The 265709-nt window shown below is 59.2% G+C and overlaps 22 protein-coding genes and 1 non-coding gene across 61 annotated transcripts in view; 14 read left to right on the forward strand and 9 right to left on the reverse strand.

Annotated features, from left to right (window-relative positions):
• The window catches only part of MEX3A (mex-3 RNA binding family member A), a 12903-nt gene extending 7678 nt beyond the window's left edge, over positions 1 to 5225 (reverse strand). The window contains exon 1 of the mRNA XM_086628426.1: positions 4757 to 5225. Within this exon, the coding sequence (XP_086484552.1) occupies positions 4757 to 5225 (469 nt within the window). The remainder of the gene's footprint in view (positions 1 to 4756) is intronic.
• Positions 5226 to 31146: 25921 nt separating this feature from the next.
• Positions 31147 to 52422, forward strand: LMNA (lamin A/C). 4 transcript variants are annotated; one of them, XM_086628452.1, is made up of 12 exons: positions 31147 to 31532; positions 46951 to 47107; positions 47253 to 47378; positions 47479 to 47649; positions 47754 to 47879; positions 48136 to 48356; positions 48445 to 48649; positions 48781 to 48888; positions 49060 to 49179; positions 49272 to 49370; positions 51211 to 51468; positions 52245 to 52422. In XM_086628452.1, exons 1-12 carry the CDS (start codon positions 31183 to 31185, stop codon positions 52275 to 52277), a joined length of 1974 nt encoding a protein of 657 aa, XP_086484578.1. In that variant the 5' UTR covers positions 31147 to 31182; the 3' UTR covers positions 52278 to 52422. The 4 variants fall into 4 exon arrangements, with proteins under 4 accessions (XP_086484578.1, XP_086484580.1, XP_086484582.1 ...); XM_086628454.1 differs by having other exon boundaries at positions 52251 to 52422; XM_086628456.1 differs by having other exon boundaries at positions 51211 to 51321.
• A 9370-nt stretch (positions 52423 to 61792) lies between these two features.
• On the forward strand, positions 61793 to 66804 carry SEMA4A (semaphorin 4A). The gene is made up of 14 exons (XM_086628274.1): positions 61793 to 61886; positions 62956 to 63116; positions 63236 to 63298; positions 63388 to 63486; positions 63962 to 64070; positions 64162 to 64278; positions 64368 to 64498; positions 64572 to 64732; positions 64809 to 64959; positions 65167 to 65356; positions 65443 to 65558; positions 65648 to 65814; positions 65923 to 66035; positions 66155 to 66804. The coding sequence occupies exons 1-14, from the start codon at positions 61793 to 61795 to the stop codon at positions 66802 to 66804; spliced, it is 2322 nt and encodes a 773-aa protein (XP_086484400.1).
• Positions 66805 to 71136: 4332 nt separating this feature from the next.
• SLC25A44 (solute carrier family 25 member 44) lies at positions 71137 to 76099 on the forward strand. 2 transcript variants are annotated; one of them, XM_009980534.2, is made up of 3 exons: positions 71137 to 71897; positions 73761 to 73924; positions 74471 to 76099. In XM_009980534.2, exons 1-3 carry the CDS (start codon positions 71276 to 71278, stop codon positions 74660 to 74662), a joined length of 978 nt encoding a protein of 325 aa, XP_009978836.2. In that variant the 5' UTR covers positions 71137 to 71275; the 3' UTR covers positions 74663 to 76099. The 2 variants fall into 2 exon arrangements, with proteins under 2 accessions (XP_009978836.2, XP_009978837.2); XM_009980535.2 differs by having other exon boundaries at positions 73797 to 73924.
• A 1160-nt stretch (positions 76100 to 77259) lies between these two features.
• PMF1 (polyamine modulated factor 1) lies at positions 77260 to 79737 on the forward strand. Its single transcript, XM_086628275.1, has 5 exons — positions 77260 to 77396; positions 77499 to 77604; positions 78048 to 78148; positions 79137 to 79332; positions 79662 to 79737. Exons 1-5 carry the CDS (start codon positions 77260 to 77262, stop codon positions 79713 to 79715), a joined length of 594 nt encoding a protein of 197 aa, XP_086484401.1. The 3' UTR covers positions 79716 to 79737.
• Positions 79738 to 81961: 2224 nt separating this feature from the next.
• On the forward strand, positions 81962 to 83024 carry BGLAP (bone gamma-carboxyglutamate protein). Its single transcript, XM_086628439.1, has 4 exons — positions 81962 to 82022; positions 82295 to 82339; positions 82626 to 82692; positions 82892 to 83024. Exons 1-4 carry the CDS (start codon positions 81962 to 81964, stop codon positions 83022 to 83024), a joined length of 306 nt encoding a protein of 101 aa, XP_086484565.1.
• Positions 83025 to 90384: 7360 nt separating this feature from the next.
• On the reverse strand, positions 90385 to 122903 carry SMG5 (SMG5 nonsense mediated mRNA decay factor). Of its 4 annotated transcripts, XM_086628315.1 has the most exons (23): positions 122827 to 122903; positions 115050 to 115148; positions 114262 to 114385; positions 113497 to 113653; positions 108539 to 108628; positions 107256 to 107345; positions 106266 to 106344; positions 105550 to 105675; positions 105040 to 105108; positions 102999 to 103207; positions 102735 to 102872; positions 100388 to 100782; positions 100081 to 100342; positions 97610 to 97779; positions 97254 to 97329; positions 96396 to 96571; positions 95173 to 95331; positions 94924 to 94983; positions 93961 to 94120; positions 93499 to 93589; positions 91943 to 92017; positions 91485 to 91623; positions 90385 to 91123 (listed from the first exon to the last, which is right to left on the reverse strand). In XM_086628315.1, the coding sequence occupies exons 1-23, from the start codon at positions 122901 to 122903 to the stop codon at positions 91040 to 91042; spliced, it is 3105 nt and encodes a 1034-aa protein (XP_086484441.1). In that variant the 3' UTR covers positions 90385 to 91039. The 4 variants fall into 4 exon arrangements, with proteins under 4 accessions (XP_086484441.1, XP_086484442.1, XP_086484443.1 ...); XM_086628316.1 differs by lacking the exon at positions 102735 to 102872; XM_086628317.1 differs by lacking the exon at positions 95173 to 95331.
• A 2673-nt stretch (positions 122904 to 125576) lies between these two features.
• Positions 125577 to 127168, forward strand: TMEM79 (transmembrane protein 79). The gene is made up of 3 exons (XM_086628446.1): positions 125577 to 126309; positions 126484 to 126697; positions 126964 to 127168. The coding sequence occupies exons 1-3, from the start codon at positions 125577 to 125579 to the stop codon at positions 127166 to 127168; spliced, it is 1152 nt and encodes a 383-aa protein (XP_086484572.1).
• Positions 127169 to 128506: 1338 nt separating this feature from the next.
• Positions 128507 to 131841, reverse strand: GLMP (glycosylated lysosomal membrane protein). The gene is made up of 6 exons (XM_086628399.1): positions 131764 to 131841; positions 130848 to 131105; positions 130380 to 130562; positions 130009 to 130227; positions 129580 to 129857; positions 128507 to 129288 (listed from the first exon to the last, which is right to left on the reverse strand). The coding sequence occupies exons 1-6, from the start codon at positions 131839 to 131841 to the stop codon at positions 129120 to 129122; spliced, it is 1185 nt and encodes a 394-aa protein (XP_086484525.1). The 3' UTR covers positions 128507 to 129119.
• A 370-nt stretch (positions 131842 to 132211) lies between these two features.
• On the reverse strand, positions 132212 to 142479 carry CCT3 (chaperonin containing TCP1 subunit 3). 2 transcript variants are annotated; one of them, XM_086628243.1, is made up of 14 exons: positions 142411 to 142479; positions 140931 to 140992; positions 139638 to 139688; positions 139490 to 139552; positions 138778 to 138874; positions 138288 to 138405; positions 137928 to 138114; positions 136777 to 136926; positions 136197 to 136329; positions 135635 to 135716; positions 135333 to 135513; positions 133876 to 134121; positions 133410 to 133541; positions 132212 to 132387 (listed from the first exon to the last, which is right to left on the reverse strand). In XM_086628243.1, the coding sequence occupies exons 1-14, from the start codon at positions 142439 to 142441 to the stop codon at positions 132283 to 132285; spliced, it is 1638 nt and encodes a 545-aa protein (XP_086484369.1). In that variant the 5' UTR covers positions 142442 to 142479; the 3' UTR covers positions 132212 to 132282. The 2 variants fall into 2 exon arrangements, with proteins under 2 accessions (XP_086484369.1, XP_086484367.1); XM_086628241.1 differs by lacking the exons at positions 139490 to 139552; positions 139638 to 139688 and having other exon boundaries at positions 142411 to 142455.
• A 2200-nt stretch (positions 142480 to 144679) lies between these two features.
• SSR2 (signal sequence receptor subunit 2) lies at positions 144680 to 149486 on the forward strand. 3 transcript variants are annotated; one of them, XR_015222920.1, is made up of 7 exons: positions 144680 to 145000; positions 146610 to 146764; positions 147604 to 147702; positions 148072 to 148180; positions 148363 to 148440; positions 148758 to 148934; positions 149068 to 149486. XR_015222920.1 is itself a non-coding variant. In XM_086628373.1 (6 exons), exons 2-6 carry the CDS (start codon positions 146610 to 146612, stop codon positions 148866 to 148868), a joined length of 552 nt encoding a protein of 183 aa, XP_086484499.1. In that variant the 5' UTR covers positions 144680 to 145000; the 3' UTR covers positions 148869 to 149486. The 3 variants fall into 3 exon arrangements, 2 of the variants coding, with proteins under 2 accessions (XP_086484499.1, XP_086484500.1); XM_086628373.1 differs by having other exon boundaries at positions 148758 to 149486; XM_086628374.1 differs by lacking the exon at positions 144680 to 145000 and adding an exon at positions 145493 to 145527 and having other exon boundaries at positions 148758 to 149486.
• Positions 149487 to 159166: 9680 nt separating this feature from the next.
• Positions 159167 to 178804, reverse strand: TPM3 (tropomyosin 3). 19 transcript variants are annotated; one of them, XM_086628346.1, is made up of 11 exons: positions 178691 to 178804; positions 178191 to 178316; positions 171792 to 171925; positions 170837 to 170954; positions 170513 to 170583; positions 169117 to 169192; positions 168611 to 168673; positions 168382 to 168451; positions 166538 to 166616; positions 164595 to 164658; positions 160757 to 161051 (listed from the first exon to the last, which is right to left on the reverse strand). In XM_086628346.1, exons 1-11 carry the CDS (start codon positions 178802 to 178804, stop codon positions 160974 to 160976), a joined length of 993 nt encoding a protein of 330 aa, XP_086484472.1. In that variant the 3' UTR covers positions 160757 to 160973. The 19 variants fall into 19 exon arrangements, with proteins under 19 accessions (XP_086484474.1, XP_086484475.1, XP_086484469.1 ...); XM_086628347.1 differs by lacking the exon at positions 169117 to 169192 and adding an exon at positions 169685 to 169760 and having other exon boundaries at positions 160757 to 161038; positions 164591 to 164658; XM_086628348.1 differs by lacking the exons at positions 160757 to 161051; positions 164595 to 164658; positions 166538 to 166616 and adding an exon at positions 159167 to 160328.
• A 5138-nt stretch (positions 178805 to 183942) lies between these two features.
• Positions 183943 to 187240, reverse strand: LTAP1 (lipid transport auxiliary protein 1). Of its 4 annotated transcripts, none has more exons than XM_086628326.1 (7): positions 187147 to 187240; positions 186017 to 186118; positions 185661 to 185769; positions 185324 to 185332; positions 184744 to 184910; positions 184574 to 184632; positions 183943 to 184179 (listed from the first exon to the last, which is right to left on the reverse strand). In XM_086628326.1, the coding sequence occupies exons 1-7, from the start codon at positions 187213 to 187215 to the stop codon at positions 183981 to 183983; spliced, it is 714 nt and encodes a 237-aa protein (XP_086484452.1). In that variant the 5' UTR covers positions 187216 to 187240; the 3' UTR covers positions 183943 to 183980. The 4 variants fall into 4 exon arrangements, with proteins under 4 accessions (XP_086484452.1, XP_086484451.1, XP_086484454.1 ...); XM_086628325.1 differs by lacking the exon at positions 185324 to 185332 and adding an exon at positions 185390 to 185443; XM_086628328.1 differs by lacking the exon at positions 186017 to 186118.
• Positions 187241 to 187434: 194 nt separating this feature from the next.
• On the forward strand, positions 187435 to 217063 carry UBAP2L (ubiquitin associated protein 2 like). Of its 4 annotated transcripts, XM_086628427.1 has the most exons (29): positions 187435 to 187471; positions 191055 to 191184; positions 192120 to 192197; positions 192586 to 192696; positions 195084 to 195252; positions 195557 to 195652; positions 196389 to 196434; positions 196718 to 196830; positions 198433 to 198507; positions 201918 to 201970; positions 203389 to 203474; positions 203927 to 204098; positions 204890 to 205091; positions 206319 to 206596; positions 206851 to 207023; positions 207745 to 207934; positions 208544 to 208598; positions 209055 to 209229; positions 209433 to 209505; positions 210162 to 210357; positions 210446 to 210534; positions 211230 to 211283; positions 211974 to 212055; positions 213507 to 213724; positions 213814 to 213919; positions 215144 to 215211; positions 215536 to 215733; positions 216175 to 216225; positions 216798 to 217063. In XM_086628427.1, the coding sequence occupies exons 2-29, from the start codon at positions 191095 to 191097 to the stop codon at positions 216891 to 216893; spliced, it is 3393 nt and encodes a 1130-aa protein (XP_086484553.1). In that variant the 5' UTR covers positions 187435 to 187471; positions 191055 to 191094; the 3' UTR covers positions 216894 to 217063. The 4 variants fall into 4 exon arrangements, with proteins under 4 accessions (XP_086484553.1, XP_086484554.1, XP_086484555.1 ...); XM_086628428.1 differs by lacking the exon at positions 216175 to 216225; XM_086628429.1 differs by lacking the exon at positions 216175 to 216225 and having other exon boundaries at positions 198433 to 198492.
• LOC147526622 (small nucleolar RNA SNORA58) lies at positions 211740 to 211874 on the forward strand. The gene has a single exon (XR_015222921.1). It is a non-coding gene; the product is annotated as a small nucleolar RNA SNORA58 (small nucleolar RNA).
• Positions 217064 to 218724: 1661 nt separating the features above from the next.
• On the forward strand, positions 218725 to 220413 carry HAX1 (HCLS1 associated protein X-1). Its single transcript, XM_086628421.1, has 8 exons — positions 218725 to 218777; positions 218961 to 219163; positions 219249 to 219382; positions 219469 to 219511; positions 219613 to 219728; positions 219815 to 219965; positions 220037 to 220182; positions 220308 to 220413. The coding sequence occupies exons 1-7, from the start codon at positions 218725 to 218727 to the stop codon at positions 220153 to 220155; spliced, it is 819 nt and encodes a 272-aa protein (XP_086484547.1). The 3' UTR covers positions 220156 to 220182; positions 220308 to 220413.
• Positions 220265 to 222961, forward strand: AQP10 (aquaporin 10). The gene is given in 10 exon segments (XM_086628276.1): positions 220265 to 220404; positions 220929 to 221106; positions 221825 to 221858; positions 221861 to 221928; positions 221930 to 221951; positions 222047 to 222184; positions 222276 to 222394; positions 222477 to 222668; positions 222670 to 222695; positions 222766 to 222961. Coding segments are annotated over 10 exon segments (1113 nt in total).
• Positions 222962 to 223799: 838 nt separating this feature from the next.
• Positions 223800 to 234412, forward strand: ATP8B2 (ATPase phospholipid transporting 8B2). Of its 4 annotated transcripts, XM_086628449.1 has the most exons (28): positions 223822 to 223852; positions 225988 to 226046; positions 226747 to 226860; positions 226997 to 227095; positions 227280 to 227341; positions 227449 to 227521; positions 227873 to 227943; positions 228137 to 228216; positions 228397 to 228555; positions 228664 to 228752; positions 228833 to 229029; positions 229371 to 229406; positions 229741 to 229949; positions 230175 to 230218; positions 230294 to 230459; positions 230540 to 230728; positions 230889 to 231004; positions 231149 to 231313; positions 231397 to 231508; positions 231654 to 231759; positions 231871 to 232015; positions 232099 to 232282; positions 232424 to 232647; positions 233000 to 233083; positions 233287 to 233547; positions 233665 to 233803; positions 233894 to 234024; positions 234125 to 234412. In XM_086628449.1, exons 1-28 carry the CDS (start codon positions 223822 to 223824, stop codon positions 234410 to 234412), a joined length of 3633 nt encoding a protein of 1210 aa, XP_086484575.1. The 4 variants fall into 4 exon arrangements, with proteins under 4 accessions (XP_086484576.1, XP_086484575.1, XP_086484577.1 ...); XM_086628450.1 differs by lacking the exon at positions 229371 to 229406 and having other exon boundaries at positions 223800 to 223852; positions 225988 to 226039; XM_086628451.1 differs by lacking the exon at positions 229371 to 229406.
• A 1338-nt stretch (positions 234413 to 235750) lies between these two features.
• IL6R (interleukin 6 receptor) lies at positions 235751 to 238953 on the forward strand. Its single transcript, XM_086628409.1, has 10 exons — positions 235751 to 235856; positions 236881 to 237135; positions 237222 to 237345; positions 237493 to 237677; positions 237762 to 237922; positions 238010 to 238154; positions 238233 to 238276; positions 238401 to 238479; positions 238570 to 238678; positions 238764 to 238953. Exons 1-10 carry the CDS (start codon positions 235751 to 235753, stop codon positions 238951 to 238953), a joined length of 1398 nt encoding a protein of 465 aa, XP_086484535.1.
• Positions 238954 to 240922: 1969 nt separating this feature from the next.
• Positions 240923 to 244365, reverse strand: SHE (Src homology 2 domain containing E). Its single transcript, XM_086628420.1, has 6 exons — positions 243970 to 244365; positions 243207 to 243333; positions 242084 to 242392; positions 241825 to 241975; positions 241602 to 241721; positions 240923 to 241187 (listed from the first exon to the last, which is right to left on the reverse strand). The coding sequence occupies exons 1-6, from the start codon at positions 244363 to 244365 to the stop codon at positions 241001 to 241003; spliced, it is 1290 nt and encodes a 429-aa protein (XP_086484546.1). The 3' UTR covers positions 240923 to 241000.
• A 4125-nt stretch (positions 244366 to 248490) lies between these two features.
• Positions 248491 to 256659, reverse strand: UBE2Q1 (ubiquitin conjugating enzyme E2 Q1). The gene is made up of 13 exons (XM_086628331.1): positions 256583 to 256659; positions 255569 to 255673; positions 255165 to 255269; positions 254761 to 254811; positions 252913 to 253053; positions 252127 to 252211; positions 251617 to 251677; positions 250984 to 251074; positions 250373 to 250431; positions 250061 to 250109; positions 249706 to 249801; positions 249311 to 249377; positions 248491 to 248916 (listed from the first exon to the last, which is right to left on the reverse strand). Exons 3-13 carry the CDS (start codon positions 255192 to 255194, stop codon positions 248885 to 248887), a joined length of 762 nt encoding a protein of 253 aa, XP_086484457.1. The 5' UTR covers positions 255195 to 255269; positions 255569 to 255673; positions 256583 to 256659; the 3' UTR covers positions 248491 to 248884.
• A 1025-nt stretch (positions 256660 to 257684) lies between these two features.
• CHRNB2 (cholinergic receptor nicotinic beta 2 subunit) lies at positions 257685 to 261326 on the forward strand. Its single transcript, XM_086628457.1, has 6 exons — positions 257685 to 257727; positions 258276 to 258421; positions 258522 to 258566; positions 259035 to 259144; positions 259265 to 260225; positions 261156 to 261326. Exons 1-6 carry the CDS (start codon positions 257685 to 257687, stop codon positions 261324 to 261326), a joined length of 1476 nt encoding a protein of 491 aa, XP_086484583.1.
• Positions 261327 to 263705: 2379 nt separating this feature from the next.
• Positions 263706 to 265709, reverse strand: part of ADAR (adenosine deaminase RNA specific) — an 11036-nt gene continuing 9032 nt past the window's right edge. For both annotated transcript variants that reach the window (XM_086628340.1, XM_086628339.1), the window contains exons 12-14: positions 265287 to 265399; positions 264785 to 264912; positions 263706 to 264485 (exon numbers count right to left, since the gene is read on the reverse strand). In XM_086628340.1, coding sequence (XP_086484466.1) covers positions 264245 to 264485; positions 264785 to 264912; positions 265287 to 265399 — 482 coding nt within the window. In that variant the 3' untranslated portion in view covers positions 263706 to 264244. The remainder of the gene's footprint in view (positions 264486 to 264784; positions 264913 to 265286; positions 265400 to 265709) is intronic.

Here is a 265709-nt window from a genome sequence, read left to right on the forward strand (position 1 = left end):
TCAATCCCGTTCCGCACTTTTCCCTGGTGTAAATTCAGACGGATTCTCATTAACACTTTCCAACAATCCGACACCGGCTGCAATTCCTCTCTCCCTCTAAGGCCCATCCCAAGCTGCGAGAGCGGCTTAAGGAGGTTGGTTCTCAGGCCCCACCGGAGCGGGTGGCTTTAGCTCCCAAGATTTACGCGGAGCGAGCAGACAACAGGATCTGACCCCCCCCCCTCGCTGCTTCTCGGATGCTGCACACCCACCTCCACATGGTGGGTGGGGGAGCTGCAATCAGACTTCCTCAATGGAAAAGGCTTCCTTGGACTATTTTTAAATGCTGGAAGCGTTAGAGCATGTTTGGAGCTACACAAAGAGCCCAATCACCTGGGGTTAGCGGGGGCCTCTTGCTATTTGACTTCACCTTGCCAAGAAAGAGCAATTTCTGTTAAGCTCCTCTCTCCCATAATCTCATTCCTGTCGACAACAGGCTGGTTAGAGCAGGCTGGGAGATGCTCCATCAAAGGGTGTCTCCGGGTGCAGGTGACAATGGATGCTACTATCGATGACAGGAGCACAAGGCTCTTGCAGGGAAGGTACCTGCTGGAAGTGGGTGGCTCGCACGGTTGTGCTCCGCGCGGCAGGACACCAAACCGACCCGCTGCCTTCTCCCCGTGCCCGCGCACACCAGGCACACAAAGAACCGGGACCGTGTGGCCCCAGCTAAAAGATGTAAGCATCAAACGTGCCCTGCTTAGAGTCCAGCAGCCTCTTCCCCGGCTCCACTGACAGCAGCCCAGTTTGTCAGCGGAAGCAGATTTAACACCAGCAGAAAAGTCGGACGTGCATCTTCATCAGTCTGATCTACACCTGCCTCAGGTGACTTCTAGGGAAGAACCTGGACATCTCGGTGGCCAAGGATTTCTGCCCATTTCTGAGTTTGCAGCCTGCAAGTCCAAAGCATGACACCTTTAGATGCTCTTCCCAGCATCTCTCCCATCTCAACCCATGCCTTTGGGTTGCAGGAACCTTCTCCTTTGCAACTCCCTTGGTGCCCCACCATCTCCTCAAAACCTGCAAACCACTTCAGCGCTTTGTCTTTACACCCCAAACATACCGGCGTAGCTCTGAGAACACGCATGGTCCCGGAAAGGGTGTTGCAGGGAAGATGCCCACAACAAGAGCTGGCAGGTGAAATACAAGAGCCACCAAGCACCCAATGCACCACGCAGGCCCAGACCAGCCTCAGGATCAGGGAGCACCATGCAGGCCATGGCACATGCCAGGAGGTCCAGCCACCCAAGCGCAGCACAGCTGGAGTTCACGCTCTTGCCACGCGCCAAGGGAAGGGGTGGATGATCTGCTGGAGCCACGACAGAGGCAGAGACATCCCTGCTCCTCACCCCAGCAACAACAGGAGGGCATGATGGAGGTCATGGCTCCACGTCCAGCCAGGGAAGGGAAGTCATTGCCAACCACGGCCAGGGGCAGAGTGGAAGAGGTCATAAACGTCAGTCAAAGCGATTGTTATGACTTTATCCCCTCATCCTTCCTTTTCCGGTTCCCTCTCCTTCAATTTGCAAAGCAGTCCCTGGCACATCCCACCAGCCGACCAGCTCTCCACCATGGTCCCTGGGGCATCACAGTGCAGAAGCAGCTCTCAGCACCCGTCCGGCCAATTCCCACGAACCCCCCCTTTTTCAGCCCTCCACGATCCCGTCCCACCGAGTCCCCCATTCCGCCCAGCCGGCAGTCGCTCCGCTGAAGAAGCGCCGCTCGAATTCAGTGCACAAACCAGCACCACCGCAAACTCGAGCGCGGTTTCCAGCACGCGATTGGCTCCGCGAGGGCACGTTAACAGTTCCCGGGCAAAGCAGGGAGCTGCCAAGCACAGGTTTAGCTCCTGCAGCATCTCTCGTTTGAAGCGGAGCCACCCCCTCCGCCACAATTAAACCTCTTTGCAAACCACACTTACAAACATTCCAATAGGAACATGCAGGGCTTGAGCCTTATTTATACTCAAGCGCCTTTACGGTCTTCCAGCAAAGTGAAGGACAATCCTACAGCAGGTGGAAATCCCATTGCCAGATGTCAAAGGGCCCCCGTGCCCCCATCCAGGCCTCTTACATGCATGACACACACGTCAGGAAGATGTGCTTGCAAAGACCATCAATATTATTTTAAAATAAGGTGAAGAAACAGTGTGGTTTATCGTATCCGAAAGCATTAAGTGAAAGAAAAAGCTCAATCCTGTTGCCAACTAAAGTCCTGAAATGATTTTTATTTCACTGTTACCTTTTCTCCCCTCTCTTTTCCAAGCTGTTCAGCACCCTATTCACAAGTATCCATAAAACACTCATTTCCTTAGAAAACCATCAGCCTCACGAGCAGTATTACTACGGGGGTGACAACCTGCAGGTTCTGGCTTCCCCCTGGGATTCCTGGTCCGGCACCCATGAGAGCGCAGGATTCGGCCCCCCGGGATGCCCGGCACCCAGCTCCATCTGAGAGCAGCCCTTGTCATCCGGCCTTCTGCACAACAACAAGCCCCAGGAGACATTCCTATGGGCCTTTAAAAAACAAGTGTGAGCCAGAGTCTCTGCTGGAGTAAAGAGCTGTGGCACGAGGACTCTGCTGAACCAACCTCAGCTCCTACCAGCTCAGGATCCGGCCCACCCGCCTTTACAAAGGGGCACATCTTACACCATCTGACCCACCGACTGATGGAGCAGTGCCCAGTCCACCTCGCCGGGGCTCTGGCCCACCAACGTTTCCCAGTTTCCCAGATGTGGGAAAGCCCCTCACGCACACTAAAAATGGTGGAAAAAATCCAGGTCTCCACGTTTCTCGCCATCGCTCCGGCCACCACGGGCACGCTGCTGTGCACCGAACGCATCGCAACACACCCCCTTCTCGGGAGGTCGGGGCAGCGGCGAGATGCAGGAAGAAAATGGCCCAGGCACCTTCCGCATCGTCTAACGTTTCCCCCCGATTCCGCCTGCCGAATCCTCTCTCTTTTCTAACTTTATTAAACAAAGGGGGCCTGATTCTCCACGGCCTCGCACCCGCCAGCGCAGAGTTGGTGCAAAGCCGCCGTTTCTGGCTGTGCTCAGCTCGCGGTGGTGTAAAAGCGTCGCGGGGAGGATCAGGCCCAGGCGGGATCTTCTCGGCCATACCTTCACCCCCTTCCCCAGCCCCAGTTCTCCCAATGGCACGGGGGCCACGATCCCGGCGTGGCGGAGGGGGGGGGAAACCAGAGCTAGAGCTGTTTCCTCCGCTGCAAACGCCCTGAGTTTTGGGGGAGACCAGCACACCCCCATGCTCCGGCCCGCTCTCCATCCCGGTGTGGGGACCAGCCTCGAGAAGAGCTGAGCCACCAGAAGCCCCATTGTTCCCATAACACGCTCCAGCGTAACCGCGCACAGCCATGAGCCGTTTGTATCCCTCTCCCCGTGCTTTGCCCTTGCCCACCCCAACCTCTGCACATCCCCTTCTGGGAACACTGGCCCCCTCCCCACGTCAAACTGCAACCCCCCCGCTTGCTCGGGGGATTTCAGTTCCCAACCCAAGAGGAAGCATCTGGATTTGGAGCCGCAGTCTCTGCCCGTCACACTTCCAGAGCGTCAGAGCGTCAAGTTACTCGCTTAGAGAAAAGAAAGCAGGAAAAAAAAAAAAAAAAATCCCACTTAGCCACACTATTATTATTTTTTTTTCCTCTCTAAGAGACACAAAAACTTCTCTCGCCAGCCTCATGCTTCAACCCTGCGACGCTTCCCGCAATGCCAAGGGGCACACACACCCGGGAGCCCGGAGCGGTGGGGGTGGGCGAGGGGTGACTTAAGAGTGGGTGTGGTGTGTGTATATATATATATATATATATATAATTTATTTTTTTTTTAAGCCCTCCTCCATTCCACCTCGCTCCGAACAGAGCCGTACGGAGAACAAAAGCATCACTGTGGCGGAGCGCGGTCAGCGGCGGGGCCGGGCGGCGGGGCCCAGGCGGGACGGGCGGGTGCCCGCTCCGGGGTCCCCGCCAGTCACATGGCTGCAGAAGGAGTTCAAACTTCCATCAATCGGTTGTTCGGCCCCGCGCTAGGCCCGGCACCGAGCCCGCCCGGCCCCGCCGAGCCCCGGCACAACCACACCCCCTCGCTCCGCCGAACCCAACAAAGAGGATTTTTCTCCCCACCGCGCCGAGCGCGGGGCCGGGCTCAGCCCGCAGCCAGCCCCGCTCTCTTCTTTCCTCCCTTTGCTTGATTTTCTTTTATTATTTTTATTTTTTTTTTTTTTTTTAAAAGAGGAGGGCGGAGAGCGCCCGTTCAGGAACAGCTCTTTCGCAGAACCGGAGGAGCGACGGGCGCGGGGCTCCGGTGCAGACAACCGGACGAGCCCTCGCAGACATTCCTATAGATTCCCCCCCCCCCACCACACGCCCTCCCACCGTCCCAAAAAAAAGCCCCCCCTGACAGAAGCGCAACGACCCGTCCGCCGCCCCGGCAGTCCCGCTCCGCACGGAGGGAGAAGCGCGCTGCCCCCCTCCGCTTTGTCCCCCGCGGGGCTGAACCGGCCCGGGGGGCGCGGGTGCCCGCCCGGCCCCGAACAATGGGATGGAGGGAGCGGCGAGGGGCGAAGTTGGCGGGGCGGTCCCCGGCCCTCCCGGCCGCGGGGATGCCGCAGGCGGCGGGGCGGAGGGGGAAGTTTCCCGAGGAAGGGAGCGGGGGAGGACGGGGACCGACGGCCGGGCGGGGACCGGCGGCCCGGCGCTCACCTTGCCGGCCCACGATCTCGGCCACGTGCTCGGAGCTGGGCACCGGGACGCACTCGGTGGTGTTGGAGCTGCTCTTGAGCCGCAGCTCGGCCTCCTTGTACAGCGCGCACAACTTGGGCTCCGCCGCCCCGGCGCTGGGCGCCGACGAACCCTTCGGGGCCGGCGGCGGAGGTGGCGGCGGCGGCGGCGGCTGCTGCTGCGGCGGCGGCGGCGGCGGCGGGGGCTGCTGCGGCGGCGGCGGCGGCGGGTTATTGTTGTTGTTGTTGCTGTCCTCCACCAGCACCACGGCGGAGGAGGAGGAGGAGGAGGAAGGCTCGCCTAGCCCCAGCAGGCAGAGCTGGTCCAGGGCGAGCTGCAGCGCCCGGTCATCCTCCAGCAGCGCTCTGTCTTTGCCGCTCCCACCGAAACAGCCTAAATCGCCGAAACCCCCGTTCCTTTCCATTATCCCTGGTACTACCAGGCTAGGCATGGCTAACAAAGACTTGAGAGGGGGTTGGGTGGTGGTGGTTGGTTGGGGAGGGGGGGGGGGTGTGAGAGCGAGAGGAGGGGAGTGGGGGGGGGGGGGGGACACAAAGAGCTCGGGAGGGAGAAGGGAAAAAAAAAAAAAAAAAGGCAGAGGGAGAGAAACAGAGAGAGAAAAGGACCCTCCGCCCACCTCCCCTCTGCCTGGCCAAGCCCCTTTCTCTCTGTAACCCGAGCTCCCTCGCCCAGGCACTTCCAGCCCGCCGGGGTCCCCCCGCCGCCGCCTCCGCCCCCGGCTCGCAGCCGCCGGCGGGGTGTGCGGAGGGCCGGCGGGGCGCGGGGCGGCGCGGAGCCCCGCGGGGGGAAAACTCTTTTGTTTGAAGGCGGCTGGGCGCAGCGGGAGGCTGCCCCGGCCCGCGGCCTGCTGGGGGATGTAGTCCCCGGCCGCCGCGCACACCCCCTCCGGCGCGCCGGCAGCGGCCCGCGGGCGGCGGGGCCGGGGGGGACCGCGGGCGGAGGGGGGGGGCGGAGGGGACACGCCGTGGCGGGGCTGGAGGGGCTGTGGGGGAGCTGCTGTGCACGGGTGGAGGGGGCTGCAGGGGGACCCGGTGTGACATGGGTGGAGGGGGCTGCGGGGGCACCCAGTGTGACATGGGTGGAGGGGCTGCGGGGGACCCGGTGTGACATGGGTGGGGGGACTGCGGGGGGGACCCAGTGTGACATGGGTGGAGGGGCTGCGGGGGGACCCGATGTGACATGGGTGGAGGGGGCTACATGAGGATCCACCATGCAATGGGTGGAGGGGGCTGCGGGGGCACCCAGTTGACATAGGTGGAGGGGGCTGCACGGGGACACAGTGTGCAATGGGTGGAGGGGGCTACAATGAGGACCCACCATACAGTGGGTGGAGGGGGCTGCAGGGGGGACTCGCTGGCCAAGGGTGGAGGGGGCTGTGGAGGGGACCCACCGTGTCATGGCCAGAGGGGGCTGTGGGGGAACTCGCCATGCCATGGGTGGAGGGGGCTGCAGGGGGAGCCAAGTGAGACATAGGTGGAGGGGGCTGTGGGGGGACACAGTGTGCAATGGGTGGAGGGGGCTACATGAAGACCCACCATGCAACGGGCAAAGGGTGCTGTGGGGGGCACCCACTCGCCAAGGGTGGCGGGGGCTGCGGAGGGGACTCACTGTGTCATGGCTCAAGGGGGCTGTGGGGGACCTGCTGTGCCACGGGTGGAGGGGGCTGCGGGGTGACCCAATGTGACATGGGTGGAGGGGGCTACGGGGAACCCAGTGTGACACAGGTGGAGGGGGCTGCGTGGAGACCCACCATGCAATGGGTGGAGGGGGCTGCATGGGCGTCCAGCTGACATGACTGGAGGGGGCTATGGGGGACCTAGTGTGACATGGGTGGAGGGGGCTACATGAGGACCCACCACGCAATGGGTTGAGGGGGCTGCTGAGGGGACCTACCGTGTCGTGGCTGGAGGGGACTGTGGGGGACCTGCTGTGCCACAGGTGGAGGGGGCTGCAGAGGGACCCGATGTGACATGGGTGGAGGGGCCTACATGAAGACCCACCATGCCACCGGTGGAAGGGGCTGCGGGGGGACCTGCCGTGCAACAAACGGATGGAGGGGGCAGCGTGGGGACCCGCTGTGACATGGGTGGAGGAGGCTGTGTGGTGACCTGCCATGCCATGGGTGGAGGGGGCTCCATGGGGACCCACCATACACACCCTGGGCATGGAGGGGCCACAAGTGGAGGAGGTGTGTGTGGGCACCCAGCGACATCCACCCTGGCACAGAGGACCCGCAGGTGGAAGAGGTCTCCATGGGGACCTCTTAATGCACGCCCCATTGAGGAGGGTCTGTGTGGAGACCACTGCCCGCCTCTGAAGGTTACTGTGGAAAGGTCAAGGGTTGGGAGCCTAGAGATCCACTGGGATGGCAGGGACCTTTGGGAGAAGCAGTGGCCAGGCAGGGACACCCCAAGGTGGAACGGCTCGGGCTGTAGGCTGGTGGTGGCACCAGAGTCGGTGTGATGAACGGTGGGGAGAAGGGGGCTGGGTGTGGTAGAGCAGGTCCTGAGGGATGAGCCCACCTCCCATGGACAAGTAGCTCACTGGCTTCGTGTTTGTGCAAAGGGAGACACAGCCTTCAAAGAGGTCCTTGGTCCCCCCCAAACATGGGGGCTTCAGTCTTGTGATGGGAAGACCCCTCAACCGAAATAATAAAGATCTGAGGACCAAAACCACGTGTCCAGCAGCACTGGGAACCATGGAAAGAGAGAAGACGGGGGAACCCCCCAGCACCCCGAGGCCTTCAGCGGCTCCAGACGCAGGAGCAGCGAGGCTCAGTGGTGCTGCGGGGCTCAGCCCTCCCCCGCCCTGGGCCTTCTGCCCCCCCAAACCTCCCCCAGCAAACTGGAGATGCTGGGGCAGAGCCACGGGACAAGCCCTGCTCCCTCGGCTCGCTTTTCTCATTGAAATGAGACGCGCTTTAACGCAGAGGGAAGCATGGAAAACAGCTTCCCCGCTCCCCGCCAGCAAGGCTGGGCTCTGCGCGCGTGTGCGCGCGCGGTTCTCCCCTCTTCCCCTTTCTTCCCTTTGAATCAAACCAGATGTCTCTCCCATGAAATGAGATTGCATGAGCTTACACTGGAGAGAGACAATGCGGGAAGATGCGAAGGCTCCCAGCGAGCCCCATCGCGCTGCGGCTCTGGCGGAGGCGACGGCTGCGGCGACGGCTGGGGACGGAGCCGGGGGGGCTGGTGGCACTGGTGCCGTGTCACCGAGGCAGGAATATTCGTACCCCCCACTGTATTTTATATCATTTCTTCTCTCTGCCTCTCAAATCCTTGCAGCAAGGTCTCCCTCTCTCTTCCCCCCGCCACCACCTCCGCCCCTTTCTGGGTCTACGAGCAGAAGATCTCAGCTTGCAGATGAACTAAGCAGATGGGGCACCCAGCACAAGGAAATGTCTCATCCACTGACTCAGACGGTAAGGTGTTGCTATCAGCTTTCCCTGCAAGTTTGCCCCGGCACTTTGGGAATGGGAATTTTGCTTTCTTGTCATGGTGGCATCCAAGTTTCTTGATCCGTTAGGGTAAAGTCAGGGAGATGCTTTGGCACTGGCCGCAGGTTCCCTCGGCTGCAGGACCCGGAGCAGATGTGCTGGGGGGTGGGAGGTTTTGGTGTTTGTGTCGTGAGTGTTCGGAAAAAAAAGAAGAAGAAAAAAAAAAAAAAGAAGAAAAAAAAGAAAAAAGTATAGCTGAGAAGAGAAATGCACCTCACGCCGGTGCATTTGGTCATGGCTGTGGAAGAGCATCGCGAATTCCTCGTGTTTCTTTTTCAGTCTTTACATGGTGGTGGGACATGGGGTTTGGGATGTTTCCCTTTGTCTAAGAGGCGGCATCTGTTTGTAGTGTGATGCGATGGATCGTGGCTCCACACGCACACGCGTCACGCGGGGTGTGCGTTTCACACGGACACGCGTGGCCCCGTGTGCCGCACGGAGGCCGTACGGACAAAAACGTGCGTGTTTAATGCATGTGGATGTTCCCGCACACGCTGCCTGTTCCTCTTGCACACACCTGCTGCCTCACACGCTTCAAACCATGCAAAATGATTGTGGGTGTCCGTGTGAGCGTGCGTGTTACAGGCGTGTGTGTGCCACGTGCAAACACGTAAAGTGAGCGTGCGAGTGGCGAGCGTTTCCTTGGAATACGTGCAGAAACTGCAAAGGTGCTTTGATACGAAGCGGTTTGTGCGCACGTACGTCTAAACACAGGCGTGTTCGTGACGTGGGTGTGTACTCGTGTGTGCATCCGTGCACATAAACACGCGTGTGGACGTGTTACGGTGTTGCTGAGAACCGTTGTGTCTGGTCCGGTAAATTGTAGAGCCACGTTTTCATCTGCCAAAGGTTGATCTCGTTCGCGAAGCCGATACAGGTGCCTGGGCAGTCGGGATCGTGTCATTTTAGGAACGCAGTTTTGCTTCCAACTTCCATTTTAAGTTCTATCCCGGAGCTTTCAGGAGAAGAAGGTGCCCCTCAAAAATCATAAAGTGAACGGAAAAAAAAAAAAGAAAAACAAAAAAGAACTGCAAAGCGCCAGCTCCAAGCTTTCAAACAGCACAAGTCAGGCCCAAAAATCGTAAAACTACTTAAAAAGTTTGCATGACTCCACAAAAATCACGAACACGGCGTTTCTTTTCCTTCGCCTCCTCCCAGGGCTTTCAGATTTCACTCCAGTGACATCACCTCGCTTTTCTGCACAGCCACCAGGTCTAGAAACTTACTTTGGAGAAGGAAAATCCTTCCTCGCACGCGTTCACATGACTCACGGAGCTGGGAATTTCGGGCAAACGTGAATGCTGGTAGAAAAATCGCAACAACTGGCAACACGGGCAATGACTAATCCTGATGGGTCCCTGATAGCGCCGTTCCGCAGTTCATGCAGTATTTTGGGGGCGTAGCTGGGCTCCAACCAAGGCTTTGATCCTCCTCCTGGTGACAGCAACTGCTTAGGAATGATCTTACCTACCGTCTGGCATCGTTGCCCTCTGGGGAAGCTGCATTTCAATCGTAATTCAGGTTAAAGTTGGCACTGCCCAGTGGCTTGGGTTGACTGGAGCTGGGATAGATCACTGAGGCTCATATCGCGGGGCCGTCGGAGGCTGCAATGTTTGCAGCTCCCTGGATGTGGGAGTAAAAAGGTGATTTTTTTGGCTCCAGGTAGTGGTGTTGGACTGGGAGCTGAGTAGTTTGTGCTGCTGGTGTAGACTATGAACAGCTACATCTGCTCTGCAAACGTTCCTACCACGGTTTTGGCATCTGGTTAAAAAAGTTGACATTGCCAAATGGTTTAAAATCCACCATCCCTGAATTACTGTCGGGGGGGTGGGGGGGGGAAAGAAGTATTAATTAAAACCAGAGGCGACAGAAGACTCTGCCAAGCAGAGAGGCTGGGATCGTATAGCACCGTCACGTGCTCCTCACCCCTTTCCTAGGCAATAGGCTGCAGAATGATCAAAGAAAAGGGAGAAACTGCAAACTGCAAGTGCTGCCGATGCCAGAGCCGTCGGGGAGGGGAGTCCAGGCACCACGGCTTGTAACAGAAAGCCCTGTGGAAGGCAAGAATAAAGCTGGCATCGACTGAGGTGGTGCCAGCAGACTGTCCTTAGGCGAGACAGCGACTTAGAGTCATCATCAAGAGCGATGGCAGGCAAGAAACTTTCTGGGTTAATTTGTGTCATCGATGCAAAGCAAAGTTTGGCGCTTCCCGGTGCTGCATCCCTCTTCTCCCTGAAAATACCCGAGTCCAGGGGAAAGAGGTGTTTTGGAAGATGGCAGCTGCTGGAAGAGCTTTGATGCCGGGTGAGCATCCCTGTTCCTGCAGGCTGCTGTGGAAAGCCGAGGGGGTACGGGCAGCAGGGCGGCCAAACCACGCTCGTGTCCAGGGCACCTTTTTTAGCCTTTTCTTCACGTTCATCTCATGTGAGATTGGAGCTGGGATAACATCACCGCGAGAGCTCCGAGGCCTCAGCTCCCCATCCCTGGGTGGCTAATTTCAATAACTGCGAAACAGGAGCATCCCAAACGCTCCGAAAGCTGGAAGGGCTCCCTCACCCCTTCCTTGGAGCCCCCAGTCTCATCCGGGAGCAAAACCATTTCCTGCAGCACAAGGTTCCAAAACAAACGTGCCCTCCACCGCGGAGGACGTGGACACGTGGAGCCCCATCCGTGGCCACGACTGTCATAGAATCATAGAATCATAGAATGGTCAGGGCTGGAAGGGACCTTCAAAGGTCATCTAGTCCAACCCCCCTGCAAGGAACAGGGACATCTCCAACTAGATCAGGTTGCTCAGGGCCTCGTCCAACCTGGCCTTGAACGTCTCCAGGGATGGAGCATCCACCACCTCTCTGGGCAACCTGTTCCAGTGTTCTACAACTCTCATGGTAAAAATTTTTTTCCTAATATTATTATTATTAATTTTCCTAATATTTCCTAATATTTTTCCTGTCCTTACCATTCGTTTGCGGCGCCTTGCAGACTGGACCGATAGCAAGAGGCATCCTGCTTTCCATGCAGGGATCCTAAAGTGCTTTGCAAACATTTGTTAATTAAGCTCTTCTATGAGATAAGTACATTACTGCAAAGCTTTGATCCAAAGCTCCTTGAAGTCCGTTGGTTTTGGTGAGTCCAGGTCCATGGGATGAGGCCCAGGAGACCAGATTTAAAACCCCCTCAATTTTGTTAAGAGCTCAGCGTGTTGGCTGCAGATGGAGCACTAAGCTACAGGGACAATCTGGCGGTGGGACTGCTGGTGCTGAGCCGTTCGTAGATTCCATCGTGGTTGCAAGTGTGGAGGTTTTGGACTTCTGGTCGTGAGGGTTTTTTTGGAAAAACTGCCCTAAGGTTGTGGAAGAAATTCCTTCAACTTGAAATTTGGATGATTTTAGGTCTGGGATCGAAAGGTGGTTTCAGTTTCAGGGTCACACTCTCCCCTTGTTCCTGCTGCTTATACATGTATTTCATTTTCCAAGGAATTTTTTACACTGAGGGTGCTGAGGCACTGGCACAGGGTGCCCAGAGAAGCTGTGGCTGCCCCATCCCTGGCAGTGTTCAAGGCCAGGTTGGATGAGGCGGATCAGCTCTTTGGGCATCACAGCAGCGGACGGCGCGATGGCAGTGGGGCAGATTTCCCACTGGCACTCTGGTGCCCGCTGCATCCGCAGTCAGTCAGGTGCTTCCCAGACGTGCCAAACCCGAGGCCCATGTGCTGGCCAGATGGTCCGCGCGCGCCCAGCGAACCCAACGCGTCCAGGATTCGCTGCACGTTCGTTGTCAAGCTGTGCAGCGCGCGTGCACGTATTTCTGTCCAGGAAATCTTGTTTGGAAATGTGGCAGCCCCATCCCAGGGACTTCCCTGTCTCCCATTACCATAAAAAACGAGCATTGTCTTTGCAGGTCTGCCTGGGAGAGGGGGACGTGCCATATTTCCAGTTTCCAGACGAGGATCTGAGTCCAACCAGCTTGCCTTAGGGTGCAACTGGAGGGACAGATCTATTTTCCTGAGCTATCAGCAAACTCTCTCGGCGCACGAACATCTTCCTGCTCGGAGGCTCGGTGTACCCACAGGTTTAATGCTCTTTCCAATTCCGGGTGATTTTAAATGAAAACAGGGAAGGTTTATAGCTAAGGGTGAGGTCCAGTGAAATCCCATTGCCTTCCAGGAACATGGCTGTGGGTGATGGGGCTGGCTGCAGCATTTTTTTGGCTAAATGAGGCCAACAAAGGGCTCAACAGTGTGGGTTTGGATATCCTTGCATGGAGGGAAAGATCAGGGCCTCATCCCCTCTGACTGCGCTGGAAAACGGTGGCACTAATTATGCACAAAGTGCTCTCGACACACAAAGTTAGAGGTAAAAAATGATTTTTCTTCTCTTTAATCTAGGTATTTACTCGTAAGCAAAGCAGTTCCTCAATCTCAGGCGGTGGCAGCGTGCATGATGCTTAAGTCTTTTGTGTCTCGTGTCATGCAGTGTGTCCGTGGCACAGTCCAGCAGAGCCAAAGTCCTGTTTTTTTCTCCTCTAGACAAGCACGATCACTCCGGCTTTGTGTAGAAGCACCTTTCTCTTTCTCCCTTCCTTACCTTTCCCCATCGCATTCCCCAACGGTTGTTGCACGTTGTGCCAGAGATGAGGAAGGCCATTACGTTGCACGTGATGCCTCCTTTCCAGGGATGCTCTAATCATCCCGTCGTACTCCGGAGCTCTTCCTGTCGCGACTAATTTTAGTCTCGTGGTGGAAGCTGCAGCGCGGTGGGTCGGGGTGGGATGGAGGCGAAGCCACGCAGGTGTGTTGCGATCACTGCGGCGCTGCTCCGGCATCCTGGATAACGCCTTTTTGGGGAAGAGCCCAAAGAACACATCTTGCAGCTTTTTTTAGATGATTTGGAGTTGCTTGTGCAAGCCCAGGGCTGGACGATGCCTCTCCAGAGGCTCAGCGCCGACAGCAGGGACCAACTTTTCCAAACAGCTCAGCTCTCACGCAGGCACCTACATCAGGGCCAGGTTTCCCCAGAGCGTTCACCTCCTGGATCTGCCCGTCCACGCAGGCTCCTGCGGGAGCACTGAGCAATTTTGAGCGAGCTGGTCATAGAATCACAGAATCATGGAACGGTTTGGGTTGGAAGGGGCCTTCAAGACTATCCAGTTCCAACCCCTTGCCATGGGCAGGGACACCCTCCACTACACCAGGTTGCTCCAAGCCCCATCCAACCTGGCCTGGAACACTTCCAGGGATGGGGCAGCCACAACTTGGCTGGGCAACCTGTGCCAGTGCCTCAGCACCCTCAGAGGGAAAAATTTCTTCCTTAGATCCCATCGAAATCTCCCCTCTTTCAGTTTAAAGCCATTGCCCCATGTCCCATCACTACACACCCTTGTCCAAAGCCCCTCTCCAGCTTTCCTGGAGCCCCTTTAGGCACTGGGAGGTGCTGGAAGGTCTCCCCGGAGCCTTCTCTTCTCCAGGCTGAACAGCCCCAGCTCTCCCAGCCTGTCTCCAGAGCAGAGGTGCTCCAGCCCTTGGATCATCTCCGTGGCCTCCTCTGGCCCCGCTCCAACAGCTCCATGTCCTTCTGCTGTTGGGGCCCCCAGAGCTGAAGGCAGCACTGCAGGGGGGTCTCAGGAGAGCAGAGCAGAGGGGCAGAATCCCCTCCCTCGCCCTGCTGCCCACGCTGCTCTGGGTGCAGCCCAGGGCACGGTTGGCTTTCTGGGCTGCCAGCGCATGGTGCCAGCTCATGTTGAGCTTCTCATCACCCAGCACCCCCAAGTCCTTCTCTTCTGTGCTGCTCTTGATCCATTCTCTGCCCAGCTTGCACTTGTGGTTGCCCCGACCCACGTGCAGGACCTTGCACTTGGCCCTCGCTACTGCTGTGCAACGAAAACCTTGTCAGCCGGCCGCGGGCAGCAAAGGGACTCTTGGCACAAACGAGCAGGCGACACCGTCAAGTCTTTGCATTTATTTGCTCTCTGCTACTCCAGATCCTTTTGGAAGCATCTCACAGCTTGAAGAGGGGGTGTTTTAGCGTGGCTTCATCAGGGAGGCAAAGTCACACTGGTCCCAGGGCTCGCGCGTTGGTCTGAACCCATTGACCAGCCTCACCCAACTTTGGCAGAGGGATGGAGGCCCCAAGAGATGTTCAGTTCCTTGGGTTTTGGGGAGACTGAGGGAGAATATGCTCTATTTCATCTATTCCTTCTCCTCCCTGGGCACTATTTAAGGGTCACTTGAGTTACCAAGAGCCGTCTTTCTGCCCGGTCGCTGTGAATCTCGGGGTGCTTTGTCCCGCTCAGTCCTGCACGACTCCAGTCCAGCAACTCGATATAAAATCATCTCCCCTGCCCCAGGCTGTGCCCTCCGTGCAGGGGCAGGTTGTAGGACGGTGTCACAGGTGGCCGTGCCCCAGCCCATGGGGTTTGCTCCATGGAGAGCGGGGAGACGGCGAGGGCATAGCTGAGACAGAAAAATGAGAGCTCAGAAAAGTGAATTTGAACACGTTGAAGGTTTCTTAGAGCTCTCCTCGCCTCCACCTTCCAGGGATTGAGGATCCTGGCAATCCTTCTGATTGCTGGTTTCAGAGAACACGGGCTGCGTCCAGCCCAGCTGCGGACACACAGCCTCAACCCACCTTGGTTTTGCCCACAAAGTTGTTCCTGGGGGCACTGGGACGTGCCAAGCGGCGCGAACCGCCCCGTGACGCAGAATCAAGCCCTGAGCCAATTTAACCCTTCTTCTTATCAGTCTAGACATCCTCATTATCCAGATAAATGTCTGATCCCTCCCCGAGTCCTGCTAAGCTCCTGCCTTTACGGGCTGACCGCAGAGGGCACTCGCCCCAACCCGGGACCCCTCTTTGGGTGGGAGATTCTGCCCCCTACCCGGGCCCTGCGCTGGGGGCAGGCCCTGGAGCGAGCGTTACGAACACTTTCCCAATTACAAGTCATTACTAATGCCTTTATTACCGTTATTTAATAGATCGTGTTAATTATTATTGTTCATTTGCTTTAAAAGAAGTGTTGCCATAGCAACGGGGAGATGTGCGCTGCTTTTCGGGCGCGTCGAGTGGACACGTTCCTGGTCTCCTCTGAAAATGGGCTGACAGCCCGTGGCAGGGAGCCGGGGCTCCGTCGGAGCTGTGCGCGGATCCCAATTTCGGCAGAGCATCCGGAGAAAGTGCCGGCACCGTCTCTGCCGCTGAAAGGTCCCTCGTGCCGTTAAAAAGTTCCTGCTGGCTCCTGGCTAAACGTCGAGGATGCTCTAGGAGAGCAGAGTTGGTGTGAGAACGTCCGTCCACGTGTGGGTGACCCAGGAACGAAGGCACTCGGTTAACTATTGCGTCGCTGAGCGCCCCGGACTCCAGGGTTTCTTTTCCATTTTCCAGCCAGCTGCAGAAGGTCCAGGACTTTTAAGTCAGGCAGAAACCCAGCAGATGTGGCGTTACCCGGCTGCGGGATGCTGGATGCCCAAGCTGGTCCCGAAACGCTCCGCGGTGAGACGGGGAGCTGCTGCTGGCATGCGGAGGGGGCTCGGAGCCTCGGCGTGCGCGGTGATGGGTCCTGGGGGCCGAGGGCCGTTCACGCAGCAGCTGCCCTGATGCCACCTCCGTGGTCCCGGGTGGTGGCCGGGCTCTGGGTCAGATAAGGCTGTGGTCAAAGGGGAGCATGGGGGATGGCACAGGCTCTTCGAGGGGCTGGAGGTGTGTGCAGGTGGGGAGTTGGGTCAACTTCTAATCTGCTGGGGACCACTTACACCAGTGGTGGTGGAGATACTGCGCGTCAGGGCTGTAAGCTGTGTCCTCCGGAGAGGAGTTGGCAGTGGAGGAGATCACAGAACCACAGAATCATTAAAGGTTGGAAAGGACCTCTAAGATCGTCAAGGCCAACCATCAACTCAACAATGCAAGTGGCCAAGGTGAGGCTCAGCTGGGGGCTGGGGCATGCCCTGAGCCCCCAGCATTGTTCAGCCAGAGCCTGTGCCCAGCGATAACTCCGCAATGAGCTGGTGCACTAATTGGCACCTGTGTTGGCAGGTGAACACAGGGCCCGGTGCTGGGGAACCTGTGGGACCGCGGCTCCCGTCTGCCCAACGTCAAGGAGTCCCAGCGGGGCTGGAGCGAGACACGCTGTCGCCTCGTCTCTGCTGAGCAGAGGTGGCTGCGGCGGACGGGCGTCTGCCGGCCCCGAGGGTGGCACTGGGAGCACGTGTGCCTGCCCACACCGCCTGCATCCTGCTGGCAGCTCGGCAGCTCCGTGCAGGGGTTTCAGCAAGGCCAAGCGCGAGGTCCTGCACGTGGGTCGGGGCAATGCCAAGCACAAGGACAGGCTGGGTGGGGGATGGATGGAGAGCAGCCCTGAGGAGAAGGACTTGGGGGTGTTGGGTGAGGAGAAGTTCAACACGAGCTGGCACCGTGCGCTGGCAGCCCAGAGAGCCAACCGTGCCCTGGGCTGCACCCGGAGCAGCGTGGGCAGCAGGGCGAGGGGGGGGATTCTGCCCCTCTGCTCTGCTCTCCTGAGACCCCCCTGCAGTGCTGCCTTCAGCTCTGGGGGCCCCAACAGCAGAAGGACACGGAGCTGCTGGAGCCGGGCCAGAGGAGGCCACGGAGATGATCCAAGGGCTGGAGCACCTCTGCTCTGGAGACAGGCTGGGAGAGTTGGGGCTGTTCAGCCTGGAGAAGAGAAGGCTCCGGGGAGACCTTCCAGCACCTCCCAGTGCCTAAAGGGGCTACAGAAAAGCTGGAGAGGGGCTTTGGACATGGGTGTGTAGTGATGGGACACGGGGCAATGGCTTTGAACTGAAAGAGGGGAGATTTTGATGGGATCTAAAGAAGAAATTTTTCCCTCTGAGGGTGGTGAGGCACTGGCACAGGTTGCCCCGAGAAGCTGTGGCTGCCCCATCCCTGGCAGTGTTCCAGGCCAGGTTGGATGAGGCTTGGAGCAACCTGGTGTAGTGGAGGGTGTCCCTGCCCATGGCAGGGGGTTTGGAACTGGATGGTCTTTGAAGGTCCCTTCCAACCCAAACCATTCCAGGATTCTATGATCAGCACTCGCGTTCCCCCAGCACTTTCTGTCTTGTCACAGCAGTGGATATCGGTCGTCTTCACGGAGGTTGCAGCCAGAGGGGATTGCTCAATCCAGTGCCACCTCAGCAGCGATCCGAAAGCCGCAGCCTTGAGGGAAACCAGCAGCGACGGCCCAGAGAAGCAGCAACGCTCCGAAGCACCTGCTGTCACGCTCAGAAGCTCTCGCTCGGCGGCAGGTCTCCTGCGTCGCTCTCGTTTACCCCGGCGTCTGCCTCCGCTCCCCCAGCACGGTGGGCTCCCCGGGGCTGGGGTGGACAATCCTGCTCAGCCCAACACGTGTCCTGGGGAAAGCAGCTCCGGTTCCGCCTGCTCAGGGTCAGAACTGGGAAAGGCAGACGGCTGGGACCGAGCACCGTGTCACTCCCCTCGCCAGCCCACGGCATCCCCGGGGTTTGGGGGGTTCCGGCTGCCCCGTGCCCGCGTAGGTCGGGTGCAGGCAGTTATGGACCCGCTGGGAGCGCGGTGGCATCGTGGTCCCAAGGGGACCCCCGTGCAGCTCCGTGCGACACAAAAGCTGCCTTAGGAGCCCGCGCCTCCCCCCGCTCCTCCGAGAAGTGGAGAAACACAAAAGAGAGAAGCGGGAGCGGGTGGGAGCGGGTGGGAGAGAGGGAGGGAGAATCCCCCCGTGCCCGGCAGCTAATCCCAGCTCCGCTCCGAGAGGGATCTCGAATAACAACCGTCCGTGGTGGAGGCCAGATGGATTTGATTTAATAACAAAGCGGGGGGGCTCGGGGTCGTTTCGGAGCCTGCCAAGGGGCTGGATCCCCTGCGAGCAGCAAAGGGCCACCTGGTGTAAAGCCAAGCTTGAGCCGCGGGCAGCTGGGATGCTCCCCGAAACGCCGGGATTGCCTCGGCAGTGGGAACATCCTCCTGCCCAGTGGGAGCTCCTGGGGGTCCCGGGCACCCACGGGGCACAGGGCTGCCCCGAACGCACGGGGCTGCGGGTTTCTCGCTTGCACGTGGCCAGCAGGGAGGAGGTGGAGGGGAGCGGGAGGCAGCGCCTGAGGTTCCCCCAGCCCCCGGGTAGGGCTCGGTGCTCCGGGGTGGGCAGCGAAAGGAGCAGGGATGGCCCTTGGCTCTGGTTTTGTGAAGTCCAAGAGACCCCATCGCATCCCACGGTGGCCAAAGCCTCCACTCCTGGGTTTCAGCATCTCCGAGGCAAGGAGGTGGCTCAGGGCAGCGTCATCCCGGCCCTCCGACGTGCCGAAGGAGCAGGCAGTGGGTCGGGTGAGAGAGCAGCACCCGGAGCAGCGATGCTGACGCTGGGTTTTACCCTAAATCCCACCCCGGCTTTGCCTCGGGGAGGGTGGGTGGACGGGCTCGGGTGACCGCAGGGAGTGGTTCCTTGGATATGGCACGATTCGGCGCTTTGGCAAAGAGCCGCTCAGCTGGCTGAGCCCCCCTCCTACCCTCGCAGGACACACTGGGGGGGTCCCATCCTAGAGCTTGGTGTCAGGAGATGCAGTGGGCTCCTGACCCATCGCTTTGCTTAGAGGAGCTGCAAGGTTGGCATCCCCACTGCTGCGTTTGCCGTTGTCTGCCTGGGCCGGGCAGCCTCCCGGGAGATCTTGTTTTCTGGAAACTGGAGAAGTCTTGGCGCTGCCCCTGCCACCTCCCTGAGCGGCGCGGAGGTGCCGCCGTCAGCCCAACACCTGCAGCTCAGCCCGGCTGTCAGCCCGCTCGCTGTTCCCGTCCGGATCGCTTGGCGCTCTGCCTCGGGAGCAACGAGATCCCGGCGCCAAGCGATGTGCCAGCGAGAGCAGAGGAGTGTTTCGTGCTCGGAGGGGGATGCTGGCGCTGTGCAGCCGGGCTGGAAGGCAGCGGGAGGCAGGAAGGACCGTGGGTCCATCCCAGTAGCAGGGAGTTGGGGAGCCCAGCTCCATGTCCAGCATGCAAAGGTATGTAGTGATGGGATACGGGCGATGGATTTAAACTGGGAGAGGGGAGATTTCGATGAGATTGAAGGAAGAAAGTTTTTACACTGAGGGTGCTGAGGCACTGGCACAGGTTGCCCAGAGAAGCTGTGGCTGCCCCATCCCTGGAAGTGTTCCAGGCCAGGTTGGATGGGGCTTTGGGCAACCTGGTGTAGTGGAGGGTGTCCCTGCCCATGGCAGGGGGTGGGACTGGATGATCCTGAAGGTCCCTTCCAACCCAAACCATTCTGAGGTTCTGAGATCCTGTTACCAGGAGAGTTGGAATTTTCACCCGCATAGGGCACTGGGTCCATCTCCGTCACCGTCCCACCTGCTCCTCGGTGGCACCACATTACGTTGCCCTGTGCAGGGGCTGCAGCTGGTTTCCAACCTCAGCTTTCCCTCAGTGGTGGTGTGTCCCGTCTCCTGCCTGGCCCACCAGGACTATCTGCTGTCCCAGAGCCTTTTTCCCTCTCTCTCCTCCTTCTGTAGTGTGTGGCTGGAAGGAAAAAAAAGCTGGTGTGGGGTGGTTGGAGCTCAGGAGAGGGCGGCAAGCACTGTGCTGCCATTCTGCCGTGCCACCGCCCGGGTCAGGACGTGGCACTCCTCCCTGCACCAGCGCCGAGTGGAAACTCAGCACCGTTTGTTGCCAGGCTCTGCCGTTGTAATGAGAAGCAGTTCCCCAGCCCGGGCACCGTGCCTGTGAAAATGAAGCTGTGCCTGTGCCGTCGGTGCCATGTGCTGTCGGTGCCATGTGCTTCGCAGCCAGAGCGGGGATCTGTGGAGCAGGGTGGCACAGGGCAGCAAGGGGGTGGCATCCCCGTGGGTGATCACCCTGCAGACTCCTGGGAGCCTGAAAGCTCTGGAGGAGCTCTTGGCAGCCGGACGGTCTCCACACCCCACCAGGTCTCCAGGCTGGAGACTTCTCAGAGACGAGTGACGTCTCTATCACTAAGTCCAGGCCACCTCCAGAAGCCACTGGGTGAGGACGGCGGTGACACTGGGAGCCCCCAGACCCCCCCACCGCGGGGTCCCTGGCTGATGGGGACAGGAGTTGCCGTGGACAATGTTGTCCCAGGACTGGACTCGCCTCTTCTGTACTGCACACGCCAGACACGAGATGGTGCTGCCGTTCGCTCCCGATCCCTGCGTGGGAAACCAGGATGTGCTGAGCCGAGCCCTGGACCCCGTCCAACTGGGAGAGCATCCCGCTGCCAGACATAGCCCCTCTGGGGGGACCGATCCGGCGCTGCCCGTGGTGCATGTGACCCTGCCGTCACTTCCCGGATGCGGGATGCAGTCAGAGACAGTTTTCTGCGGTGTCGTTGCCCCACGGGGATGGCGGCTGCGAGGGGACGGGAACCGGCATGGACCCGGCCACGTGGCTGCGAAATCCTGTGACTGGTCAGCCCCCGAGTGTTGGCACTTGCTTGGCAGAGCCCAGGACAGTGCAGAGCCTGTGGTGTGGGTGATGCTGTATCATCACTAATAATACAGGGATTTATTTGTATTAGAGCAGCTTCCAGCATCCTCGGATGAGAGCGGGGTCAGCCTTGCAGAGGGCCATGTATGTCCCACCAGAGGGGATGCGTTACTGGACGTGTTGGTCACCAACGCAAGTGAGCTAATTGGCAACGTGAGGTTGGAGGCAGCCTGGGCTGCACTAGAGTCAGGACCCTAAATTTTAGGTAAGTAAAATGCTGGCTATTCAAGGTGTTAGTCATTGGGACCCCCTGGAAAACTGCCCTCAGGGAAGAGGGAGCAGAACAGAGCTGGCAGATCTTGCAATATGTTTTCCATAGAATCATGGAACAGTTTGGGTTGGAAGGGACCTTCAGGATCATCCAGTTCCAAGTCCCCTGGGCAGGGACACCCTCCCCTACACCAGGTTGCCCAAAGCCCCATCCAACCTGGCCTAGAACACTTCCAGGGATGGGGCAGCCACAGCTTCTCTGGGCAACCTGTGCCAGTGCCTCACCACCCTCTGAGTGAAGAATTTCTTCCTTAGATCCAATCTAAATCTCCCCTCTTTCAGTTCAAAGCCATTGTCCTGTGTCCTGACACTACATGCCCTTGTCCAAAGCCCCTCTCCAGCTTTCCTGTAGCCCCTTTAGGCACTGGGAGGTGCTGGAAGGTCTCCCCAGAGCCTTCTCTTCCCCAGGCTGAACAGCCCCAACTCTCTCAGCCTGTCTCCAGAGCAGAGGTGCTCCAGCCCTCCCATCATCTCCGTGGCCTCCTCTGGCCCCGCTCCAGCAGCTCCATGTCCTTCTGCTGTTGGGGCCCCCAGAGCTGAAGGCAGCACTGCAGGGGGGTCTCAGGAGAGCAGAGCAGAGGGGCAGAATCCCCTCCCTCGCCCTGCTGCCCACGCTGCTCTGGGTGCAGCCCAGGGCACGGTTGGCTCTCTGGGCTGCCAGCGCGCGGTGCCAGCTCCTGTGGCAGACCAAGGTCCAGGCTTTGCACAGAGAAGCACGCAGGAAGAAGCAGAGGCAACCGGAAGCAGAAACTCACCTCCAGCACAGGAACGGGAGGACGATTTGGTTCTCTCTCTGTCGCCGGAGCCCAGGGCATTCCCTGACTGTCTGTCAGTCATTCCTGGGGGGGTCTGTTCTCCAGCCCCTATTGTGTGGTGGCTCTTGGGGGGGGGGGGGTGTAACCAGCACCCTGTGTTCCTCCTGGGCGAGCCGGGGTGGCTGACACTTGGTGCATCCACAGTTGCCGTCGGACCCCACCACCCTCATCCTCACAGCTCTCTGCAGTGATCGGCATCTCCAGCAGTGCCAGCACGGCTGGCACAGACCCCTCTCCCAGTACCACAGGCTCCATCCTGCCCGTTTCAGCCCAACCCTCTGGTTTCAGCTCTGCCATTGGATCAAAGCAGGGATCTCCCCGGCTTCCTGCGGCTCCAACCCGCTCTGCGAGTTGGGAGCAGCGGCCGAACCGCGGGGCTGCAAACCCCGACCCGCAGCCACGGGGCACCTGGCAACCGGCAAACAAACAGCGCGGCGCTGAGCTCGGCGCCGCGCTCCGTCACCCCGCAGCCCGCAATGAATGGCGCGGACGGAAAGGCCCCTGTGCCTGCTTGGCCTCTCCTGCCTGGGACACAACCCAGACGAGGCGCTTTGACGTCCCATTTTCCCTTTGATCTTCATCTATTCCTTTCCACTGCCTTTTATATCCAAACCCTGGCAAGAAAATTCCCATCGCTCCTCCGCCCACGGGCCCGGAGGGGCTGCAGGAGCAGCCCGGATTAGCCTTTCCAGGGAACCTCTGCCCTATGGGTGCTCCGGCTTCACCCCACGGTGCCAAACTGGAGCTCCCCGTGCAAACCATCGCCCAGCTCCAGTCCCTTCCCTGGAGCCAAAACGCAGAACATCCCCCCACGGGCAGATTTTGGCCCCGCTGCTTTGGGGAAAGACTTTTTTCCACCCGTAGCGGGAGCAGCCTTGGGGTTGCTCTAACTCCACAGGGTCTGGGCTGGAGTAGGCAGGTAGTAAGTCCTGAGTAGTCCTGGCTTGGGCTCTGCACCATCCTCTGACCACGGCTTCGTGCAACGTCCTGCTCTCGTGCCTGCAGCTGAGCTGTTTCTTTTTCTCCTTTAATCTGCGGGACTCCCCCGGCACTTCCATTTTGTACTATTTTGAGTGCTTTTTTTTTTTTTTTTTGCAGTTTATTTCGCTTTTTTGCAGCACGAAAGTGTTGCCAAGCCAGCCAGCCCACATCCTGCTCCTCTCCCACCCCAGCAGAAACGCTGAGCGGGGCTGGGGGGACGGGGGGGTTAGTAAATAGCAGGAAAACACCCCCCTTGCAGAAAACTCTGTAAATGAATGAAAAGGCGGCTGCTGACGCACCCGTCTGGGCTCACGCCGTTTGGCTGCCACGGCTTCCCCCGTTCCCGGGTTACGGGGAGTGATGGTTCATCTCCAGGAAATACAAAGGGGTGCAGAGGAGGGAAGTCCCACCACCCAGACCCCGGGCACGGCGTGTGTCCCCTCCCGGTGCCCAGCAGTGCTACAGGAAGGGGGGGGGGTCACCCCCAGCAGGGTCCAGCCCCAGCACGGAGCATCGTGCAGCTCCGAGCAGCTCTCAGCGACGGGAGGGACCCGGGGGATGCTCAATGTGCCGGGTGCTCGGGGAGTGTGAGTCAGACCTCGGGACTGGGAGATAAATCGCCCCGAACGCTGCGGTTTTCCCTTCAGATTCTGCTCTCTGAGCTTTTCAGTGGGGCTCTCTCACACTTTAAGCTGCCTCCGCAGCAGTCGGGGTGGTGATGTGGGGAAAAGAAGGGAAGAATTGAGCTCTCCGTGTCCCTGTGATTCAGAGCTGAAAGAAGCAAACACGGTGTTTTCTAGGAGAAAATGTCCGGGATGTGTCTCGCAGTGATGAAACCGAGGAGTTCTTTGCTGGGCAGGAGGACAAACCGGCTCAAGAAAGGGATGAGATGGTGATTTTGGAGGAGGACTTGTGAGTTTGTGAGACATCTCTGGCATAAGAAGACCCCGAGCTGCTGGTAGCTGGGTGTGCCGGGGGCAGATTCCCTTCTGCCAGTGTGTGAGATGGGTGATCCGCCCCGCTCCCAGCTCGGCACGAATGCCGACACCTGGGGACAGGACCCCTTCTCCAGGAAGGTGCCGAGGAGTCATCCCTGGCTGCGACATGGTGGCACCTGCCCGAGGGAACGGAGCTGCACGGGGGCAGCTGGGGAGGGGCGATGCCGTTCAGAAACACAGGCTGCATCCGCTCTGTCCCGTGTGTGCTGAGGATGGCAGGAGGGACGTGCCGACGCCGGTGTGCACTGATGCTCCGGGCCATAGAATCACAGAATCATGGAATGGTTTGGGTTGGAAGGGACCTTCAGGATCATCCAGTTCCAGCCCCCCGCCATCAGCAGGGACACCCTCCGCTACACCAGGTTGCTCCAAGCTCCATCCAACCTGGCCTGGAACACTGCCAGGGATGGGGCAGCCACAGCTTCTCTGGGCAACCTGTGCCAGTGCCTCACCACCCTCAGAGGGAAGAATTTCTTCCTCAGATCCCATCGAAATCTCCCCTCTTTCAGTTTAAAGCCATTGCCCCGTGTCCCATCACTCCACGCCCGTGTCCAAAGCCCCTCTCCAGCTTTCCTGTAGCCCCTTTAGGCACTGGGAGGTGCTGGAAGGTCTCCCCGGAGCCTTCTCTTCTCCAGGCTGAACAGCCCCAACTCTCCCAGCCTGTCTCCAGAGCAGAGGTGCTCCAGCCCTCGGATCATCTCCGTGGCCTCCTCTGGCCCCGCTCCAACAGCCCCATGTCCTTCTGCTGTTGGGGACCCCAGAGATCTCCCCAGAGCCTTCTCTTTGAGGGTGGGGGCTCCCTCCTGAGCCTCCCCCGGCCACGACTCGAGCTGGGCTGAGGACAGTCCCACGGTGCCGCCTCTCGCCCACCCGCGGGCAGCCTGCGGCACGGCTGGGGCCGCGTGGGCACAGATGTGGTTTGCAGGGCTGCGGAGGTTTTCCTCCTGCGCAGTCTGCGCCAGCGAGCCCTGGCACGCAACATGCCAGAGCCTCTGAGCCCTGGCAGGTCCAGCAGCAGCACCACGGGCAGGATGTGGATCTGTCCGCCCTCATCCCCGGGCCAGAGAAATCCCTGGTTGTGTCAAAGGGGCGGCAGCTCACCAGCTTCCTAGCAGGGCAGCAGAGGTGCCAGAGGGGATGTTTGTGCAGGATGGAGCTGGAGAAGATCCAGGACGTTCACGGTGCTCAGCCAAAGGCCCGCAGGAAAGGTGGATAAAAGCCGTCCTGCCTCCAGGGCTCACCACATCCCTGCTGAGCTTCCCCAGCATCCTCCAGGACTCCAGCCCAGTGCCCACACCTCACCCAAGGCATATGTCCCCAGGCTGGCGGTGCCCCCAGCACTCCTTCATCCCCAGGGAAGCCCCGGGGCAGATGGCTTCGGGAGTGAGACATCGCAGCCCAGGGCTGTTGCTCCGGCAGTAAAACACCACTCGAAGGTCTCCATTGCTCGGGGCTTTTAGGATCCCATGAGACAAATATCTTTAGGGACAGTTTCAGGATGAATTCTACTTTTAGAATTTTGGGGACTTTTTACAAGGGTACATAGTGACAGGACAAGGGGCAATGGTTTTGAACTGGAAGAGGGGAGATTTCGATGGGATCTAAGGAAGAAATTCTTCCCTCTGAGGGTGCTGAGGCACTGGAGCAGGTTTCCCAGAGAAGCTGTGGCTGCCCCATCCCTGGCAGTGTTCCAGGCCAGGTTGGATGGGGCTTGGAGCAACCTGGTGTAGGGGAGGGTGTCCCTGCCCATGGCAGGGGGGTTGGAACTGGATGATTTTGAAGGTCCCTTCCAACCCAAACCATTCCATGATTCTCTGATTGACACAGTCTGGTTACAACCCGCCCACCCCTGCCCAGGAGCATCATAAGGGACATCGGTGCAGGACCTCGCACCAACAGCTCTGCTCCAAAGAGCAGCCTCTGGTCCCCCTGCCCTGCCCTGCCCTGCCCAGAGGCACCACGTGCCCGCGGGGAGCACCCACTGCAGGACATCCCCCAGCTCCCACCACGGCAGAGATGACTCCGCTGCCGCCTGTGTGGGAAGCAGAGATTAATTTCCAGCATCGTTAAGATTCCCCTTGTTTGCCCCAAGTGTCTGGGCAAAGCGCAAAGGGATTTTTAACTCCTTCAAGCCCCTGCTCCAGCTCCACGGGGGTGAGCCAGCCTCCTGCTGCAGCTATAGGTGCCATTCCTGAGTTGGCATGTAACGGGGCACATCCAGGCTGGTCCATGTGTTCGTGCCTCCGTCCTCTGCCCCACAGCAGCCTGGGCTGGTGCCAGCCCATTGTGTTCCCTTTTCCTGTGCGTGCCAAGCTCGCTGCTATGGGGAAAAACTGGTTATTAAAATGGGAGCGTGACCCATTGCGTGCCGCAAGCCCCCGGGCACGCTCCCCCCCTCTGCCCCAGCACTTCGGGTGTGCTCCTGTCTCTGCTGCTGCACCCATGGGGTCCTGCACCCTTTGCTCCTTGTTGTCTTGCTAAAGGGAGATTCCGAGGCTGGATTTTAGGGATGGTTTTGCTGCCGAGAGTGAAGTGCGGGACTTTTGAGGGGGGTCAGGGATCCCCTTGGTCGTTGCGGCGCGACAGACACCTGCCCCATTAGAGGTGAAAAAAGCTGCTCCCGTCTCAGGAGCTCAAGAAGAGCAGAGGTGACGTGTCCCAGCGTCCCAGAGGGACACGGCAGGGACCCCGTGAGCCTGAGCCTGCGCCCGCGGAGCCCCATCCTCATTCTTGGCACGTCTGTCTGTCCATCCGCTCCGCTTTAACGCCTCGGCCGCCGATCCCGGGGCGCTTCGCAGGTGCTCCTGGTTCCCGGGCTGTCTTGGGCAGAGGGGCTCGGGCAGGATCCGTGCCGGAGAGGCTGTGCAGCTGCTTCATTTCTGCCGTTGGCATATCGGAGCACACCCGTCAGCGCTGCCCTGGCTGCCGCTCGCTGCAAGTTTCAGCTCTCTCAATAAATACAACTGGTAAATCTATTAATTTTACAGCTCTAATTGATGTATTGCTGTAATTACCTTTTATAACAAGGCAATTAAACCCTATTAAAGATTATTAGCTAATTAAAACTCCTCTATACGCACACCCCAACCCCCTTATGCGCACAGATTGTCGGTGGGGGGAACTGGGAGCCCGTCGCAGTCAGGGCCTGGTGGGTCAGCACGATGCGTGGTGTGATGCAATGGGTTGGGATGCTGGATGGGGAGATCCGTGTTCCCATTCCTGCTTCTACCACCGCATCTCTCTTCATCCTTGGGCATGTCACTTAATGTCAGAGCAATAACGGAGGGGACTGCTGAGCATGCCCAACCCAGTGATTTTCGACTGTCTGGGATCAGATGGGGAAAAACTTGGAGGTTGGGATCTTCTCCTCCTGGTAATAGGATGGGTTGGGATGTAGGGTTAACGGTGCTACGTCTCGTTGGCCAGAAGAGAGGGTTGGAAAGGGAAAATCCCCACTTGGAGATGGGGTGTGTCGGCTTTGGAAAGGAAATAGCTGGAGAAACGGTCCTGCACTGGAGCCAGGAGGAAGAGGAGCCTTTGGGATCGGGGTGGCTCCATCCTGGGTTGCTCTGTGCCTGCAAAAGCAGGTGAGAAAAGCTGTGCCCAGCCTGGGGAGTGAACCCCGAGGTCCTTGGAAAGAGCCAAAAAGAGCTGAAAAACCCTGAAAAGCCGCCCACAGGGCTCCCACCCGAGGCATGCCCAACCTGACGGCACGTCCCATCCCATGTCCCTCCGTGCTGGAGGTGCACACTCCAGGGGGTCTTGCTGCCCTCGACCCCCGGAGCCGCTGCGCTTCATCGCTGCCCACCCGTGCACATGTCAAGTTTGCATCACGGCGTTTACAGGCGCTCAATATTTCCGGACCTTTTTGCAGGCCAAAGAGCTTCGGAGCCTGAAAAGGCTTCGAAATTCCAGGGACGTGGCTGCTTTCTGCCTTCTGAGTCACGCCGAGGACGATGCGGCGGGTGCCGGAGCCTCTCCGTGAGCCACGCAGCCCCCCCGGCCATCCCTCGCCCCCCAGCCGTCCCCCTCGCTCTGCTCCAGCATCACACATGCTGCTCCAGCTCCCGGAGTGCTCTTGGAAACCGCAGGAATTCACGTCTGTGGGCTGAAGCTTCGCGTGTGCCGTACCCCAGCCTGTGCCGTGCCGCGGCGGGGCCGGCCGCGGCGCAGAAGGGAGATGTGGAGCAGAGCCCGTCCTCCTGGCTCGCCTCCCGCGCTGCCCGGCTCGTCTGGATTAAATCAACCCCTCCTGCCTCGCACGAGGGGCAAGCGCCGCGTCGCCGGGCTTGAGCCAGCCAGAGCCGGCGGCCGGCTCGCGGCTGAGCCGGTGATGGGCTCCTCTGGGTCCCCACCTGCATGTTGGGTTGGGATCCTCCTGCCTTGGTCTGCGGCACGGCTGAGGGTGTCACCCCAACCTGACGTGGGGCTGGTGGGGCGGACAGAGCAGCGCGGGGTGCCCGCACCAGGAGAAAGGGAGTTGGCACGATTGGGGGGGCAGCGGGGGCATCACCATCCCGGATGGGCTCTGCGCGGAGCAACTAGTGTGAAGGAGCCGGAGTCGGACCCTCCCTGCGGCATCTTTACTCCGCTGTGCCGCCGAGGAGAATTGCAAGAGCCCGGTGGGGTCCCCGGCCAGCAGATCCCCCCCAGGCCCCCCGAGTCGTCCCGCTGCCCCCAGCCCAGGGGGAGCCCTAAAACTCAAGTCTCGCATGGCGGCGAAGCGTGGGACTGAGCGCCCGGGTCCCGCGCGTGGCAGGAGCTCTGCGGGGAAGCACGAGGAGCCGGGACGTGCCGGGGGCTGCCAGAGCAGGGACAGGCTGTGCCAATGACCCTTCACTGCCATTTTTAGCTCTTGCCCAAGCTGGTCCCTCGGTGCCTTTGCCCTGGCCGTGGTTTCCCGCGTTAAGGCGATGAAGCTTTAACCCGCCGTCCCGGGCCCGGGGGATGCTCCGGACGGCGGTACCAGCGCCTGCTCGGGGAGGACGGAGGCGAAGGGCACAGTTTCCCTTCCCGCCCTGGAGTTAATTTTTTTTTTAAACCAAAACAAAACTGCTGGTGTCCCAGACTGCCCCGCGCCTTGGCAGCCGCTGCTGGAGCCTCCGCCAGACCCCGCCTTCGGGGGGGCCCGGGGGGGCCGCGGGGCACCGGGGCCACTGGCACCATCCATGGACCCTGCCTGGCATTGCCAGGGCCCGGGGTCCTGCGTGCTCCTGCGTGCCCTTCCCTTGGGCACACAACATGCATGGGGGTCCCCAGGGCTGCGGTGTCCCCTCCCGGGGGGGGGATAAGTGCATGGGGGAGCATGGGGAAGGAAGAGCAGCCTGGAGCAGGCAAGGAGGGACAAAAAGGGAGGAAAAGGGGGATTCAGCTGCAAACGCGAAGGAGTTGGGGAAAAGGGAGCAGACACCGCCGGGGCCGACGGGGAGACCAGCGCTGGGTGGGTGGCAGCACAGTCACCCCCTGCATGGGTGCCTCTGTCTGCAGAGAGGGACCCCCAGCCAGCAGGGATGGGGAAGGGTGTGCAACCAGCCTGGAGGAGCTGAGCACCCCAAATACCCCCCGAACCTCTCCCCATTGCAGTGCCAGGAGGGCTGTGCCCAGCTTGCCCGAGCTGCGCCCCCCCCCGCCCCAGCTCTGCCGAGGTGTGGGGGCGACTTCTTGGCATCGGGCCGTTGCTTTTCAGCAGCTGGACCTTGGATCTTTCGCTGCCGTCCCTCTCCCCACCCCGCTACCGTTGGCCGCCGGCGGTGACTCATGGTGCTGGGAGAGGAGCGGGGGATTAATCATTCATAAACCGCGCACGCACACGCGTGTGGGGGGGGTGTGTTTGCGTGTGTTGCTCCGGTTGCTGCGTGAGTCATTCCCAGCCTGCCCGGGGCTTCGCTGAGCTGCAATTAGTCGGGAAGCGAACGGAGCCGGATCGCGGCGCGGGCACGACCAGCTGGGCCGGCCACGGCTCAGGAAGCAGCAGTTTTGCTGCACCTTTGGCTTCGCATCTCAGCAGCCCCGGACCCCCGGACAGGGGGGTCGTGCTTTGGGGTGGGCATCGCTGCCCAGGCTCTTGCCAGCGGCTCCGGCTGCGGAGTGCAGCTCTTTTTCCAGGTTTCCTCGCTGCAGAGCCCAATTTTGTGAGCTGGAGCCCCCTGGGACCACCAGCCTCTTGGCTCAACTTCTCCTTTCTGGGGTGCAAAGGGGTCACTCCTCCATTCCCAGTTCTCCCATGCAGGAGGGATTGGCTCCATAGTGCAAAGTGCAGGGACATGAAGCCCGAGGAGGGGACCCTCCCACTGCGGTAGCACTGGGTGGGGGGCAGGAAGCACGTGGTAGATTTGGAAGTCACGAGCTGCTGGGTCTCAACAGAGCTTCGAGGGAGGCAAGGGCACCCTGCTACGAGCTGGTGAGCAGCTGGGAGGACTGGGAATCGCCCGTGCCAGGAACTGGGGATACTGGGAGAACAGCAGAGCACTGGTGGGACTGGGAATTGAGCACTGGTGGGACTGGGAACAGCTGGCACTGGGAGGCGGGAGAATGGGAAGCAGCTAGGGAAGGGGAAACTGGCCTCCACTGGTGCTCAGAATTGGGAGAGTTACAAACCGAGTGGAGCTGGCATGGGGTATGGGGAGAAGGGATAAAACTGGGCACAGCTGGTGCTGAGGCAACTGGGGGGTGGCCTGTGGTGCCCCAGGGCTCTATGTCTGCGATGCCCTGGGGTTTGGGAGTGCCCCAGGATTTCAGGGATACCCCAGGTGATGGTGTTCGGGGTGATCTGGGAGCTGAGTATTGGGGTCCCCAGAAAGTTTGGGGCGCTCCAGGGTCCTGTGCAGCTTCAGCCACCTGTATTTGGGGTACGGGGACTGCCCAGCACCCTGGGGTCAGCTGCTGAGATGCCACCTGCCCTGTCCGTGGGGCAGCGATGTCCTGGGGGTGCCCAGGATGTCCTGGGTGTGCCCAGCCCGGGGGTCCCGGCTGCACCCCATGGCCACGGTGCCTCTCGGGGTGCGTTTTGCCCATGCCAACCCCAGCTGGGGGACAGAAAAAAGGGGGGGCACGGGGGTGTTTGCAGAGGGGTCACCCCGCGCTGCGCACCCCACAGCCGCCCTCCCAAGGCCCCGTGTTCCCAGGGATGCTTTTCCAGCCTTTCCCAAGGAAGGGCTCGGACTGATGTAAGCGCGTTGTCTCCACCCCGGTTTGGGGTAACTCCACCCTCCTCCTCCTCGCAGCTCCTCCTCCCGCGGCACAGTCCCGCCGCGATATAAGCGACAGAGACGAGCGGCAGCAGCCGAGCCAGCCGGGTGGGTGGTGTGGCACCCCGAACCCTGCGCCCCGTCCTTCGCCTCGACGCCGGACCTCCATGGCGACGCCTTCGCAGAAGCGGAGCACCCGCAGCGGGGCTCTGGGGACCCCCTTGTCCCCCACCCGCATCACGCGCCTGCAGGAGAAGGAGGACCTGCAGGAGCTCAACGACCGCTTGGCCGTCTACATCGACAAGGTGCGCTCGCTGGAGCTGGAGAACGCCGGCTTGCGGCTCCGCATCACCGAGTCGGAGGAGGTGGTGAGCCGGGAGGTCTCGGGCATCAAGGCTGCCTATGAGTCGGAGTTGGCCGATGCCCGCAAGACCTTGGATTCGGTGGCCAAGGAGAGAGCTCGGCTGCAGCTGGAGCTCAGCAAAGTCCGGGAGGAGCACAAGGAGCTGAAAGCGCGGTGAGTGCCCCGGGTACGGCCCGGGGGGGGACTATCGTGGGACTGTCGCTGTCGTCATGCTTGGCAGGGAGCCGGGAGGGAGGAAGGAGAGACCTGGAGGAGGCAGGGAGAGGGGAAACCCGTGACCTGGCTGGGACAGGAGTGTCCGTGGTGGGGACCGAGAGAGGAGGGAATGTTCTCCCGGCATTCCTGCGCTCCCTTCAAGCGCCATCTTTGGCCGGGATGCCCTTGGAGGGGGGGATCTGGGAGCGGCGAACGCTCGTGGCCGGGGTCGAGTGGACGGACCCCGGGCTCTTGGGCAGGGTCTGCGGGGTGCGAGCGCTGGGCTGGCGGCCTCTCCACCTTCGTCATCCTGGAGCTATTCCTAACCGCGCTCCGGCGCGCAGCTCGGGAAGCGGTGCCAGCCAGCTGGCTCCGTCCTGCCCACGGATCTCGCCTGCTCGTCCTATTTTCCTCTGCTGTATTTGGCACCGGTTAAAGAACCGGCTCTGGTGTTGTGTGCCTTAACCCTCCCTGTGCCGAGCTGGCCAGAGCTTCAGGGCAAGCACCGCTCGGGCAACGCCTGCATCCCTTTCCCATCAGCTGGCTCTGGGTGACGTGCTCCAGGTCTGCTTTGAGGCTGAAATCCCCCCCAGCCCCTTCCCATCGGGTTTAGATCTTTCCCTTCCCAACATCAGGGATGCCCACCTCATCGCCACCTCCCTGCTGCTCTTGGCTGCCTCTGCCCCCCCACCTCGGGACGGTGTCGGATGCCCAGCACAGGTCCCCTGAGGACGTGGGTCCCTGCGTGGGGCTGGTGTCACCGCAGGGACTGGGCGGGGGGCTTCCCTGGGGCTCTGCCGGCCCGTGTGGCTTTGGGGCCACAGCCGTGAAGTGCTCAGCTCCATGGGTCCCTCCCCACGGAGCGAGCGAGCGGGTCCCCTTCTGTCATCAGCTTTGGCTGGGGGCACGATTTGGGCTGGGCAGTGACGAGACAACCCCCTCTTCCTCCATTTGCTCTTTCGCCTCTTCCTCCGGACGCCTCATTTTGAGTCTGTCCCAAATGAGGCTAAAATTAACTCCCGCAGAAAATGCCATAAATATTCTACCTACTGGGAAGGGAGCGAACGTGCAGCCTTTTACAGCTGTCGTTGGGAGCCGCGCGGGGTTTTATATTTAGCTTTCTATTTCCCGTGCGCCGCCGCCGCGCTGCCCGGAGATACGGCGGCTTCGCTCGTCCCGCTCGCTGCCCAGCACATCCCGGCTCGCCAGATCCCAGGGATCTGTCTAAAGGCTTTTGCTGCCCTATGGAAACCCAGAGGTATCTTGGCCGGGATCCTTCGAGGGTCGGAAAAAATGCCCAGCCTGCCGCCGCCGCCGGCTGGGAGCGGTCCCTGCAAAAAAAACCAAAAAAAACCAAAAAAAAACGTGTTAAGCTTTTTTCCTGCAAACGAACTGTCGTGCTCGTTCCCTGGCGCCTGAAAAAGTGTGGTGACTCGAGGGGATTCCCGAAGAGCAGCGCTTGGCTCGGAGGCGGGTTTCGGTGGGGTTTCGGAAGCAGAGAGGTTTTTCGGTGCGTTGTCTCTGAGTCACGGCGCGTGAGATGGACGAGCGGCTCAGCCCGGGGACGCCGGTGCTGCTCGTTCCCGCCGCTCGTGTGACCCCACTTCCTCGGGGCACGGGATCGGGGCTGCTCTCCAACCCCCAAAATGCTCATAAAGGGGCTGCAGCTCATCTGGTGTCACTGGGGACCTTCTCGCTGTGGCGGAGCTGCTCAGAGGAGTCCTACTGGAGAGGGACTTTGGACAAGGGTATATCGTGATGGGACACGGGGTGATGGTTTTAAACTGGAAGAGGGGAGATTTCAATGAGATAGAAGGAAGAAATTTGTTTACACTGAGGATGGTGAGGCACTGGCACAGGTTGCCCAGAGAAGCTGTGGCTGCCCCATCCCTGGCAGTGTTCCAGGCCAGGTTGGATGGGGCTTGGAGCAACCTGGTATAGTGGAGGGTGTCCCTGCCCATGGCAGGGGGGTTGGAACTGGCTGATCTTTGAGGTCCCTTCCAACCCAAACCATTCCAGGATTCTAGAGAGGAGCATGGAGCAGCTGCCGAGCCACCACCGTGCTCCTGGGGCTCCGTTTGTTCGGGGTGTCATGAATCTCTCAGGAATGGGGCAGCTGCGAGCCCAACCCTGCGGCTGGATCGGGGCCGTTGCTCCACTCTCCGCCACCCAGCTGGGCGAGGAAGAACCGGCGCTGCCAGCTCTGCCCACCCCTCGCCCTCTGCTCAGCGCTGTCCCGGGTGGTTCCGTTGACCCCCGTGCGGCGACGCTTTGCTCGGCTATAAATAACCGGGCGCCCCGTGCCGGCCCCGCCGGCCCCGGCGGAGCGCTGGGTATCTCCGGTGGCACAGGCGGCGCGGGGGCCGCGTTATCAGCGCCCGCAGCGTTGCCGCAGCCCGCGGCCGGGGTTGTCTCGCCCGCGCAGGAGGGAGGGCGGGGGGCTGTGGGGCCGGGCTGCGGCACGTCTGGTCGCGGGCACGGTGCTGGTGGAGTCAGGAGCTTCATCCAGGGTGGGGGAAGAGGTGTTGGCCGGACGGGTGTGCAGACAGGAGACCAGTCTCACCAGCTGCTGACGCGCTGGTGCAACAGCTGCGTGGGTGGGGAAGGGTCTGGGCAGAGCCGGGTCGGGTGGTGCAGGCAGCTGCCCGCCCTGTGCCTCCCAACACCCCGCTTTTCCCAACCAGCTGCTCTTCCCTTCAACCCAGACCCTTCCTGCTGCCAGTTCGGCTGCTCTGGGTGCTGGTCCAGGAGGGGTTTCCTCAAAGCACCCACCCTGCTCCTTGCACCAGGGGACCCTCATCCCTGTGCGGGCGGCTGTGCCCCCAGACGAGGGACCCGCTCCGGGCACCACTGGCCCAATGCCACACACATCTCCAGCCCCCGGCATCGCCATCGGCTCCGGCTGTGCCCGAGCCACGTTTGGGGCGAAGCAGAGGGTGTGGTGGAGGGTGGCTGGTGACTCAGGGGTGTTGGCATCGTCCCCTCCCAGAGCGTGGGGACAGCCGGGACCCGCCTGGGATGCCCCATCCCGGGCATCCCTGAGCCGCAGTCCCAAGGGAGGGGCAGGCAGGTGGTTTGGAGGGCACGGGCGGTTTGGAGGGCACGGGCGGTTTGGAGGGCATGGGCAGTTTGGAGGGCATGGGCTCCAGCACAGCACCCAGCTGCTGCACAGAAGTGTACGGATGCAGCCCTTGGGCACCTCCATCCCCAAGAAAGGAGCTCCAGGGGGTTCCTGGTGCCCCGTTCCGGAGGGCGGCTGTGCTGCGGCCGGCTCCCTCCTCCGAAACAGGAACCAGGCCCTCGTTAGCAGCGCGGCTGATGAGCGATGGTTTCCTGAATTGCAGCCCCTAACCTGATTAAGCTGGTGCCTCGGCAGTGCCTCATCCCTGGCCCTAATGAGGAAAAATCTCCTGGTTTCCAAAGGTGGCTGCGGGGTTTGGGGGGGGGGGGGCAGCTTGTCCAAGGGCAGCGCAGCAGGAGGGTGCCAGGACGGCCGGGGTGAACCCACCTCCCTTGCCCATCCCAGGTGGATTTTGCCCCGTACTGGGTTCAGCGATGACTTTCCAGGTAAATGGGACCTGTTTACTAGGGAAAGGAAGGAAAAAAAAAAAAAAAAAAGGCAAAAAAAATACCAAAAAGCTTCTGTGCTGCAGGGCTGGGCGCTGCCGCTGCGCCGCCTTCCGCAGCAATGTGCTTGTGCTGGAACGTTTTGCGTGGGGGAGAAACCTCAGGCTCTTGGGCTGGTTCCCCCCCTCTGTCTCCTGGAAACTCTGCCAGGGGAAGGAACGGTTTGGCTCGGAGGAGGCTTTGCCCTTTCGGAGCGAACAAAGAGCAGCTTGTGGAGTGGGGCGATGCTTTGGGGGAGCTGGCGACGCAGAGCGGGGGCTGGTCTGGGACCCCCCCCGTGCCCCTCCGGACCCTCTGAGACGCGCTGCCCCCGAGTCTCCAGCCTCCTGCATGGATTATTTTTCCCCCGACACCCAGACCCGGCAGCTCGGGGTGGCTGGGCACGCCTGCCCTCCCCGAGGCTGAACGACTCTGGCAAAAGCCCCATTGCTTCGAGGCTGCGGCTTTCGTTAGCCCCTGGCTACTTCTAGGGGGGCATATTTCTTGTCTGTGCAAACATCCAGCCTTTTTCCTGGTGGGACAGTCTCGGGTGGAGGAAAAGGCTCCTGCACTTTCGGTTTGTGGAGCTCTCCTCCCCGCCGGCCGTCGCCGCGCTGCGCGGTGTGTTCCTGGGCACGAGGGCAGCGAGAGCAAATCCCATTGCCCTCAACCTTTTTATTTCCGTAGGATCCACCCTGGCAAATTAAGGACTTTAACCTCGAAGCTGGAGGATTAAAGAGAAGCAATTGCGGAGGGGAGCGGGGCAGGTTTAGGTGTGGGACACACCCGTGGCCCGTACAGCGCCCGGCGCGGCGTGTCCCAGCCTGCCCTGGCCCCATCTGGTGCCACGAGTGTTTTTCAGCCTCATTTTGCTAAATCCGTGCCCTTTGGGAGCAGCAGTTTCCTTCCCCGCTGCTGGCAGCTGGAATGGGAGGAAGCAACTCGAGTTCTCCCCTGGTCGTGGCCAAAGCCAGGGTTGGCACGGAAGGGTCCCCGGGGGCATTGCCCGCTGGGTTGGGGGACGGCTGCCTTGGAGTGGCGCTGGGAATCGCCTCCCACCCTCCTACCACCAGCCACGTTCCCCGTTTTCCCCATCCCACTCTCTCAGCGGGGCCATTTGGCGACCGGCTGGGCACGTTCCCAAACGGCTGAGCCCGGTGCCACGTGAAACCCGTATCTGTCCAGAGCTGCTGTCCATCACCCGCAGCCCCTCGCCAGGGCGTTGGGTGCCCACCTGCCTCCGCTCCCTTCCTCTCCCCACTGAGGGCTGAATAGCCCCAGTGTGGAGCCGAACAACTGCCAGGGCCGGGGGCTGGCACCGTCTCCGGTCCCGCTCGGCGCGGTGGCAGCTGCAGAGACGGCCGGGCCGTCCCGGAGACGCCCCGTTTCGGTATGCGATGGGCACCGCAGCGCGTGCGTGAGCCCCGCGGTGTGAACCGGGGCTGCGGGTACTCAGCAGAGCCGAAGAGGGTGAAAATTGGTTAACGAGATGCATCAACCTGAGCCCGCGGAGATGCCGCAAACCCCAAGCGGGGTCAGGACACCTGAGCGATGCTGCGCCAGCATCGCCTGTGGTTGATCGTAAACCAATTTCCTCTCCACGGAGAAGGCGAAGGTGCCTGTGGCCAGGGTTACCCTGCCAGCCACGGTGCTCCACTGCCGCCTCCCCACGTGCAGAGCCAGGAAACGCGAGAGCCATCGAGACAAAGTTCCCCGAGAGCGCGGGGAGCGTGTCCTGCCAGCGCCCCACCGCCGGCGCTTCACCCACCGCAGCTGGTGGCGCCGGCGAAGCGGCGCCGGAGTCAGGGTGAGGAGGGGACAATGGCTCTTCTGAAGCTTTTGGATTTTTGCATCGGGGCTGCGAGTGGCTCAGAAGCACCTCTGTAGGGGAGGGTTTCTGAGAGCGGAGGTCTCTCGACTCTCTTGGACAAAAGCCACCTCCAGCCACTCGCTCGGGCTCCTGCTTTCAACATTTGTGTCCTCCCGCCATCCAGCTCGGTGCCCGCGAGCCCTGGGCTGAGCAAAGCTTGGCATCGCCCCGCCGCAGCGCTCAGCTGGAGGCTGAGCTCGGTCGTGCCCGTTTGTTGGGGATTTACTTAGAATCCTAAACTGGTTTGGGTTGGGAGACCTTCAAGATCATAGAATCATAGAATCATAGAATGGTTAGGGCTGGAAGGGACCTTCAAAGGTCATCTAGTCCAACCCCCCTGCAAGGAACAGGGATATCTCCAACTAGATCAGGTTGCTCAGGGCCTTGTCCAACCGGGCCTTGAACGTCTCCAGGGATGGAGCATCCACCACCTCTCTGGGCAACCTGTTCCAGTGTTCTACAACTCTCATGGTAAAAAATTTTTTCCTAATATCCAACCTGAATCTACCTCCCTCTATTTTAAAACCATTACCCCTTGTCCTATCACAACAGGCCCTCCTGAACAGCCTCTCCCCATCTTTCCTGTAGGCCCCCTTGAGGTACTGGAAGACCGCTATAAGGTCACCCCGGAGCCTCCTCTTCTCCAGGCTGAACAGCCCCAACTCTTTCAGCCTGTCCTCATAGGAAAGGTGCTCCAGCCCTCTTATCATCTTCGTGGCCCTCCTCTGGACCCTCTCCAACTGGTCCACCTTCAAGATCATCCAGTTCCAACCCCCCGCCACGGCCAGGGACACCCTCCACTACACCAGGTTGCTCCAAGCCTCATCCAACCTGGCCTTGAACACTGCCAGGGATGGGGCAGCCACAGCTTCTCTGGGCAACCCCCATGGCAGGGGGGTTGGAACTGGATGGTCTTGAAGGTCCCTTCCAACCCAAACCATTCTGGGATTCTATGACATGAATGGTGGTGATGGAACCTCCGTGCCACTCCCCGTGTGTTTTTAACGCCTGTCCCCCTCCGTGGGGACAGGGAAGGAGGCTGAGGTTGCAGTGGGGCAGGAGAAGGCGGATGGAGACCGGCAGCGGGGCACGGGCACGGAGATGAGTCACGCTCAGCTGCAAGGCTTCGGGCTGGAGCAGGGTGCGGCCGTGGTTCCGTCGTTCCGTCGTTCCGTCGTTCCATGGCTCACGGCGTCTTCGGGAGGCCCCCGCCGCGCTGGCAGCCGCACTCGCCTGCCCCTTCCTTCCTGGCATGACGGGTGCTCATGGATAACCCTTTCCCCGGAAGCATCTGTGGGGTGCGGGGATGCCCCCCGCCGGGCACCGTCCTCCCCCACTCATCTCCCCACAGCCCTGCGGGCACCAGGAAAAATTTTTGGGAATTTTTCAAAGCTGAGCCCTTCCACCACAGCCTTTAGGAGCGGAGCAGAGTTGGGAGAGCAGATTTTTTTTTTTCCTTGGCATCGTGCTGTCGGGGGCTGGGTTGGACCCGGACCCCCTGTTCACAGGGCAGAGATGCGAACCCGCAGCGTGCGTGTCCCGGCTGCCGTGGCAGGAAAAAAAGCTGCTGGACTGGGGGTTGCCCTGTGGCCGGGGTGCTGGGAGCATCTACGCGCTGGCTGCGCGTGGCAGAGCGTGGCGAGACCCTGGCACAGCGAGACCCTGGCACACCAAAACCCCGACGCTCGTCTTCGCTGCCGCTTTTCCCTGCACCAAGTTGCCTTTTCCCAGCAGATCAGGCCATTCCTGGCAGACACCTTGGTGCAGCCGGGAGCTCGCAGCACTGGCGGTGGCAGTGACTCATGCCAACGGCTGGAGCGGGCAAACAAGGCGGCTCCGGTGCCACCGGCGCTGGCCTTGCCGCCGCCGCGTGCAAACAAACCTTGTAGCAGTGTAAACACCTCGCCCGCCTTTATCGGAGCTGAGATAGCAGAAAGCAAAGCCTTTTGTTCCCAGGAACACGGGTGGCAGCTGGATCCCACAATCCCCGGCTTTGTTTTTTAAGAAATTTTGCTGGCCGGAAGCTTTGCGTACCCAGATTGATGGAAAACGGGATGAGCCGCCGCTGTTGCTGGAGAGGAAAGAGGAGACCTGTTTTGCTCCCTATTTTCCCTCTCCTGGGTCCTCTCCATGTCCCACCTGGCCCAGGGACCCTGTTCCCAGCTGCGCATCGGTGCGATGCTCCACGCACTGGCTGGGGTGCCGCTTTTTCCCCGCTCCGTAGCCGGGACAGTGGTTCCCCCGTGAGCAAAGTAGCCTCCTCCTCCCTTTCCATCGCCCCGCTAAGGGGCTGCGGAGCTTCGTGTTGGCATCTGGTGTCGGATCGCACGTGTGTGCGGAGGGAAATGAGGCGACCGCCCGGTTTGCACGGTGCCGGCGCGTTTCCGTGCTCCCGGGCTGGGATTTGCATCCCTGGACCTTCTCTGCTGCCCCAAGTCAGCTGCTGGGTCCCAGTGAAACACGAGCTCGCGCCTGTTTTCCTCCCCTGCTCCGACGCTCCCAGTCCCGACGACGTGATTGATAGGAGTGACTCAGCTCCCTGTTTTTAACTGGATTTGCCACATCAAATCCCCTGGGGAGACACTGGGAGCTGTGCTTTGTCTCCATCTTTTAAGGCAGTGGGTTATGGGCTTTGCATTTCTCGTTCATCAAGAGAAGAACGCATTATAAAGTAAACCCAATGTTCTGGGATTTTTACGGAGGTGCAGCACTAGGAGTCATTTTAGGTGCAAAAAAATAAAAAATCACATACAAACTTTCCCATGAAGTTTGAACCCGGTTATTGCAAAAATTGGAATTTGCTGTGTTGGAGTAAGACAGTCAAAGCTGAGCAAAATCCCTTCGATTTCATCCAGCCCAAGGTGTGGTTGTTGCGTGAATATTTGTCCGTTATATTCAAGACGTGGAAGTGCCTTTGGTGCCATTGGGAATGTTCACAGCGTTGCAACGAACACTTGGGATTTCCTTGTTCCCTGCTCTTCCCGTTGCACGCGCAATGCTTGACCTTCAAACAGGCTTTTATATGATGCACAGCACCCCAAATCGTCAGGGAACACCAAACTTTCTTCCCACCCCTTTTCTCCTGCAGCCTCGTCCTCAGAAGGTGGACAGGGAGCAGCGTGGAAGGTGCTGTATTCACATATCAGCTCGGTCGAAAAATATTCTTTCCAGCACAATTCCAGGGTTTTTTTAGGGAGTTCCTTTTTCCTGATGAAGGACATTACTGCTTTAGTGTGTGTTTAAGACAATATAAGTCCAGGCCATTGAGTGTCTTTGAGATAACCTGGTGCAAAATTCTGTAGGAAGGCAGTAAAAGGCAAGTTGGCATGTTTGCAGCCCAGAGAGCCAACCGTGCCCTGGGCTGCACCCAGAGCAGCGTGGGCAGCAGGGCGAGGGAGGGGATTCTGCCCCTCTGCTCTGCTCTCCTGAGACCCCCCTGCAGTGCTGCCTTCAGCTCTGGGGGCCCCAACACAAGAAGGACACGGAGCTGCTGGAGCGGGGCCAGAGGAGGCCACAAAGATGATGCGAGGGCTGGAGCACCTCTGCTCTGGAGACAGGCTGGGAGAGTTGGGGCTGTTCAGCCTGGAGAAGAGAAGGCTCCGGGGAGACCTTCCAGCACCTCCCAGTGCCTAAAGGGGCTCCAGGAAAGCTGGAGAGGGGCTTTGGACATGGGGGTGGAGTGATGGGACAAGGGGCAATGGCTTTAGACTGAAAGAGGGGAGATTTCGATTAGATCTAAGGAAATTTTTTACACTGAGGGTGGTGAGGCACTGGCACAGGTTGCCCAGAGAAGTTGTGGCTGCCCCATCCCTGGAGGTGTTCCAGGCCAGGTTGGATGAGCAACCCTTTGAGCAACCTGGTGTAGTGGCGGGTGTCCCTGCCCATGGCAGGGGGGTGGAACTGGATGATCTTTGAGGTCCCTTCCAACCCAAACCATTCCATGATTCTACGTTCATAATAGATGGTTTCGGGTCATGCTGAGCTTGGGCTGGTGAGTGGGGATTGATCACTGCTTGCTCATGGTTTTCCAAGCAGTTGAGATGTTCAGGTTTTTTTAAGTCTTTTGTGATTTTATTATTTTTTTTCAATGCCAAATGCAGTTTTTGCAGGTGAGGAACCAGCCCTCCCTCTGGAAATCCTGGCATCAGCCGATCTCCCTTGGGACCTGCATAGGCAAAAAACATCGGCCAGGTTCTTTCCCGCAGACAAACTGCCGAGCTCGGCAAAGAGCAGCTCTGGGGACAAACCTGGGGCTGGACCGGTTTTCCTAAATCAAGTTTCAACCGGTGGCACTTGGCACGTGATCCCAGCCTGGAGGCTGGGGTTGTTCTGAGGAACCCAGGGGTTTGGTGGTGAAGGGAATCCATAGGGAATTCTGCCCTCGTTTTGCTCGTGTGCCCCCAGGCTCAGGCAGGAGCGGTGCTGGGGTCCACACGCTCCTGGCACTGGTGGCTTCCAGCTGCTCCCTTGCTCTTTCCCAGCTCTTTGCATCTGTCTCCTGTGCCTTGCTGCGCCCCGGAAAAGTGGAAAGCGGCTGCGAAAGGGGGTTCCAGAGGCAGCAAAGCACCGTCAGACCGGTGGGAAGTCGTCACACCCACTCCACGCGTCTGCGGAGGAGAAATCCTGAATCCTGCCCCGTGTCCCCGTGCGGACACGCAGATTTGTGCCTGATGCAAATCCCACCTCAAAAGACCAGCGCAGGCGCTGGAAAGCCGAGTCCCGTCCGTTCCCCATCGGCTCCTACATGGGAGTCAGCAAAACCCCCTTTTCCAGCTAAAAACCCTCCTCTGCTAAAACCAGCTGCCCTTCCAACCCGCAGAGCCCTCCCGTTACCAGGGGGGACTCAGCCCAAACAGCAACGTCACTGGGTGAGTTGGGATTTCCATTCCGAGCCGCTGGCGAAGGCGGGGATGAGTCACCAGCGCCGGCGTGACAGCCCGGCACGGGGAGCGAGGGGCACGGGGCTCCCTGGCCAGCACGGGGCTGCGGGAGGCTGTGGGATAGACTGTTTTCTGAACTGGTGTTTTGGGCTCTCAGGGGGCGAGAGGGGCCGTCGGTCCACGCCGCGGTGCCGCGCGTTGGTTTGTTGCGGAGCTGGTGGAGCCTGATGGCTTTTTCCCGTGGCGAGAGGCGATGCCGCGGGGAGAGGGCGCGTGGGCACAGGGTGTTTGCTCTGGCACAGCCAGCGAAAGGAGAAAAGCTCCTTTAAAGTTTTCCTGGGGAGTATTTGTAGCTGATTCCTGGAGGAGTGAGCTGCCGGCGAGCCCAGTCGCGCTGGATGTTGTGTGTGCCCGGAACTCCCAGCGAGGCTCCTGGCGCTGGGGTTTGTGGAGGGACAGGAATGACCAAGATTTGGGGAACCCCAGACTGGAGGGTCCGTTTGGGTCCCTGTGAAATGCCCTTCCCGGGTTCCCAAAGAAGCAGCGGGTTTGGTTGGTTTTTAGGATGGGAAGAAAGGCCCCATCCCGATCCCGGGAGGGGAAAGTGCAGCCCGTGGGAGATGCCAACAAGCTGTTCTTGCCCCGCTGGGACCACGTGGAGCTGAGCGAACCCCTCGGCCCCAGGGACGAGCGTGCCAGGAGTGTGCCGGGAGCACGCAGGGTGGCTGGCACCAACCCTGGCACCGGGAAGGGGCTTTGGCACAGCTGGCACCGGAGGGTGGGGGCTGTTTCCAGGCATCCGTGAGCACAGCCAGCACCAGCATCCCGGGGCTGCCCTTTGCCAGGGGCGTTTGGTGCCTGACAGGATGCCAGCTCCGTGCAGATGTTGTCCTGGCTATACATCGCGCTGGCTATTTATGGCTGCTCTGCTAAGAGACCGCCTCGTGTTTATCCTGGTGATTTGGCAAAGGCGCAGCGGCACGGATGAGTCAGGAGCTGGGAGAAGCTGCTTTGCCACATTCCCATTGCCCCACCGCAGAGGTTTTCCCAAAACCGCCTTTCCTGCTGCTTTCCCTGCGGAGCCCTGCTCCTGGGATGGGGAACGATCCCTGGGACAGGAGGAGAACAATCCCTGGGACCAGCCCCCGGTGCCGGAGGGCAAAGCGCTGAGCCTGAGATAGGGCAGAGTGGGTTTTCTGGATCCTCCCAGAAATCAGGTCCATCACAAACCTCCTTGGGCACATGATGTCTCTCTTGCCTCAGTTTCCCAACTCATAAAGATTTTTCCGGGGTAGTGTTTCCCCACTCTCGTGGATAAGGTTGCCGGGGAGCGGGCTGCTGTGCTGCCAGGCTCGCTGGCAGCGAGGCGGGCAGGAAACCCACAATCCTGGGATTTTTGCAGATGTGCAAAAAGATTTATAGGTGGGGCACGATCCTGCGAGCTGCCCTGACTCAGCACCTTGTCCGGAGCAGGGTGGCTGCAATTTGGAGGTGTAGGGAAGGAGGGGAACGCCCGTTTCTCCCACCGGCTCCATCCCGCCCCGCTGGTCCCTGTCCAGCGTGCGAAGCCCGAGCGGGAGCAGCCGCGTGCTCCAGAAGTGGCTCGTGGTGATTAATGGGTGAAACCAAAGGGTGTTTCCTAAAAGGCGTCCAGTGGGCTTTGGCTTTTGGGAGAGGGTTGGCACCTTTCCACCAGCCTGGCGGGGCACGTGCCCGAAGCTGCTGGCCTCCCGCGAGCTCCGGCGGCTCCGGCTCGGCTCAGCTTTTCCGGAGGGGAAGCCCAGCTGTGGGCAGGGAGGTTTCTGGGCCGGGGTTTTGGGGCAGTCGAAGGGGAGCGATGGTGGGGGCTGTCCCTGGATGTTCCGCGCGGACCGTCCGCCCGGCGCGGCGTCAGCCCTGCCCGGTTTGAAGTCGTGGCATCAGCTTTCCAGGCTCGTTCCTGTGTCTGTGCTGAGCGCAGTCAGAGCGGGTCCAACTTTCCATTAACATTTGGATTTTCTGGCAGCTCAGCTGCAATTTTCTTTTTCTTTTTTTTTTTTTTTTTTCTCCTCCTCCTTCCTGCTTTTAAAAGCTAAAAATAAAATGTCTTGAGGCCCCTTTTCCCTCCATCTTTCCTCTCGAGACGTTTGTTTCTTGAGGATTTGCTGCCTCTGCCGTGCCCTCTCCTCTTGGCTCCAATAAATGCTGGTTTTTACACCCGACTCTCCAGGCATAGGGGATCAAATCCTGCGGGATGCTGAGCCCGTGCCCCCTGGCTGCAGGCACACAGCCCTTCGGGGTGGATCTCTGCTTCCCTTTTGGGTGGCAGAGGATTTGGGATCTTTTAGGCTCTAGCAGGCAGGAAGGGACGACCAGTGAAACCCTTGGAAGAGGAGGAGGAGGAGGGTCCCTGTTCATCCCTTCGCCGAGAGAACTGGGAGTGACGCAGCTGCCATGGAAGTTTTTATTTTTAGCCCAGTGCCAGCTGGAGCCCGGGAGGCTGCAGGGGGAATAAGAGCAGGGAGACGCATGGAAAACCCAAACCCTGGCTTGGCTGGCACGGGAATCACAAGGGTTTGTGTGGACACCGGGGTCCCTGGTGCAGGAGAGGACTTGCGGGTGCCGGAATCTCATCCGAGGCTGGTGCTGAGCTCCGAGCTCCCGTCTCTGCTCCTCCCTGGCATAACCCAGAGCTGAGCACAGGCGGCTTTTAAGGAAAATGGATTTGTCCTCCACTCTCCTAGGATTCACCGTGGGGCTTTCCTGGCATCGGTGTGTTGTGCCCTGAGCCCTGGGTCCCTCTGGTCCCTGGAGAGAGCAAATCTGCAGAGACACAAGCGTAACCAGCTCATCTCAACACTTTCCCCTCCGTTTTTCACCCACAAACGGGACTGGTGTCCCCTTAAGGGTTGGAGGCTTTGGGATGTGCCTGGCGCTGCACGTGCAGGAGCCACGTGCCCGCGTCTCTGCGGCCCACGCAGCCGGCAAAGAGCTCCAGGAGCAAAACGCCAGGGACAGGGCGAGCTCTTCCCAGAGTCACGCCGTGGTTAACCCCATCAAGGACGGCGGGATTCAACCCTGCCGGCAGTGCCGGGGTGGCCACGCTGGCTGAGCCACTGCCAGATGGGAAAACTCAGCCTCAGATGTTGCTTGAGGAGGCTGCGGATCCAGACCCGCTCCCAGATGGCATTTTTATCCTATGAGTCATTGGCATGAGAGTTGTGGGTTGCAGGGGAAGGACCTGCCGCCGCCGTGGTGCTCCAGCAGCCAGCTCCGGCAAGCGGGACCGCGACTCGGCATGAAACGGGGGTTAAATCGAGCCTGGCACAACGTGGAGATCTCAGAATAACGTCTCCGTGCCAGCTCAGGTCAGACAGCAGAAAGAAATTGAGGAAAATCTGCCGTTGGCCAAGCGAGGAGCTTCCCACGTATGTGCAAGTCCGGGAACGCCGCTCCCTGCTCGTCCCGGCATCCCGTTCCGATTCAAACCAGCTCCTCAACGTCTCGCTGCGGACGTTCCCCATCCTGCCCTGGCGCTGGGCCCGGCTGGGCACCGGCGGTGCCACGAGCCCCTCCCCGGGATGGTTTTTTCCCCATGATGTAATGACGCGGGCACGTGCTCGCCCCGCCGGGGATGCGCCCCGCGCTCGCCCGCTCCCCGCGCTCATCCTGCCTCCGCGGGTGCCGGAGCTGGTTTTGAGGGAGGTGGGGTGGCAACCTCTGTCACGAGCTGCCCCCGGTGCTGATGGGCCACCGGGTGCCGCGGAACGAGCAGCGGCTCTTTTCTTTTTATAGGACCTACCGAAATAGCGGCGGGTTCCGTTTTCGGGGGTTTAGTCGGATCAAATTCCCCCGGCGCACAGCGACGCATCCCGCAGCTCCGCGGCTAAGGAACGGCCTCGACCCGCTGTCGGAGGAATTAAAAAGTGAAAGGGGGGTCAGGAGGCTCCGAGCGAGGGGGCTCCAAGGTGGCACAGCGATGCTGGAGGCTGGAAGACCCCCGCCCGCGGGCCTGTGCTGGAGGCTGAGCCTGGGGGCACGGGGGTTGGCATGGCCGCTCGGTGCCCACCGAGTGACCGCAGCGGACTGAGCTTACGGTGGGGCACGTCCGCAGCCGGGGCAGCCCCCAGCCCCAGCTCATCACCCACTGCCTGAGGCAGCAGCCTCGGTCAGGCGACACTGGTTATGGGGCAGCTTCTGTGCCCACCAGCACCCTCGCCCCTTCCCGGCTGCCGCCGCACCGCGCACCCTGTGCCACGCCATGCACGTTGTGAAGCGCTGCACTGTGTCACCCCACGCAACGCTGTGCCATGCCATACCACACCGTGCTGCTCCGTGTCATCACACCGTGCTGTGCCATGCCATACCACACCGTGCTGCTCCGTGTCATCGCACCGTGCTGTGCCAGGTCACACCACGCGGTGCTGCACCGCATCACCCCACGTCGTTCTGTGCCCTGCGTCACACCGCACCGTGCTGCCCCATCTCATCCCATGCCACGCTGTGCCATGTCCCACCACACTGTGTCGCTCCGTGTCACCGCACTGTGCCATGCCATACCACATCGTGCTGCTCCGTGTCAACCCACGCTGTGCTGTGCCATGTCCCACCACACTGTGTCACCGCATGCCACACTGTGCTGTGCCACACCACACCGTGTCACCCAATGCCACGCTGTGCCATGTCCCACCATGCCATGTCACCCCACACCGTGCTGTCCCACTGTGACACCGGCCGGTCCACGCTGATGTCTGGTGGGTGCCACCGGGCCATGGGCGTTCTGGCCCTCAGACACCTCCTGCCCACCCTGTGTGTCAGCCCTTTCTCCTCTCCAGCACCCACCGCGGTGCCAGACATGCCCCTTGGCCGGGACCTGCCGGTCCCTTTGGCGTGTGGGTGTCAGGTTCAATCCTGCAACTCTTTTGGTGGCGACCAGAGGGGTGGGGACACGATGCTCCGCGTGCCCGCGGTGAGGGCGCAGGGTGCCACGCGTGGTTTCTCCCCGCCGTGCCACTCATCCGTGCCGCCCCGTGTGTTGCAGGAACGCCAAGAAGGAAGGGGACCTGCTGACCGCCCAGGCGCGCCTCAAGGAGGTGGAGGCTTTGCTCAACTCCAAGGAGGCGACGCTCTCCACGGCCCTGGGCGAGAAGAGGAACCTGGAGACCGAAGTGCGGGACCTGAGGGCTCAGGTGGCCAAGGTGAGTGGTGGCAGCCCTGTCCCCACCTGCCCCAGCCCGGGGGGCCGTGGGGCAGAGGTGTGGCTGGTTGCCCTGCCAGCGCCGGGTGCTGTGCCCGGACAGTCCCCAGGAGCCCTCCATGATGGTCCTTCTCCATTCCCCGCAGCTGGAGAGCGCCTTGGGGGAAGCCAAGAAGCAGCTGCAGGATGAGATGCTGCGCCGCGTGGATGCCGAGAACCGGCTGCAGACGCTGAAGGAGGAGCTGGAATTCCAGAAGAACATTTACAGCGAGGTGAGGCGCGACGTGCCGTAACCGCCCCCGGCGTGTTGTGTCCCCATCCCCGAGCGCGTCCCGCCCCGAGGTGACCCCGCGTCTCCTGCCCTGTCCCCAGGAGCTGCGGGAGACCAAGCGCCGCCACGAGACCCGGCTGGTGGAGATCGACAACGGGCGGCAGCAGGAGTTTGAGAGCAAGCTCTCCGAAGCCCTGCAGGAGCTGCGGAGCCAGCACGAAGCTCAGATCCGACTGTACAAGGAGGAACTGGAGAAGACCTACGGGGCGAAGGTGAGCAGCACCCGCCCGCCGTCATCCTCTTCCCACCCTGTCCCGCGCGGTGCCGGTGTGCAGAGGGTGCTGGGGATGTTCACCCACCCAATCTTGTCCTCCAGCTGGAGAATGCCAAGCAGTCGGCTGAGAGGAACAGCAACATGGTGGGTGCTGCCCACGAGGAGCTGCAGCAAACTCGCATCCGCATCGACAACCTCTCCTCGGAAGTCAGCCAGCTGCAGAAGCAGGTGAGTCAGGACCGAGGGGTTCCTCTGGTTGTCTCTGTCCTCTCCTGGGGCTGGTGAGGCAGCCACCCTCATAGAATGGTTTGGGTTGGAAGGGACCTTAAAGATCATCCAGTTCCAACCCCCCTGTCATGGGCAGGGACACCCTCCACTACACCAGGTTGCTCCAAGCTTCATCCAACCTGGCCTGGAACACTTCCAGGGATGGGGCAGCCACAACTTCTCTGGGCAACCTGTTCCATCTTCCCTCCCCACACAGCTGGCTGCCAAGGAGGCGAAGCTGCACGATTTGGAGGATATTCTGGCCAGGGAACGTGAGACCAACCGGCGCCTGCTGTCCGAGAAGGAGCACGAGATGGCCGAGATGCGGGCGCGCATGCAGCAGCAGCTGGACGAGTACCAGGAGCTGCTGGACATCAAGCTGGCCCTGGACATGGAGATCAACGCCTACCGCAAGCTGCTGGAGGGCGAGGAGGAGCGGTGAGCACAGGGGCTGCACCTGACGGGCTCTGTGGGTCCCAGCCCTCGTGTCCTCGCTGACTCCATCTCACCTTCTCCTCCTGCCCAGGCTGAGGTTGTCCCCCAGCCCATCTTCCCACAAAGGTGGATCCCGGAGCCGCTTGTCCACCCTGAGCTCCTCCAAGAAGAGGAAGCTGGAGGACAGCGAGAGTCGGACCAGCTTCTCCCACCACGCCCGGACGAGCGGCCGCGTCGGCGTGGAGGAGGTGGACTTGGAGGGCAGATTCGTCCGTCTCAGGAACAAGTCCAACGAGGTGCGTTTCGCCTTTGGGGAGGATCCCTGGGGGTGCGATTCAGCCCCACCGCACCCCACGGGTGGGAGGTGAACCAGGACGAGCTGGGGAGGAGCCAGGGGGTCTCAGGGGTGGTGCCATCTCTCTCGCAGGACCAGGCCATGGGCAACTGGCAGATCAAGCGGCAGAACGGAGACGATCCCCCCATCACCTACCGCTTCCCCCCAAAGTTCACCCTGAAGGCTGGCCAGGTGGTCACGGTGAGTCACCACCCACTGAAGGACCCCAGACCCAACTGGGATGTTTGCGATGGGAGCCAGGGCGCCGGCTCCTTGGTGCATGGCTGTTTTTGGGGGGGGTCAGCCCCACGTCCCCGGGGTCTGCGCTCTGCAGCCCTGAGATGTTGCTTTTCTCTGCGCTTTTCTCCTCAGATCTGGGCCTCGGGGGCTGGGGCCACCCACAGCCCCCCCAGCAACATGGTGTGGAAAGCCCAGAGCAGCTGGGGCTGCGGGGACAGCCTGCGCACCGCCCTCATCAACTCCAACGGGGAGGTGAGAGCCGGGGGGCAGCGCCGGCACCGGGCACGGGGGGGTCTGCAGACTCCGAAACCACCACCCCCCAACTCCTTTCCCGTCCCCCGCAGGAGGTGGCCATGCGGAAACTGGTCCGCACCGTGATCATCAACGATGAAGATGAGGATGAGGATGAGGATGAGGTTAACATGCACCACCGCCATCACCACGTGAGTACCGCACTGGTCCCAGGGGGTCTGTCGCGGGGATGGGGGGGGAGCTCAGATCCAGTCCCGGTCAGGGTGGGAGGCAGCTCAGCATCCCGCAGGATCCGGCCCTATGGGATGAGGCAGTTGGGAGGCTGCTGTGGAAGCAACCATGCAGGAGAAGCCAACAGACCTCTGGCACCTGGAGAAGGTGACTGCTTGCCAAAAAAGCACTAGAGACTTTGCTGGAATCATCTCCAACCCTCAGCAACCTTGATCCGCCGGGAAAAGGGTTGGAGGAGCCCGGAGGGAGGCTGAGCCGGTGCCTCGCGTCACTCAGAGGCGAAGGCCAGGACGGTGGGAAGTTGATGGACGACACGTCTCCGTGGCAGCTGCTCCATCCTCTCTGCTACACGAGGGTGCTGGAACAAATCCAGAGGTGACTTCGTCCTCTCTCTCGGCCCGTCGCTCCCCGCATGGAGCTGAAACGTGCACCGGGAAGAGGAGGCAGCGCGCCAGGAGCAGAGCTGCAGCTGCTTCCCCCGTATCAAAGGAAACATCCCTGGCTGCAGCCCAGGAGCCCCCACCAGCCCATCCCACGGGGAGAGAGCTGTCTCGCCCACGAGGTGCCCGCAGGAACCGTGCAGGGAGAGATGCCACCACTGCCACGCTGTGCCTCGGCACTGGCAAAAAGTCTGCTGGGTGCTGCTCCCTGGGGCTCTGTGTGACAGGAGCAGCATGGGGTGTCCCATCATCCACTTTGAGTTCTGTGGATCTGAAGAGCCGTGCCAAGATGGATATCGATTCTCCAGCGTGGGCAGCAGGGCGAGGGAGGGGATTCTGCCCCTCTGCTCTGCTCTCCTGAGACCCCCCTGCAGTGCTGCCTTCAGCTCTGGGGGCCCCAGCAGCAGAAGGACACGGAGCTGCTGGAGCGGGGCCAGAGGAGGCCACGGAGATGATGGGAGGGCTGGAGCACCTCTGTATGGAGACAGGCTGGGAGAGTTGGGGCTGTTCAGCCTGGAGAAGAGAAGGCTCCGGGGAGACCTTCCAGCACCTCCCAGTGCCTAAAGGGGCTACAGGAAAGCTGGAGAGGGGCTTTGGACATGGGTGTGGAGTGACAGGACACGGGGCAATGGCATTAAACTGGAAGAGGGGAGATTTCGATGGGATCTGAGGAAGAAATTGTTTGCACTGAGGGTGCTGAGGCACTGGCACAGGTTGCCCAGGGAAGCTGTGGCTGCCCCGTCCCTGGCAGTGTTCCAGGCCAGGTTGGATGAGGCTTGGAGCAACCTGGTGTAGTGGAGGGTGTCCCTGCCCATGGCAGGGGGGTTGGAACTGGATGGTCTTTGAGGTCCCTTCCAACCCAAACCATTCCATGACTCTGTGATTCTATCCCTGGGCGGAGGAGCCAACTCCTGGGCACCAGTGCTGCCCATTCACCTGGGGCTGAATCCTTTCCACAAGTGGATTTCCCATCCAAAAGCAGTCAACCTGCGCTCTCCCAGGCAGCGAGGAAGAGGATGCTCTTAGAGATGCACAGGAGAAGCCCAGCTGAGATGTCTTCTGTATGCAGAGAGCCTGGGGCACAAGGACAGGGCGACAGGGATGGTTCACCCATCTACAGTGTGTCACCCCAGAAATTTGGGATAATAACAATCCTAATGATGATGATGATGATGATCTATGATTTTTAAACTACATGATGGAGAGGATGAGTGGGGCGCAGACCCGCTCCAAAGACTCACTTGAAGAGCCCTCCTGGGTCACAGCGGTGCTGCCGTGGTCCTCAGGGGAGGACGCTGAAGGCAGAAGATGCTCAGGCGGGTGCTCAAGGTCCTTTTGTCTGTCCCCCCCCGACATCCAGGGGAGCTGCAGCGGCTCCGGTGACCCCGGCGAATACAACCTCCGCTCGCGCACCGTGGTCTGCGGCACCTGCGGTCAACCGGCCGAGAAGTCGGGCGGCCAAGGCACCGGCGTCAACACCGTCTCCTCGGGCTCGTCCACCTCCAGCGTGACCGTCACCCGCAGCTACCGCAGCATCGGCGACTCCGGCAGCATCGGCCTTGGGGACAACCTGGTGACCAGGACCTACCTCCTGGGGAACTCCAGCCCCCGTAGGCAGGTTAGTGCCGCTTCCAGACCCCGGCTCCGACCTCTCCCGGATCTCCACCCTCTCCCTCCATCATCCTTTCTCAGCCAGGCAGCGCTGCTGAGGTCCTTTCCCCTTCTTCTCCTCCTCCTCCTCTCTGCTTCTCCTCCTGCCCCAACACCTTCAGCCTCCTCTTCCCAAGGGGAACGCGGAGTCCGAAAGGGACTGGAGAAGGATGTGGCCGTAGTGTCTCCCCACCCCATCCCACGCTCCCCCCCGGAGCATCTGGTTGGATGGACTCGATGGTTGGACTCGATGATCTCTAAGGTCTTTTCCAACCTAGAAATCTGTGAATCCCTCGTCCTGCGCGGTTCTCGTCCCACCACCGCCCAGCGCTGCTCACGCTCGTAACGTGAACATTGCAGCACCTGAGTATTAATTAATTCTTTTCTTAATTAATTAAGAAAACAAAAAATATTTTTTAAAAAGTTATTAATAAAATAACTACCCTCATATATTACTGCTAATTCTCCCATTTCTGACCTCAGTTCTATATATTGAGCAGCTGAGGGGTATTTATTATAGATAAATATTACATATATTATATAATATATTATAATATTATATTTATTATATTATATATGGTTATATTCTGTATAATCAAGGGCCCGAGCAGATGAAAACCCCGGTGGCCCACAGCACCCGGAGGGTCCCACTTGGACATCGCTGCCTCCGTCGCGACGAGCGCGAATAGTGACACTGGGTGGTTTTTTTTTTTTAATTTTCTTCTTTTTCCTTCTTCCTCCCAGGCTCAGGCTGTGCAAAACTGCAGCATCATGTAACTCCGTGGCACCATTCCTGTGTTTCCTGGCCATCTCCAGCTAGTTTTTTTCCCAAAGCAAAAGAAAAAAAAAATTATTTTTTTTTTCCTTTAAAAAAGTGATATCGAAAACCAAGGTTGGGTTTTTTTTGTTTTGTTTTCTATAGCAGGAATTTTATATATATATATATTAAAAACGCTAAAAGACGCTTCGATTTTTTTTTTCTTTTGTAAAGAAAAAAATCTATTTCTATAAAAAAAAAAAACCACAAACCAAAAAAAAAAAAAGCTTTCCAGCTTTGCAATTTTTTTAAAACTTCAGCCAAAGACACCGAGGAATTGTGTTTACCGAGCAGCCACGTAGTTGAATCGCTCCTTAGGTTGGATCTTTTTTGCCAAAGCTTTTTATACAGCGCCAGGAGGGCAGAGCCAGCCCTGGCAGCGCCGCGCGGCCCGTGCCACGGCGGGCAGGTGGCGGAGGTGCTGGGGCAGGGGCCGAGCCGAGCGCCCCGATGCCAGCGCAGACCATCGCGCCCACACCAGTGGGCACGTGCCACGGAGGGCTGCTGTCTCGAGCAGGGCACCGTGCCTTCGCAACCCTTATTTTTATTTTTATTTTTGCATCTGAACCCAAAATTCCCTTTTTTTCCTCCATTTTTTCCACTTTTTTTCTTTTTTCTTTTTTCATTTTTTCTTTTTTTCTTGTTTCCTTTTTCTTTTTTGTTTTTCCTTTTTCTTTTCCTTTTTTCTTTTTCTTTTTCTGTTTCTTTTTTCTTTTTTCTTTTCTTTTTTCTTTTTTCCTTTTTTCTTTTTTCTTTTTTCCTTCTTTTGTTTTTTCTTTTTTCCTTTTTTCATTTTTTCTTTTTTCCTTTTTCTTTTTTCCTTTTTTCCCCTTTTTTGTTTCCCCTTTTCTTCCCCTTTTTTTCCCCCACTTTTTTTCCCCTTTTTTGTTTCCCCTTTTTTTTCCCCCTCTTTTTTTCCCTTTTTTTTCTCCCCTTTTTTTTTTCACAGTTTTTATTTCCCCGCAGTCCTGGCACGAGGGAGCTCCCGGCAGCGCACCGGCGATGCCCCACCGTCTCTCCGTGCCCGCGCGGGCACTGCCCTCCCTCCCGCGCCCGCGCCCGCGCGCTCCCGTCGCCCCACGTACTGTATTGCTCATCCGAGGCGCCTCTTTGCCCTTTGGGTTTTCTTTATTTTTTTAATGCAGCCACGTTGTGCCTTAGCCCCGGAGCGGGGTAGACCCGGCATCGGGGGTGGATGGAGTCGGGGAAGCGCAAACCCACCGGAGCTGCGCCCCGGGACCGATGGATTTGGCGCGTGGGGTGACGGAGCTCCTTCCTGTGGGCTCGGACCCACCGGGACCCCCTCGGACCCCGCTTTTTGGGGGATTGCTGCAGCCAGTGGGGTTCCCCCCTGGTTTTCTCGGCTGTGGTTTTTTGGGCTCTTCTCCAACGGCGGAAGCTCAGGAGCCCGTTCCAGGGCAGGATGAGGCCGAGGATGCTTAGTCCAGGACAGGGCTGGTTTGCCCAGCAGGGCACCGAGAAAGGCTTTTTGTTTGAGGCAGGGGGATTTCGGGGGCCGGCACGGGCAGCTCCCCTCTCTGCAAGGCTCCATCCAGCTGTCGATGGAGATTTCGGCTTTTTGCCTGGATGGGGAATGCCCGCAGCACCCCGCGGTCCGGCGGGATCTGGCGTGACGGCGTGTGTATCCGTGCTTGCCGAGCTTCTGTATTACCTACTGCCTGTATTTCCTTCCACGATCAATACAGCTGAACCCTTCCTACCCCGGCTGCTCTTGTCATTGCTGTCCTGGGGGGGGAATTTGGGGAGGGGGAGGGCTCGAATTTGCTGTACCCCACCCCAGCGCTTGCTTTTGGCATGGGGGGAGATTGTCTTCTAGCCCCCCAGAGCTGGGGCTCAGCACCCCACCATGGGTCAGGGGAGAGCAGGGTGGTCCCGGGCACCCTGATTCACCCAGTGGGGTGTCTGGGGTGGGGGGTGCTGAGAGCGGGGGCAGCCGGGGGTCCTTGCAGGCTGCTGGACCCGGCACTGATGCCAAGAGGAGCTGGGGGGGGGGAGGATGGAATTTGGGGAGGGGGCTGCGAGATTTCCCTCCCCCCCCAGGGTTTCGGGGAGCAGACGTTCCCCTGGATGGGGTGGGGTGGGGTGGGGGGGTGCAGAACCTGAGTGAGCCCCGAGTGTGGGTTTGCTCCTACCATGGGGCTGGCTCCGGCGCCCTGCCAAGGGGACACCCCTGTGCCCCCCCAGCCCGGGGCTGTGCCAGGCACTGGAGCGAGGCGGGAGGAGATGCCGGGGAGAAGGAGAGCGCCATAAAGCCGGTGCATAATCTGCTTTACCAGGCACAGCACCGGGGAGCCGCGATGTGAGGGAGCACGAGCGGGCGGCCGGGGCGCTGGCACGGTCAGGTAGGTGCCCGGGGTGCCCGTCTTGAGTACCCCCCACCCCAGTGCTTGTATGTCTGGGTCCCCCCAGCTATACAGGGTCACATCACGCCAGACTCGGGTTCAAGCAGGGCTGAGCCTTGCAAGGGCAGGGAGTGCCACGGGCTCTTTAGGGCATCACTGCCACCTTCCAGGTTTGGGCTGACTTGTAGGGGGGCCAGCGAGCTACCCACCTCCCCTCTGTAACCCCCTACAGAGGTGGGTGCTAGCAGAGTGGCAGGGGACATGCTGGCTCTGGTGCCACCTCGCCCCTGTGCCCCCTTTGCCCCCTGTCCCTGCAAGCTCAGGGATGCCAGTGCCATGATGCCACAATGCCACAATGCCGCAATGCCACAATTCATGGTACCCTGCAGAGCTGGCGATGCCAAGGAGCTGCAGAACATCCCCTCTGTGCCATGTCTGGCTCTGAAGTGGGAACCCCGTCTGACTCTGAGCCCCGGCACTGCCAGGCCCCAAAAGTCATGAGTTTGCACCCAAAATAGCGGGATATCGAACGGCGGAGGGAAGCCAACGGTGAGGAACTGGGTCGGGAGGCGAGGGGGAATGGTGTAGGTCCCCCCCACGCCGCCCCATGGGACCCAGGCATCCTGGCACGGCAGGACCGGGTGACACCAGGGAAGGACTGAGCTGGTGGCATTGCTCCATGCCCCTTCGCCACCCTCGGTGCCCCATGGCTGGCACGACCTGTGGGGTCCCTGCACGGTCCCATGGGGACCTTGCACAGCCCCTGGGGACCACGTACAGCCCTCCGGGGACGGTGCAAAGCCCGTGGGGACCGAAGCACCGGGGCAGCGTTGGGATCCTGCGGCTCCTCCCGCAGCCCCGCGGTGCTGAGCCCGGCGCTGGGCTACCCGGGAGGCTGGTGAGGGGCAAACGGGAGCCCAGAGCTGGGGGCCGTGGTGCAGCCTCGCTCGCTCGTGCACCGAGCGTCAGGGTCTCTGTGGAGGCACCCCGGGGTGCACGGCCGGGTGGGAGCACCGGGGTTTGGGCACGGCAAACCAAAGGGGCACGTGCTGGAGACCACCGAGCTTTTTTTTGGGGAAAAATACAGCACAAGGGAGGCTTGGAGCAATCACTGGGATGGGGTAGAACCAGGGCTGACCCCAACATCTGGCAGCAGCTGGGGCATGGCTGAGTGGGTGCTGGGGGCCCCAGGGACCGCGGGAGCCCCGTGCTGGCCCCCTCCAGGCCCCTGCATGCCCAGGGGGGATTAAGGTCAGGCCACCCTGCTAATCCCAAGGGTGGTTTAAGTTGTGAGCTTGTGCCCACTGCCACCCCTCAAAGTTGCACCCCAAGGTGCTGCACGTCGCAGGACACCCACAGGGCACCCTTGGGGGGATTGGGAAGTGGGAGGGGGAGGGGGGACTACAGCACAACCCTTGGGGTGGGAGGGGGCCAGGACAGCTCTGCCTGCCCGCAGTGGGCTCCAGCTGAGCTCCCAGTGCCGGCGGGCCGGCAGGCACGAGGCACAAGCTCCTTACGACTCCCAGACAAAGGCTCCCGACCTCCCGAGCCCCGTGGGAACTGGGGCAGCAGAAAGCAGGGAGCAGCCGAGGGGGGCTCTGAGGTCGGGACCCCAGCCCTGGGCAGGGCTGGTACCCCTGGCATGAGGTGGAAAGGAGCCCCTGGGTGGGCCTGTTCCTGACTCGCTGCTTGTGCAACGCAGCAGGGCTGGCACCTTCCCTGGGTGCCCACGCACAGCCGTGGGTGCGGGCGAAGGGGCTGACCCCAGGCCGTGCAGGGAAGGAGGGTGCAGAGGGAGGACGTGGCGGCGGGGGGGGGGGGATCCTGTTTCAGGGCTCGGGGCACCCCGCTCCCACACGGCTGGGAAGGGGAAGGAAGGCAGGTTCCGGAGGAGAAGTGGGATCTGCTGGCATCGGGTGGGCTCAGCTTCCCTGTAAGGGAAGTTTCGAGGTGGGGGGGTGCTATCAGCCATGAGTGGGTGCTGTGGCAGTGCAGGGATACACATGATCCGCTCGGGACCAGATCCTGGCAGCTGCTGACGGTGCCATGGCTGGGCCCCGAACCCCCTCCTAGGATCCCCCAAAGCCAGGCAGTGCGGGCAGCCGGAGCCGCACGACTTAAGCTAAACAAGGGGAGATTTCGATTAGAAAAATGGAATAAATTGTTTGTGCTGAGGGTGGTGAGGCACTGGCACAGGGTGCCCAGGGAAGCTGTGGCTGCCCCATCCCTGGCAGTGTTCCAGGCCAGGCTGGATGGGGCTTGGAGCAACCTGGTGTAGTGGAGGGTGTCCCTGCCCATGGCAGGGGGGTTGGAACTGGATGGTCTGTGAGGTCCCTTCCACCCCAAACCATTCCATGACTCATCTGGGATGGGCGAGCGGTGATGGGAGATGCTGAGCCAGGAACGTAGAGGTGGAGGGAGCAGGGATGTGGTGTGGATGTGGCGAGCGGAGATGGCGTGCAGGGATGGGGTGCAGGGATGCAGGTGCAGATTCAGGGATGCAGGTGCAGGGATGCAGGTGCAGGGATGCAGTACAGATACAGGGATGCAGGTGTGGGGATGGGATGCAGGGATGCAGACTCAGGGATGCAGGTGCAGATTCAGGGGTGCAGGTGCAGGGATGCAGGTGCAGGGATGGGGTGCAGGGATGCAGATGCAGATTCAGAGGTGCAGGGATGCAGGTGCAGGAGTCGGGGGCAGGGATGCAGGTGCAGATTCAGGGATGCAGGTGCAGGGGTGCAGTACAGACACAGGGATATAGAGACGGGGGTGCAGAAACACGGTGCAAACACTGGGTGCAAAAGGCCACGCGGTACCTGTGGGGGCACAAGTGTCGGCTGGGACACGTGTGGGTGCACAGGAGTGTCAGGGCGTCTGTCTGCACCCGCCGGGGCAGGGTGAGTGTGCATGTGTGCACACACACGTATGTGTGCACACACTCACACATATGTGTGCACACGCTCACATGTATGTGTGCACATGCTCATGTATGTGTGCACACGCTCACACGTATGTGTGCACACACTCACACATGTGTGCACACGCTCACGTATGAGTGCACACGCTCACGTGTGTGTGCACACGCTCACACATGTGTGCACACACTCATGTATGTGTGCACACGCTCACACATGTGTGCACACGCTCACACATGTGTGCACACGCTCACACGTATGTGTGCACACGCTCGTGTATGTGTGCACACGCTCACACATGTGTGCACACGCTCACACGTATGTGTGCACACGCTCATGTATGTGTGCACACGCTCACACATATGTGTGCACACACTCACGTATGTGTGCACACGCTCACACGTGTGTGCACACGCTCGTGCACGCGTGCACGGGTCCGCGCGGGGGCGCGCGCCGCCGGAGCCATGGCGACGTGAGCCGGAGCCGCCGCCCCCGCCGGGCCCCCCCGCCGGGCCGGGCGCGGCCCCCGCCGCAGGTCGGTACCGCCGGGCCGGGCCGGGGGGAGCCGCCGCGGGGGGGGGGGGGGGCGGGACGCGCTCGGGGAACCCCTCGGCCCGCCCCGGTGACAACGGGGCCGCGGGCCCCGGCGCGGGCAGAGCTTCCCCGCACCCCCCCGCCGCAGCCCGCCCGCCCCCCCTCTTCCTCCCGCCCGCCCCCCCCTCTGCAGCCCCCCCCGACCCCCCACTTCCCGCCTCCTGTCCCTTTCCCGCACCAGCTCCCGTCTGTCCCCACCCTTCGCATCCCGCCTTTGGCGTTCCCCACCTCTGGAATCTCTCCCCCGCACCCCCCAGGTTCCTCCCCGGCATCCTCCCATATCCTGACTGCCTTTCCCTCCTCCTCCTCCTCCCTCGCTTTCTCTCTCCCCCCCACCCCCCCTCCTGCTGGGGGTCTGGAGGGGGTCCCAGCCCTGCACTCCCAGTGCCTCAGGGATGCTCCTGGTGGGGCGGGACATGGGCAGCGGGTTGGGGTCAAGTGGCAGGGAAGGACCACATTCCTCCCCATTGCGGGGAGACCCCAGTTCCCAGCCACTTGGGAAACTGAGGCACGGGGAAAGTCTCGGCAGCCAGACCAGTGCCGATGTGGCCACCGGCTCCACGTGTGCTGTCATGCCTGATGCGGGCCGGGGCTGGCTCTGTCCTGGAAGGGGTTAAACCTCCCTTTGCAAGGAGGATGGGTGTTTGTTGGCAGCGTAATATCCATGGAATGGTTTGGGTTGGATTCTGGTTCCAACCTCAAGCTAAAATACTGCTCTCCTGAGCATCGATGCGTTCCCAGTGCAGGACCTCAGCTTGGAAATTGCGTTGGGATTCTTAGAGATGGAAGAGCCGCCGTTCGTGTGTTGTTGTATCTTCTCCTCTAGGATAACGGCCACAGGACGGAATAATAAGTCATAATGCAGAAATCCGTTAATTTGTGTGGGCGTGGTGGGAGATGTGAGCTCCAGCCAAACCAAACAATCAATGAGAATTGGGAAACGGTGTGGAAAACGTGTCAGAGATGGGTTCGTGTCACGTATAGCTGGTCTGCCGCGCTAGGAAAATGGCATTTTTGGGAAGTGCTATGCCATGTGTTTTCAAAACGCTTATAAGCTTCTAAAAACAAAAAAAAAAATTCCCTGACTTGGAGGGAATCTGGAGAGTGGGACGGGGGCTCCCATGGAGCCATGGCCGTGGTGAACCCGAAAGCACCCGGGAAAACTAAACCACCCCGCAGCGTTGAGGCCCGCGGTGACACTCGCTTCCGTGGGCCAAATCCTGCGCCGAGAGGCTGCGACGTCCCTCCCTGCGTGTCCCCGGACCCCTCCGGCCCGGTCACCCGGAGAGGAGGAGGGACGGGGCTGGGACGGAGCTCTGAAGCTCTCCCCATGCTGCTGGAGCATCCCTGAGGCTGCTCCTGCTTCCCACCCTGTGTCAGAGCCGGTCTGTGCCAGGGGAACGCTCCACGGGATTTCCCCAGCACTGCCGTGGTCCCTCTGAGCCTTCAGCCTCGCCAAGGAGCCTTCACTCCCTTTCCCATCCCTCCTCCCCCTCCGCCAGCCCCGGTGGCTCCAGCCCAGGGCAGAACAATGCGGCCGGTCCGAGTCTCCGTGCGGCCCCGTTTCTCGGCCAACCCTTTGCCAAGTGGGAAATCCGGGGCAGAATAACCCAGTTTCTGTGCTTACAAGGAGCTTTCTGTCCTGGCCGGGCAAGGTGGCAGGGACAGCGCTGCCCTCTTGGCGCTCCGTGTCCCGGCAGCCGGAGGGTGGCACTGGGGGAGGCAGGTAAGGAGCCCCTGGGAGGGCAGGATGCTCCGAGCCTTGTCCGGAGCGGGATATTGGGGTCCCTCGAATGTGGCTACGGTGCCAGGGGGACCTCAGGGCTTTGGCTTTGGTGGGGTTCGTGTCCCACAGCCGTGCCAGAGCAGCCCGGGGCGGAGGATGGAGACGGCTACGGGCTGTTGGTGGGGGGCAACGCTCAGCCGCAGGGGATGGGGGGGATTGAGGGGTGCCCAGTGCCAGGGGGGCCGTTTGTGGGCACGATGCTCAAACCCACCGCGGGTCCTCACAGTCAGCAGGAGAAACGGCGTTGCTCTGCTGTCACCCCAAAGGCAGGGGGGGACCCCAGGCATCCCAGCACCCCGTTTCCCCCCACGTCACCCCTGGGGTATCCCAGTCGGAGGTGTGGAGCACCCCGGCTCCCATCCCGGCTCTCTCCGCCAGGCTCCGCTGCGCTTCCGCTGGGGGTGCGAGGCCGGCGAGGCGGGAGCAGCCGCCCGAAGCCTCAACCTGCTGAGGCTCGTCCTCTTCCAGCAGGACTTTCTGGTTCTCGCAGGCCCCCGGCGGAGCCACGCTGGGCTGGGCTGGGCCACAGCGAGCCCCGCCACGAGCCCCACGAGCCGGGCTGGGAGCCCGGCAGCGCAGCTGGACCTTGGCCGGGCGCTGGGCATGGGCCCGCGAGGGCCTTCTGGCCACAGCTCCCTGGGGCCGGGTGCCTGCCGGGTGCCCATGCTCCAGGGTCGGAGGTGAGCCAGCTCCGTGCTCACCCGCCGGAGAGGTAACGCCGCTTTCTGGGGATGTGGTGGCCGCCTGCGAGGTGTCCTGGGGAGATGGTGGCCACCTACGAGGTGTTCTGGGGACATGGTGGCCACCTGTGAGGTGTTGTTCTGGGGACACAGTGGCCACTTGCGAGGTGTTCCAAGGACACGGTGGCCACCTGCGAGGTGTCCTGGGGACATGGTGGCCGCTTGCAAGGTGTTCTGGGGACATGGTGGCCACCTGCGATGTGTTCTGGGGATGTGATGGCCACCTGCGACGTGTTCTGGGGACATGGTGGCCACCTGCAACGTGTTCTGGGGACACAGTGGCCACTTGCGTGGAGTCCTGGGGACACAGTGGCCACTGGTGAGGTGTTGTTCTGGGGACACAGTGGCCACCTGCAAGGTGTCCCGGGGACATGGTGGCCACCTGTTAGGTGTTGTTCTGGGGACACAGTGGCCACTTGCAAGGTGTTCTGGGGACACGGTGGCCGCCTGCGAGGTGTTCCAAGGACACGGTGGCCACCTGCGACGTGTTCTGGGGACACGGTGGCCACCTGCGACGTGTTCTGGGGATGTGATGACCACCTGCGAGGTGTCCTGGGGACATGGGGGCCACGTCCCAGGGACATGGTGGCCGCCTGCGGGGTGTCCCAGGGACCACACGGTTCTTGAGACATTGCTCTTCTCCCATCGCTTCTGGAGAAAGCTCCAAAAAGAGCTGCAAGAGAGGGGTGTCCTGTCCCTCTCCCCAATTTTGTGGACCCTCCGGCCACCGATGGAGACGTGGAGGAACCCCTGACGGAGACGGGCACTGTGGGGCTCTGAGGGGGCACAGGCAGGAATATCCCTGTCCCACGGCAGTCCTGGTGCAGGGAGCCCGGCATGGCATGGGGACATCTCTGCCGGTGCCAGGGTGGCAGGGGGAAGCCCTCCCCCATATCCAGGGGCTGCACGCGGCTCGAGGCACCGGGGCCCCACACCCCCCCGCGCTGGGTGCTGCCTTCCCCGCTCTCGTTTCCGCTCGGTGACACGCAGCCCGGACGGCTCCTGGCCCTAACCCTCGCCCTTCCCGCAGGGACGGTGCCGGGACCCTCGAGGGGTGTGTCCCTGCTGCCCCCCGCCATGCCCGTGGCTGCCCTCCGCCTGCTCTGTGCCATGGTGATGCCCGCTGCCGTGCTCTGCACCGAACCCCTGCCCCGCGTCGCCTTCCGCAGCGGTGAGTACGCGGGGAGAGGGCGAAAGGGCTGCGGAGGGGATGGGGACGGGCAGGGGGGACAACATGGGCTTGGGGGGGCACCCGTCCCCCGTTGAGCACCCAGCATTGGCACCCCACGGGCTGATCTCCATCACGGCCCCCCGTCTCGTTACCGCTCTCAGCCCGGCGCAGGGGCAGCGGGATGGCAGCTCTGGGGCTGGGGGCTGGGGGCAGCAGGGGGATGCAACGGGCTGCGGGGCTGGGGGAGGTGTAACGAGGCTGGTTGGCACCTAAACACCTTTGGGAGTGGGAGCTGGGTGCACCCCAGGGGGCCCGAGTGATTTTGGCCCCCACTTGGCATCTGGGGATCTGCTCAGGGCCGCCTTGGGTGGAGGGAAAAGGTGGGAGAGGGCACCGCGTCCTGCCCGCGTGCCCGGCCGCATGGCAGATGGCAAAGAGAGGTTTGGCCGTCCTGTGAGCTGGCAGGGTTTGGGCACGCGGGAGAGGTCTGTGCCCCCCTGGCGGGGCTGTGCCCTCCCAAGGCCCCTGTCTGCGCCGCCACTTCCCCTTCCCCATGCAGTCATGCAAGAATTGCAAAATCTCCCTGTTCGTTCTTCCCATTTCGGTGGCCAACAGGGGAAACCAAGTAGCCCATGGCCCCTGGCTCTGCTCGAGGGCTCCATGGAGGCTTGTAGCCCACCCCCAAGGCTGGCACCAGGGCAGTGCATCCCCCAAATGGCGCATTGCCCCATGACCGCGGCCTCAAAGCGTGGTGGGCAAAGCACCCTCCGCTCCTTCCTGGCCAGCAGAGAAGCTCCGAGGGGAAGGGACACACGGGGTTTGCGGCTCGGGCACGTCCAGCTCCTGCAGCAGGAGCCGGAGGGGACGGGGGGGTGGTGGGCACCCGGGGCGGGAAGTGGGGACGGCGATGTGGGGGCGGTGGGGGAAGCACCGCGCCGCGTTTCCTACGTGAGAGGTGACATGAGCCGCGCTGGCAGCCGCCGCCGCATCCGCTCGGGGTGGGCAGTGGTGGCGGTGGGCCGTGCGCGTGTGTCCCGTGGCCCCCGTCACCCCCCTTTGCTCCTGCCAGGGGACCCCCGCCGCACCCTGACCCGTTTCAGCCAGGACAACGTCTCCCACTACGACATCTTCCTTCTGCACGAGAGCGAGGAGGAGCTGTACGTGGGGGCACGCGACCGGGTGCTGGCCCTCGCCGTCGGCACGCCGGGCAGCATCCATGCCAAAGCCTCGGTGAGCAGCCGCTGCTTTGGGGAGGCTGGGGGTGTGGGGGGGGAACTGTGCTGTGCCTCAGTTTCCCCACTCGGACTGAGCGGTCGTGGCCCAGCTCGGCAGCTGTGGATCATCTGCAGGTACCGTGGGGACCCACGGCCGAGAAAACCTCCGAGTGCGCTTTTAAGAAGAAGAGCGAGGAGGTGAGATGGCACCTTGGGGGGCTCCGGGGGGCGGGCACGGGGGGCTGCGGGGGTGCTCAGCCCCCACCTCCGCTCCTTCCCCCTCCCAGACCGAGTGCTTCAACTTCATCCGTGTCCTCGTGGCCCTCAACCAGACCCACCTCTACGTCTGCGGCACCTACGCCTTCAGCCCCGCGTGCACCTACATCGTGAGTGGCCCCCCCTCGCCCCAGTGTGGGGCCAGGGGGGTCAGGGGGGGTCCAGACGTGTTGCGGCGTTGCCACGAGGAGCCACGAAACACTGCCCAAGGACCCCCAGCGGGGGGGGGGGGGGTCGAGCTAATCGCACCCCGGGACGTCCCGCCAGGATGAGGGGTGCTGGGTGCCCCCCCGCCCCCGAGGAGGGGGGTGTTTCGCGCGCCGAAGGAGCCCGCGGTGTTTCTAACTGAAGCCGCCGGCGGCTTTTCACCGGCCGGGTCGGATGCGGGTGGTAAACTCCTGATTTTCGGGTCCCAGTTCCCCACAGTGACCCCAGGCAGCTTGTCCTGCCTCAGTTTCCCCACTTGCCCAGCACGCGGTGAGCCCCACAGCATCCCTGGTGGCCAGAGGGAGCCCGCAGCTATTTCTTGGCGTTTTGGGGGTTTGGTTTCACTCCCCGGGCTGACTTTTCTCCCCTTTCCCGCAGCACCTGGAGAACTTCACGCTGGTGTCCAGCAGCAGAGGCCAACCTTTCCTGGATGGGAAGGGCCAGTGTCCCTTCGACCCCCAGCACACCTACACAGCCCTGCTGGTGGGTGAGTACGGGCTCCCCGCGGGTGGGCACCGGGAGGGTGACGGCGGAGGGGTGTCCGTGCCGCGGCTCACTCCCACGCCGGCCCCGAGCAGACGGCGAGCTCTACGCTGGCACCATGAACAACTTCCAGGGCAACGAGCCCATCATCTCGCGCTCGCTGGGCAGCCGCACCCCGCTCAAGACAGACGCCTTCCTCCAGTGGCTCTCCGGTGAGTCGGGAGATGGCCCTTGGCAGGTCCTTGTGCCAGGGGGTGCCAGCAGCACCCTCGCCCCAGCTCCTCACCCACCTGCCCCACAGCCGACGCCGCCTTCGTGGCCTCCTTCAGCATCCCTGGAGATGACAAAGTCTACTTCTTCTTCGAGGAGACGGCCGAGGAGTTTGACTTCTTCGAGCGGCTACTGGTGCCGCGGGTGGCCCGCGTCTGCAAGGTGGGCACGGGGACGTGGGTACGGCGCCGGCGGGGGGGTCCGCGGCTCCTGAGCGTCCTCCCGGCTCCCGCAGAGCGACGTCGGGGGGGACAAGGTGCTGCAGAAGAAGTGGACGACGTTCTTGAAGGCGCAGCTGGTGTGCTCGCAGCCCGGCCGCTTCCCCTTCAACGTCATCCAGCACGCCTTCGCCCTGCCCCGCGGCGCCCACTTCTACGCCGTCTTCACCTCGCAGTGGTGAGTCCCGGTGCCCGGCGGTGCCGCGGGCGCACCAGGAACCCGCGTCCTGATGCCCACCGTGCCGTCCCCGCAGGCAGGCGGGCAGGGCGGGCAGCGCGGCCGTCTGCGCCTACAGCCGGGAGGCTCTGGAGGAGGCGTTCCAGGGCAAGTACAAGGAGCTGAACAAGGAGAGCTCCCGCTGGACCGTCTACGGTGGCCCCGACATGAGTCCTCGGCCCGGCAGCGTGAGTGGTGGTGGCCCGTGGCGGTGGTGGTCCCCGTGGGGAGGGGTTGCTCTGTCCCAGTCTGCCCCGCGCTGGGGTGAGGTGGTGGTGTTGCAAGTGGAAAATTGGAGGGTCCTTTTGCATTTGGTGCTGGCCCAAGGCATCCCGGTGCCTCAGTTTGCCGTGCCTCAGTTTCCCCACGCCAGCATGGCTCCTCTCTCCCTGCAGTGCTACGTGGGTCCCTCCTCTGACAAAGCCCTCACCTTCATGAAGGACCATTTCCTGATGGACGGGAAGGTGATGCCCATCCAGGGGCAGCCGCTGCTGGTGAAGACGGGCGTCACGTACACGCGCATCGCGGTGGACGAGACGCGTGGCGTCTCGGGGGCCACCTACCGCGTCATGTTCTTGGCCACGGGTGGGTTTAGGTGGGAGTACCCACAGGGAGCCCCCCCTGCCCTCAGCCCCCCCAAACCACCGGTGATGTCCCCCGTGTCCCGGCAGCGGAGGGTTTCCTGCACAAAGCGGTGGAGCTGCCTGGAGATGCCCACATCGTGGAGAGCGTCCAGCTCTTCGGGACACCGGAGCCGGTGAAGAACCTCCTGCTGGCCCCGAGGAAGGTAGAGGATGGGATGGAACCAGCAGCCCACCCCGAGCCTGGCATGGGAGGGCAGGGGGGAGGCTCAGCCCTGCACCTCTCCCTCCCCAGGGCATCCTCTACGTGGGCTACTCCGGTGGTGTTCTCCAAGTCCCGTTGGCCAACTGCAGCCTGCACCGGAGCTGCGCCGAGTGCGTGCTGGCGCGGGACCCCTACTGCGCCTGGCACAGCCTCCAGGGCTCCTGCCAGCCTGTCCGCACCGCGGCCGCCGAGGACGGGTGAGCCCGGGAAGGCAGTGGGATGAGGATGAGATTGAGGAGAAGGAGGAGGATGAGGATGAAGATTGGAAGGGGATGGGGACGCTGATGCCACTCTCCCGCCCGCAGGAGTGCATGGGTGCAGGACATCGAGGCGGGGAGCCCGGCCGCCGTGTGCCACCGCGGGAGGAGCATGGTCATGCCCCGCGCCAGGGGGGCACAGGAGGACCCCGTCGCAGAGAGTTGAGTACGGGGGCATGGCGGGATGGGGCGGGGGTGCAGCGAGACAGGGGGTGGCGGGCAAGCTGGGGCACGCGGTGGCACACGGTGGTCACCCTACTCTCCCCTCCGTGCCCCGCAGAGCTCAGCGCCCCGCTGAACGCCGTGGTCCGCCTGCCGTGCCCCCGCCGCTCCGCACTGGCCACCTACGGCTGGCAGCAGCCCGGCGGCCAGGGGGGCCGGGGGGCCACGGCGCTGCTGCCCGACAACACGCTGGTGGTCGTCGTGCACCGGGGCACCGCTGGCACCTACAAGTGCCAGGCCACCGAGAACGGCTACAACTGGACCGTGGCCCATTACCAGCTCCAGGAGCCCGGGGGGGCGGCCCCCCCGCCGGACGGGCTGGCTGAGGAGGGGCTGCCCTGGGGGTCCTCGACAACGGGCAGCCCCCGGTCTTACTGGCCCCAGTTTGTCACGGTGACGGTGCTGCTGGCCGTGACGCTGGCCGCCGCCGCCTGCCTGGCACTCCGTGCCTACCACGACCAGCTCAAAGCCAGGAGCAAGGTGCGGGGGTGCGGGGCACCCCACAGCCCCCCGTGCCAGCGGCGGGAGAAGGTACCCCTCAACGGGGGCACCGGAGAGCCTCCGGCACCCGGGATCCCCACCGAGGAGGAGGACGATGAGGAGGAGGAAGGCTCCCGTGCTTGCTGCCTCCAGCTCGACGGGGACGTCGATGCTGATAACAACAGGCTGCGTGTCCCGGAGGGGGGCACGGGGGTGGGCACGGCATGATGCCACCCCCGGGCTGGGGACACGGTGGGGCAGCAGTGGGGTGTGTCACAGATGAATGTGAAGGTTTTTTTCTTCGTTTTTTTCCTTTTTTTTTTTTTAATTTAATACATGTGTTTTAACAAGAGGTAACGCTTCGGGGTAGTGGCGCGGGGCAGCGGGGTGGCACGGGCCCCTGGGAGCGAGGGGGTGGGATGGGGCACGGAGTGGGATGGGGGGAGAGCGGGAGGCGAGGGAAGGACGTAGGGGCAGGGCAAGGACGTGGCCGTGGGGCAAAGCCACGGGGCTGAGGGCAGGACGTGGCCACGGGGCAACGAGGTGGGGTGGGGACGGGGGGAGCCGGCGGGTGCCAACACCGGTGTCACCCCAGGAATAAACCCTGGGATCCAGCAAAGCTCCGAAACGGGGAAAGCCGAGCCGGGGTGGGCTCCACGGGCCGACCCCACGAGCACCCACCCTGCGCTGCCAGACCTCCCCACTGCCGTGGGCGCTGGGGCACCCCCATGTCCCACCAGCTGCCCCCCCGGGGTTGGCCCCCACTGCTTTTTTGATGACGTCGAGCCTTTTTTTTTTTTTTTTTTTTTACATTTTCCTGCTCTTTGTACGTTCTGTTTTTTATTAAAAGGGAAAAGCCGCTGCCGTCGTGCGGCGCGTGTGCCGCGTGCTCGCGGAACGCGCGACACGTGCGAGGTGCGACACGCGTGGGCACACGCCGTGCGTGGGGGTGGGCGTGCGGGGAACACGCGGATGCGCGTGCAGCACCGAGGGGTGCGTGCACGTGCGCGTGCGAAACACGGGGGTGTGCAAAGCGTGCACGAGGGGTGAGGAGCCGGCGGGGCCACCCCACGGGAACGTCGCTCCTTTCCTTTCGCTGCATCTCCGCGGTTTTCCCCGCCTCGCCGTGCCCGCTTCCAGCAGCCGCCACGTGAAATCTTCCCCGGAAACACAGCAGCCGCACCCACTCGTGAAGGGCCGCTGGCCCTTTAAGAGCTGTAATTCGCTGCGGTCCCTTTAACGGGAGGGCGCACCCTCGGTGCGCATGCGCGCTCCCCTCCCGGCGCGTCTTCCCAAGCCACCGCGGGCGGCCGCCATCTTTAGTGCGGCCGGAAGCGCGCGGAGGGGCCTCTTCCGGAGCGGCGTCAGCCCTTCCCTAAGATGGCGCCGGTGCGCGGGCTCTGATTTGCTCGGGCGGCGCGCGAGGCCCCGACGCGCTCCCGCTGCCGTCGTTCACTTCCGGCCGGCGGCCGCCGAGGGCGGGGGGGGCCATGGGGCGGCGGGAGCGGCCGGCGGCGGGGCGGGACGGGACGGGACGGGACGGGGCCTCCCGCCCGCCGGCCTGAGGTAGGGGCGAGGCGGGGCCGGGGCGAGCGGCGGCGGCGGCGACCGGATGGGAGCGGGAAGGGGCGGGTGACGGGGCTGCCGAGGGGGCGGCCGGCGCGGCGCGCCCCGGGGCGTACCGGGAACCGGGGCGGAGCGGTTCGGCGCCAGAGCCGCTTGGCGGAGGCGGCCGAGGAGCCCGGGGGAAGGGGCCGGAGGTGCCCCCCGGGGCTGCGGGGGGAGAGCGGGACGTGCTGGGAAACGCTCCGTGTCCGCCCCGCCGGTACCCGGTACCGCGCCCGGTGACCTTGAGCGGGACCCGTGCCCCGCTCCGCGCCTGTGCGCTGCCTGGGAGCCCGCCGGGAATTCCGGCCGGCCGGCGGCGTGCCCGGGGAGGCGGGAGAGGGATCGTGCGCCCGCTGCCCCTACGGGCTGGGGGCGAGGCAGCGTGAGGCTGTGCGGGCACTGGGAGCACTGGTCTCGGAGGAGCTGCGGATCTTCGGTGGTTTTGGATCCGCTTCCATCCCGGGCAAAGTTAGGGAGCGCAGCAGGAAAGGCTTGGAAAATGGAGGTGCCCGTTTGGCACGGGTTCAGCGTGGCACGGCGCGGATAAAGGCTCCAAATCCCAGAAACTCGCCGTGGGTCGGTTCGATCCCGTGTTTTCCCACCGGAGAGGATCTCCACAGGCAACCGCGGGCTCGGAAAGCCTTCGGGATGGTGCCCAGGCTGGCATTAGTATGCTGGGCAGGAGGCGTCCTTGGCCAGGGGCACACAAAGATCCTGGCGTTGTTGGCCATGCTGGGATACAGCTGGAGCAAAACCAGTTTGGAGAATGGATTGATGGGGCCACGTGAAACGGAGATAAATTGGGGGCGGTCCGGAGATAAATTGGGAAGCGGCAGACACGCTCTGCCCAGCGCTCCAGAGGCAAACTGGTCTTATTGGTGTTTCATTCTGGAGGGCAGGTCGGTTCTTTGGAGATTTAGCAAATACTTTTATATCCATCTCCCCCAGTTCCTTGGAAGATATCCAGGAGTCGCTGGAACTGGATGTGACAGGATCGCCGTTCCGAGCCAGGCCCTCGGTTTAATTTCGGGAAGCATTAACGCTCCCAGCAAAACTCTTGTCTTGGCACAGGGAGAGCCGTGGCCGCGGGGGTGAAATGGAAGTGCCCTGGTGGTGCCAGGGTGCCCTCCTTGCCTCGCTGCCGGAGGAGCCGACGGCTTGGATTGCTTGGGAGCCCTGGGATTGACGTTGTCTCTAATTTAGATCCTGGATGAAAGTAATTAGCGAGAGTCCGGAGAAAGTGCAGTTATTTTCTCCGGGAGTTATGATTAAAATTCCAAACACAAAGCACATAAAACTGGATAAAAATCAAGGATACTTTTAAAATTATTATTTATTTGTTTTCCGGATTTTGGTTAGGAGGTGCACCTTGCCTTTCCTGCGGGGCTGTTCCGTGCGGTTTGGGTTTGGGGTGTGGTGGTAAATCCAAGTCTACACTCACTCCAGATCCAAAGTTTCTGGTTTCACACCTCCAGTTTGGCACCCTCGTCCCAGTTTCCGCTTTTCCAAGCGGAGCTACTTGTCGCTCTGCGCTCCAACCCGCGCGGATTTCGAACACGCGTGTGTCAGAGCTGGAATACAAGCCGTGGGGCAGCCACACTCAAGCCCTTCCTAATAATTCCGCAGTCTGTTATTCCTGCTATTCCGTAGGCTTTTTTTGACACGGAAAAAAACGTCCTGGTGGTCAGTGAAATCCCGTCTCACGCCGGGTTGATTTCTTTGCTGCTCTTCTCCTTTTGCCCGTATCCGCCCGGCTTTCCCGGGAGGTTCGCTTGTTCCGAGCTTGGTTCATCCTGCTCCAAACTGGAGCAAACTGGAGCCAGAAGGGAGGTGGGTGGAAGCACCCGGAGTGTTGGCCTGCGGAAGTGGCTAGGCAGGACACAGCGGTGGTGCCTCGAGGAGGGGCTGCCCCTCATCCGGCGCTTCCCGGTGCTCGGAACGCTGCCGAGGTTGGAAGGGTGGCAGGTTTGGGAGCGTGATGGTACCGGAAGCCACGATGCAGTGTTGGAAGTGAGGGTGAACTTTGGAGCTGGAGAGTGCAGTTAGGAGATTCCCTGGGCTGGGATTTTTAACCCTTTCTCTCCAGGATTGTGGTCATCACCATGGACACTGCCTGGCTGTTTGCCTTTTGTTCTCCCATTGTTGCTCCTCTTTCCATGACTCCCCCTTCCCTGGCTTGCGTCGCCCTCGGCATTTAGGAAGGTGGAAACACAAATGACCAGAAAAACCTGTCTAATTTGTGCAGGGAATCTGGGAATGCAAACAGAGACTTGTCCCTTCCTTTTTGTACAGAGCCTGGGACTGAAACATGACGTCCTGATGTTGGAGAGCGCCACGGACCCAAAATGAGCGGGGAGGAGCTGCTTCGGCCGACAATCCGTGCTCCCGCGTGCCCGTTGAAAGGTGGAGCACCGTGTGCCATTGGAGCAGCGCACATCTTCCGCGGATCCCGGACTGCTCTGCCAAGCCTGGCAGCAGCACGGAGCGCAGCAAGACCTGCCATGCGCACACGCTGCTGTTAGAGTTTGGCAAATAACCGCAGCGCCGTCGGAATTCCGGTGCCACCGTCAGCCGCGTGAGCCGGCGCCGCTCCCCGAGTTTTCCGGTCCCACCGCTCTGCCGGCACAATGGTTCGTGCGAGAGCTCCCCATGTGCTCCAGGAAAACCGGCGACATTAGGTGGCGTGGGCTGCTTTCGGTCCTTCTTTTTCTCCTGGAAGTGTCTCTAGTTTCACTGCCAGCACTTCCAGTCTGGGCAGGAAGTAGGAGGGCCGAACCTGGATCTGCTCCCTACTTTTGAGGTAGATCTGGGGCACACCTGGGTCTGCTCCGCACTTTCGAGGTGGATCCGGGGCACACCTGGATCTGCTCCACATTTTTGAGGTGGATCTGGGGCACACCTGGATCTGCTCCACACTTTTGAGGTAGATCTGGGGCACACCTGGGTCTGCTCTGCACTTTTGAGGTGGATCTGGGGCACACCTGGATCTGCTCCACACTTTTGAGGTGGATCTGGGGCACACCTGGATCTGCTCCACACTTTTGAGGTGGATCTGGGGCACACCACCTCTCTGACCCCGCGGTGAGGAGTCATGGAGGACAAACGAAACATCCCCATCATTGAGTGGGAGCACCTGGACAAAAGGAAGTTCTACGTGTTTGGGATTTGCATGACTATGATGATCCGGGTGAGCGTTTACCCCTTCACGCTCATCCGGACGCGGCTGCAGGTCCAGAAGGGCAAGAGCCTGTACAATGGGACTTTCGACGCGTTCGTGAAGATCCTGCGGACGGAAGGGACGGCCGGGCTCTACCGGGGCTTCCTGGTCAACACGTTCACCCTGATCTCCGGCCAGTGCTACGTGACGACGTACGAGCTCACTCGGAAGTACGTGTCGCGCTACAACAACAACAACGCTGTCAAGTCTCTGGTGGCCGGTGGCTCAGCCTCCCTGGTGGCCCAGAGCATCACGGTGCCCATCGACGTCGTCTCCCAGCATCTCATGATGCAGAGGAAGGGCGAAAGCATGGGCAGGTTTAAGGTGTGGAACCGAGATGGCAAGCGGGTGCTGGTCTTTGGCCAAACCAAGGACATCATTGTCCAGATCTTCAAGGCCGACGGTTTTCGAGGCTTCTACCGGGGCTACGTGGCCTCGCTGCTCACCTACATCCCCAACAGCGCGGTCTGGTGGCCCTTCTACCATTTCTATGCCGGTAAGCGGGAGGAGCCTTGGAATGTGTCTTATCCCAGCAGCCCCAGATCACCTCTGGGACTGGGGACCCAGCGTGGTTTGCTTTCTCTCTTTGATTTTTGGGTGGGAGCAGAACCTGTCTTGGAACAAACAGCTGGATCCAGTTTAGCTGGATCTGCAGATGTTGGGTGGAAGTTGAACAGAGCAGCGTTGTTTTCACTGCAGCGTTACAGAATTAGGGGTCTGAGTGCTAGAGGAGTTAAAATTAGGTGGCCCTAGGCAAGAGGGACATGATGTGTCTACTTTCACTTTCTCTTCCACTAATCCCATTTCTGCGTGGAAGTGAGGAAGTCTGGCACTGGGCAGAACTTCGAAGCCGCCCTGTAAGTGTAATTTGTCTTTCAGTTCCTGCAGACTCCGGAGTCTGGTGTGTGGCAAAAAGACTTCCGGAGCTACAAATCTCACAGCAAAACCAAGCGAGGGGCAGAGACAAAAGCCGGGTCTTCTGTGGTTTGGAGTTTTAAACTTCAGTTTCTGCAGCTTTAAAGCTGGCAGCAAGCCTGGTGATACCAAACTGCCTGGAACAGGATGCTCTCTCTCCCTGGCTCAGCTCTGGTAATCGTCAGGGTGTCCCCAGATACTAAAGATACTGCCCAGCTAAAATTTACTTTTTTTCACCCCGATATTCCTTCAGATTTTTGCTGTGCAGCTTCACGTGTGCTTTTTAGCCTGCCTAGAAGTGGTGATGGTGAGAGGCTCGGATTTCACTGTACTGGGCTCAAAGCACTTCTTGGAAATCACCTGCTTTTAGGAGCACATTCTGCTAACAATGGGGAGCACTGGTTACACACCAGTGCCGCATTTAAATGGCACCAGCAGCTTGGGATGTTGGTCCAGCCTGGACTTCCTGGGAGCGGTCCTTTCACTCTCCATGTCAACTTTAATCTTTAATAGCCAAATCTACTGAATTAATTGTAAGCCTTTTGTGCCAAAATGGTTCAAAAGTGGAGCTCTAAGAACAAGCAAGTTGATGTGGGGAGCACAGAGCTTGCCTCCTTCAGATGTTTGCTCCCTTTTCTCATCTGCTCCAGCGTAAATCAGGACAATACTAAACGTAAGCCCCCGCTGTCGATGCATCTCTGCTTCGGCTGCCTTTTCCAGTTGTCTGTCCTTGGACACTGCTGGTCTTGGCTGGCAGCAGCGGGGGTCACTGAACCTCCCTTGGGGCCCAGCGTCACCGCTGGCAGGGGTTCCCATCAGCATTCTGGGTCGTGAACAGAGCAGCTTCCTTCCCTCTTGCCAGACAGACACAACCACCGCCCCATCCAAAGAAACGGGGACTAGCGGACGGTCTTCCGTACAACTTTAACCAAGAAAAGCGTGGGAGATTCCAATCCTGTTGGCCAGGTGGTAGGAGCAGAATGGGGAAATCCCTGGGATGAGCAGTACGTAGCGCTTTTCTCCTTCGAGATCCCACAGCAGGATACCGTGTGGGAATCTCTTGGGCTTTGTGGTAGTGACAGCTTTCTGGACCTGTGTGAATCTCTGCAGGCAGCTCCGGATAGCCTTGTCTTCCCTCCTGCCTTCTAAAGAGGAGTGAATGTTTCCATGCTCTGTTTTGGGGACATACAAGCTTATTCTGCCCTGTTTGTCCAGCAGGTCTGAGAGCCTGTGTTTGACTACTCAGAGGCTGGGTGGTGGATCACTGAGCTGCTGAGGTGCCTACAGGCTTGCTCCCTGAGCTTCGCTGACTTTCTGGTTGATGTAGGAAGCAAAAGCACCACTTGGACATGCTGTGGGAGGAGGTGACAGGTGGTAAATCAGGGATTCTGCCCACTGCAAAGCAGCATAAATTAGCAGGTGGAGTTAAGGAACCGATGAGCAGCCGCTCCTCTGAAACTTTACTCTCTCCTGTTCCCAGAACAGCTTTCTAGCTTGACTCCTAAAGACTGTCCCCATCTCCTCCTGCAAGCTATCTCGGGGCCGCTGGCAGCTGCAACAGCTTCCACACTCACCAACCCGATGGATGTCATCAGGGCTCGGGTTCAGGTAAGGGCTCGTCCTGCTGGCACCAGCGTGACGCAGGGGTGGGGCTCGGGCTCAGCTCTTTGATCCCTGTGGCTCCAGGGAAACGGCTCCCCTTCCCTCTCTGGAGGTTGTTTTGTCCTGGGTACCGTGCTGCTTAATTCGAGCTCGCCGTTCCGTTCGCAGGAGGCAGCTCAGGGAGCAAGGCTGGCTCTGCCTACCTGACTGCTCAAGTGAGGTTCCCTGGCAGACGTGGCATCCTTCAGGACAGGAGAGGTGCTTCCAGCAGTGCCAGTTTTAGCAAGCCTCGCCCTGTCGTGTCGATCCAGCCCCTTCTAGATGGGGCAGATGGCAGGAAGGAAGAGACGGGGTCTGAGAATCCCACTTACTGCTGCCTCTTTAGGACTTGTTGCGTCCCCCTCCGCCCCGGCCTCAGGGAATTCTGGAGACTAGATGAAGGTTACTGGACTGGCTGATCTGTAGTCTCTGGAGTCTTCAGGGAGAGCAGCACCCCAGAGCAGCTCAGCGTGAAGTCTGGCAGCTCTGTGACTATTTGTTCTGGCTTTGCAGGTGGAAGGCAAGAGCTCCATCATCCTCACCTTCAAACAGCTGATGGCGGAGGAAGGTCCGTGGGGCCTGACTAAAGGGCTCTCTGCCCGCATCATCTCGGCCACTCCTTCCACCATCGTCATTGTGGTGGGGTACGAAACCCTGAAGAAGCTGAGCCTCCGTCCAGAGCTGGTGGATTCGAGACACTGGTAGAGGCAGCTGGTGGAAGAGAAGCCTTCCTTGGAACCCACTGGACGTGGCCCGTCAGATTTGATGGTAACACAACGCTCTGCTGCTGTTCCTGCTGAAAACCGTCCAAACGTGACCTTTGGCAACGCCGTTTGCCTGTGACGGTTCATCCAAGAGCAGCCAGGTGTGTGAACGCGTCCTGGCGAGCTCTTAATTCCCTTTTTTTTTTTTTTTTTTAAATTAAAGACTTACTGGCTGAAGCAAAAAAGCCAGTTTATTCTTTAAATTATTTTAATCTTTGCCAAACTTCCGAGGAGGGGAGTCTGACAGGCTGCAGCAGAGCCCTCTGGTGCGTCGGGTGCTGATTGCAGTTGTGCTGTGGGAAGCTGGAAGAATAGAGAAGTAAATTTCTCTGGTCACCCGCATCCATTTCTAGAAGATGTGAGACCAGAGTAACCTGGAACCCCTTAAGACCTTATTTACTGCATTTTGGATAGATCTGTACATACATTTTTTTTGTATGTTCTCGGAAAACGTTTCCTATCTCTCATCCTTCAAACAGCAAGCTGGCTGATAGGCAAGTTAGGAGTTGAGTTGGCTGTTTGTAATTAGCTGATGGCAATTTTGACACCTAACCTATGTTTTTAATTTGTTATTTAATTTTTTTTAATTTTAGGGAAGCTTATTCTGATTTCTGGGGGACTGTGTGATTGTTCTGTGGCCTTGTTCAATGTGAGTGTCAATACTGCATGTTCAGGGTGGCTGCTGCAGCTTCCCACCTTTAGTTAGTTGAAGCACAAACCAATGCAGAGTTTGGAAGTGTCAGATTGCTGTGCTGCCAGCAGCCAAGATGAGAACTGAATGTGATTTTGAGCTACAGCTGGATGTGAGGTGGGGAAGGAAAAAAAAAAGCTTGTACTGGCTTTTGATCCAGTTCAAACCCGATTGGCGTGTTCATATTGAATAAGAAGTAATGGTTCGCTAATACTTTGTAAGTTTAAATCCTGCTTATCCTGTTTGGGAAGGGCAAGGACGATTCTTTGCACACTCTTGCTGGATCAAAATCTCAAAGCCATGGTCTGTGTTTTTTACCAAATGAAAACTTGCAGTCAGAGTGACGAAGCAGGAGGCTGCTCTTTGGGGAGGAGGAATGAAGGCATTGTTTGACTTCGCTCCGCTGGTCTCAGCGTTTGAGACTTGCCTCTCGTGATGCTCATCCCAGTTAGCTGTATGTCTGAGAGGTGAGATACACCTCCAAACACCAGATGTATCGCTGCCTCTGTTTCTCTTGCTGCCGTTAACAAGGAACTCTTGGTTGTAGCGTTGATCTGGCCAAACTGTGGCTGCTGCCAGGCTCCTGGCTGTCTTCTCACCTGGGACTTGCAAAGTGTGGCTCCTGCCTTCATCCCCGTGTCTGCAGTTCAGCCCGTGCAGAGACTGGATGTGCCACAGTTTCTGCTGGAGGTGGAACAAGTCCAGACAGATGCTGCTGAAGCTGGAGAGAGATGTTCATGTTTAAGGGCAGAAGTCGGTTATAAAACACGGTACTTTTTAATGGGGTTGCAGATGAGTCATCAGAGGCCTTGTAATCCCACCGCTGTTTTCTGCAGCATCAAACACGGTGATGTACGCCTGAGCCGCTGACAGGGCTGTTCAAGCAGAGGGTCTTCTGCGAGCTGCTCCTGTCGCGTTTTTGTTGGTTAGAAGATGATGCCTCTTCCTGTCGTGGCGGATTCTGCTCTAAAAAGTGAAACAGCAGCATCACGAGGAGGTAGCCCGAGCGTACGGTAGCCCCGTTCTCACCCAAAGGGGCTTACGCAGAGTCATACCGATAACTAGACACAAAGTGATGCCAATATTAGAAGAAAGAATAATCATTAATTACCAGCAGGGTCAGTGTCGTGGGAGTGGCAGACAGCAGGAATGTAGGGAGACGCTCTCCAGCTTAATGTTCCTCTCTCAACCAGCAAAGTTCTTGACAACTAATAAACTTCAGAGACCTTCAGGTGGACACCCGGGTGCCAAAGTGTGGTGGTCTGAGCGCACTCGCCAGAGCCCAGCGGCTTCTGTCGTTTCACAGCGATGTTCTCTTGGTTTTAACGCTTTGTGTTCCGGGGGGACCCGAGGAGCCCGTGGCAGTGACCGCGCACGACGTGGAACGAGCCGGAAACCCGCTGTGGTCCCTGGAGCGGGGGGTGGGCTGCGAGCGCGGATCCTCCGGCACAGACCGTGGTCGGGTCTGGTTCGCTCTCCCAAGCGGTACCTTGACGAGGGGAAAATGGCTTTTCCCTCTCTTTCTGTGCCGGGCGGGGAAAGTCAGTCAGCCTGAGGGGACTCGGGGGTGTGTGGCGGTTCTCTCCCCGCCTGGCTCGCTGCCTCCTGCCGCCAGGCGGGAGCCGGAGCGTTCCCCCGCCCCGTGACTTCGATTCCTGCTTTTATTTCGCCGCGTTCCGCCCCGCGGGGCGCGCAGTGATGGCGGCGGCGCCCGGCCCCGCGGAGGGCGCGTCCTCGCGCTCCGCTCCCCGCCCCGCCCGCGCGGGGGGCGGGCCCCGCGCTCCCACCAATGGCAGCGGCGCCGCGCGACGGCGGCGGCCAATGGGAGCGGGCGGCGGCGGCTGGAGATGGCGGCGGCGGGAAGCGGCGCGGAGGAGGAGGCGGCGGCGGCGGGAAGCGGCGATGGCGGCCCGGCGCCGGGTCGCGCCCGCGTCTTCGCCACCGTGGTGGACACCTTCCTGGAGAAGCTGGTGGCGGCCGGGAGGTGAGGCGGCGGCGGCGGCGGCGGCGGCGTCTCCCTCCGGGAAGCCGCGGCCGGGCGGGGCCGGGGCCCTGACGGCCGCGCCCGGCCCCGCCGCTTTTGCAGCTACCAGAGGTTTGCGAGCTGCTACCGCTGCTTCTACGCGCTGCAGCCCGAGGTGACCAGGAGCATCTACGAGCAGTTTGTGTCGCAGCTGCAGGCGTCCGTCAAGGTGAAAGGGGCGGCGGAGCCCCGGGGGGGCGGGGCGGGGGGGCGCGGGCTGAGGGGGCTCCGAGCCCGCGGCGGAAAAGCACCGGACACGTCGGTGTTCAGGGCGGCAAATACATTCCTCGAATAACACAAAACTGGGGAGTTCGGCTGCTGCCCAGAGGTTCTGCCAGGCCCCTCTGTCTTCCCCAGGAAGAGCTGTAGAATCACGGGCTCATTCAGGCTGGAAAAGACCCTCAGGATCATTGAGTCCGACCATAACGCTGCCAACTCCACCACCAAACCGTGCCCCTGCGTGCCACGTCTTTGAAATACCTCTAGGGATGGTAACTCGGCACCTGGTGATTCCCAGGATGCAGCCTTCATCCAGGGAAAAGCGAGGGCTCGCAAGCGGAACGCTGCCCGGGTCAGTTCGTGCTGAAGCCGTGCGGTGCCCTTCCTTCGCAGGAGGAGATCCAGGAGGTGAAGGACGAAGGGAATCTGGAGATGCTCTTTAATTCGCTGGATAAGATCGTGGAGGAGGCAAAGAACCAGGAAGAGCCTGCGTGGTATGGATAGTCCTGTGGAAGGCAGCCTGGGGAGCGGGTGTGTGTGGAGGCACGTTCCTTCAGTTCCTGTGTGATGTTCTGGTCACACTGATGTGTCCAGTAGCCTTGTGCTGCAAGGGAAGTTTTTTAACTTCATGTGTCTTAACTGCAATGCCAGTGTGTCTAAAACATCCAAAAATAAGTTTTATCTATAGAATCATGGAATGGTTTGGGTTGGAAGGGACCTCAGAGATCATCCAGTTCCAACCCCCCTGCCATGGGCAGAGACACCCTCCACTACACCAGGTTGCCCAAAGCCCCATCCAACCTGGCCTAGAACACTTCCAGGGATGGGGCAGCCACAGCTTCTCTGGGCAACCTGTGCCAGTGCCTCAGCACCCTCAGAGGGAAGAATTTCTTCCTCAGATCTAATCGAAATCTCCCCTCTTCCAGTTTAAAGCCATTGCCCCGTGTCCTGTCACTACACCCCCATGTCCAAAGCCCCTCTCCAGCATTTTTTGTAGCCCCTTTAGGCACTGGGAGGTGCTGGAAGGTCTCCCCGGAGCCTTCTCTTCTCCAGGCTGAACAGCCCCAACTCTCCCAGCTTGTCTCCAGAGCAGAGGTGCTCCAGCCCTCGGATCATCTCTGTGACCTCCTCTGGACTCGCTCCAGCAGCTCCATGTCCTTCTTGTGCTGGGGCCCCCAGAGCTGAATGCAGCACTGCAGGGGGGTCTCAGGAGGGAAGTTCATTACATCCTGCCTGCCTCCAGGCCTCCTGGAGTTTTGGGAAGGCCTCCTTGCATTCCGTGGTGTTAGGGGGCTACGCCATGGGCTGTCCGTTAGACCCACGTGTTCTAACTGACCTCAAGCATCCAGTGCCAGCAGCAAACGGCTGGACGTGGTGAGCTGGTGCGTTATGGCAGCAGCTCAGCTCCGCCTGACGTGCGTGGGACCAGTCGCTGTGCAAGGTTGGTGCTCTCTGGTTGCTCCACATCCCCGTTGTCCCCAGGCGTCCCAGCGGCATCCCGGAAGAGGACATTCGCAGCGCCGTGGTGCCGTACCTCCTCAAGCACAGGTCCTACTTGAGGAAAGTCCTGAAGGAGAAGGAGGAGGAGAACCGGACGGTCGCAGAGTCTGTGCTTGCGGGGAGGGACAGGATTGCAGAGCTGCAGCAGCTGATACAAGCTCGCAAACGTGCCTGGCAGGTAAAAATAGAAAATAAACAAATCAAATCCCTTCTCTGCGCAGCAGCAGCCCGCAGGAAACACCGTTCTGTGGCCCGACTGGCAAATGGCTGCGCTGTGTTTCAGCCCTCCGCTGGCCAAAGGCCTCACCGGGAGCCCAGTGCTGCTGGGATGGGTCTGAGCGTTTTCACTGGAGGTCTTGGGTGTTTTTCCCCGTGCACTGGGTGGGATGTTTCCGTGGGGGAGTCCGTGGTTGTGTTCCACACGTGCTGTTCCATCAGCGCGGTGTCCCGAGCGCTGGTGTCTGTGGAGAGAAGCGCTTTGCTGACTTCCAGGCCGTTGTTTTCCAGGCAATTAGCAAAGAGCAGCGAGAACTCGTCACGATGTTCCAGGTGCCCCAGTGAGGGCACGGGGAGATTCCGCACGCTTTCCCTGGGGGGGGTTCATCCTCATCTCGGAAACACCGACGGCACGTTGGGAAGTGGGACTCTGCACGCAGCGTGTACAAACCACACGGACTCGTTTTCCAGTGGGGCTGAAAAGCTGCTGGACTCGTGAAATTTGATCAAAGTTTGTGACAAAATAAAAAAAGGACACATCCGGATCTTTGGAAGTAGATGGCAATTTCCTATTCCCCGCTCAGCCCACCAGGGAGGAGCATCCTGCAGGTCTGATACCCGGAGCATGCTGGAGCTGCTCTGGAGCTGTGCTGGCCATGATTTGGCTTCTTCAGGCCAAACTGGTGGCCTTGAAGGTAGTTCAGATAAGCACAAGAGGAAAAACGGTGCCATTTTTTCGGCAGGAATGAGGAGCCAGGGAGCTGGAGCACACACAACCCACGATTGGGTGTGCCCATTTATTACCATTTATCCTTTTTTCCCAGTTATTTTCCAGCCCTGCTCCCCTCCCAGCAGATACCACACAGAGGGTGCCTCTCTGAGGACAGCAGTGTGGCAGATCCAGGGCTGTGCCATTCTAGGGCATCCAGGGACGGGCAGAGGTTTGGGTGGCCCCACCTTGACTTGGAGAGCTGGGGGCAAAGGGATTAAAGTTTTCCCGTGAAAACCTCGCGTCGACTCTCGGAACCAAACTGGGTTTGGTTTTACCCATCGGGGGTTGCCCTTTACCGTCTCGCTGGAAGTTTGCCAGCCAGGAAAGCGGGCACTCACTGGAATCTGGGGTGTCAGTGAAGCCCCAAGTTGGATGTGTCTTCAAAATGAGGGAAAGGTCCTTCCTCTGCGCTGGGCGGATAATGGGGCGAGTTCGGCTGAGCCTGCAAGGACTCAGTGGGAATGTTTCCAGCAGAGGCAGGTCCTCTGCTCACCAGCCTCCTCCTCCTCACCTGTTGTGCCCTTAGTGCCACCGTGCCCCGTGTGGTGAGGAAATCCAAACTCTGACAACAGTGGCTGTTTCCACCACCCACGAGCCAGTGTTCCCAGTTAAAGGCAGCCAGGGCCGCGATTGTCGCAGGCATATTTTCCTTCTGCCCTAAACAAGCCTTCCCTCGCCGCGTCGTAATCTAAATAACTCGGAGCTCTTGTTCCCCGGTCTTGGCTCCCGCTGGGCACGCTTGGCACCGGTACTCTGTACTTTATGGCTTCGTTTGACAAAGGCTCCGGCTTCAGCACTTCGTTCCTCCTCCGCCCCAAAGCCTCCAGTTCCGCTTTTCAAGACAGGGCTGGGATTTATAGGATCTGGGAGTCTGGAAGGTGGTCAGGATCCCAAAGAGGAATGTCACCCCAGGCGGCCCTGGGAGCTCCCGCTGCTCCGAGCCCACCAGGAGCAAATCCTGGAGGTGGGCGAGCGCCCTGAGCGCCGCTGGGGGCTGGTGGGGAGCAGGAAGCAGAAGGATGGATGGACAAGAGATGCTGCTTCTCCAGCTGCTCCACTCCCCGTCACCTCAGGGCCTGAGCCACACCAGCAGCACGTTTCTTTTCTTGCAAATCCCTGTTTTCGGGTTTTAGGAGGTGCTGGAGCTCTTCCTGAGGTCCTGTCTCAGAACAGGTGCCACCTGGGGGCCCAGCCTTGGCGCACAGCGTCTGCCCGTGGGATGCGACATGGGACTGCGGCGTGGAGCCCAACGACAAGGGCGCCTGTTCGCCCTCCTCTCCTGGGTCACGGCAGTCAGCCCCAGTAAGGGGCTGTGGCGACAGTGCCGGGGGGGGGGGGGGCACCAGCTGGTCCCCCAGGCAAAAATTGGCCAATGAGTCCCACTTGGCCCCATGCGGAGTGGGAAAACCCCGCGGGTTTTGGCAGGAAACTCCTGGCATGGCAGCGACCCTGCTGGGATCCAGCAGCAGGAACTGGGACAGACTGGGCAGCGCAGTGAGGAGTCCCACCAGCGCCCCGTCGCCCACCCCAGTGAGGGGCTGGGGGCCTGGGCGCTGCCAGGCTGGCAGGGCCGGGCCCACGGGCAGATCTCCGCTGGCGCGGGGCCGCGTTTCCCTCCCTGCGGGCTCTGGCCGCTCGCGGGGAACCGGCTTCACCCCAAACCACAATTGCCGCCTGCGCTGGCGGCTCCCGGCCCGGCGGATGTGCTGGAAATAGCCCTGACGGGGCCGGGGGGCCCCTCCTCGGCCGCGGTGCCCTATAAAGCCGCTCGAGGAACCGGGGGGCTGCACTGGGCACAGCACCCGCGCAGAGAGGCACCATGAAGCCCCTCATCCTGCTGACCCTCCTGGCCCTCCTCACCCTCGGCCTCTGCCGCAGAGGTACGGGGTGTCCGGGGCGTGATGGGGACTGGGGGGCACACGGTGCCCCGGGAAGGGCTGAGCCTGGGTGGGGGGTGCAGGGCTGGAGCAGGGGGCCAGGATCAGGACTCCCTTTGCCAGGTTGAGGGGGGGGGTGGGGTGGTGTCTGGTTGAGGGGTCAGAGCAGGGTAGGGGGGTGAGACCCCCAAAAGGAGGCACAGGGTGCGGGCACAGCCTGCACGGCGCCTTCCTGAGCTCGCCGGCTTCCCTGACCGCTCCGCACCGTCCCGCAGCTGCCGAGCGCTCCGTCAGCGCGGACGACTCACCCAGCTCCGAAGGTGAGTGCCCGCGGCTGGATTGGTTCCTGCTGCCCCGGGGTGGGGGTCCCAGCTCTCCCTGGCACCCAGGGGGGCACCCAGCCCTCCCTGGCACCCCGGGGGGGTGGTCCCAGCCCTCCCTGGCACCTGGGGGGCACCCAGCCCTCCCTGGCACCCCGGGGGACACCCAGCCCTTGCTGACACCCAGGCAGGCACCCAGCCCTCCCTGGCACCCCAGGGGCACCCAGCCCTCCCTGGCACCCCGGGGGCACCCAGCCCTCGCTGACACCCCACCGTGTCCCCGCAGCCTTTGTCTCCAAGCGTGCCAGCGCCGAGGTGGTGCAGAGACACAAGCGGAATTACATCTACGACAGGTAGGGCTTGACCCCGTCGTGCCGGGCACCGCGTACCCCCGGCTGGCACCAAGGTGGGCACACGCTCCCCACCCAGAGTGTGCAGTGAAATCCTGGTTTTTGGGAGAGGTCCTGCTGCCTGGGCCCTTCCCCAAGAACCTCCAGCCCCCCTGGGGCCGGGGACCCTCCAACCCCCCTTGCATCCCTCCTCTGTCCCCAGCAGCGTCTACGGTGCCGCGCGGGACCCGCTGGAGGCCAAGCGCGAGGTGTGCGAGCTCAGCCCCGACTGCGACGAGCTGGCCGACCACATCGGCTTCCAGGAGGCGTATCGGCGCTTCTATGGCCCCGTGTAGCCCCCCCTGCGCCACCCCCCGTGCCCCCCGGCTGCGCCACGGCCCCGCGGGTGCCAGGTCTGAGCTCAGAGCCCCCACCGCCCCCACAGCCCTTCTCTTACGCCCCTTTGGTAACGGGGGAAAGGGATAAATGCACGAATGGTGTCAGCGGCTCCTTCCTGCTCTGGGGGCGTGGGTCGGGTGGGAGAAGCGCCCCGTGTTGTCCCCGCAAGGCTGAGCACCCCGGCCTCATCCTGTCCCTCCCAGCACCCAACAGCTCCGGGCCAAGCAGTGTCTGGCCCCGTCCGGTGTCTGTCCGACACCGTCCGGTGTCTGTCCCGGCGATGCCGAGCTCAGCGCTCGCTCCGCCGTTACTCCAGTTCGATTTAGAGCTGCCCATCCCAAGTGTGGGGTTACTGGGGGGGCAGCGAGGCTGCTCCACGTGCCCCGGAGCCCCGCGCCCATCGCAGACCACCACTGCATCAAGGCCAGGGTTGGGAGGGGAAGGGGGTGGGACTGGCACCTTAGTCCCACGCATGGTGCTCTGCCCGGCCCCCGCCGTGGCATCGCAGCCCTTCCTGTGCACACAGGCACATCTCGTGCTGGGGGCTGCTGGGCTCTTCCCTCCAATCCCCCCCCGACCCACCTGCAACGTTGCTGCAGGGTCCCCACCCAAGGTGACACATCGCCCCTGCCCCCCCAAATTACTCTCCTGTATGGTCCTGGCCACAGCTCCCGGGGTCTCATGGCACAGGACCCCTGGCCCACGCTGCCTGGCTCAGCCCTGGCACTGGGACCAACTCCATGCCAGGCACTGACCCCCTGCTCCCTTTGCCAGCCCTCTGCACCCCCACCTCGAGCCCCAGTCGCTCAGCTCTGCCTCCAGCCCCCTCGCTGCCCCCCCGAGCCGTGCCCACACCACATCACTGCTGGGCTGTGCCAGTCCTGGGTACAGACACACGTGTGCCCTTGTGCACACGGACATGGACACAGACACGGCTCCCCGGGGTCACTGAGCCTGCCAGGAAACGGGCCAGTGGGGTCAGCCATGGATTTGGGGGTCCCACACTCCGGGGCTGAGGCTGGGTGCCTCCGTGCGGGGCTGTGGCACGGATCAGGTGCAGTGCCAGTGCGCTACGGTGCCCTCCTGGCAGTGATGAGTACCATCGGCCATATTTAAAAGGTGGGGAAACTGAGGCACGGGGAGGGGGAGGAATGCCCAGCTTGGCTGGCTGCAGGGGGACCAGTGGGGCGAGGGGGGGGATGCCTCATCTTATGACACCCCAGGACACCCAACAGCAGGATCCGGGTGTCTGAGCCCCTCAGGCTCTTCTCCCCACACTTGGATGGTGGTGGGGGGAGCTCTGGGAGTGCCAGGGTGTCCGGGTGCCCACTGCCCTGCAGCCCACCCACTGACCCCACAGTGTCACGGGTCCCTACGGCGTCCAGCCTCGGTGGGGATGCTTGGGGGGCTGACAGAGCTGCCTGGCACCGGGGGCAAGGCAGCGGTGAAGGCACCAATGATGGCAGCATCGCCCAAAGGGGTCAGTCTGGCAGTGCCAGAGGTGCCAGGGGCGGGCAGGCAGCCCAGCAGCCAGGCCTGGCACAAGTGCACGTTGCAGAGAATGGTGTCCAGCTGGAAACGGGTGCCCAGCGTGGCACGGATGTGGAGGAGCTGGTGGCTGTGTCCTGCCAGCGTGAGCGGCCGATGTCACCCCTGGGTGCTGGCACTCTTTGCCCAGCTCCTGCTTCCAAGGGGCTGGTTTAGGAGCTGGCACCGTGGCGCCGGGGGCTGCTGCTCACCACTGCAGAGTGGTGGCAGGGACCCCCCGCAGCCCCCCCAGCAGGGACCCTGCACGCACCTCAGCTTTGGCCAGAGCCACTGTGGGATCAGGGGACCCCTCCTGCAGAGACACTCCGCAGGACCCCGACGCCGAGGGACGGTTTGTTCCCAGGATGGGTGGCACATCCACAGCCCCCTCCAAGGCTGTTAATGCCGGGCAGCAGCGTGGCACAGCCCTCCCAAGCTGGAAAAAGACATTTTCCAGCCCCTGCAGAGGGGGCAGCGCTGGCAGAGACAGGTCCCTGTTGTGCCAGGGCAGGTTGGGACGCGTGGCACGTCCTGCCCCATGGGAAGGAGTCGCCCACTGAAAACCAGATTTGCCTTTTCCCTCTCCGACCTCCCTGCTGCTGGCAGGCTCCGAAGAACTGGAGAGGGGGAGTAAATTATACTGGTGCCTGGCTCAACGCTTTCCACTAGGAGAGCAAATAAAGGAGCTTTGGTGTGAACGAATACAGGGAAGGGAAGGGATGTTCCCCTACAACCCACCACTCCACAGCTTCCCGTGTCACCAGTGCCCGGCGTGGACCCTCACAGAGCCTGACTTCAGCTCTGCCCCTGAAAACAACACTTCAAAGTTACACATTTAAACACACGTGTACTTGCCAGCCGTGCCCTGGGCTGCACCCAGAGCAGCGTGGGCAGCAGGGCGAGGGAGGGGATTCTGCCCCTCTGCTCTGCTCTCCTGAGACCCCCCTGCAGTGCTGCCTTCAGCTCTGGGGGCCCCAACATCAGAAGGACATGGAGCTGCTGGAGCAGGTCCAGAGGAGGCCACGGAGATGATGGGAGGGCTGGAGCACCTCTGCTATGGAGACAGGCTGGGAGAGTTGGGGCTGTTTAGCCTGGAGAAGAGAAGGCTCTGGGGAGACCTTCCAGTACCTCCCAGTGCCTAAAGGGGCTACAGGAAAGCTGGAGAGGGGCTTGGGACAAGGGTGTGTAGTGACAGGACACGGGGTGATGACTTTAAATTGAAAGAGGGGAGATTTCGATGGGATCTGAGGAAGAAATTCTTCCCTCTGAGGGTGCTGAGGCACTGGCACAGGTTGCCCAGAGAAGCTGTGGCTGCCCCATCCCTGGCAGTGTTCCAGGCCAGGTTGGATGAGGCTTTGGGCAACCTGGTGTAGTGGAGGGTGTCCCTGCCCATGGCAGGGGGGTTGGAACTGGACGATCCTGAAGGCCCCTTCCAACCCAAACCATTCCATGATTCTAAAAGCTGCCCAATAAACCACTGTGGTTACTTTTGCTGGTCACGTCGCTGGGATTGGGGATGCTCCTGCCGACAGCAACGCAGAGCCCTGGCACGAGGCTGAACTCATCCTGAACCACCAAGGCAGCGAGCAAAGGAGAATGGAACCCAGGAGGCGCCGTTCTTGTTAAGGACAAGGAAGGGACTCACCTACATTTCCTCTTGTCAAACCAAAGGCAAACCCAAGGTTATGCCTTCCTTCCCCACGTCAAGTAACATTCCAAAGGGTTGGGAATGGCAAAGCTTTTTTTTTTTTTTCTGTAAAACAAAGCTTGGTCAGCAAAATGCACGTTTGAGGGTGGATTCACGTACCAAACCCACACCCATCTCCGGGGCTGCGCAGGAGAAGCAGGCTGGGAACCACCACAAACGAGAGGTACAAACATTCCGTAGTTTATTACGCTACTCAATGTGCTCAGATCACAGTCAAGACATGCCGTGAGAGCCCCCGAGCTCCTCCTCGCCCCAGCTGGGGCCCAGCAGCCGTCCCATCGGTCCCCCAGTAAGAGTCACCCAAGCACAAACCCACAGGCTGGGCTTTTTCTGTGCTGCAGGAGGAGGACTGAGGGAGAGATGATTGTCCCTCGCCTCAAACCACACTACGGTCCTCTCCCTGCCAGCAGGCAGCGGCAGGACCAGCGACACGGGGATCCTGTGCCAACCCTCCTGCCTTTCTCCATCCCCACAGCCACCCCGTTTTCCCCACCCTGTTTTCTGCCCCAGTCAGGCTGGCGAGCTCTGCTGGACATCTAGAAGGAAAAAAATTAAAATAAAATCTAAGATGCAAGCGAAAATCCAAGGCATTGCCAGTGGCATCGAGCCCAACAAGGATGGGAGCAGACGGAAGAGACGCTTGGCACAGCCTGTGAAACCACTGAGCAAAGTCCAACAAGCGCCAGAGTGACTGTGCCCACCAAGCATGGCATGGGGCAGCCCCTGGCCCCTGTGCTGCCTCCGCGGGGAACCCAGTGAGCCTCTGCCACCACCTGCGCTCTCCCAGCTCAGGGTCACCTCCAACCTCCGAGAGCTCAACGTGGTGGTAACGAAAAGAAAATCAAAACCAAGGAACACACAAAACCACACTAAAACCAACGCTTTTGGCCCATGAGGTTTTTCTTCTTCCTCTCCTTCCCAGCACGGCGGGCGTTACGGGACTGGTCTCAGCGTGGAGCTGGTCTCAGCAAGCGTGGAGCTGGTATGGAAGTAGCACCATATGGATCAGCAGTGGACAGGAGTGGTCGCTGCGTGCCGCCAGCTCGGCGAGCCAGTCTGCGGCACTCGGGCTGGCACGGACGCGCTGCGGGGAGCTCTCAGGCAACCTCGACCACAGCCTCTGGAGCCGTGGGCAGAGCCGTGAGCCAGGACACACAGCGCGTCCCCAGTGACCTTCGAGTTTTCTCCAGTCCTGGAGAACTGCTCGGCGTCAGCGACCACGACAACGGGCCAGGGAAAGCGGCCTCGTGGGTTTTGGCTTCTCAGCTGGGATTTGGAAGCGATGCACCAAATCCCACGTGGGGCAAACTGGCACAGGTCCTTGGACGTGGCGGATCTGTATCAATTTACACCCAAGGAGGAGACACCAGCTCCCTGTGCAGTGCTGGGACTGGGGCTGAGCACCTTCCTTTCCCCCAATCCTAAACACATCAAGTCCAGCCTCCCCGAGAAGGCAACGCCTGCCGGAAGACACGGACTGCCGCCTTCCCTGAGGCTGCTCTGCACTCACGCTGTTCCGCAGCTTTGTCCGCCACTTTTTCAGCTTCGTGTACCAAAAAAAAATAATTCCATCAGGTCCTCAACCAGAGCTGCATGTTCTGGAGAGGACGCGGGGTGGCACAGGGATCTTTCCGGTGCCCATCGCTCCCCACTCAGCCCGCAGGTACGACGGAAGAGGTACTGAAAGGTGCCACTGGGCAGTTAAGATTCCCCACCGAAGGGCGACTACGGCCTTCTCCTCCTCTCCAGCTGTGCAAAACTTCAGGATAATACCAAAACCACCCCTCAGGAGAGCGGGGCACAAAAAGCAGCCCTCTGATTTTGCCACCGGGCCCCTCCGAGGACTCACCGCAACTCAGCAACAACGTCTGGTTACTGAAGCGTCGAGTTTCTTTACTTTTGTTCTTCAACTGCCTTCTGTGTCCAGCCCAAACAAGCCATCGCCTGACTCAGGGCACAGCTGGACCGTGGCAGCCCATTCTGCTCTGGGCTGGGACCCCCTGCTCCCACCCTGCTCAGTGGCAGCACCAGCCTCACCCGCTGCCCCGTGCCCACAGCACCCAGCGAGCGCAGAACGGGCACTCGCGGTCAGCACGACACGCTTTCCTCCTTGGTTGCTGCTTTATTTTTCATTTTCCTCTTTCCTGCCCTCCAAGCCCAGCCGTGGCCCAGAGCGAAGCTGAGGAACCCTCCAGCTCCTCGCTATGCCCATCCCAGCCAAGCAACGCCCTGTTCCTCACCAACCACGCGGGCGCTTCGCGCTGCGCAGCCAGAGGGAACGACACGTGGGTCCTCCGGGACCGCGACCGCAGGCTGCAGCTCGAGCAGAGCTCCCGAAGGGAGCTGCAGACCCTTCTGATGTGCTTTGCAATAAGGAGGATGATGTTTCTTAAGCAGCAAGAAAAGAAAAAAAGCAGTCCCTCAGCTCTCCGTCCCAGCCAGCCGGGCTCCCACCGAGTCCGGAGTGGATTTCCCCGTGACCGCACAGTGCTCTCCGAGTCGATGGAGCGGCAGGAGAGGTGACTGCGCTCTCCACCACGCTGCTCTGGCTCATGCTCTGAAGGACAAGTCCCTCAAGGTGATTCTCTTTGCCCACCCCATGGAACAAAACTAACAAGCCAGGCAAACCAACGGCTTCGAATAAAACCACCGGTAGCACCGGAGGAAGGAGCGACTGACGAGCCCATCCGAGATCCCTCAGAGCACCCAAGATCAGCCAGAGACTTTGACCTGCTGCTCTGCTTGTGGTTCCTTGGCTGAGCCTGGAGAAGCACCACGCCTTTCAGGAGAGGCTGCAAAAAGAAAAACCTGTAGGGAAACCCTGCCGCTCCACCCGCCTTCCGGATCACAGGGGATGGACCTCGTAGGACCAGCTCCAGCTGCGGCGCTCAGCATTTCCTCTCTGCTGTGCTGCACGCTGCAAAGGAACTGAAATAATAAATGAATCCTCCGGGACTTGTGCTGGTTATTTGAGTTTTTACCTGAAAACAAGGAACATCCTGCCGCTCCAGCACAACGCGTCGTGCTAGGAAGTCCGCGCAGGTTGGAGCACGTTCCTTGTCTTTCCACGTCATGCCCCTTTCATAGCGGCTTCTGGCTGACCCAGGTGACAAAAACACGCCAACGTAGAAGACGAGTGGTTTTTACTTGCATAGCTGCTGTCAGTCCATGTGGATGGAGACATCTGTTTCTGGAGGACGTTGACACAGATGAAGTGCACAGAAGCCGCTCGGCCTTTCTCCCACTGCTCTGCTGTCCTGGGAGCAACCCATTTCTTCATTTCCAACCATCAGCATGTGACAGGATGTCAGACACAGGTTGCTTGAGACGCTGTCAGGATGGAGGTCCGAAAGGTTCCTCACAGGTCACACGGGGAATTAGCTCTTCCAGCATCCATCCAGGTAGCATCATCCCTTTTTTCTGGGATGCTGAAAGCATTGAACGGTACGTGAGCTCAGTCCTTCGCCCGCGCTGGAGGGATGTGAGGAGGGGGATGAGCACACCCAAGTTCTGCCACCCTCTCTAGCATGGCATAGCAGCAGTGGTCAGAAGAACTGGCAGAAGAGATAATGGCTTTGAGATCCTCTTTCCTCCTCCACATCTCACTGCAAGACTCCGCAGGGGGAAGAAAAGGAAAAGCAAAAAAGAAAGAAAAGAGGAGGCACTGGGTCCTTCAGAGGTGTCTGCTCCATCCCAGGGCCGCAGCATTCGAGCCAAGTGGTTGAGCCTTATCGGTGTTTAAATCCCACAACTCCGCTGGATTCCACTCCTTTCCTCCAAGGTCTCACGCTGGAAGCAAAGAAGTGGGGAAGGAGGGACAGAGCCCTTTCCACCCCCCTCGAGCAGCCAGGCCAAGCTCTTGTTGCTCATGAAGCATCAGCTTGAGGAGAGCAGGAACGTGCACCAAAGCCCACCGCGGCGCTTCAGACTGCTCTCGCCCTTTGCACTGAGCCCCGCTCCATGGGGGACAGGGAAAGGAAATAAATATGCTTGTTCAAAGAAAAAAAAAAATTATATTAAGAGCTTTCCCCCCCTTTTAAATAGCATAATTGTTTCCTTTTCTCTCTGACATTGGAAGAGTATCCAGAACCCCAAAGGAACTCCTTTTTTTTTTTTAATATTATTTATATATATAAAACCTAAGAATTAAAAAGAAAAAAAAAACTTGAAAAATAATTAATTCAAAGTCGGGGGGGAAGAAAAGACTATCTGCTTTCCTGTCACCAGATTGCCAAACGAGAGCTAAACACTCTTTGGATCTTCCTTCCCGAGCTGGGAGGGCTCCGTTCCTGCTGCGCTGGTTTGGATTCACTGAAGTCCACGCTTCGGAAGCCGCCTGCCCACCGCGGATATTCCGATGCCCAAGCAAGCTTCGGGGAGGAATGAGGAGGGAATGACCGACTGCCCGTCTCTCGCCCATCTCTGCCGACTGGGAGAAGGGCAGAGCTCTGCCCCGGCCGCGCCGAGGTGCCTCTCTCTTCTCCGAGCAGTTGGCGCCGTCGGAGATGTACAGCCGTCTGCTCGGGATGCAGGTGGAGGGTGTCTGTGTGCGTGCCCAAATTGGATTTTTTTTTTTTTTTATATTTTTTTTTTTTTTTTTCTGGTAGGTATTTTTGTCGTTGTTGCTGCTGCTTCTTCGTGTCTAAGTGTCGCCTGGATTTTTGTTTCCTTCGTTCAGACGCTGCACGTTCCGAGAGGGGGAGAGAAAGGTACACCAACCCGATGCCTTTCTGAACATCAGCCCATCTCCTTCCACTGCTTGTAGAACTCCAGGATGTTTTTGATTTCTACGCTGGCGTTGGTGGCTGCCTGGATGGCAGACTGCAAGCAAGCAGAGACAAAACCAGGTTATTTTTCTCTTGCCCTTCACAACTTGGAGAGTCTCACCAGAGCCTGTCCTGGCTAAAAAGGTTCAATTCTCCTTCATGCTAAAGTTGCTCTGGCACCAGGTCTGCCCAGACATGCAAATTGCTTCTCCCCCAGGATACTTTGCACTACAAAATCAAGGGGCCTTTAAGGAAACAGGAATCATGGCTTCTAAATGAAATTTGGGAAATCCACAACAGTTATTAACCAAGGCAGAAAACATGGGAAAAAAAAAAAAAAATATCTCTTGCCAATCAATCGGATTTTCATCTTGCTGGGAAGCAGAAAGGCTCAGCTCAGCCAAAGGGCCACTGACCTGCATGGGTGCTGAGAACGTGCTCGGGTCCTCCAGCTGGAAGCCCGTGACGATGGTGACCATTCCCGTGGTGTCGTCCTCTCCGCTTCCCTGGGGGACTGTCAGCTGTTTGCAGCTGTCCAGGATTTTATAGAGATTCCTGCCAGACAGACGAAAGAGAAGAGAAACAGAGGGAAGTTTGTCTGTGTGAACAGTTTCCTGTGTGCTCAGGACACGTGGCAAGCAGGACTGTTTCTCTGGTGCCTGTTGAGGGCTTTTCCGACACCCTTCTCCGCACTGAGGGTTTGGTGCTACGCAAGACGCGCAGAGGGATGCCCAAACACTCTCTAGAGGATTTTATAATTACTCACAGAGCACCAAACCAAGCAAGCTGCACGACGGGTGCCAGGGCTACCGCTCCCCAAAGCCACCTGCCTGCTGGGATCAGACCCAGACACCTCCAGACGTTCTCATCTTACCAGGCATCCAAGTCTTGTCTCTTCAATTTGTGCCTCTCAAAGCTCTTCCCAACATCTTTCTGGCAACGGATGTACCTGAGGAAAGACGAGAGTCACTGAGCTCACACCGAGACCGTCACACGGACTGAGGTCAGCGCCCTACACCACCATTGGGTGCTGCAGGACCCTTTGGTAACGCCGGATTTTATCAACCAGAACTCCGAAGGCCTGCCCAAGGAATGCCCTGCGGAATCCCTTCCATCACCTCCCGCCTCATCGCTGCGGCTGCGTGTGGTTCGCACCACCGCGAGTGGTTCAAAGCCCACCAGCCCTGACACAGGCCTTGAAGATGCAGTTTGTCTTCACAGAAGCACAGCTGTGTGTCCGACAGCTAACCCGGCCAGTAGCACAGTACGGCTCTTCCAGTGCTCCCAGTGCATCAGTAACAGGTGCCGCTCAGTTTCACACACCAACAGAGATGCAACTATAAGTGCACGTGGAGAACCAGCTGCTGAACCTGTTACCTCACCACCTTAGGGATGGCATCCAGAGGGACCTTGACAGGCTGGAGAGGTGGGCCTGTGAGAACCCCATGAAGTTCAACAAGGCCAAGTGCAAGGTCCTGCACGTGGGTCGGGGCAATCCCAAGCACAAGGACAGGCACAAGGACTTGGGAGTGCTGGTTGATGAGAAGCTCAACACGAGCTGGCACCGTGTGCTGGCAGCCCAGAGAGCCAACCCTGTCCTGGGCTGCATCCAGAGCAGCGTGGGCAGCAGGGCGAGGGAGGGGATTCTGCCCCTCTGCTCTGCTCTCATGAGAATACTGTGTTCAGCTTTGGAGTCCCCAGCACAAGAAGGACATGGAGCTACAGGAACAAGTCCAGAGGAGGCCACGAAGTTGATCCGAGGGCTGGAGCACCTCTGCTATGAAGACAGGCTGAGAGAGTTGGGGCTGTTCAGCCTGGAGAAGAGAAGGCTCCAGTGTGATCTTATAGCAGCTTTCCAGTACCTAAAGGGGGCCTACAGGAAAGCTGGAGAGGGACTATTTACAAGGGTGTGTAGTGATAGGACAAGGGGCAATGGATTTAAACTGAAAGAGGGCAGATTTAGGTTAGATATAAGAAAGAAATTCTTTACATTGAGGGTGGTGAGGTACTGGACCAGGTTGCCCAGAGAAGCTGTGGCTGCCCCATCCCTGGAGGTGTTCAAGGCCAGGTTGGATGAGGCTTTGGGCAACCTGGTGTAGTGGAGGATTTCCCTGCCCATGGCAGGGGGGTTGGAACTGGATGATCTTTGAGGTCCCTTCCAACCCAAACCATTCTATGATTCTATGATTCCCTCTCCCCAGGTGCACTCCTGAGCCCTGGCTTTCCCTTGGCCCACTCCTCACTCCACTCCAAGGGATGCACAGCCTGCTCCCACCGTTGGCATCTTCTCCCACCTGGCTTTCCCTTGGCCCACTCCTCACTCTGCTCCAAGGGATGCAGAGCCTTCTCCCACCACTGGCAACTTCTCCCTCCCCAAAAATACACCCATTCCAACAGGAAGGGCGAAGCGCATCGCTCCCCCACTCTCACCTGTTTCCCTTTTTAAATTCTGCCTCCAGATACCGGATGCTGTCCCGGGCACCTGCGTTCTCCTTTTTCAGGAAGTCTAAGCCATCAATCACTGGAAAAAAAGAGAAGCAAAATACATCTGGCTTACAGGTCTACCTCTGCAAACCAGCTGTGTCAAGAATTCCTCATCCCACTGATGTGTCTCTGGTGCACGGCAGCAGACGATGCGGAGGGTGGACAGAGCCTCCCTCTCTCCATCTGTTCTTCCATACGCTATGTCAGCTTCTGAGCATGGGCCACACACAACACAGGCCCCAAAAGTGACACGTGGGAAGGGTGTTTCAGCTGCTCCAGCCAAAGGAAAGGACAAGAGCAGTCAAAGAGAAAGCCACCACCGCGGCCCACAGCCCACAGCACTCGATTCCCAGCAAGGAGGGCACGAGGGGAAGGCGACCTCAGTTACCTGACGTGGAGTCTCCGTACCTGTTCGGGGGATGATGATGATGAACCTCCCGCTGGTCGCCAGCTGCTTGACAACAGCCAGGTGCTGGCAGAGGGCCTGGGTGTCCGGGACGAGATACGGAGACATGGCTGACTGCGCTTTGGGCTGCTGGAGACTTCCCTCCAGCTGAGAAACCTCCAGCTGAAAAAACACAGGCAGAGGCACTTGCTTCACATTAATGCTGAAACAAACAATCAAACAGGGCAAGACTCATCCTGCAAAGCTCCCTCAGGCCCCTCCAGCCTCCCAGGACACGGAGCAGAGGGCTGGATGCAGCCAGTGGGGCAGAGGGAGGCGACTGTCCCACTCCACACAGCAGCAGCTCTGCCTGTGTGCACGTTTGGGCACCTCAACATACGGACATTGAACTGTCAGTGTGTCCAGAGGAGGGGGACCAGGGTGGTGAAAGGTCTAGAGGGCAAGACTTATGAGGAGCAGCTGATGTCATTTGGCATGTTCAGCTTGGAGAAGAGAAGGCTGAGGGGGACCTCATCGCAGTCTACAGCTTGCTCGAGAGAGGCAGCTGATGGGGAGGTGCTGATCTCCTCTCTCTGGTGACCAACAACAGGACATGAGGAAATGGAATGAAGCTGCGTCAGGGCAAGTGCAGACTGGCCGTTAGGAAAAGGTTCTTCACTGAGAGGGTGGTCGGTCACTGAAAGTGGTCACGGCACCACACTGTCAGAGTTCCAGGCACGTCTGGACTGTGCTCTCAGGGATATGGTTTAGTTTCAGGTAGCCCTGAAAGGAGCAGGGAGTTGGATTCGATAACCCTTATGGGTCCCTTCCAACTCGAGATATCCTACAGTTCTGTCTTTGCAGAACAGACTTACTGCCTCTGTGCGGGATGGGGGCAGAGAGCTCCCCCTTCCCTTCCTAGTTTCAGACATTTCAGCCACTACCCTGCCAGCTTTCAGGATGGTGCTGGAACCAGCATCTCTCACCTGCAGCCGAAGCTGAGCCATATCTCTCATTAGCCTGTTCCGACGAGCTTCCTCTGCAGCCTAGTTACAAAAACAAACTTCCAGATCAGTTAGCAGAAAGCACACAAGCTGACACTAGCACACGCTTCCAGAAACAGGATGAAAAGGGGACACTCGAGGAGCTTTAAGGAGCAAAACTCCCACCAAAGATCTGTGATCTACAGGAAATTGTGCCAAGTACAGAGAATTAGCCCACCTCTGTCAACTCACCATGTGAAACTGGGCTTGGGCTTGGTGCAGCAGGTTGTCTTGCTCCGACTGTGCTATGCTGATGAAGATCCCGAGCTCGGAGTTGAACTGCAGGATGCTGCCTTGCAAGTGGGTAATGAAGTGACCGAAGCTCCGAATGCAGCAAATTCGAACAACAGACTGCAAAGAAGCAGAGAGGCAATCACCAGCCACGTCTCCCCACGGGGCTTGTGGGGCTGGCTCCCTGAGCCAGCTCCAACCCTCTTTTGGAAAAGACAGAAACTGCTATGAAAAAAACACCCAAAGGAAACATTTCTGATGGAAACGTGCTTCTGAAGGCAGAAACCTTAGGAAAGCCAGTTGGCCAGAAAGCTCAGAAGTGCTTGCAGTCTGGACTTCCCAAACTCAAGAAAACCTCGGAAAAGCTCTGCCCCATAAATCTCTGCTCAAGCCCTCAGTGCTGGGAAAAGGAATCAAACAAAACTCCGATGTGTATCTGGTTCTGGGGCCAGCACTACTCTTGGCTGGGCTGCTGAGCGAAGGCAGCGAACGGTGAGCGCGTGTGGGACGGGAGATTGCTGCACTTGCTGCCCCAGCAGCTTGGGATGACACTCAAGACCTCAGCCTGTCTCAGGACTGTGATTTCACCAACACGGGTCCCACCTCGTGTGTCAGAGCAGTGCCCTCGCACGGAGGCAGAAGATGTGAATGGATTCCCCGCTCCAAAGGAAGCAGATTGCTCTAGCAAGGCAAGCAGGAGAAGAACGATGCCTTTTTCTGCACACCTCCCCCACCCAGAGACAATCACCTCGGCCCTTTGTGCTCTACCAGGGGACAGGGCGCCACATGAAGTGAGATTTCACTGACTTTGGCATTTACTAGAGAAGGATCACAGGAAGTATCCTGCAGCTCCAACCAAACCCCCTTCACTCAAGGCAGGGCAGAGACAACTCTTCTGCCCAGACAGGGAGACCAGGAGACTTCGAGCAGCAAAGCTGTCAAAATGTGTCTGTGCGTCATGACTCTGGCAGGGAAGGGAGGGCAATTTCTTGAACACTGATTTTTGGACAGACAGATGACTGCAGCAACCACCAATAACATGAACCCATCTCAGACTCAACAGTTTGAATCAGTCTGGGGTCTTTTTAGGCCAGAGAAAACGTCATCTGCACAGCGAAGACAGGGTGCAATTCCAGAAAGGGAGATGCAGTTTGTGCCAAGAGTCAGGATTTATCCTGCCTCACCTCCTCCACTGCTGAGAAAATGGGCCGGTCCTGCTCAAAGTTAAACCTCTTGTGTGCATTTTTGAGAGGAGGAAGGTTTCGCAGGGCCACATCTTCCGGGAGCAGCAAGTTGGCTTTCAGGTCTGGGAGCTCAGCACCACTCAGAACGTCCTTGACTTCGTTACACAGGGCCAGCCCTGGAGAGGAGGGAGGGGAAGCACAGGAATACGTGGTGACTTCCACAACCCATGTGGGGACAAAGAGGAAAACTTCTTTAAGGCACACAATCTGCAACGAGAGGCTTTGAATTACACTTTTACTGTGAGCATGTGTTGAGGGAGGAACAAAAAGGCCACCCACAATATGAAGAGTAACTGCCCCAAACAACCTGCTGAGGCACATCACTTCAGAAAAACTGTCGTTTGGGGGGTTAGCTTTCCCAATCATTCCAACAGACAAGCATCCCTGTTTGAACTACGCTGCTCATGAGCCATGGGGATCTTTAGGCTGAGGTCCAGGGCACATCAAGAGCATTTGGAGGTTCAAAACTAGTTTCCATGATTGCCATGACGAAAATCATACTCTTACTCATGGTCTTGACAGTTAATTCCAATCATGCTGCCCAGGCAAAGACTTCACGCACAGGTGTGAGTGTTTCAGTGTATCACCAGCCATATACAGCCCATTAACAGAGCTAAAACATTTAACTGGAAAAGTGTTTAAACACAAAACCAACACGAGCACGATGCTGCTTCCCATTGTGCTTACAAGCAAACTGCTACTGGCAAACCTCTCGCCCCGGGATCTATCACACCCCCTGGAAATCACTGGTGACTAGTGATTGCTGAAACATGACATTGCCATTTCCTTCTCCAGTACCTGATTCCTGCAGGTTTGCAGCAGAAGGCAGAAGGTTCAGGAGCACAGACAGCCTGTTCCACAGGCTCTGAGAGCTCTGCAGGAACAAGACACAAAAGGCCACAGAAAACATCAAGACAGATGTAGGCAGTAACCGAGCCGCTTGGGCTTTCTAACATCTTTCACAGACCCCAGAATGCTTTATGAAGAGGAAACTTCACTACATTTCTTAGGTCAAGAATTAATTCAGCTGGTGGGGTATTTAACATCACCTTCTGTCCAGGACTGGGACACCAGTTTCAACATGCCCTTGGCATCCCAGCCCAGGGGAACTGAACAGACGTAGCCTTGGACCCAACACCGAGCGCAGCTCCTACCTGAGCACACATGATGATGAGGTCTGTGTTCGTCCTCAGCCAGTCCAGGAACACCTTGACAGTGAGAAGCAGCCCTTCGTTGGTCACAATCTCTAGCTTCTCCTGAAGGGATCGCTCATTCCTGCAGGATTTGTTACTTGAAATGCTTTCCTCAGAGTCAGACGTATCATCTGGAAAACGGAGGGAAAAGCAGGATGGCAGGCATTAAACCCCTTGAGAAGCCAAGCCCTGCTGGTATGAGAGCAGCACTGGGCTGGTAAGAGTTGAGCTGAACTTCTCAGTGCCTCCACACATCCTCACAAAACCAGTTCCCTGTCCCTGTGCTGTTGGTAAGAGCAGATCACTGCCACGTTTTCTTCTTTGTTCATAGAATCATCATAGAATCATAGAATGGTCAGGGCTGGAAGGGACCTTCAAAGGCCATCTAGTCCAACCCCCCTGCAAGGAACAGGGATATCTCCAACTAGATCAGGTTGCTCAGGGCCTCGTCCAACCTGACCTTGAACGTCTCCAGGGATGGAGCATCCACCACCTCTCTGGGCAACCTGTTCCAGCGTTTTACAACTCTCATGGTAAAAAATTTTCGTTGGGAGAAGACTGCTGAAATCTCCTTGTAGAAGTTTGGCAAACGCCTTAACCCCTGCAGCAGCCTCTGAGACACTCACTAAATATCGAATATTTAAATATTGAATACGCTTTGCAATCTTGTAGTTCTACAGACCTGAGGATCTCAAAGCCACTGCCGAGGAAAATACCTGAGATCAAGGGAGCAGCTAGCTGGGAATCAGAGGTACATTTTGCTACAGTCCCTTATTTTAATTACATGGTCATTTCTGCCTATTAGCACTGCAATTATTGTTCAATAAACCCGCAGAATCAAAAGGGATGAAGGAATTTATTCAGATACCATCCTTGATAGAGTGCTAAGATCATTAAACAGCTCAACTTTTGAAACAGCACAGCTGAGGCAAGGAGAGCCCAAAGCACATGGTTAATTCATTCAAACTGCCTCATCCAACCTCTCGTTTTCTGCATCTGCAAAGGTATCGCGGCCACACGACTCAAACACACCCCTGGAGCTGCAACATCTGTGTAACCCACTGAAGGAAAACGTTACACAGACCAAAAATTGTTGGCTTCTTCCTTTACCCCCATCTCTTCCAAGTGGCTCTGAAGCAATGCCGGGAGCCAGTACCGTGATGGAATACTCCCCCTGCAAATCCCAGCTCCTGCCAGTGCTGCAGCCCATTGAATGTGGCAGCACGACGCAAAAATGTTTCCTTGCTCCAGGGAAGCTGGGAGGGATGACAAACAAGACCAAACAGGCCCATGTGGTTTTATCTGAAACACAAACAACTCCCTGTAGCGCATCAGATCTCCCTTCCAAGCTGTTTTTTTCCCAGCACATTACTCCGTTGTGTAAGCTGCACGGTAGTAGAGACATCGCAGCTCCACCTGCTGTGCATCCGCAGCCTGATCCAGCCCGGAGCACGCAGCGGAGCAGCATTCAGGGGGTCACAGAATGAGGCCCTCAACTCCTCTGGCAGGCACCTGGCTCACATCGTACAGAGCAGCTCCTAGGAGAGCTTTGCAGAGCTGGTAACATGACTACTCATGGAGACCTTCCCGGACTGCATCTGCAGCGTCATCGCCAGACGCGCTCTTAATCTCTGATTACAGAGATTTCACATGGGGAAAAAGAAAGATGGTCCAAATTTTTAATTATCGTCTGTATTATCACAGCAGCTCAGCATTCAGCCTGCTCTAGGGAAGGGTTTGGAGAACTTGTCCTGTGAGGAGCGGCTGAGGGAGCTGGGACTGGTCAGTCTGGAGAAGAGGAGGCTCAGGGGGGACCTTATTGCTCTCTACAATCACCTGAAAGGAAGTTGTAGGGAGATGGGGGTCGGTCTCTTCTCCCACGTTATGAACAGCAGGGCAAGAGGGAATGGCCTCAAGTTACACCAGGGGAAATTTAGGTTGGATATCACGAAAAATTTATTTACAGAGAAGGTTATGAAGTATTGGAACAGGCTGCCCAGGGAGGTGGTGGAGTCCCCATCCCTGGAGGTGTTTAAAAAAACATGTGGATTTGGTGTTGAGGAACATGGTTTAGGGCCCCTGACAGTGCAGGATGAATGGTTGGACTCGATGATCCTGAGGGTCTCTTCCAACCAGATGACTCTATGACTCTATGTTCAACACAACACAGATAACCCTGTCTGGCTGCAGGTGTTTCCTCCGCTCAGCGCACATATTCCTGCATGTCAGGCAGTAAGAGTAAAGCTGCTCCTTCAGGAAACACCCAACACAAGACTTGCCCAGCACTTGGGCAACCTGCTCCTTCAAACCTGGCCAGAAGAGAACCTGCACCATGAGACAGGGTGGATTTTAGCAAACAGACTGCTGCAGCTCGCAGTTCTCACAACAGAAGTGCGACAAGAGATATTCTGAACGAGGTCGCTGATCCTCACCTTGCTCTGCCAAGCTGGACTTCTCCAGATCTCCGTTGACACACGGCTTGCTTTCCATTCCATCCTTCAGGATGGGCGGCTCGCTGCTGGGTTTCAGAAGGATGTTGCTGAAAGTGGGAGCTAAGCGAAAGCAGCGTTTGGTCTGGAACAGCTGGGTGGACATGGCCTGGAGATTACTGGCTATGCTTGCGTCGTTAGCGCTCAGGGACGCTGGCCCGTTGACCACTGGATCCGGAGCCTCAATTTTAGAGATGCTGGGGCTCTTGGAGTCCCCCAGCCCACTGCCATCCACACAGTTTTTTAAGGCCTCTTTGGGGCCGCTTTTGCCTTGGCTGCTTCCCTCCTCACCCGGCTCATCCTCCATGTCCTCCAAGTCAGACCGAGATTCTTGGCTGTTCATGTCAGAGTCCGTTTCCACATCAAAAGCAGCTTCAGCTTCCTCGTCACTCTTCTCTGAGCCACTTTCTGAGCCGTCGCTGCCCTTTATGGAGCCCTGGCTGGAGTCGGAGTCAAAGCCCTCGCTCAGGTCACTCTCATCCACGTTCTGGGGGTGACGGCGGCGACGCAAGCAGGAGAGGCGGGAGTATTTCTTGCTTTTCTTGCAGTCGTTCTTCCGTTGTTCCTTGCTGGGCTGATGGTTGGCCAAGTCGGCTTCGGCTTCCTTCTCAATCGAGTTCAACGGCTCCCGTGGCTCCTGGTCATCTGCAGGCATTTAAAACGAGACCGCAAGTTAAGAAAGTCCTGACGTGTCACACCAGCTGCCTGCCAGCAGCCCTGAGCCTGGGAAACCAGTAATGCAAATTTCAGCCATCACTCCTGTGAAGTGTCCTTAACCAGAGAAGAAGTAATGGCAACCCTAGAAGAATGACTCATTTTCTACAAGGTGCCCAGAAAGACTTGGGAAGCCTGGATTCCTACTGCCCAAGCCGTGCTGCTCCATTACCAGACAGCCTCAGAGCTGAATGCTGCTGGATCAGCATAAACAGCTGAATTTTAAATCTTTTCCCCAGCATTCTACAGTCCAGAGACCCAACTGACCCACCAGGCAGGGCAAGGGCATGTGCCAGTCAGCTTGATGAACCAGCCACTCCATCCTCTAAGTAGACTGAGTTGACCTAATCCCTTGACCAACACGCTCACAGCCCTTCCAGCAGCCCTATGTCACCCTGGCAGCGTCAAAACCCACTGCAGTCATGGCAATCCGGTGAAGTTCCCACCGCCTGGAAAAGGGAAAACACAGCCCCCGTTTTTACAAAGGGCAAAAAGGAAGACCCAGGGAACTACAGGCCAGTCAGTCTCACCTCTGTGCCCGGCAAGATCACGGAAAAGATCCTCCTGGAAACTATGCTAAGGCACATGGGAAAATAAGGAGGTGATTGGTGACAGCCAACATGGCTTCACTAAGGGCAAATCCCGCCTGACTAATTTGGTGGCCTTCTACATCGGGGATACAGTGTTGATGAATAAGGGAAGAGCAACTGACATCATCTACCTGGACTTGTCCAAAGCATTTGACACTGTCCCACATGACATCCTTGTCTCTGAACTGGAGAGACATGGATTTGATGGATGGACCACTTGGTGGATAAGGAATTGGCCGGATGGTCGCACTCAAAAGAGTTTTGGTCAACAGTTCAACGTCCAAGTGGAGGCCAGTGACGAGTGGTGTTCCTCAGGGGTCGGTACTGGGGCCGGTGCTGTTTAACATCTTTGTCAGTGACATGGACAGTGGGATCGAGGGCACCCTCAGCAAGTTTGCAGATGACACCAACTGTGTGGTGTTGTGGACACACTGGAGGGAAGGGATGGCATCCAGGGGGAACTGGACAGGCTGGAGAGGTGGGCCTGAGAGAACTTGATGAAGTTCAACAAAGCCAAGTGCAAGGTCCTGAACATGGGTCGGGGCAATGCCAAGCACAAGGACAGGCTGGGCAGAGAATGGATTAAGAGCAGTCCCGAGGAGAAGGACTTGGGGTGTTGGGTGATGAGAAGCTCAACATGAGCCAGCACCGTGTGCTGGCAGCCCAGAAAGCCAACCGTGTCCTGGGCTACTCCCAGAGCAGCGTTGGCAGCAGGGCGAGGGAGGGGATTCTGCCCCTCTGCTCTGCTCTCCTGAGACCCCCCTGCAGTGCTGCCTTCAGCTCTGGGGGCCCCAACATCAGAAGGACACGGAGCTGTTGGAGCGGGGCCAGAGGAGGCCACGGAGATGATGCGAGGGCTGGAGCACCTCTGCTCTGCAGACAGGCTGAGAGAGTTGGGGCTGTTCAGCCTGGAGAAGAGAAGGCTCCGGGGAGACCTTCCAGCACCTCCCAGTGCCTAAAGGGGCTACAGGAAAGCTGGAGAGGGGCTTTGGACAAGGGCGTGTAGTGACAGGACACGGGGCAATGGCTTTGAACTGGAAGAGGGGAGATTTCAATGAGATCCAAGGAAGAAATTCTTCCCTCTGAGGGTGGTGAGGCACTGGCACAGGTTGCCCAGAGAAGCTGTGGCTGCCCCATCCCTGGCAGCGTTCCAGGCCAGGTTGGATGGGGCTTGGAGCAACCTGGTGTAGTGGAGGGTGTCCCTGCCCATGGCAGGGGGGTTGGAACTAGATGGTCTGTGAGGTCCCTCCCAACCCAAACCATTCTGACTCTATACTGCCTCTGTTCTCTTACCTGTGCCATCACTCTGAAAAGCTGGGACTGGATTTTCCCCTTCTTCTAGCTCTGCCTGCAGGCGAATATTGACGTGATTTATCAGGTGGGAGAAGAGGGCCAGTGTGAAAGCAATGGCTGCACTGTACTGCTTCGAACCTGCAACAAGACAGTGTAATGAGGGGGAGGAGGCTGACCACTAGTCCAAAACAGGAATGCCAATTCAGATAACATCTTCACCTAAGTGGTCTGATGAACGATAATCGTTAACTTCCAAACGGTTACCTGCCCTCTTGAGGCTGTGAACGCTCATAAGGCAGATGATCACCATGCGAAAGACCAGGAGATCAGGAAGGAAGGAGTAGCCGCTCTCATACTCTTCTTCATCTTCGCTAGTTGAACTCAGATTAGGAGGAGAGGGCAGGTAGAACAAGCACAGGTTGAAATCCTCCAGCACAGATTGGCAGAGAGACGTCAGCTCAGAATCCAGAGAGCTTAACAAGAGGAAAAAATAAACAAGAATTATTATTCAAGACTCGAAGTCCTGGCGGTGTCTGCATGGAAACTGAACCAGAACTGGCAGCTACGTTATCCTTTAGCACCAGACAGGATGAAGCACCAGGGAATATACTGCAACAGGCAGGCAGCTATGGGAAGCATGTGAGGTGAATCAGATTTTTTCCTCTCCAAAGCTGCTAAACTCAAGACAAACAATAACTAGAGCACCTCCTTGCACAGACATGGGTCACCAGAAAAATATATTCCATTTTCCCTGGGAGCTCAGGCAGTAGTCATCAAGATACACGGGGCACTTCAATGCTAAAAGTAGCAAAAGTTCCAGATCCGCTGCTCAGTTAAAGGATGACACTGCAGTGCACTAACTGGGGGCTCAAATTTTCCCCCTCCCATGGCTCTAACTTGCAGTCTTTTAAGAATATTTCCAAATCCTCTACAGCTCTTGGCTACTTCAAAGGAAGCGCCTGCAGCATTCAGTGTAACGGGCTATGGGAGTCTCCTAGTTACAAAATCAACCCATCTGCAAAACATTTAGCAAATCCTTTTCAGGGGGCAACATGCTGGAGAAACTGAAGTTATTTGCAATTTTCTTATGTGCTAAATATGTGTTAAGCAGATATTAAACGAGCCTTGAAGTTCCACTCTGGTATAAGTCAATATTTGAAAGCTAATCCCATACTGGGCTGCATGAGCAAGGGTACAGCCAGCAGGTTGAGGAAAACGATTATCCCTCTCTATTTGGCACTCAAAAGATGGCATCTGGAATCGTGCATCCAGTCTTGAGGTCCTCAGTACAAAAAAAAAAACAACCAACAAGACACTGACAAACTGGACTTGGTCCAGCAGAGGACTGTCAAGGGGAACAGAGAACACTGGTGTATGAGAAGAGGCAGAGGATGGAGTTTGTTCAGCCTGAAAGAGAGAAGGCTCAGGGGGGGAAATCTCATTTTCAGATGCCAAACAGGTGGTTATAGAGCACTGGGAAAGCCCCTTCTCACTGGTGCACAGCAAAAGGAAGTGAAGTGATGGATACAAGCTGCAGACAAGGAAAATGAGACTAGATGCAAGGAACAAACAAATTCCACCGCGAAAGTGGTCAAACACTGTAAGAGAGACCAGAGAGGTGTGGAATCTCTGGTTCAAAACTCAACTGGATGAGGCTCTGAGCAACATCACCCGATTTCACATTTGAATCTGCCTTCACAGATCCACCTCCCCCCTACACTGGGGGAGGCCCAGATCCCTAGAAGGTCCCTTCGGAGCTAAACTATTCCATGAGAAGCTTAACTGTAGCCTGTGTATCAGCCCTCCAAAACACCTGTTCTATTTCAAGCAGTAAGAGGTTCATTAACAATTATCTGAAAACCTCCCAGCAGAGACAGAGAAAATCCAAGGGGAAGAAAAAAAAAATGTTAAAAAAATCACGCAGCTGTACAAAGCTTTCCATTTATTCCAACACGAGCAGGTTACGCTGTTTCTTTCTTTGAGCAAGGTGTTTGGTTACAGCTTTCCAAACACCAAAGGCACAGTCCAGCACAGAGAGGGGCTGTGAGGCTCAGGAGTTCAGCACTCACTCAGCTACTGCCTTGATTCAGCCAGAGTCACAAAGTATTTAACCCTTTGGTGTTTCAGCCTCACTTGGAAGATCTTCTTCGCTCTCCCTGCAAGACTAGAAAACTAAAGGCTTGGACCTTTTTGGCAGGAAGCCTCAGCCCAGGCCCTGTTATCCTACAGGGAACAGTCTCTTCCAATTCCAAATGCCCGCTGCCGTGAGCTATCAACAGAAAATACAAACCTGCCGTAACCTTACCTGCTCTTGGGCTGCAAAAGGCTCTGCAGGTACATAAAGCTCACCAGCAGCCTCTTGATGTCCTTGCCTCTGAAAAGGTTGAGAAGAAAACACTGTAAAGCAGGTGACGGGCTAGACTCATGGAGCTCTATTAATAGGTAAATCAGAATGAAAACTACATCCTAATAAAGCTGGAGAAAAAAAAAAAAAGACAGCTTTTACACTTCTACATTTCACCAATATGCCTCGTCCCTCTTGAACAGTCACCAGCTCCAGGGGACAGCGAGAAAATCTCTCACCTCAAACTCTACACCTGGCCAGCATCTAGCTTTTCTCCTGAAATTATGAGCTGAGAGATCAAGAACGGGATCTAAACCGGGGCGCTCCAAATTCTGGGAACAGTCACTGCCTTGAATCAGCCATCTGCCAGTTCCCACATCCCAGACAGACACTACCCTCAACCCCGAGAATGACACTGGTGGCACTGTGAACCCTCAGCCCACATCCCTCTCCTTTTCTTTTCCCTCTTACCGTTTCTTGCTTGGAGACAACTTCCTGGTTTCACATTTCTTCAGCTGGTGGTACATCTTGGCTGCTTTGTCATACAGCCGCTTCAGGTTCCCATAGGCACCTTCAAAGGACACTTCAGACTGGATACTGGGATGCCAAAATAGAACACATCAAAGGTCACTTTTCCACACGGCTGCTCACATTTTATGGCTTTAATTCACTAGAAAGTTATTCAGGCACCTGAGCATGAAGACAGGGACCCAGTGCTTCTGTTTGAACATGCTGGGCTACTCAACTCCCACTGATATCTGCAAACCCCACTTCAAACCGCACCACGGCTCCATCTGCAACGTTTCCACACCTTTTCCAATTTGTGCCTTAAGGCCGTGTCCAGACAACTGAATTCCACCCACCTCACTATGTGGGGTGTCTCAACTCGGCACGTCTGCTCTCCTTCAAACCTGGCTCTCTAGCACAGGCAGAGGGGCTCAGATGAAACCCTGCCCTCCCACTGCAGCCCTGCGTGTGGATTTTAGTGACCAGCACGATGGTTTGGTTTGACCAAGGCTGCTTCTTATTCCCAGTCTTGCTCAAGGGTGAAATAAACCCATCTCTCTTCCGCCAACCCTGAAACTCATCTGCTGAAAACAGTCCCAAGTCCAAAGTAGATGAGAAAAGAACCTGCCAGCAGCAACCACAGCCCACTGGTTCTCCGTCCAGGAAGCCAAGACACTCACCAGCGTAAGTAGCAATAGGTAGCTTCCACGTTGTAGTATTTGCTCCCTGCCAACGTCCCCAGCTGGTTAAAGGGCATCCCTGTCATGAAAGAGAGGGGCAACGGAATGAACCTACAGTTCTCCAACAGCCCCGTGAGAAAGCAGATCTTTCCCCTCCCACTACGTTTCCACAACAGAGGGAAACCAGGAGACACAAACAGTGGTAGAGCTGCAGTCCAAAGGTCTGGACTACTCAACCCTTCTGCCATCCAGTTGTGGTTTTTCTCTGTTTTACAGGGCTTTTACATCCTCCCCACCTTCCTGCCAGCTATCTATGTAAGAAAGCAGAGCAAACAATGCCTCATCCTCTGGATTAATAATGCCATGGCCTTTACTCTCTGTTCCTCCTGACACAGACATCATCAGCATTTAAGAGTTCTGTTCCAGCTCACTGTGCCACACAAATTTTTGTCACTTATTGGTACTTGGGATCAGCCTATCAAACAACTGAGCGAGAACTCTGTAAAGACAGCACAGAGAAAACGTTTTTCTGGAATTGCACGCTTTTTAAGACAAGACAGGCCCACAACTCTTGCCACAACGTGCTCTCACAAGGTCGTCACCTCTGAAGGAGAAAGCAGCGTGGGAGATTTTTTTTGCAAGGGTAAAGAGGGAGGTGATCAATAATGCTCTGCTCTGCTCCTGGCGATGGACAGCTGGATCTTCCTTTGTCAGACAAGCACAACTTTCCCACATTTATGGAAGTCTGAGCTTCTCAGAGGTTATCAGGTGAGTAAGTTAAGGTCAGTGGTGTAGAGCACCTTTGCTTTAACTCCTCTCTTTGGCTTGCCAGCAAGAGATTCTCAAAGAAGGAAGTAATTTTAACCAGAGGATAAAACCGCTCCTCTCTCAGCGGCAGGATATAAATCTGACAAGCGCGGCGTCAGAGCATTGTTTTCAGGTGGCAGCAACATGATTTTAACAATTAAAAACTCATGGTAACTCACTCACCAATTTGTGGTGCTACAGAAAGGGCTTGATAGTAAAACCGCTCAGCCAGCAGCTCCGTGTCCACACCTGCCAGTTCGTTCTGATAGCGAGCTGGAAGAAAACCACACGCCGCCCGTCACAAACCCGAAGGCAGCGCCTCTCCTCCCCGGCTGCCCTGCGGACTGAACACACCACGGAACTGGAAATACTGGCCAAGCCAACGAACCCACCGACAAACAACTGCTCCTGGCAAAACACAGAGTTTTCCAGGCCTGTTTAAAGCACTTTTATGGAAGTGTTCCGCACACCGCAACCCCTGCCGTGCGAAGGGGAGATCCCTCAGCACTTGGGGCAGCAATTAAGCAACAGGAGGAAATTCTTCGCCTTCACGTGTTGAGTGTTGATTCATTTACCCTCGAAACAACGCAGAGCTGGGCTCCATTTTCCACTACTGCAAACACACTATGTTCTGCTACAGTACAGTGTGAAATCTGAAGCGAGTCAGCTGACCTTATCAAATACCTGCCTGTGGCTAGTCTGATTTTTTTTTTTTTTTTTTGACAACAGAAGGCATTTTGGAAACCTTAGGTGAAAGCGTTGTGAAGAGGTGAACACGTTCCTCTCCCACCAGTCAGGTAAGTCATTCTTGCTACCCCCATGAGACGTTTACTTGCAATGTCATTTTTAGGCTGATTCACCCACAACGACAACTGCTTCCAGAGCTTGCAGCCTGCTGCGTGCCAAGCACACTGACCCGCACCACACTTCCAATAGCTGTTTCTCACCCAGTTACATGTTTTATCGCTCCCACACGTTCAGGTCGTGACTGTGGGATAGACACGTTCGCTACAGGAAGGGTGAGAGGCAGCCAGACACAACGACCAAGAACCTGAGGGTTTGCAGTGCCTTCCATGCTGGATTCATTCATGACATCACTTAACAAATCCCATTTTCATCGTGCTGATGGCAGTGGCTCCATGAGGCAACCCTAAGGCAAGCCTGAACTGAGGAGTCAGCCCGCTTTGGGTTTAACAACAGAAATAAAAGCAAAGGTTTCCATTCTTCCACAGCCACAGCTGTGTATCAACACCAAACTCCTCACCTACTTGCCCAAAACCAAAGCTTCTGCAATTTGTAGCAGTTGTTTCAGGATTTCAGCTTACACCAGTCACCGACAAACACGTCAGAGGGAAACCAGTGCCTGCAAGCAACTGTGGCTGGTGCCTGACGATGGACTCAGCACTGCACAGGCACCATCTTTTTAACGTACTGAAGGCTGCTCTGAAAGACGACGTCGTTCTTACCCAGATCTCCCAGATAAACCAGACATCTGTGACACGCCATCTGTGCCCACTCCATCTCCTTCTCCGATGCAGACACGGGCTTCTTGCAGCCTACAGGAGAAACACAAAAATCACACAAACCACCGGGTAAAGGCTGCTGGAAAAACACACGAGCAGCCTACGCCTCTGCCCGAGACACCCGACGTTTCACCGGATGAAAACAAAGACCATGTGGTCAGACCACTGTTGGCTGTGGTCTGTAGCATCTTATAGACCACCTACTCTTCACTTGTGTTGTCAAAATCTGGAAAACACATGAAGACCCCGATGCTCACCCAAGCCCCCTGCAGTTCCCCGCGGATCAGGGGCAGTCAGCACCGCACCGCTGACAGTCACCGAAACGACCATCACTCAGATTCTGGCCACAAAAGACGTGCCACAGAGAGTTGGCTCCTTCTCCTCTCAGATGAGAGGACAAACGCCAAGTCCTGCCTACAAGCCATGTGTTAACACAGCACTGAGCACAAGCTAACAAGGCCTGTTGAGGGGCTGATTTCGTTAGCGTGGCTAATGAGGCCGTTGGATAGGAGCCGGCGCAAATCCCTGGAAGCCAGAACAAAGCCTGAGCACACTTGCAGCTGGCAGTAGTGCACAACGTAGACGTACCGCTCCCAGCACGGAAGATGGAAACAAGCTCATTGTCTCAAGACCGAGATCTAGGTTTAGGACTGGCCAACCAAAAAGGGAGGAAGAGAAGTAAAACATGGAAAAATCAGGACAGTGAGTATGTTGTAGACAGGGCAGCTGCAGGCAGTGCGGAAGAACTGTCGTTGGACAAAACTGCCTTGGGGTCCAGAGGGCAAGCCAAAGGTGGTGAAGGGGCTGGAAGGCATGTCCTGTGAGGAGTGGCTGAGGACTCTGGGCTTGTCTGGTTTGGAGAAAAGGAGGCTGAGGGGTGACTTCATCGCTCTCTGCAGCTTCCTGAGGACGGGACATAGAGAGGGAGGCGCTGATCTCTTCTCCCTGGGATCCAGTGATAGGACACATGGGAATGGTTCAAAGCTGTGATGAAGGAGGTTTAGACTGGACATTAGGAAGCGTTTCTTTGGTGACAGAGTGGTCAAGCACTGGAACAGGCTTCCTGGAAAGGTGGCTGATGCCTCAAGCCCATCAGCGTTTAAGAGGCATTTGGACAATACCCTTAATAACATGCTTGACCTTTTGGTCAGTCCTGAATTGGTCAGGCAGTTGGACTTGATGATTGTTGTAGGTCTCTTCCAAATGAAAGTCTACTCTATACTGAAGGTTTTTTTTAAAAAACAAACCAAACAAAACAGAAAAAAGCAGTTCAGGGAGTGAGAAGTGTCAAAAGCAATGGGGGAAGGCTCCAGCCAGCTATCTGAACTACCTTAAGCCATCAAACTTCAACGAGTTCTTGGGAAGGGCTACTGGTGGCAAGACCATGGTTCCCATCTCCCCATCAGCACCTTCTCCCCATCCAGCAGGGCCATGGCTCAGCCAGAGATCAGGAGGCAAAGGCCATTGCCTTCACACTCCCTCTCCAGAGAGCATTTACTGCCAGCGGGCAGATCAGCATCACGGATTCAGTCTGGCTTCAGTCTTCCTGTTGCCAAAGACTTTCACCTTCTGGAGGAATAAAACTCCCTCCAGCAGGAATCCCAAAGGAAGATTTTAACACCAGTCCAGCCTGCGGACTGAGCTGCTTCCCTCTTGGCGTAGTTTAGAAGAGCGGAAGTGAAATCCGGAGGCTTCCCGTTTCCTAACAAGCCTTGTACAAACACGCGGCCTTCAAAGCTGTGCCCACGTATGCTATTGGACCTGTCCTCCCTTCCTTTTTTGCCTTAAATCCTCTTGCTCCTGTTTATATAACCATCAAGTTGCGTCCACTCTAATCCGTAGTTCCTATGGAATTCCTGTACAACCATCATAGAATCATCTGGTTGGAAGAGACCCTCAGGATCATCAAGTCCAACCATTCACCCTGCACCGTCAGGGGCCCTAAGCCATGCTCCTCAACACCAAATCCACACGGTTTTTAAACACTTCCAGGGATGGGGACTCCACCACCTCCCTGGGCAGCCTGTTCCAATACTTCACAACCCTCTCTGGAAAGAAATTTTTCCTGATACCCAACCTAAATTTCCCCTGGTGTAACTTGAGGCTGTTCCCTCTCATCCTGTCATTCGTAACGTGGGAGAAGAGACCGACCCCCATCTCCCTACAACTCCCTACACCTCTACTATCCAGCTACACAATCATCTGCTGCATCCTTTTACTGAAAGAGCCTAAACGTCTCCAGACACCTGAACAAGGGGAGCCTTTCACATGCCATCACACACCACAGGGTACGAACCCAACTGGAACGAGCACTTCGAGAATTTATTAATCCTGCAGTACTGAGATCCATTTTGCAAAGCAACAGTTGCCAGGGACATCCAACCAACATTTCATCATGACACAATCATCTCCCAGAACTAAGAACAGGATATCAGCAACTAACACATTCTATTGCTAAGGACATACTAACTTCTTTTCTGCCGGTTTCTGCCGTCCTCCCCGCTGCCAGCTTTAAGAACACCAATTAAACCCTTGCTAATGATTTAGTGATTCTGCCCCTCTGCTCTGCTCTCCTGAGACCCCCCTGCAGTGCTGCCTTCAGCTCTGGGGGCCCCAACAGCAGAAGGACATGGAGCTGCTGGAGCAGGGCCAGAGGAGGCCACGGAGATGATGGGAGGGCTGGAGCACCTCTGCTCTGCAGACAGGCTGGGAGAGTTGGGGCTGTTCAGCCTGGAGAAGAGAAGGCTCCGGGGAGACCTTCCAGCACCTCCCAGTGCCTAAAGGGGCTACAGGAAAGCTGGAGAGGGGCTTTGGACACAGGTGTGGAGTGATGGGACACGGGGCGATGGCTTTAAACTGGAAGAGGGGAGATTCTAATGGGATCTGAGGAAGAAATTCTTCACCATGAGGGTGGTGAGGCACTGGCACAGGTTGCCCAGAGAAGCAACTGGCTGCCCCATCCCTGGCAGTGTTCAAGGCCAGGCTGGATGGGGCTTTGGGTAACCTGGTGTAGTGGAGGGTGTCCCTGCCCATGGCAGGGGGGTTGGAACTGGATGATCTTTGAGGTCCCTTCCAACCCAAACCATTCCATGATTCTATGATTCTAATACAGTTCACAAAACACACAGATGCTCCATTTCTCACCTGGACCCACCTGAACAGAAACATGTGCCTTGAGGCCACTGAGCACAACCCAGGAGCAAATGTGAGGAAACTATTACAAGGTAATGGAGGAGGAGAAGGCATACACAGCCTTGAGCTGTTTCAAGGCTGTAAACACTCTTATTCTTCCTCCCCTAATAGGTGAGATACCTCAAATGACCTGCACGGAAGGGCACGCACAGCGGCAGTGACCTGAGACAGCAAACATCCCGCACTGCTACAGGAGCTTCCTCGTGTTCCCAGCCCAGGACTCAACAGCAGTTTCAAAGCTACACACAGTAGAACTAGGAAGTACGTGAGAGAAGCACAGACAGGAGGGGCACCAAGAGGAAGAACAACATCTTACACCAGGAATAGGATGTCCTGACAAAAATCTGGGCATTTCAAGAACCTACTCCCCCAACGGTCCATTTGTCTGCTTCAATCGAGCTTTTAAAAACATTCTGTACAGCCAGAAGTGCTCTTCAATTTTCCGTAAAAATCTGTCATCAGCAAACACTTAGCACATAATTTTCTAACAGAATTTTCTTCCCTAGTTTAGTGATTAAAAACCCAACAAAACCCAGGGAAAAGAGAGCAGGACAGGCAGTCTGTTCAAAACAGGTAACTGGTTAATTTTAAAAAAAAAGAAAGATAATCCTTTTGAATCACAGAATGTCAGAGATTGGAAGGGACCTCAAAGGATCATCTAGACCAACCCCCCTGCCAGAGCAGCACCACCTAGATCAGATCCCACAGGAACACGTCCAGGCGGGTTTGGAACATCTCCAGGGAAGGAGACTCCACAACCTCTCTGGGCAGCCTGTTCCAGTGTTCTGTTCCCCTTACTGGGAAGAAGTTCTTCCTCATGTTCCAGCAGAACATGAGAATGTTCCTCCTCTGTTCCAGCTTAGATCCATTTCCCCTTGTCCTGTCACTGGATGCCACTGAGAAGAGCCTGGCTCCATCCTCATGACAGTCACCCCTTACATATTTATAAACATTAATGAGGTCCCCCCTCAGTCTCTTCTTCTCCGAGCTAAAGAGACCAGTACAGCCCAGTATAGCCCGGTACAGCTCCCTCAGCCTTTCCTCATCAGGGAGATGCTCCACTCCCTTCATCATCTTTGTGGCCCAGCGCTGGACTCTCTCCAGCAGTTCCTTGTCCTTCTTGAGCTGAGGGGCCCAGAACTGGACACAATATTCCAGATGTGGCCTCGCCAGGGCAGAGTAGAGGGGGAGGAGAACCTCTCTTGACCTACTCACCACACCCCTTCTAGTACACCCCAGGATGCCACTGGCCTTCTTGGCCACAAGGGCACATTGCTGGCTCATGGTCATCCTGCTATCCACCAGGACCCCCAGGTCCCTTTCCCCTGTGCTGTTCCCCAGCAGTTCAGTCCCCAACTCATACTGGTACATGGGGTTGTTCTTACCCAGGTGCCAGACTCTACACTTGGCCTTGTTGTATTTCATTAAATTTCTCCCCGCCCAACTCTCCAGCCTGCCCAGGTCTCTCTGAATGGCAGCACAGCCTTCAGGTGTGCCAGCCACTCCTCCCAGTTTAGTGTCATCAGCAAACCTGCTGACTGTGCACTCTATTCCCTCATCCAAGTCATTGATGAATATGTTGAACAATACTGGTCCCAGTACCGACCCTTGAGGGACTCCACTGGATACACAAATGCCAACACAAAGATGGACTAGTACAAGGGGATGCCACCTGACTTACCCACGAGCCCAGCACCCTGGGCACTCACCTATTAGAGGGTCCGTTACGTGCGTCCAGTCAATACAGCACTGCAGCTCCAGCTGATAGTGGGACTGGATGTAAAGGAGAAGGTGCTGGTAAAATCCTATGCCAGCAACTAAGTGAGTCCGATACGCACACTCCAGAGTGCTACGGCTGTGAATGTGCTGGAGGGAGGGAAAATGGGAATATGTCAGTGCAGTCTGGGTAACATTTCAGGCTGGCTACTCGAGTTACACCAAGGGGGAAGCAAGACAGTGGGTTTTGCACAGTTCTGTACCTCCTCTTGCTCAACAACGCCACATCTAGTGGTACTTACTAAGGGTCAACATCAAGAAGGAGAAATACTTGCTGCACCAACAAGTAAATAAAATCGAGGCATCATGTTAAACACTTTCAGACACTCAGATCACCAGGAGAGAGCTCACAGCATTAGAAAATACACGTGTGAATTCCCGGAGTATCTTCCAGTGACCAATTCCAGTTAAAACAATCAGCACTGACCATCGTTCTACATGGAGATTTTTGCCTTTTGAAGATGGGAAGACAAAAATTCAGCAAATTATGTTGAAATATCCTCTGCAATGACAGCTCTCTCAGCAGATCATTAAAGCTGACCTGCCCACAACTAGGTAAAAAGTTTACGTCAGCTTCGTGATTAAAATCCAGGAGTGCCTGGCTTCCTGCCCTGTGTCCAGACCACTTCTCCAAGCAAATGGAGCTTTTAACTTGGTCTCACCAGAGACTGTCTCAGGCCAGAGCCAGAGATACCTGCCTTTTTATTTGTTTTAATGAGTTGGATAACTTCATAGTAAACTTTTCTCCAGAGCAGTTCTTCTGCTTTTCTTCCATAATCCACCGGATGCAGGAACATCAGCTTCACGCACAGCTCCCGCAGCCTGGGGCAGACAGCAGAGAATTCACATTTAGCTACAGCAGCTTCAAATGCAGCTGTGAGCATCTGGAAAAGCCACACACCTAACCAGTCACCTTGGCTCAGCCGGCCACCAGTAACTCCCTACATTGCAGCAACGTCAAGAATTGTCTTGACAGCTCAAAAAATTAGTACAGAAAATCATCCCTGCTAGGCGCCCTCCGAACCTGGTAACAGATTTCACACACACATAAAAAGTTTCTTCACCACGTAGCTTTTTAAAGATAATTACAAAGGTTTTTAAAACCTTTAAAGAGTTTTAGATAGAACATAGAGCATTTTTTTTTTACATAGAACCTCCTTTCCAAGTCTAACTCTACATAGTTTTTTAAAGATAATTACAAAGATAATTACATCGCTTTTTAAAGATAATTACAAGGAAGGCACTGGGCAACGTGAAGACGATTTGTTTGACCCAGGAAAGCCTCCAGCCATGGACTGTGCAGCTGTCAAACACAGAGCTGAAATCCAGCCTCTGCTTCGAAAACCTGGAGGGATCCCAGTTCAACAGGAGCACTGCGAATCGAACACGCTGTGAAACTGCGGATTCGAAACCTCCACGTGTTGCTGCCCGTGGATTTTCCCTGGTCAAGTCTAAAAAAAAAAAATCAGTGCCCTGGTCAACTTACTTGTTCCTCAAGCTGATGTTCTCCGGCTTGAACACTTCCTGGTACGCTGCCTTGTTCCCAAGGATGAGATCCAAGCGATGAACGGCCTCCACCACCGCTCTGCAAGGCAACGCAGAAAGAAGAGTTTCAGAACAGCAAAGAGCAGGTTATCTGGGATTATCCCATGAGATCTGGAATGTCTGCACAGAATTAGCCTAATTAATTCCAAGCTGCATTATACCATCACACCACATTAATTGATTTCCTTTCTGCAGTCTATTTTAAAAAGCTTATGGAAAGGAGAAAAAAAGCAGAGTTACATGCACTGTAATGATTTTCCGGCAAATCTGCTGTTTATTCACCAGTTACCACTGCCTGTCTGGTCAAAAAAAGTCAATTATTTCTGCAGTAGCAAAGTCAGAAATAGCTTTGGACACGTTAGCAACTTTTAACCTCAGCAATCAAATCATGCCGCACACGCTCTCGGATTCATTTAAATGTCTTAAACTCTAGGCAGAAAAATGGGATTGATCTCTAACAATTACTGGTTTGATAGGGTAAGAGTCAAACCTCAACCAGTTCCTGTCTCCTTACCAACTTGTCTGCGAAAGAAGGCAACTCACATCATTCTCACTTGCTCAAAATCTTCATTACGCTGATTCATTAATTAAAGCCCTTAAAGATCTCTCCACGATAGGTAACAGTTACATCCAAAACCAGCCTAAAACAGGACATTTGTTCCAAGATTTTTCATCTGAAAGGCAGCTAAAAGACAAACCAAGCAACTTGCAAACCTCTGAAAGTACCCTCAGCAGTATCTCATGGATTTGGATACAGCAAAACTGGCCAGTCATGGTCAACTCTTCCTACCAAGAGATCATCTCCAAACCTCTGCCTTTGTTATGCTGTATGCGAAGTCAATAAACTGACTCCTGACATCAACTCTTCCCAGCTTTTGACTCTACATGTTCCTCTAAGGAATACGACCTCCCAGCCATTAGCCATCAAACTCCACAGCTACTTGTTCTCCCCCTTCACTTCACATCCATCCATAGAATCATAGAATCATGGAATGGTTTGGGTTGGAATGAACCTCAAAGTTCGTCCAGTTCCAACCCCCCTGCCATGGGCAGGGACACCCTCCACTCCACCAGGTTGCTCCAAGCCCCATCCAACCTGGCCTTGAACACTTCCAGGGATGGGGCAGTCACAGCTTCTCTGGACAACCTGGTCCAGTGCCTCAGCACCCTCAGAGGGAAAAATTTCTTCCTTATATCTAATCAAAATCTCCCCTCTTTCAGTTTAAAGCCATCACCCCATGTCCCATCACTACAAACTCTTGCCAAAAGTCCCTCTCCAGCTTTCCTGTAGGCCCCCCTTTGTGTACTGGGAGGTGCTGGAAGGTCTCCCCGGAGCCTTCTCTTCTCCAGGCTGAACAGCCCCAACTCTCCCAGCCTGTCTCCAGAGCAGAGGTGCTCCAGCCCTCCCATCATCTCCGTGGCCTCCTCTGGACCTGCTCCAGCAGCTCCGTGTCCTTCTGCTGTTGGGGCCCCCAGAGCTGAAGGCAGCACTGCAGGGGGGTCTCAGGAGAGCAGAGCAGAGGGGCAGAATCCCCTCCCTCGCCCTGCTGCCCACGCTGCTCTGGGTGCAGCCCAGGGCACGGTTGGCTCTCTGGGCTGCCAGCACACGGTGCCAGCTCTTGGTGAGCTTCTCCTCACCCAGCACTCCCAGCCTAACACCTTCACTGCTCCTTGCTCTTCGAACAAGAAGCTGAAGACAACCCAGACACACGGCTAACACAGAACGAGACAGACCCCATCAGAGCACACTTCTGCACAGCAGAGCAGTCAGATGCTGCTACCAGCTCGCTCCTCCTCCCCGAAATCCCCATCACCTGCAGAACACAAACTCCCTCGTCACGTTCCCAGCACAACAACCGAACTTTTTCTTCGCACACGTGCGCAAACGGCTGCCGGATTGAATCCAGGGCACTTGTGAGCAAGAGTGTGCAAAACTAAATGCCGAGGAGATGGGCTGAAACCACCCCCCCTCCTTGAAAACTGCAGATTTTACTGTGAAGCACCTGACTGCTTCACACCCAGCCCCTGACCAGCGAGGCAAACCTTTCACAAACCCACCACGCTGAAAAGAACCTCCCTGAAAATAAGAAACAAAACAGAATATTGAGGAGCTCAAAGAGAAAATGTCCCGTCTCATGCTGCGTCATGGGAAGCCTTCCATCCAAGGATAACTGGAAATCTCGGTTTTTGTGTTTCCAGTAAACCACTGAGCCTGACAGAAGAACAGAAGCGTAGGGAATAGGACCGTCTTGCACAACGGCTTGAGAGATCAAAGCAGCAGAGTTGAACCTCGTTTACAGTCAAGAGGCAGTGAGTATGAAGCCTTCATCCCAGCTCACAGAATTCTGGGGGTGAGGGGAAACCTCAAGTTTATAAACCTAATGTTTATAAATATGTAAGGGGTGACTGCCATGAGGATGGAGCCAGGCTCTTCTCAGTGGCATCCAATGATGGGACAAGGGGAAATGGATCTAAGCTGGAACACAGGAGGTTCCGCTTAAACATGAGGAAGAACTTCTTCCCAGTAAGGGGAACAGAGCACTGGGACAGGCTGCCCAGAGAGGCTGTGGAGTCTCCTTCTCTGGAGAATCACAGAATGTTAGGGACTGGAAGAGATCTCAAAGGATCATCTAGTCCAATCCCGCTGCCGGAGCAGCACCACCTAGATCAGATCACACAAGAACGCATCCAGGCGGGTTTGGAACATCTCCAGGGAAGGAGACAAAGATGTTCAAAATTCTTGTGTGATCTGATCTAGGTGGTCCTGCTCTGGCAGGGGGATTGGACTAGATGATCCTTTGAGGTCCCTTCCAATCCCTGACATTCTGGGATCCTGTGAAACCCAAAAAGCCCCACAGACATGTGTGGTTTCCCCAAAACAGACCTCCCCCAAGCCACAGGCAATAAACACATCCTTACTGCAACCATGGTTACCTCCCAAAGACCCTCAGCAGGAACGAGGCGCACACGGAACCCACTTGTTCCCCATGCAGAAGGGTGAGCAGAAGAAAGAGGAACTGCTGAGTCACTTGATTCTCGGAGAGAAGCACAGGAAATCTGGGACTTTTCTATTCCCAAAACAGGCAGCCTCTGCATCCTCAAGACAGCTGCGGAAACGCGCTCGCTGCGTGCCGAACCGGCAGCTGCCGCGTGTCCGATACCACCTCACACGTCACCGACACCTCGAGGAGGGGAACAGTTCCACGGTGACCACGAGCAGTCGGCAGCTGCATCCGCGGACACGGTCGGCCCTTGGGTGGGACGTCGCAGGTACAGGTGTGAACCTGTGTGTCCAAACCCCCTCCTGCAAGTTCACTGTATGTGAAGGCTCAACACCGACTCCTCCTCCTGCCACTTATTCAATTCTCATTCCTTTATGAGCACTTGGTCCAGGTTCTCTCTCTGCTCAGCACCTCACGTGTCAAACAAGCCCCTATTGGTTTAATATCTAAAAAAAAAAGTCAGTCACAAAATCTCATCAAAGAATCTTCCCGAGTTCGGCAGCGACAGAAATGCATCTCAGAATCATGGAATGGTTTGGGTTGGAAGGAACCTCAAAGATCATCCAGTCCCACCCCCCTGCCATGGGCAGGGACACCTTCCACCACACCAGGTTGCTCCAAGCTCCATCCAACCTGGCCTTGAACACTTTCAGGGATGGGGCAGCCACAGCTTCCCTGGGCAACCTGTGCCAGTGCCTCGTCACCTTCAGAGTGAAAAATTTCTTGATACTGTGCTGCATGACACCCTTGAAAAACGACAGGAACTGCTCAAGAAGCAGTTCCAGAACCCCCTTTCCAAGTCCGAGCAGTCAGCTCTTCGGCTGCCAACGGTACCAGCGGGTGAGAAATGGGATCAAACCTACCCACGTGCCTGCCAAATGTGAACTGCAGAAAACTTTCTTTCCAGGGACATCGGAGGGTGTTTGACCTTCCCCTGGAGCACAGGGTGGGAAGCACCCCAGAGGGCATCTCCCATAGGACCCTGTTCCCTACAACAGGCACATGAAGACACTGGCTGGTGCTTCTACTTTTCCCGGGTACATGAAGGAACAGAGAGCTGGTGACTCGAAAGCAGCAAGGTTTATCTTCCAGGATGCAGGTTCCTGAGCCACAATGCAGAAGGCAGACCCCACACCAGAACATCTTATCAGCACGAGCTCCGTGGTGCTGCTGGAGGAGGCAGGAGTGAAGAAGAGTCTGTGACAGCCAGTGATGACCTGCAAGGACCCTGTGCAGTGGCGAGGGCAAAAAGGCAGAGACAGTCTCACTTCAAAAACGTCAGGAAACATCAAAACATTCGTGCCTTGGTGGCTTGAGACCACGGGCTGAATTCTACTTCACGGTTAAGAGGGTAAATTTCACCTCAGTACCCATTTTTATACCTGCTGAGTTTAAACATTGCTTTCAGACAGCACATCGGAACCACAGAGGGGGCAAATCAGATGCCAGCCTATTAAAAGCACCAAGTGCAGCACATTGTGCCAAGCAGGGTGGAAATGGTCCAACACAAAGTCCTCTTCGGCCACGCAGACACCGATCTATCCCCTTCCTTCTGTGCCACCAACGTTGTGGGATGGGGCGAGACAGCGGGGAAAATTATTTGTCCTCCCTCTATTCCTTTATTTAATACATTTCTAAGCGCCACAGTCTCCAAGGAGTAAGAAATTTCACAGGGAAAAGAGCCACAGCCATTCATTTGTATTCTGGAATGTGTCAGCACACAAATAACGCTGCCCAGAACACGGCTGGCAGACCAGAATAGTAACGCAAAGCCAGTGGGCTAATGGTTACCCAGCATCCAGAAAGGAAATCTGTGAAACAAACCCCGTCACCCTACGCTAAAACACACGCGGTGGAACAGCACCCGGGATAATCCAGCTGCCACATGATGAAATTTGGGGATTCTCAATCCAGGCAGATTTAAATGAAGATCAAAGAGTGTTCTGCCAACAGCAACGGGCAGCAGCATCTCCAGAGGATGTTCCCATGGCCAACATGCTTGCCAAGGAGCATGGAGAGCCGAGCTCGATCCCCACTGCTCTCACAAGCACACACGAAGCCAATCCCACGGAAATTTAGAGTTGGGATGGTGACAGTCGAACACCTGCGACTCGAAGGCACTGTTTAATCTGACGGGCAAAAGTTTCCAGAGACAGTCACCACCACGCAAAGGACATTCCTCCGGAGGGCAGGGAGTCACCGCTTCATCTAACTGAACTTCGGGCTGAAATGGAGAACTGACAGGAGACTGTTAAGGTAGAAAGTTGGCTACGAGAGCTTCCAGCAAGAAAACGTGTGGCCACTGCAGATACCATAAATCCTGCACGGAAGTCACAATACTTCCAGTTAAAAGAAGCGCCATCTCTACAGAAGCGTGGGGTTTTTTTTTTTTGCAGTCAAAATGCTACAAAGCACCCACACACCTTATTCTGCTACAAAAACGCGAACAGAAACCAACCACCTCCTTGCCTTGATGACCAACCCCACGCCTGGTCAAGGGACGTTCACCCGTGAGCTCCAGAGGCGCAGGAGGTGCCGCCTGCCTGCCGGGTGAGCCAAGAGCACCCACGCTCCTGGTCCACGGCGACCACGAAGTACAAGACAGCTTACACCACGAGGAAGGTGGTTTAACGAACTGCGCTCTGTCCTGCAAGCAGAGATGAGGAATGCAAGGGGTGGGGGGTGGCACTGGTGAAAAGGGATCCAGGGGGAATGAGTCAAAACAAAGGCTGGTGAGGGAAGGAGCTGTGGGGGATCCAAGAGAGACGGGAGAACAATGGAGAGATGGGGGAAGGAGGCAGGTCGGAGGGTAAGAAGGAGATCGGGGGAAAGGGAGCGTGGGGCACCCAGGGAGATGGGCCAGGACACAGGTGGAGGAAGGAGTTACGCAGGATTCAAGGAGGTGGGGTCGGAGATGACCTCCCCAAACCTGGCCACCGCACCCCAGGCTGCAGCAGGCAAGTGTTCCGCTGCACCAGCCCAACCAGGAGCAGATGTGAGGAGCCACTCCTGAAGGGGTATGTCAGTGTGACAGCAGACAGAGCTCCACAGCCCTGGAGGAGCTCCCAGCCCACACCTCCGGCACTCAAATTATTGTGTTTCACCACTGGCCTTGCAGTGAGAACAAGAAACGCACCTCATCTAACCTCCAGGTGCAGGGAATGTGCTTGTTCGAGGCGCATCGTGGAAACAAACACATTCTGGTAGCCACCACCCAAACCTACCGGGACTGCTTTGGGCATGGGGCTAGATTTCCCAGGAGAAGGCAAGCTTGCCCTGCTTTAGAGGAGGGCAGGAAGGTTCTGCCAGATGAAAGGACATGCCCAAGACAAAAAGAAAATGGAACCCGACCTAAGATCCATCTCTTGCCTTCACCATTTCACTCATCTTCAAAACCACGCTGTCACTGCTGAAACTCCACTAGGAACCTGCCTTACTGATGGAGAAACTGGGAGTGAAGGGGACGATTTCGGGGCCGTGCTCACAAAACGAGCCAGCAGCAGAGCAAAGGCACCTCGTCCCTGCTGGGCTGAGCTGACCAAGGCCACCAGGATTTCCTGAATCTTGTCATCTGATGCTGTTTCCAGTGCACCGTGCAGGGACGTGAGAGCGGAGCTCCAGGGACTGTTTCTTGGGAAGATCTGCAGCCAGAGCAGTTCTGCCCTCCACACAGTAGGAAAGCGCCCTGGCTCAAGCTCCTGCTCATCACATCCTCTTCTCCAGCACTTCCCATGTAATCTCTGCCTACTCCCAATGCAAGGGATCCCCTCTCTGGCCCCCCTCTATCTGGATGACCCCCACATCTTGCCCATATCCCACTACATCCCCACATCTCCTACTCCATCTCCTTGAATCCTGCGTAACTCCTTCCTCCACCTACGTCCTGACCCATCTCCCTGGGTGCCCCACGCTCCCTTTCCCCCGATCCCCTTCTTACCCTCCGACCTGCCTCCTTCCCCCCATTTCTCCATTGTTCTCCCGTCTCTCCTGGATCCCCCACAGCTCCTTCCCTCACCAGCCTTTGTTTTGACTCATCCCCCAACCCCGATCCATTTTCACCAGTGTCACCCCCACCCCTTGTATTCCTCATCTCTGGATCCCACACAACCCCCTTCCCCTTGTTTCCTTCCTGCCAGCCTTCCCTAAATTTCGCCCTTCTTCTTTGCCTTAGCGCTGCCCACTTCCCCTGCATTCCTCCTCATTTTTTTCACCTCAATCTTCCTTAAATTCTGCCACCTCCTTCCTCCATCTTTCCCGATTTGCCCTCCAGTCTCCTTCACCTTGGTTCCCCCCAGTCCCCCCGGGATTCCTGCCCTCTCCAGGCTCCCCTCCAACCCCACCCCATCCCCTCCCTCCTGTTAATCCCCAGCCTTCCCTCGATCCCCCCATCTCCTTCCCCACCCTCCCTACATCTTCCCTGACTTCTTCCCGCACCTCCTTCCCTTCAAACCCCCCTAAATCCCCCCGAAGCCCTTCTCCCTTATCATCGCTTACCATCCCTCCCTCTCCATCTCCCCGAGCCCCGCCGGTTCCCTCCCCACCCCCCGGACCCCTCCAGCATCCCCCGGTTCGCCCTCCCCGACGTCCCCCGGACCCCGCACCACCGCCTTTCTTCCCTCCGGTCCCTCCGGTCTCTCCCGGACCCCCTCACCTCCTCTCCTCGACCCCCTTCGTCTCTCCCCTCGCCCTGCCCGCCCCCGCTGCCCCTCTCCTCACCGGTACAGCCGCTTGGTGTGCAGCGCCTTGGCCTCCGGCTCGCCGCTCTCGCCGCCGGCCCCGCCGCCCTGGCTCATGGCGCCCCCGGCCCGCCTGGGAGCGGCCCGCCGCCCCCTCAGCAGCGCTCCCGCGGCCCCGCCGCTCCCCGCCGCCGCCGCCCCCGGCCCCGCTCGGCCGCCATGGCTGCGCGGCTGCCCCCTGCCCCGCGCGGCTCTCGCGAGACTTGCCCTACCGCGAGGTTTGCTGCGAGAGGCGGGGCCGACCGCCCCTCGCGAGAGTTCGACCCGCTCGCCGCGCCAGCACTTAGTGCTGGCAACATGGCGGCTGCGCGGCGTCATCTCGCGAGAGTTCCCGCGCACTCATGCGGCCGCCTCGCCAGTACTTAGTTCTGGCAAGATGGCGGCTGCGCGGCGTCAGGGAAGGCGCTTTCTTGGTCTCGCTGTGGGGCAGCGGCGCCGTTCCCCCCGGCCCCGGGGAGGCACCGAGCACCGGTTCCTGTGGCTGCCCCACGCCGCGGGCCTGGCGGGGGCGGAGGGGCCTGTGCGCCGCAGGGCCGCCCGGACCCCCGAGGGCTCCGACAGGCCGCGGCAGGGCCGTGAGCGGCGGGAGGAATCGCCCCTCGGTCCCGCCGGGCCCTTCGGCTGCCGCGTGGCGCTAAGGGCGGTGCGGGAGCCCCCCCATCCCTTTGGGCTTCGCCTCCCGGCGCGGCCGTGGCTCTCCCGGGAACGGCCCGTCGCTGTCATGGCTGACAAGCAGTGTCCTGGGCTGCACCCGGAGCAGCGTGGGCAGCAGGGCGAGGGAGGGGATTCTGCCCCTCTGCTCTGCTCTCCTGAGACCCCCTGCAGTGCTGCCTTCAGCTCTGGGGGCCCCAACAGCAGAAGGACACGGAGCTGCTGGAGCGGGGCCAGAGGAGGCCACGGAGATGATGGGAGGGCTGGAGCACCTCTGCTCTGGAGACAGGCTGGGAGAGTTGGGGCTGTTCAGCCTGGAGAAGAGAAGGCTCCGGGGAGACCTTCCAGCACCTCCCAGTGCCTAAAGGGGCTGCAGGAAAGCTGGAGAGGGGCTTGGGACACGGGTGTGGAGTGATGGGACACGGGGCAATGGCTTTAAACTGAAAGAGGGGAGATTTCGATGGGATCTGAGGAAGAAATTCTTCCCTCTGAGGGTGCTGAGGCACTGGCACAGGTTGCCCAGAGAAGCTGTGGCTGCCCCATCCCTGGAAGTGTTCAAGGCCAGGTTGGATGGGGCTTGGAGCAACCTGGTGTAGTGGAGGGTGTCCCTGCCCATGGCAGGGGGGTTGGAACTGGATGATCTTGAAGGCCCCTTCCAACCCAAACCATTCTATGATTCCCGGCCAGGACCTGGCCCTGCTGCCAGCCCTCCCAGCGCAGAAACCCCCTGGGAGGAGGCTGTGCTGCCCTGGGCTCCCCCTGGCACGGTGGCTGTCCCATTCCCCCCCCCACGGACAGGCTCAGGAGGGGGCACAGGGCTGCAGAGCCGCCCATGGGCTCAGCGCCGGGCGAGGCTGCTGCACCCTCCCCTTTTGGCCCGGCCCCACCTCAACTGGTTAAACAGGTTTGAAGTCCAGGAACTAAGAGAGGAGAGACGGTGGAAGCGTTCCGCAGCTCCCAGCACAGCCGCCACTGCGGCGCAGCCCCCAGCCCCATGGCGCCCCGCGTCTCTCCACGTAAGTCCCGCAGCGAGGGGGTCCCGCTGGCAGCCCCCTCCCGTGGCCCGCGGGGCGGCGAGCGGACGGGGCTGGGGGCGGGAGGCGGAGGGGTGTGAGACATGGGAAGCTGCTTCGGCCATATTCCCTTGTGCGGAGGGATGAAGCCCCAGTGCTCACTCTGTGCCTCAGTTTCCCCATGCCAGGGCTCTTTCTGGGGTGCAGAGGTGAACGTGCCTCTCGGCTACTCTCTCTCAGAAGGGAGAGAGAGAGATTCTCATTGCAGGAGCCGCCGTGCCTGCAGCCGGCGGCACCTGGGATGGGCTAAGAGACACGAATTTCCTCCTAAGAGGGGAAAGTGCGAGATCTCTGCCTGGATCTCCCGCTCCCCCGTAGCAATTGGCACCTGGCAGCCTCCTGTGCCCACCTCAGATCCGCCTCGGCCGCAAGAGGCAACAAGCCTGGCTCATCCTGGTCTTAGCTGCGGTTCCTGGATGCCACCTGCCCAGCTCTCCCCGGGTATCCAGGCTTGGCTGATGCTGGTGCGGGATGGAGCTGCAGACGGAGCCAGTTGCATCAGCCAGGCAGCGTCCAGCGCCCCCCAGTCACAGGGCTGGTGCCCAGTCAGACCCCCCTGGGATGTTTGGCCTGGTGGGGAAGCGATTCCCAGGCTGCCCCTGTTTCGCAGCCGGATCCGCACGCCTGGGGCTCACCAGGCGCCCAGCTCCGAGCGATGATCCAAGCACACGTGGTACCACATGCCCTGATCCTGCTGCCAGGGGCTGGGCACACTGGCAGGGCGTGAGGGCACAGGCACACTGGGATCCTCTTTCTTCGAACAGCGGGAGGGCGGGCAGGTGGTGGGGACCCCGGGGGCGGTGGCTGCCGTTTCGCACCCCACATTGTGGGTGGGATGGTGTGCAGGACCCCAGCCTCTCACTTCTGCTGTTTTTTTGTCTGTCTCCTTTCTCCTGCCGCAGGGTGAAGCAGGAGGGACGGGAACCTTGTCCCCTCGACGCCCCAAAACGCGGGATAGTTCCTTGCTGGTCCCCAGCTGCACTCCCAGTGGTACTGGGCCGCTCTCATGGCCGCCGCTGACCCCATCCTGCCTCCCGAGGAGGTGGTTTTGCTGGAGCTGGGGAAGGTGGCCACGTCTGCCCCCCTGGACAAGGTGCCACCAGCCCCGGCTGAACACCTAGGGGACCCTGATGCCACCCTGCCATGGGACCAGTGCCAGCACAGTGCCCGGGACCAGCCGGAGCCCCTGGAGACGAAGAGACGCTCAAGTCCTGAAGGGGCCCGCGAAGACCCCGAGGAGGCTGCTCTCCCCTGCCCCACAGCTGAGGCTGAAGACGAGGAAGCCCCCGGGCTGCCCGTGATGGCGGCCCATGTCTTTGTGCCCATCGACCCCCAGTGCATCGAGCAGACCCCCGGCAAGCAGAAGAAGCGACCTGCCCCGTGGCCCCAGGTGGAGGGCACAGGGGGCCACGTGCCCCCCAGCACCAGACCCCACAGCCCCCACCAGAAGCAGCCCTTCCTTCCCACCAGCCCCTCACGCTACAGGAGCCCACTGGGCTTCGAAGAACGAGCGGCCAAGCCGCCAGCCACGGGGCTGCGGTGCCCGTGCGCCAGGGACTGCGGCACCGGCAACCTCAAGGCCGTGGCTTCGGTGACGGGGGCACTGGTCTTCTGCCCCTGCCTCATCTATGGGGCCTACGTCTTCCTGCCCTTCGATGCCCCGCTGCTGCCCACCGTCAGCGCCCGCCTGGTCTACACGCTCCGCTGCGCCGCCTTTGCCACCTTCCCCATCGTGCTGGGTAAGCCACGGGGTTGGCACACAATTCACCCAGGGGCTGCGTTGGCGCCGGGGCAGCGGGTGCTGTGGGGAGCGGAGCCGGGGCTGAGCTCTTTGCAGATCCATTGCTCCCACCAGGAGTGGGACTGAGTTTTCCTACCCCCTTCCCACCCCATGGCATCTCTCTGCCCCCCAGGGATGATTGTCAGCGGCATCTCCCGCCTCTGCTCCTCGGCGCTGGAGCCCTTCGGGGAGCTGCAGCGGGAGGTGGAGATCCACCGCACCTTCGTCTCTCAGTCCATCCAGCTCTTCATCCTCTACTTCTTCAACATGGCCGTGCTGGCCACCTACCTGCCCCAGGAGGTCCTCAAGCTCATCCCTCTGCTCACGGGGCTGTTTGCCATCTCCCGGTAAGTGGCTCCTTCACCCTACCTGGGCAGCAGTAGCACCCAGGGTGCAAACAGGGTCGGTCAGTGCTGGCAGACACCATGCCCCAGTGCCAACTCCTGCCCTGGCACCGCCTCACCCAGCCAATGGCAGCCAGGAAAGCTGGCACAGGGGAAGGGCTGCTCCATCCCGCAGCGGCCGCGCCTGGCAAACCTTGCAGGGGTCAGAACCTGGTGCCAGCGCCAGGGCATCGCCCTCACAGAGCCCACACCCTCTCTGCCCTCTCCAGGTTGGTTTACTGGTTGTCGTACGCCATCGGGCGCTCCTTCCGTGCCTTCGGCTTCAGCATGACCTTCCTGCCCCTCCTGGCCATGCTGGTCTGGAACCTGTACAGCATGTTCGTCGTAGAGCCCGAAAACCTCCTTGCCCTGGCAGCATTGAAGCCCGAGGACCGCTCCAAGGACAGCGGGGCCAAACTCCGGTACTGGGGATGAGCGAGGCCCTGGGGAGATGGGGTGCCCAGACCTCGGGGTGCCGAGCTGAGCCCTCCTCGGTGCCCTGCCTTGTGAGCCCTGAAGGTGGAGGGGTGCAGGCAGGTCTGGCTGGGCCCCTGCTCCCTGCCCAGCCCTGGCAGGGCTTCGCCGGGCACCTGGGGTTGATGGAGCGAAGCTGTAAAACCCCTCTGCACTCAGGAGTTTCCTGCATGAGGACGAGCAGGGCCTGGAGCAAGACCCAGTGAGCCCCGTTCCGTGGGGATGGGCTGGGGTGGGATTTGCCTGAGCTCCTGCCGGACCCGGCTTTGCCCAATAAAGCTGTTCACCGAGTGGCTCTGGCTGGTTTGGGGAGGGTGGCTTGATGTTCCCCAGGGTAACAAAATGATGTTTCCCCAAACTGTCCATCTCCCAGCCCCGCACCCTGCCCTCGGGTCCCTGCGTCGTGGCGTGGCCAGTCCAGCCCAGCTTGTCCCTCCTCTTCCTCCTGGTGGAGGTTCAGCACCCGGTTCACAAACCCGGGCAGGAGGGAGGGAGGGAGCCCTGCCCCCAGGAGGGCTGCGGGGAGAAGCCACGATGGGCAAGATGGCACCAGGCTTGCCGCTGCCTGGGCACAGCTGATGCCCCCAGCACGGGCACCCAGTCTGCACCGCTCAAGGCACTGGGCCCCACCTTGGCGCCCTTTGCAGACACGAAGGGACCCCTGGGAGCGCGGCCCCACGCAAGTCCGATTGTCACAGCGCTCCGATTCCCAGGCACAACCCCAGACAGTTACAAATCTTCCAAATAAAGGGAAAGCCCCCCCACCCCTCCACCTGCCAGCTGTTGGGCTTCACCCACCTCCCATCCCTGCACGCTGTGCCATGGGAGCGCTTCACCCACCGCAGCCCAGCCCAGCCAGAGGATGCCAACATCCCAACTCCCTCAAACCCGTGTGTCCGCAGGGATGCGGCCCGCGGCCTGGGCTCACACCGACCCCACGGCTCATGGGCAGAACCGCCCCAGAGCACCACGCACCGCTGTGGGGCACGAGTCACCGCAGGGGCAGGGACAGGGGGGTGTTTCCTCCGCTCCCACCCAGCTCCAGCGCCCTCCCAATCCCGCGGGACGCGAGAACCGCTGTCCTGGCACTCGCCTCGCTCTTAGAAACCCGCTTTATTTGGTCAAAGACAAACCAGTGATGGGGAAGGGGAAACCCAGCACCCCCCCAAGCGATGCGGTGAGCACCGAACGGCCACAGACCACGCTCGCCCTGTGGCTTCGAGCGCCTGGACAGCACCGCTGAGCCGGAGCCCGCGGCTGCGGATAACGGAGAGCAAAGCTCCACCGGCTCCAGCAGCACCGGGTCTCCCTCTCGTACCAGCAGCCCTCGCCAAGGCCAGCACGGCAGAAAGTGCCCAGTTGGGGACCGAGTTGCCTGGGAGCCCCAGCTGGGGTGAGGGGGGCTGTTCTGCGATGCCCCCAGAGCAGCGAGAAGCAGCACGGCGTGCAGGAGCAGTACCAGTCTCCAGCCCTGTCTTCCAGCCCTGGTCCTGGGCTGGAGCCACCCGAGCAGCCCTGGTGTGCTCGGGAAGTGGCACGGAACAGGGCACGGCCGGCCCCAGCCGCTGCTTGGCTGCGGGCAAGACAACGGTGGGTTTATCCCATGGGAGAAGGAGGATCTTTCTGCAGCTTAAGGCAACCCTGACCAGCTCCCCCAGTCACTTCCCTTGGCTGGGTGCATCAGGAAAAAAACAGGAAGAAGTGTAATTGGGTGCAGGATCTGGGAAGTAGGAAGGAGCAGGACAGAGGGACGTGATGTGGGCAACTGCTGCAAATGTTGCCCTGATCCCCTCGGAGCCTGGACAGAGAGGAGGACAGAGCGGTGGCTGCAGACACTGGAGCCCCTGCAGCCGCCAGGGTCGTTCCCTGGTGACAAGAAGGATCCTGGAGGTCTCTCCAGGGACTGTCCCACTCAGTTGATGGGCTCATACTCAGAGTAGCATTTCCTCTGGGCAAAGAGGACCACGCAGCTGCCCACCAGGAGCATCACCATGGGGGTGCCCAGTGCCACGGCCATGATGGAGATGACGAGCGGGGAGAAGGTGTCCCTGGGGGGCTGCCTGAAGCCCAGCAGCGCCGACCTGCAGGAGGGGAGGAGACAAATCAGCCACAGAGATGGGGATCAGCTGTGTCCCACAGTGGAATATCTGGGGCTTTCTACATCGGATCGAGATTTCTTGGCAGGATCCTCCATGGGGCAGGAGGGGGTCTCCATGAGTGGGAGGGGTGAGGGAATGCGTCGATGAACTGCAAAGCTCTTTGCTACAGGGTTGTAGGAAAACTTTTGAAAGGAGACAGTTATTAAACAGAGAAAGCCTCCAAGTTCCCCAAACTGGGAGAGTGTAGCGTCCTGCACAACACACCCCACTCACCAGCGGAGGTAGCGCTTCTCCTGGTAAACCTTTCCGTCCTCTCCCCCAAAGGAGATGTTGATGGCACTGATGGTGTAGGTGCTGCCTGCGCCCTCCCCGAAGTAGGCACGGACAATGCTGGACACGGGCAGGGTCCAGTTGGCTGCTTGCAGGCCGTGAGACCGGCACTGGATGTTGTCCTCACGCCCGGGGGTCTGGGAGCCGTAGGCTGTCGCCTTCCACTGCAGGAAGCTGAGCGTGGAGCTGTCGTTGTGGGACTGGGCTACCAGGGAGAGCGTCTGGTGGAGGGAGAGCAGCGGGCAGCGACGTGAGGACAGGGGATGGTCTTCATGCCAGGGCAGGCACAGGTTGCTGCTCACCCCCGCTCGCCCTCACCCCCGCTCCTGCCGCAGGGGACGTCCCCCAGCCCGGCGCTCACCCCACACTCACCTCGAAGATGGTGGGAGTGTACTCGTCGTCGATGGAGCGCTCCGAGCGCAGCTTCTGCACCACCCCTGTCTCCTCCACCGTGGCCACCTCCAGCGTAAATCGGGAGCTGTTGCCCCGCGGAGCCACCCCGGCCAGGACAAACTCCACTTTGGAGCTGTTTGCCGTGTGCAGGAGGCTGGGCAGGGGCCCGTCACGGCCACCGGCCTCGTAGGCTGTCACCTGCACGGGACACGGGTCGGAGAGACAGAGTCACCACCAGCTGGGACACCAAGGAGCGATTTCCCGAAGGTGCTTCGGACACACTATTCACTGTGTTCTCCCTGCAGCACCCCGGCGGGGTGCGTACCCCCTTCCCGCCCCCGTGGACGCACCCGGAAGGCCAGGCTGCCGTTGGAGAAGCTGCCGCTGGAGTCGGCGGCTGGGGCGCCGGTGAACTCGGCTGTCAGCGCTGTGCGGTTCAGGGTGTGATTGACGCTGTCCCAGGAAAAGTCCGACAGGTCGTACGTGGGGTAGAACTGCTCTTCCAGCGTTTTTGCCTCGCTGAACTCGAACAACTGGGGAGAAGGAAGGGGAGAGGGGCCGGGAGCCGCTGGCGGGTGCTGTGGGCACCACAGCTTTGTGCTGCCACTGCCACTGCCACCGGGGAGAGGAAGGAGACCAAAATGGAGCTGCCATGGCCAAAGAGCCCACGGCACCACCACGGCTTGAGCCGGAGACAACCAGGGTGGGACACACAAGGGGCCGTTCCGCTGCCAACTGCTCTGCCCCAGGCCACCCCCCCATGCCCGCTCCACCACGGCACAGCACTCTCGGAGCGGCGCTGCCTTCCTCAGCAGTACCTTGGTGAAGACAATGGCGGTGGAGTAGACGACGCTGCTGGGAGGGTCTATCCAGATGGCACCAGCGGGAGCTGGCGAGAGCAGCTGGGTCCAGTTGACGCGCAGGACGCTGCTCCCGCTCTCCGTAGCCACCAGCAGCACGGCGGGGGCCCCGATGCTGCTCCAGACGTAGTGCAGGGTGTCCCGGGGCCCCGCCGCCCGCACGTGCAGCAGGTTGACAGAGGAGTTGGTCCAGCCAGGGTTGTACTGCATGGACACCTGCGCGGGACGGATTGGTCCGTGGGGCACCGGGTCCTTCCCGGCGCAGGACAATTCCCGGTGCCCCGTCCTGCTCGGCCGCGGGCACACGAGCTGCCTGAGCCTTCCCGGGAGCTTTGCAGGCCATGGAGCCCCACCACGGCCAAACCACCTCGGGCAGCGTTTCGCATCCGCCTGTTGCGGAACAGCTTTCCGGCAGCGAACCGCTTCCCTCTTCCCACCGCTCAGGACGCGGCGGGGAGGCGCGGGGGGCACCGGCGGGACAGGGGTTGGGTGCCCGGACACGGGTGACCCGCAGTGGGGGGCAGAGGGGCACGTTCCCCCGAGCTGCGGCCGGATCGCCGCCGGGCGGATTCTCCCGGCGCGGGGCAGGGAGACTCCGGGACGCCGCTCTCCGCCCCGAACCCCGCACGTTCGGGCACCGCCGCGACCGGGCGGGACCTCGGCGGGGCTCCGGCCCGACCCCTGCCCCGAGCGGGGTGCGCGGGGCCCCGGCCCGGTCCGGCGCACGGGTCGCAGCGCGGAGGGAGCGGGACGAGCCGCACACCGGGGGCTGGAGAGGGACGGCGGGGCCGGGGGGTGCGTGTCCCGCCCGCGCTCCCGCCGATCCCCCACGCCCCCGCCACTCGCCCTCGCCCCCGCCGCTCGCCCCACTCACCCGCCGCTCGCCCCCCGCCCGGCCGCGCCCGCCCGCGGCCAGCAGCGCCGCCAGCAGCGCCCACACGGCGGCCGCCATGTTGCCAGCCCAGCCGCTCACGTGACCGCTGGCACCGCTCCCCGCCCCCCCCCCGCCCTTAAAGGAGCCGCCGCCCTTCAGGAAGATTTGGAGGGGGGAACCGGCGGTGCCCGAAGACCCCGTCCCTCCCCGGGGGGGGGGGGCACTCAGCCCCGGGGGGGGCCGCCCGCCTCCCCCTCCCCGCAGTAACGGCCCAGAAAGGCGGGAACAACGTGGTTTATTTTTGGGGCGAACAGAACAAGTGACGCTCCAGAAACTTCCATTAAGCACCAGTATCGCCCCCCACACCGGGGCATCCCGAGACACGGCCGCCCTTTCCCCACCTTTATGGGATTTGCCCCCCCCAGGCTCCAGCCAAACCTCCCCCCGCTCTGCCTCAGCACACGCTCGCTCCACGGAGCTCTTCCCGCAGCAACTCCGGGGATCCCGGTGCTTCCCCCCTCATTCCTGGGCCGGCTCCGGCGCGGCGGGCTGCTTGCTCTGGTCGTCGCCCTTCTTCTTGTGCCCCGACACGATGTCGTCGATGCGGAGCAGGAGAACGGCGGTCTGGGGAGAAATCCCACAGCCAGGGCCAGTCAGGAGCTCATCCCAGTTAATAAATCGCACCCCAGAACCAGCCGCCTTTGGATAACCGATTCGAGGCACAGCAGGAAGGACGCGGTGCCCACCACGGGCAGGGGGGAGCTGGCACGTGGCAGGAATGCCCAGTGCAAAAGGGGACATGGATTATTTCCAGCTGATGACAAGAAAGGGACGCAGCGTCCCTTGGAGCAGCCGCCTTTGATCCAACACCGCCAGCGAGTGCCCAAAATGGGATTTTTTTAACAAGCACAGGGCAGCTGAAGCAGCTGGGCGGGTGATGAGAAGGGCAGAAGCTCCCAGGGCCACTAACTGACTGGCTGGCACTGGGAGCCATCCATCCTTGTGAGACTCACTACTCTGGAACACAAGTTTTTGCCACAGGATCAAAACCCGACCTGAGAGCTCGAGGGGCTCCCACGGGTGCTGCTTCCCTGATCGGGAGAACCAGGGACACGTTGGGGTCGTTCAGCCAACTGACATGTTGGGGGTCAGCCTGGAGAAGAGAAGGCTCCGGGGAGACCTTCCAGCACCTCCCAGTGCCTAAAGGGGCTACAGGAAAGCTGGAGAGGGGCTTTGGACACAGGTGTGGAGCGATGGGACACGAGGCAATGGCTTTAGACTGAAAAGAGGGGAGATTTCAATGGGATCTAAGGAAGAAATTCTTCCCTCTGAGGGTGCTGAGGCACTGGCACAGGTTGCCCAGAGAAGCTGTGGCTGCCCCATCCCTGGAAGTGTTCAAGGCCAGGTTGGATGGGGCTTGGAGCAACCTGGTGTAGTGGAGGGTGTCCCTGCCCATGGCAGGGGGGTTGGAACTGGATGATCCTGAAGGTCCCTTCCAACCCAAACCATTCCATGATCATCACACCTGCTGTGTCACAGAGCTGAAACCCTGCGCTCGGTTCGCAGCGCTCACCCAAGGAGTAACATTCCCCTCTCCCCAGAGACACATCACGGAGGTTCCCAAGTTTCCCCCCGTCTCTCCTCACCTCCACCGCCGTTTTGTAGGTCTGCAGTTTGACTGCCAGGGGCTCCCAGATCCCCAGGTCCTTCATGTCGACCAAGGCTCCGGTCTCCCCGTTCACCCCCCACGTCTGGCTGCCCTCCTGGGTGTGTTTTGCCTGTGAGCAGAAGGACACGTCACCACCAAGGAGCAAATCCACCTCCTGCCACCTCAAACTGACCCCAGGTTCAGGGAAAAAGCAGGAAGATCATTAGAATTTTCCCAATTTTGGAATTTATACAAGAGCATGTCACTGAAAACCACTTGAAGCGGTTCTATCAGGAGCTGAACTGGGAGATGTTCTGTCCCATCCAATCCAATCTCCAAGGAAGACATGGATTTTGTCCAGGGTTTTGTGGTTTTATTTTTCAGCTCCGGTACCTCAAATGAGCTCTTAAATTCCATTTTCACACTTTCAAATTTGGCACAAAACTTCCGTAAGAACGCCTTACCCGAAGCGAGGTCAGCACACGGATGGTACTAGCGCCGCAGTTCTGGATCAGCGTGCGGGGAATGACTTCCAGAGCCTGGGCGACGGCACGGTAGGGCCACTGCTCCACGCCCGTCATGCCCTTGGACTTCTCGGTCAGCGCCTGGGAAACGGCCATTTCGGTCGCTCCCCCTCCGGGCACCAGCTGCGGGTCCATGAGGACGTTGCGACACACCTGCATGGCGTCCTGAAGGTTGCGCTCCACCTCCTGCGCCGGGCACAAAAGCACAAATTGCGGGGTTGTGGGGAGCGGAAGCACGGGCCCCCAGCTGGAAGCACAGCTGGAAGCACGGGCCCCCCCAGCTGGAAGCACAGCTGGAAGCACAGGCCCCCCAGCTGGAAGCACGGCCCCCGGCTGGAAGCACGGCCGGAAGCACGGCCCCCCCAGCTGGAAGCACAGCTGGAAGCACAGCTGGAAGCACGGGCCCCCCAGCTGGAAGCACAGCTGGAAGCACGGGCCCCCCAGCTGGAAGCACGGCCCCCAGCTGGAAGCACAGCTGGAAGCACAGCTGGAAGCACAGCCCCCCCAGCTGGAAGCACAGCTGGAAGCACGGGTCCCCCCAGCTGGAAGCACAGGCCCCCCCAGCTGGAAGCACAGCTGGAAGCACGGGCCCCCCAGCTGGAAGCATGGCCCCCAGCTGGAAGCACGGCTGGAAGCACGGCCCCCCCAGCTGGAAGCACAGCTGGAAGCACAGCTGGAAGCATGGGTCCCCCCAGCTGGAAGCACAGCTGGAAGCACGGGCCCCCCAGCTGGAAGCACAGCTGGAAGCACGGGCCCCCCAGCTGGAAGCACGGCCCCCAGCTGGAAGCACGGCTGGAAGCACGGCCCCCCCAGCTGGAAGCACGGCCCCCAGCTGGAAGCACAGCTGGAAGCACGGCCCCCCCAGCTGGAAGCACAGCTGGAAGCATGGGTCCCCCCAGCTGGAAGCACAGCTGGAAGCACGGGCCCCCCAGCTGGAAGCACAGCTGGAAGCACGGGCCCCCCAGCTGGAAGCACGGGCCCCCCAGCTGGAAGCACAGCTGGAAGCACAGGCCCCCCCCAGCTGGAAGCACGGGCCCCCCCCAGCTGGAAGCACGGGCCCCCCCCAGCTGGAAGCACGGGCCCCCCCAGCTGGAAGCACAGCCCCCCCCAGCTGGAAGCACAGCTGCTCCAGCAGGATCCAGTTTGGCCTTCGGGGAATTCTTTGTCACTCCAGAACCCGGAGGAACCTTGCCCTTGCTTCACTTGCACACGAAAGCTGCGCAAAAGGAAGCAAGGACTTCCTGACACCAAGATGGTGGCCACCACAGGAGGGGAGCAGAACATGGAGCAGGACGTGTGGTGGAGGGTGTCCCTGCCCATGGCAGAGGGGCTGGAACTGGATGGTCTTTGAGGTCCCTTCCAACCCGAACGTTCCATGATTCCATGCCCTAACTTACCGCCAGGATCTCCTTGCTAGCCCCACGCAGAACGATGGTGCAGGCCTTCGGGTCTTTGCAGTCGGTGATGAAGGCAAAATACTCATCTCCTATTTTTTTCACTTCGAAGAGCCCGGCTCCGGTCCCCACGTCCTCCTCCCGCAGCTCGTCCGTGCGACTCACGATGCGAGCTCCGCAGGCCCTGGCACACCAACAGCATAAGCCAGGTGCTCACGGACAAGAACTGGGAGAAAGGGGAGGCCAGGACGGAAACTCCGTGCCCGGGACAGCGGGAACGGGCTCCGGCAGGAGGCGGCGCTCACCTGGCGATCCTGTTGTTGTCCGTCTTTCGCACCCTGCGGATGGCAGCGACGTTGGCTCTCATCAGGTAGTGCTGTGCCAAGTCTGAAAGCAGGTTTGGGCAATTTTATGGATGAAATCCAACTTTATGCACGGACAGACTTTGTGCCTTTAAAGTACTTTTGTGCCTTGTGGAACAGGTTGCCCAGACAAGCTGTGGCTGCCCCATCCCTGGCAGTGTTCCAGGCCAGGTTGGATGGGGCTTTGGGCAACTTGGTGTAGTGGAGGGTGTCCCTGCTCATGGCAGGGGGTTGGAACTGGATGATCTTTAAGGTCCCTTCCAACCCAAACCATTCCATGATTCTATGATTCTAAGTAGAAAGTGTTACGGAAAGAAAAACTCATCCTCACTCGTGTTGTGTTGTTTCCAAACGCTGGGAATGCAAAATGTTATTGGAGACAACCTCAAGAACCAAATTTGCATGGGTTTTGTGGCTTTTTTGGTTTTTTAGGTTACCCAGCAGTGCATTTAACACAGCATGAACCCTACTAAGATGAATTCAACACAATAACACGTGTCATTACCCGAAATTCCTTTTTCCGTGATGACCAGATCTGGCTTGACCCTCACCAGATCCTCGCAAATCTGCTGGATGTACTCTTCCTCCATCTGCAGGATGCGGGCGAAGTCTTCCTCCCGCGTGATTTCGATATCAGTCTGCGCAGAAAGAGGTGTAAATATCCCACCACATTCCTCCCAGCCCTTCCACCAGTTCAAACACAGCTCCCTCGGCTTAAGCCATCTCAAATCCTCCAGTATTGCCCGGGGAAGAGTTAAGGAGAACCACACAGTGAAAAATGCCAATCGAACGACCCGTGACACTCTGCCAGTTTAACATGCGTGGCAATTAATGCACAGAAACATTCCTTTGACTCCTGACCATCGCTCAGATACTCACTGGAGCAGCTACAGCACTTTTTTCCACCGTTCTCCCCAGGGCACTGACCCCCCAGCAGAACTGGCCTACACACACAGAAGGTCTCAGAAAGGCAGGACACGACAAGAGCCATTGGCCACTCGGGCTTCCCACCAGCTGCCTGGATTTGTGCACTTTCCCAGTTTGAAATCAAAAGTAGCAGACACCTCTGGCAGGACTTGCTTTACCTGGCTCTCTCCTTTCTTGTACTCCAGTGAGCAATCCAGAAGGACGATGCGCGGATTCTTAATCAGGCGACGCATCCGGGGATGAGTGACATCCTTATTCACCATGATTCCACGCAAAACACACGAGTCTTCACTGAAACCACCTGGAATCTGACCAACAGGAGGAAGGGGGGAAATGAGGCAAGTAAGTCTGCTCCACAAAAACCCGTGTATCTGTGCTCCTGAGGTCATCTGTTCCACACAAGCAAAAAGGAAAACTCTCCCACGTAACCACGACACATCCAGGCCACAACCTGAGTTAATTTTAAGAGGACATTGACTTACATTAAGCGAAAAGCTGTGGGAGAACCTGAGAAACTGCTCACATCCTTGCCTGGCAATGTGGGTTTAGAAGATGGGAACTGAAACAACTTAAATGATCTTTTGATGCCAAATCCCAGAACGTCAAGGATTGGAAGGGACCTCAAAGGATGATCTAGCCCAATCCCCCCTGCCAGAGCAGCACCACCTAGATCAGATCACACAAGAACGCGTCCAGGCGGGTTTGGAACATCTCCAGGGAAGGAGACTCCACAACCTCTCTGGGCAGCCTGTTCCAGTGTTCTGTTCCCCTTACTGGGAAGAAGTTCTTCCTCATGTTCCAGCAGAACCTCCTCTGTTCCAGCTTAGATCCATTTCCCCTTGTCCCGTCACTGGATGCCACTGAGAAGAGCCTGGCTCCATCCTCATGGCAGTCACCCCTTACATATTTACAAACATTAATGAGGTCCCCCCTCAGTCTGCTCTTCTCCAAGCTAAAGAGACCAGTACAGCCCAGTATAGCCCGGTACAGCTCCCTCAGCCTTTCCTCATACGGGAGATGCTCCACTCCCTTCATCATCGTCGTGGCCCTGCGCTGGACTCTCTCCAGCAGTTCCTTGTCCTTCTTGACCTGAGGGGCCCAGAACTGGACACAATATTCCAGGTAAAACCTTGTAAATGAATTCAAGTCACTGCTCTGGTTTTCACTGGGAGCAGCGGGGCCGACAGCACTGACTGAAACACCTCCAAGGGTTTATGTTTGCAGACTGCAGATCAGCAGCACAAAATCCTCCCCGCTGCATCCGAGGAACGGCTGGTTCAGAACAGAAAACGGTTCAGGACACGCTCACCTTTTCCACTTTTGCGTATTTTTTAATATCAATCTCCTTCCGGCCGTTTTCCTCAAACTCCACGGTCCTGACGGCATCCAGAGCAATGCTGCAGGCCAGGTCGGACCAGCGGCTTATCGCCTTGGTGTTTATTGCACTCTTGATTATTTTCAGCATCATCTCCTTGTTGTTCACATCCACCGGCGTGCTGAGCCAAAGGGAAGAACAAACAGGAAACCGAGTGTTACTCCAGGCTCCAATCCATCCGTAATCCCAGTCGTTTTAAGGAATGTTTACCAATGTGATTCCCTGAAGAACCACCTTTCAGAAGCACAGAAACCCCACGCTCCTCCTCTCTAGCTCCCACCAGCCCACACTCACCCAATTTTCTTCAGAATACTGATCATGTCATCCAGAGCCTTACGATAAGCCCCGATGATCACAGTGGGGTGCATCTGCTGTTCGAGGAAGTGTTCGGCAACAGAGAGCATCTCTCCAGCTGGGGAAAAAATCAAACAATCCATTAAAAGTTGGTAGAACAATCAACAGTCAAGACAAGAGAACAGCATCCCAGACAAAAAGTATCTGCTGTCCACACAGAGGGCTCTAACATCACCTATACTTTTCCTTATACTGGACTGTGCTTATCTTAGAGAAAGAACACAACTTTCCAAAGCGTGGAGCTGCTCACCTAAGGGTCTAATGAACCCAGCGTTCTATTCCGTGGTTAAAAAAAAAAAGGATCAATTTTAGGGTTGGTAAATAACGAATTCTGTCTCATTAAGGCATGGGTACTGGGCTCTGACGAGCAAGAAGGGCGAACTTCAGCCCGAATCCTTTATAAAAAGTGTGTCCTACTCAATCTCCTTACCAAGGATAATCACAGAGGTGGTCCCATCTCCGACTTCTTCATCCTGAGTTCGGCTGATCTCTATCATTGATTTTGCAGCTGGATGCTGGACTTGAATCTGTTCAGGAGCAAAGGGTATGATTTCGTTCCAGAACGCTAAAGCTGAGACTTCCTGATTAAGTTTCTTGGATGAAGATGGAACTCAATGGATGAAATAATCACACTTTTTCAACAATCAAAGGCATTCCACCCAACTACAGCAAAGATTCTTCCTTCTGGGGACTGAAAATAAGCCCTTGTATTTCACAGTATTGTCTCTCCAACAGTTTTGCAGGTGTGATGATGTTTGTGATGTTATTTCAACAGCACTTGCACCGGAGAGACAATGATTTCTTACTCTAATTATTGTGCATTGTAAAAGCAAGAATCTCCTCGGAAGGTTTTGATACAAGTCGTTATAGCTACAGCTACCACAGAATTCCCACCAGCCTTGTAACATCTCCATTCAAACGTACCATCCTGGGATCAAACCTGCTGCCCTGAGGAGCCAGAACATTTGCTGGAAATATTTAACTCCTCCCCAGCAAGCACCTTTCTGGCTACTGCTGCTTAGTACTTGCTGGCTCTCCAGACAGCAGATGAAGTAAAACAGTTCCATCATCAACTATGTAACTGCATCCTGGAATATTCCAACTCACACATGAAGCAAGACGGTTCTTCGGGAGAAACTTACTTCTCTAAGAATGGCATTGCCATCGTTGGTCATCACAATCCCACCCATGGGGTCCAAGAGCATCTGCAACCGAAAGAGAAGCAATATTTGCACTGGCTTGTGATGTGTGCAGTGTTTGCAGCACGGGTAGTTCAGCAAAGGTTCCTACCTTCATCATAGCTCTTGGTCCCAAACACGTTCGGATAATGTCAGCAATGGTCTAGGAGGAACAAAAGAAATGAAGCAATACAGGAATCCCAGAATGTCAGGGATGGGAAGGCACCTCAAAGGATCATCTAGCCCAATCCCCCTGCCAGAACAGCACCACCTAGATCAGATCGCACAGGAACGCGTCCAGGTGGGTTTGGAACATCTCCAGAGAAGGAGACTCCACAACCTCTCTGGGCAGCCTGTTCCAGTGCTCTGTTCCCCTTACTGGGAAGAAGTTCTTCCTCATGTTCCAGCAGAACCTCCCATGTTCCAGCTTAGATCCATTTCCCCTTGTCCTGTCACTGGATGCCACTGAGAAGAGCCTGGCTCCATCCTCATGACAGTCACCCTTTCCATATTTATAAACATTAATGAGGGTCCCCCCTCAGTCTCCTCTTCTCCAAGCTAAAGAGACCAGTACAGACCAGTACAGCTCCCTCAGCCTTTCCTCATCAGGGAGATGCTCCACTCCCTTCATCATCTTTGTGGACCAGCGCTGGACTCTCTCCAGCAGTTCCTTGTCCTTCTTGGACTGCGGGGCCCAGAACTGGACACAATATTCCAGATGTGGCCTCAGCAGGGCAGAGTAGAGGGGGAGGAGAACCTCTCTCGACTTACTCACCACACCCCTTCTAATACACCCCAGGATGCCATTGGCCTTCTTGGCCACAAGGGCACATGGCTGGCTCATGGCCATCCTGCTGTCCACCAGGACCCCCAGGTCCCTTTCGCCTGTGCTGCTCCCCAACAGTCCAGTCCCCAACTTGTACTGGTACATGGGATTGTTCTTACCCAGATGCAAGACTCTAAAAAAAAAAGTCTAAAAAACCCCATAGTTTACATGAAACAAGAAGCTGCTGTAGAATTTAAGTGACCCAACGACTCTACAGTTGCTTAGATACAGCAGAAGTTAAGAACTGGGTGGGAATGGGAACACAGGGACCACAGAGCACTGGCACCACACTGAATTGTCACCTAACTCAGAGGACAAAACTTACACACTTTCAGATTTTGCAGAAGAAGAGGTTTTGGTGGGTTAAACCCCTCTGTGTTCAGTTCCATTGCACTTATTATTTTAACACTGAACATTCATTTTCTACGCTGCTTCTACTCTGGATTCACACAGACTGGAGAAAACTTCAGACCCAGTTTTCCCTCTTAGATACATAAATCCATAAAATATTTGGATCTAAAAGAGAAAAAATCAAACTAAAAGAGAAAAAATAAAAATTCTGACATGAGAACATGGTACCTTAGCAGCAGTGATGTTTCCAGTCTGAACTTTTCTTCCAGACTCACGTTTCACATTCTGACCTAAAGCAAGTAGAAAAAGAAAATAAAAACACAAAATATTAAAGTACAAATATATTTTTAATCTGATCTTACTAAGAAGTCCCAGACTGAAACAGCGATACTGACAATGCATCAAAGATACCCTCTTAGTCACACACACTTGATATATGACCAGTTCTAAATTAAGAGTTTACAAAATAAGAAAGGATATTCATAGAAAAGGGTCAGTGAAAAACACCACTCCTTATTACAACACAATTTCTGATTAGCATAATTCAACTGAGACCAAACTTTGCCGCTCTGAAACAGACCCTATTCCCCCACGAAAGTCAAACAGCCCTGACTCACAGGAATCTGCAAGATGACACAAAGCCCAGAACTGCTGCACAGTCGTTTTCAGTAAAAAAAAAAAAAAAGCTGCAGAGGTTTACTTACACGCAGTAAGCAGAACACTGGTTTAAAATTAAGTTTTACACACCAGAGTTGCTGAGCCTTTGGCACATTAAGGTAAGGAGAATCATGGAATGGTTTGGGTTGGAAGGGGCCTTCAAGATCATCCAGTTCCAACCCCCCTGCCATGGGCAGGGACACCCTCCACTACACCAGGTTGCTCCAAGCCCCATCCAACCTGGCCTGGAACACTGCCAGGGATGGGGCAGCCACAGCTTCTCTGGGCAACCTGTGCCAGTGCCTCACCACCCTCATGGTGAAGAATTTCTTCCTCAGATCCCATTAGAATCTCCCCTCTTTCAGTTCAAAGCCATTGCCCCGTGTCCCATCACTCCACACCCGTGTCCAAAGCCCCTCTCCAGCTTTCCTGTAGCCCCTTTAGGCACTGGGAGGTGCTGGAAGGTCTCCCTGGAGCCTTCTCTTCTCCAGGCTGAACAGCCCCAGCTCTCCCAGCCTGTCTCCAGAGCAGAGGTGCTCCAGCGCTCGGAGCTGGGCCAAGAGCACCACTGCTGACCGCGGGCTCACACCCGAACCCGGGGCCGAGCTGCCACAAGCGCCCGCCCTGCGGAGCCTCCAGGCGTAGCGCCGCCTTCCTTTTATTCCCAGCCCGGACCGGACGGGCAGAGATTTGCTTCAGCAGGGGATGTTGGCGGGGTTAGGAGCCAGGACAAAGGGAAGCCCCAGTGAGGGCCGCCCCAGGAGCGGGGCGGTGAGAGAATCCCAAAGAGCGACGGGCTCAAACGGGACAGCGCCGCGCAGAGACCCCCGAGACCACGGCTGAGGGAAGGGCTGAGCGGGGAGCGGGGGCTGCGCGGCGGGAGCGAGCTCGGGACCCCCGGGAGGGGACGCGGCCGCCGCGGTCTGTGAGGGAGCGCCCGGCCATGAGGGGAACCAACATGGCGGCGGGGAAGGCGAGAGGGAAGGGGGGACCCGAGCCCGCCCCGCGCCCCCCACCGCCGGGAGGCCGGGCCGGGCGGCGCGGCACTCACTGAGGACGAGGACGGGGCGCGGGCCCATCATCGCGGCGGCGGGAGCGCGGCACCGGGCGCGGAACCTTCTGGAGACGGCGGGAGCGCGGCAGCCGCGCCGAGAAATGCCGCTTCACCGTGCCGCGACACCCTACCCCGCCTCCTGCCCGCGCTGACCAATCCCAGCCCGCCTCTCCACCCCGGCGTCCAATAAGAAGGCGGCGCTCCGCCTCCCCGCCGCTCCCATCAGGATCGGTTGAGAAGCGGCGCCCCAGCGCGTGGGGCCGCGGCGCGTTGGGCGGGGCCGCGTGGTACTGCGCACGCGCGAGGTGCTGGCGCCGAGCACACGGCGGGGCCGCTCTGCGCATGCGCAAAGGCTCCGGCGGAGCAGACGATACGGGGTCGCGGGGGGGGGGTCCCGTTCTCCTTCCGCGCTCCCTCGCGCACCGAAAGGCACCGGAGCGCGGTGCCGCCGCTCCGCAGGCGGGCTGGGAGGCGGAGCGGCGCCTCTGAGAACAGCGCGTGGAAAAGAACTTCTCAACGTGTGTCCCCCCCCGATCCTGTCAGCGCTGTGGTCTCGCCCGCCCGGCGCCGCGGTGCACCATGGGGGCGGCAGCGTGCCGCGAGGCATTCTGGGAGCCGCGGTTCCCATGGCGGCCGCTGTCCTGTCCCGCCGTGGCGCCCTCGGCGGCTCCGAGGCGGAAGCGGAGCTGCCCGGTGCGATCTGAGACCCTCCCGGTGCGCCGGCGGCCCCTCCGCCCGGGCGAGGCGCGGCCGCAGCCGCCGTGTCCGTGTCAGGGCGCTTGGCCGGGCCCGCCCGATTGCTCCGTGTTACCGGGACGGAGGGCGCGCGCCGCGCTCTGGCTGCCCCCCGCAGCTCGCGTGCCTGGGAAGGTTTCCCGGTTTCCCCTCAAGTCGTTCCGCTGGGCACCAAGGCGCTGCCAGCCGCTCTCGCAGTCCCCGGCTCGCTCCCGGCTCGCGCGGTCTCGCCACCCGTCAGCCAGGAGGGAGGCAGGCGGGTGGGGTGAGTCCCGCTCGGGGCGCCGGCTGCTGCCCGAGGAAGGTGCTTCCTGGAGACGTTCAAGCCTCCGCTTTGGCAAAAGCTCTGAGCTGCTTTGGCCGAGCACAGCTGTTGCTCAGAGTAACGGGGTCCCAGTCCATCCTGGGATCGCACCCCGTGAGGTGGGAGGGAGACGCTCAGCCCATCGTCGCTGTGCCTCAACGTGAGCCGGCACCGTGCGCTGGCAGCCCGGCAAGCCAACCGTGCCCTGGGCTGCACCCAGAGCAGCGTGGGCAGCAGGGCGAGGGAGGGGATTCTGCCCCTCTGCTCTGCTCTCCTGAGACCCCCCTGCAGTGCTGCCTTCAGCTCTGGGGGCCCCAACAGCAGAAGGACATGGAGCTGCTGGAGCAGGGCCAGAGGAGGCCACGGAGATGATGGGAGGGCTGGAGCACCTCTGCTCTGGAGACAGGCTGGGAGAGTTGGGGCTGTTCAGCCTGGAGAAGAGAAGGCTCCAGGGAGACCTTCCAGCACCTCCCAGTGCCTAAAGGGGCTCCAGGAAAGCTGGAGAGGGGCTTTGGACACGGGGGTGGAGTGATGGGACACGGGGCAATGGCTTTGAACTGAAAGAGGGGAGATTTCGATGGGATCTGAGGAAGAAATTTTTCCCTCTGAGGGTGGTGAGGCACTGGAGCAGGTTTCCCAGAGAAGCTGTGGCTGCCCCATCCCTGGAAGTGTTCCAGGCCAGGTTGGATGAGGCTTTGGGCAACCTGGTGTAGTGGAGGGTGTCCCTGCCCATGGCAGGGGGGTTGGAACTGGTTGAGGTCCCTCCCAACCCAAACCGTTCCATGGTTCCATGCCTCAGCAACACGTGTCTGACACTGATTTAAGCTCTGTGGTACTTTCCATCCGCTGCAGCTTGGGTAAGCTGTGTGCGATTCCGCAGGGAAAGGAGGAAGTGGGCGTATGGAGAGCTGTTGGCCAAGGCTGGGAGTGAGGGACTTGGGATAAAGAGCATGAGGTGGAACATGGAGCCTGGCGAGGTGGATTCATGGGCTTGGCATTTGTGTGTGAGGAGGAAAACGTGTGGAGACGTGTGGATTTGGGACCCTTCTCCCACCAGAGACCTGCAGGCGGCTGCCTGTGAAACATGGGAGCAGGTTTTGTCCAACACCAAAAATCGGGCCCAGTGGCTTTCTGGTTTGTTACTGGTTTTGCAACAGGGCGGCCAGGACACTTCTTAATCTGTCCGAAACAGACGGGTGGGGCCTCCCTGGCACGGGCTGGCGAAGCAGAACGTCCCTCACACGCAAAGGTGTCGTTTGGGGTCCGGGCACTCGGAGAGGCGTCCCACCTCAACGCTCATCCTCCTCCCTGCCCTCACCCTCCTCTTCCTCACCGCTTTACAGAGCCTCTATGCGGTCGGCAGCACTGGTGAGCTGGGCAAAGCTGCTGGCCGCCTTCATCTTCGGCGTGCTGCTGCTCCTCATCGAAGTGCTCTTCCGCGCCATGGTGGTCATCGGGCTCCTGCTTTACGTGCTTGCCACCCACTGACAGCGAAGCGGGGAGGGCACCTCGTTTTCCCACTTGTTCCCAGAGCTCTTCCAGAAGGAGGTAAGAGGAGAACCGCACCGACCTCAAGAGCAGGCGGAGAGGAACGTGAGCAGCACCCCGAGGCGGAGCGGCTCCCTGCGGAACACCTTCTCTCCCAACGCACTGCCTGCACTGGGCTGCAGAAAACCCGAACCACGCGTTCGGGCCGCTCGTCTCCGATTTTAGGGGAACCTGAGCGCTGGCAAAGCGCGTTCCTCCCACCTCGCCGGTGGCGTCCGGAGCCCGTGGCTCCACCACGGAGCTGGGACCCCTCTGGGCTGCGGGGCCCGGGGGAGGGCAGGGCGCAGCGGGCACGCTCCGTGTTCACAACTGGTATTTTCGAGCTGACAACTGGTTTTGCACAGCCCCCCAGGCGGGTGGTTCAGCCCCCTTCCCTCGGAGGGGGCGGGAGGCGCTGCGCGCATGCGCGGTGCTCTCCCGCTCGGACTACATTTCCCAGCGTGCTGCGCGGCCGCCGCTGACGTAACGCCGCTTCCGCCGCCGCTGCGCTGACTCGGTTTTCCGGTGCGCGCCGAGGGGCAGCCACGGTGAGCGGGGCCGCGGGGTCCGTGAAGGGGACGGCGGGAATGGCGGGGCGGGAATGGCGGGGCGGGGGGTAGCAGGGCTGTGCTGGGAAGCAGGAGGGTGCTGTGGCGCACGAACCAGTTTCCTAATGGGCTGGGCTGGGGGAAACTGGGACACGCGGCCCGAAGAGGGGGCTCGTGGGGACCAAAATGCCGCTGGAGGGAGGTGGGGCCTCAGTGGCCGCGATGGGAAGGAGGAAGAAATGCCGGGCGCGCGGAGCCAGGGCTTGGAACGGAGCTGGAGAGCGGCCGCGCTTGGCCAGGGCAACTGGCCGATAATGGGCAGAACTGGTGCAACCCCGAGTGCCGGGGGTTTTGCTCCGGAAGTTCTACAGGAGGTTTGTCATGTCAGACCTTGGCCAGTCGCTGAGGCGCGATGAGGGAGTGGGGCCTGCCAGGGCTTTGGGAACGGAGGGTACTGTCGGCTTTCCTTCCGTGCCCGCCACCCTGGCACACCGCCCTGGCACACCGCCGTGCCGCCTCACGCCTCCATGCCGGAGAGCACAGGTAGTTCCTGTGCCACCTCTCACATCCCTGCAGGAGAGCACAGGTAGTTCCTGTGCCACCTCTCACATCCCTGCAGGAGAGCACAGGTAGTTCCTGTGCCACCTCTCACATCCATGCAGGAGAGCACAAGCAGTTCCTGTGCCACCTCTCACATCCATGCAGGAGAGCACAAGCAGTTCCTGTGCCACCTCTCACATCCCTGCAGGAGAGCACAGGTAGTTCCTGTGCCACCTCTCACATCCCTGCAGGAGAGCACAGGTAGTTCCTGTGCCACCTCTCACATCCATGCAGGAGAGCACGGGTAGTTCCTCTGCCACCTCTCACATCCGTGCAGGAAGGAGCCCAGGTCCTTCAGGGGCAGTCGCAGACCCCTTTGGAGCCGGGATAACGTTCTGCCAGCTCGTGATAATCCTTTAACAACATCCCTGTGAACATGTGTCTCGCTACACGTGAACGCCCAGTTGTCCTGTTCAGTTGTCCTGTTCCTGCTCTTTTTGCGATGAAGTTATCAGTGACGTTCCACTTTCCTTTGCATCCAGATGAAGCTCCTGATCCTGGCCGTGTTTGCCCTGTTTGACGTCGCCCGCTGCGAGGAGGGCGCCAGGCTCCTGGCCTCCAAGTCTCTGCTGAACAGATACGCAGTGGAGGGCAAGGACTTGACTTTGCAGTACAACATCTACAACGTCGGCTCCAGGTAGGCCTTGGCCCGGCTCCTAGGACGGACCAGGAGCAAACGTTGTGTGACTGCAGGGTATGGAGAGGGACTTTTTCCAAGGGTGTGTAGTGACAGGACACAGGGCAATGGCTTTAAACTGAAAGAGGGGAGATTTTTATTAGATCTGAGGAAGAAACTATTCCCTCTGAGGGTGGTGAGGCACTGGCACAGGTTGCCCAGAGAAGCTGTGGCTGCCCCATCCCTGGAAGTGTTCCAGGCCAGGTTGGATGAGGCTTTGGGCAACCTGATGTAGTGGAGGGTGTCCCTGGCCATGGCAGGGGGGTTGGAACTGGATGGTCTTTGGGGTCCCTTCCAACCCAAACCATTCTATGATCTCTGGGCTCCATGATGTGCTGTTACCTTTGCTCCCCGTACCTTGGAGCGTTACCACCAGTGCTTGAAGGTTTCACCCCGCAGTTTGCCTTTTCCTTCCTGTCCCTTCGTCCCGGCTTTCACTGTTTCCTGCTTTCCCCTCGTGGCTGCTGGTCCAGCACGGTGCAGTTCCTGTTGCGTGTTGTGACACCCTGCTCCCCACGCACGCAGTCTCCCTCTCTTGGCGTTGTGAGCTCCTTTTTGCGTCTTTTTTCCTGCCCTTTTTGCAATTTCTCTCAGCTTTGCCTTCCTCTTTCTGCAGTCTCCCTGTAATACACCTTGATTCTCCTCCCCATCCTCTACTGGGGTCTTTTGATGTTTCCAGAGGTGTTCTTCCAGCCGCTGAACTGTCAGCATGGAACTGTCACCCCTCTCTGCTGCAGTCCCCGGCGAGCAGAACGCCAAGTCTGAGGTTCTCTTCTCCTCCTTTTCTTTGTTGCATTTAGTGCTGCTTTGGATGTGGAGCTGTCGGATGATTCTTTCCCCCCGGAAGATTTTGGCATTGTCTCTGGGATGCTCAACGTCAAGTGGGACAGGATCGCTCCGTATCTTTTAATGTTTGAAACTTCTCCCAACAATCCCTCCTACCCCTAAGCCCCCTGTAGCTTTCCTGGCTCCTTTTCTTGTCGCTGACGTTGGCATGCCGGGCCCTGGGCAGGGTGCTGGCTGCAAACCTCTGTTCTCCATGAGGGTGCTGTGTCCAAAACGGTTCCTTGCAGAGAGGGCCAGGTCCCCGTGCAGTTCATCTGCCCGGGAAGGAGGAACGGATGGGTCTGGAGGTCTGTGACCAGAGTGCTCTGATCTGTCATCAGGAGTGACTTTTCCTCTTGGTTGGAGGCTGCTCTTTTACCTGTTCTCTTCGCTTTTCTTCCGTTGATAAAACACAACTATTTGCCTGAACTTACGGCTCCCAGAGCCAGTAACGTGTCGCACACGGTGGTTCTGCGGCCTCTCAAAGCTGGTTACTTCAACTTCACCTCTGCCACCATCACGTACCTGGCACAGGAGGGCGGACAGGTTGTGGTGAGTCGACTATTTGTAGGATCCTTTCCCAAACTGGACATCAGATACGCCTGACTGTACCTTTGGGCTGCTCGTCAGGTGATGATGCACGTCCCTGCGCTCGCACACCGCACCGGCTCTGTGGCGAGAAGGAAAGGTGGCAAATACTATCTTTTTTTTTTTCCCCCTCTTACTTTTTCCAGGTTGGTTTCACTAGTGCTCCTGGGCAGGGAGGAATCTTGGCTCAGCGTGAGTTCGACAGGAGGTTCTCCCCTCACTTTGTAAGTACCTTCCAGTCGGTAATGGAAACTGCCCTGCAGCAACTGTGCAGCCCAGCACAGAGGCTTTTTGCCAGTTTGCGGTGTGTTTGGTTTGTCCTATGGTCACCTGGAAAACTCAACATGGATGGCAATTAACCTGATCAGTTGTCTGGAAGAGTGTCACAGAAAAAGCAGAGTTTTCATCCCAGCCGCCTCTGTGAAGGAGCTGGCACTGTGGGATTTGAGCCAGAAGCTTTGAGAGCAGAAGATCTGATGGTTGTGAGACTCATGTGTACATGACTTGGATTGACTTTCTTTCTAACAATTTCTCCTTCTAGCTGGACTGGGCAGCTTTTGGTGTGATGACCCTGCCCTCCATCGGGATCCCGCTGCTGCTGTGGTACTCGAGCAAGAGGAAGTATGACACCCCTAAGACCAAAAAGAACTGAGCAAAGTCAAATGCCACCAACACCCCAGAGCTCAGGAAAGAACAACCAACCCACCCAGAATGGCAGGTGTGTTGGCATCAGCAGCAGTCACCCCAGCAAAGCGCCGCCTGGGCGGTGCTTCCAGAGGGAATCCATCGCTTCCATGGCAGTGATGCGTTGTCTTCTATCCCAAACCCCCGTGTCTGCGTGTTTGGAGCAGAGACCTCCCACTCCGTTGCAGATCCAGTGCCATCTGGAGTTAACACATCGTGACACGGATGTGTCGACGCTCGGAGATGCTGGTTTGGGGCGTGCAGCTCTGCAGCGTCTCCGACATCCGTGCTGCCTCCCCGACTCCATGCAGCCCAACGGCTCTTTGCCTCCTGCCATCTTCTCAAACGTGGGAGATCTCAGGGTCTCCCTCCTCCAAGCGCTGCCCGCCTGGCTGGAACATCCGTGGGCAGGAGCAGTTTGGTGACAAGACACCTCCTTTCGGTAGGGGCTCGTGAGCGCTGCTGCTGTGCGAGGTGAGGCGCAGGAGGTCCCTGTCAGTGTTTGTTCTCCAAGAAGCCCCGTTGCGTTTTGGCGAGCAGTTAATTGCTGTGTTGCTGTTCTTTCTGGTTGCTCGGTTGAGGGGTGCTGAGGATTTTGTAATAAAACGATCGCCGTGAAACAAGCTTGCCTTTCTTTTACCGGGAGTCCTGGTGGCGCCTGGCTGCCTTCCGAAGCAGCTAATGGGTATATAGTCAGTTTAAATGGCTTTAAACTGGAAGAGGGGAGATTTCGATGGGATCTAAGGAAGAAATTCTTCACCATGAGGGTGGTGAGGCACTGGAACAGGTTGCCCAGAGAAGCTGTGGCTGCCCCATCCCTGGAAGTGTTCAAGGCCAGGTTGGATGGGGCTTTGGGCAACCTGGTGTGGTGGAGGGTGTCCCTGCCCATGGCAGGGGGGTTGGAACTGGATGATCTTGAAGGTCCCTTCCAGCCCAAACTGTTCCCTGATTCTATGGCAACTACATCATAGTTTTCCAGCTGCACAATGGCTTTCAGCTCCTCCTGTTAGTTGCCCATGCTGCGTGCGTTGCCGTAGGTGCACTTCAGTTGGGCTATTGATTCCACCACCTTGTCGGGAGGAGAAGTCCTTGTACTTACATGACCATTCTCAGGCACTGCGAGGTTTCTGGCACGTCAATAACCCTTGTGTCCGTGCTGCTGCATGGATCTCCATCCCCTACCTCCACTGAGACGGCAGGCTGAAGGAGCTCGCAGGCGTACCACGTCTCAGGCATTGGCTTACCTCCGGCGAGCCCGGCTTTACCCCTTCCCCAGTCAAATCCAGTTCAAAGCTCTTCCAGTGAGCCCTGCTGACACTGTGCAGACCCTTTTCCCCCTTTGAGACAGGTGTACTCCGTCTGTTGCCAGCAGGCCTGGTGGTGTGTACACTGACCCCTGATCAAAAAACCCAAAATTCTGCTGGTGACACCAGGCTCGGAGCTGGGTATCCATCTGCTGGCTCTTCTGTTTCTTCCCTCATCATTCCCTGCAACTGGAAGGACAGAGGAGAACACTCCTTGTGCTCCTCATCCCTTAACCAGTCGTCCCAAGGCCCTGACATCTCTCTTCATTGCCCTTGGACTTCTTGTTGCAACTTCATTGCTGCCTACCTGGAAAATCAATAATGGATAATAATCCGAGGGCCGTACCAGAGTAGGAAGTTTTCTCTTCCCATCTTTAACCTGGGTCCCAGGGACTGGAGTCCCTAAGAGGTGGCTCCAATCTGTTCCCTTCCGAAGGGAGTCTCCTCTGACGACGACCCATCTTTTTTTTCTTTATGGAAGTGGTGTTGACACAGGGCGTAGGACAACTTCACCTCCGTGGCACCTCCAAGCTGGATGAACCATCGTCCTCGTTGTTGTGCGGTTCCACTTGCTCATCCCTGTTCCGCAGGGTCCCTGGGAAGGTGGGGCAGGCAAAGAGGAGACAAAGCCTGTTGCACCAGGTGGGAACTTGTCACCACGTTCAGCCAGGTGGAGAGAGGACGGAGAATCCTCCATATCGTGTGTCCTGTCTGCCCGTTGGGCCTGTCCGAGGGACGGTGGAGTGCGATTCCGGTAGTCTGCGTCTCTCTTGCATTCCCTCAACCTACTCAGCTCCTCCTGGAGCTCTGCCACTAAGCGGAGGAGTTTCTCCACCTGGGCACACCTCCAGGGTGTGCTCCCTGCTGCTGTCAGTACCAGCTAAGAGCAGGGCACACCCTGATGCCCGGCACCTGGGTGGCATCGTCTTCCCACCGGAGCTCTGTCTAGGAAGCTGCATCAGTCGTGGTGGGTGCAGAGCTTGGAGAGGCTGTGGCTTTCTGCCAGGGGGACACCATTGATTGCTCCCTGGTCGAGCTGGCAGAGCGGCAGCGCCCTTCCTGCGCGCCCTTCCGTGCCAACTGCCACACCACACCCTCGCTGACACACCATGTCCACTTTGCCCTGTTCGCACCTCTCCCCAAGGGGATGGGGGGCTTGTCCACCTCGCTCCTGGCCCTGTCCAGGACTCATCCGCCACCACCGCGCCAGCTGTGGGCTCCTGGCTCTCAGCTCCACCCGAGATTCCCCCAGTTCAGGAAAGCTCCCCGTGCAGCACGCTGGAGCGCTCCGCTGCGGATTGCACCAGCGCCGCGGCCGCTCGCCTCGGTGGCTGAGAATGAATGAAGTGAAGGAAAGGAACAGTGGAAAACATGGGAAGCGGTGGAAGATGAAGATGGAATATGGACACCAGGAGGGAAAACCTGTCTGGTTTACCGAAGAAATACCTGATGACTGTAACTAGGCGGTTCTGTGACAACACTCGTGGAGGAACGGGAGCAGTGGCGCATCAAGCGCAGCGAGTACAGGTGGCACCGGGTGTCTGTGCAGCCACGAAAAGAATTACGAATTCCTGCCCTGCCTGTCAGAAGTTCTCAGATGTAAAACCTGTGCGTGGATCGGGAAGTCCATCGTGGGCTTTTTTCCCGTTCCAAAGGCTGCAAGCGGACGATGTCGGTGTGCCTGCAGCACGCAAACGGAAACGTTTCGTAGTGAGAGCAGAGCGTCTATCAGGATGAGTAGAGGCTTTCCCAAAAGGAAAGCAGACGCTGGAGGAGCAATAAACGCTCTCCTTACAGAAATTATTCATAGGTAAGAAGTGTGGGAATGCATTGACTCAGAGAAATAACTGACCCACTTCGTAAGAGTTTAGGGATAGAAAAAACGTTGCACACCCGGATCAGCCTCGAGCATCCCGGCAAGTAGAACGAAGCGGACTATCAAGGAGAGAATGGCTGAATTTGCACACATACAGGGTTAAAACGGCCAGAAGTGTTAAATTTAGCTTTATGAGGCATTCGGAACGCCCCAAGGCAACCCCTAGGACTGTCGCCTGCCAAGGTTCTTTTTGGGAGACACTTAACTGTACTGGGGACTTACATCCCAGCCAAAACCAGCCTCTGGAGAGGAGTGTTTGACACACGGTGTTCTAAGTTTACAAGAAAGTTTCAAGATTTAAAGGCGTCATGCTCAGCGGCACCAACCAACCACTCCAGAGATACAGGTACCGATTTGCAGCCCGGGGATGGAGGTTTAACGAAAGTAAATTCCCAGTTGTATGAGAAGAATGAACCAGTAAACAAATCAAACCAATAAAAAGCGAGAAGACCCCAGACCTTAATGTTACTGTTGCTCCGAACTGTTGCGTGAGGGGTGGGGAACTGGGATGGGAAAACTGCCCAGGGATTTCTTTGTTCAGAGTCCCTCTTCGGAGGCACGCAGCTGGAGCTGCAGCGCTCTCAATAAAAAGAACTTTACAGCAGAATCTCTTTTTCAGTTTATTGATTCAGCAGAAGCCCAGAGCTGAACTCTAGTGACAGGCACACCAAATTTCCCGAACAGAAGGGAAGGTGAGGGCCACCAGCCCCTTTCCAGCCCGGCCACCTCTGCGTGGGACCCTGCACCATCATCCGTCCTTCTGGCTCCTGGGCTCTGGCGAGGTTGAGTCGTCGGTGTGCAAGCAATGGTGGAGCCTTGGTGTTGGTGATGCCAAGGGCTGCCAAGGGAAGGTGAAGGCCAGCAACAGCTTTCTCCACATCCCTACCCTAAGTGCCCCAGTGTGCCCTAAGTGCCCTGGCCAGTAGGGAATGTCTTCAATTGTCCTATTGCGACGTGAAAGACAACCAACGAGGAGAAGAACGCTCGTCGTATTCTCAATATCCAGTAGGGGAGAACGGCAAAGTTGATAATCCAAACAACGTTGCTAAACGTGGTGATACAGAGATTTTTTATCTCTTCTCTGCTAAATGTGGTAATCTTAGCTGTGCCCGTAGCACAGCAGAACAGAAAACTGTGAGTATACATGATTTAAGTAGACTCTTAAATGTCACTTACTAAAAAACGGGTACCTGAGCTTTAGGAATTGAGATGTATTCCTTTTTCTGAAAGAATCAGAACACTTGCCATGAAAGGCAAAGCAACAAGACATGAAGTGTCACAAAACCCCATGTATTTTACAGGCACGTAGCTAAAAATGCAGTTTACCTCAAACAGCAATTGAAACAATCTTCATATGAAGATGGAACTTTGCAGTAATTATTCACCTTGTAGGTTGATTCTTGTATCCAGACTTTTATGGCTGCGTGGTGGTTTAGGCTGGTCAGCAACTGAACACCACACGGCTGCTCGCTCCCCCATCCCTGGCAGTGTTCCAGGCCAGGCTGGATGGGGCTTGGAGCAACCTGGTGTAGTGGAGGGTGTCCCTGCCCATGGCAGGGGGGTTGGAACCGGATGATTTTGAAGGCCCCTTCCAACCCAAACCATTCCAGGATTCTATGAAGACAGGAACTCTTCAAAATACTCGTTAGAAAAATGTGTTCTTCTCAGATTCTGCAAATTGACAGAGATCAGTGAAAACGTGTCCTCTTCCAAGAAAAACCTGATGAACGTTCCACAAACACTCAGAGAATTGTGCATTTCCATGGAGGTTTGTAACACAATAAGAAAATTGATATGGAGGAAACGTGACTAGAAATGTGTGCGAGAGAGAGACCGAGGGAACACCGGATAACACCACAGCAAGGGTTAATTTCCCTCTCTCTTTCCTTCCCTTATTAGCACTAAATATCTGGAACACAGCTGGTGGTGGCGCTCCCTTTGGCAGCTCCTCGTTGTTAACTAAACACAGATTCACACCAGATAAACACACTTCAGGGCTGGCTGTGTCATAAACTTCTCCTTCAGCATCCACCTGCCTCCGGGGCGGCCGGTGAAGCCCGAAATGACCCACGCGGTGTGCCCCGGCACCGTCGTGAACTAACGGTGGTGCGTCTTTCGTTGAGAAACAAAACTCTCATCAGAAGTTATTAACCTGCAGATTAATAACAGAAGCATTCCTAAACTGGCTTGGAAACCTGAATCATAGAATCATCTGGTTGGAAGAGACCTTCAGGATCATCAAGTCCAACCATTCACCCTGCACTGTCAGGGGCCCTAAACCATGTTCCTCAACACCAAATCCACACGGTTTTTAAACACCTCCAGGGATGGGGACTCCACCACCTCCCTGGGCAGCCTGTTCCAATACTTCACAACCCTCTCTGGAAAGAAATTTTTCCTGATACCCAACCTAAATTTCCCCTGGCGCAACTTGAGGCCATTCCCTCTCATCCTGTCATTCCTAACGTGGGAGAAGAGACCGACCCCCATCTCCCTACAACTTCCTTTCAGGTGATTGTAGAGAGCGATAAGGTCCCCCCTGAGCCTCCTCTTCTCCAGACTGACCAGTCCCAGCTCCCTCAGCCGCTCCTCACAGGACAAGTTCTCTAAACCCTTCACTAGTTTCGTTGCTCTTCTCTGAACCCGCTCCAGCACCTCAACGTCCTTGAAGTGAGGGGCCCAAAACTGGACCCAGTACTCCAGGTGTGGCCTCACCAGTGCTGAGTACAGGGGGACAATCACTTCCCTGCTCCTGCTGGCCACACTGTTTCTGATCCATGCCAGGATTCCATTGGCTTTCTCGGCTGCTTGGGCACACTGCTGGCTCATGTTCCATCGGCTGTCGACCAGCACCCCCAGGTCCTTCTCTGCTGTGCAGTTTTCCAGCCACACTTCCCCAAGCCTGGAACGCTGCAGGGGGTTGTTGTGGCCCAAGGGCAGGACCTGGCACTTGGTCTTGTTGAATTTCATACCATTGGCCTTGGCCCATCGATCCAGTCTGTCCAGGTCCCTCTGTAGAGCCTCCCGACCCTCAGGCAGATCAACTCTACCTCCCAATTTGGTGTCATCTGCAAACTTGCTGAGGGTGCACTCGATCCCCTCATCCAGATCATTGATAAAGATCTTCACATCACGCTTTGTCCTGGAGCAATGAGAGCGCTGGTGATGCTCCTTTCTGGAACAGAGACGGCTTCTTCCACCAGGAAACGGATTTCAGTGCAGAATGAAGGACAGCCGCGAGGCAGCCAGCACTTACGGTCACTGTGAAACTTTTCTGGATAGGAATTAGTGACTAAAGCGGAAAGACTCTCATTATTCATCCTTCAAAGTATCCAGTGTCAAGTAAAAACCACCTCTTGAATCCAGCCGCTCTCCAACAAAAATAGTTCAGCAAGCAGCACAGACGTGGCACGAGGGCAACCATGGCACGTGCTTTCCAAGCTCCAGGGCCCACTCTCGTTGTTAATCTTTAGATAATTACTCTGATTTAGAGAGCAGCCCATCCAACAGAGAAAATCCAAGTTTTGAAATCAACACACTCGAAGAGAAGCAGCCTGCTTTTGCTTCAAGATTTAGGTGCCTACTGCCGACATAACAGATGCAATTATATTTTAAAGTATATTTCCAGTGGAAAAAAAAAGTGAGAGTTTTATAGTCAAACTTTCATTTTCTTATGACCTAAAAATCCAGCTTCTACAACATAGATAGGGCGGTTAAGAAGACCAGATGCAGCTCACGTGAACGTTTTTGTTCTTGTACAGGAATTCTTTCACGATTTCCGTTTTATTAAAAGAGAACACAGGTGTCCTCAGAGAGCCCAAGTAACTCCTCTGAGAAGTTAAAGCATTCCAACAAACTCAGAATCAGACCTCAAAATTTCCTGATTGCCTTCACAGTGTTTTCCTCGCAGTTTCTTTTACTACAAATCAGGTCGGTTGTATTTGGGAAAGAGGGCGGCCACGTGCCAGGACATAAGATCCAGCTGGAATTCTATTCAGGAGGATGCTCTCCTGAACAAAGACAAGATTGCTCTGTCCCAGCTGCACTGCTCTCATGGTGGCTGTCTTCACCTCTGGGCCGCTGGGAGAAGGTCAGTCTCACCAGGCACGACCCTCTTCAGTGCATTTTTCCCAGCGCTGGGTAGAGCTCGCTCACAACATCTCACAGAACACGTTCCAAAGGTTCATGGGCCAGCAGTTGGTGGTCCCTCTTCTCCAAGTTTTGATGTTGACATCAGCCAACAATAAGAGACCAGAAAACCAACCAGCCCTGCTCTGACTACACAAACTGGGGGAGGAAATGAAGGTCAGATCAGTAAATGTTACGGATTCTAAGCAAGAAGACACTGCGCCTCCTTGTACTAATTCCAGTCGTAAATACGGTAAGTACAAACACTTTCGCTTTCACTAGAGGAATATAAAAGGTAGTGTCTGTTATTACGAAGTTTTAACACATGTTTTACCAATTCAAAACCACACAGTGCGAAGCTTGCGGAGCTCCTGGAATTTGTGCAGCCATCCCTAACGAACACCAGGTGCATGGGTTCACGAGGGCAAGGCCCTGCTTGAGTAACTTCATTTCCAACAAGTTCACCCATCTAGTCGACCACCAGAAGCCAGTGGATACAGTGGTTTTGGATTTTAGTAAAGCTTTCGACGCTGTCTCTCCCAGTATCCTTCTGGATAAAACATCCAGCACGCAGCTAGATGAGACCATAATATCTTGAGTGAGCAACTGGCTGATAGGTTGGGCTCAAAGAGTTGGAGTAAATGGGGTTACATCAGGCTGGTGACCAGCTACAGGTGGGGTCCCCTAGGACTCAATTTCAGGGCTAGTGTTCTTCAATGGGAGAGGGTATCACGCTGATATTTCGTATTTTGATAGCAGCTTCCATTCTGTGATGGAAAGGCTTCTGCTAAACTCTGCTTTCCAGCATGAGTGAATTAATTTTTTTGGCTGAGAGAGTTGGGGCTGTTCAGCCTGGAGAAGAGAAGGCTCCGGGGAGACCTTCCAGCACCTCCCAGTGCCTAAAGGGGCTACAGGAAAGCTGGAGAGGGGCTTTGGACAAGGGTATATAGTGATAACACAGGGGCAATGGCTTTAAACTGGAAGAGGGGAGATTTCGATGGGATCTAAGGAAGAAATTCTTCCCTCTGAGGGTGGTGAGGCACTGGCACAGGTTGCCCAGAGAAGCTGTGGCTGCCCCATCCCTGGCAGTGTTCCAGGCCAGGTTGGATGAGACTTTGGGCAACCTGGTGTAGTGGAGGGTGTCCCTGCCCATGGAAGGGGGTTGGAACTGGATGGTCTGTGAGGTCCCTTCCAACCCAAACCATTCCATGATTCTGTGAAAGTGGTGTCCCACAGCCAAGCACAGGGGACATCACCTGCTCCCTGTCGGATGGCAGAGGCCCCTCTTGTTCTAGACAAGGCAGGAGCCTTCTGCCTTGCACGCACACAGCACAGCCGTGCCCACCACTCCGCAGGAAGATCCTGAGCTCAAGGGTTCGGTTTTTCTTTCAGGACAGCCCCTTGTGCTCTCCGATTTTTCCCCAGCCCAGGAAAACACATCACTGACCCCCCCTCCATACTCCCTCCCTTAGTCCCTCCTTTCTCTCGCCCTGTTGCCGGAGGGTTCCCACCTCCTCAACACGTCCATAGCTGTTCTTACTGCCCCTCCCTGTGTGACCGGGAGCACGGCCCCTGCTTCCCCGTCCCACCGCCCGCTCACCAGCAGGAACGGTTCCCCCTCAGCCTCCAGCCCGCAGGGAACCTGGAGCTCCCAGCTGGAGGGCAGCAACGTTTGGGGCACATTTATAGCTCAAAGGCTCCAAAAACAGGAGGAGGTAGAAGAGAACCAAAGACACAGCCCAGTCCCCCCGTGCCTCGTCAGGCTCCAGTCATGGCAGCACGGACATCGCGGCCGCCTTCTGGCACGCTGTGGCTCTGCGCATGCGCCAGGCGGCACCGCTCCTGCCCGGGCACAGCGCGGTCCTCGGCGCCCAGCGGGCACCCTCCCTGTGGGAAGTGGCGGCTGTCCCGTGGAAAGCTGAGGTAAAAGAGGAAGGACTCACCTCCATGGACCTTGGAGGGAAGGGATGGCATCCAGAGGGACCCGGACAGGCTGCAGAGATGGGCCTGGGAGAACCTCATGGAGTTCAACAAGGCCAAGTGCAAGGTCCTGCACGTGGGTCGGGGCAATGCCAAGCACAAGGACAGGCTGGGTGGAGAATGGATGGGGAGCAGCCCTGAGGAGAAGGACTTGGGGGTGCTGGTGGATGAGAAGCTCAACACGAGCCGGCACCGTGCGCTGGCAGCCCAGAAAGCCAACCGTGCCCTGGGCTGCACCCGGAGCAGTGTGGGCAGCAGGGTGAGGGAGGGGATTCTGCCCCTCTGCTCTGCTCTCCTGAGACCCCCCTGCAGTGCTGCCTTCAGCTCTGGGGGCCCCAACAGCAGAAGGACACGGAGCTGTTGGAGCGGGGCCAGAGGAGGCCACAGAGATGATGGGAGGGCTGGAGCACCTCTGCTCTGGAGACAGGCTGGGAGAGTTGGGGCTGTTCAGCCTGGAGAAGAGAAGGCTCCGGGGAGACCTTCCAGTGCCTCCAAGAAAGCTGGAGACGGGCTTTGACAAGGGTACGTAGTGACAGGACACAGGGCAATGGCTTTAAACTGGAAGAGGGGAGATTTCGATGGGATCTGAGGAAGAAATTCTTCCCTCTGAGGGTGATGAGGCACTGGGACAGGTTGCCCAGAGAAGCTGTGGCTGCCCCATCCCTGGCAGTGTTCCAGGCCAGGTTGGATGGGGCTTGGAGCAACCTGGTGTAGTGGAGGGTGTCCCTGCCCATGGCAGGGGGGTTGGAACTGGATGATCTTTGAGGTCCCTTCCAACCCAAACCGTTCCATGATTCTGTGACCCACTGTTGTGCTCCAGTCCCAGGAAGACACCGGCAAGCCTGTCCCTACCTCACCCCCAGTCTGCTCCCTGAGATGGGCACAGGTCACCATGTTCAGACCCACCCTCATCCCCCGCAGCCCCAGACAGAACAGCTCGCACACAGCAAAGCTCCGCAGCCTTTGGAGGGATTGGGGTTTTTTTTTTATTTCAAAAGACAGTAAGACAATTTTTCAATTTAGTATCAAAACACTTGATAGGGTTTTCTTTTCTCCAGATTGGCCCCTAAAACTGCTACAACCAAGCAGCATGCTCCAACCACAAGCCGCGAGCTTGACACATCTCCAGACTCAGGCCCCACGACGACTACACGGCAGCGATGCACAGCGGGGTGGCTTGTACCTCAGTAAGACACTAAGAGCACCCCTGGCCAGGGAGGCCGTGGTTCCCTCCCTCAGGGGAGGCAAAAAAACAACTTTTCTAAGAAAACAAGGCTGTTAAGTGTGACCCAGCGATGGGCGATAAAGCTTGGTGCGTCAGCACTTAGTGAAGGCAAATTCAACCCCCGTGTAGCAATGGGTTAGAGGGGCCATGGCTTCTCCAAGCCGACCAGGAGAGGAAGTGGTCAACAGCAGCAGGGGGAAGGGAAACAACCCTTGTGAAGGTTCAATTGTTCAGATAACAGGCTTAGCTTTAAAAAAAAGAAAAAAAAAAAGTCTCCTTTCACCCAAGTTGCTTCTCCACAACACGGAGTTACCTTAAAGCTGAGAAACTGAACTGCTCTTTTGGTAAACAGCTCCTGGAAAGGAAGTCTTCTCCCAGCTGGCTTCCATCCCTAGCCTTGCTACTCTGATTCAGTGGCCCACAGCCAGAACCATCACACCCTCTTTCCTCCCCTGCCAAAGCAGGGTGGCCCGGAGCTGATTAACAGAAGGTTAATACCAAATTTTAAAGCCAAGAGCTTTGAAGTGTAGCTCCCCAGCCTCATGAGTTAATTTGGAATGTTTACAATGGTCGCTACAAAAAAAAAAAGGTAGTTACAAAATGTATACATCTCAAACATGCTCCCCAAACATTATTGCATTGATTATTTCCCTTAATAATGCTGTCTGAAGCTCTGCCCAACCTGATGGCCTTTAACCCTGAGGCAAAGGAGAAGATTTGCGTTTGGTCAAGTTGGCAACAGAAAGTAAACTCTGGTCTCCAAGGGTTAGAGGTCAGCAGCGGCTGGGCTGGCCCCTGGGCATCGTGTGGCAGAGGCAGTGGCAAGGATCCATTACATCTCGTTCAGGTCTAGCAGGGTCTGGTCCAGCATTCTTTGCGTGCAGAGATGCTCCTCTTTGGTGGATTTCAGTTTATCTGGCAGAAAGCAAGAGCCGAGAGTTACAAGTCAGCTTCAGACAACCAAGAAACCTTCTCCACAGAAAGCTTGCGCTAGCCCCTTCCCAGCACGCTGCCGCAGCAAGTCCTCAGACCGGGGGTGCCTGAGTGCAGCGAGAAGCTCTGAAGTTACCTGGCTCGTTCGTAGCCCTTGCCTCTCGCATTGCCAGTGCTCCCAGTCGGCACGGTCACGACGTACTTTTAGCCAGCGCTCTAGGCAGTGTTTTGCATGCAGGTGCCTCTGACTGTAGCTAGCTTTCCCCAGGGCTTCCACACTTCCAGACAGCAGACCCCCGTGACCCAGCAAGGCACCCAAGAGCAACGCAGAGATGAAGTACGTGTAGAAATCACCCCCTGGAGTTACAGCTGGTTGTGCCCCCCCCCTTCCCCCTGGCACAGGACAAAGATGCCAAGCTGGTCACCGAGACCGTAACTACCTAGCAGCAGGGAGCAGACAATCATGCCTCAAGGACAGTGGGGAAGAGGCTGTTTTTGGTGAAGGACAGGCAGGGAGCAGGTAGGAGCAAGGGTGCTGCAACTCTGCCTGAGACTACAGGCAACTGCGCAGTCGGTTCTCACATGTTCCTTAAGCCAGGAGAGCAGCTCAGATCAGCGACTAGCACTCTAGGTAGGCTTTAATCCAAAGGTGAGCCCACCCTGATCACTGAAGACGTCCACACGCTGGGACACTGGACAGACAGGCTGTAGAAAGATGTCCTTTAGGTACAGGCAGTTTCTCAAAGCCACTCCTTAACCTCCCCAGGGTCAGAAACTGTGCACAGACTGAGAAGCAGCCTTCCTAGAGCACTAGCAACTGCAGTATTTAGAGATCCCCTGCAGGCACTCAAGACACAGCTTCAAGCTGTGGATTTTAGGACTTGCTTTGAAGATATCCATGAGCTTTCCCAACCCGTTCTGAGGCTCTGCAGCTGCACGAGGGTCAGGCCCCAGGAACGACCACCTCCCCCAAACTAGGTTAGGGCTCAACTACACAGGAAAGTACTACAGGTGTGCAGTGTCTTACAGACCCACGAGGTCAGCGATTTATTGTTAGAAGCCATCATTCCATGCAGCAGGAAATCCTACAGTCATACAGCTAACAGTAAGTTAAGTTGTAGCACTTGACAGGCATCTTCTAGCCAACACAAGCCTAACTTCAGCCCACCCCTCTCTTGGTGGGTGCAGCCATTCTGCTTTCATGGAGGAGCCAGGGAAGACCCCCCTGGACAAGCGAACAAGACTGCTCAAAAACCAGCCAAGTCCGAGGGTTACTGCACCAAGAATAGAGGTTACCTTTATAAAAAAAAAAAGCAACTCTTAAATAAATTAGAGGATCAATTCAAGTGCCCCATTAAACAGCAGCAATTGCATAAGACTTGCAAGTCTGCCAGTCTCAAGAATGCTCAGATTTCACTGTGGTCCACAGCATTGGTGGTCGCAATAAGCTCGTTTAATGGCATTACTGGGCCCCCTTCTCAGTCACACAGATCATGCAGCGTTAACTTCAGCTCGTTAGAGAGCAGGCGGTTTTTCTCAAGCTGGCTGTACAGGCGTTCTGCAGCAGCAACAGGATTAGGGGAAACAAGAGGAAGAGAGAAAAAGAGAGAAAGGGAATGTTAGTAGAGTACCAGGATGAGCACATCAAATCAACTGTCTCCACAACGTGTGCCTCTGAGGATCAAGTCTGGGCTGTCACATGGATGAAGCCCGGGAGAACAAAGGTTTGTCTTACTTTAACTTGTGTTTCAGCTCAGGAAGATCACAGAGGAAACCAAGTGCAGGCAGAAACAGAAGTGCTGCCAAGGGCTTGCGAAGGCGAAGTAAGGAAGAGGAGAACAGCAGAAGACAAGCCTGCAGACTGGGCTGGGCTGTGCCCGAGTAAGGAGAGACTTGTGATATGCTTTAAGCCTGTGGAGCACTTTGCAGAAAGTAGTCCTGCTGCAGCTAAACCAGGAGCACCGTCCAGAGCGAGCCCACATCGCACCACAGTGGGATTGATGGTTTTCACAGTAGAAAACCAAGGCTGATAGCGCCTCATATCTGACCTTGAGGACACTCCTCCAAGGACATGCCTTTATGCCACAACAACGACCCACCATGTTTACACAAGGCCTGAAGGCACTATCTGCTTCAGGACAGGAGTAGGTCTGGAGCGCAGGCTCCTATTTCACATCTGCACCAGAACAACTAAAAGAGCAGGGCATAAACCACCACGGCATCCGACAGCCTTCACCTCCCACCCAGTCCCTGTCCTCAGCAGCCACACTCATCCCCAAGGCTGGTACCCAGCACACGTGCTCATCAGCACCTCCGGGCAAAGGGAGAACCAGTCTGATCCTCTCCCAGGACAGGTCACCTCTCAGGGCTGGATGGCCTCTGTCCTGCCATGCAGCCTGTCGGGCACAAACAGCCACCACAGAGAACCAGTTCAGCATCTATCTCTGCCCATCTACACAGGCACGGTGCTCCAAGCCCAACAACTCCAATTCTGAAATTTGGGGGAATTCCAGGCAGCGAAAAATCCTTCCGACAGCTTCCAGCCTGGCAGAACTAACCATCACCGACTGTGGCGATACGCGCAGCACGCCGCCTCTGCCTGGGGAGTGGGCATAAAGCACAGCAACTCTTGGTGGCCTCAGGCTTCTTCTCAAACCCTTGTACTGCAAGGTCCCCAGGAATCTAGGGCACCCTCTGAAGGGATCCACACCATTCCTCATTGCTTTCAACTTAGGAATATTTTGCTCTGGAACAAGACCTGGCCAGGTAAGATTCAGGACACTCAGTCAAGCTGTTCACACGGAGCAGCAAAAGCACATCCCTCTCCCCAGAGAGTCTCAGCCCAGTCCCTCCAGTGTGACAACCACACACGAGAGGGGAAGCTCACCTTCACCCAGTTACCCTCAGCACCTGCTCTAGCTGCACCTCACTCTGCAGGACAAGTCGTGCTGATTGATTGTCCCTTCTTTAAAGCCACCGAGGGACCAAGCAACAGCCAGAGAAGCCAACAATTTCTGTCCCACCACAATCTAACTAGAAGTTGAGGGACGTTGTGGTACAGGGGTTGGGTACAGCCCATCCTGGCCTACCTTGTGTACCAGCTGCTACTGCTGCTAGGGACTCGCTCTCCGACCTCCCCACGGGCTCTGAGCAGGTAGGCTGGGCACCCTGATGCCAGTCTCCAGCCCCAGGTGATCGGGGCTGGTCCTGGGTCTCCAGAGTGGCAGAGGATGGGAGCGAACTGCAGTCAGAAGTACTGGTGACTGCAGGCTGGTCCAATGGCTCCCAGCCTTCAAGCAGGCATTACTGCTTGTGGACAGGGACCTGACAGTCCACCCGCACGAGGGAGCGGACAGACTGCAGTAATTAGCATGACCCTTCCTAGACCTCAGGAACAGCTCCTCGACATGGAATGCTTGCCCAGGTCTGCTGGGACTCGATCCAGTGTTTGGCCTGCTCCCTTCTCCACCCAGCCCCCAGGGCAGCCTTACCAGGGGCGACCTGGGGCCTCCAGGACCTGTGCCTCCTGGTCAGCTAATCTGCATTTGCGGCACTCCTGAGTCAACAGCCCAGCTCACGGTAACCAGCCTGCACAAGCCGAGCAACCCAGTCAGACCAGACGCTTCTCAAAGCCTCCCAGGACAGAAGTTGCATCACCCACCCATCCATCCATCTACTGCCTAGCACGGAGTTCCAGCAGGAGAGGCCGGGCTGCGGCAGGCCCATCGATAACATCGCTTGCAACACTGCTGTGCAACAGCAGAGCCACCAGCTTCGCACAGCGCGAGCCAGAGGCAAACCCACCGATGACAGGACCTCCCCGCGAGCAGAGAGGCCGTTTCACAACAGCAGGGTGCCACCTCCCACCTGGTAAGAGCTGGCAACCCAACGCTGGGCTGGAAGCCTCCCACACCTGGATGCTTATGACAGAAGCCCTGTGTTGTGTCCCCACCCCTTCCCCCCAGATCTAGACCCCTACTCCAGCTGCAGGTTTTGTGGGGTCTTGCTTTGTGCTTACAGGGCAGAGAGCTCCATACCCCAGGAGAGTCAGACGACCATCTACCAGCGCTTTCCAAGCTATAACCCTTTGAAATTCCTTGCAGGAATGCTTCTTCCTTCCCCACCCAGACCCAGCAGAGAAGGGACAGCCCTGGCACAGAAGACAGAGTGAGAACAGGCTGGGGCGGCTCAGCGTGCCCGGACTATCCTTACTAGTGCCGTTTGTGCGGAGAACGGAGTAACACAAACCTGAGGAAACCACGGCAGGTGTCTCATTTCATCAAAACTCTGACCATGAAGCGCTCTTCGGACACTGGGGCAGATGGACCGATCCAGAAAGGAAAAAGTATTTGACAAGCCACCATGAGGCAGCACGTTCAGTTACAAGAGGCTGACCAGTGTTTACGATACCAGAGCGACCAGCAACAGACCCGGAGCAGCCGTGACGCACACCCAGTGTTTGCAGCCAGCTGCAGTGCTCGGTGTAAAGCTCCATGCCACAATCCCAGGAGGATCCTGCCATGCTCAGCCCCTGCACAGGGAAGGGAGGACTCTGCACTGCAGCAGGGCTGTGGGCATCCCGGTCAGGGAATTCTCATTCCTGAAACGAGGGGCCATACGTGCCCCCCCACAGCCATAGGCAGTGCCTCACACCCAACCAGTCCTGTCCAACTGGAAACCAGCCAGAGCTCCCTTGATATTTATTAGCTTTCACACCCTGCCAGTGACCCAGTGACTATCAGGTGTGGTGACTTCCCACTGCCAGCATTTGGCACCCAATGCCAGTGAACACTATGGAGCGGGCAGGTGCAAGGAGGGTCTTCAGCCAGGCTGAAGCAGGCACAGCTCGAGGACTTCCTGCTACCAACCTCCGCCTCCCACTCGACCCTACAGAGCATGCCGTGTGCCAGGGCACCGTTTGCAGAGCTGCAATTCACATCTGTGAGCCAGTAACACATCCAAAGGGAAAATCCAGCACGTTAACGAAGTGTATTCCACCGAGGGTGATGAGGGTTACACTGGTTTGAAGGCAACACCGAAACGGTTACTCTGAAGCAGCAAGCGGTCACTAGAAACCCATTTCTCAACAGCACCAGCCGTTCCATTCAATTTATACACGAATTGTTTCCCTTAGAAGAGGTGACATCATGCTCAGGCAAGAGAAATACAAAAGGAGCTTTATGGCTCCACACAAGATATGCAGATTGGAACAACGTCCTCCTAAGCTACACCCAGACATGGAAAGGGCAGCCCCTCCGAGCACAGCAGTGTCTGGCACATCGGGTCAAACAGAAGGAGCTTTGTTTAGGAGCAAGTGCAGCGTAACTGGGGGGCTGCTGCTGCTGTCAAGCTTCAGTGTCTTTACAGCACTCGTTCCCAGGGGTGCCCCGTGCACAGTAACTGGAAAAAGGTACTGGAATTCAGAGCAAGACGATGAGAACACGAAGGCAGGGTGCAGATGCAGAACAAGCCATCAAGCAGAGAGGCAAATCCAAAGTGGAGTTTGGAATCGCAAGACTTATCTGTGTGAGACAGAAGGAGACACTAATTTTAAGAGAAGCTACGTGTTGTGCACAGCAAACTCGGATTAGGGAGCTTTCGGACGCCAGCGTTAAGGCTCTTCCTCTGCAGGGCCAGTACCTGGCCTCTCCTCGGTTAGTGACAACGACCACGCGGAGCAGCTGCTAGCAGAACCCACCGCAAACCTGAACAAAAAGCCAAGTAGCAAAGGTGCAGAGACATGAGTTCAGCTACTTCCACAGATCAGTTCGTGATCCAGCCCATCTCAAGCCTGTTATGGCAATTCCTAAGGAATCCACTGGAGCACTATCCACAGCCTCTTCCAGGAGGAATCCCACGACCATGGCCCAGTGGCTCCAGCAGGCAACTAAGCCACATCACCTTAGGAAGCCTCTCCCAGTGGGAATGGGAATTGAACTCGTAGAGTTCAAGTCAGAGCCCTTCCAGGCCAGCACAGCACTTGGTGTTACACATGCAGATGCCAAGGACCTAGAGTTAGAGCACAGCATGCTGAAGAGAAGCCTCCACAACCCTGGAGGCAGAGATCTGTAGAAGTAACCTAGAGAACAGTGTCACTGATTCTCCAGCTATGAAAATCACGGCAAACCAAGCAAGCTCTGGCAGTCTAGCCTGCTGAAGCGAGAGGCGAACACCAGCCAGCTCATATTTACATGGAAGTCATGTCATTCAGGGCGTGGTCCAGTTCCTCACTAATTGCTTTGTACTTCAGTTTCTGGGCATAGAGCTCATCTAGAAGATGTTTAGGAGGAGAACAAAAGGGAAACAATGAGGGAAGGCAGAAGAGTTCTTCCAACACCCTGGGGCAGGAAAGCAGCATGGGATTCATGAACAGAAGAAAATGAAGTTAGGTGTGGAGCCATCATGACTGTCTGTATTAGTTCCTGACAATGAACAGGAGGGTTCCAACAGCCTGAGGGCAGTCTGACCAGCAAGTGCCTTCCAGGATTACAAGCCAGCTCCAAGGGGAGGCAGAGCCCAGAACTCGAACCACATCAGCTTGTGAGAACAAGCTGCCCAGCTACATCAGCAAGAACTACAGACAGGACGAGTAGCAGGGAAGGGCAACTCCATCCACTTAGGGAGAAGCTTGCTACACCTAAGGAAGGCTTGAGTGGCTTTGTTCCCACCTTCAGTCTCAGTACACAAACCAGCTTGGGAGAAGTCATAATAGTCCTGGGCATAAGCAGGAATTCCCACTCTGCAGTGCAGGGTGAGCTGAACAGACAGGCCACACCTGTGTTCTCCAGCAGATCATGGAGAAGACAGGCAGACCACCCACCTTCAGGGGAAGAGGCAGTTCTGAAACTCATACCAGTGCACTCCTTGGACACCACTCCAGGCTGGTAGAGACTCCTCCCACCTCTGGCTGCTGAGGCTACACCACAGCTGGTCATGTTGTTAACGGCTTCAGAGCCCAGAGAACTTTGTCAGTTGTCAAACTAGGTCACTTCAGCAGCAAGGCTGGAGACTGGAGCCAACTCTCCATCAATGTGTTTCAAGGGGAACATGCAGGGATTTGGAGGAGTTTTTGCAGTTCCCAATAAAAGCTTGCCCTGGATCATGAGGTGGCTCAGATTGCTGCTTGGCTGCAATTCTGGAACAGCTCAGCTGACACCATTGCTATTTCTAGATTTAAAACACCCTCCTGAGTGACTCCAAACAACAGGACGTGGCTTTGAATCTCTAAGACCTGGCCCTAAAAGACTACAAAGGCACATGCTGTGGTCGAGGCAAGTTTTGGTTTATCAGTACCACTACTCCAGCCACAGCTATCCACAGAAGAATCTGGCCACAGCCCCATATTCAAGGGAGACAGCTGGAACCTTCTCCTTCCACAGCTTGGGGAAAGGTAGGATTCTGCAACAGCTGGCTCCTGATGTACTGCGAAACCAGGGGCAGGAGGAGGAAAGGAACCCATCCTTGGCATAGGCTGACCACCACACTCCATGGTTGGGGCTTCTGGTGATTTAATCTTGAACTAGGACCAACACTGGGGAGTCTCAGGCTCCATGGGGGCTGTTTCAAGACTCACTGACTACTGGGGTTGACTTGCAGCAACACTGCAGCACCCAGTCACGTGCATGAGATTCTGCACACAAGGATGTTATGGTATGTTGAGTTCGGGTGGTTTTTTCCCTACACCACTTCCTAAATTGGGTTAAGCTGGAGCACAGGAATCCAGTTATGTTCCTGAGGACACCACAACCAAGATAACCAGCCACGCTATCTGCCACTATCAATCAGATAGGGCAAGGTGTTTGGATCAAGAGCTTGAGACCTGCCACAGCACAGCCAGGGAACTGTTTCCAGAGTAGATACACAGGGCACAACTCTTGAGCCCAGGGGCACCAAGCCTCACCTTGGAGTCAGAGTTAGGTCATGCTCCAAGTATTGAGGAGCAGAGCAGTGCCTCCACTCCAGCCATCTGGGAGACAGCCTTCCTCAGCTCCCCAATCCTCACCACATTCTTTGCCTTCCCATCCCCAGCATGTACCTTCCAAATCATCAATGGTCTTCTCCAGCTTGGCCACAGACCGTTCGGCGAATTCAGCACGGGTCTCCGCCTGCCAGACAGAAGCAAGTCAGTGAGTACAACAGCTTTGGGATACAAAGGACTGCAGAGGTGTCAGCCTAAGGACATGAAGTCTCCCACCCTCCACGTATCTCCCCAGTCAAGCTGAGGCCAGCTCACCCAGCTGCACCATCCCAACACGGTCACTCACCTCTTTGAGTTTATCAGTCAGGATCTTGATCTCTTCTTCGTATTTATCCTCTTTTTGAGAGTACTGCGGAAAAGGAGAGGAGTCAGCAATCGGCAGCCCCAGGTACCTCCCACTCCAGAGTGCCCACAGCTACAGAGGGAGACTTAAAACTCCTCACTGCAGCGCGCATGCCCACAGAAACTTCCAACTGGGAGTTGTTCACACCCTACCCTAGTCCAAAAGAACTGGGGCAGGCAGCAAGTCCCGCATCAGGCACGTAACACAAACTCGGGCACAGAAAAATTCTCATCCCAGCAGCATAAACATCTTGGCTGATCAAGTCTGCCCCCAGCTTCCACAGTCACCATCTGCCCCGCAATCCGTTAGCTCTCCAGGGAGAGCAAGCACAGCTCTCCTCGCTTGCTTAAGGCTGCAGTTGCGTCATATCCATCCCAGTGGGTGCTCTGCTGTCACACACCCTCCTAGCAAAACGGAAATGTTTCTGGCCCTTGGACAAGCAGCCCTACCTTCTCAGCCTGAGCCTCAAGAGACTTGAGATTGTTGGTGACATTCTTCAGCTCTTCTTCCAGCTCGGAACATTTACTGTGGGGTTTCGTAAAGAAAGTGGGGAGAAGAAGGAAAAGAAGTGGGAGGGAAAGACAGGAGAGACAAGGAGTGAATCCATGTGCAGGGAAGACAAGGAAGTTCTTTAGGAGACAGCCTGCGATCAGACTGGATGGGACCCTGCTTTGAGGCACTTGTGCGGAAAGCAAGTTCCCTTCCCACCTCCAAGACCAAATTTTAAGTGTTCTGCCAGCACATGTGCAGGGCACTGAGCTGAGCAGCTGAGACGTGGACACAGATTTCTGCTGGACCTGGAGTAGAAGTAGAAACTGCACGTTTAGTTTGCTGTAAGGAGGGAAGCTGTTCCGACGGATAGATGGACAGCCACCACCACTCAGACAGGAATATTGATGGGCAGAGAAGACAGAATATTCCAGGAGAGAGAAAGACGCAGTTAAGCAGAGGGAAGTGGCGCAGCAAGACCACCACGAGAATTCTGGTTTAATGGTTTGAGAAGGGAAAGGTTAGTACCTTTTCTTCAGCAACAGATAGACACTTCAAGTTCTGGTCCATCACTCTGATCTGCTCCTGCAGCTCTCGGCAACGACTGTTAGTGACGGTCACACGATGGCACAAGCCGGGTAGGGGCAAGGGTCAAAAGGAGCACCAATAACACAACACCGCAGAGCAAAAAAAGGGGGTAGGGGAAAAACATAAAAAGAGTCATGGTCATGACATGCATGTCTGGGCAGGAAGCACAGTGCTACTGCTGCGTACACACTAACTTTGTTAGACAAGGCCCAGAGCACACAGAGGCCCTGACCAGCTCCTCCAGGATCCGCTGAAGCATCTGGACACGTGAAAGGAGCCCAAACACCCCCATTTGCGTGTCTGCCCTGAGCAGAGGAAGTCCAGCTCGCCACTCAGCAGTGCAGAAGTCTGTAGCGGTTCCTGCAAATGTTTTAGAAGGCCAGAGACTAATTTCAGCCCTCGGACTTCCCGCGTGCCACTCCGGCTCCATGCCCAGGAGGCCTCTGCTGCTGTGCGGAGGACAAGCGCGGTGCACTCGCATGCCCTGGGGCAACGTGTGAGGATCCAGTGACCACACGGACAAAGCGGTGCTGGTGGATACTGAGTGGAGAAGGACCCTCTGGCCTCGCTAACTAAGGAGCAGAACGTTTCCACTATAAGGCATATCGAGTCACATCCTCTTTTCTGAGCAGGAGAGTGCTTCCAGCTCTTTCCTCTGAGGTTCTAAACCCACCCTGTGCTTCAGGCCTTGCGTAACAAGGTTAGAAATGCTGTGTTAGTTCTCATGCAGAGGTAGACATGCCAGTTACATGCGAGCAGGCTACTCACGACTCTGCAAGCTCGGCTCTCTCTTCAGTGCGCTCCAGATCTCCTTCTATGATCACCAGTTTCCGAGCAACCTTGGAAGGGACAATTGGAGTTAAGAGGAAGAAAGACGACCACTTTGGACTCGTAGGCTGCGCAAGGCAGTAAAGGGAACTCCCGCAGGAGTCACCGGAGCTGCGAGAGTCTTCCAGCTAATGGGAACACTGGTGTAGCTCCGTGGAGATCCAGGCTCTCCCCCCAGGTTTGCTGAGGAAAGCCCTGTCAGTGGGAAGAGGAGCCGCCTCTCCTGGCCAGGGTCAGCTGTACTAGAGCATCCAAGGGTCTCACCTCCTCATACTTCCTGTCTGCCTCCTCCGCAATGTGCTTGGCTTCCTTGAGCTGGATCTCCTGCAGCTCCATCTTCTCCTCATCCTTCAGAGCTCTGTTTTCAATGACTTTCATGCCTCTGCCCAGAAGAAAGCACAGGGAGGGGAGAAGTACAGAACAATCCTGCACAAGCCAGCGGTGTGATGAGTTTCAGAGCATTACCAGCGCTTCCCCTGGGACCACACTGCTTCCTTACGAGCTGTGACACTTCCAAGTGCAGAAGTTAGCACAGGAAGGCAGACACCACCGGGCTGATGCAAACACAGCAACCTCGATTGCTCAGAATTAACTGCTCCTTGAAGCATGACTCCAGCAGCTCGTTAGGCTCCTGGACCAAGGGAAACATGGTGCTGCCGAGGGTAACAAGCCAGGCTGTCTTAGGGACTCCACATAGGTGAGCCAAACACTTTCCAGGCTGGAATGCAGGGAGAGCCAAGTCCATCTTTATGGACATGAGCTGGATCAGGCTGCTCACTACAGCATGTGCACCGATGAGGCACATCAGCCAACTGGAAGTGGACCACTCCCCTCTGAATCACACCACCAGGTCAAGGGACATCTGCCAGAAGGGAGGATGCTGGCAGAGGCAGCAGGAAGAGAGACTTCCTCACCAGCAGCCACCTTTACAAGCCAACGGTGTCCCAGAGCTCACTTATTTCTCCTCCCTCGGAGGCAAGGATGCATGGTAGCACACAGCACTCCCTCGGTCCTTAGCCTCAGGTTCCAAGATGCTCACTCAAGACCAACAGCATTGTTTTAGTTGCTCTGCATAAGCAGGTACCGACTCCCACATCCAGCCTTGATGTGGTATCTACTTCCCACCCTCCGGGAAGCCCAGGAGGTTGATGGCACCAGGCCCTCAGTCAGGAACACATCTGAGATGTCTGACAGAGCGAGAGCAGCAGTTCTTGCTCACCTTTCGCTTTCATCTGCGGCCTTCTCTGCCTCTTCCAGCTTCTGCAGAGCTGTGGCGAGGCGCTCCTGGGCTCGGTCTAACTCCTCTTCTACCAGCTGGATACGGCGATTCAAAGAGGCCACTTCTGCCTCAGCCTAGAGGGAGCAGATGAGGGCGACTCAGTCTGCAGCAGGTCTAGCAGACAGTGCAGGGAGCCCAGGGCTGCCTTCAGGTCAGCCGCAGCGCAGGGGAAGCCAAAACAAAGGCGGGGTGCTCTATCCACCTTCTTACAGAGGCTGCACTCCCACTCCCTTGCACACACGTCAAGCTTCACAACATTTCACACGCTTTGTCCGTGCAGCAGCCATCCTGCAGGTTCCTCGCCTGTCAGCTTGAGCTGACGTGACAGTTTAAGCTGTAAACACTAAGTAGATGACTTAAGCTAATGGGTCTTCTCGGCAGCTGCTGTAATCCCGCCAGGCCATCAATCACAGCCCTATTTATCACGACACCGGAGCTCTGTGACAGCGACCGTTTAGCACAAAGTCAGTTTACCCGTGCGATCTGGATGCCAGCATTGCTTCAAACATGCCCCCTCACCAGCAACGTGAGAAAGATTAACAGCTTCAGGGTCAGAGGTGTGCCAAGCTGTGACCGGGCACTGGCAGGCGGACCCGGGGCAGCAGCGGGGCTCAGCCGAAACCCAGTGGTTCAAGCCCTGGAGCGCCAGCTGTGCTCCAGGCTTCCTTCCTCCCAGCGATCCACCAACGACCCAGAGAAGGAGCAAAAGCCTCATCCAGCCTTGAGGCAGGTTGCGGAGGCTGCTCCCCAACAACAGCCACGTGCAGATGGCCACCTCGGATCAGTCGTACAGGCCAGGAGGCAGTGAAACAGCCAAGAGCCCGCAGGCGCTGCCCATTTGCCAGAAGCGTGGCCACAAAAGCGATCAAGGCTTTAATGAACCGGCAGAGATCAGAAGCCATCACACCCCCACCAGCCTGGCCTGTTACGGCACCACTATGGACCAGGAGGCAATCGCTTACAGCCCAACCTGCAACAACCCCAACCAGAGCCCGGGGGGAAGCTTAGACACTTTGGGGACACTAACACCCCACCTGAGCCATCCCAGGAGAACCCCGAATCCTGCTCTCCAGCAGGATTATAGCTTTAAACTGAAAGAGGGGAGATTTAGATCAGATCTAAGGAAGAAATTCTTCCCCCTGAGGGTGGTGAGGCACTGGACCAGGTTGCCCAGAGAAGCTGTGGCTGCCCCATCCCTGGAAGTGTTCCAGGCCTGGTGTAGTGGAGGGTGTCCCTGCCCATGGCAGGGGGGTTGGAACTGGAGGGTCTTTGAGGTCCCTTCCAAGCCAAACAGTTCCATGATTATTGTGCTGTTAGAGATAGACAGAGCTGCAGCCATTTCAGGGCACCACTGTGATCTTCTACAGATATCCACACACAGGCACATGCCAGGCATATATGAAATATCCCAGCTACTTGTAACAAAGCAGCCTGCAAGGACGTGCTGCTCCTAACCCTGCCCAAGGAGGGAGGAGCAGAGCCATGAAAGAAGCCAGTGTTAGAGCAGGGCCCAACACAAACCACGTTCCGTTCCCGGGGCAGGCTGTCCAAGCTCTTCCCCCTGGTTGGCAGCGAGGCGCTTGGCACCCCCTTCCCCCCCCTGCACAGCATGTTTCAAGACGAGGTTGTGAGAACACGAGTTGACGAGGCGCTCCCATGCTGGCACGTCCTGCTCTTCACCAGGGAAACCCACAACACTTTGCTGCTCAAACAAGGCAGCGGGCTGCCCCAGAGCCAGCCCCGCTGGCACGTTCCTCCAGAGGAGGAAGTGGCCTGCTCGAAGAGCAACAAAATGATATGTTAAACGGAACTGGGAAGGAGACTGCTCAACACACGTCTTTGGCCTGTTAAAGAGGCACCAAGCTGTCAAGGCGGAGAGCCTCCTCCTTCACCCTGGGGATGGAGACACACCAGCCCAGCAGGCCCCCATTTCCTGACCCTGAACCACATCGTTCAGCCCTGACTTCCTGCGGGCAGCGCTTAACCCACACAAAACACACACCCTTGCTTTTAAGGAACTGCCTCCGTCCCTCTGCAGAAGGGTCCTCACACCTCCCCTTCTGCTTCTCCTCACTGGATACAGCTGCACGGCAGAGACGCTCTCAGGCAGCTCCACTGCCAAGCAGAACATTCCCATTACTCCGTTCTTCCTTCAGGAAGGCAGCCCGGAGTCGGGAAGCTGCCAGGAGCCCCGCACGCTCATCACTTCCACTGGCCACAGAGATCTAACAGGGATATCCCTCAGGACCAGGTTACAGGGCGAGTACAAGACGCCACTACACTGGGCACACTGCTCCTCTGCCCTGCACTGAGGCTCCAGCGAGCTGGGAGAAACATGCTTGTTACCATGGCAACGCCGCTGCTGCAAGAGAATTCCTTATCTGGCTGCAAAGAAAGAGCCCAGCTGAGATCTGGGAGTGGCCTCATCCCACTGCACACCAGCAGCTTCTGCCATCAGCCTCACCAGCAAAGCCCAGTCGGTCCCACAGCACCAGCACCTCACCGCTCCTCGCGGGCACCGGATTTGGGCACTGGGGGTGGAAAAGCCTCAGCTCCACGTTTGGAACAGAATCGGCAGCGAAGTCACTGCGGAAATTCGCAGAGATCAGAGCCAGCCGCCCGCCAGGACCTGCCCTCCATCACCCCCTCCCTGGCCTGGCACAGCCAAAGGTGCCCACCAGCCCAGACTCCGCCCTGCCTGCTCCTTCCCTCCGGGCAGCCCCAGCCCGGCCCCCGCCTGCCCCGGGCAGCGGCGATTCCCGCTGGCCGGGATTCGGGCGGGATGCAGAACTCGGGAGTTCCCTGCTCCGGCAGCACCACGAGTGCCATCACCTCCATTTTATCAGCACATGCCAACGCCGCTCACACCTCCGTGCTCGCAGCACCGGGCCAGACAAGATGGCCGGTTCCTCCTCTTCCTCCCCGGCAGCAGCTCGGGGCGCGCCCGACCGCGGAACGGGCACCCTCCGCCGCGCCTCCCCCACCAGCCTCCGGTCCCCCCACCAGCTGCTCTCAGCTCCAGTTTAGCTCGGGAGACCAGTAACGACGAAAGAAAGATCCGCCAGCTCCGACGCACCGCAGGCGGGGTCCGGGGGACCCCGGCGAGAGCCGCCGCCGCCGCCACGGGACGGCCGGTGGGGAGGAACCCCCGGGGCGAGCGGCGCGGGGCCCGCAGGAACGCGGAGACCCGGGCGGGGACCCCGCAAACGCTCCCGCGGCCCCGAGCCCCGCTTCGGAGCGCCCCCCGCCCCGGCTCCATCACCCGTTAAACGCCTCCTCCGGGCGGCGGCACGGCCGGCCGCGGGGCGATCCCTTCCCGGCGGCGGGGCCGCCCCGCCCCGCGGCCGCCGGCACCGGCGGTACCTGCTCGCGGTTTGCGGCGCTCGGCTTCCACCTCCCGCTGCAGGCGGTCGGCCCGCTCCTCCGCGTCGTCCGCCTGCTGCTGCAGCACCTGGATCTTGCGCTTCACCGCCTCGATGGTGGTGGCCCCCGCCATCCTCCGGCCCGCCGCTCCGCTCCGCGCCCGCCCCGCCCTGCAAATACCGGAACCCGCCACCGCCGGCCCCACCGCCCCGGGAAGTGACGTCACGTCCGCCCCCGGCCGCGTTGCCGTGGAGACGGGGAGCCGCCGCCCAGCTCCGCGTTGGTGGGGCCTGGGAAAGCCGGGGCGGCGGGTCCTGCCCCGCTCGGTGCCAGAGCCAGCCCCAGGTCGGCCTGAGGGCACCGGGACCTGCCCCACGTGGGTGTGGGGGCACCGGGACCTGCCCCCTGGGGGCCTCGGTGCACTGGGACCTGCCCCACATGGGTATGGGGGCACCGGGACCTGCCCCACGTGGGTATGGGGTCACCGGGACCTGCCCCATGTGGGTGTGGGGGCACCGGGACCTGCCCCACGTGGGTGTAGGGGCACCGGGACCTGCCCTACATGGGTATGGGGGCACCGGGACCTGCCCCATGTGGGTGTGGGGGCACCGGGACCTGCCCCATGTGGGTGTGGGGGCACCGGGACCTGCCCTCTGGGGACCTCGGTGCACCAGGACCTGCCCCACGTGGCTATGGGGTCACCGGGACCTGCCCCATGTGGGTATGGGGGCACCGGGACCTGCCCCCTGGGGGCCTTGGTGCACAGGGAGCTGCCCCACGTGGGTGTGGGGACACCCGGACCTGTCCCACGCAGGTCGAGGGACACCAGGACCTGCCCCACATGGGATGGGGACCAGGGACAGCCCCACCGGGGCCTGAGGACCTGGGCCTTGCCCCACACAATCCTGGGAGCCTGCCCCACACGGGTCTCGACATCCTGCCCCATGTTCCCTGTCCTGCCCCACGCAGCCCCCGACCCCTCAGGGTCCCGTGGCAGCACCGTGGGCACCCGGGGGCCACTCTGTCCTTCAGCCCCACGGGCCTTATACGGGCACAGCCGGGCCGCAGCGGCGCCGCATTCCCGGGGGCTGAGCTCACGCACCGCCTCCCCCCACCCACTCGTGCCCTGGAGAGCCCGAGACCCCGCAGCCCTGGGGCAGATCACGATCCCCCTCCTTGCCCCGCGGGGACGGGGCTCCGGTGCGCAGCAGCTCCGCCGAGCCGTGATGCCAAGTGGTGCTCCTGCTCCGCCGCTGCGTGCCAAAACCCACTGCTGCGACGGCGTTAGCCATTGCTAAAAGTCTCGGATCTCGGGGTGGAAAACGCTGCCGAGTGGCGTTCCTCTGTGCCGTGAGGGTCATGGAGCCCACGGAGAGCTCAACAAAAACAAACCCGAGCGCTGTCGCTGCCCTCGCGTACCACGAAGGCTTCTTGGCACTGTGTTGGGCACAAGAATAAAAGGGAAAGGGGTGCCAGGCTGCCGCTCCTGCGCTGTCTCCTAAAGTTGTCAGTGGCCAGGCAGGCATGTGCCCCCCAAGGCTGTGTTTGCCGGGACGAAGAGGGCTGGCACGTGCTCAGCTGACCGAATAGCTTGGCACATCCCCAGAGATGAGCTGGCAACCAACAGGGCCTGACCCTGCGCGCTCCTGCTGGCTGGAAGGAGCTGGGAGGCAGCTGGGAGGCAGCTCCGTGAATCCAACGCGACGGGGTGCGACGTCCCTCCTCCCGCCCCTCCGCTTCCCTGAGCCCGGGTGAAACCGGGCAGCCCCAGGAGTCACCCTGGGGGTGGCAGCCAGAAAAAGGGGGCTTTGAACGCACGGAAAGGGTTAACGAGTGGCGAAGTGAGTGGGGATGGGGTCCCCAGCGCTGCGGTGTGAGGGCAGGGAGAGGGTGTGATAATGCCAGCGGGGAGCAAAGGGAGGGAAGAAGGGAGGGAAGGGGCTCCCCAGAGCTCTGCCACGCTGCGCTTGGCATGAGCCGAGCTCCAGCACAGCAAAGCCACGGGGTTGATGAGCCACCCAGGGCTCAGGGAGGGCTCGGGAGCTCCCGATTACGCACTGGCTCCCAGCTCAGAGCCAGGACGTGCCAGCAAGAGCCAGCCCAGGCGCCGTGCTGGGGTTTGGGGTGCTTCCCCATGGCCTGGCATCAGTGGCATGGCAGGAGGGGAAGGCTCCTGGCTCCCGGCTGGATGTCAGAGCTGGGCCCGTCAAGGGAGGGAAGCTGGGCAGCTTCCTTTCTCCCAGCTCCAGCAGGAGCGGGGACCTGCATCGCCCCAACGCTCAGCCCCCTGAGACATCACAGCCCATGTGGGGTGACAGCCCCTCTGGCTGCCAGTCCCAGCAGGTGACGAGCAGGGCCAGACGCTGCGCCACGTGATGCCCAGGAGAGCAGCTGGCTGGCGAAACCCTGCACCGCTGGCGCCATTGTTTTCCTGGAAACAGCGGCCAACAATAGCTGGGCTATGCCACTGTCACGCTGCCCACGCGGCCCGCGCCTGCCCGGGGAGACGAGGGCTCCCTCCTCCTCTGGAGCTCGGCTCCTCCGACAGCCACCGTGACGCGGAGCTTCCTGGGGACACGCGCGGACCCCACGTCCCGCGCTCAAGGGGCTGCCTGCTGCCACCAACCGCTGGGGCTCTGCCCACAGCTCGGTGTCCCCATGCCCAGCTTCGGGGAGCCCAGCCCGCTGCGTCCCTGCTCCCAGGCTGCCCAGGACATCCTTGCCTGGGAAGAAGCTGTGACCGGCCCCTGCAGCACCCCTCTGTCTCCTGCGTGGCTGTGGGTGGCCCGCCCAGGATGTGTCCTTCCTGGGGCCACTGTCTGCTCCCAGACACCTGCACAGCTTTGCCAGGGGCACTCTGAGCCTGACAAGGACCTTCCTCCATCCCCAGGACAGCAGGGAAGGGCCGCAGTCCCATTGGGAGGGTGACAAGGGGAGGACAGCCAACCCAGCTCCCACCCTGCACCCCATACATACGTCCGCTGCTTTCTTCTCCGCCAGCTCCAGCTTCTCCTGGGCATCTTTCAGGGCCTCGGAGTATTTGTCCAGCTCGTCCTCTGTCCCCTTCAGCTTCTTCTGCATGGCAGCGAGCTCATCTTCCAGCTGGAAGGGCAGTGAAAGTCACCGCAGGTGGACACCCCTCCGGACCCCAGCACGGTGGGAAAGCACCACCTACCCAATCCCAGGCTCAGCTGTGCCCCATGGCATCCCTCCTGCCCCATCCCAGGGCCAGGTCTGCCCCACAGTGTCCGTCCCTGTCCCACAAGACACCAGCTGGCAGAGACTGAGCCCTGGGCAGCCCTCAGGATGCCCCATGGCATCGTGACACGGTCCCCAAGCTGTGGGACAGTGACAGCTCTCACACTCTTCTTCCCCTTCCCAGAGTCCGTGTTGGGTCTGGGCTCAGCACGGTCCAGCACAGGGAGAAGCTGTCCCCCCAACGTCCCCGGGCTGGGTGCTTCTGCCACCCGCCCTACCTGCTTGCTCCGCTCCTCCGCCTGCTTCTGCTCGGCCTCCGCCTGCTCCGCCCGGTCCAGGGCGTTCTCCTTGTCCAGCTTCAGCATCTGCATCTTCTTCTTGATGGCCTCCATCCTCCGCGGGACACGGGCGCCGGCGGCGGGGCGGCAGGCGGTGGGACGGGCAAGGGGCAGGCAGGGTGGCAGTGCTGCCCACTGCCCCGCTGCCCAGTTTATCAGCTCTGCCCTGCCCGCCGGTGCGGGGGCTTTGCCTTTCTTGGGCCGAGCTGCCTCCCCACCTTCCCAAAAAGTCTGTGCTCAGGCCCCATTGTCTGCCTGGGGGTGTCTGGGTGGCCGCAGCCTTATTTGGGCTCCTGGGGACAGCTGCGGCGGTTATAAAAAGCAGCGGCAGGTTTGCGAGCAGGGGGTCCCGCATTGTCCCAGTCGCCTGCCCCCCACCCCCCCGTGCAATGGGACACCCTGGCCAGCGTCACAGGGACACCGTGCTCCCACTCTGCACCCCACCGGGCGCTCGGGATGTGTTGGTGGCCCCTGGGCTGACATTTACCCATGCCCGGGGGCGGGATGGAAACCAGTGAGCTCAGCCCGGCGCTATTTTAAGAGCAGGGGCTTAGCGGCAGCCCCTGGCCCAAACTGGCTCAGCGGGGAGCAGCAGGGAGAGCCCAGCCCAACATCTAGGGAAGAGCCCCCCAGGAGCCCACCGAGCCTCCAGCCCGGCTCCGGCCGTGCTGGTTCTTGGCGGCGAGGCGGAAGATGTGGCTGGCAGCTGGAGGAGCAAATTCCTCAGGCGCCGGGAGGAATTCTCAGGGAAAGCAGCGGCGATTCCTACGCAGCCAAGGGATTAGCAGCCTCCTTGTGCCAGCCACAAGGTGCCACTGGCCCCGCGGGCCAAGTCGGGATGTCCCAAGGGGAAGACCCACTGCTCCTGTCCAGGGAAAGATTTTGGGCGCTGAGGGGATCAGCACCCAGGGAGCTGTGAGACGGAGACCAACCCTGGTGGCATCTCCCCACTCCCCGAGCAGGGTGCCCATGAAGGGCCCCAAGTGGCCGCTGCACCTCTGTGCCCTGGGAGCCGTAAATATCCCCGTGCACCGGACAGCGGAGCCGGCAGTGGGCATGGAGCCACACGCCTTTGTCCTGGGATCATCCCAGGCGCGAGCAGGGGGACAGGTGGTGAGTGTTGACCCCGCTGCCATCCCAAACCTCCACCAGCCCCCAGGGATGGCAGCTCCCAGCTCCCTCTCCCCTGCCCCACAGAGACGGGCATGGCGCGTGGGCAGACGGGTTTTATTGCAGCAGCTAGAGGGGCCAGGGGGTGTGGGAAGGGGCACGGAGGAACCCTCCTGCGCTGCCCCCCTGCCCGCAGGAAGGCACAGGTAGCATCTTGCCAGGTCAGCGCTGGGTCTCCCTGGCGCTGTAAGAATATGTTTGATATTTAGTTGGTTTTCCAATAAAACAACCTAATATCAAACATATCAGACAGAGGCAGGGGCAGGCGGAGGCAGGCTCCTGCGGGGCTCCGCTCCCTGCAAGAGAAGGAGAGAAGGAGAGGCTGAGGGCAGGGGGAGCGAGTTAACTCCTCGCTGTTTGCCCGGGCAGGACCCCCCCAGGCCACCCCTCGGGCAGCATCCCCAGCCTTGGTGTCTGGAGCTCACCTGGGTGGCTGCGCTGGCATTGGGATGCTCTGGGATCTGGTACCCAAGCAGGACATGTCCTGCAGTGGGGCCGAAGCCAGAGCAGGGCAGCACAGGCACAGCCTCCTGGCATGGCACGCCATGGCACAGCATGACATGGCCTGACACGGCATGGTATGGCATGGCACAGCATGGCATGGCATGGCATTGCCCACCCATCCCTGCGCGCCCGGGGCCGAGGGGACCCTACATCCGTCACTGCCTTACCTGGGCCGGCTCGGGGGCTCCTTGGCGGTCTGGCTCGGGGGGCCGCCCGGCAGCCGTTTATAACCGCGCTCAGCCGCACCCGGCAGGCGGATGCAGCCAGCGAGCGCCCCGGCCCTGCGCATGTGGCCTCGTTCCCATTAATTACCACCCATCGATGTCCCCCTGCCCCCTCCGTGGACCCCCGTGCCCTTGCCGCTGAGCGCTGCCGGTCGATACGGGTCGATGGCCCCGCGCCGCCTGCTCCTGCCCCCGGTCACACTCCACCGTCATTAGCGCGGCCGTCGATATCGGGGAGCCGGGCTCGTCCCGGTGGGCACCGCACCATCGAAGGGCTGCGCATGACCCTGCCCAAGGACGAGCCCCAGCCAGTTCTGGGGGGCTTCGCCCCACGTCCACCCTTCTGGGGTCCCCGTCCCCTCACTTGGGGGGAGCCACTGGGACCCCTGTGCACGGGAGCATTCCCTTTGCGGGGTCACTGCCTGTTGCCCTGCCCCATCGCTCGTGCAGATGCGGCCCCGTGGTGGGCACAGCTGGATGATGAAGGCAGGACCCCTGACCCGCTCTGTGTTGGCCGTTGGGACCTGGCGAGCAGCACGTGGGGTCTCTCGGGGTGCTGGGGGCACGTGTCTCCCCTCGCTGCGCTGGTGCTTCACTGCAGCGGGATGCGCTGACCTTGGCAATGGCATTGGGCACTTTGCAGAGGCTCAAATTTTGGGGGCCCAATGGGGCAGGACGTGGGGCAGCTGAAACCCAGTGCCAACAGAGGGACGGGGGCACAGCCCCTGCCCCGCTGCCTGCCTGGGCTGGGCAACCAGGGGCTCTGGCTCCACGGGAGCGGCAGGGCAAGGCGGGGAGGGTGGCAGCAGGGACAGCAGGGACACACGTGGCAGCAGCGTGGTGCCAGAAGCGTGCGTGTGGTGGCAGCTGATGTGATGCAACTTGACAGCAGAGCTAATGAAGGGTCATGGGTGGGGGGGTGCCAGCCCGGCGGCCCCCAGCCCTGTCAATAAGCAGAGCCAGGGCTGGCACTGATGGGCCCTGGGGCCGGGAGACACCAAGGTCAGGCGCAGGAAGCGGGGGCGGGAAGCGGGGGATGAGGCCCCCCCTGGCTGGGGAGCAGATGGGGGCTCAGGGGTGCCTGGATGGTGAGTGGGGCCAGGGAGCATCATACCCAGCCCGGACGGGCTCCTCTCCCCACTGCGACAGGGCTGCGCCACGCCGCTGGCAGCACTGTGCCGTGGAGAACGGGAGCGTGGGGACCACCCCAGCACGGCACGGCAGGATCTGTGCCCAGAGCGGGAAGAGCCATGAAGCACGCAGGGCTGCTGGAGGCACGCTGGCCCTGCTGCCATCTCCTGGCATGGCCATGGCAGGGACCGCATGTGCAGGAGCTGGCACATGGAGGGTCGCCAGCATCATTGCCGGATCGGATCCCAGTCCTGGCGATCATGCTGGGCTGCCCCTTCCCTCCACCTCCGCCCGGGGCTGTCCCACGTCCTGGCATGCAGGACACGCAGCCCTCAGCTTGCTCTACGTGTTGTGTTTTATTCTCAGCCGGGAAGCTGGGTGATGCCAGGCTGGTGCTGAGCCCCTCGGGCCAGGCACTCAGAGCCACTCTACAGAGGTGGCTTTCCCAAGCTGGTGCAGCTCCCGCTGGCACTACTGGTAACTCATCCTGGAGAACCTGGCGCAGGGCAGCTCAGTGGACCTGCTAGGCACAGGAGCTGGTGCTGAACCCCACCATCCCCCCAGCTCTCCAGTGCTGGGACACACGATCCCCAGGATGTGGTGCTGGAGCAGGATGAGGGGGGCACTTAACCCTGGCAGCACAGGGCTGGGTGCACCCAGCCATGCCCAACCCTTGCCCGGCCTCACCAGCAAGGTGCAACCCCAACTCCATGCTCTGCTGCAGCACCTGCCCACAGCTGCGAGGACACTGGGTGGGCAAGATGGGGTGCCAGGAGGACACCAGCGCCTGCTCCCTCTGCCGGCCCGCAGGGCTGGGTCCCAGGTCACCCCGTGCCAGGGTTCCCCCTCACCTGCTGCCCCTCAGCACAGGGGGTTCGGCCCCCAGGGATCCCTTTGCTGGCTCTGCCCCTCAGGCAGCCTCGCACAGGCTTTGTCAGGAGCTGCAACCATGGAAACGCGTTTGGGGGCTCCGGAGTTTAACCCACATGAGGGGGTCACTCCACCTCACTGTCCCCAGCTGCTGCTGGGACCCCCAGGACAGCCACCTTCTCCCTGATCCCACCTCCTCCTGCCACAGCGAGGGGGTCCGGCTGCTTGCCACTGCCACGGCCGGTGCGACAGGGACCCCGCAACCATCCTCCGCGCCAGCCATGCCAACAACACCCCGCTCACCGCGGCGGCTGCGCAGGGACAGACACGGGATCCCTGGATCCGGCGGGGAAGAGCTCCCCGCAGCCAGAGGCCAACGGCACGCATCCCGCTCGGGGTAACTGTCGTTTTATTAAACAGCAATTAAAAAGAGTGCAGAGGCCCAGTCGAGGGGCGGGGGTCCCCACCCCATGCAGTACACGCTGCGGTGACTGGCGAGCAGCGGGCGCTGGCAGGACACAGACGTCAAGTTGGGGGCCGCGAGCTTTCACCCCCAGGGGCTCGGCAGCCACTGGCACACGAGGCGCTGGTGAGAGTGGGAGGAAACACCCCCTTGGCAGGACAGACAGGAACATTCGAAGCTGGTATTTGTCTGCCCAAGACGTCCCCAAATGCCCAGTTGCAGGAGAAAAAAAAAAAAAAACCGAGTAGAAACCACAGCCCAAAGAGGCACCTCAGCCACCAAACTATTTACACTCCGTCCAGGCACCCTGGTGCACGGCCCGGGCACGCAGGCAGGCCGGGCATGCCTGGCTGAGAGCAGCAGGCAGCGATGGTGCCACATGGAAAAGAGCATTGACCCTTTGGAAAGAAGAGACGAGCGGCTCCAGAGCCCAACACCCACACAGACAGGACGGACGGACAACACCGGCCCCCGCTGACCGTCCCGGGGAAAGAAGACAGGTGGGGGAGAAGGCTGACTGGCATCCATGTCGTTCATAAATAAGCTAAAGCTGACCAGTTTATTCACAGGGCCGGGGCTCCAAGAGTTGCCGGACTCAAAGCCTCAAGCCTGAAGCATGTCCCACGCCTGCGGTGAGGGAGGCCGGACGGGCCGATCCCGTTCGGGTTCAGCAGGCGGGCACGCTGCTTCGGAACAGGCTCCTGGCGAGGGATGAGCGCCATCTCCAACGCCATCTCCAACGCCGTGCCAGAGGGAGAGCCGAGATCCCAACACTGCCTGCAAGCCGAGCCACGGCGAAAAACACCGGCTGCACCCAGCAAGGGGCTCCGCTGGCGGCAGGTCCCTGGAGCAGTGCTCCCTGTGCAGCTCACAGGGTGCTCTCCAGCGTGTTGTAGTTGTCCTTGAAGCTCTTCAGCTCCAGGAAGTGTTTGGCACGTTTGCTCTTCTGGTTGGAAGGCAGGTAGGTGACCTGGATGGTGGCGGGGTTAGAGACTTCGGGGGAGAGGGTGAGGTCCTTCGCTGCTGACTGGTGCTGCCGCTGGCTGCTGCCACCCCGGGCCTTGGTCCTGCAGGAAGAGGAGAGGGCACCGTCACAGCTCCACCCTGGAGGAGCCACTCGACCATCACATTGGTCTGTCCAACATGTGGCAGCTCTGCCCTCAGGGCAACAGTGCTCACTGCCGTTGGAAAACCAAGGCTGGCGCTTCTGCAAGTGCCAGGCACGGAGCCTGGCTGAGGTCCCTGGCTCGAAGCAGCCAGCAGGAGCAGGTACATAGATTGTGATTGAGTAGAAACCCAAAAACGCGTTAACGGATGGGCTGTCAGGAGTGAGTGAACCTGGAAGGACAGACGGGCACAAACAGCCCCAAACCCATCTCTGTTCAAGCCTCCACGATGGGCTGCTTGGGCCCAAGAAGCCACCAGCGCACCCCAGCCACACGCCCGGGCAACAACACTCACATGTTCGCCAGCTCATTCAGAGCATCCTGATACTTCAGGTATTCCGGTTTCCCAAAGACCTGGACATAAACAGAAAAGATCATGGAAAACCCGGCTGAGGTTACAGCGCAGCCTCGGTCCAGCCATCAGGCACCGCCGCAGGGGCCAGGCAATGTGGCACCAGGGCTTACCCCGGTGCCGTAGCGGGCACTCTCGTACCCATCCAGCAAGGTGTCGATCAAGGCTTTGCGGATGCCCTTGAAGGAGGTGCTGGTATTCCGCAGTTCCAGCAGGTAGGCACAGAAGTTCTTCCCTATTAAAGACTTTGGGTAGCGGCCCTCTGCGTGAAACGGGATTTCTGGAACACCAAGAGGCACAAAACCAGTGGCTGAAGCACAGGTGGAAACGCTTGTGTCCACCCACGATGCCAGACGTTGGCGGCTCCTTAAATTTCCCGCCACACACAGCTGGCCCCACCAACACCCCAGCCTGCACAGAGGCTCCTATCCATGTCCTCTCCCTGCCCACAGACGCCGGGACCCCACTGGCACCGCAGCCCAGCCCCATGGAGGCCCCGAGTCTGGCTCCGCAGGAGCTCCCCACGGATACCCCGGGACACGGGGCTGGAGCTGCCTCCCTTTGCCAACCGCTCCCAGCACGTTAGCAGAGCCGATCCCCGGGCCGCCAGCGCCGGTGTGACCCAAAAGTGACTGCTCTTCTCAAACGTGGACCTCGAGCTTCACCACGAGGCTGCTGGCCAACACGCCACACCCTTATTTCCTCCACCCACGTCTCTCTCCACCCTTCCCCTCCCACTCCTGCCCTGAGCTCCCTTACCAGATGTTCTGATGGCATCCAGCGCCTTCATCCTGTACAGGTAGTTATAGCAGCCTGGCAAACAGAAAACCCCAGCTGAAAGCTCTGCAAAGCCTGGCAGCGGGAGGGCGGTGGGGAAAGCCGCGCGCAGAGACACCATCTCGTGCCAGCTCGCCGACGGGACAGCTGCGGGAGGCCAGCGACGCGACTCGGAACAGGGGAACGCCCTGCGGCAGTGGGACCAGCACTGGATGGTGTCTCTGGTGGCCTCTGAGTGGGAGAGAGAGGGTACCTTGTGTCTCCAGCTGCAGAAGCCTGCTGTCGTCCTCAGCTAACAGCCGTGGCTCGTACTTGATGTCCTGCACCCTGGACAGTCGGATGTCGATTTCTTCCTTTAAATCCTGCACAGCCAGGAAAAAACAACATTCACAGAGCACTGGCTTTGTTTGTGGGATCACAAGGATGACAACAGGGATGTCCTGGGGTCCTCCAAAACAAGCCCGCCCCTCTCCAACCATCCGTCACCACGCTGAGCCCCTGGAGAGGTCTGATTTTGAAGCGGACTCTGCCTGCCCCGCCGGGCACGGGTGGGCGCGTGGGCGCAGGGGAGGGAGGACACGGCCCCGCCACGGGGCTGCGCGCACCCACCTTGGGCGCGTGCTGTCCGACGGGCACGTGGGGGCCGCGGCGGGACTTCATGGCGAAGCGCATAATCTGTCGTTTGACGAAGATGAACAGCAGCACGAAGACCTGGCGCGCCATGGCGGGGACAGGGGTCAGGCGCACCGAGCAGCACCCCGGGGGGGTCTCACGGTCAGCCTGTTCCAAACCCCACGGGCACCCCAGCGCCCCACAGACCCCTCAAGCACAGAGGTACCAGTTCAGCCCACCAGGAGCCCCATGGAGCCCCAGCCCGGCCCCACCAACACCCCAGTCTGCACAGGGGCTCTTACTCATGTCCTCTCCCTGCCCACAGATGCCGGGACCCCACCGGCACCACAGCCTGGCCCCGTGGGGGCCCCAAGTCTGGCTCCATGGGAATTCTCCATGGATACCCCAGGACACGGGGCTGGAGCTGGATTGACACTTCAGGCCCGGCTTCACAGGAGCCCCGTGGGCATGACAGGATCAGCCTCACAGGGGCCCACGGACATCCCGGCCCCACGAGAGCCCCACGGACACCCCGGGATCACCCTCACAGAGCCCCACAGACACCCCGGCCCCACGAGAGCCCCACGGACACCCCGCGATCACCCTCACAGAGCCCCACGGACACCCCGGCCCCACGAGAGCCCCACGGAACCCCACGGACACCCCGGGATCAGCCTCACAGAGCCCACGGACACCCCGGCCCCACGAGAGCCCCACGGACCCCCGGGATCGCCCTCACAGGGGCTCCACGGACACCCCGGCTCCACGGGAGCCCCACGGACACCCCGGGATCACCCTCACAGAGCCCCACAGACACCCCGCCCCCACGAGAGCCCCACGGACACCCCAGTCCCACGAGAGCCCGACGGACACCCCGGGATCAGCCTCACAGAGCCCCCCCAGGCACTCCGGCCCCACGGACACTCCCAGCCCAGCCCCACGGGTACCCCGGCCCCATGGAAGCCCCACGGACCCCCCGGGATCAGCCTCGCAAGGGCCCCACGGACACCCCCGGCCCAGCCCCGCGGACACCCCCGGGCCCACGGGAGCCCCTCAGACACCCCAGGATCAGCCTCGCAGGGGCCCCACGGACACCCCGTCCCCGCCCCGCCGGTCCCGCGGCTCACCAGGCTGCCGTAGGCCATCACCAGCACCACGTTGACCCCGGACAGCCAGTTGCTGCCGGCCCCCGCCATCCCCGGCCCGGCCCGGGGCCGCACAACATGGCGGCCGCCGAAGCCACTCCGCGCCCCCACCACGTGACAGGGAGAAGCGCGCCTCTCTCACGTGACGCGCCGCGCGCAGCGCCAGCCGAGCGCTCCCCCCCCCCCCCCCCCATCCCCGCCGCAAACCGCGCGCGTCACGTGGGTGAAGCCGCGCTGGCCCCGCCCCCGCGCCCCCGTCACGTGATGGGGCGGGCGCGCTGGTAGTTGTCAGTGTGCTGAGACTCAGGTAAAGTTGGCTGCGCGGAGGCGGCGGCGGCTCCGGTAACTGCGCGCGGCCCCTTTAAATCCCGCCCCCCCCCCTTCCCCCTCCGCCGCCGCCGCGCGCCCCTCGGCCGCCCCGCCCGGCCCGCCGCCGCCGCCCGCCCGGACGCGCCGGGGGCGGCCGCTGCGCCCCGCCGGGCCCCGCGCGGCCTAGTGGGCCGGGCCGCAGCCGGGGGCTGGCGTAGCGCGCGGCGCCGCCGCAGGTGAGGGCGGGCGGGCGGGCGGAGGAGGAGGAGGAGGGGGGGGAATGGCGGCCGCGGCCATGAGGGCGGAAGCGGCCCGCGCTCGCCCGCCTCCCCGGTGTGGGCCCGGCCTGGCGCCGCGCCGTCGCGAGGGCTCCCGCGGGCCCTCTCCGGTTCGCTGCCCGGTTCCCTCCCGCTCGCCCCCATTGTGTGCCGCGGGCTGGGCCGCCGGGAGCGCTGGGCCGCGGGACCGGGCGGCTCCGGCCCCGCCGCGCTCCCGGGGCTCTCCCGGCGCCGCCGCTGCCGGCGGTAACAATAGGAGTGGCGCTGCCCCGCTGCCGCCGCGCTCTCGGGGCTTCTCGCGTGCGACTGGGTTCCTCCGGGAGCGCCCCGGGGGGTGTTACCGGCGGCGGCCCCTCGGTGCGAGGCGGGCTCCGCGGCGCACGCAGAGCGCCCGGGCGGTGCCGGTTCGGTGGTCCCGGAGCTGCCCCGGGGCCGGTGCACGGCGCTTCCCTCCGTGCGACGTCGGGGCGCTCCGCCCGCACGGTCCCAGACGGCTGCGGCGGCTGGTGGGTCTTCCCAGTAAAGTGCCGCGCTGGGAAGTGCCGCCGAACTGGGGTTTCTGGTGGTGCATCCGGGGGCGCTGCCCCAAAACCTCGTACTCGGCACACGCGGGAATTATCCCGTTTGCAGCCAGGGTTTGTTTGCTCCGGAGGAAAACTCGTAGCCCTGATAAACCGATTTCCCAGGAAAGGGAAGGAAGCGTCAGGCTCCTTCGTGTCCTTGTTCTGCCCTGCGCTGCAGGAAAAGCGTTCTGAATGCTTCGCCCTGTGCTGTCCTTTCCTTTGGAGCTTTGCGCCCCTTTGTTGGAGGGGGATGGAAATACCAATTTTCTGTTTTAACAGATGAGGGAAACTGAGGCTGGGACGTGCTGGGACTCGCCCAGCAGGTCTGACACAGCCGGGGATAGCGGATGTGAGCGACAGATCCTTGTTCTAAAGCTGTAACTTACCTGAAACTTCTAATAAAGCAGACAGTTCCTTACGTTTCTGTATCACCTCTTTTTCCGGAGGCTCCACGCTTCCCGTTCCGTGTAGCCAAGACTTTCTTCTCTCTAGACGTGGAAGGTGAGGGGCGGTGTCGCCCAAAAAGGGGTAGCAGCTGCTTCGAAGAAAAGATACTGCACCCCGTGGCTGGGAAGCTGTTTGTTTTCCCGAAATCCTGTGCCAATGCGCCGCGTGCCTGTTGTCCCGAAACGGAAGCCCCAGCCTGGCTTAACGCCGTTTCTGTGGTGTGGATCAGCCACGGTTTGCTTTGGCCAGAATCAGCCTCTTTATTACACCCATTTTGGTGGATTTGTGTGGATTTGCTCTTTCAAAAAGAGGAAAAAAAAAAAAAGAAGTAAAACACTTTTGGTGAATACTTTGACCCAGTAAGCTCTCGCTGTTGTTACTTGTGTGTAATTCCATTACACAGAACGTAGTTCTTGTGTGTAATTCCGTTTCCAGTGTCGGGATAACCAAGGTTTGCCCCTGAGCTGTGCTGGAGTTACACAGTTGAGGAATAAACGAGCAGCAGCCGACTCCTCTTCCCTTGGCACCGCATGGGGCCGGGTCTCGGCAGGGTCAGGGCCTGGTGGTGTTTCTTGAAGAGATGTTTTTCTGGCGTTTTTTTGCATGAAAAAGAGAAAAATCGGTGTGGTTTGATAGTGGCAGAAATGCAACTGGGCAGAGCGGAGCGTGGCAGCTGTGGAACAATGCCCAGGCACTGCACAAAGGTTGCTGCTGGAACTGTGTCCCGTTGAAATCCCAGATTAAGTTCCTGCCAACGTGCAGGATTCCTTCCCTCTGGGCCCGTGGTTCTGCTGCCAGACTGGTTTGATGTGACAACTTGTTTGCGTGTGAAACGCTCGGAACTGGGCGAGACGTGGAGAGTGACAATAAATATGGTGGGGAAAACCTGTGTGGAGCACTGGAGGGATGGGATGGGATGGCGATGTGGCCAGGAGACTTCGGCTGCTCTGCCTGGGGGGGATGCCAGGCACAGTGCTCTTCCGTAAATCCGCTCCCTGGCACGCGCCACGGGGGCTCCTGGTGACCCACAGGCAGCCTGGATTGTTCCCTGCTAAGAAACCCGTGGAAAAGCTGGAAAACTGTTTTGTCACAAGGCATGGGTGGCCCCAAAGGGTGAACTTCTGAGGTTTTGTGGGATGCTGTGGGAGCAGTCGCGTTCGAAAACTTGTCTGCAAGTGCCCGCTGGGCGTTGGTGGGAGTGGTGGCGTGGGCATCGGGTGGTGTTCCGATTCGTATCCTGCAGACTGGATTTTCTGTCTGTGGCTCCCTGTGCCACGCAGGGAGCAGGAGCAGACCCTGCTGCGGTGGAGGAAGGTGTCGCAGTCCTGTTGACAAAATCTGGAAATGAGAAATTTATGATTACTGAGATTTTGGGGGCTCGGAAGTAGCAAGTCCTGCCCAGAGCCGTGGGATGTGCCTGGCACCCCTTGTGCCCAGGAGATGATAGGCAGGGCAAAACTGCTCCATGCTGATCCTCTTCTGACCATCCAGGCTGGTGCGAGGTTATAAAACTCCCCATGTTTTGGACACTCCGTTGTCTGGACTCTTACTGGGATTTTTTGCCTTAAGGAGCTACCTAACGACGTTCTGGCTGTCCTTGTTGACATCTAGTTCACTTTTTTTTTTGGTAATTTTTTAATCCAGAACACTCAGTAGAAGAAACCTTAACGTTTCCAGTTCTGGGGAATAATTGAAGCAAGCGAAAATGGGCATTTCTACAAAGGTGGTATTTTTTTTAAACAATATCCCCCAAACCTGTAGCACCACTTGTTACTGGAGAGTTTTTGCTTCCCCTGCCCTGCTTTGAAGGCAAGAAAGGAGAAGGGAAGTAGCTGGTGTGTCTGGAGTGTTCTGCTCTCAAAGTGGAGTTTCTTTAGAGCTTTTTTCCAAGTGTTCCTTGCTCCGTGATCACCACAGCTTCTCACAGCCCTGGTGGTGGCAAATCGTGCCCCCGAAATGTGTGTTTTTAGCAGCAAGTCATTACACCCTTTACCCCACGTCCTTCTGCCCCTGGGTCCCAGTCGCTGCCACTTGGATGCAGGTGCTGTTTCATTTGGAGCGCTCGGTCATGGTAGCGGTGGAGAAACCTCGGGAAGCACGGGTGGCCCTTTAGTTTTGGGACACGTGGAGGTGGCAGGCCGGCCTGCCGTGGGTTTTGGGGAAGTGGTGGGGAGGGTGGAGCCCTGTGCCGGCGTTACTGGCTGCCTCACCCACGGGACTGCTCAGTCTTGGTGCTGCCTTTTGTTGTTGGTCTCTAACAGCCCGTTCTCTCTCCTTCCCCGCCCCACCGCAGAGTTCTACCTTGTAAATACTGTTATTTGTATATACTGTAAATGATGACATCGGTGGGCACTACCCGAGCCAGGGGCAGCTGGGAGCAGACACAGACACAAAGCCAGACACAGCACAAGCAGCGGCCGCAGGTAAGGGCAGCGTCCCTGGAAACCAGTTAGGCGGGAGGTGGAGACCTGGCCCACCGCGACCGGCCGGGCTTCCCGCGTGCGGCAGGGTGCTGCTGGCAGAGCCGGGTCCCTCGGGCAGCCACTGGTGGTGGGATTTCCGTGTCGGCATCTCTGAGCAGGAGCCGAGGCTGAGATTTGGTTTTACTTCCCTCTGACCATTCCCTGGTTGCTTTCGTGACTGCAAGTGGCTGGGAAGCCACCTGCAGTGGGTCGTGATGTGCTGGTGGTGGTGAGGTCTGCCTCAAAATGGACGTGGCTTAGGTAGTTATCACCCGGTGCCGTGAGGCCGTCCAGAAGTACGTCCTTTTCTTCCGGACCCCCCTTGCTTATCATAGAATCACAGAATGGTTTGAGTTCAAAGGGACCTTCAGGATCATCCAGTTCCACCCCCCTGCCATGGGCAGGGACACCCTCCACTGCACCAGGTTGCTCAAAACCTCATCCAACCTGGCCTGGAACACTGCCAGGGATGGGGCAGCTACAACTTCTCTGGGCAACCTGGTCCAGTGCCTCAGCACCCTCAGAGGGAAGAATTTCTTCCTTAGATCTGATCTAAATCTCCCCTCTTTCAGTTTAAAGCCATTTCCGTGTGTCCCATCACTACACACCCTTGTGAAAAGTCCCTCTCCAGCTTTCCTTTAGGCCACCTTTAAATACTGGAAGGTCTCCCCAGAGCCTTCTCTTCTCCAGGCTGAACAACCCCAACTCTCTCGGCCAGTCGTCAGCTTGTTCCTCTTCTGTCTGACTTTGAAGCTTTCCTCTTCCTGCCCCTTGTTTGTGCCTCCTCTTCATCATAGTGATTCCTTTCCAGAGATCTCAGGGAAGCGGTGTGGAAGGTTTGTTGGAATTGCACCACTCTAACCTCCTCGTTCTCTCCCTGCGTTCCATCTCTTCAGGCCACCGCGGAACAGATTCGACTTGCACAGATGATTTCAGACCACAACGACGCTGACTTTGAGGAGAAGGTGAAACAGGTGAGTGCGGAAAGTGAGGGTGAACCCTGACGGGAAGGCAAGATGGATGTTGGGAGCATTGTGATGCTGGGGGGGTGGGAGAGACACGTCTGGCTGCCCCCTGAATTTCTTTGGACTGGCTTGTTCCCCAGCACACGGGGAACGGTGTTATCCTGAGAAAAAGAGGTTGTCGGTTGGGTTGCGGTGAAACAAGGGTAACTCAGAAATTCCCACTCAGTTACTCCTCATGGAGGGGACATAATTAAGCTGGGGAGACTCCCAAACCCTGACATTTCTTTGTAGGCTTTCTGGTTCGGGATTTAACTCGCTTGCCTCCTAAGAGATCCGTAGAGGTTTTGGTGCCTTCTTGCTTTGGAACATGCTGACCACGGTGTTGTCTTCTCCGCAGCTGATCGACATCACGGGCAAGAACCAGGACGAGTGTGTGATTGCTCTGCATGACTGCAACGGAGATGTTAACAGAGCCATCAACGTGCTGCTGGAGGGCAATCCGGACACGGTAGGATTGGGTCCTGTACATCTGGTGAGGCCTAGCTCGGTGTGACTGCGTGTTCGGAGACAGGACGTGCAGTAATGTCTAGATAACGAGAGCCGAAACGACCAGCAAACAGCATGTGGAGTGTGATGGTGCCCTGGCTTCTGAACGCTGCTCTCCGTAGGCTGGCACAGAGTACGAGTGGGCCCGCAGGAATAGAGGGGAAAAGGCAATAAGTCATTTACTTCCCATTCCTCTTGGATCCACGCGCTTTGACAACAGCATGGGGGCATCCACGTACGCTTTCACGCTGCCGTGAGAGTGAAGTAGCTTATCTCTTCCCACGGGGGCTCAGAGGGCTGTGTGGCAAGGCCAGAATGTGCCAGCTGTGGTTCCTTTCTGCTGCAGTGGTGCAGCTTTGTGTCTCTGGCCCTCAGCTCTCGCCTCTCGGCGATGCGTGGCTCGTGTGCCAGGGCCCATGCCAGCGTTTTGAGGGTCTCTGCTGCTTGTTTTCTGTGGAGTTGGGCTCAACCGCTGTCGCTCACACAGATGCCTGGCTCAGGCAGAGCCAAAGTCGGCTCTGGGAACAAGCTAGGAGGAACTAACTGGTTCCGCTGGTGTGCAGGATGTCGTTCATGTCGTGACAAAGACAGCAGGGGCGTAAGTTCTGTTACAGCCCAGTAAAAAGCCAACAAACATCAGATCCCTCCAAACTGCTGCTGACCAAACGTGTCCTCCCAGCACCCTGGTTTGTCTGAAGCTGATCCAGCTCTGTAGAGTCAAGGCTCTAAATATCACTTCAGAATATTATGTATTAGCTGTTTTTTTCCTCATTATTTGCCCTGAGAATAGATGGATGAGCTGGACACCACAGACGATATCCTGTGTGACGTAGCTGCTCCCCGTGCCAGGTGCTGTGCCAGCTGTGGCACCGACCAGGCTCAGTACAGCACATAAGGGTTTTTCCTTACCTTTAGAGAGCCCTTTCCATTGACAGCTGATCAAAGTAGCTGTTTTGGGAAATTATTTTAGAAAGGAGGATGATGTGGATGTGCGTTGCTGAAGCTGAGCTCTGCCGTGACTGTATTTTCCTCCATATCCCTTGTATTCCCAGTGTCTTCCAGTTAAACAACGAGCCCCTGCTCTTGCAGCAGTTGCATTTCCCAGATAAACACGTTGCTCATGGAAAGCACATCCAGACTGGTGTGGGGCAAACCGTGTTACGTAGCGGTACCTCTGTTTTATTCAAGCAGCCGAAACGCCCGGCAGCGTGAGGCTGGCAGGGCATGGCACGGCCGCTGCGGAAGATTTGCGGAGGCAGGAGCCGAGTTGGCACAGCAAAGCCCTCGAGTGCCACTTCTGCAGGCTGCAGTGCCATGGGGGGCCTGCGGGCTGGTACCCATGGCACGGAGCGTGGTTGGTCAGAGGTCTGGGAGCTGCTGGTGGCCTGAATTCAGCTTGTACCAGGAATCACAAAAAGGAGATTTTCTGATAAGAAAGAAACTTGCTAATTACGGAGATATTCAGGTGCTGATGAAGACAGCTCACCCGCTGAGCTGGTTATTCATAACGTGCTGTATTGAATTCCAACAGCAAAGGAGCTGGTGTGATCTTAGCATTGTGGTAGATTTGGCTTAAAATCACACTATTCAAAGTAAATATTTTTCTAAATTTCCTTCTGAGCCAGATCCTTACGGAGAGAGACTTCAGAAGCCTTGGATTTGAAGGCAGTTTGTGCCTCTGTGGGTTTTTTGTCGCTGTCCTTGCATGTTGCCACCCAAAGCCAGCTGTTTTGTTGTCTGCCAGTTGTGTCTTCAGGTGTTTGTCAATGGCTTGTGACTATTTTTAATTGTTCTAACAGTCAGTTTAAGAGTATGAAAACGCTGCAGACTGTCAGAAAACCGATGCGGGCTCACAGCAGCGGGCTGGAGGCGTGCTTAACTTCTGACAGTTGAACTTGGGATGACTTGAACTTGCCTGTTGCATAAATTGGGTGATACTCCTGTCCCTGTGAGCTGCTGAGTTTTGTTGAATCGCTTTGCATCTGAGGGAAGAGCTGACCCTGACATGTCGACTGCAGAGCACTGTGGAACGTTTTTCCAAGAGCTCCCAAACCAGTATTATGCCCGCTCGATTTAAGGGGTTTAGTAGATCTTTGCAGAAATAGAATAACTCATCTCCTGCTGCCTCAAACTGCATGCCAGTCAGCTGTAAGAAAGCTTTTCCTTGAAGGAAAAAGCTATACTATGTGTAGGCTGACAGACTCTTCTAAAGAAAAAAAGAAATTGAGCTGGAAAGCGTTTTTTTGGAGACCCTTGTTGTATTCTCTGTAGTATGTTTAAATACGTGTGTGTTTGCGTCTGGCGTCGATCGAACGGCGATTAACTTCTTTCCTCTCTGCCAACCTTCAGCATTCCTGGGAAATGGTCGGGAAGAAGAAGGGTGTCTCGGGCCAGAAGGAGAGCGGACAGGCAGAACCCAGTGAAGAGAGCAAAGAAAACCGGGAGAGGGATCGGGATTTCAACAGACGACGTGGCGGGCCGCCGCGGCGGGGGCGAGGTGCCAGCCGTGGAAGAGAGTGTATGGACATGCCCTTTGCTACCACCCATCACTGCCACGGTGCACACACGGGCACCCCGTGCTGCACGAAAGCTGCCAGTAAAGCTTCTTGGGCAGCTGTATCTTTGAGGAGAACCATCCCCCTGTGGCGATGTGTTTGGTGCTCCCCCGAGTCGATTCCCTGGGTGATATCCTCAATTCCGGCGGCTTAAATAAAGTTACGGGAGCGTTTACAGCCGCCGCGCTCCGGCGTTGAGGTCTGGTCTTGCGTCCTCCAGCAGCAGGATGAGTCTTGAAATTGTCTCTGTGTTCTTCTGTCTTTCAGTCCGGGGCCAGGAGAACGGACTGGACGGTGGGAAGAGTGGAGGATCTTCTGGAAGAGGCACAGAAAGAGGGAGGCGGGGACGCGGCCGAGGCCGAGGTACGCATGGGGTTTGAGGTCGGGGGGTTGGAAAGAGAAGAATTATGTCAGGGTTTCTCTCAACTCTGTGTGGTTTGAAAGCCTCTTTTAGGGCAGGAATTGCCAAACTGGAGAGAAGCGCTTGGTTTTCCCGTTGTTGTGCTTGCACTTAGTGCCTGCACGTCGCTTCCCCATCTTCAGCGTGCCAGAAGCTGTATCGAGTTCTGACATCCCGTCTGCGGAGCTGGGAAAAAATAGGGCTTTATTGTGTAGGGTTGGGAAGTTAAAAAAACAGAGGTGATCATTTGGCAAGTGGGCCGATTGCTTGTTAGCCACAGAATCTGGATCCTCTTTGTTCTTGCACGTGTGTCTCTGGGCACAGTTGCTGTGCAAACACTTGGCTTGATTTTTAAACACTCAGTGGCAGAAATTCATTTTTCCACAAAATCTGTGCTGCTCAGGAGTTGTTGCTGAGGACACACACTGCAGAAATCGGAACCTGGGGTCTGGTACTTATGATCTGTGCCAGCTGGAAACCTCCTCTGAGCCTAGAACCATGTTGCTGGTTATACTGCCAGCCAGCTGAGGTCATTCCCATGCATACAAAGACACTGCTGGAAATGCCGTCGACTCGGGAAGATCCTCACCACTTTCGTATTTGGGGCATCAGGACTCCATACGTTGTTGGAACGTGTCTTTCCCCAGTGAGGCAGAGCCACGAGGTGCTCAGCAGTGTGTGTGTGCGTGTGTTTTACAGGTGGCTCTGGAAGGCGAGGGGGAAGATTCTCTGCCCAAGGCATGGGGTGAGTGTCACTGGTACAAACCACAGCAAAAATAAAAATCCTTGTGCGTGAATAGTGCTGTTTGCATCAGTCATTTGTGTTCTGATTTTGCTTTTTTGGTTAATAAAGCCAAAACTGCATCATGCTGACTTAAATTCGGGATGGTTAGTGTAGCTGAAGCATCCCTCTGCTCAGAGCACTGTCTTTTGAGACTCTGAGATGTGTCGTGGTCTGAATAAAATCAGTTGCTTCTAAGATGCTTAGGGAGAGGGAGTAAAAGTTTCCATCCTCATGTTTCCTACAGAACTTTCAACCCGGCTGACTACGCGGAGCCGACTGGCACGGACGAGAACTACGGGAATAGCACCAACAACACGTGGAACAACACTGGCAGCTTTGAGCCAGATGATGGCACAAGTAAGTGGTCTTCATGTGCATGTCTGCTGCGTTGTGTTTAGAGGGCAGGTGGGTTTTGTGTCCCTCCAGTCGCACTGGGGAGGTTCTGGGAAGGCCTTTGGCTGAGAGATGGAGGAACGGAGATCGTTGGTTCAGAGATGGATTGCAGTGACCCTGTGTCTTTGCACCTGGAGGTGCCTTTGCATCCGTTAGAGTGAACATGTTGGGAATTGGGAGCTGGATCATCTGATGTGAGCTTGTGCATGCTGCTGCTCAACAGAGGCACGGGAACACTTGCCTCCATTTGTTTTCCAGTCAAAACCATGCCACCCTTTTGGAAAAGTCTTTTTTGATAAACTGAAGCGTGATAAAACACATGCAAGTTCTCCCAATATTCGGTGCATCCTCCAGAGAGTATCAGTTGGAGTTCAGATATCTTGCTCTTGATTTTAGTATGGAGAGCATTCCGTCTTTCCATGGTCATCCTGCTCCAACTGCTGTAGGATGAGACCTTGTTCCAGCAGGCTAGCTGGAAGGAAATCTTCATCACTTCCATGCTTGAAGCAAATGTTTCTTTCCCGGGTGGCTCGTGAATGGCCATCCACCCTCGCACGCTCTCTTGCGTTGGAAAAACGGTACTTTTTGTGTCGAGTGCCATTGTAAGACACCAGTGAACTCAGGTTTTGCAGTGTGGTCACTGGACGGAGCCGCAGGGGACAATCCTGAACCGTAAGTAGTCTGTCTGGGGGGGTTCTGAGTGGTTGGGTGGGTTTTTTTGTGGAGCAGTCTTGTGCCACCATGAAGTCCAACTATTTTCTCAGGATTTTTGAGCATTCAAGTAAATACCACGTCTTGGTTGTAAGAAGCATTCACCACCATGTTCATGCTGCTTTACGCCTCTTCCATGTTCCTTGTATTGCTGAAAAACAGAGCTTTGGAAAGAGAGAAATAAGAACTAAACCGTGATACTTTTTATTGCACATCGTTGGCGAAGAGTTTTTTTGGTTGGTTTGTGTTTGGGTGGTTTTTTGGTTGGGTCGTTTTGTGTTGGTTTTTTGTTTTTTTTTTTCCAGAAAACTGAGAGCTGCTTTGAAAGGGGGGGAAAAAAATAAGCATGGTTTTGTAAAACACTAGCAGATTGAGTGATCATCATCTTGATGCCTGAGAAATGGAGTTTTAAATGCCGGGGGGAGTAGCGTAGGCATGTGTTAAGGGCAGGCAGCACGCTTGTCTCCGGAGGAAAAAGGGATGGGAGTGGATGAGCTGGAAGTTTAACTGTCTAGTTTGAACAGCCTTCTATGTGTTTTTTTTTTTTTTCCTATGTTGGTGTTTTGTGGAATTGTGGAACAAAGTGGGTTAGAGCATGGTTGGGGGGAATTGCAGATTTTTCTGACGGAACAACTCAAATTTCCTCTAGCACTACGATGTCGTGCAGCTGTGCTGTTCACCTGTGTCGTGTGTGGTCGTTTTGTTCCCATTTTAGTAGCCACAGGCATCTCCTTAAAATAACAATATCCACAGGTACAATGTGATTGGTGTAGGTGGTGGCAATGAAACTGGCCTTCGCTTCTTGAAGTCAAAATTTCACTGGTTGTCTGTCTTTTTTTTTTGTTTTTGTTTCAGGACTTGATTTCATTGGGGGTGAGGGGTCAAATTATCCCCGAAAATTTGACACTGCTCCTGGTACGATACATCCAGGTGCACTAACTGCCCCGGATACCTTTACTTTATAGCTTTTTTTAAAAAAAAAAAAACACTGAAATATCTGTGGATATGTCATTCTTCTCTCTCTTAATTTGTTCTTTTTAATGAAAATTCGATGTTTGTTCTGACTGTGCTTTTACTAACGCTAACACCTCGAATGTGAATCGGGAGAGGTTAACACAAATTCTTGTGGATTCTGTAAAATTTAACTTCAGCCACTGCTTCCCTGTACCCAGAGCAGCTCCGTGTCCACAGCACTGACGACAGAGTATCCCACCGAGGGGAGGAAGCGTGAGGCAGCCTGGTTGTGTCCCGCTTGTCCCGCACCCGGAAAGCTGTGACTTGCTGTTGTCCCCGTGCCATCTCCTGGGCATGGCTTTTCGGCTCTGCCACGATCTCCGTGTTTCTGCTCAGGGCCAAACCGCTGCTGCGAGGGGAATTGGCCTGGCTAAACTATCCGAGTGCTTTGCCTCTGCTTACGCCTTCCTCCGGGTGCGCGATGCGCTCGGCGGCTGCCTTGGCGTGCTCCTGCTGCCCGCTGTGCCTGCTGGGCACACCTGCCCTGCAGTGGAAGATGATGGTGGATTTTGAGATGGATGCTCCGTGGCAAAGCTGCTCGGCGCCTGGCCGCTTCGTTTCCTGCCCTTACACCTTTATGCCTTGCGAAGCCAAGAGACGCCCGTGAGCTGATCCGGTTTGCTTATTCCTGCCGAATCCCATCGGTGTCCGTAACGAGGCCAAAGTTATGGTTAACTTTTTAGTCTCGTCCATCTAACCTGAGGTCGGGAAGTCGAGGCTAAGGGCCCTTCTGGATAAACTTGCCAGTTTGCTCTTGAAAGTCAGGACAGGAGAGGAAGCGTTGAGGCTGTAGAATCTTTTGCAGGAGACAACCTTGGAGTGCTTCTGTTGCTTTGGAGCATCTCGTTCTCCCTTCTGGGTTAATCTGGAACCCCTGCAGGCAGCCTAAGGCCATCTGCTCCGGTGCTGCCATCCTGGTTTGGCTACACCTTGGCTTTGTTTGGATTTACATTCCTTTGAGGTGCAGAGTGGAGGGGTTTGGGTCTGTCACCCTTCCAGGCTGGGGCATCCAGCATGTGTCCAGTCACTGAGATAGCTGCAGACCGCCTGATGGGCTGCGGGAGGAGCAAGGTGTTGCTCATCTCTGTTTAAAATGAAGAGATAGTGTATTTTTGGGGAAAAAAAGTAATCTTGAAGACACAATGGGATTTTTTTTTTTCCTCAGCACATTCATGTTTGCAAGTACCTGTTGACTTTTAATGTTATTTTTTCCCCTTTTCCTGGTTTGAGGAGCTTAAAGGCCAGCAGCTCTCTGAAGGGCTTCCTCACAGCAGAGAGGAGGGGGTGCCACTCAGAAGATGACACTTCTGAAACGCTGTTGGAAGTGTCGGGGTGTCCCTTGCCTTGCAGCTCTCCCGTTTGGAAGAGCTCAAAGAGGAGGGATACACTCCATTTCTTTACAAGAACTAAAGGCACCGTGCTGGTTAGGAAGCTTTCTGGAGAATTTCTGGCGAATGCCCAGTCGTACGTCGCAAGTTTTCAGTTTTCCGTCTGTCCCTTCGTGTGCAAGGAGCACAAGCCATGCCGAAGGGGTGTCCAGGACTTGAGAAGTAGACTTGCCAGGAAAGCCCCATCAATGGCTGCTCTTTATCTATAGGATTTCCTTCTGCTTTTCACGCTGCTTTGCTTTTCTTCTCATTTTCCTCAAGTGAGCAAGGCTAAGAGCTCTGTGCCGTGTTCCTACATGCACAGACTCTTCTTGGGGCACCTCTCCTGGCTTCCTGCTCTCCCCTGCCAACTGCAGCTGACCCAGCTACCTCCAGCTCCCACTCCACCTCTTGGGTGAGGGTTGAGCTGGTAGGATCTTTCTGGTCTGTGAGAATTCTGGAAAGGAGCCTTCCTGCTGCTGCTGTGAGGGTACAAAAAAAAAAAATCTAAGGAATGATGGAATCTGAGTTTTTGAACCCCAGATGCGTTTTGCATTGAATGTGTTGAACTCCTGAAGCTTCTGGCTGGGGAGGAAGGGGTAGAGTAGTGTGCCTTGAGACTCCTGGCGGCCAGGGAAGTCGTGTGGTATAAATATCTGTATTTCTAACTTGAATATTAGAACAACAACAACAAAAAAATCCAGGAAGGCCTCTTGAATTGGCTCAACTTGTCAGGCAAAAGAGATCACCCAACAAAACAGTGAAGAAAGAATAATTCACTGATTATCGACTGACTTCATCCACTCAATCCTCCACTTCTAGACAAGCAGTTGTTCGGATGTTTTGGCCCCATAATTAAAATGTATATGGGAAGATTGCTGAGTTCTTCCCCCTGGAATCTCAGTGAGCCTGATCGGGTTCTCCAGAAGAATCCACAGTGTTCTTGTTCCCCGCGTGCTCTGGTTTTATGCTGCAAAAGGCTTTCAGCTTAGGAAAGGGCTGATGCCAACTTGTTCCGTCCTTGTAAACGTCTCCAGGATTAACCCTGTTGACTGTGTCAGGTTTTGTTGATCTGGTTTGTGTGGGCTGAAAACAAGCTGTGCGAAACGGGGCTGGTTTTACGCTCTTGAGTTTTTTGGGATATAAAACGCTCCCGCTCTCCTCCCACACCAAATTTCGAGTTCGGAAGTCACCACATAATATTCCAAGTACTGAGGTTAAACCGTGGTGGAGTTGAGGGACAGAACAAGTTGAAGATGCTGCCAGGCAAAACTCTTCCCCCCCCCCCAGTAAATTTTGCTCTCTTACAAACCGCGCTGTGCTGGATTGTGGCTGAAATCTTGTGCTTTTCTGCCTGATGTTTTAAGCTTCTCGCTTTGAGCATATCTCTGGTCACAGAAAATGCTTAGTCCCTTAAATTTTCCTTCCTGATTCCCATTTGCTTGTGCACAGCAGGTCCTGGTGCAGTGAGGGTTCAGTGGTTTTTGGGGGTGGGGGGTGAAACCAAACACGTGAATGGTTTGGTTGTCCCTGGGCTTTATAGAAATGGAAGGTTTACCAGGGTGCTGAGGTCCTGCACAAGAGCTGGCAGGAAGCCCCTGAAGGAGATGCTCTGTCCCAGCTGCTGGGGTAACACCAACTGCTCGTGGATGCAGAAACTTGCAGCTGCTGCCGTGCCAGGGGAGCTCAGCTGCCCTGCCGGGTGTCGGGGGGTGTGCGCTGCCCTCGCTGCCAGCCCCGCCGTCCCTCTCCCGCAGCCTGGCCTGCCCGAGCGAGGCCGGCTGATCCCACAGCGATCCCTTCCCCATGAATCAGGGACTGGGCTCGACTGCTTTCACTCCTCTGGTTGGCACATAGAAATCCTCTCAGCCGCTTGCAAAGCTCCGCGGTGCTTCCCCGGCTCGAGGAGACAGAGCTGTGGTGCGTGTGTAACTTCTCCACCTGTCGTTCTCCTTGTAGGTGCGTGGAGGGCAGCAACAGAAGAATGGGGCACGGAGGACTGGAATGAAGATGTAGGTACTCTCCAAACCCCCCTCCTCCGCGTCTGCCAGCGCGCTGCTGTCCGGTTTGTACACACAGAGCTGCAAGAGGAGTGCAAAGCACATCCTCCCCAAACTGTGAGCGTAGCCCAAGCCAGGCTCCCAGTTCCAGGAGCTTTGATGCACAAGTAGACGTCGCTGCTTCTAAAGTGCACGTGTAGTACAGCTTGTCGTAGGAGCCCAAGGCAGGAAGGGTTTCCCAGGGCATCGAGTCTGGTCCCCTCATTTCCTGCAACTGCACAACCGAATTCTTCCATAAACCGGCCTGACTCCACACCAAATTCTTTCTCTGCTCCTCCAGTGGAGTGGCAGTTTGGGAAGATTTGCCTTTGATCCTCATCACGTGCCATGGAGGAGGCAGCAGCGGTGTCACGTGCCTCTGCTGGTCCTTGTGATTTGGGTTGAACAGAAGCTCTTGGCTTTTACCTTCTGACTCGCTCTCTGACATGTCTTGCTGCTTTTTGTTCTCTCCCCTGTCTCCTTCAGGGGAGAGGGGACACTTAGCACCTGCTCTAAATGCCTCTGGATCAGTTTCTTCTGAAATGGGCTTCAGTCCCTCTCTGAACCAAGGGAGAACTTGTGTTCTTGCAGATGGTACCAGGGTTGGGCTTTTTTAGTAGTGGTATTATTAGTTTTGCATACTCATTTTTGCTAAACGTACAGAATGAGCATGAAGGAAAAGCTTTTGCTTTCCAGGCACCACCTGAAGGAAGTGCTCCTGCTGTGTTTGGAGACACAAGCAGCTTCTCTGTCTCTGCTTGAAGAGAGCCTTTGATAGCCCTTGTGGCCCTCAGCATGCGTGATATGCTCCCAGGGGTTCCTGATTTTGTTTTTAAACTCTTGGCAGCTCCTTGGTCTGGAATAAAAGCTGTTCGTGTTCAGATGTGTTCCAGGCTAAACCACAGGTGGTCATTAAACCTCCCCTTGATTCCTTTTCCCTTCCATAGCTGAAGTACATCTGTTGGTCTCTGGTCTGATCACTGAGGTGAGGCCAGGATCAGTGGAAGCTTAACGATGGGTGTGAAGCTTTTTTCTTTTATTTCTCTAGCAATGCTTGCGCTCACCTGTGCAGTGGGTTTTGCAGATCAGTGCTGTCAATTCAGGGCACCTGTCCAAGACCCCGGCAACCTTAGTGCATTTGTGGACTATGGGAAATTTGTAGAAGGGTTTGGTGTTTTTTTTTCCACTGGCAAATGATTTGTGCACTTGCCTGAGAAGAAACAAATGAAATGAAACTGCTTCTGATGGGAGCCAAATGTTAGAGAAGTCTAAACCCTTGAGTTTCTCCAATCTTTGTGTCGTTGTTTGTCTCAAACGTTTGTGTGCTTTACTTAAGAGTCCCAAGACACTGTTCTCACTTTTGATTTCTTTTTCCCTTTTTTATCTTTCAGCTGTCTGAGACTAAGATCTTCACCGCCTCCAATGTGTCTTCAGTGCCTCTGCCTGCTGAGAATGTGACAATCACAGCTGGACAGAGGTGATAGCCCGTGGCAATGCTGTTTACAGGGGAAAAGTGGCACGCGAGTCCCAGAGCAATTTGCCATCTCAGACTAAACCTTGCCAGCTAGCTAAAATGCAGCAGCTCTGAATGAAATCAAATGGATTTGAATTGAAAAGTTTAACTCTAATCCTGGATTAGAGTTGTCCTAGGCTCTGCTGCTGGTTCTTCAGATTTGGGGGCATTTTGCTGTGTTAAATTCGTGGAAAACATGCTTTAAAATAGAAGGCCATGCAGGATCTTTCTTGATCTCTCTCCTTTTGGAGTTGCTGCTGGAAGTTGTGAGTTGATGTTCTGCAGATTCATTCAGTTTGTAAAGTAAAAACTATAAATTGTGAGGCTGGAGGTAGAAGACTGCTGTGATGGAAGTGAGGGGTGTGACAGAGCTCGTCTTAACCTCAGTGGGTTGTCTCCTTTTTTTTTTCACCCAGAATCGATCTTGCAGTCCTCCTAGGAAAGACACCCTCTTCTATGGAGAATGAGTCAACAAACCTGGAGTCATCCCAGGCTCCTTCCCTGGCCCAGCCACTGGTGTTCAGCAATTCCAAGCAGAGTGCTATATCCCAGCCTGCCTCTGGTAACTCCTTCTCTCACCACAACATGGTAAGGAAACCCAGCGTGCGGGTTGGGGCAGGTGTTGGTTTCCTTGATGTTCTCTGTCTGCATTTGGGCACTATGGGAGATGCAGTTCTGGCACCTCCTCACTTCTTGTGGGTTGCAGAGTCCTCTTCATGGATGATTTGCCAGTCTGCTCTAAATACAGAGGCATGAAGTCCATTGCTTGATTAGAAATAATCGGGACGATTCCTCCCCTGTTGCCCTTGTCAGACTTGTAACACATGCTTCTTTCCTGCTCAGAGGAAAGGCAAAGCTCTTGCAGTCCAGGGCTTGCAAATTCAACAGTTGGAGAAGTGGAACTGGTCGGGAGTTCGGTGTGGGATGAAAGGCAGGCTTGTACTAACAGGCGAAGAAAGGAGGCGTTGAATCCGAATCGGGGATGTGCACAGACCTGGGCAGGTGCTGCTTTGTGTAGCTTCAGCAAAAGAAATAAAAATTGTGCACCTAATGGTGAGCTGGTTCAGGAAGGATTTTCCAAAGCACCTTAATTGCAGAGCCAAGTTCTGCTGGTGATTATCTTTTTTCGTGCAAGCAAATGCACGTGAATAATTTAGTGTACCTGCACTCACGTGTGATAAGGGCTGTGAGAGAAGTCTGAGCTCTCCTTGCCAGCAGGGTCTGCGTGCGCCTTGGAGCTCGAGAGCGTTAAGCTGAGGCACCCAGGGAGAAGCAGCAGGGTACAGTGTGCTCAGGCTTACGTTAAGATGTGTCTCCTCTGAGGCAGGTTCCAAGCCAAGGTGGGTGTTGACTTTGTTCTTTCCTTGTTGGAATCGCAGGTGAGCATGCTGGGGAAAGGATTTGGAGACGTTGGGGAGGCCAAAGGCAGCAGCACCACAGGCTCTCAGTTCCTGGAGCAGTTCAAGACGGCCCAGGCTCTGGCTCAGCTGGCTGCTCAGCACACCCAGCCTGGTGGGAGCAGCACCACTTCGTCCTGGGACATGGGATCCGCTACGCAGACCTCGTCTCTCGTGCAGTATGGTAAGGAGAAGCAGCGTTGCTCCCCAGAGGGGAGCCTGCTCTCCCAGAACTGCAGAAACGCTCCGCGAGCAGCAGTGTGAGGGATGCAGCAGAGGGCTGGATCACAAATTCCAAACCAAGCCAGATGTGCTGGAGGAGTTAAAAGAACTGTGGGTGCAAGTTCGTGAGAGTGAAATGTAATAAACAGTGCACGAGTCCTACTTAGAGCAGTTGAATCCGTCTGCCTCTTGGTCATTCCAGCCTGCTCCAGGGCCAGGGATCTGGCGTTCCTGAGACCCTCACACTGTGCAGAGCTACTTGCTGGTGTAAAGCTGTGTGGCAGAGCAGGGGTCTGAAAGTGGGCACCTCTGGAGAACGGTTCCCAAGTACCAAAACTTGTCAGTCGTACCTCGCTGCTGCCCTGATGTTATCTTTTAAAGTAATTCGACTCTGGTGACTCTTAAATGCCAAGAAGTAACTACCTCTGGGCTGGCATGAGGGAATAAAGAGTGATGAAGAGGCTTCTGCTGTTCAGATGAGATGCCAAGCCCTGCTGTGGCTGAGTACTAGTGCCCCTTCTTTCAGCTTCTGCATTTTATTTTTTGCTATAGGGAAATGGCTCAGGTTCAAATCTAAGCTGAAGGAAAATCGAGTCCTGTCCTGGTAACAGTCAGTGTTGGCAGCTCCTGATCTTTTCAGACAAGGAGCCACAGAGGAGAGGCAGAGAGAATAGGAGTTGCTTTTTAATAAGCTGCAGTGAGGCTTAGGCGAACGAAGAGGGTGATGGAGTCGTGCGAAGACCTGAGGGTGGGCAGCCTCGAGCAGCGGCGTTGCTTGGAGGATACCCAACGCTTGCAGGAGAAAGAGCAGGCAATGAAATGCAGAAATGTTGGCAGAGGGGGAGGAAGGAAGCAGTGTCAGGCCCATGCAAGACTCTGACATGCACTGCCTCCACACAAGGGACTCTGAAGTCCAGCTTTTCGCGGAGGATGGAAGACTTCTGCTGTGCAAGCTCACTTTGTCCCATGGAAGGTGAAGGAGCTGGGGGGAGAAGGGCTTAAGAGGCTTGGCGTTGATGGTGGTGAGAGTGCAAGGCTGGGAGTGAAGGTGCTGGGGTTCTCTGCTCTGATTTTAACAGGCCCCAGGAGGAGTCAGTGTGAAATGATTTTATTTTTCTTGATGATGACCAGAACTTGATTTAGTTTAAGGAAACAAATCCTGCTAACTCAGCTCTGTCTCCCTTGGTAGATCTCAAGAACCCAACAGACTCTTCTGTGCATAGCCCCTTCACCAAGCGTCAGGCCTTCACTTCGACTTCAACCATGATAGAAGTGTTCATGCAGGAGAAGCAGCCTGTGGTGACTGCCTCCACAACCGTGCCGGCACCCTCCTCTTCACCGCTGCCCAGCAAAACCAATCCTGTTCCCCAGATGTCCCCAGGGTCCTCCGACAACCAGTCCTCCAGTCCCCAGCCAGCACAGCAGAAGCTGAAGCAGCAAAAGAAAAAAGCGTCGTTAACATCAAAGGTGAGGAGGGATGGTCGTATTGTGTTAGAGCTGCAGAAAAATCTGTTTGGGCTGGTGAGGGAAGGGCTGGGCTTGGCCCTCCTGCTGTCAGCATTGGGTGTTGGTGGGGGTGACAGAGAACAGCTTCCCTGCCTGGGCTGAACGGTGTAATTCCAGCCTGTAAGTACCATCGTGTGCTGGGAAACGCGGATACTGGAGTCGTTTTTGCTGCTCCCAGGGAGCGCTTGACCCTTCCTGCCGTTCCTCCCTTGCAGATCCCTGCGCTCGCGGTGGAAATGCCTGGCTCAGCAGATATCTCAGGGCTAAACCTGCAGTTCGGAGCGTTACAGTTTGGTTCGGAGCCCGTTCTGGTGGAGTATGAATCGACGCCTACAACAAGCGCCGCCGTTAGCCAGTCCCAAGGCAGCCTGTACACCAGCACGGCCAGGTGAGAGCCGGGAAGGGAGCGGTCAGTCCGAGCGGGTAGCTTTGGAGGGTGGCTCCTCCCGTGGAATTCAGCCATGCTGCATACCAGTAGACCCTTTCTGACTGTGCCGTGGTCACAAAGGGGGGACAAGGTATGCGACAGCAAAGCGTAAGGGGCCAGCAGGCTCGTTCAGGCAGCTCTGTGGCTGATGGGCCTGTGGCACTTACACAGACAGCAGACGTTCCGCTGCTGTTAGGCTGTGGTGCTGGGAACATGAGAGGGGAATCCCCAGCACAACTGCTCCTCATCCCTGGTGAACATTGTGTGCTTTGTCCTGCTTTTTGCCCGGCAAACTGGGGCACAGCGGAGTAGGTGTATCCACAACGATAATGCCTTGCCGGAGCAAAGTGTTTCTGTTGGGCTGACCCTCAGCATCTGGCCAGTCCCTGAAGTGCTGGGACCTGAGCGGTGGCAGCTCATGAAGTGCCACCTAGGGCACAGCGGTGCGTGAGGCAAGGCTGCAGCTAGGTGCCAGCATCCTCCTGTGCTGGGGCCAGCCCTTGACTGGGCGTGTTTCTCTGCTGGGTTTGCTTGGCTGCTTTGTGTGATGCCCTTACGCTGGTGCTCGGGGCTCTTTGCTTTGAAGATTTGAAAGGAGGAGCCTGCAGGCTGGGTCAGCAGCTTACAGCAGGGCTGTTTTGGCAGAAAGTGTAAACTCCGTGTCTTTTTCCCCCCTTGATAGTGAATCTTCATCCACAATCTCGTCCAATCAAAGCCAGGAGTCTGGTTACCAGAGCGGCACGATACAGACAGCAACGTTTACCTCCCAGAACAGCGCTCAGGGACCACTGTACGAACAGAGATCCACCCAGACGAGGCGATACCCAAACTCAATCTCCTCCTCGCCCCAGAAAGATCTGACCCAGCCCAAGGTAGGAAAACAGCTTTACCCACCCTTTGTCCTGAGTAAGCACAGGGTGTGAAGCACTGTCTCCGGAGAGCTGAGTGGTTTATCAGGTGTTCCTGTGACCCTCCAGCCTCACCGCGTGGCTTGTGGACTCTCGTGAGAGCTTTCTTCTGGCTGCTCTCAGGGCCCTTAGTTATGTCACCTGCCTGGGACTGGGCCAGTGGGGTTAACAGCGGTTAAATCTTGCAGGCCACGTGTGGTGTCATGTATCATTACCCGCTGCAGAGTGGCACTCAGGCTAAGGATTGGGTTTCTCTTAAGGACTCGATTCTTGCGTGCTGCACACGAGTTCAGTAACATCACTTTTGGCTGACAAACTTGGGTTGAGGATATTGAGCCAGTCTGACTACCAGCAGCAGAGAAACTTCTTGCACTGCTTTCTCAAATATGTGCTTGGGGTTCATGCTGGCACTGGGTGGTTGAGCTTGGCACCGACCCCAGCACAGTCTGGCTACGTGTTGGTAGCACACCTTTGTCACAAGTGGGGAGGGCGTGTGGGAGGGGGCTGACACTGGATCTGCCTCTGGAAACAAGCGGCTGCAATGCTCAGTACTCTTTTTCTCTTCTTCCTCAGAATGGTTTCAGTTCTGTACAACCCACGCCATTACAAACCGCACAGGCTGTTGAAGGTAAGAGTTTGTCAGCACAGTGGGTGTCCTGAGTCTCTTGCACTGCTCGTGTTCTCTGCTTTGGATGAAAAGCTTTATCTGTGCTAACAGCAAGTCCTTTCCCTGCTCGACTAATTGCTGCCACTTGTCTTATTTGCTTGCCTTGAAGCATTCAGCTTTCTGCTGATGGGTCCATGAGATCCTTGATGAATCGCTCCCCGATGACAATAATTTACTCGGATTTGTTTGCGAAAGGCTTTTGTGGGTCTTGAGGCTCTTTGCAGAGCTGATGGCGGTGTTGGGGTGAAGTGAGATGTAGAACACAATCACGCTGTCACAAGTGTGTAACTGGTTGGCAGCAGTGAGGGAAGCCGCAGATCTCCCTGCTCCTCTAGCTGAGCCTTTGCTGATCCTCACCACTAAATTGCCCCCCAGGAGCTGCTGGTTCTGCCCTTAACCCAGAGCTTTTGTTCGCAGGTGCTACAGGCCCCGCAGTGAAATCCGATTCTCCCTCTGCTCCCAGTATCACGCCTCTCAACGATGGGGTGTCTGCATCGTCCTTGCTGACAACAGCCAGCCAACACTCGACAGCTCTGAGCAGCCTGAGCCACAGTGAGGAACTCCCCAGTACGACCACCACCCAACTCAGCAGGTGAGCTAGTGTGGTGGATGGACTTCCAGAGAAGCAGAACTAGAAGCAGAGATCTCTAGTAGACACTAAAGTCTGTCTCATACTGTGGGGAAGACTGAGATAACTCATCCCATCCAAGCAGATAGAGATTGAGATCTGGCCTGGTACTCCCAGTGGTGACTCTCGCACCTTGGCTTGACAACCTTTTATTCCTCCTTCCACAGTACGTTACCCACCCAGCAGAACAGTCTGTCCTCATCCACATCCTCTGGGCGAACGTCGACTTCAACTCTCCTGGTGAGTCTGGGTGTGCCCTGGTGCTGCGTGTGCCCCTTGCTGCTCAGCTCGGAGGTCTGCTGGTGTGCCCGACCCTGGGCGCTTGGCGGGCAGGGTCTGCAGTTGTGGCAGGAGCTGCCAGTTGTCCCGCTGGAGTTTGGATGTTGTGTGGAGAGAGGGCAGAGGGTTATGCCAGAACACTGTCTGTGCACCTCTGGCTCGAGGCTTTTGACACCTTGTGTCAGACGTAGCAGCGACTTCTTCTGAGCCTGTAGCAGCTCTTGAAAGTGCTGCCGAGTTGCAACTGGAGCAAACTGGGAGCTGATGGATTGTCACTGTTGAAATGTGTATGCTGCTGGAGCTCCTGCAGTAGAGTCCCTGGGTGTTGGCTTCTGCAGCAGAATAAATCTCCCTGCTGCAAGCACCGTGTCCAGCCCTGCTTCCCCCAGCAGACAGATGTGTTGGGACACAGCCACAGGAGAGGCTTGGAAGCGTTAGGGGTTGGCTACTGTCAGAACTTTGGCCTTAAGCGAGATGCAGAGCAGGTTTCTTTGTACCCTGCAGCAGCTGAGTTCACTGCAGGCTCTCAAACATCTGGGTGCAGACAGTGCCCCGCGATACTTCTGTGCTCCGTTGCATCCGCCGAGTCCCCTAACTCTCTTCCTTTCCTTCCCTAGCACACGAGTGTGGAGAGCGAAGCAAGCCTCCATTCTTCTGCTAGCACTTTCTCCACCTCCTCCAACACAGTGTCAGCCACCCCGCCCGTCGTCAGCGTTTCATCCAGCCTCAGCAGTGTCAGCAGCCTGGGCCTCAGCCTCAGCAGCAACTCCACTGTGACGGCCTCGACCCGCAGCTCCGTCGCAACAACATCAGGTACTGCTGAACAGGAGGAGGGCACGGGGGCTAAAAGAGACAGCTTCTGCTGTTTGCTTCACTGTGGAACTTTTCCTTTCTCTTTCAGGAAAAGCTCCTCCTAATCTCCCTCCTGGAGTCCCACCGTTGTTGCCTAATCCATACATCATGGCTCCAGGGTTGCTACATGCCTATCCGGTGAGTGGGACGACCGGCTCATGTCATGCCGCTAGATCCCTCCTAGCTCTGTCTCCAGCAGGCAGGGGTGTAGTATAGTAGAGAAACCAGAAACTGGAGCATCAGCCCAGCAGGACTGCCTTGGATGGGAAGAGTTTGGACCTGCTGTTTTCCATAAAACAGTAGCAGAGGAAATCCATGTGCCCGTGGGGGTAAATGTCTGTAGTTCTGGTCACCCCAGAGCAGACTCTGCCTGTTCTCTACAGCCTCCCCAACCTCTGGGGAGCAGCAGCTCTTGGTCAGAGTGCAGCTCGTGAAAGTGTGGAGCTGCTTTAGTAACACGGTGTGACAAAGGCCAAACAGTCAGAGCAAAGGTGACAACTGTTACAAGGTCTAGGGCTGTGTCATTGCCTTCTTCCGAACGTGAGGACAGATTCCAGCGTTGGAATAATTTCTAGAGGAAAATTGAGGGCGTTTGATGTGGAGCAGTGGTGCTAGGCGTTGGCTCTCACTCTTCATTCGAGCAGCTCGTAAAAACACTCTCGGCAGTGTCGGTCTTGCGGTGGTGAACGCTGACTGCCTGCACGTAGGTGATTGTGTAGCCTCTGATTGTCTGCTCCTGGCTTTGCCTAATGTTTATCTAAACATTTCATCTAAAATTAGATGTGTCTTTATCTAGTTTATGTCCCTAACTTCATCTCCTGCTCTTTTTCTAGCCACAGGTGTATGGATATGATGACTTGCAAATGCTCCAGACGAGATTTCCATTGGTGAGTTCCAAAGACTGACATGGACCACAGCACTTCCACTGGTCCAACAGCTCACCAGTGCTGCGTGCTTTGGGTGTACAGGGTCAGGCTTTGAGGTCGTCCTGAAGAGGTGGCAGAACGGGGTGCTAAACAGACGCACCTCTCCGTGACAGTAGTGAGGAGTTCAATCAGTTTGCAACTCCTTTGCACTTTTGGGAGCACTGGTTATTGAGATGGTGGGGCTGGGGCGTGAGAAAGCTGCCTTGTTTGGCCCGACAGGGATGTAAGGAGCTGTTGTAGATACTCAGTGCTCAGCCTTGAAAGAGGCAGTGACTAAATACTTTTATGAGAACGGGTTTTATTTAGCAATACAGGTTTTATTTAGCAATACAGGTTTTATTTAGCAGTATGGGTTTTATTTAGTAATAGGACATGTTTCCCTTGTGTTGTGGAGGGGAAAGTCCAGGCAGCTAAGGACTGCATGCCAGTAGACCTTATCTGGCTCTTCTAATAGCCAGACGAGGGGGATGGTGTATGCTACAAAAACCTGGAGTTGCTGTAGGCTGTTTTCAGCTGTGATGTGGCTGGTAGAACTGCAATACTCCAACAAATCTAGCAGCTGCAATCCAGAAATCCCTCTTTTCCAAAAGATGCTGCTTTTCGTCTTTGGACAGAGCTCATCAAACTTCTCCTTTTGTTATTATTCTTCAGGATTACTACAGCATCCCATTCCCTACGCCCACCACCCCGCTGACTGGAAGAGATGGCAGCCTGAGCAGCAATCCATACTCTGGTAGGGAAAAAAGACCGCTCTGATCCCGTATTCCATCAGGTGTCCGTGCTGCTGCTTGCTGCCTTCCTGTGCCGTTGCCCGCTGGAGCTACGTCTGCACTGGTCTCCTCCAGTGCCTTTGGTCTGGAGCATGTTTCTCAGCAGCTAAATTCTTGACTTCCCTTTGATCATCTGGTGGTGTCGAGGCATGTTACCAGGCAGATGTGGGCAAGTGGGACTCGGTGTGGCACTTGGAAAGGGAGCGAGGAGGGGCTGAAGGAATCCGTGAGGCGTAAAACTGGGGAACTGCTTTTCAGGTCGTGGTGAGGCAGGGGTTAAGCAGTGCTTCTCAAAGAAACCCAAAATCTGGAGAAATGTAAGTGGTTTTTGTTTAGGTGACAGACTCCTGGAGAAAGAAAACAGGGCATTTAGGAGCTGCTAAGTGCAAACCAAGTGCTCAGTGGGTGGCTTATCTCTGGCTGACCTTGATAGGTGCCTTTGTGTTTATTCACCGGGCTGGTTCACAGTGGGGCACCTTTCACGTGCTGCAGGAATTGGTGCACTTTGTGGATCTGTTTTTTTCCAGCACCGCTTCTCCCCTGCTTCAGCAGGAGCTTGTTTGTGCGGAAGTGCTTTTGCCTGGCACTGCTGAGGCTGAAATGCCTGGCTCAGAGCATGGCACTGTTGTGTGCCAAGTTAGCATCGGTGATAATTGATGTTTGTGGCTGTCCCGGGCTTGCTCGGGAGCTGGGGCAGCACTGAGAAATTCCCTGGCTCACTGTGTGAGCTCTGAATGGGGAGAGTGTTTGCAGGGAAGAGCCAAGCAGGTGCTCCTGAAGAGCAGCAAAGAGAGCTCCCCCGAGCCCTCGCACAGTGCCCAGACTGGGAGGGAGGAAGGGATATTTCCCAGTACTCTGTGGGTTGCTGGGCCTCTGCAGCAGCGTTTGGTTCGGTGCCACCGGCAAGAGGGAGGGAGGTGTGAGCCCTGCTGTGAAAAGGGACCATTCACACATCCTCAACTGGAAGATACTTGACTCTCCTCTTCAATGAGGAAGGTTTCCCAGTAGGACTGGGCCCCCAGGCTGCTGCCCTGCCCTCAGGACTGGCTCTGGAGGGAGCTGAGTTGTGTTGGGGCTGCTGCTAGTGCACGGAGAGGGCGTAGGGAGAGCTCTGGCATCTGGGCTCTGGTGCTGCGCGGGCAGCCAGTGACAGGTTTACCCAGTGCTGGATCGGATTGTCCACCGTAGCTTAGCTGCTGTGTGCTTCCCTTTCCCTCTGAAATCCTCCCAGGAATGTGGAGAGCAATTAACAGCTCAGCCTTATCGCCATGCAAAGGTCTGAGGGCCACAGTCCTTAGCAGCTCCAGGAGGGAGGGGGGTTGGTTCAAGTCACCGTTGATCAAAAGGCCGAGCTGGAATGGGCTGGGATTTGGCACAGCTGTTCCTCATTCCCTTTTTATCTCCTGTGTTCCAGGTGACTTAACAAAATTCGGCCGAGGTGATGCCTCTTCCCCCGCTCCTGCAACAACTTTGGCCCAGCCTCAGCAGAGCCAGACCCAGACTCACCACACCACGCAGCAGACGTTCCTGAACCCAGCACTGCCTCCAGGCTACAGTTACACCAGTCTGCCGTACTACACAGGGGTACCAGGGCTCCCCAGCACCTTCCAGTACGGGCCCGCCGTGTTCCCTGTGAGTTTCCCCAGAGGCAGAGCATGGAATTCGGGCAGGAGTGCGACGCAGCAAAGCCTCTCCTCACTCTGCTTCTCTCATTTCTGAAGGTTGCTCCTACCTCTTCCAAGCAGCATGGTGTGAATGTCAGTGTCAACGCATCAGCAACCCCTTTCCAGCAGCCCAGTGGCTATGGCTCTCATGGATACAGCACTGGTAAGAGACCTGACAGCAGCTGCTGGGGCAGCTCGCTGTCTCACTGGCCCAGTAAGGGGACTGCTGCCTTACTGCCTCAAGCACTAAGGGAGGAAAAAGACTGTGGTGCAACTCGCAGGTCGTTTGATTCTCCTTGGAAAGGTTCTGCATCCAGGTCTGGAGTAGGTTTGACGAGTACAGAGCGCTTCATGCCCACCTCTGTGCCCAGCACTTGGTTGGCTGGGGCCTTGGGCTCATGTCAGAGAGCTTGAGCTGCTGAATTGTGGAGGTTTGGGGGTTTTATGGTGTTTTTTTTTTTTCACTGCCTGGGTGTGATCCATAGAACAATAGTTATTCCCGATTCGAGCCTGGGAACGTGTTTGATTGCTGTGTCGGAGATGCATGCTTTCTAGAGAAGTGTCCTCGAGTCAGAGATGCAAGAAGGTTTTCAACCTGCCCCTTGTCTCGGAACTGGGTTTCACTGGTTAATGTCTGGCTGACTCTAGAGGATCTTCATTCGGGTCCCTGTTCCAGCCTGTAAATTCCTGTTGTGCCTTTTTTTCCCTACATTAGAGCCCTTCAAGGCACTGTTTTCTCTTTCTGAAGATACTTTGGTTCTGTACCAGCTCACCTGGTACTGAGTCTTGCAAACCTCTTTCATTTCAACACTTTTTCCAGACCTTAAATGGTTGCTGAGGCTTTCCTCTGCACCACCACCCTTCAGAAACAGCTGGCATGAAACGCAGGTCGTGTGCCAATGTTGCCAGTCCTGGCACCAACCATCCCAGCCCACAGCTGAGTCACCTTTGTGTGCAGTTAACTGGTTTACAGCCAAGGAGCTCTCAGGCCGTTCTTGCTACTGTGTCGTGCTGGGAGTTGGTTTCCTTGTCCGCCTGCTGCATCCCCCCAGCTCTTCTGAGTTGCTATTTTCTGGGCTCTCCAAGAACGTGGTCTTGGGCCGCTGAGGCCCTGAGCAACCTGATCTAGTTGGAGATATCCCTGTTCCTTGCAGGGGGGTTGGACTAGATGACCTTTGAAGGTCCCTTCCAGCCCTAACCATTCTATGATTCTATGATTCTCTGGGTGAAAGAATTTGCAGTCGTGTGGGCACTTTGCAGCTTGGCCTTGCCAAGACCCTGCTCCCTGGGATGGTGCCTGGCTGCCAGGCCACCGGAGCTCTGGAGAGATGCTCCCGCTGGACCAGTGGCGGCTGCCTGACGCTCGCTTGCTTTTCCTTCTCCCCAGGTGTATCTGTGACATCCAGTAACACAGGCGTGCCGGACATCTCGGGCTCTGTCTACTCCAAAACTCAGGTTAGTGTCTGGTGTGTGCTCCAGGAAGGCACCACTTTGCTGGGGAGTGGAAGCCCGGCTCTGAGACAGCCTCCCTGGGCAGTGAAGTCTCTTCCCCTTGGAGCAGCCAGCTAGGGAGAAGGGAAATGCTCGGCCTTTCCCAGCTTAGAGCAATCCCAAGCCCAGAAAGAGCCATGGGCAGAGACTCCATCCCTTCCCTGCACCACGCACTGACTCCCGGGCCCATGACCTGTAGAGCTGGGAAAGGGGCACGCTGCCAGCTGGGGGCAGGGGAGCGCCGCCCAGCTCCCAGCCCTTACTCCGTCGTTGGCGTCTCCTCTTCAGCAATCCTTCGAGAAGCAGGGATTTCACACTGGAACCCCGGCAGCCTCCTTCAATCTGCCTTCGGCGCTGGGCAGCGGCGGCCCCATCAACCCTGCGACGGCGGCGGCGTACCCCCCCACTCCTTTCATGCACATCCTGACCCCGCATCAGCAGCCCCACTCGCAGATCCTCCACCACCACCTGCAGCAGGATGGGCAGGTAAGTGACCCCCCCGGGCCCCCCGGCCCTTGCTGGGGTATCTCCTAGGGCTCTCGCTCCCCCTCTCCCTCCCTCCCTCACGCCCTGCGGCGGACACGCGCGGACACGCGGTGACACGCACACGCTCACACCTGCACATACACACACAGGGCCGATAAGAGGACGAGGTGAGGAAGGCCCGGGGTGCGCTCCACTGGGGGGTACTCGGGCACAGCCCCCTTGCTGCCGGGCTGTGCCAGGTACGGTTGGGTAGTGCCCCTTCACGCAGGCATGCCTGGTACGCCCTGACCTCCCCCTTTCCTCGGAGTGGCGGCTCCGCAGGCCGGCAGCGAAGGGGTTACTCGCCACAGCCACGACCCCCGCCGTAGCTTTCAGGTCTAACCGTGGATTTCTATTGTCATAGTTTGTCCCTTTATTTTACATATCCTGGTACTGCAACAGCTTCCATATTTGCAGATGATACTGTGCTGCCAACGCCAGCAGGAAGACCAGGTAATTAATTAACCTCTCTGATAATTGCACTTGCCCTGGGGTCTCTCCCCGCCCCTAAGGCCCCCCAGGCTCACGTAGCCCCTTCCTTCTTCCCCCCGTGGCCCTGCCAGGCGAGGAGAGAGGCCCTCAGTCAGTATGTGCACACACACACACCCGCGCGCACAGACACACACCCCCCTGCTCGACCCCTTCCCCCCCTCTTTCCCCCTCCCCTGCTGCGTGGCAGCCCTCGCCGGGCTGCCCGGGCTGTCCTGGCACGGTGCCGGTGCGGAGCGGAGGGAGGGTGGTGCTGGGGCAGCAGGCAGTGCGGTGCGAGGGCGGCCGGCCGGCCGCTCGGCGCGGGAGGCAGCCCGTGCCCCGGTGCCAGCCGCCCTCGGGAGCTCGTGCCGGGCTGAAGCGGGTCGGCGAGTGCCAAGGAGCTGCGGTGCCCGCGGGCTGGAGCCGTCCTGCAGGGACGGCGGTGCCTCCAGGCTGGCATCACCCTGCTGAGCACGCCGGGGTTGGCACCCCGGAGACGGCGGCACCGCTTCCCCCGCACTAACCGCCCGCTTCTCCTTGCCCCCTTCCCGCAGGGCGGCTCCGGGCAGCGCAGCCAAGGCAGCTCCATCCCCCAGAAGTCCCAGGCCAACAAGTCTGCCTACAACAGCTACAGCTGGGGCGCCAACTGAGGCCGGGGCGGCCCTCGCCCCCCACTTGCTTCCAGAAGAGAAATCCCACCGAACCTGGCGCCGAAGGATCCCGGGGCGGAGAGCACCCTGCTGCAGGGCAGTGCCCAGCCCCAGGGCAGCGCCGAGCAGGGCAGGGTGGGCAGCTCTGCGTTTTGTCTCCACCCACCTTTCCTGTTGTATGTAATATAGAATTTGTATTTTTTTCTTTTTTTTTTCCTTTTTTTTTTTTCCCCCCCCTCCTCTCTCCGCATTCAGATTCTGAACCGTTTGCCGTAGGGGCCTTTTTTGGTTTTTACTCCTTTCTCCCTCCCTCCCCCCACCCCTGCTGCCCCCACCCCTCGGATCGGAAGGAGTGGAAGCCGCGAGTCGCCTACGGCAAACCCCCCGTTATTAGGAATAAGAGCAGTAATTGGTATGAGCAGCAGTGTAAGATGAATTAGTTGAAGTGATTTTTTTTGTACCGTGTTCTAAATTTAATGGATAAATGTGTCTTGTATATAAAAACAAAAACCCCACGCTGGCCTGGAGTTCTCTCATTTCCTCGCCCGCCCGGAGGAGGGCACCTTGGAGGGCACCCCCCTGTTTTACGTTCTCCATCTGCGCCCCCTCCCTCCCCATGGGCCCTGGGTGCCAGTCCTGACCTCCCCCCACCCCCCCTGCACGCTGTAAGTATCTTCTGCTTTTTGTTTTGTTTTTATTTTTCTTTCTGGTCTTTTTTTTTTTCTAAGCAGTCCAGATCTTGTATTTCTCGGTTCAGACTGATCACTTCCACTGAGCCCCCCATGCGGGTGATTTGCTGAAGAGAATAAAAATCACAAAGTGAGGTGTGTAATTTTTTAATACCAACCTGCTCAGCCTGGTGCCGTGTTTTGGTGCAGGGAGGGGGAATGCCCCGGGCAAGGGGGAGGGAGTGCTTCTCCAACCCTCCACAGCTGTTTTTTTTTTCTTTTTTTTTTTTCCCCACTTTTATGGATTTCTCATCTTCCTGTCGCCAGGATCCCAGCACACGGATAACATCACCATCCTTTTCCCTGTCCCTTCCTTGTGCCAAGGACCCCCCCCTCCTTCTTTCTGCCTCCCCTCCGTGCTGTGCCACTGATGTGCCCTCTCTGATGTTGGGGGGTGCTCCTCACCCACCTCCTCCCCACGAGGGCCTGGGGGAAAGGACTGGCTGACGTGGGAGAGGGTCCTCTGTGCCCCCGGTGGGCACAGGACCACCGGTGCGGCAGTAGGGAGCCGCGGGTGCCCCTGAGCTGCCCATCACCCTCCTCGAAAGAGCGTGGGAGCTGCTGCCGGAGGGGGGGGTGAGCTGCGGGGCTGGGGGCTTGGGGGGGTCCCTGCCTCAGTGTGGGGGGGCAAGCTGGAGCCCCTCCGTGTGCTCTGGGGGCCCAGGGGGGGAGTGGGAGCGTTCTGGGATGGACTGGGGGGGGCTCAGCGTGGGGCACAGGGGAAGACCGGGCACCCCCAGCCCCACCGGGTGCCGTGCGGCCCTTCCCCACCAGCCACCTGCGAGCGGGACGGGCCCGGCACGGCCGCGGCCTCTCCCCCCCCCCCACCGGCGGGGGACGCGAACCGGAGCCCGTTGGTGTCCCGGGGACGCACTGACAGGCCCCGGAGCCGCGCCGGGCCCGGGCGGTCCGGCCGGGAAGGCTGTGAGGAGCACGGGGGGGGGGCCGGGGGGGGGGTCCGCAGGGCAGGACGTGGCCCCGGACCGGCCCCGAGCCCCGGCCCAAGGCCGCGCCGGTTGGGCCGCGCCGCTTCGCGACACCCGGAGGCGCTGCGCGGCCGCCGCGCTTTACGGCAGCACGACCCGGGCGGCGGCGGCAGCGCCATGAGCTTTTACGACGCGTTCCGCGGCTTCTTCGGGTTCCCGGGGTGGCGCAGGTACCGGGCCCCCGCCCCCGGCCGGGCTCCGAGCCCCGGCCGCCCCCGGCTCGGTGATCCCGCTCGCGCAGACCCCGCCCCGGCTCTCCCCGCTCCCCCCCGCGGTTCCTCCCTTGCCCCGCGGGTCCCGCCGCACCCCCGGTTGCTCCCGGCCGGTGTCTCTCAGCCCCGCGGTCCCCGCAGGCCCCGGGACCCGCTTTTCGGCGGCGCGGCGTGGGACGAAGAGGAGGATGAGGAGGATGAAGGCCCGTCCCTGGCGCAGCCGCCCCCGGACTTCGGCTTCGGCTTCGGCGGGCCCCGCGGCGCCTTCGAGGAGCTGTTCCGGGACATGGGCGAGCTCCTGGGCGGCCTCGGGGGGCCCTGGGCCGGGCCCCCGCAGCCCCTCGGTGCGGAGGGGAAGGGGCTGCCCGCGGGGCCGGTGCGGAGCCCCTGGGACGGCCCGGCCTGACCCGCCGCCCTTCTGCCCCCCAGAGCCGGCCCTGCCCGGCCCCGCCGAGCGCGGCGCGGCGGGGCCCCTGCGGGACTCCATGCTGAAGCACCCGGACAGCCCCGCGGCCCCCAACGGCACCGGCGACCCGGCCCGGCCCTGGAGACCCTTCCCGGGGGTGAGTGAGGCTCGGCCGCCGTCGCAGCCTGGCATGGCGGTGCCACGCACGGCCTCGCCGTCACCAGCTGTGGCTTTGCTTCGCAGCTGGAAGACGCTCGCCCGGCTCCTGGGCTCAGGGAGGACCAAGGTGGGTGCTGGGGGCGAGTCCCGGGGGTCTCTGCCTTCCCTGCGCCGTGCCGTCGGGGCACACCCCGGTGCTGCCGTCACCATCTCCCGCCTGTCCCGCAGACCTGGACTCCCAGGTCTCCTCGGCGGGGCTGGGCACCATCCTGAGACCCGACACGCCGCGGTCCCACTCCTACTTCCAGAGCGTCTCCGTCACCAAAGTGACTCTCCCCGACGGGGTGAGTGTGCCCGGCGGGCGGTGGGCACCGCGGGGAGCGGAGCCCGGCGGGGGGGTGGTGTGCCCAGGGTTTGGTGCTCTGCGCAGGCGGTGGAGGAGCGCCGGACGGTGCAGGACAGCCAGGGCCGCCAGGAGACAACGGTGACGCGCCGCAGGGGAGACCAGGCCTTCATCGCCACCTCCAAGGAGGACAAGCAGGGCAAGGACTACCGAGAGGAGGTGGTCAACATGGATGACCGTGAGTGGGGTGCTGGGGAGGGCGAGGGCGTGGGCACGGCCCCTCTGAGTGGGCGCTCCCTGCCTTTCCAGGGGAGTTGGCGCAGTTCATGGGCACGTGGCCGCGGCAAGACGAGCTCCGCGCTCCCGACCTGAGCACCCCCTCGTCTGTGCTGGGCAGCTTCTTCCGACGCTGGTTCTCAGGCTGGTAGCGGTGCCCCCCCCGGGCTGAGCACCCTGTAAGTGGGAATGGGAGGGGGTGGGGACGTCGGGCCTCCCCGGGGCTGCGGGGACGGACACTGGCTCCATCCGGGGCGGGCGATGGGCAGCAGCACCCTCTTCTCACCACCTGTTTCTGTTGCAGATGGGTCAGATCCTGCTGGGAGCTGGCACCCAGGCCGGGGGCTGCCCGCCGTCTGGGGCGCTGCGGAGCTGCCGGGACCCCCGCGGGGGCCGGGCGTGTGCGTGTGTACAGAGCAATAAAGTCTATTTATGCTACTGGTGACCGGCTGGGCTCCTTCGGGCTGGCACCTTCCCGACTCGGAGGCAGGGACTGGCACAGCCCCCGGGCGGCTCCTGGAGAGTGCCCTCTGGGTGCGGGCAGCTGCCAGGCTCCTCTGCCCTGGCCTTGTGCTGCTTCCCTGCGCTAACACCTGCCCTGGGCCGCTCCCGAGGGGCCCATCCTGGGAGCCTTTCCGAGGCGTCTCCGTTAGCGCTGCCCGCAGCTGTCGCTCGGGCAGGGAACTGGCAGGGAAAAGGGAGGGGGACTCTCCAGAGGGCAAACGCCTGTGCCAGCTCACCTGAGCGAGGCCGCGGTTCCTCACGGGCATCCTCAGGGGCTCCCGGCGGGTCCGGTTCTCCCGGGGGTGCCGTTGTTGCAAGGTGCTGCTGTCCCCAGCCCCGTGCAGGACTCTGGTCCCTGCCAGGCTCCTCCCTGCCATGGGGCCCTGATTGGGTAGAACCTGCGTGTTATCACCCACCCCAGCCCCGGGGCTCATAAATTCATACCAGGTCCAAGACACCAACGCCACTGCCCCCGGTGCCCGTTCCTGCCTGGCACCATGGGCTCTTCCTTCTTGAACACAGCCCGGACACTGCTCCGTGTCCGGAACCAGCTGGCACGGGAGTGCCTGGCTGAGCTGCTGGCTGTCTTCATCCTCATGGTGAGAAGGGCGTGCGGGTGGGCTGGGGTCGACCACGGGGCAGCGGCAGGTGCCAGGGGTCTCAGGGTTCCGCTGCCCGTCCTTTGCTGGAGGTGGGAGGTTTTGGGGACACACCGTGCTTGCTGGGTGACTTGGCACTGCCCCGGCCTCCCGCTTGGACCCTGCTCTCGCGGCGTGGTGCGCACTCCGCTTCGGCAGCTCCGGTGCAATAAGGGCACGGGCGCTGCCACGTGACGCCTGGGGGAGCGGTGCTGGGCAGCGTGTGCCTCGATGCCTCCCACCCCAGAGCAGGCAAAGGTCGGGGCTCCGGAGCCGCGCTTGGCATTCGGGCTACATCCCGCAGTGGCAATCGAACGGTGCCGCCGCATCCACGCTGGCAGCGCCCTTTCCCTACCATCTCCCCAGAGAGCAGATCGCTTAATCGCTCGTCATTTGTGTAAATCAACCATCAAAACCATGAGCGGGACCAGCTGCCTCCCCGCCTGTCCCCATCCCATGCCCAAAGCCGAAGCCCGGGAGATGGAGGAGCAAAACCACGGAGATGGCGCAGGCAGAGGCACTGGAGCAGCCCTGGGCTCGCTGCCCTGCTGCCACCTGGGCTCAGCACTCATCCTGCCAGCGGGCCGCAGCGCGGTGGGGCAGCGTCCCTTGGGAACAGGGGATGGTGCCCGGCGAGGGGCCGGGGGGGCTGTGGTGGAGCCATGTCCCTCTCCTCCAGCTGATCACCCTGAGCGGCGCGGCACAGATGGTCACCAGCTCCGGGACAAGGGGAACATCATCACCTCCCAGCTGGCGGGCGCCGTGGCCGTCATGGTGGCCATTCTACACAGGAGCAGGAGTCTCCGGTGAGGCTGGGGAGGGGGTCCCAGCTCCTGCCGTCCACCAGCTCCAGAGCCCCCGGGACCCTCTGCTCCCAGCCCCTCTCCCCGCTCCGTTGCAGGAGCCCACCTGAACCCAGCGTTCTCCTTCGCCATGTGCCTGCTGGAGAGGTTTCCCTGGTGGAAATTCCCCATCTTTGTGGCCATACAGACCTTAGGATCTTTCATCGCCTCAGCAGCCGTCTACGCCCTCTACTACGGTACGGGGAGATGGGCGGGTGCCCGTCAGGGAACACCGCGGCCGTGCCAGGGTGACCAGGCTCGCGGACGGGCTCTGCCTCTGCTCCGCAGATGCCATCTGGTACTACAGTAACGGGACCCTCACTGTCTCTGGCCCCCTGGAAACCGCCTCCATCTTCGCCACCTACCCCGCTGACTACCTCTCCATCGCCAACGGCTTCTTAGACCAGGTGGGTGCTGGTGTCAGCTCCCCCCAGACCCCTCCAGCCACGCCGGTGCCCGCGGTGCTGAGCTGTGGCGCCGGTCCCACAGGTGATAGGCACAGCGGTGCTGCTGGTGGGCGTCCTGGCTATCCTGGACACCCGCAACAACGGGATCCCCAAGGGCCTGGAGCCGGTGGCGGTGGGTCTGCTGGTGTTCTCCATCGAGGCCTCCATGGGCTCCAACTGCGGCTCGCCCATAAACCCCGCGCGGGATTTCGGGCCCCGGCTCTTCACCTATGTGGGCGGGTTGGGGCTCCGAGGTCTTCAGGTGGGTAGAGGGAAGGGGGTGAGGTGGGGTTAGCAGGGGCAACCCCCTGCCCACTGTGCGCTGTTCTCAGCAGGGGCAATGGGTGGTGGTGGGTGCCGGTGGTGGCACCGCTGCTGGGGGCTGCCGTGGGTTCGGCGCTTTACCAGCTCCTCGTGGCTTTCCACCACCCGCCGGAGGAGAGCGACCCCCCAGCCGAGCAGAGCTCCCTGACCCTCGTCAAAGCCGTCATCACCCGAGACACCGAGATGGCCACAGGAGTTTGCTGACCCAGAAGTGACGCCGGTGACTCCCCTGCCACCCCGAGCCGGTGGCACGATGTCCCCCAGGTCCCTGTCGCACCATTAAACAAACCCTGAGGCCACAGGGTTGTCTTGTGTTGGATTTGGGGTCTTGTGTTGGATTTGGGGTGTCTTGTGTTGGATTTGGAATGTCTCGGGTTGGATTTGGGGTGTCTCAGGTTGGACATGGGTTGTCTTGTGGCTGGACACGGGGCAGCAGCAGTGCTGGGGTACGGGGGCGGGCAGAGTCCGTGCCCCGTACAGAGTCGTGGCTGTGGGGGGACCCCAGCCCAGGGATCTTGTGCTGCCGGGGGGGGGCTGCCCCTTTGGGACCCCCCCCACCCCCCCCGCAGCTGCCCCTGATACCCCCTGTGACCACCCTTGCCCCTCCAGGACCCCTCCTGGCTCCTGGGACCCCCCGAGGCTGCCCCGGACTCCCGGGGTTGGATTCTGGGACCCCCCCGAGTCTGTGCCCGGTACCCCCCCGGTTCTGTGGGCCGGTACCCCCCGGGGCTGCCCCCGGTACCCCCCGGGCTGTCCCGGACCCCCGGGGGCTGGATTCTGGGACCCCCCAGGGCTGCCCCCCGCCCGCTCCCCGCCAACCCCCGCTGCCGCCTGTCGCCCCGGGCCGCCCCGTCGCTCCGGGGCAGCGTTCGGGTCCGTTCGGTCGCCGCCCCCCGCCCCCCCCCCCCCCATCACTTCCGCCGCCGACCGGCGCCGCCGCGGCCATGGGGCGCTGAGGCGGCGGCAGCGGCGCGGCAGCGGGAGCGGGGCCGCAGCGGCCCCGGCAGCGGCCCCCGGCCCCGGTCCCGGCCGCCCGCTCCCCATGGGCTGCGGGGCCGCGGGCCATGGAGCGGTGCGCGGCGCGCCGGGCCGCAGGTGAGCGGGGCGAGGGCCCGGGAGGCCCCGGTGGGCCCCGGTGGGCCCCGGTGCGGCCGTTGTCCCGGCAACGCGGCGGGGCGGGGCGGGAGGGCCCGGGCCGGGGCACCGGCAGCGGGAGCGCGGGATGGCGCCGTCGGGGCGCGCCGCGGCCCCGCAGCCATGACGGTGCCCCGGGAGATGCCCGAGAAGGGGCCGCGGGGCCGCGGCCCCGGCGGGGCGGGTGGGTGCGGGGCCGGGGGGGGCCTCAGGGGGTGCAGATGGGCAAGGGGGGGGGGTGCAGGGGCTGGGGGTGCAGAGAGGCAGGGCTGGAGGGTCTGGGGTGGGGGTCTGGGTGCAGATAAGCAGGGCTGGGGGTGCAGGAGTGCGGGGCTGGGGGGGGCTCGGGGTGCAGAAGAGTTGCGCAGGGGGTCTGGGGGCGCGGATAAGCAGGGCTGGGGGTGCAGGATCTGGGAGTTCTGGGCTGGGGGGCTGGGGGTGCAGGTAGCCAGGGCTGGGGGTGCGAGGCTGGGGGTGCAGTTTTGGGGGTGCAGATAGGCAGCGCTGGAGGGTGTGGGGGTGTCTGGGTGCAGGGTGCAGGCTCTGGGGGTGCAGATGAGCCAAGCTGAGGGTCTAGGGGTACAGATAAGCAGGGCTGAGGGTCTAGGAGTGGGGGGCTGGGGGTGCAGGGCAGGGGATGCAGGACCAGGGTCTAGAGGTACAGCTAAAGCAGGGCTGGGGGATTGGGGGTGCAAATCAGCAAGGGTGGGGGTGCAGGATCTGGGAGTTCTGGGCTGAGAGGCTGGGGGTGCAGATAGGCAGTGCTGGAGGGTCTGGGGGTGTCGGGGGTGGGAGGCTGAGGCTCTAGCGGTGCAGATAAGCAGGGCTGAGGGTCTAGGAGTGCCGGGTTGAGGGGTCTGGGGGTGCAGGGCTGGGGGTCTAGGAGTGGAGATGAGCAAGGGTGTGGGTGCAGGATCTGGGAGTTCTGGTTAGGGGTCTGGGGGTGCAGATAGCCAGGGCTGGGGGTGCGGGGCTGGGGGTTCACATAGGCAGTGCTGGAGGGTCTGGGGTGCATATGAGCCGGGCGGGGGGTCTGGGGATACGGATAAGTGGGTCTGGGGGGTCTGGGGGTGCAGCTAAAGCAAGGCTGGGGCATTGGGGCTGCAGATAAGCAAGACTGGGGGTGCAAGATCTGGGAGTTCTGGGCTGGGAGTCTGAGGGTGCAGAGATCCAGGGCTGGGGGGCTGGAGAAGCAGGGCCAGGGTCTGGGGGTGCAGATAGGCAGTGCTGGAGGGTGTGGGGGTGTCTGGGTTACAGGGCTGGGGCTCTAGGGGTGCAGATAAGCAGGGCTGAGAGTCTAGGAGTGCAGGGTTGAGGGGTCTGGGGGTCTAGGGGTGCAGCTAAAGCAGAACTGGGAGATTGAGGGTGCAGATCAGCAATACTGGGGGTGCAGGATCTGGGAGTTCTGGGTTGGGGGTCTTGGGGTGCAGGGCTGAGGGTGCAGATAGGCAGTACTGGGGGACCTGAGGATGTCTGGGTTGCAGGGCTGGGACTCTAGGGGTGCAGATGAGCCAATCTAGCGATCTGGGGGTACAGATAAGCAGGGCTGAGAGTCTAGGAGTGCAGGGCTGGGGGATCTGGGGTGCAGGGCTGGGGGTCTAGAGGTGCAACTAAATCAGGACTGGGGGATTGGGAGTGCAGATGAGCAAAACTGGGGGTGCAGGATCTGGGAGTTCTGCGCTGGGGGGCTGGGAGTGCAGATATCCAGGGCTGGGGGTGTGGGGCTGAGGGTGCAGATAGGCAGTGTAGGAGGGTCTGGGGGTGTCTGGGGTGCAGGTTGGGGGCTCTGGGGGTGCAGATGAGTGGAGCTGAGGGTCTAGAGGTGCAGGACTGAGAGTCTGGGGGTGCAGGGCTGGGAGTGCAGATCAAGGCTGGTAGTCTCAGGGTGCAGAAGAGGGTTGGGGGTGCAGGGATGTGCCTCCTGGTGTAGGGGGAGCACAGGGCCACACAACACGGCTGGGGGACCTCCCCATTCTCCTGGGGGTCTGGGGCTGCTGGGCTTGCCTGGGGGGCTTTCGGGGTGCAGGGGGGGCCAGCTGCAGGGTGCAGAGGGGCGGTGTGGGGGCGCGGGGCTGACGGGGCGCGCTGTGTTGCAGAGGAGGAGAGGCGGGTGCGAGCCAACGCGCGGGAGTACAACGAGAAGTTCCAGTACGCGGTGAGTGGGGTGGCCGAGCCCCCCGTCCCCCCCGGGCCTGGTGCCGTGGCACCAGCAGGTTCGGGGCGCTGGGGCCCACAACACCCCCGGGTTAGCGGAGGGGGGGTTACGGCTAAAAATAGATGCTCGTTCCTGAGAAAATTGTGCTGACAAGTCGTTAACACCAGCGGAGCTCAGACCGGGACAGCCCGGCTGGAGGGGGGCACGGCGTGCTGCCAGGGGGGGTCCAGGCCCCCATCCTCTGCCGGGGCCCGAAACCCCCCAGCTCTGCCTGCTCCCCGATGTGGTTCTGTATCTGGTTAATTAACGATCTTCTGGGGCTGCTGGGTGAGGGGCACCGCTCACCTTGCCCCCCCTCCGCCCCCGCCACGCTGGGGGTTATTTCTGGCGGCTCTGGACCAGGAGGGGAGCGGGGGGTCTGGGTTGGGGTGACCCTCGGGGGGGCCGGGTGCTGCCACATTGATGCTCCGGGTGCTGCTGCTGGAGGAGGCTGGTCCCTGGGTACCAACTGGCATCCAAGGCGGAGGAATTGGCTTCTGGAGGAAGAGAAGCCTTCTTCTTCAAGGAGGTGGAGCAGAGGCAGGAGGTGGGGGTCCAGGCTGCTGTCTGGAGCTCCCAAATTCGAGGCAGGGTGAGCAATGCTGAGGGTCCCGGGGCTTCAGCAACTCCTGAGCCCCCGTCTCGCCCCCTCTGCCCCCAGAGCAACTGCATCAAGACCTCCAAGTACAATATCGTCACCTTCCTGCCTGTCAACCTCTTCGAGCAGTTCCAGGAAGTGGCCAACACCTATTTCCTCTTCCTCCTCATCCTGCAGGTGAGTGCCGGGGGGTCCGGCGAGACCCCGGGGCACATCCTACCCCTGGCAAGTGGCAGATTTGGCCCCCCCGAGCAGGGGTGGCATGGGGCTGGGGCTGGCCTGCTCCCCCGTAACTCCTGCTCCCTGTCCTCAGCTGATCCCGCAGATCTCTTCGCTCTCCTGGTTCACCACCATCGTGCCTTTGGTTCTTGTCTTAACCATCACGGCTGTCAAAGATGCCACCGACGACTATGTGAGTGGTCCCCACGTGCCCCTCTCCCTGGGCTGGGTGGGGAGGCTTGGGGCTGGGGCAGGGGGCTGCGACCCCGGGGTGGGTGTGCAGTGCCCGCGGCCGTGGCGTTTATGGGGGGGGGGACACACGCTGGAGCCCGTCCCCAGAGGGGCTGACGCTGCTGTTTCTTCCCCTCCGTGCCCAGTTCCGCCATAAAAGCGACAACCAGGTGAACAACCGGCAGTCTCAGGTGCTGATCAGCGGAGTGTGAGTGTCGCGGGGCCGGGGCAGCGCCGGAGGGGGCACGGCGGAGGGCGGTGGGGCGGGGGAGAGGCCGTGCTGCTGCCTGACTCCGCTCCGCTGTCCCGCCGCAGCCTCCAGCAGGAGCAGTGGATGAACGTCCGTGTCGGAGACATCATCAAGTTGGAGAACAACCAGTTCGTGGCGGTGAGCGCGGCCCCGAGACGAGCAGGGTGCTGGCTGGGGGGCAGGCGGGGACGGCCCCACGGCCTTCCGCGGTGCGCAGGGACAGCTTTTGCCGTTGCGCTCCTCCGTCACCTCCTGGGCTGGAGACGCCGAGGACTTTCCAGCCTGGAAGTTGCGTTTAGGTCGTAGTGTTTGAGCTCTGGGGGTTTGGCTGATGTGGGCACTTCAGGCAATGGTGTCCGGGCCAGGGTGCTGGCAGTGCCCTGGTAAGGACGTGCGGCTCTGGAGACATCCAAGGGCCAGGAGCTTCCCTGGGGAAGGTGTAGGGGAGCCCCAGGGTCAGCACAACCCTTCCCGCGTCTCTCCCGGCAGGCTGACCTCCTCCTCCTCTCCAGCAGCGAACCCCATGGGTTGTGCTACGTAGAGACCGCGGAGCTGGATGGGTAGGTAACCCCTGCTGCCCACGGGCACCTGTGTCCCCTTGGCCTCAGGTGGCAGGAGAAGGTGGGAGGTAGGAGTGAGGATGGGCTGCGGGCGGGACAGGAGCTGCCAGGGACCTGAAACCGGGGAGTGTTTGCACATGCCCGCACTGCCAGGCGTTCCCTGACCCTGCACGTGGTGCCTCCTTGCCCCCAGAGAGACCAACACGAAGGTGCGGCAGTCCATCCCCGTCACCTCGGAGCTGGGTGACACTGGCAAGCTGGCTCGGTTCGACGGTGAGTGCCTGCGAGCGGTGCTCTGCGACGGGGCAGCCCGTGGCTCTCCTCCTCCGTCACCTGGCGTGGCTTCACCTGGAGAGACCAGGACCATCCGCGTGGCGTCGTGGTCCCAGGGATGGTGCTGGGAGCACTGGGATGGAGGTGGCACGTTCCAGCCAAGCCATCCCCTGTGCCCAGGCGAGGTGATCTGTGAACCCCCCAACAACAAGCTGGACAAGTTTGGTGGGACGCTGTACTGGAAGGAGAACAAGTACCCCCTGAGCAACCAGAACATGCTGCTGCGGGGCTGTGTCCTGCGCAACACCGAGTGGTGCTTCGGCCTCGTCATCTTCGCAGGTGGGCTGGACTGGGCTGGACTGGGCTGGGCTGGACTGGGCTGGGCTGGCTGCCGCCGCTGCAGTGCCTGGAAGGGAGAGACCCTGCCGATCCCTTCCCTCTCTCCAGGGCCCGACACGAAGCTGATGCAGAACAGCGGCCGGACCAAGTTCAAGCGGACGAGCATCGACCGGCTGATGAACACGCTGGTGCTCTGGGTACGCAGGGGGCAGATCCTGAGCGGCCCCGGCCCTGGCTCTGGCCTGGTTGAGGCTCTGATGTCCCATCCTGTCCCCAGATCTTCGGGTTCCTGGTGTGCATGGGGGTGATTCTGGCCATTGGCAATGCCATCTGGGAGCACGAGGTGGGCGTCTGCTTCCAGATCTACCTGCCCTGGGATGAGGGGGTGCACAGTGCCTTCTTCTCCGGCTTCCTCTCCTTCTGGTCCTACATCATCATCCTCAACACTGTGGTGCCCATCTCGCTCTACGTGAGGTAGGGCAGGGGCCGAGGGGGGGGCTGGGGGGGTGCGAGGGCAGGCGCCAGGAATTCGGGGAGGGGAGACGGGGATGGAGACCCCCGGGCAGAGCTGCGTGTGTGGGGTGGGTGCGGGCTGCTCTCCTGGTGCTGGGCCACGTCTTGCCCTTGGGGATACCCCAAGACCTGAGAACCCCCCAGGTCCCTCGGGGCCCCCCCGGCTGTGTCTGTCTGGCTGCTCGTCTCTCCCTGCCCTGGCTGCACGCTGGTTATTTTGCTGTGCCCTCCTGCAGCTCCCAGGCTCCTGCACTGTCCCCTTCTCTCTCTCTTTTAATTTCTCTTCTCTTTTCGTTCCCCAGCATGGGTTCTGTCACCCTTAGCCCCGAGGTAAGAACGTGTCACCCCCACCCCTCCCACTAGCTCATTGCTGTCTGCCCTGGGGGCTGGGGAGGGGGTTCGGGGCGCGGAGGTGCGTGGGGAGCCCTGGAGGCTGCCCGCTTTGTGCCATGCCCTGCGGCCCCAGCCCTGGCTTGGCGCTGGCTGTCGGTAGGAGCGGGTGTGGGCCAGCCCCGGGGAAGGGTGTGGGAGCCGACAAGCAGCGTGGGGGCCCTGGGTGCTGGGGTACCCCAGGCGCTTGGGGGTCTGGGGTGGGCGTGCGCGTGCCCGTCGTTGGCTCAGTGGAGTGTGGTGCCCTGCCCCGGTGACACCTGGCTGTCCCCCACTGTGTAGCGTGGAGGTGATCCGTCTTGGGCACAGCTACTTCATCAACTGGGACAAGAAGATGTACTGTGCCAAGCGCCGGACGCCAGCTGAGGCCCGGACCACCACCCTCAACGAGGAGCTGGGGCAGGTGGAGTACATCTTCTCGGACAAGACTGGCACCCTCACCCAGAACATCATGGTCTTCAGCAAGTGCTCCGTGAACGGGCACAGCTACGGTGAGCACAGGGTACCCGGGCAGGGCGGGGTCTGCTTGCGGGGTGCGGGTGCACCAGCTTCTCCCCTGCAGACCCTTTGGGGCACTCGGGGCAGCTGGGGGGGCGAGGGGGCTCAGCCATAGTGTTGCGAGGCTGTTGCTGCCCTGTGGTGCCCCTGGGCTTGGGTGCTGGTGGGGCAGCAGTGTTGGGTCCCCGTCGTGGTTAACTCTGTGCCCTGGTTCGCAGGTGACGTGCAGGACGTGCTGGGTCACAAGGCAGAGCTGGGAGAGGTAAGGGTGGCACGGGGCGGGTGCCTGGTTGTGCCGCGTGCTGCAGGCGGGTAACCCCATCTGTGCCCCTGCCAGAGACCAGAGCCGGTCAACTTCTCCTTCAACCCGCTGGCGGACCCCCGGTTCCAGTTCTGGGACCCCAGCCTGCTGGAAGCCGTCAAACTGGGAGACCCCCACGTGCACGAGTTCTTCCGCCTGCTCTCGCTCTGCCACACCGTCATGTCCGAGGAGAAGAGCGAAGGTGGGCGCAGGGAGGGCAGGGGGCCCGTGCCCGCGCGGCTCAGGGCACGGTGCTGGCTCTGACCCCCGCAACGTCCCCAGGGGAGCTGTATTACAAAGCTCAGTCCCCGGACGAGGGAGCGCTGGTCACGGCCGCCAGAAACTTCGGCTTCGTGTTCCGGTCCCGCACGCCCAAGACCATCACGGTGCACGAGCTGGGTCGAGCCATCACCTACCAGCTTCTGGCCATCCTGGACTTCAACAACATCCGCAAGCGCATGTCCGTCATCGGTGAGGTCCCTGGCACGGCGCAGGGGCCGGGAGGGCCGTGGTGGGGTTGGGGTTTAGGGGCTTGGTGCGACATGACTGTGGAGGCACTGGGGGGTCGTGGCTGGGAGGTGGAGTGGGACCCGCTGCTGCACCCCTGAGCCGGGCGGTTCGTGCCCCGCAGTCCGCAGCCCCGAGGGCAAGATCCGGCTGTACTGCAAAGGCGCCGACACCATCCTGCTGGAGCGCCTGCACCCCGTCAACCAGGATCTGACCAACGTCACCACCGACCACCTCAATGTGAGCGGGGCAGGGTCCTGCGGGCACAGCTGGGAGGGGTGGAGGGGCTGCCTGGAAACACGGAGCCTGGCTTGCGCCCTGTCCCGGGGGGCCGTTGGGGTCTGGGGGCGCCGTTGGGGTCTGCCCGGCTCCGTCTGCTTGCAGGAGTACGCCGGCGAGGGGCTGCGGACGCTGGTGCTCGCCTACAAAGACCTGGAGGAGAGCTACTACGAGGACTGGTCGGAGCGGCTGCACCGAGCCAGCGGCGCTCCCGATGCCCGCGAGGATCGCTTGGCTCGGCTCTACGACGAGGTGGAGCATGATATGATGGTAGGTGGGCTGGGGGGCACTGGGGGGCGAGGGGTGGCCAAGGGGCAGTTCCTGCTGACCTCCTGCCCCTTTGGGTCCCGCAGCTGCTCGGAGCCACGGCCATCGAGGACAAACTGCAGCAGGGGGTCCCCGAAACCATCGCCATCCTGACGCTGGCCAACATTAAAATTTGGGTGCTGACGGGGGACAAGCAGGGTGAGGCGTTGGTGGGCTGGGGGTCTGGGCTGGCTGGAGACAAGGACAACGTTCGTGGGCTGGATGCCACCTGCCTGAGGGGTGGTGGGACAGGCGCTGCCCCTTGAGCTGCCCCCCAGCTCAGCCCCTGGTTTCCTGTCCCCAGAAACGGCCGTGAACATCGGCTACTCCTGCAAGATGCTGACGGACGACATGACAGAGGTGTTTGTGGTCACGGGCCACACCGTGCTGGAGGTGCGGGAGGAGCTCAGGTGAGGGTTGGGGGACAGAGGACACACGTGGGGCATGGCTGTGTCGGGCGCAGCTGGGGGGTATGGAATTGCCCTGGTTTGGCATCCCCTCGCCCATCTCTTTCTCCTTAGGAAAGCCCGAGAGAAGATGATGGATGCATCGCGCTCCATGGGCAACGGCTTCTCCTACCAGGAGAAATTCTCCTCCTCCAAGCTCACCTCCGTGCTGGAAGCCATTGCGGGCGAATATGCCCTGGTCATCAACGGGCACAGCCTGGTAGGGAGCCGGGAGCGCCAGGCTGGCTGGGGCACCATGCCCAGCTGTGGGCAGTGCCCCTCACTGTGCCCCTGCTCTCGCAGGCCCACGCGCTGGAGGCTGACATGGAGGTGGAGTTCCTGGAGACGGCGTGCGCCTGCAAAGCCGTCATCTGCTGCCGCGTCACCCCCCTGCAGAAGGCCCAGGTGGTGGAGCTGGTGAAGAAGTACAAGAAAGCTGTGACCCTGGCCATCGGGGATGGTGCCAACGATGTCAGCATGATCAAGAGTAAGTCCTGGGGTACGGGCAGGTTCCCCCTGGCACCGTCCCGGGGCCCGCAGGAACACAGTCCCGCTGAGCTGGGGTGCCACCCTGCTCCCCTGTACTCCTGGCAGAGCCTTCCTCACTCCATGTCTCTTCCCTCTGCAGCCGCCCACATCGGAGTGGGCATCAGCGGGCAGGAGGGCATCCAGGCTGTGCTGGCCTCCGACTACTCCTTCTCGCAGTTCAAGTTCCTGCAACGCCTGCTGCTGGTGCACGGGCGCTGGTCCTACCTCCGCATGTGCAAGTTCCTCTGCTACTTCTTCTACAAGAACTTTGCCTTCACCATGGTCCACTTCTGGTTTGGCTTCTTCTGCGGCTTCTCGGCGCAGGTGCGTTGCTGACTCCTCGCTGGCAGAGGCCGGGAGGGTTGTCTGCGGGGTCCCTCTGCTCAAAAGCATGCCCCGGTGCCCGGGCTCCCTGGGGGGCCTCATCCTGGCACCAGCAGGCACAGCCTGGGGTCCCTCCGGAGCGCGGCAGCACGTATGGGTGCCAGGAGCTTGTGTGGCCAGGGGTGCCACACCGTGGCAGCAGCACCCTGTGCCACTTGGGCTGGGCACCCACAGGGAGAGGGCCGGTGGCAGCTCTCCTGTGCCTGCAGCTGTGGGCGCAGGGAGGTGGGGGCTGGCTGGGGGCATGGGGCGAGCAGGTCTTGCATTCCCTTGAGCATTCCGTTCCACGCAGACCGTGTACGACCAGTACTTCATCACGCTGTATAACATCGTCTACACGTCGCTGCCCGTGCTCGCCATGGGCGTCTTCGACCAGGTATGGCCGGGGACGGTAAGGGGGGCCCCCTGGGTGCATGAGGAGCTGGCCTGGCACCCTCGCGTGGCCCACCCACCAGAAGGAAGGGCTGCCCGGGGTGCCCAGGCTGGGCTGTCCTCATCCCTCCATGGGTGGTGGTGGAGGCTGGCCCAGTCCCAGTGAACAGGCTGTGCCTGCCTGAGGCTTGAGAGAGGTGCCCAGAGTGCCCCGTGCCCCTAGACGTGCCGGAGCAGCGGAGCATGGAGTACCCCAAGCTCTATGAGCCCGGGCAGCTGAACCTGCTCTTCAACAAGCGGGAGTTCTTCATCTGCATCGCCCAGGGCATCTACACCTCCGTCCTCATGTTCTTCATCCCTTACGGCGTCTTTGCTGACGCCACCCGTGACGATGGCGCCCAGCTGGCCGACTACCAGTCCTTCGCCGTCACTGTCGCCACGTCCCTCGTGATCGTCGTCAGCGTGCAGGTGGGGACGCGGCCGCTCGGCCCCGGCCTGTAGCAAGGAGGGTGGGTGAAGGTTTGAGTCGCGTCCTGCCCTGTAGCCATCCCCTGAGCTCTGCCTCCTCCTTCCCCTCTCCCCCAGATCGGACTCGACACGGGCTTCTGGACGGCCATCAACCACTTCTTCATCTGGGGCAGCCTGGCCGCCTACTTCGCCATCCTCTTCGCCATGCACAGCGACGGTCTCTTCCAGATGTTCCCCAACCAGTTCCGCTTCGTGGGTGAGTCCCAGGGCGGGTCGGGCGATGCCCCCCACCCCAGCAGGGTGCTGTCCTGGCTGAGCCCTGGCTGGACTCGCGCTTCCCCCCCAGGTAACGCGCAGAACACGCTGGCCCAGCCCACGGTCTGGCTGACCATCGCCCTCACCACCGTGGTCTGCATCATGCCCGTTGTGGCCTTTCGCTTCCTCAAGCTGGACCTGAAACCCGAACTCTCGGACACGGTGAGAGCGCGTGGCCGCGGGCAGCGGCCGCGGGGTCCCGTCCTCTGGGGACGGGTGGGTTCCGCGGGTCCCTGACCCCGGCCCCCGGCGGTGCCCTCAGGTGCGCTACACCCAGCTGGTACGCAAGAAGCAGAAGACCCAGCACCGGTGCATGCGGCGCGTTGGGCGCGTGGGTTCGCGCCGCTCCGGCTACGCCTTCTCCCACCAGGAGGGCTTCGGGGAGCTCATCATGTCGGGCAAGAACATGCGGCTCAGCTCCCTGGCGCTCTCCAGCTTCGCCGCCCGCCCCAGCGCCGGCTGGATCGAGACCCTGCGCAAGAAGAAGGGCAGCGACGGCAGCACCGCCGGCAGCCCCAGCGCTGCGGCTGACAAGACGCTCAAGGTGTGAAGCTGGAGGAGGAGGGGGGCGTCATGGCCCCTCCTGTGCAGCTGGGGACCCCCCTCATCCCCCTTGGTGGGGGGGGCCAAGCCTCTCCTGGGGGGGTCCCATGGGGGGAGCAGAGGCCGTGTGGGCCCAGGTGCTGAGGTTTGGAGGAGTCTGGACTGTTGCAGTGTAACCAAAAAAATACTCTTCCCCGGCGCCGGGATGGACGGACGGACGGACGACGCCGTCCCCGGCAGCCCCCCCCCCTCCCCGGGCCACTCTCAGTATTCACCTCCACGGAGTGCAAATACCCATCACACGCGAATGTATCATGCCAGAGCCACCGCTGCGGGCAGGTGCGGGGGTCCTGGGGGGGTGGGGGGCTGTGTCAGCACCCTGCCCCCTTACCACCCCTCACCCACGTGTCTTCTTTTTATATAAAAAAAGGAAAAGAAAAAAAACCACAAAACAAAAAAGACAACAAAAAAAAAGAAGGAAAAACTCTCCAAGTTTACAGAGCGACTTGTTTGGCTGGTTATGGAGAGAGCGCGGGGGGCCCGGCGCTGGTACCGGGGGGGCAAGGGGTGGCACCGGCCTCCGGCCCCCCAGTCCCTTGGGGTGCAGCGGGTAGGGGGTGCCGGGCGGGAAAGGGGAAGCGTTCCCTGGCTCCTTCCTGCTTTCTGCGGGAAGCGGGGGGTGTCGGCGGCCGCCGTGATTCACTCCCACGCCGGGGTCTTGCACAACCCTCGGCCTCTGCTTCCTCCCTCCTCCTCCTCGACCCTGTCCCGCGGGGTGCGGGTGGCATCGGCCCCTCCGTGCCAGAGGGTCCCGCGGGGGTGGCGGGGTCCCGGGGCCGCTCTCCTTGATACCAAAGAGGAAACCGTTCAGGACGGGCTCCGCTGTGGGCCGGAGTCTATTTTTGGGGCGTTTGGGAGTTATTTTGTGTCGGGGGAGCGGGGGCGAGGATCGGGGCGTCTAATTTATTACACGTTTCTATATTGCGGAATTGTATCATTTTATGGGGCCATAGAGAAAAAAAAAACAACAAAACTCCAAAAAAAAACAGCTTTTTTATATATATATATATATAAAAAAATGTTCTGACCAGCTTCTGCCGTGTCCTGTGTCCTGCGGGGGGGGGGGGGCGGCGGGCGCAGGTGCGGGACACCGGCGCGGGGCGGGGGGAAGCACCGGGGATGGGCGGGGGCGGTGCCGGTCGGCCCTGCCCCGCCCGGGCGCACGTGCTGCTGCCGCGGAGCCGCCCCCCCCACCCCCTTCCCCCCCCCTCCACCCCCCCCCCATCCCGGTTTCACAACCGCGGGCACCGGCCGCGCCGATGTTTTCCTGGCCGGGGCCGGGCGCATGGCGCGGGCGCCGGGGCCGCTGCTCCCCGTCGATCTCCTCGTCTTCCTCCTCCTCCTCCTCCTCCTCGCCGCCGCCGCTCCCGGGCGGCCCTGCGGCCCCGCGGGTGAGTGCGACCGGCGGCGGGAGCCCCCCGCGACGGGGCGGCCCCGATTCGGGCCGGGGGCGCGGGCGCGTCCTCCAGCACCGGGACCCCGCGGGTCCGGGCTCCGGGAGAAGCCGGGGACGGGACGGGACGGGACGGTCCCTGCCCGCCCCGGCGGAGCTCAGCCGGGCCCCGGGAGACGGGCAGGGTGCGGGGCACCGCGGGGGGGTGCTGGGCGGGTGCTGGGCGCGTTCTCGGCAGCGGGAGCGGACGGGAACCGGCAGGTCCCCGCGGGCCGGTGACCTTTGCAGCGAGAGCCGGGAGCGCTGCCCCGGGCGGCCGCCCTGGCCCCGGCCCAGCCTTGGCCGGGCGCCGCCGCCGCTTCGGCGCTTAACCCCTCCGGCACCGGGCGCGGGACCCCCCGGCACCCCCAGCCCGAGCCTCGGCCGGAGCCCCGCTCTCTGCTGCCCACGCTGCCTGGCTGGGTGCCACCGCCGGACCCCCCCCTCCCACTCGTGCCCTGGGACTCTCCCCCCCTTCACTCGTGCCCTGGGACCCCCCCCCCCTTCACTCGTGCCCTAAGACCCCCCTCTCTCTTTACTCGTGCCCTGGGAACCTCCCCCACTCGTGTCCTGGGACACCCCCCCCCGTCCTCTTCACTCGTGCCCTGGGACCCCCCCCCCCCCCCTTCACTCGTGCCCTGAGGACACCACCCCCCCACTCGTGCCCTGGGACCCCCCTTCCCACTTGTGGCCTGGGATCCCCCCCCCCCACTCGTGCCCTGGTCGCGTGCCGTGGTGGCTGTCCCCCGTGGCAGTGCCAGGGGGTCCACGTGCCCGGGGGGCCCGTGCGGGCTCAGCGAGGAATTGCTGACTCAGCAGCCGCTGCCACTCGTTCCATTTCGGTTCCTCCTGTAAATATTAACAGGGAGCCAGACCCTGAGCGTGGGGAGCAAGTGGTGGGGTGGCCCCCCCTCCTTTGGGGACACCCCCAGCACCTGAGGTCTCGTCTCCATTCCCTGACACCCCCCCTCTCATCCCCCCAGTACTCTCACAGGACACGGTGCTGGGACGCCTGGGAACGAACCTGACGCTGACCTGCCGGGACGAGGGACCGGCGAACGTCACCGTGTCCTGGCGGGTGGAGGAGCGGGGGCCGGTGGCGGCTGCGGGGGGCCACGGCCGGCGGCTGGCGGCCGGCAACGCGCTGCTCCTGCGGCACCTGCGCTACGAGGACTCGGGGCGCTACAGCTGCTACGCGGGGGGCCGCCCGCTGCGCTCGCTGCGGCTGCTGGTGGAAGGTGGGTCCGCGCCGGAGCAGGGGGCTTCACCCGCAGCATCGCCCGGTCCGGCGCCCTCCATCCGCCAGCGCCTCCCTGCCTTGCAGAGCCCCCCGAAACTCCGCGCGTCTCCTGCTACCGCCGGAGCCACGACAAAGACGTCCTGTGCGAGTGGCCGCTGCGGGCGAAGCCGTCGCCGGGAACGCGGGCGACGCTCTGGGTGAAGCGGAGGTGAGCGCCGGACAGGCACCCACCACCCACCTGGGGCTGGGACCCCCCGGCACGGGGCGCGGGGGACTTCACCGGTCCTCCCCGCAGACCCTTTCGCCGCTGCCGGGTGCCGCGTGCCACAGCCCCGGCCGGGCCACGTTCCCACAGGTTCGCAGCCGAGGTGGCCACGGAGCAGCGGTGCCGCTACTTTTCTAAGGCGCGAAAGTTCGTTTGCCGGGTGAAGGTGCCGCTCGGCGCCGACGACACCAAACCCCTCGTGGTGTCCACGTGCGTCAGCAACGGCGCCGGCGGCGCAGCCGGCGAGGACAAGATCATCACCCTCAGCAGCGTCCGTGAGTGCCACCCCCAGGGCGCCGGGGCCAGCCGAGCGGCGTGGTGCCAGGCCCTGAGCCCCCCCCCCGCCTTTTCCCTGGCAGTGAAGCCCGACCCCCCCCTCAATGTGACGGTGGAGGCACTGGAGAAGGCACCACAGCGGCTGCGGGTCAACTGGTCTTACCCGTCGTCCTGGGACCCCCGCTTCTACTGGCTCCATTTCCAGGTCCGCTACCGCCCTGAGCCCACCCGGACCTTCACGGAGGTGAGACCCCCCCCCTCCCTGCCACGGGGCTGTCCCCTGGCCCTGGCGAGGCCGTCCCCACCGCCGCGCTGCCCGTGTCCTCTCCAGGTGGACCAGGTGACGACGACGTGGCTGGACATCCGCGACGCGTGGCGGGGGACGCGGCACGTGGTGCAGGTGCGGGCGCAGGAGGAGTTCGGCCACGGCACGTGGAGCGAGTGGAGCCGCGAGGCGGTGGGCACCCCCTGGACAGGTGAGATGGGGACGTGCGGCCCCGTGGCCGGGGGCTCAGCCCAGGGTCCCCCACCCTCACGCTCCCCTTGCCTTGCAGACCCCGGGGACTTCACCTCGGAAATGGGACCCTGGAGCTCACAGGTGGGGCACGGCTTCAGCCCTGGGGGGACACAACATGCTCCTGGTGGGCTCTCGTGGGACAAGGGGACACCAGGGTGGGGGGTCACCCCATCTCACCGTACCTTCCCCCCACCTTCTCTTGCAGTTCCCCATGGAGGACGGCAGCTATGGGGTGACGCTGCCCCCCGAGCTCTTCTGGGAAGATGCTACCGATGGCGCTGGCGGTGAGGAGGGATCCCTGGGTTGGCTGCACCCCTCACTTGCCCCGGGTCCCCTGTCCCCACAATGAGCCCCCACCACCCCGTCTGCCACAGGGGCCGTCATGGATGCCAGCACCCGCTCCGTGGCATCCCCGTATGCCTTCCTGGTGGCCGGGGGGAGCCTGCTCCTGGGCATCGCCCTCTTCGTTGGCGTCGTGGTGAGGTGAATGTCGGGTGCTGGGGGTGGGGTGAGGGTGCCAGGGGAGGCTCCACTTGCCCCCCCTGACTCGGGACCACTCTTCCCACAGGTACAGGCAGACATGGCAGCCAGGCAGGCGGCAGGGGGCCAAGCCAGAGGGTGAGGGGCAACACGTGCTGGTGCCTCTGGCCCCCCCCAGCCCCCCGCTCAGTGAGACCCCCCTGCTCTCACCCCCAAGCTCCCTGCGCCCCGGGACTCTCCACGTCACCAACTTGGACTATTTCTTCTCGAGGCAGTAGCCGGGAGCTGGATGCGTTGGCAGGCGCCTGCGGGTCAGGCGGCAGTCGCTGGCACTGGGAGGGGGGCCCAGGGCTGGGATGGGGCACTAGAAGCAAACCCGACCCCCTATATGAGGGTGCTGAAAATTGCCCCCCAGGTTCCATGGCTGGGAGCAGCCTCTGAGGAGGGGGATCATGGAAAACTACTCGGGTGGGGGGGGTGCCCCCAAAATGGGTGCTGTGGGTGCAGCTCCGGGGCCACGGCCAAGCTCGGTGGCCGGGGACGGTGACGCTGGAAGCACGGTCCCGCCGGAGCGTGGGAGCGGGGCCGGGCTCTGCCCGCAGGGTGAGGTTTGGGGGTCCCGTGGGGCAGAGCCTGGCCCCTGCCATGCTGCGGGTGTTGGGGACGGGGAGGGGTCTGGCTGGATCAGCCCCAGCCCCCCCCGGGGGGTTATTTTTAAAGCACGTGTTGGGGAAATGTGGCAAAACGTGTCTGGAATAAACACCTTGGATTTGTCATGGAGCGAGTGCTTGGTGAGGGGGGATAATGGAGGGGTTGCTGCAGCCCCCCCCTGCCTGGCAGTGACTCCGGGGGTGGGGGGTGAGGCTGGGCTGTGCACCCCCCCCCTTGAGACTGTGCACCCCAAGTCCACGCACCCTATGCCTTGCTGTGCCCCCCAACCATGCCACATAGCACCGGCCATGCCCTCCCCCGGGCTGTCCACCCCAGTGCCACGTACCCTGTGCTATGCCCCCCCAGGCTGTGCACCCCCCCAGCAGCCCACCCTGTGCTGGTTGTGCAACATCCCAGGGAGCTGCAGCTGCACCCGGGCAGGAAACCGCAGGGCGAGGGGAGCGGGCACCCGGGCACCCAGGGAGGGCCGTGGTTCCCCCCCCTCTATAAATAAAGCCTGGCAGGATGCAGATGTGCGAGCGGGGGGAGCCCCGGTACCCCCACCCACAAAACCGAGGTGGCTTCTGCTGGTGCTGCCATGAGTTTGGGGTTAAGACCCACTTCTGCCCTCGAGCAGGTGGGTGACTGGGCGGGGGGGGGGGGTGGGGGCGAGGGGCCCGATCCTGGGGTCAGCCCTGATGGGCCCCCGGTCCCGGAAACCTGCCCTGGTTTTGTGTAGCACTGTGGTACAACCCCCCCTCCTCCCCCCCGCCTCGGGGCCCTGGGCAGGGAGGGGGCTGGGTGTCCTGCTGCACCCCCTGCAGCACCCACACCCTGGGGACCTGTCCTGCCCGGCCCCCCCACCCAGCCATGCCCCATGGCACCCTCAGGGCCCCTGGCCCTGTCCCCTTAAGGTTCCCAGCCCCATCCTTGTCCCTTCACGACCCACCCCAGCCCCATCCCTTCCCTCTTGCAGCCCCCAGCCCCATTTCTTCCCTTATTGCAGCCCCCCCCAGCCCCATCCCCTCCCTCTTGTAGCCCCCAGACCCACCTCTTCCCTTATTGCAGCCCCCAGCCCCATCCTTTCCCTCTTGTAGCCCCCAGCCCCATCTCTTCCCTTACTGCAGCCCCAAGCCCCCCCAGCCCCATCCTTGTCCCTTCACGACCCGCGCCCCAGCCCCATCCCTTCCCCCTTGCAGCCCCCAGCCCCATGTCTTCCCTTACTGCAGCCCCAAGCCCCTCCAGCCCCATCCCTTCCCTCTTGCAGCCCCCCAGCCCCATTTCTTCCTTATTGCAGCCCCCCCAGCCCCATCCCTTCCCTATTGCAGCCCCCAGCTTCCCCCCCCACCCCCAGGACCACCCGCCTCTTCTCAGCCAAGTTTATTTTACTACTTCGTTACACATCCCCCTCTCGCCGCGGCCCCTCGCCCCTGGCCCCAGCGGCGGCTCAGCTCCAACACGTGGCGGGCAAGATCCATCCTGGCAAAAGGGTGGCACAGCTATGCCAGAGTCCAGCGGCGGGCACCGTGCAGGAGCGGGCACCTTCGGGGCTGGGGACGTGCAGGGCACTGGGGTCCATCGCCGGCCCCTTCCTGCGGCACGTGGTGATCGCCACAGCCGGACCCTGCCCCGCGCCGGGGGTCGCGGGCCAGTCTCGGGGGGCATTAGCGGGCACTAATGCAGCTTGCAGTGGACGGGGTGCAGCAGGGCCATGTGCTCAGCCCCCTTGAAGGGCAGCTTCTCGGTGGAGTAGTAGTGCACGACCTCGGGGACGCTGGCGAAGCCGCCGCTGGCCTGGCTGAGCGTGTACTTGTTGTCCTTGGTCTGAGCCACGATGATGTGGACGCAGCCCTGGCTGGTCCTGGGCGAGCGCTGGGGCGTCAGCGATGCCGCCGGCCCCCCGGCGCCCGCCCGCCCCGCGGCCGCGGCCGCATCCACCCCTGTTTGTTCCCATCCCGCTCCGATTGTTTCAGCTCCAGGGGCTCCGCTTCCTCAGGAAGGAAACGCCACCGGCGCTCCCGACAATGCGCCGGGGAGGGGGACGGGGATGTGCTGCCCACCCACCCTCTCCCACCCACCCCGTCTCCCCAGCCCAGCACCGTGCCAGCACACCAGGGTGCCCCTACAGATAGGGGGGATGCTGCACCCCAGGACCTGGGTGCTCCCACCCCATTAGGGCTCTGGCGTTGCCAAGCTGGGTGCTCCTGCCAAAACATCCCACCAGGGTGGGACCCCCACCCCGAGGCCAGGACCCCCTCACTCCGCAGCCACTCACTTGAGCGCGATGGAGTACTTGCCGCTGCCGGTCTCACTGGTGCGCACCAGGTAGCCGGCCTCCCGGCACGCCTGCAGCCGGCTCTCCGCCTCGGCACGAGTGATGGCCCCGTGGTACCAGCTGCGGGGTGGGGGGCACTGAGTGGTGCCCTGGGCACCCCCCAGCCCTCTGCCCCACCGTTTCCCACCCCGGCCGCCGCATGGGGCTCGGCCTCGCAACTCACGGCTGCTTCTCCAGCGCCAACGCGGGGTCCACCCGCTCCCCCTCGCCGTGCTCCGCGCCCACCGGCTTCAGCATCTTGGGGGTCCAGCTCTTCTGACGGAGGTGCTGCCGCGGCGCCTCCTCCTTGGGCCGCTCCGAGCCCTCGAACTGGACTGGGAGGGATGAGATGTGAGCCCCCCAAAGCCCCCTCCATGCCACCTCCAGCCCCGTCCCCATCCGCATCCCAGTTCCCCACCCGTGTTCCCGTCCCCGCGTCCTACCTGACAGCGCTTTGACGATCTGCTCCTTCTTCCACTCCCACGGCTGCTCGTACTCGCCCGCCGGGCGCTCGTCGTTCTCGGGCAGGCGCCCATCCCCGGCCCTCGCCCTGCGCTCCGGGGTCCCCCCGGCCACCCCCTCCCCGGGCTCATAAGGAGTGTCGTAGAGCTGCGGCCCCTTCCCCATTGCCTCCTTATCCCCTGGCCACTTGGCCGGCTCCGGCTTGCTGCCCCCTTCCCCGGGCTCGCCAGGACCATCCAGCAGCAGGATGGCTTTGACCAGGGGGTCCTTGGAGCCCCGACGGCGGATTTCTGCGGGAAAGAGGGATGGTGGGTCGGGGGGGGGGGGTGTCCCCTGAGACCCACCCCCCCCTCAATTCCTGTCCTTGGGGAGGGATGTGCACCAGGGACCCCCACACTGGAGACAACCCATTGGGAACTGGTTTGGGAGGAGCCGGAGCAGGAAGGGGCCCATCCCCATGGCGCCTGGCCTGTTGTGGCAGCCCTGGCGTCACCGGCGCCGTGGGCACAGAAACCCACCGCTGTGGCTGCAGCAGCAGGATGCTACACCCCACGCTGGAGCTTGGCCCTGTGGGAGACCACCCCGGCACCCACCCCCAGCAGCTTGCACCCCACCCTGGCCACCCCCCCACGTCGCCCCGCGGCACTGGGCTCCGCCAAACAGCCCGGGCTGCCCTGCATGGAAAAAACCATCAGCAGCAAATCTTTTATTTCCAGCTTCCGGCCGAGTCAGTTCCTGTTGTTCTGGCCAGCTGGGCGGCCGCCACGCCAGCCCGAGGGTCACCGGCCGGGGGGCACGGCCACGGAGGGACCCTCAGGGGTGCTGCATCCCCCTCCTAAGGACAACCGGGTGGCATCGAAGGCTTTGCACCAGCCTGATGCACCCAGCGGGTCATGGCAGCGGGCAAAGGGCTGGTGGGCACAGGGTCAGCGTCCAGCCTTGCGCTCACTCCTTATCTGGCCCCACGCAGCCGCAGGAAGCAGCGAGTGGCTTTCCTGTTCCCAGAGCCTCCCACGCTGGGCGGCTCCGAGGGTGGCCACGCGCTCCCGACCCGGGCAGTGGTGCCAGCCATGCTACCACAGCATGGCACGGCATGGCACGTACCTGTGATCATCTGCTGGGCATCGTAGGGCTCCATGTAGCCGTCGTTCTCCCCCAGGCGCTCGGCATCCCGCTGCCCCTTGGTGCGCTTGGCGTCGTAGGGGTCGGCGTAGTCCTCCAGGATGATGACCTGGCGAGGGGACGGGCACCACCAGACTCAGACCATGCCAGTGGTTGCAACGTTGGAGGAGGGATGCCACTAGTGCAGAGCCATGCAGGGGCCAAGGACATGGGAGTCCCCAGGGGAGGATGGCAGCTCATGTGGGGTGGATGGAGCCATGCCACAACCACCTCAGGGTGCAGCCGGTGGCATGTTTGGGTGGGGGCAGCGCCCATCCCTACGCACCCAGGGGTGCAGAGGAGCCTGGGGTGGGGGGGCTCGGGGACCCTTTAGGGCGACACCATCCCCTCAACGGGCACCCAGTCATCCCAGGGTCGGGTGGGGGTGAAAGTCCAGCTTCCCAGAAAAATCTTTACGTCAGCCTTTGTTTAACCAGCACCGAGTGCCGGGGTCAGGGTGGGATGTGACACAGCGGGACGCGGCAAGGGGGGGGGCCCAATGAGCATTTATCCCCCCATCCAAGCTGGTGGGTGAAGGGCGCTGGGGATGAAGGAGCTTTGAGCGGGATTTGAAGGCGGCAGAGCCGGGCGCGATGAAAGCCGGGGTCAGCCGGGCTAATGAGCACGAGTCCGAAGCGGTTGAAGCCGCCGGTGCCATGCGCGCCCCCCCGGTCCCCCTCGACCCCCCCCGCCCCGCCCCACTTACCGTCTCTGTCTTGGGGGTCTTCCCCTTGTCCTGCTCTGGGGCAGGCAGCCCGGTGGGGAGGGGGCCAGGGTACCCCTTCCCATTCTTCTCGTGAGCCTCCACCTTGATGAGGCGGTTGATGTAGGTGCCGCAGGTTTTGGGGGGTCCCTCCGATGTTCCCCCTTCCACTCGCGAGTTCTTCCGCATCTTCCCGGTGGCGGCCTGGAGCAAACCCTGCAGGTTGTCCCGGGACAGCCGCCCACCTCCCTCCTTGCCACCCCCCGGGCCAGCCCGGTAGCCCCCGGGCTCCGCAGCCGAATTCTTCCGGCTCTTGCCCAGGCTACCGCTGCCCGGCCGAGCCCTCTCCGAAACCGTCTTCAGGTTGGAGGGGAACTCCTTGAACCACTTGGCCGCCATGGGGCCGGGGAGGGGCCGGGCACCGCGACCCCCCCAGGGCCGCGGCCGCCCCACCGGCTCAAGGCCGGCTCAGCCGGGGGGTGCGGGCAGCCCGGCTCCCCCCAGCCCCGGGAGCGGGACCTTCGGCGGCCGCGGGCCAGGCCGGGAGGGGGGATGCGGGCAGCGGGGCCAGGGTCTTCGCACCCGGCGCGGGCGGGGGGCTCCAGGCGTCCTTCGCCCCCGCAGGGACGGCTGCTGGGTCCCCAGGGGTGCCGGTTCCCACGTCCCGGGGAGGGGACCGCGTCTCCCCGGGGGTCCCTGGTCCCGGGGTGGGGGATGGGAGTGGGCCCGGGTCTCTGCTCCCAGCGATGCGACGAGTCGGGGGGGTCTCGCCGGGCGTCCAGGGGGTCCGGCTGGGGCAGCCCCGGGGCGGCTCCGAGGGTCTTCTGCCCCCGGGGAAGGGGCCGGGCGGGTCGCTCCGTGCTCCGAGGGGTCCGGCCGGGGCTGGGCAGCCCGGGAGTCCCGTCGCGGTTCCTCGGCGGGGCCCGTCTCCGGGGGGCGGCAGGGCTGCAGGGGGGGGGGGTCAGGCCGGCCCGGGGGGCCCCATGCGGCGGCGGCTGGACGGGACGCGACGGGACGGAGCCGGAGGGGCCGGAGGGGGCGGTGGGGCCGGCGCTCCCCGCCCAGATCCGGAGGGGGCGGCCCCGGGGGACGGCGCGGCACCGGCCGGGCGGGCGACCTCCGGTCCCGGCAGCCGCGGGGACCCCAGCCCGCCCGACGCCGGGCGGCTCCGGGGTCTCCGTCCGGCTGCCGAGGGCCGTGTGGTCCCCGAGAGCGGGGGGGGCGGGGGCGGGGGGGACGGTCCCGTCCCGGTGGGGCCGGGAGACTCCGGGACCCTGCCCGGCTGCCAGGACGGGGGGGCCTTGACCCTGCGGACGGACCCCACACACGGACCGCGTGTGCGAGCCCCGCGCAGAGACTCCACGGACAGCGCCGGTGCCCGGACCTCGCCTGGATCCTTCCGCACAGACACCCCCCACCCCCGTACGAGGCTTCGCACGCATCCTGTGCATGGAGCACGTACGGAACCTGCGCACAGCCCCCGCGCACAGACACCCGTGCAAGGACCCCGTGCAAAGACCTCGTGCGTGGCCCCCGTGCACGGACCCCGTGCACAGCCCGACGGGGTGAGGGCACGGCCCCCACCCACTCGCTGCTGCTGTGGTTCACACCACACCGGCGAAGCCCTACTTCTGCTGCCTGGATCAAGACCTCACCGGAAAACCTCGGCGGAGCTCGAGAGATTTGGCTCCCTGCCAGGCTGGCAGCTGGGCTGCGTGGTGCCCGGGGGGGGGGCCTTACTGACCCCTTTGCAACAGCACAGCAGCAAAGGATGGGGGACGGTATTTTCGCAGTTAAAGATGCTCCCCCAGCCCCCCAGGACAGGGCTGTCCTGGTTCAGGGCCAGGACAGAGGCTCCTCCTGGTTCCAGGGACTGGAGAGTGTCCCCAAAGACCATCCAGCTCCTCCCCATGGCAGATGATGCTGCTGGGGGGTGACGGGCACTGAGACCCCCGACTCAGCAGGGGCGGCTGGTTCCCAGCACCACGCCCGCCCCGTCGGGGTGCGAGGAGGTGTCGGGGCGCTGGACGGCCTCGATCAGCGGCGCAGGGTCGCCGGCAGCACCGTAGGAAGTGGTGGCGATTTCCTCGCCAGCGCTGCTGGGCAGGATGTGCCGCGCGGTGATGCGGCGCCGCTGCTTGGCTGGCGCCCGGGTCGGCGGTGGGATCACGGCTTTGCCTTCTGGAGGCCGAGGAAAACTCCGTGCCTCGATGGTCCGCTCAGATGCTAGCTCAGTGTGAGAGGTGCTGGTTGGTTTGTTTGTTTTCCTTGGCAGATTTAAAACCTCCCTCAATCTTTCCGGGAGCCTCAACAGCCGGACAGACACGCAGGCAGCACCATCTCAGTGGCTTTGCGCCGCGGTGGTGCTCCCAGCAACGCACCATCCACATATCTCCTTTGGGAAGGCTCTCCCCACCCCTGTCCCCTGCCAGCTCCCACAGGGAAAGGTGTTGGGAGCATCTCCGGCAGCGGTGACAGATGGCACCACGCTCCTGCTTCTCCCAGAAGCCAAAACAAGAGCTGAGCCAGCGTGGCGGTGACAAGCGTCGAGCCCGTCTCGGAGCAGGATGGATCCTGACGCGCGGGTGGGCGAGAACAGACGGGCCAGGCAGACGCCTGCCAGACACCAGCTCGCGCTGTTCCTGCCGTGCTTCCAGCTCCGTGCCCGCCAGGTCAGCATCCGAGCGGCAGAGGGTCCTGCAGGGCCCTGGTCAACTCTCCTGCTCATCCCAGCCTGGAATGCTGCCAGGATTCAGGAGCACAAGTGCCATGAGCTCTGCTGACCCACTCAGCCTCATCAAACCCAACCCCATCTCTGGGGTCAACAGGCACAGCCCTCACCTCGCCAAACCATAGAATCATGGAACGGTTTGGGTTGGAAGGGACCTCAAAGATCATCCAGTTCCAACCCCCCTGCCATGGGCAGGGACACCCTCCACTACACCAGGTTGCCCAAAGCCCCATCCAACCTGGCCTTGAACACTGCCAGGGATGGGGCAGTCACAGCTTCTCTGGGCAACCTGTGCCAGTGCCTCAGCACCCTCAGAGGGAAGAATTTCTTCCTCAGATCCCATCGAAATCTCCCCTCTTTCAGTCTCAAGCCATTGCCCCGTGTCCCATCACTCCACACCCGTGTCCAAAGCCCCTCTCCAGCTTTCCTGTAGCCCCTTTAGGCATTGGAAGGTGCTGGAAGAAATAGCACCACCATGAGACTTTTAAACCTTCATTAAACTGCTTAACCCCTCCCCTCCCAGGGGGTTTCTTGGTGCCAGTTGAGCTGAAGAGGGGAGCGGAGAACAGCTGCCTCCGTTCCCCCCAGCACTGGGAGCAGGGCTGGGCATGGCCCGGGACCCCACTGAGCGCTGGTCTGGGGTGGAGGAGCAGAGCACAGAGCCCCCCAGCATCACAAACCCCCCATCCTTCAGCAAAACACTTAAAAATAGTCCCCAGCAAAGGGCAGAGCTGCTCCTGCAGCAAGTGCAGAGCAGCCATCAGTAATCCCGCTCCTACAGCATCTTTTTATTCCAGTGCCTGGCTCAAGGAGGGGAACAGCTGCTGGAGGAGATAATGGACTTCTGAGGCCCTTTGATTTTCTAACACTTTTATTCAAACACAGTGAATTAACACTGGTGGTCCGGCTTTGACACTAATGAGTCAGCTATGCCCTCCAGCCGAGGACACAGCACCAGAAGTTAGAGGAACTCCAACACCCAAACCTCCTTCCAGCAGCCTCGGGATAGAGCAGGGAGGATTTGAGCAAGGCACAGGGACTGAAGCAACAGGGCACAGCTCCAGCACCGCCTTCCACCAAGGGCTGAGCCAAGCAGGAATGGTGGCTCAGGTGGAAAAATAACAGAAAACCCTACAGAATTGGGCCATCCCGGGCAGGGATGAGCGCAGCAGTGGCACCCAGTGCTGCCCACGCAGCAGCTTTCACCCACAGCACACTGCCAGGGACGAGGGGCTCGGCCCCCTGCCCCTCCACACGTGAGGGTTAGTGGGGAAGAGACGAGGCAAAGGGCTCCAGGTTTGGCACAGCCCAGCCTCTGCGCAGCAAGACAGGACACAGGGAAGTTTGGGGTGAGAACTGGCAGCCCTGGGGTGCACCCACGCAGCCCTTCGCCACAGCAGGACACAGGATCCGTGATTTTGCCACTTCCAGAGGTGCAAGTTTGCAGTTTGTAAAAGTCTCTTCTTGGTCTGAGGGGAGAAGGGGTGGACGCCCTGCTCCCTTGCCAAAAAAACCCCCACGTTTTTCTTCTTCCAAGGTGGCTGTTCCAGACCTTCCCCCGTGGTTTTGTCCATGGCTTGTCCGGGAGCTTCGCAGCCCCCCCCAGGAGGCCTGGGCCCCTCCTGTGCCCCCATCTCCAGCACAGCCCCTCGGCTCCATCCACCGCTCTGCCCCGGCACAGGTGCTGGAGATGCAGCAAAGGGCTTTGCTCGCTGCCGCTGCCAGCACAGCGCACGATCCACCCAGCAGCAGCTTCGAAAAAAAAAAAATCAAATATTAATCAGACTAGCATCTTCAAATTAACAAACTGTAATTTTTCTCCAAAGATACATTTTCCATACACATCCATCATACACTGTAACAAAAAAAAGCAGTGTACATGAAATAAGAAAATAAATTAAATCCATAGCATAGGTAAGGAGGACGCTCTAGACTGGAGTAGAGTTGAAAGTTTCCAGCAATACAAGAGGCTCAAAAGTTTGTTTTAACAAGAATGTCTGCTAGCAAGGGTCCAGCGAGTGTTTTAGGTCAGTCCAACTGCTTAAACAGTTTTATTTAGAGTTTTTAACAGCCATTATTGTCCTGCAACAGGCAGAGCTAGTACATCCTGGGAGAAAGCCGAGAGGCATCGTTACGATCCAAGTAGAGCATCCAGAAGATAATCAGACTGGTCCTGCAGCATCCGTGCTAGCCGTCCTCCTTGGGCGGTGTGTACCAGCCTGGAACGAGAGGGATCCGTGAGGGGCGAGGCTGCGCAGGGAACGCCAATCTACCTGGAAATTTTCTGCCTGGAAAAGCTGCTGGAAGCAGCAGTGCAAACACACCAAGTCCCATGGAGAACAGCCGTGTCTCCCAGGTCACTGGGAGGCTCTCGCTCTCCGGGTTGCTTCCCAACCCGGACAGTGCCATGTGTCTCTAGTGACAGCAGAAGGTGCCCAGCGCTGAGCAGTGGGGCAGGGCAGAGGGACGCTGCAGCCACGCGCTCTGCTGCCATCTCACCCAGGTCATCTCTGCCCTCGGGGCAGAAAAAACTCAAGCAGCTCGCTGGGATGCTTGGCCTAAGGGAGCCCGGACTCGGAAGGGGAAAGGCAGGTCCTTTCCCTCAGCCCTTACCATTCTTCTCGTGGATCTGAACCAGGGACTTGTAGGACTGCTGCGCTCTTGTCAGGCTGTACTGGTTCTGCAAGGGAAGCCGGGGCAGCCGTCAGTCCAGCCAGAACCTGGCATGAGCCATTACAGGTTGCCCAGAGAAGCTGTGGCTGCCCCATCCCTGGCAGTGTTCCAGGCCAGGGTGGATGAGGCTTTGGGCAACCTGGTGTAGCGGAGGGTGTCCCTGCCCATGGCAGGGGGTTGGAACTGGATGGTCTTTGAGGTCCCTTCCAACCCAAACTATGACCCCACATGCCTTCCCGACACAAACTGCGCTGCCACAGAGCCAGCTGTCCGCTCATCCGCCTCCATCCCGCTACCCACCGCTGCCCGAGCTCCCTTGGCCGCCCGGGCCCCACCTTATTGGCTCCAAACTGGACTCGAGCTTTTCCTTTCACCAGAGTCGCGCTGATCTGCATAATCACCGACTCGATGGAGTAGGCGCTGCTCCAGCCCTGCGGGACAGAGCGAAACACGGCTGAGGCCAGCGTGGACGGGACCCCCACCCAGGGGCTGTGCTTCCCCCAGCAAAGAAGGGGCCTTCCTGAGCCTGGCACAGGCAAAGCCATGCCAGGCAGCTGCCAGCCAGGGGTACAAGGAGGATTCAGCTGCCAGCAGGCCCCAAGCAGCAGGAATACAAAGCGTGGCAGACAGCAGCAGCTCCCCAAGACCACGCTGGCAGCTTTCGAGCCCCACATAGCAGCTGGTACCCACCTGTTTTGTAAGTAGCTCCATGCAGATGGCACCGCCACCCAGAACATACCTTGGGGAAGGAATTGGGCAAAGTTATGTCAGAGACAAACGCAGCCTCACCCACCCGCTGCTCCAGTTTTCTCAGAGTAGGTCTCAGATGGAAAAAAAAAAAAAAAAGAAATCCACCACCCCTGTCTATGCTTCTCGGCAGCGCTACTGCAAACTGGTTAGCAGGGAGATGACAGGACTGCCCAGTGCTGGGTAAACTCTTAGTGAAAACTGCCGTGGGAAACAGTGCTGGACACCTCAGTGAGCAGAGACAGGCAAACTTACCCCCCCGACAGCACCGGGGACACGACCCTCACGAACGGCGGATCAAAAGGAAAGTTATCCTGAAGGAGAGAAGGGAAGCAAAGCCATTGAGAGATTCATTCACCTCTGCTCTGGAGACAGGCTGGGAGAGTTGGGGCTGTTCAGCCTGGAGAAGAGAAGGCTCCGGGGAGACCTTCCAGCACCTCCCAGTGCCTAAAGGGGCTACAGGAAAGCTGGAGAGGGGCTTTGGACACGGGCATGGAGTGACAGGACATGGGGCGATGGCTTTGAACTGAAAGAGGGGAGATTTCAAGGAGATACAAGGAAGAAATTCTTCCCTCTGAGGGTGGTGAGGCACTGGCACAGGTTGCCCAGAGAAGCTGTGGCTGCCCCATCCCTGAAAGTGTTCAGGGCCAGGTTGGATGAGGCTTGGAGCAACCTGGTGTAGTGGAGGGTGTCCCTGCCCATGGAAGGGGGTTGGAACTGGATGCTCTTTGAGGTCCCTTCCAACCCAAACCATTCCATGATTCTATGTCTTCTCGCACAGAGAGACTCTATGTGACTCACCGAGGCGGGTGTACCTCGGGGAGGGGGAATTAAGGGAAGTTAATTCCTTAAAGTTAATTCCTTACTTTAAAGGAGAAGTTTAGGAGGATGAAATCTGTTCCTTCTTTCTCTTTGAGGATCTGGAGATCGTTGTGCAAAGCGCTATCCTCGTCAACCCTGCCGAGGGAAAAACACGGAGGGTCAGAGTCGGGGTCGTGCACCTCAAGTCAGCCGCGCTCGCTGCCGCCAAGCCCCAGGGCTACCGTACCTGCACACCCGGGCTGCCACGTGGGCCCTCGGGTGCCCACCCCGAGGGCAGTGACAGCACGGGCTGCCAGCTTTCTGCTCCCGGTTTGCAGAGGAGACCATCACACCCTTTTTGCATGCTGCCAGCTTAAAAATAAAGACTGCCTGGCCCAAGGAAAAGGCAGCACTGGTGTCTGGAGGGTGTGAAAGCTTGGGGTTTTGTCTGATGCACCTCTTCCAGGACTCTAGGAAGAGCAGACAAACTTGCAGAGCCCTCAGATGAGATAATCTTTCTCTGGAGATGTCATCTCCTTTCTGGTGTGGAGACAGCAAGCAAGCTGCCCGAGAGAGGCTAACCCAAGCTCTGCCAGGTACTCCCCTGCCCTGCTCACTTCCCCTCTCGCTCACGGGGACCTTTTGGTCCCACCACCAAGATTCACCACAGTTGCACGATCCCAAGCTATGCCACCTACTTCAGGAGTTTGACGTTCCAATCGTACAGGCTGTCGTTCACTAGTTCAACTGCATAGTATCCTGCAAGGCAGAGAAGAGGTGTGTCACTATGGGGGGAGACTGAAGAGGGGGGTCGAGCCACTACCCAGATTTCAAATCCCCTTGGCCCTGCAGCACACCCTCAGCCTGGCACAGACCCCCCTGAAAAGCAGCGCTCATCCAGAAGGACCATCCTGAGATCCAGTTTTCCTATGACTGCTCTTTCCCCGAGTCCTCGGTGTTCCTACGAGCGCCATCACCCTCAAAGCCAGATAATCCCCCCACCCACATCGTGTTCCTCACTTCCATCCAGCACTGGCAGGGAACAGAGACGGTGACAGAGCCACAGCCACCAAAGGCTGGAGATTCTCTCCCCAGCTGAGCAGAGAACAGCTCTAAGGCCCATTCGGTACCACCCAGAACGACAAGGAAAACCCCGGCACAATCGGCGGAGCAGCAGCCCCCCTCCTCGAGCTCCCCACAGTACTCACCGCCCTTGAAACTTGGTGATCGGTAAATATCCCTGAGCTCCTTCATTAGCCGGTCAGTGGCCTGCACAGACCCAGACACTGCACCCTACAAGGCATGTGGGAGGAGGGAAGTTGCATCGTTACGCTGCACCCACCACGGCTGCCGCTCTACCACCACCCAACACCCACACTAGAGCTCCCATCCGGCCTCTAACCCACACCTTGCCGTGTCCCCACCTCTCAGTCTTCCCCTTTCCCCCAACAGCCACTTCCTTTGTCCCAAATACGGCACCCCAGGCTGCACAGCTGCAGCAGAAACACCCCCGGACCCTCTCAACCGCATCAGAAGCTCAGCCCGGGAGTAGAAAAGCACAACCCACCAGTCACCTCGTAGAATCACAGAATGGTTCAGGTTGGAAGGGACCTCAAAGATCATCCAGTTCCAACCCCCCCGCCATGGGCAGGGACACCCTCCACTACACCAGGTTGCTCCAAGCCTCATCCAACCTGGTCTCCACGGCCCCAAGTGAGCGGCAGCTCCTGGGAGCGGAGGGGAGCCCTGGATCTCAGGGCAGGAAGGCTGCCCCATGCAGCACCCGCTCCTCGGGGGCACCTGAGGCCCACCCTGCCCTGCGCTGCAGAGGCCCTGCACAGAACTCTGCTCCAGCCACGCCAGCCCCTGAGAGCCACTGCTGTACCTTCGGCCAGGGACGACCCCTTTGATTTAGGGCGAGCAGGTGCCTCCATCGCTCTCGCCCTTGGGTCCCTCCGCTTCCCCAACCCGCCCGCCTGCCGGGTGACACGTACATTTAAGTAATCTTGCCTCTGGTTCTTTTTTATTTTCTCTAAAATGGCCAGGTTTTCCTTCCCAATGCCTTCATCCTCTGTCCTCTTCCCATCCGCTGGCTCTTCCTCTTTCATTTCATAGTGGTCCAAGTCCTCTGTGTCCTGGGAAAGGGAGAGGAGAGCTAGTAGGAGACGTGCCTTCGCTCCTCCCTGCTCCGAGTTCTGCAGGCAGAAGCTGCCCTGAACCAGGAAGGATTCCTGGTGCAACTCTCCCTCCCCAGGAAGTCCCAAACCCTGATCCGAGGCACAAACAAGGCGGAAGACACAAGGCCAAGGCATGCTCAGTGAAGAATTTTCAGGCACTGGGCCTCAGCTGCCCTCTCACAGCAAAGTCAGCAGGCAGAGTGGCACACTTCCCTTTCCAGAACTAAACTGGGCCCACACAAGCTCTTTGTTCACTGGATTCTTCCCTGCCAAGTCTCACGGCTCTCTATAATTAGCCATTAATCCTACGAATGCTCCTCAACGAGCTCCTCCTCTTCTCCCCTAACCCTGGCAGAAGCTCTGCCCCTCATCCCTCTCCACAACACCACTTGTCAGGCTGAAGCATGCAAGACCCCGATGTTGTTAACCAGTAAAAACCAGTCGCAGTGATCAGGGGCCACGGCAGAGATGTCTCTCCCCCGCACAGGGGTTGCCTGCACACGGCTGTGGGCACGCAACGCTCCAGCACCGGTGTTAAATCCTCTGAACAAGTGTTTCCTTCAGCCTCTCCAGGCTGGCTGCTGCTATTCTGGATGAGCAGCATTTTTGGAAGGGCTTTGACATTTTTAGACTGTCACACAGGAAAATAGATCCTCCTAGAAAATCCCTCGAGTGGATTAACCTGCATAACGCCTCTCTGCACCAGGGCGCTGCTCTGCTCTTCTGACACAGCCCAACAGATCCCAGCGCCCAGCGAGGGACCTTCGCTCCGCGCCAGAGCGGTGGCCCTGCACGATGGAAGCACGAGGGGGAACGCTCAGCTCCCGAGGATTTCTCTTCCAGCCCACAGGAGCACGAGGACTCGCACACCACGAAGCGGCACGTCCGCAGAGACGCGAGGTTACGGTGGTACCGGTTGAAGCCTCCTCGTTTTCTCCAGGGACCCTGGCAAAGGCCAGCCTTGATTCACCAAGCTATCAACTTTGCCAAAACCCCAGTGACTGCCAGGCGTGCTGCTGCTCGGTGACCTGCCCCCGGGTTCTGCAGCGCTGCTGCCTCGGTGCCCGCGCCTCTCACACCCCGGGAGAAGCGCGCAAGGCGCCGCTAAACGTCACCATGGAGATCCAAGATTATTCCACCCACTCCCAGAGATCTCTCAACCACCAACCAAACAGCCGAAGCCCGGGGGTTTTGCAGGATGATGTTCTCAGCCTGCAGTGAAGTATGGCTGCCTCTGCCAGCGAGCTCGCTTGGGCACTCGGCCGTCCTACCTAATCCTCTCTGCGGGAGTCCCGCTTCCACGGTGTGATTTCCCTGCCAGCCCAGGAATCCCATCACTTGTGAGGAAATGCCAGGCTCTAGAGCACAGCAGTGTCAGCCGAGAGAGGAACCGTCCGAGGGGCTCCGCTCTCGGCTTGCCTGCATGCTGCTGCGGTCCCCCGCGGTGTGTGAACACATCACTGCCGTCCCCGGCTCAGGACCCAGCTCTCCAGCAGCAAAACGTTGGGAACGATCTAGCTTTTGGGCCAAGCAGTGGGCTCCTCCCCATCTGGCCTCCACCAGCTTCTCCCAGAAACGCTGCCTGTGCCCTCACACCTTTCGGTGGGCAGCTCCCTGCGCTCAGCTCTCCAGTGTTACTTTTCCGCCCAGCGAAGCGGCACTTACCTCTGGCATCTCTTCGTCTTCCTCCTCAGAGGACACCTCCTCCTGTGTGCTCTGGGGGGGCAAAAGCACAGAGACAAAGATGGCACCATCGGCTTCTCGAGGCAACATTCTCCTGCCTTCCCAGCTACTTCTTCAGGCAAGGTTAAACAGGGATTTACAAGCAGAACCAAGTTAACAGCAGAGCGAAGCCAAGAACCTTTATAGGAAACTCCACTGGAGCAGCCCAACAGCACTGAGGCCCAATAGAGCAGGTTGGCATCACCCAGGACAGCGATCCACCCCAGGGACAGGAGATCAACCCCTCACCTGCTGTGTCCCCCCTTCGGGGTCAGGAAGCCTCAGTCTCTAAGGAAAACTCCAGGGAACTCGTGTTATGAGCTCAGAGCTCCTCCCGAGTCACCCACCTGTTCCGCTGGCAGAGGCTGGTCCAACATTTCAACGTCTGGGTGTTGGGGGAGGTTGTAGAGTTTGCACAGGTCGGAGATGATTCGCTTCAGGTGCTGCAAAAGCTGCCCGGAGAGCAGACAACCGTCAGGCAGGCGCAGAAACACCCGGCTCTCCTCAACACCACGACACTTTCCCTCGCAAGCGATGGCCCAGCAGCCGCTCCATCCCGCTCCGAGCAGGGGAAAAAAATCCCACCATAGCATCACACCCAAAAAAGAGACGTCAGAGCTGCTCATCCCAAATTTTCTGAACCCTTCTGAGACCAGACACACCCCCAGCTCAGGCAGCTGGAGGGATTTACCCTCCCGAAGCAGCCAGCCTCTGCCCGCCCCTCCCCTGTCCCCAGCCAGTGCCCCCTCACCAGTGTATTTCCTTTCCTGACTTCCACCAGCCTCTCCAGGATAGCTGCCAGGTTCGGATCGTCCGACTCCACAGACCATATTGGGGGAACAGCTGGGTAAGACTCCTGGGGAGGAGGAGAAGGTGGTGTTTGAGCCATCACAAACATCTCTGTCCCACCAAGGCAGCCAGCACGGAACAGACCAGCGGTTCGGGAGGACACAGAGGGCGTTTCGGCACGCACAGCAGCACCCACGCAGGGCTGGAGGCCAAGCTGGCACCTTTAGCCCAGGGCAAAGCTGCTGCCAGGGCATAAAAACACTTTTTCGAGTCACCCCTCTGGAAAATCCCACCCAGTGACCACACTGGGGCTGTCCACACTTTGCTGCTCCGTATCTGGAGCCACGACACCAGCTGTGCCCTGCTGTGCAAGGCAGGATCTGCACCCCACTGCAAACCGACCGGAACTGGGATCCCCCAAAAACACCCCAGGGATCCCCTAAACCCTAGGGAGCCCCCAAAACCGCCAGGGATGCCCCCAAACCCCAGAGGAGGATGAGCCAGAGCAGACACGAAGAACCCCACTCTGGTGCCACAGGTGCCCCCTCCTTCAGCCATCACCGCTCAGAGCCACCTGGCAACTACACCCTCTCCCAAAAAAACAGGGAAAGCATGGAAAAGGATGGCACGGCCTTGTACGGGATGGTGACAGCACCCTGTGCCCCCCCAAGTGCCCCCAGGCTGGCGGGCGATGGCTCCCAGATACATCCCGCCGGGAGACGCTTCCCGGTGGGGCTCGGGGGCTGCGCAGGGGCCCCGGGAAGGCGGGGTCCGGCGGCTGAGCCGCGTCCCGGGGGCGGCAGCGCCGAGCCGGGCCCGGCCGGGCCGGTCCCCAACCCCCGTAACGGCGCCGGGCCCCCCCGCCCAACGGCCGGCAGCCCCGGCCGGTGCCCGAGGCGGCTCGGAGCGGCCCCGCGGCTCCAGGGCCGACCCCCCCGGGCCGGGCCCCCCCAGCCGGCCCGGCCCCGGGCCTCACCGTGATGTTGCAGTGGATGCGGACGGGCCCCGGCGGCGGCCCCCGGGAGTCGGAGGCACCGGCGCGGGCCCCGGCCCCCGGGACGAACTCGCAGCTGATCTCGTCGGGGCAGGCGCTGCCGATGCGGAACCGCTCGTGGCCCCGGTGGAAGATGGACTCGAGCAGCCGCAGCTCCCGCCTCAGGAGCCGCCCGGCGGGGCCGCCGCCACCTCGGTCCCGCTCCGCCCGGGCCCCCCCCCCGCCGCCGCCTGCGACCCCCGCCGCCTCCTCCGCCCCCGCCCGCTGCATCTTCCCATGGAGGGACCCGCTCCGCCGCCGCCGCCGCCGCCGCAGCCCCCCGGAGCCGGCCCAAGATGGCGGCGGGACGGCCCCGCTCTCCGGAAGTGACCCCTCCCGCCGCCAGCGGAACGGGCCGGGCCGCAACCGCCGGAAGCGCTCGCGCCGAGCCGGAAGTGGCGGCGGGGAGTGAAGGGGCGGGGCTTAGCCCCTCCCTCTCGCCCCGCCCCTGGGCGGGAGGGGTCACGTGGGGGGGGCACCGGCGCGGGGGGGGGACACCGGGAGGGCGGGGGCACCGGCGGAGGGAGACACCGGCAGGGGAGGGGGGGGGCACCGGCGGGGGGGTCCGTGCTGCCTGGGGTGGCCCGGGGGTCCCTACGGTCCGGGGGGGTCCTGGGGGCCTGAGACCCCTCCCCGGTGTGCGGCGGGACCGGGAGGGGCCTCCGGGAGCGGCCCCTCCCCCCGCCATCCGCCCTCTCCCCCCCGGTTCCCGCCCCGGGGCTCTCCCTCCCCGCTGGGACGGCGCAGGGACCGGGGGCCGGACCCCGGTGGAGCGGAGGGTCGGGGCAGACCGGCCCCGCCCCCGCGCTGCCCGCCCGGTGTCCCCGGGGCGGAGGCAGGGGCGGCCCCGCGGCCGCTGACGGCGGCGGTGACGGCGGCGGAGCGGGGAGCGCGGGGCGGCCCCGGCGCAGCGCCCGGCACCGCCTCCCGCCCGGGGCCGCCCCGCCCGGGCCGCCGCCGCCGCCGCCGCCGGCTCCAGCACCGCGGAGAGCGCGGGCAGCACCGGGGACAGCGCCCGGTACCGGCCGCGGGACGCGCCGCCCCCATGGCGCTGCTGCGCGTCCTCTGCCTCCTCGCCGCCCTCCGCCGTGAGTGCCGGGGGCGGGGGGGGGGGGCGGGGGGGGCACCGCACCGGGCCCCGGGGCTGCGCCTGTTGCACAGCACCGTCCGGCGCCGCCTCGGTACCGGCGCCGCACAGACCCGACGTGGAGCCGGTACCGGCCCCGTTGCCCCGGGGGCGCTTCCCGCCCGGCCGCCCGGGGCTTTTTGCGGCCCCCGCGGCACACGCCGGGCCCGGGGGCTTCGGCTGCCCGAACCGCTTCGCCGGGGCGGTACCGGGGGTGGGCAGGGGGCGGGGGGGCGCAGGGACGGGCAGAGCGGGGCATGTAGCGAGGCAGCACCGGGCACCGGGCCCTGCCCACCCCACCTGGAGCTGCTCCCTCCCAGGCACCGCAGCCCCCCAGTTCCCCCCCTCTCCCGGTCCCCCCCGCCCTGAGAGCAGCCCGTGCCCGCCCGTGGCACCCACACCCCTGCCCTCGAGCCCCGGGGTGGGCACCGGCTCAGCCCCGAGGGGGGCCCGGGTCCTTCCGGGGGGGCCCCGCCGTGGCGCGGGGCTCAGCCTCCCGTTGCGCCCCAGGGAGCCTGGGCACGGACACGGAGGAGCGGCTGGTGGAGTATCTGCTGGACCCCGCACGCTACAACAAGCTGATCCGGCCGGCGACCAACGGCTCCCAACTGGTGACCGTGCAGCTGATGGTGTCGCTGGCGCAGCTCATCAGTGTGGTGAGTTGGCGGGGGCTCTGCTTCCCCCTGCCCTGGCAAACGGAGGGGCACCCTGCAGCCCCCCTGGCACCCTGAGTAACCGGCCCCGCTCTCTTCGCAGCACGAGCGGGAGCAGATCATGACCACCAACGTCTGGCTGACCCAGGTGGGAGCCCTGGACTCCGCCACGGCCCCGGGGTCCCTGTGCCCACTCTGTCCTGGGCACCCCCCTGCACCGTGCCCCACGACCCCCTGTGTCCTCCCTGTCCTGGGGATCCCCCCCATACCCTGCCCCACGACCCCTGTGTCCACCCTGTTCTAGGGACCCCCCGTGTCCACCCTGTCCTGGGGACCCCCCCTGCACCCTGCTCCAGAACCCCCATGTCCTCCCTGTCCTGGGGACCCCCCTGCCCCCAGACCCCCTGTGTCCACCCTGTCCTGGGGACCCCCCTGCACCCTGCCCCAGGCTCCCCCATACACCCTTTGTGGAACTCCCCTGTTCACCCTAGCCCGGGAACCCCCTCTCCTGGGTCTCTTCTGTGTGGGACCCCCATGTCCACCATGCCCTGACCCCCCCGTGCCCCACGTCCTCCCCCACCCACAGCCGGGCTGGGCTGAGCCTGCGTGTCCGCAGGAGTGGGAGGACTACCGCCTCACCTGGAAGCCGGAGGACTTTGACAACATGAAGAAGGTCCGCCTGCCCTCCAAGCACATCTGGCTGCCCGATGTGGTGCTCTACAACAAGTAGGTGTTTGGGCTCTTTTTTTTTGGGGGGGGGGAGAGGGCCACACGTGCTCCAACCCCATCCAGGGCTCCGGGCGGTGGTGGGGCAGGGCCGGGGCTGACCGCGTCCCTTCACCGCAGCGCCGATGGGATGTACGAGGTCTCCTTCTACTCCAACGCGGTGATCTCCTACGATGGCAGCATCTTCTGGCTGCCGCCGGCCATCTACAAGAGCGCCTGCAAGATCGAGGTGAAGCACTTCCCCTTCGACCAGCAGAACTGCACCATGAAGTTCCGCTCCTGGACCTACGACCGCACTGAGATCGACCTGGTGCTGAAGAGCGAGGTGGCCAGCCTGGATGACTTCACACCCAGCGGCGAGTGGGACATCGTGGCGCTGCCAGGACGGCGCAACGAGAACCCTGACGACTCCACCTACGTGGACATCACCTACGACTTCATCATCCGGCGCAAGCCACTCTTCTATACCATCAACCTCATCATCCCCTGCATCCTCATCACCTCCCTGGCCATCCTCGTCTTCTACCTCCCATCCGACTGCGGCGAGAAGATGACGCTCTGCATCTCTGTCCTCCTCGCCCTCACCGTCTTCCTGCTGCTTATCTCCAAGATCGTGCCGCCCACCTCACTGGACGTGCCGCTGGTGGGCAAGTACCTCATGTTCACCATGGTGCTGGTGACCTTCTCCATCGTCACCAGCGTCTGCGTCCTCAACGTGCACCACCGCTCGCCCACCACGCACACCATGCCGCCCTGGGTCCGCACCCTCTTCCTCCGCAAGCTTCCGGCGCTGCTCTTCATGAAGCAGCCACAGCAGAACTGCGCCCGCCAGCGCTTGCGCCAGCGCCGGCACACCCAGGAGCGTGCCGCCACCGCCACCCTCTTCCTCCGGGCCGGTGCCCGCGCTTGCGCCTGCTATGCCAATCCCACCGCCGCCAAGGCCGAGGGGCTCAACGGCTACCGGGAGCGGCAGGGACAGGCGCCGGCCCCCGCAGCCGGTTGCGCTTGCGGGCTGGAGGAGGCGGTGGACGGCGTGCGCTTCATCGCCGACCACATGCGCAGCGAGGACGATGACCAGAGCGTGAGTCGGGGCAGGCAGAGGCTGCGGGGGGTGGGCAGGAGATGTGGGGTACGGGCAGATCTGTGGGGTGCAGGCAGGGCTGTGGGAGGTGGGCAGGAGATGTGGGGTACGGGCAGATCTGTGGGGTACAGGCAGATCTGTGGGGTGCAGGCAGGGCTGTGGGAGGTGGGCAGGAGATGCAGGGTACGGGCAGATCTGTGGGGTGAAAGCAGGGCTGTGGGAAGTGGGCAGGAGATGTGGGGTACAGGCAGATCTGTGGGGTACAGGCAGATCTGTGGGGTGAAAGCAGGGCTGTGGGAAGTGGGCAGGAGATGTGGGGTACAGGCAGATCTGTGGGGTACGGGCAGATCTGTGGGGTGCGGGCAGGGCTGTGGAAGGTGGGCAGGAGATGCGGGGTACGGGCAGGTCTGTGGGGTGAAGGCAGGGCTGTGTGGGGTGGGCAGGGCTGGAAGACGCCGAGCGGGTGCTGGTGCACAGTAGCACTGCAGGAGCACCAAGGGGGTCCCTGCCTGGCTCCGTGCCCGGGGACTCTCTGTAGCCCCTGCTGGGGCAGGGGGCCTGGTCCCAGCCTGAAGCAGTTGCTCTGGAAGCCCAGGAGGCTCCCAGGAGTCCTGACCCGGCAAAGCACCGTGAGGCTGCAGATTTTGGCAGAGCCAGCCCCGGACAGGGCTTCGGGGACGCTGCCCACCCCCCCCCAGCTCTGTTCACCAGGGAGATGAGTTTCCCAGGCTCAGCAGCACGGGTGGCATCGCGGGGAGCAAGCCCTGCAGAGCCCGTGGTGGGCTGGCAGGCGGCCCCGGGAGCTGCGGTGCTGAGGGAGCAGATTTGGGGCTCTGTGGAGCTGCTGAGCTCCCAGTCCAGTGGCACAGGCAGCACCAGATAACACTGGAGGTGCTGGCCTGATCCCGTATCTCTCGCGGCCCCACGCAGGTGAGCGAGGACTGGAAGTACGTGGCCATGGTCATCGACCGCCTCTTCTTGTGGATCTTCGTCTTCGTCTGCGTCTTCGGCACCGTCGGCATGTTCCTCCAGCCCCTCTTCCAGAACTACGCCACCAACTCCCTGCTGCAGCTCGGCCAGGGCACCCCCACCTCCAAGTAGCGCTGGGGCACCCACCCGCCCTCCTCACTGGCCCCGGGGACAGCGCGGGACCGTGGGCTCTGTGCCCCCTCCCCACCGCTGAGCCGGGGGCCAGCTCGGTCCTGGGGCTGGCGAGCCGGGTGCTGGGCTCCGGGCAGCCCCTGCAAACCAATAAATACTCACACAGGACGGGGCTGGTTCATTTAGTGTCGTTTTATCCCGCACCACTCCCCGTGGGCAGGAGGGAGCGGGATGTGGCCGGGGCACTGGGGGGGCTCCGGCTCCCCGTGCCCAAGGTGAGAAGCCAGGGAGGAATTGGTTCTCCGAGAGGAAAATCCCAATTGCTGAGGGAGGGAGCACAGCGGCGTGAAACCAGCCCCGCAGGGATGTGCCCTGGCTCCCTCCCATGCTCCTGGGAGCACCAGTGGCTCACCCGCATCTCCTCCCACCGCTGAAGGGCTGTGTGGGGCCAGGGGCTGGCACCCCAGCCCCTGTGCCAGCCCTGGGGCTCCCGGGAGCCGGGCAGAGCCGCGCCGATGCGGCAGGAGCGGAGGGATGGGGAGGAGGATGGAGCTGCTCTGCTCTGGCTCCTTGAGGTCGAGCACACGTACCAGGCAGGAGGTGGCTATTTTTAGGTCCTACCTGCAGGCAGGGCCAGGGCAGCGAGTGCCAGGGGCTGCGCCGCACTCTGGCAGTGCCACTGTCCCCTGGGAAACTCCAGGCTTGGTGCGTTGGAGCCGAGAGACAAATTACGGAAGGAGAAGGAAAAGACAAATCAATGGCGACTCGAGCTGGTGGCAGCCAGGCCCTGGCACGGGTCACACTGGGCTGGCAGCGGGGGCAGCTCTTCCCTCCCTGGCAGGAACTGGCCTCAGAGGGGAAAACTGAAATGGAGCGTTTGCTATAAATACCACTAATCCTCCGTGCCGGGGAGAGCGCGGCGCAGACAGGGGCCGGTGGCACGCGGTGCCGGCCGACGCCGCGTGCTAGAAATTTAAATCCCAGCGCTTCGCCCAGCCAGAGAAATCCCGGGCTGCTCCGACTGATGCTCCCGGACCTCCTCTCGGGGAGCTCTGCCCCTAAAGCAGCACCCTGCCAGCCCCGCGCCACGGGCTTGCCCCACCTCGGCGGCCCCTCTGCTGTCGCTGCAGCCCCACAAGAGTGCAGGATGGGGGGTCCTGGCACACCCCAGTGCCAGGAGTCCCTGAAGAGCAGGAGGGTGTGGGGAGCAGAGCCAGAGTCCCCATACCCCCAGGCACAATACTCGGAGCAGCTGGCAGCATGATGAGGGTGCCACCGTCAGCAAAGGAGCCCCCAGTCCCATCCTCGTGCCATCGCTGCTATTAGAGCCCCGCTCCAGGCGCCGGGCAGAGCGACATGCCAGGGCTGTGGTCACCACTCACAGCCAAGTGCCACGGGGCAGCTGGGCACAGGGAGAGTCACCCCGGGCAAAGCTGGCACGAGGTGTGTGTCGGGAAGGGGCTGCTCTACATCTGATAAACTCGCTGTTGGTCTTGTCACCTCCTACCAGCATGTCTGGCAGGTGGCTGAGCTCGGCCACAACATGGCCCGCAGCCACCACCAGCCTCCCCAGTGACCTCGAAAGACTGGGGAGGAGACACTCCATCGTTCCAGGTCGAGGGAGGTGATTCTCCCCCTCTACTCTGCCCTTGTGAGACCTCACTTGGAGTATTACGTCCAGTTCTGGAGTCCCCAACATAAGAAGGACATGGACCAGTTGGAGAGGGTCCAGAGGAGGGCCACGAAGATGATAAGAGGGCTGGAGCACCTTTCCTATGAGGACAGGCTGAAAGAGTTGGGGCTGTTCAGCTTGGAGAAGAGGAGGCTCCGGGGTGACCTTATAGCGGTCTTCCAGTACCTCAAGGGGGCCTACAAGAAAGATGGGGAGAGGCTGTTCAGGAGGGCCTGTTGTGATAGGACAAGGGGTAATGGTTTTAAAATACAGGGAGGTAGGTTCAGGTTGGATATTAGGAAAATATTTTTTACCATGAGAGTTGTAGAACACTGGAACAGGTTGCCCAGAGAGGTGGTGGATGCTCCATCCCTGGAGACGTTCAAGGCCAGGTTGGACGAGGCCCTGAGCAACCTGATCTAGTTGGAGATATCCCTGTTCCTTGCAGGGGGGTTGGACTAGATGACCTTTGAAGGTCCCTTCCAGCCCTAACCATTCTATGATTCTATGATTCAGGGTGCACACGAGCCCGCTGAGGGCTCCACTCTGCCCGCCGAGCCCTTGGCTTGAGGCGAGAGGCTTAATTCCCAGCCACCACAGACCCACTCCTCACCCAGCGAACGAGAACTCCCCTCCGCTCCTCCCCAAACCCCACCAGGGCCCCTCTTTTGCTCGGCAGGAATTAACACCCACGGCACGGCGCCAGCTACTAATACCGAAATTTTCTTGTTTATTAGTAACGTGGAATGTCACGCTGGTCCTGCTGGCGTCTTGCAGAGATCAGTCCCGTGTCCCAGCTCCCAGGGGCTGTCAGCCACCTTCTGACAGAGACACAGAAAACCAGCCAGTCAGCTTTGCGTGTTTTTTCTCAAAAGAGAAAATTTGCCTCAAAACCTGCCAGAGGGATCTGTAGTGCACGGTCCAAAGGTTTCAAGCTCACAGTCTGAGAACTCCTCTGGTTTCTTGTACCTTCTTTTAAAAAAACAGAGGAGACAAAAACATAAAAGCCAACAGGGACTGCGCCTGCCCTAGCTTAAAAAAGAGACAATAACTTTCATGCATGTTTTAAAAAGAGAAGAAGCAGGGTCTCGGAGGAACAAGAGCAGAGCCAGGAGGCAGCCAGGCCTACAGGGAAACTGCTGCACGCTCCTGGTTCCACCTCAGAACCACGGTGGTGAAGGAAGGACACGCACACCCATGCACACGCCTGTGCACACACACCCCCCCACGCACGCGGGGCGTCTCGTTATGCATCAGAGAAAGAGAAATTATCTTCCTCCTGGGGTTTGCGAATCCAGCTGCCGTAGCCCAGCAATTCCAGCGTGCTGAAGAAGCTCTGCTTGGCTTCTTGGTATTCCACGGCCGCCTCCTTAGCATCCGAGTACACCGAGAGGTTCTGCAGGTCTTTGCAGCTGTTCTTGGCACACAACTGCTGGAACAGGGCGAACATTTTCCTCTTGGACACACGAGACACCTCCAGCTTCGGCCTGAGAGGGAAGACAAAGGCAGCAATGAAGGACACGACGCTCAGAAGAGCCAAGAGGAGCAGGGGGCTCAGGGAAAATCCCACAACGGGATGGCTGCGAGACTCCTGGGCTCAGCACGGCTCCGTCGCAGGGGCTGGGCAACGTTTATTTCGCTTCGAGCACTTGTGCACGTCGGTTTGAAATCCTCTGTCCAACCCTCCCCACGCACAAGGTGCTGTAACAGCGCGGTGTACTCGTGACTTCAGAGCTGCCCCCCTTTCCCCAAACAGAAAAGCAGCGTCAGGGAAGGCTCTCCTTACCCATCTACTTTCCCTTTTGTGCCATCCAAGACTTCAACTTCGCTTTCATCAGCAAGACACCAATTCACCGAAGACTCCTTCGTCTTCCCTGTCTGCCTCGCAGAGTCGTACACGCTGACTCGCCCGACCTGTGTAAGAGGTGAGAGGGGTTCTTAAGGTCCTGCTGCACGAGCTCACTGCTAAAGGGAGCCTCTTCCTTCTGCCCTCCCGTGTGGACAGGGGTTCAGCCCATCCCAAGCTCCCCAGAGCAGCAAGCACTGGGTTCCTACTAAGCTGAAGGCTACAGGGCGACCTTGGTCTCCTTTTTCCCCACACCAAGTCATCACCAGCAACCCCCAGACACTGTGGGATGACACAAAGGGGGCAGGTTTCTGGCCATCAACCTCCTGACCCTGGTTGGGGAGCTCCTGCCAGGTGACACCCCAGCAGAGAGAGGCCCGAAGCCAAGGGCAGAGGTGGAAGGCGGGTACAGAAAGACACAGAGGTGCCAAGCCCGCAGTACCTCAGGATGGTTAATGTGATACGGAGCCCGGAGCTTTTCCTGCAGCACCTTCCCATCTCGCGCCACGCGGCAGCAGATGGCACGCGTCAAGTGACCCTGGCTGTACAAGTAACCTGTGAAGACAGAGGTGAAGGCATCAGGAAACAGGAACGGCCAAACCCTGACGATCGCAGTGCTTCTCACAAGCTCCCGAAAGCTCGTGGCCATGTGGATCAGCAACAGCTACGCGTACCCTGGATGTGTAAGATGAAGATTTACAGACTGCAACGTTTCTCACGGAAGACATAAACAGGCGATTTCTGTCTCACCCTCCTAGATCACGTGCGCCTTCCGAGAATCAAGAACCTTGGAGAAAAACCCACTCCACCCACAGCAAAAATCCACAAACTGCCTTTGCACTTCCAAGAGCACGGCTCTGCCAAG

The sequence above is a fragment of the Tauraco erythrolophus genome, chromosome 30, assembly GCF_009769465.1.
Source record: "Tauraco erythrolophus isolate bTauEry1 chromosome 30, bTauEry1.pri, whole genome shotgun sequence".
NCBI classification, from domain to species: domain Eukaryota; kingdom Metazoa; phylum Chordata; class Aves; order Musophagiformes; family Musophagidae; genus Tauraco; species Tauraco erythrolophus.

Excerpts from the sequence above, each read along its gene's own strand:
- LMNA (XM_086628452.1), top strand. The coding sequence starts at position 31,183 with ATGGCGACGCCTTCGCAGAAGCGGAGCACCCGCAGCGGGGCTCTGGGG. Across the intron at positions 47,108-47,252 it reads TGAGGGCTCAGGTGGCCAAG|CTGGAGAGCGCCTTGGGGGA; the intron begins GTGAGTGGTGGC and ends CATTCCCCGCAG. Across the intron at positions 47,880-48,135 it reads TCAGCCAGCTGCAGAAGCAG|CTGGCTGCCAAGGAGGCGAA; the intron begins GTGAGTCAGGAC and ends CTCCCCACACAG.
- SEMA4A (XM_086628274.1), top strand. The coding sequence starts at position 61,793 with ATGCCCGTGGCTGCCCTCCGCCTGCTCTGTGCCATGGTGATGCCCGCT. Across the intron at positions 63,299-63,387 it reads TTAAGAAGAAGAGCGAGGAG|ACCGAGTGCTTCAACTTCAT; the intron begins GTGAGATGGCAC and ends TCCCCCTCCCAG. Across the intron at positions 64,279-64,367 it reads CTTCCTCCAGTGGCTCTCCG|CCGACGCCGCCTTCGTGGCC; the intron begins GTGAGTCGGGAG and ends CCTGCCCCACAG.
- SLC25A44 (XM_009980534.2), top strand. The coding sequence starts at position 71,276 with ATGGAGGACAAACGAAACATCCCCATCATTGAGTGGGAGCACCTGGAC. Across the intron at positions 71,898-73,760 it reads CTTCTACCATTTCTATGCCG|CCGCTCCTCTGAAACTTTAC; the intron begins GTAAGCGGGAGG and ends ACCGATGAGCAG. Across the intron at positions 73,925-74,470 it reads TCATCAGGGCTCGGGTTCAG|GTGGAAGGCAAGAGCTCCAT; the intron begins GTAAGGGCTCGT and ends CTGGCTTTGCAG.
- PMF1 (XM_086628275.1), top strand. The coding sequence starts at position 77,260 with ATGGCGGCGGCGGGAAGCGGCGCGGAGGAGGAGGCGGCGGCGGCGGGA. Across the intron at positions 77,605-78,047 it reads AGCTGCAGGCGTCCGTCAAG|GAGGAGATCCAGGAGGTGAA; the intron begins GTGAAAGGGGCG and ends CTTCCTTCGCAG. Across the intron at positions 78,149-79,136 it reads AACCAGGAAGAGCCTGCGTG|GCGTCCCAGCGGCATCCCGG; the intron begins GTATGGATAGTC and ends CGTTGTCCCCAG.
- BGLAP (XM_086628439.1), top strand. The coding sequence starts at position 81,962 with ATGAAGCCCCTCATCCTGCTGACCCTCCTGGCCCTCCTCACCCTCGGC. Across the intron at positions 82,340-82,625 it reads CGACTCACCCAGCTCCGAAG|CCTTTGTCTCCAAGCGTGCC; the intron begins GTGAGTGCCCGC and ends GTGTCCCCGCAG. Across the intron at positions 82,693-82,891 it reads CGGAATTACATCTACGACAG|CAGCGTCTACGGTGCCGCGC; the intron begins GTAGGGCTTGAC and ends CTCTGTCCCCAG.
- SMG5 (XM_086628314.1), bottom strand. The coding sequence starts at position 122,903 with ATGAGCCAGGGCGGCGGGGCCGGCGGCGAGAGCGGCGAGCCGGAGGCC. Across the intron at positions 102,873-102,998 it reads TCACAGCCTCAAGAGGGCAG|GTTCGAAGCAGTACAGTGCA; the intron begins GTAACCGTTTGG and ends GTCTTGTTGCAG. Across the intron at positions 96,572-97,253 it reads TGCAAACCTGCAGGAATCAG|GGCTGGCCCTGTGTAACGAA; the intron begins GTACTGGAGAAG and ends CCTCCTCTCCAG.
- TMEM79 (XM_086628446.1), top strand. The coding sequence starts at position 125,577 with ATGGCCGCCGCTGACCCCATCCTGCCTCCCGAGGAGGTGGTTTTGCTG. Across the intron at positions 126,310-126,483 it reads CACCTTCCCCATCGTGCTGG|GGATGATTGTCAGCGGCATC; the intron begins GTAAGCCACGGG and ends TCTGCCCCCCAG. Across the intron at positions 126,698-126,963 it reads GGGCTGTTTGCCATCTCCCG|GTTGGTTTACTGGTTGTCGT; the intron begins GTAAGTGGCTCC and ends TGCCCTCTCCAG.
- GLMP (XM_086628399.1), bottom strand. The coding sequence starts at position 131,841 with ATGGCGGCCGCCGTGTGGGCGCTGCTGGCGGCGCTGCTGGCCGCGGGC. Across the intron at positions 130,228-130,379 it reads ACGGCAGCCTGGCCTTCCGG|GTGACAGCCTACGAGGCCGG; the intron begins GTGCGTCCACGG and ends TGTCCCGTGCAG. Across the intron at positions 129,289-129,579 it reads GAGAAGCGCTACCTCCGCTG|GTCGGCGCTGCTGGGCTTCA; the intron begins GTGAGTGGGGTG and ends CCCCTCCTGCAG.
- CCT3 (XM_086628243.1), bottom strand. The coding sequence starts at position 142,441 with ATGATGGGCCCGCGCCCCGTCCTCGTCCTCA. Across the intron at positions 135,717-136,196 it reads CACGGAAAAAGGAATTTCGG|ACTTGGCACAGCACTACCTG; the intron begins GTAATGACACGT and ends ACCTGCTTTCAG. Across the intron at positions 133,542-133,875 it reads GTGTGCTGACCTCGCTTCGG|GCAAAACACACCCAGGAGGG; the intron begins GTAAGGCGTTCT and ends TTCTGCTCACAG.
- SSR2 (XM_086628373.1), top strand. The coding sequence starts at position 146,610 with ATGAAGCTCCTGATCCTGGCCGTGTTTGCCCTGTTTGACGTCGCCCGC. Across the intron at positions 147,703-148,071 it reads AAGTGGGACAGGATCGCTCC|AGCCAGTAACGTGTCGCACA; the intron begins GTATCTTTTAAT and ends TACGGCTCCCAG. Across the intron at positions 148,441-148,757 it reads GGAGGTTCTCCCCTCACTTT|CTGGACTGGGCAGCTTTTGG; the intron begins GTAAGTACCTTC and ends TTCTCCTTCTAG.
- TPM3 (XM_086628343.1), bottom strand. The coding sequence starts at position 178,804 with ATGGAGGCCATCAAGAAGAAGATGCAGATGCTGAAGCTGGACAAGGAG. Across the intron at positions 178,317-178,540 it reads TCCCACAGCTTGGGGACCGT|CTGGAAGATGAGCTCGCTGC; the intron begins GTCACGATGCCA and ends CTGCCCTTCCAG. Across the intron at positions 160,329-168,381 it reads GACCATTGATGATTTGGAAG|ATAAACTGAAATCCACCAAA; the intron begins GTACATGCTGGG and ends GCTTTCTGCCAG.
- LTAP1 (XM_086628325.1), bottom strand. The coding sequence starts at position 187,215 with ATGGCGGGGGCCGGCAGCAACTGGCTGTCCGGGGTCAACGTGGTGCTG. Across the intron at positions 185,770-186,016 it reads TCGGACAGCACGCGCCCAAG|GATTTAAAGGAAGAAATCGA; the intron begins GTGGGTGCGCGC and ends CTGGCTGTGCAG. Across the intron at positions 184,633-184,743 it reads GTGCCCGCTACGGCACCGGG|GTCTTTGGGAAACCGGAATA; the intron begins GTAAGCCCTGGT and ends GTTTATGTCCAG.
- UBAP2L (XM_086628427.1), top strand. The coding sequence starts at position 191,095 with ATGATGACATCGGTGGGCACTACCCGAGCCAGGGGCAGCTGGGAGCAG. Across the intron at positions 198,508-201,917 it reads TCCTGGTACGATACATCCAG|GTGCGTGGAGGGCAGCAACA; the intron begins GTGCACTAACTG and ends TTCTCCTTGTAG. Across the intron at positions 205,092-206,318 it reads CTCGTCTCTCGTGCAGTATG|ATCTCAAGAACCCAACAGAC; the intron begins GTAAGGAGAAGC and ends CTCCCTTGGTAG.
- HAX1 (XM_086628421.1), top strand. The coding sequence starts at position 218,725 with ATGAGCTTTTACGACGCGTTCCGCGGCTTCTTCGGGTTCCCGGGGTGG. Across the intron at positions 219,164-219,248 it reads CGGGCCCCCGCAGCCCCTCG|AGCCGGCCCTGCCCGGCCCC; the intron begins GTGCGGAGGGGA and ends TCTGCCCCCCAG. Across the intron at positions 219,729-219,814 it reads AAGTGACTCTCCCCGACGGG|GCGGTGGAGGAGCGCCGGAC; the intron begins GTGAGTGTGCCC and ends TGCTCTGCGCAG.
- ATP8B2 (XM_086628449.1), top strand. The coding sequence starts at position 223,822 with ATGGAGCGGTGCGCGGCGCGCCGGGCCGCAG. Across the intron at positions 230,729-230,888 it reads CAAGCGCATGTCCGTCATCG|TCCGCAGCCCCGAGGGCAAG; the intron begins GTGAGGTCCCTG and ends CGTGCCCCGCAG. Across the intron at positions 233,084-233,286 it reads CCATGGGCGTCTTCGACCAG|TGCCCCGTGCCCCTAGACGT; the intron begins GTATGGCCGGGG and ends AGGTGCCCAGAG.
- IL6R (XM_086628409.1), top strand. The coding sequence starts at position 235,751 with ATGGCGCGGGCGCCGGGGCCGCTGCTCCCCGTCGATCTCCTCGTCTTC. Across the intron at positions 237,923-238,009 it reads CCACCCGGACCTTCACGGAG|GTGGACCAGGTGACGACGAC; the intron begins GTGAGACCCCCC and ends TGTCCTCTCCAG. Across the intron at positions 238,480-238,569 it reads TGCTACCGATGGCGCTGGCG|GGGCCGTCATGGATGCCAGC; the intron begins GTGAGGAGGGAT and ends CGTCTGCCACAG.
- SHE (XM_086628420.1), bottom strand. The coding sequence starts at position 244,365 with ATGGCGGCCAAGTGGTTCAAGGAGTTCCCCTCCAACCTGAAGACGGTT. Across the intron at positions 241,722-241,824 it reads TTGGCGCTGGAGAAGCAGCC|CTGGTACCACGGGGCCATCA; the intron begins GTGAGTTGCGAG and ends CCCACCCCGCAG. Across the intron at positions 241,188-241,601 it reads AAGTACTCCATCGCGCTCAA|GACCAGCCAGGGCTGCGTCC; the intron begins GTGAGTGGCTGC and ends GCGCTCGCCCAG.
- UBE2Q1 (XM_086628331.1), bottom strand. The coding sequence starts at position 255,194 with ATGTTGGACCAGCCTCTGCCAGCGGAACAG. Across the intron at positions 250,110-250,372 it reads TCCCCGGTGCTGTCGGGGGG|GTATGTTCTGGGTGGCGGTG; the intron begins GTAAGTTTGCCT and ends TCCTTCCCCAAG. Across the intron at positions 249,378-249,705 it reads TCCAGTTTGGAGCCAATAAG|AACCAGTACAGCCTGACAAG; the intron begins GTGGGGCCCGGG and ends CTTCCCTTGCAG.
- CHRNB2 (XM_086628457.1), top strand. The coding sequence starts at position 257,685 with ATGGCGCTGCTGCGCGTCCTCTGCCTCCTCGCCGCCCTCCGCC. Across the intron at positions 259,145-259,264 it reads GATGTGGTGCTCTACAACAA|CGCCGATGGGATGTACGAGG; the intron begins GTAGGTGTTTGG and ends CCTTCACCGCAG. Across the intron at positions 260,226-261,155 it reads GCGAGGACGATGACCAGAGC|GTGAGCGAGGACTGGAAGTA; the intron begins GTGAGTCGGGGC and ends GGCCCCACGCAG.